At 42.6% G+C, this 288358-nt stretch overlaps 1 protein-coding gene across 3 annotated transcripts; it reads left to right on the forward strand.

Moving 5' to 3' along the window:
• The first annotated feature begins 36400 nt into the window (after nucleotides 1-36400).
• On the forward strand, nucleotides 36401-232070 carry SPSB4 (splA/ryanodine receptor domain and SOCS box containing 4). 3 transcript variants are annotated; one of them, XM_082221941.1, is made up of 3 exons: nucleotides 36401-36699; nucleotides 187208-188068; nucleotides 230568-232070. In XM_082221941.1, the coding sequence occupies exons 2-3, from the start codon at nucleotides 187375-187377 to the stop codon at nucleotides 230693-230695; spliced, it is 822 nt and encodes a 273-aa protein (XP_082078067.1). In that variant the 5' UTR covers nucleotides 36401-36699; nucleotides 187208-187374; the 3' UTR covers nucleotides 230696-232070. The 3 variants fall into 3 exon arrangements, with proteins under 3 accessions (XP_082078067.1, XP_082078066.1, XP_082078068.1); XM_082221940.1 differs by lacking the exon at nucleotides 36401-36699 and adding an exon at nucleotides 168948-169791; XM_082221942.1 differs by lacking the exon at nucleotides 36401-36699 and adding an exon at nucleotides 182886-182943.
• The last annotated feature ends 56288 nt before the right edge of the window (nucleotides 232071-288358 follow it).

The following is a 288358-nucleotide window of genomic DNA, read 5'->3' on the forward strand; positions in this document are numbered from 1 at the left end:
ACTCTTGGATGCAGTTCATCTGGCCCTGGAGACTTGAATACATCTAAACTAGCCAAGTATTCTTGTACTATCTCCTTAGTTATTCTGGGCTGTGTTTCCTTTGCTGAATCATTTGCTCCAAATTCTTCAGGTCGGGCATTGTTTTCTTTATCGGAGAAGACTGAGGCAAAGAAGGCATTCAGGAGTTCAGCCCTTTCTGTGTCCCCTGTTTGCATTTCACCATCTTCTCCTCTGAGTGACCCCACTGTTTCTTTGTTCTTCCTTTTGCTACGAACATACCCATAAAAGCCTTTTTTGTTGCTTTTAACCTCTCTAGCCAGCCTGAGTTCATTCTGTGCTTTAGCTTTTCTGACTTTGTGTCTACACGTGCTGGCTATTTGTTTGAATTCCTCTGTGGTGGTTTCCCCCCTTTTCCATTTTTTGTACACATCCTTTTTTAATCTTAACTCAGTTAAAAGTTCTTTAGATAGCCACCCTGGCTTCTTTAGGCACCTTCCATGTTTCCGTCTCATTGGTATTGCCTGACGTTGTGCTTTTACTATCTCCCTCTTAACAAACTCCCAGCCATCATGAACTCCCTTTCCTTTTAGTATTACTGTCCATGGGATCTCACCCAGCACTTCCCTAAGTTTTATGAAGTCGGCTTTCTTAAAGTCAAGAAATTGAGTCCTAGTATGCTTGGCTGTTTGATACCAGATTCTATTGGATCTGTGATTCTAGCTGTGGACTTCATTATCATCCTGGAAGTGCATGCTGGAGAAAGATTCATGTGAATGGACCCAAATTTAAGCAGTTCCCTGTGTGACATCAAAATTTGGCACTCCCCACCTCTCAGCTTTCCATTCTACCTCATAGTTGTGGCACCTCCAGCTTCTGAGGCTCTATGCCTAGTGCAACTGAACCAGCTGAACTCCCCTAAATCCACCTCTGCTTCAATAGAATATCAGCCCAATTCAGGTCTTATTAGAACTAGAATTAAATAACTCACACACGGGCTATTTGCCACCCATAACATATCATTATCAGCTCCAGTTTTGACCACTATGCATTCAGTGTGAAGCTCTGAGGGGCACCAACTCTGTTGAGCTGAATAGGCCTATTGGGAATGCTGACCAATCACCAGAGAGGCTTCTAAGGACACTCAAATGGACACTGTTGGAAGCCCCCTTGGGACCTTCATGCTGAACATATGAAGGTCAGAAGTGGAGCCAGCTGGGGAACGATCACTGGGAATGGTCCTATCTGAACAGGGCTGGTGTTATCTTGAAAAATATTAGCACCTTTTTCTGTGAACATTGTTAACAGGTGTATTACCAAAGGGGGAATGGTTCTTTTTGAATTTGGAACACAGTGAACAAGCAAGCGGTAATTAAATAGTCCAAAGAAAGCTACAAAGCATTGCCATCATCTTACAGCCCTGGCACTGTCAGAGAACCCCTCAAATGACAATGGGTATGACTTCCACATCTGGAGCTTGCCGGTATGCAGAGCTTTTGGGATAGCCTGACTCAGAGGTTCCAGCTCACAGTGGTGTTCTTGGGGCTTACATACCCTTGGGGTCTGTTCCCACCAAAGTGATGGTGAGTTTACATAAGTCACAGCTGGTGTCTGAGTTTCCCAACAGAGTGAAAGACTGGTAGGACATCAACATAGATAACTTCCAAAGCTATCCTATACTCGTTATTCCAGGTGCCGGCTGAAGCTTTATCTTAAATAGATGCATTCTCACACAGCGCCATCTCAACATAACTAAGCTTGAGAAACTAATTCACATAAATTCACTTAGGAGGCTTGTTGAAAGAGAATTGTCTTCAACAATGGAGGACAATAGAGATGCTGCCTGGCTGCTATATAATAAGAGGGAGTTCCAAGTCCCAATTCTGACATCAAGACTTCTCCTGGATAAAGCAGTAACCAGTTGGGTGTGTTGGAGATGAGATGATCTTGTGATATCCTTGCTCCAAGATGCATAGGTCTTTGTACGCCAAGAACAACCTCTTGAACACAAACCAGTAGCTAACTGGCAGCAATTATTTCAGTAGTGGGGCAATGTGATGGCAATATTCCACCCCAATGAAGTTACCAGCACATTGGCAACAGTGGTCAAGATATCCCAGTCCAGAAATGGCCATAGCTGTCTTACCAAACAGAGCTGGTAAAAGACACTCGTAGTCACTGAGAATAACATTGAAAAAAACTCAGTGGTGAAATTTAATTTCTGTGCAATGTGAATATATTAAAGAGACAGGAAACCCTACACACTCCACCCCACCTCACCCAAAAAAGGACAAAAGACAAAGGTGGAACTCTTTAACACAATTTCCACTGAAAAACAAGGTGGGTTTCAGATAACAACTGGGGATGCTACATGCACACCCATCCTGTATTCCAGAGAGCGTGCACTTTGTTCTCCTTATTGTGAAACTGACAGGTGATCCCCTACAACATGATAAGCATACTTGTCTCCTTATCTGAGAAGCTGCAGATTGCGGTCATGCTGTTACTCTTCCATCAACAGCGCTGAGCGTATCAGCATTTGTATGTGATAAGCACTTCCAGATAGTGACAGGTGACAGCATTGAATCAGCCACAAGATCAGGCAAATTATGATGTATCATCCAGAGTGAGGTTTTGCTTCCTGCAGAGCTCTCTAGCATTATTTTAATGTAGCCTAAAAGCTGTTAAAATTCAGTCTGTCTCAAACCACTTAGTCCTGGTCTAGTTCGGGGCAGAATACGTCAAGGTAGGGATGGGGAAAAATTTAATTCAGTCACATTTAAATCTTTAAAATGCTCATTTTCCAAAACAATATGAGAACCATAACACAGCTATCTGTCAAAATGCACACTTGTCCAAATTTTGTCATGCAGTTCGCTAAGCATTGTTTTCAAAAATGCATATATTAGGTAAAAGTGTGCCTAAAAATGATAATATTACAAAAAAAAAAACGCTTGGAAAGATGAGTGTATTAGTCAAAACAGCATAACAATGTGTTTATTATAAGAAATTTGCAGTAAAATGCTGATAAATTTTCAAGAGGATCTTTCTTTAAAAATTGAAAACTGCTACAGAAATGTGGATAACTGAATTTAAGATTGGAAAAATGAGAAACTAGGAGACCCAAAATGGACAGAATCTTCCATCTCTACTCTAGAGTAAGCACTTTATGATGCCTTTGCTTTTCCATTTGCATCAGAGGAGTTCAGACACATTGCCCATGATCAAAATTCAGTATTTATGTTTCAGTTATAAGGAATTTGAAAGTGTAAGTTGGATGTGCTAGGGATAGACACAAATAGAAAACTTAGGTGGTAATATTGTACATAGGTAAGCATGAGGGGTTTTACATCTGCCAAAACATTAAATCAAGGTGTGTGTTTTTCTGGTTTTCTTTGTACCCCGAGCTCTTTAAAAAGTAACCATAGCAAAGTATTGGTTGGTACCCTCAACTAATGGAACACATCCACCAGTGAAAAATCAGACCACAGGGCCACCCAGTCATACCAACAATAGCAACAATGCCCCAGCAGGAAACATCACTCTTTCCTAGTCAGATTCATCATCCATTTGTGGGAAATTGCCACTTTGCATACTCCCCTGTTAGCTGTTCCATACAATGAAAAGGTTCATGTGAATTGAAATCAGCATCTCACCATGAATATGCAAACAACCAGTGTGATGCTGCCAATGTGTCTATCATGGTTATTGTTCTGTCTCAGAACAGATTCTTCTGTGCACACTTTGCATCCAGAACATACTCATTGACATTTCAGCAATATGATTAGAATAAATATGTGGATTTTATATGATCACAAGTGGAGTCTGTTATCTGGCTCCGTATCTCCAGGTTGCAATTTCAGGACAACTGCATCCTAAATATATTGTTTTGTATTCAAGATCCTTCTTTGTTAGGCACTCAGTAGCAGGTAAGCATTTCAGCATATGGTTTTACAGATATACAAATACTGCTGCGTCTGTAAAATGAAAGGCTGTCATTTAAAGAGTCAAGTTGCTAAGTTCTCAGGGAGTATCAGCAGATATTTATGATGTGTGCCCCAGAATAAGACCCATTTTCTCTGGCCATAACGTGAAAGCATTCTCATTCCCATGATCTAAGCTTTGGTCAGCTTAACCACCCACTAATCCAAAATTCTCTGTGTGTTCCAGTGTCACTTTATGACCCTGGTTTAATTGCATTTCAGCATATTCAGAAATTTTGGCTATGCTAAGACAGCTGGAAGTTATGCTGTAGACTAGAGAGACTATCTACAGAGATATCGCAGAAACTTCAGATCACCAAGATAATGAATCCTTCTTCTTGTGTCTGCTATATGAGAAAATATATTCTGCATCTCACTGAACTTGCACTATGCCAGGTGGCTCCATACATAATTCAAAAGGCCTGGACAGCAGCTGTCTATACATTCAACATCGACAAATGTTCTGTAGTTAGAGAAGTATAAACAGGGTGTTTTCTCTTAAAGTGAGCTGAGCTAGATACATTTTAACAATTCTAAATTAGAAAGCACATAGCCCGATCCTCACGGATCCCTATGATTAAGCAAGGCATGTATATGTATATGTATATGTATATGTATATGTATATGTATATGTATATGTATATGTATATGTATATGTATATGTATATGTATATGTATATCCTATCCATGATGGCTGGATGTAGGCCATATTGAACCCACTGAAGCTAAGTATGCAGTCTTAGGATTGCACCCCAAAAGTGTTGATGTGTATTTAAGACTTCAAAATGCAGTAGCATAGTGATGTGTCTTGGGCTGATGGAAATGGAGATTGACAGAAAGCAAAACCCTGTGATAGTTTCAAAGCCAATTTCTGCTTGAGTCTCCACAATTGCATGCCATGTCTGCAATCTGTCCCAGGAGTGCCAGCAACATGTGGTACTGATGTGCAGATAAGCTACATGCAAATTGATTGGGGAAATCAGATTTTAAGCATGTTTACTATACCAAGTGCAGCTCGCGGGGAAACGGTTTTCTGCTCTCTCCATACAGTCTTCATGCTTAACAGTTCTAGACACGCCGACACAGTAGAGATGCTGAGCTCACAGAGCTACAATTCCCAGCACCCTTAACAAACTTCAGTTGCCAGGATTCTCCTTGACTGTTAAAGTGATGTAATCATGCTTTAAATGTATGGTGTAGATGTCACTGTAATGAGGGCTCATTGCAATTTGGTGATATAGTGGTATCTTGGTTCTTGAACGAAATCTGTTCTGGAAGCCTGTTCGACTTCCGGAACCGAGGTGCGGCTTCCCATTGGTTGCAAGAGCTCCTTGCACTCAGCGGAAGCCACACTGCATGTTCGGGTTCCGAAAAAACGTTCAAAAACGGAAGCATTTACTTCCAGGTTTTCGGCGTTCGAGAACCGAAACGTACAACAATGGAGGCATTTGGGAACCAAGCTTCCACCGTACTGCACATGAATCTGAGCTTATTAGAATTCAGATGCTGACAGAGAAATATCCTCCTTAGGGGTACCTCAGAGCAGAGCTTTTAGTGTGGCTGCCCCTGTTCTGTGGAGTAGCATTTCTGCCAAGATACACCAGGTGCTCACTATTGCACTTTCCAGAAACAACTGAAAACATATTTGTTCTGACAGGCCTTCACATCTGGATAAATGGGTCTTTACCACGAGTGTCTACTTTAATCTTTTAAATGTAGCTGCAGTTTTTGGTTTTTAGCTTTTGAGTTTTTAGCTGCTTTTGGTTATCTTCTTGTGTATTTTGCCTTGAGACAGGGGTTTAGGAGGGCAACTAATAAGTCAGTGGTGATGAGGCAAAGAAGGCGAGGATGTTATGCCCACTTTAATGATTGGGTGTATGTATGCATGTTTTCGGACAAAAACTCTGAAGAGAAACAGATGTTTCTGAGGATGCTGGGAAGCTCTACTTATATGTTCATCTGTGATTGCTCTTAAAAGGGATGGGGATAGCTCTTGGCACATTATGCTGCCACAAGTACGTGTGTGATTGCTCTGAGAGAAGCTTCATTTCCCAGGTGATTGCATGTTCCCCTATGATTATTTCCCTATCACTCAGAGTTCTTCTTGCCCACTAGCCTGTTGACAGTTTCTCTGCCACAGGGTAATCAAAACGGAATTATAATAAAGTTCCCTGCATAGCAATTTGATGCAGTGTAACTTTTTCCAAAGTCACCTTGAAGAATTGCTCCTTTCATTCATGCCTTTTAAAAAAATTAGCAATCTGTTTCAGATTAGCTGAATTGAGATTTACAACTTTCACTTTTACAAAACACTGGTTTTATAAAGAAGTCTTTTGGAGCAGGTCACATTTCAGCTGCATTTCAGGGCCAAATTAGGCGAGACATTAAATGTCTTTGAATTAAAAGGAAAAAGTAAGAAAAATAACAACTGAGGGACTGATAAATATCAGATCATTGTAGGCAATTGTGGGGGAGGGGGACTCATTCTTTCCTTGGTCCTGATGAAAACTACATTTCTGAAATGACTAGGCTGCAAGCACAACATACATTTAAAGCACCCCCCCCAAAGAATATTGGGAATTGTAGTTTGCCAGCATTCTTGGAGGGTGCTTTAAATGTATAGTACATGGGTAGGCAAACTAAGGCCCGGGGGCTGGATCCAGCCCAATCGCCTTCTCAATCTGGCCTGCGGACGGTCCGGGAATCAGCGTGTTTTTACATGAATAGAATGTGTCCTTTTATTTAAAATGCATCTCTGGGTTACTTGTGGGGCATAGGAATTTGTTCATTTCTTTTTCTTTCCAAAATATAGTCCGGCCCACCACAAGGTCTGAGGGACAGTAGACCGGCCCCCTGCTGAACAAGTTTGCTGACCCCTGGTATAGTATGTACACATCATTGGGGGGGGGGTGTTCCCATTGGTTCTTTGCCTATAATTCCACCTTTGACCCTCAGTCTCCTAGGAAGTAGCTGTGTGGCCTTCATCAAACAAGAACATGAGCCATTAAGAGTTAGTGGGCCAGAGGTGCTCCATTTACTGTAAGAGAGCAGATACAACCATAAAAGCATAAGAAGAGCGTGCTGAATCAGCCTAATGGCTCACCTAGCACAACATCACTGTGCATGTGGTTTCTAGTAACTGGTATTCAGAAGCATTACTGCTTCCAGCTGTGGTAGTACCCATCGATAGTCCTCTCCACCATGAATTTGTCTAATTCTCTTTTTAAAGCCACCAAGGTTGATAGCCAACACCAGGGATCAGCAAACCTTTTCAGCAGGGGGCCGGTCCACTGTCCCTCAGACCTTGGGGGGGGGCGGACTATATTTTTTTTTGGGGGGTGAACGAATTCCTATGCCCCACAAATAACCCAGAGATGCATTTTAAATAAAAGCACACATTCTACTCATGTAAAAACACACTGATTCCCGGACCGTTTGTGGGCCAGATTTAGAAGGCTATTGGGCTGGATCCGGTTCCCAGGCCTTAGTTTGCCTACCCATGGCCAACACTGCCTTCTGTGCACTATGTGAAGAAATACTTTATTTTATCTGTCCTGAATCTTCAAGAATTCAGCTTCAATGGATGTCTATGAGTTCTAGTGGGATGATGAATGGTTTTATACATTTCTGTTGTTAAGTTATGGATGAACATTTCAGATGACACAGCGATTCTTCAACAGCTCTTGTTTATTCAGAGGCCAGAACAGAACTGAACTGAAGGGTTCAGTCAGCCTGCTTATATAGAGCTCCAGTACAATGTAACTGTAACAATTTTCTAAAACTATCCAATCATTGAATGTCACTATCGATCCCTTATTTGCATAACTATCTACAGTATCCCCCTGCTGGCCCAGGGTGAGAACTTCAGTACATAACATCTGTGATGTAACATCATACTCACCATTTTCTCTAAACGAGAAAGCCCCAAATGCTACAACGTTTCCTCATAGCATAGGGGAGTCCTCCACCCGCTTGATAGTAACGGTTGAACTTTTCCCAACTCTTACAATATCCTTGTTGAGGTGACACAACCAGAACTGTACACTGTATTGCAAATGCTGTTGCGCCGTAGAATTGTATAGTGGCATTATGAGAGTGGGAGTTTTGCTTTCAATTCCTTTCCTAATGATCCCTTACATGGAACTGCCATTTTTTAAAGAATCAATGCTCTTTTGGACTGTAGCCATTCTCAGAAAACAGAAAGCATGTGACTTCTTTTAAGAATGGGGATTTGTCATATCAGATTGCATGTAGAAATTTCTCATTGCTATTCTCTCAGCCTGTCCGTTGATGGATGCCTCTGTTTACCCTTGCAGCTAAGCTGCATTTCAGTGGCGTTCAATGAATAGAGTTTTGAATCACTGTCTCGTGAATGCAATCTTTATGATAGAAGGTGCCTGTATAATCATAAAAATGTTGTGATAGAAGGCAGCTCAGTTATTCTTCCACATTAGCAAAAAGGCAAACTCTATGTATAGGATTTTGCAGTTAATCCTCTATCTACCTCTTAAATCTACCAGAAATGTTGTTTCTGGTCTGGTCTGGTCTGTCTAAAATGCCACAGTATGATTTCTTCACCGAGGTTTCCCCGATAATGCTACATAGAGAATTAAGTTAATGAAGGCTGCAGGGAAGAGCTTCTACTACATTTAAAGGTAAGGGAGATAAACTTTGCGTGAAGTTGATCACCAGCCTGCTGAGAGCTGAACATGCAAAGAAAGCAAAACAAAATATTTTGGGTGCTGGTCTACTAAAGTTTACTCGGGGTAGAACCATTGAAATTAATGCACACAGCTAATTTAGAACCATTAATTTCAGTGGGTCTTCTCTCAGTAAAACTTAGTTGAATGCAACCCATTTAGTCTAGCTTAGTGTGTAAAATGGCAATAAGAAATGAGTTACAATCCCAAGAACTGCTTTAGACGCACCTCCTGATCTCCCCTGCTTCTTCTTTGGAAGCAGCAGCTTTCCAAAATGCTTTGAAATTCCTTATTTCAAAAGTGATTTTCCAAACAGTGGCAGAGGTTGGGAAGCAGAACTTGTTCTGTGGTTCAGCGGACTTTGTATCCCCCCTCCTTTTTTTCTTGTTATTTTGTTTTAGCAAGCTTCTTGAAATGTGATGCAGATGGACTGAAATGTTAGAACACTTGACTTACCAACGGATAATGGCATTAGGCTAAAAGTGCAGGGAGAAAGCAATGACTTCCACTACTGCCATTGAAGTGATGTTGGGAAAGGAGGGCAGATGGTGGTTGTCTTATTGCTGCTGTATCAGGGAGTTCAAAGCAATATTATCTATCTATATCTATATCTATCTATCTATCATCTATCTATCTATCATCTATCATCTATCAATCATCTATCTATCATCTATCTATCTATCTATCTATCTATCTATCTATCTATCTAATCTATCTATTTATCTAAGCACAGAGCCAGAGACAATAATTCCCTTTACATTTTTACAATGCTTATACCAAAGTGTTTAACATTTAATTACTTAATATGTTTGATTGGATTTACTGACATCTCAGCAAGCATATTTCTTAACACTTTCCAAAGTGCAATCCACTTTTCAAATGAACTCTGGTAGTTAATTTATAAAGGTTGTATAAATCAGTAATTAGCCGTGTCATATAGCTAACAGTTACATTTAGCTCATACTTCTACAAAACATTTCTGTCACTCAATTGCACATTTATACCAAATAATATATACCCTTTTCACAGGAGGAAATACATTTTTTTTGTATTTAAGAAATATTGCAACAAGCTCATTAATAGCACACATTAGCTGTTAATGTATAGGATCTTATGGAAAATGCAGCGAAGGCAGTGAGAAATGTTTGTGGGCTTTAAACCAGGCCTCCCATGAATTAATGATTGTATTAACAGCTATATTTTGGCCAACAATAACCTCTTTTCATCATATAGCTCATATAGTGGCTTGCTAGCAAGTATTAATCCTTTAACGGCCGGCTGCCCAGTCGTGGAGTTCATGGGGGAGTTCAATAAAGGGGGAAGAGATGTAGCTCCACGGTGGATCAGCTGCTTTGCATGTAGAAGTTCCCAGGTCCAATCATGGTATCTCCAGGTAGGGCTGTGGAAAACTCCCCATCTGAAACTTTGGAGAGCCACTGACAGTCAGTGTAGGCGATACTGACCAAGATGGACCATTGTCAATCCTCTTTTCAAACCGTCTAGGTAAGTGGCCATCACTGCCTCCTGTTGTAGTGAGTTCCATGGATTGGGAGACGTGGGTGGCGCTGTGGGTTATACCACTGAGCCTAGGGCTTGCCGATCAGAAGGTTGGCAGTTCAAATCCCCGCGATGGAGTGAGCTCCCGTTGTTCAGTCCTAGCTCCTGCCAACCTAGCAGTTCAAAAGCATGTCAAAGTGCAAGTAGATAAATAAGTACCACTCTGGCAGGAAGGTAAATGGCATTTTCATGCGCTGCTCTGACTTCTCCAGAAGCGGCTTAGTCATGCTGGCCACATGTCCTGGAAGCTGTACGCTGGCTCCCTTGGCCAATAAAGTGAGATGAGCGCCACAACCCCAGAGTCGGCCACGACTGGACCTAATGGTCAGGGGTCCCTTTACCTTTACCTAGGTAAGTGGCCATCACTGCCTCCTGTTGTAGTGAGTTCCATGGATTAACTATGAAGAAGTGCTTTCTTTTATCTTATCCTGAATCTTCCAAAATTCAGCTTCATTGGATGTCCATGAGTTCTAGTGTTCTGGGAAAAGCTTTTCTGCATCTATCATAAAGCTGCATCACTCAGCTTGCCATAATTAAATGTGGGCTGTTGTTGGGGCTTCTCTTCCAGCAAGCCCACTTGGCATCTGTGGGCGGGGGGGGGGGGAGTTTGACGTGTATCTGCGCATGCACACACATGAAAGAGATAGGCAGAATGTGTGTTGCTACTGTGAGCTGAAGTAGTTTTGCTTTGTTGACATTACTTGAGCCAATTTGCTTTTAAAGTTCAAGCAAACTCCTCACACACACTGTTATGTTCATGTAAGAATTTATTGGGTTTAGGTCATTTCCTTCAATAGCTTATTGCTGGTGCACACCATAAAGTTAACGCTGGCTATTTACATTGGGAGAAAGGACTAAAATAAATACATTTGATCTGGCAGCTTTGCACTACGTCATTTAATGCCACAAGTCTCAGACTGTGAGTAAGAAACCACGGAAAGTACATTTCCCCGCTCTATGGGGTCTGTAGAATGATGGCTGTGATGGTCACTAACATTTAGAGGTTTCTTTAAATTATGAGACATTGTCCTGGAGGGGCTGCAGAAGGAATAGATAATAATCCTGCACTGCCCTCTGTGGATTTTTATCTACCATGAACTCCAGCAACCAAATAACCTCTGGACCTCACAGATCTCACCATAAGAGGGAATCACAAGTCCTCATATCTTGTGTTTGAGTTTCTCCAGTTTATGGGTAATGTCTGATCTGGCCATGAACAATCTGTGCTTTTAACAATTGTCTGATACGCACCAACACAATAGGCCTAATTTTACCTTCCCCCTTTCTTCATCTTCACCACAGAAAAATGTACCAGTTGAATTTTTGCCTGTGTGGTGGCACCAGCTGTAGCCTGCCCTGTGAGAGGAGACTATTCTGGAGAGAATGGATTCCAGTGACAAAAAAGGTGACTCCAAAGAAAAACCAGGAAGAACTTTCTGACAGTAAAAGCTGATCAACAGTGGAACGTACTCCTTCAGAATGTCAGGTGTGTGTGTGTGCAAGAGCCAGGCCCTGTGACCAATAGGACTTTGCAGGACTGAGACCTTCCTAAGTTTGTTCTGAAGAGGCAAGGCGTGGCCTCACAGGTGAGGCTGATTGGTAACTCACAGCATCTGGGGACAAGAGCTGGGAAGGGATATAAGGTCAGCATTCCCTCCGGCTCTTTGCCACAGCAACATGCTTCCTGCCTTTCTGTGTTTGGCTTCTTGCTTCCTAATCCTTGAATCTTGGCTCCTTGGCTCCTTGCTTCTTGAGCCTCGGACCCCTGACTTCGTGACTCCTTGCTTCCTGACCCTCGGACTCTTGGCTTCCTGACTCCTGGCTTCTGGACCCCCGTTCCTGCTCCCACCCCACCATCTTGCCCCCAGTCCCGACGTTCTCTGCTGGGACTTCAATTGCCCATGAACCAGACTGTGACACAGAAGGTGGTGTACTCTCCTACACTGGAGGTTTTTGAGCAGAGGTTGGATGATCATATGCTGTGTATGATTTATTTGCAATTCTTGTATTGCAGACACCTGGTCTAGGGTGATCCTTGGGATTCCTTCCAACTCTACAATTCTATGATTCTAGGAAGGAGAGGCATAAAGTCAGATATCTGATTGTGTGAGGCTTTCTGGTTTTGTTTGAACATAGGTAGAAGCCCCTTGCAGACCTTCCTCACTCAAACTGGAGATAGTTGGGTTCTGAGGGATGTGTGTGGCCCTCCTCCAATCCACAGTTTGCAGGTTCAGGCAACTGTGTGTACAGCTCTGCAGCCTTTCTCTTGTTGGGAGGGAAGCTTTGCTTTTTAGCCCCTTACTTACTGCTGCTTGCTCCATCCCTACTTGTTTTCAAATGTTCAAGCCAAATGGTATGTTGGGGCAGGCAAGCTGAGTAGAAGTCAAGCTAAGAGCTGATAGACCAATGATAGACTGACTGGGAGCCAGGTCTGAAGGCACAGGAGGAGATCGGTATGCTTACCAGTGGCTTTTGACCAAGTCTGTGCATCTTTGTATCCTCTGTAGACCAGACTGAGCCATTGGCTGCTACATCAAGCTGCTGTCTATTGTCTCCTCCAACCAGCAGCCGTGGTGTCTCAGGGGGAGTCAATGGCTGGTCTGCAAGATTCCTGCATTGAACCTGGTGGCATCTGACAAATGTCATTCCCTGTCCAGCTTGGCTTTACAGGAATGACTTTGCAGGAATGTTGCTGTCACAGGAGTGCCAAATATGGTTGAATGTATTATCAGACTAGGCTCCTTCCCATAGAGATGATTCACGGGAGACACACAGGTTGTCTCCTCACATTCCTATTAGAACAAATGCAAATGCTAACAGAAGAGGAAAGAAAAGCAATCAGCCCTTAATAGAAAAGCTGCATTTACTGACAATCACCGAGTTGATGACGTTCTTATTCTGCGGAGAAACTCATTCTGCATAATCCGTAGCATTAGGTTTGGCGCCTTCCGTGAGCCTTGCTTTCAGTTCCGTTTAATTTAGCAATTAGAAAAAATTAAAACCTTTCAAATAAAATAGCCATTAAGACAAATTATGTCTTTTCTCTTGTCCGGGCGAAAAAAAATGCACTCAGAATCTAGCATTTGTTCACTTTCATATTGAAACTGATGGGGACACATGAATAATGACAGTATAATTTTTCATTCATAATAATTATAGGTTGCCCTTTTGTCGCTTTCTATCTGTGCTGTTTGAAAATCTTCATAAACATAAATTGAAGGAGATGGAAAACATAAGGCTATGGGAGCAGCAGTAATTCATTTCGGGAAATGAAAACTGCTGGGATTCAAGCGCGACTCAAACCAGTCTTTCTACCCAAAAGGCTTGTTTCGTGAGGCTTCTTCACACATGACACTGAGTGTGTGTTCCTTTGTGAGGGCATGGTCCTAAAATGCAGCTTATACATACTTTGAATCAATGAAGAAAAATAATAAGAAAAGTTACTTGGAAAAGTTATAATCTACTCTTCCATTACAGTCACAGACTATGGATCTCAAGTCTATATTGCTGTGTAGCTTTATTGACCTACATGAGAGCCTCTCACTGAAGGAGCGGTGGCTAGGTAGACTTCAGGAACCGTAAAGAGATATTCATCCAACCACAGATCACCTTGATTTTTCATAGTTTCATCCTGTTAGTTCCTTTCTATGTTCCTAATGCACCTCTCACAGTGAATATGTTCTGAGCTAGACACACAGCCTCATTTTTCTCAATTATCTTTATTGCCATATAAAACCAGGATGGCCATCTTCAGCTTTCTCACAAGTGTGCTTAGGAGATTCAATTAGAATGCTGAAAAGAAATAGGTGTTTAGAGGGGCAAATAAAGGAACTGTTGTCTTAGGTATCTAAAATGCATTATTGGCACTCTAGCACCAAGTACAAAATGAGTTTCTTTAAAATCAGAGGGCAAAGAAATGTGGGGAACAGGAAGAAACTTTAAATGCATAACAATAAACTGTTATGGTGCAAGGAGTTAAATTAGCATCTGGACACCACCTTTTTATTTATTTATTTATGTAATTTTTATCCTATCTTCTTCAAAATTACTAGCAAGGGAGATCTAAAATTACATGATCTCACAGAGCAAGGTAGCATGAAAGCAACTGTGCTCCCTTCTAATTAACCAATCTCTCTCCAAGGAGTCATTGTTAAACTGCACTCCTTAGCCTGTCAGGATAATGTGTGTGTCCTAATTTAGCATTTTAGAAATCAAAGCAGAGAGTTTCCTACACAATTTTATCATTTATTTTAAGGAACAGAAAAGGAAAGGGGGGGGGGAAATACTCGGAATCTGATTTTGAAATTAATAGCAGGTTTGGGCAGTGAATCTTCTCAGACCAAAGCTCCATTGTCTAGTATTATCATCTGTTACAGTCAGATGCCCAAGATCTCTCAAGTATAGTTCCTATATTCACATGCAACACCTCATTGGGAACAGGTGTGCATTTAAAGGGCAAGGTGCTCTTTGTGACCATCTCTCATGTCAGAGCATCCCCACTCTCACAGGCTTACCTGGCAGTAGCAACGGATGCCCATGAGCTGCCATTTTATATCCCGCACAATGGCTCTAAGATCATAACATAATACATTCCCACAATGCTCTGGGGGCATTGTGGGAAACTTTAAGGGCAATTCGTAACACCCACCAACACCCACTGTGGAAGTCGAAGGTCAATGATGGTGGGTTCTGCTAGGTACTAGAGCCCCAGCAGGTTTCCTGACACACAGGACCATGCAATTAATTAATTATTGGTACGCACAATTAGTATTTGATAGTCTTGATTATCAGCAATGGAGCTATCACTATATTTTTGCCTGACTCAAGAATGGCTAGCTGGGACTGAACAACACAGTATGTATTTCCTTGATGGCTAGAAATGTCTCTACTTACCTTAAGAATGTGATAAGTATCCAAGTTTGAAGAAAGGACAAAAAGACAACTAGAACCTGGCATTTTTTTCATGAGCACACAACAACTTGGAGTTTTTAATGGAAGGTAGCTAAAACATCCATGGGTATTACACCAAAAAACTCTTATCCAAAGGAAACTAAACTTTGTACCAGTGTCTCTGGACTTTCCATCATTTGGGAAAGTGGAGACAGCATAACAATTTCAATGCCTCAGAGTTTTATTGTTTTGTTTTTTAAAAAAAGATTAATGGACACTTGGATTTAAAATACATTTTCTTGTCAAAGATTAACACTGGCACTTGAAGCAAATTGTGTGTGTGTGTGTGTGTGTGTGTGTGTGTGTGTGTGTGTGAAGGGGAATTAATCCAAGTTGAGAGATTAATGTGCATAATAATTGTGCACATTCACTAGGCCTTATGGGGAATGTGCACATAATCCTTCCATGAAGGGGATTGTGCACGTTTCCCAGTCAATATGCATAATCCCCAGTAAGCCTTGGGCATGTGCATTCCGCTGCTGACTCTTGTCTATTCTCCAGCCATTAAGTACAGTCTCCTACAGGCCTTGGGGAATATGCATATCTCAACTGCATTTTGCACATTATCTGGTCAATATGCATAGCCTACAAGAAACATGCCATTTTATTCTGTGAACTGCCCTGAGATCTTGTGGTGAATGGCAGTATATAAATTAAATTAATTTATTTAAACATATTCATTTATTTAATTATCTATTTCTTGTTCAGAAGTGTGCAATCCACTCTCCATGTGCTGTTTCTGGCCCACTGCCCTCACACTGGTCAGCCAAGCAAGAGGAAGACGTGGGGCTCTAGATAAAGATGATGAGGAGGATGATGATGATAATGATGATGATGATGATTTGAATTTATCCTGTTCTTCATCAAGAGGAGCCCCTTTTTCTGCAGTCAGCACTCAGCTGTTTCCTAGTCAGCTGAGCAGCACAAGGGCAATTGCAAGATGGGGAAAATGTTGCAGCTTTGCACCATTTCCTTCAGTTTTGATGGGAAAAGCTTCATAGCAGTGTTGGGGCAGTCCTCATTGGAATCGCAGGAGGAGGGAGATTTAACCAGCTGAGGAAGAGTCACTCAGCAGGGAAAAGAAGGCTGGGAGGGAAGAAGAAGAAGAGGAGTTTGGATTTCATATCCCACTTTATCACTACCCTAAGGAGTCTCAATGCGGCTAACAATCTCCTTTCCCTTCCTCCCCCACAACAAACACTCTGTGAGGTGAGTGAGGCTGAGACTTGAAAGAAGTATGACTAGCCCAAGGTCACCCAGCAGCTGCATGTGGAGGAGCGGGGAAGCGAACCCAGTTCACCAGATTACGAGTCTACTGCTCTTAACCACTACACCACACTGGCTCTCAAAAAAACCCAGCTCCAAAATTCCATTTAATATATAGACCTCAAATAGAGGACATATCAGATATTAAATTGATAAGAACAGATACTACACTTGATCTTAGCCAAAAGGCCAAGAAAGAGTATCAAGCCCCCCCCCCCCAGTATTTCAAAAAGTCCATGGAAAATTGCACAGTATGACATAGCATCTAATTACTGGCAATCTATTATTAATGTTTGTGCTTACCACAGCTTTATTAAGGCCCCCTTTATGAGAAAAAATAATTTAAAAATGCAAAAGCACATGCGGTGGAATTCTAAGATCTTTGAATCCTTCTAATATAATTTCCAATGTGTCAGGAACCGTGCTGAGGAGGGCTGAACTGTGGAGGAATGGTGGGAGCCTTCCTCTCCCCCTGCTCCTGATCAGGTTCCTGAATCTTCCCAGGAGCAGGAGGACAGTATAGATTTGGAACAGTGGTTTGTAGAGGGACATAGTTCAAAAGGCAGAAGCTGGGAAATGCTGAATGGGGAACAGCTAGGAGAAGCTGCACTGGGAGAGAGAGAGTTAACAGATTCACTCTCTGGAAAGCATCCATCCACTCAGCCCAAGGTCAAGAAGAGCTGATAAGGCATCAGCACAGAAAGCACGGTGGTTACAAGATCAGGTTACAAGACACGGTAGTGACATGGGTGACTAGGGAAGAAGTAGGTGGAACCCCCTAATTCTAGGAAGGGATTCTTTGTTCTCTTGCTGTGATCATTAAAGTTTCTAACTGTTAAGAAGACTCCTTTTCCTTTGCTCTGCTTATCTACTTGCCAAAGAGGGGAGGAAGCAGATTCCCTGAAGCCTGACACAATGTGAATCTAGTTTCTATTGTGATATTCCAGGTTGGAATTCATTGCAAAGCTTGAATTGTCATTTTAGGACATCACAAAGATTGACTGTTGATAGAACTGTTACATGCAGAAGGAGGTGGCCTAGGTGGTGAATTGTGCCTCTTATTGGGCACATATCACACCAGTGCTGAGACCAACCAGCATTGCCTACCTATTAGCCACTGAGCCAGTGTTAAAGCCTTAAACAACTCTGGACTAGGTTACCTGAATGACTGACTGCCCATTCAATGCCTAGTAAAGGTGTTAGGAGAAATCAGCAAAGGGAGCCTGGTTAGCCTTGTCATGGCCAGTTTATTTTGGCATAAAGTGGTGTAGGAATGAATGAATGAATGAATGAATTGCAACAGCTTCCCTATTAATAGTCTTGGGTTGCTTTACAGTGCTTTATTTAAGATACATTATTTCTCCTACCTGTTTCATTCCTCACTGCTACTCTTTAAAACAGTGTTTCCCAACCTTTTTTGGGCAAAGGCACACTTGTTTCATGAAAAAAATCTCGAGGCACACCACCATTACAGCCCCGTGACGTCAGCGCGCAGCGTCACGCCAGGAGGGACATGAATTGCTAGCAAATTACATAATCACCTCCTTGAGGGCTGGCTCATCTTCTCCGAAGGCAGAACCCCATTAATTAACAGCACAGACTCACACCATAGCCAAGACGAGGGGGGAAAACCTCAGTCATGCACAGTCATGCACATGTGGGGGCTAAATGAGGACGAAGACCGGGCAGAGAGCAGGGTTCAAATCACCCCACCTGCCCAGGACAATCCCTGGGTGCCCCCTTGGGCCACTCGCCTCACCCACCTCGCAGGGCTGTTGTTGCGAGGATAACACAGGGAGAACCACGCGCGCCCCCGGGAGCTCCTTGGAGGAGAAAGCGGGCGATGAATGCAATGCACGAAATATATGAGAGGCGACCAGGTTTTGCAGGTGAGGGGCCCCTGCCAGCCTCCGCTTCCAACACCCGGCGCAACGACGCCAAAGTTTCCCCCCGGGCTCGGCTCGGGGAGCAGCGCTGCTCCCCCCCGGCTCCCCTTCGCCCTCCCGGCTCTCTCTGCCGCCCACTGGGGACCCCCCTCACCAGCCAAGTCCAGAGCGCCGGTGGAAGTTGCATGCATGCATGCAGGGCGCCGCGTTGCCATTGCATTGCACTGCACTCCATGCAACGCCTGCACGCATGCATTGCCTTGCACGCCTGCCAAGGGGTCTCCCCGTGGTCCGATGCGTCCCCTCTGGCGCGGATGCAGCATTGCAAAAATAAACACACACACCCCGACGCAGCCCTACCTGGGGGGCAGCCTCCGCCTCCGCCGCTCCGCCTCCGCGGGGATCCCCGGGCTCCATCCTGCCGCCCGATCTCCGCAGGGGCGCAGGCAGGCTGCGCGGGGTCTGCGCGGAAGAGCCCCTGCCCGCCCGGCCGCCGCCGCTGCGCTCATTCCATGGCCGGGAGAAGAGCGCTTCAAACAAAACGCCTGGCCCGCCAGGCCACGCTGGGAAACGTAGTTTGCGCACCCCGCGCGGGCGCGGAGCCCAAGGGCGAGGGGACTACGGATCCCGGCAGCCCCCGCGCCGGGGACGGAGGGGGAGAGGCCGGGTGCAGGGATGGAGGGACGGGTGGGCGAGCGAGTGAGTGAGTGGCAGCCGCCAAGCCTTGGCCGAGAGCCAGGAAGGGCCTCCCCGGAGGAGGAGGAGGAGGGAGGCGCAGAGAGGGAGGGAGGGAGGGAGGGAGGGAGGGAACCCCAGGGGTCATCTAGTGACAGCGCCCCAATCGAAAATTTGACTTTTAAAAAAAAACTTTCGAATTTTTTAATTTTTCCCGCGGCACACCAGGCAACATCTCGCGGTACACTAGTGTGCCGCGGAACAGTGATTGGGAAACACTGCTTTAAAACACACACATGTGTGCCCCAAAACCTCCCAAATAAAATGTTCTAATTCCCTTCTGAGAAAACAGACCTGAGATGCTCCCATCAGAATAAAGTTTATTGTGTTAAATTGCAGACTGCATCATTTTCATCTGCAAAGGCGGTGTTCTCCAGAGCAACAATCGCAGCATCTTAGGAATATGACAGAGCAGACAGAATCCCATCTGTTCTTCCTTTCAGATTTCTATTATATTCCCAAGAAATTGCTTCACTAAAGGTGAGAACGGAGGCAATCGTCTGAGTTCGGTGAAAGTGGTGTAGACATTTGATGCATTCTGAACTGCTTATTTTTAGGGCACATTCAAATGAAACGTGCCTGTGCAGACTTATATTCTAAACCAGGGGTGAGGCACCAAAAGTGAAGAACACTGCAAAGTGTTATTGAACTGTGAGAATCAATGTTGCTTGTTTGCCTGGATGGAGACTGGAGAGGTGGGAGGGTGGGTGGGTGGGTGTAGAGAAGTCTCTGGCTTTTGGTGTGGCTGGAATGTAGCCTATTGCACAGAAGTAAAGCCACATTCACACCACACCATACCTCGCAACTGTCCCGGAAAACCCGAGGCATCCAATTTTTTCTCATGAGAGAACACCGGCCAGCTTGGGCACCAAGATATCATACAATTTTGCACCACCATCCCCCCCAAAGAACACTTGGGAGGGGGCTGCAATCTTGCATGGCATCCCAAAACACATTATTTTGGAGGCCATGCCCCCCAAAGTGCTTTTATTCTTGAGAAATCACGCAAGATCATGGCACCCAAAATGGTCGCCATTCTCTCGTGAGAAAAAATGGGAAGATCCCAGTTTTTGCCTTCAGGGTGTTGGAGGGTATGGCATACATTTAAAGCACCATGTTGCCCTTTTAAACAGCCATGACTTCTCCCAAAGTATTCTGGGAGCTATAGTTTGTTAAGGGTTCTGAAAGCTGTTAGGAGCTCCCTCAGAGAGCTATAATTCAAGAATTCCTGGTAAAGGTAAATGGGTGGTTAAACAATTCCAGAAACTGTAGCCCTGGGAGTGATTTGATCCACAAATTCGGCAAGCATCATACAACGGTGTAGAAGCGAATCATGTAAGTCCCCGTAGCTATGCCTGCTTTTAATGTATAGTGCAGTGGTGTCCAAACTTTTTTCAAAGAGGGCCAGATTTAATGAAGTGAAGGGCCGTGTGAGCCTACCAAAGGGCCATAGTTGTTGACCTTTTTTTAAGATTGAAATTCTTGAGCTTTTTTTAGGGTTGAAGTTCTTGAGGCTTTTTTAGGATTTTACCCCAGGAAATAAACTGCCACAGGGGCCGAATTAGGCCCCCGAAACAGACTTTGGACATGCCTGGTATAGTACATATGGGCCCTAAAATGATTGCTTCATCTGCTTATAGTTCTGCCTCCAGATTTTATTTTGGTTTTTAAATTGGCTTCATCTTGGGAATGAGTTACTAAAAACTCTGCAGGAATGTTCTCCTACAGAGATTTCTCTTCGATATTAAGAAAGATGTTAAGAAGTTGGGGATGATCTAGATGACAGCTATAGTTATTATAAGGTGTCTAGAAAGTAAATCCTAGTAGGGAAAGCATTAGCAGATGGGTATTTTTAAACAGGAGAATGTCCTTGTGTGGTGTAGTGGTTCAGAATAGGACCTGGGAGATTCCTCACTTGGCCATGGAGCTCACTGGGTGATCTTGGGCCAGTCCCTACCTCTCAGCCAAAACTACCTCACAGGGCTGTTGTGAGGATTAAATGAGCTGTGAGAGAACTATGCTACCTTGAGCTCTATGAAGAAAAAGGTGGGATTTAAATGCAACAAATAATAAATAAATATTTAAAGGTCCGCAGGAAAGATGGGTGCACAGTCCACTGATAATAGAAGACAGAATGGTGTTTAAACCACAAAATGGGAGATTAAAATAAAAAGCTCTGCAATAGAACAAGCAGTTTAGGAATATGAGGAATCTTTGCTAGATATAATGTGCACCTTTTTTGGCCAAATTATGTTGCTAAAATTAGGGTGTGCATTAGATTTGATGGCACATTAGATTGGACTGCAAACTTGAAAAACACATTCACCAGCAAATACTTTTTTGGTGTCAAGGTTTTCAAAATTGAGGTGCGCATTAGATTCGATGGTGCATTAGATTACCATACATACAGTATTTTTGAAGGGTAGATTGCAGGGATAGTGAACATGTGGCCTTCGAGATATTGTTGGATTCTTAGCTCCCCTCAGCCCCAGCCAGCGTGATCAGCGATGGAATAGGTAGTCCAACAACTTATTGATGGCTATGGGTTCTTCATCCTTGATGAACTGGCTTTTAAGAATAGATGCCTACTCTGTACCAGGGCAAGGTTTATACATGATGACCTCTTGTTCCTGAGGAAATGGTGTTAATGGCTCAAGCAGTGTATACTGGCCTCACGTCCTGCACCCAGAACTAAAAGTTTATAAAAACCAACAACAAACCATGGCTTATGAGTTTGTTTGTGGTTACTCAACCTTGGTTAATAAGCTGGGCTTTGTCCAAATGATCAAATTAAACCTTGGTTATAAACCATGGCTTAGAATTTTGTGGAAACCAGGACATGGTCAGCATGGACAACTTCCTGGTTTGCATGACATGATTAGCCAAACTATGACTTGTGGGACTGTGTGAATGTGCAAAACTTACAACCACTTGGCTCCTCCCCGGTCCTGTTCACTCCTTTGCCACCCTGAGCTAAGCCAAGGTTTGGCTTAGCATGTCATCTGCACCTGAACTTGTAGTTAAGCATCCTTCTCACTAACCACAAGCTGCAGCCTTGTAGCTCATTCATAGTTTGACTTACTGTGTTGTGTGAATAAAAAAATTCCTTCCTGTAGCACCTTAAAGACCAACTAAGTTAGTTCTTGGTATAAGCTTTCGTGTGCATGCACACTTCTTCAGATACACTGAAGAAGTGTGCATGCACACGAAAGCTTATACCAAGAACTAACTTAGTTGGTCTTTAAGGTGCTACAGGAAGGAATTTTTTTATTTTGACTATGGCAGACCAACACGGCTACCCATCTGTAACTGTGTTGTGTGAGTACAGGCCAGTGTGGAACTGGAATCCGGCAAGAGATCAAGAGAATTCCTTTTCTTTCTATATGGTTTTATAGATGACTGACTTCACCTCCTTTGTTCAATAATTTATTCTTTTGCATTACACTGTGAATATAGAAACATGATTTAATCTTCATGACTGATATTTGCATATTCATTAAACAATTCATTAAAGACATCAGGAAATAATTTAATGATCTCTCCCTGACAATTCAAGTTGAAACTATCATGTTGCAATCTAAATTGACAGGGCAGTGAACAGTGGAAGACTTCAAAAAGCATAATCCCTCATATCTAGTATATAAGACATATAACTGAGCAACTGCAAAAACCAAGCTCTTGATTCATGTTTTAATACTTCGAATTTTCTTGCAGGCCTTTCAAAATGGTTTAAATGTTTGCATCTTAACAAGCGCAAAACTGACCCCATGTAGAGCAGGCAGTAAGAAATGTACAAGTCCTGACATTTGCTATTAATGGGTCTAATATTAGGATTACGTTTATATTTATATTCAAAAGCTGTTGGATAAGGAAGGATGTATTCTAGCCCTCTGCTGAAGCCATTGCATTTGAAAGACTTGTCTTCTTAGCACAGGATTATAATAAGCAATCTTGGAATTGGTTGGTTCTTTTAGTCAGCTATGACAGCTAAAGCACTAATCTGCCGACATAAAAAATTCACAATTTTCATCTAATGTGGAGCAAAAGCATAGTAGATTTACCAAATTTAGAGGCAGGTGGGTTTTTTTTTAGTTGTTGTTAAAAGGTTATAATAGAGAATTGCTATGCAGCCAAACAAATGGTGCTTATACCCAAATTCCCTCTTTTATAGAGAAATTCTACAAATGTCTACCAAAAAGTAAGTCCTATTGAACTCAATGAAATTTTCTTCTAGGTGTGTATAATGTTGAAGCCTTAATTTTATATTTTTCCTTGTTATTAATTGCAAATTTTTATGAATATAATTCATTTAATTTTTGAATCACTTCCTAACCACCTATTACAATCCATCTCAAGGTGGTGTAGAAGTTAAAAACAATAAGACAATAAGATGATAAAAGAGTAAAAGCACAATGATATAAATAAAATGCAAAGGGCACAATTAATTAATTCCTGGCATTAAATCCCAGAAATGGCTTGAATTCACAGCTATGGTTTTAACAAGCACCCAAAAAATTTTTTTCTTAAAACTTTGTAAGGGGTGGAGTTTTTCTTAAATCTTTTCTTAAATCTTCTTTTGGAGTATGGTTTTTCTCTGCATGTTATAGAAAAACTTGAAGACTTGAAGTTTACTGCATGTTATACCCTGAAAGAGAATTTCATGAAAATGGTTTGCCGTTGGTATCTAACACCATCAAAATTGGCAAAAATGTATATAACTGGGTCAATCATTTGTTGGAGATGTAGAGAGGTGGAAGGTACAATGATTCACATGTGGTGGAATTATAGAAAAATAGGGGGATTTGGGGATATAATATACAATGAGTGCAAAAAGATGATTGAAATCTCTTTTGCAAAAAACCCTCCAAAGACTTTGTACTGGGTATAATAGGTATAGGCATTCCAAAAAATGTGAGGAAGATTTTCTTATACATAACAATGGCAGCAAGAATCTTAATAGCCAGAAAATTGAAAGGAGATTCCATCCTGACCAAAGTGGATTGGCAGATGAAATTAGTAGAATACACAGATTTAGCAAGGTTGACAGAAAGAATTAGAGATAATACAGAACAAACATTTATTAGAGAGTGGGAAATTTACAGAAAATATCTTAAAGAGCATTGTAAAAATGTGAATTCTCTGGCAGGCTTAGAATGACCCCTGTATGAACATAGAAAACCTTATTAAAATAAAAATTTGGGAGAAGTTTGGAGTGATAATGAAAAGTGCACTACTCAAAAGAAACCTGGAACTCTCGATGGGGTGACTGGAAGTAATAATAGAAGTTGTGTTGTCAGAAATGGTTTTTTTTTTGTAATTTGTATTATCCTTTGTTTTTTTCCTTTGTTGTCTGTTTTTTCTTTTTTCTTTACAATCAATAAAGCAATAATAAGAAAAAAGAAAAACTTAGGATAATCATTAACTCAATGTACCGTCACTAAATGCACAGCCTATCCCTCATGACTTAAAGCTGGGGATTCCTATCCTTCCTAAATCTGCTGAGTCCCACTGACACATCACTTTGTTGCATGCCACCAGTCTCTGAGTGGTGTGAGATTCCAGGGCTTCCAGGCTTGTGCTTCCTTTGGATTGACGGTCATCGGAGACTGTGGTGCCTTTAGGATATATGGTTTATTTACAACCTGAGCATATGATGGAGGGGTTCACTGCATTAACACCCCTCGGGGGGAATGAAGCTGAACTGGGAAAATATGGAATCAGAATTTTTTCCATGATATCACGCAGATGCCCCATAAAAGGTTGGGAGGACAAAGCATGGCTATTCCCTAGTAAATGCCCACTGCGGAAGCATTGAGTTTGCTGTAATAAAAGCATTCTTCAACATTAATTGCATAGCCAATCTGCAAAGTTTTAAAGAAGATCATTTCAGAAGTGTAAAGTGAAATCATCCTTAAATGTTTCAAACCTTGCCAGAAAAATACATCTGAAGCATATGAAATAGCAAATTTAATGGTCCATGATACATGAAAAACTGAAGCTTTCTTAATGAATCTTTAGCATTAGCTAGAGGTGTTGGATATCAAGTGTGAATCATGATATCTGCAGAGTAGACTTCAGTGAACTCACTGCTGGCTTAGATAACTGGCATTATTCTCAGTTTTAACTCTGAGGTGTATTTAAAAGGTGCAGATATGCTGCCTACTACTCTGTACTGAGGGAGTGGGTGGCGCTGTGGTCTAAACCACTGAGCCCCTTGGGCTTCCAATCGGAAGGTCAGCAGTTCAAATCCTCGCGACGGAGTGAGCTCCTGTTGCTCTGTCCCAGCTTCTGCCAACCTAGCAGTTCAAAAGCATAACAGAGCAAGTAGATAAATAGGCAGGAAGGTAAACGGTGTTTCCGTGCACTCTGGCTTCTGTCATGGTGTTCTGTTGTGCCAGAAACGGTTTAATCATGCTGGCCACAGGACTAAGAAAGCTGTCTGTGGACAAACACCGACTCCCTTGGCCTGAAGTGAGATGAGTGCCACACCCCATAGTCGCCTTTGACTGCACTAAACCATCCAAGGGTCCTTTACCTTTACCTTAACCTGTACTGAAGAAAGTACCAAGCATCTATCATGCTACTGCAGTGGCCTATATAATCTAGCATAGTTTATATAGTAGACCATCTGTGTCACATGTGTGTGTTTGTGTACACACATATATTTCTGGACTATTTCATGGTCTGATTCCTGATCTACAACAAAAATATAATGGGCAGTACCATATGAGACTGTGTTTTACTATAGGAAATGTAATTTCCTGGTTTCAGATCTATTACTAGACAGTGCATGAGTGTGTCATATTAGATTTATTGCCCATAATAACTTAGGCTCATGAAGAAAATGAGTGCCTGTTTTTAGACCAGGTTTATTAACATTTTAAAACTAGGTCATATCAGGGATAAATCAGAACTTCAAGTCACAAAAATATTCTACCCAGAAAACGTATTTAAGAATTGGCTTTTTAAAAATCCCATTTAGCTCAGTAGGATTTTAACATATAGTCATGCTCATGTTTAGTTCTTTAATGAACCAGGACCATATTTTCAGTCTTCAGATGCGGCGTACTTCTTAAAGTGAACCTACAGCTTTGATTAGACATTTACTGTGCATTATTCTGTTCCATTTTCTAGGACTTTGAGCAATTCTTCTGTGGCTTAACATTAGCACAGGAAATGCATTTTCATTAACATTGTGGGAGAATCAAATGAGAAACAGATTCATTTAAAAAACAGCTCTAAACATTGTTTGTACCATAGCATATTCCTTGCTATTTCCTGAGACTTTAGGGTAGGTAGTTCAAGGTCTTATTCCTAAATTATATGTGATGTCCTGCAAGCTGTGGGGTAACAGAAGACTAAATGGATTAAATCCTTTGACTAGGACACAACAATCATTCCTTCCCCTTCAACCTAGAAAAGAAACAGGGCAGGCTCTGCTACTCAGCTGAGTGGAGTGGTTGTCTTGGGTCACAGGTAGGGTGGAGATGGAGATATTAGGGAACAGCTGAGTTTACCCTGTAGCATCCGCTGTGCTTGTCTGCTGCCTTCAGGTGTGGTGAAAGACACTGTTCCATTGCCAGTGCTCAGATAAAATCCAACCACCAGTCTGGTCACCTTCATCTTGCTTCAGGCAACTAAATCCCTCGGCCAAGCCCTAAAAGGAAACATGACAGCAATGGGATTTACAGGGCTTTTTTGAGCAACTAAGCAGAGTTTTCATTGATTAACAATCAACCCGGTTAAGAAATTGGAGAGTATTCCAACTGAGCCACTTTAAATTACAGTTGAGCTGAGGTCAATATAGACAGCATTGCAATACTAAGCATGTGTGTTCTTCAACATTTCCTGCTTAGTACGGATGTACTCTTCATCTTCTGGCAAGACGTTGCCTTTAGTTTGAGAAGATTCTGAGGCCGCCTTTTTAAAATGTTGTTGATGGGCATACACGTGCACTGAAATGTAAGAAATGAAGAATAGTCTTTTTGGATCAGGCCAAAGGTCCATCTATTCCAGCATTCTGTTCTCTCAGTGGCTTACCAGGAGCCAGTGGGAAGTCCATAAGCAAGACATGAGTGCAACAGCTCGTGATTCCAAACAAATGGTTTCCAGAAGCATCCTGCCTCCATCAGTGGTACAATCGTAGCTAGTAGAGATTTTCGATTCTCACATGTTCAGCTCAAGTTCACACCAACATTCTCCAAAAACCCAGAGGTGAAGTAACTGTCCTACCTTTCTTCTCCTCTCCATCTAATATGATTTAAACTGTATTGTTGTTTTGTGTTTTTAACTGATCTTAATTATGTTATGTGTACATTGCCTTGAGACAGAAGTATAGAAGGCAAGTAATAAATTAAGTGTAATGATGACGATGATCATAAGTCGGAAGTGGGCAGGTCCTTCCAATTCCAGCAAGTCCTTCCAATTCCAGCAAGTGCTCCATAATGCAGAGCTAGAAGAAGCATTATACTTGTCTATCTGTTTGCATTGGGTTGGTGACCCCCAGCTTTGAAGTTATGCTCCATAACTTTTTTTTCTAGAAAGCTTAGAGATTTACTTGTTTTAAAAAATGAAAGCTCAGCATCTGGGGGCCCTGCTGGCATGGGCTCTGGTGCAGTTCCTCCAATTGCACCATTATAAAACCAGTCCTGTTAGAACTCCTAGGATTCCTGTTTCTTGGTGTCCACACAACTTATTTATCAATCACAGCTCTGACATCATTCATTGGTTAAAATCACTGATGAGTGGGAGCAGCCAGGATGGCTCATTTAACAGAAATGGCTTAGAAAGGTACTTACACATTATGCTTCATAACTTCCTTTCTAGAAGGGCTAGAGACTTATTTTTTCCTTTTTAATGAAAGCTCAGAGCCTGGCTTCCCTGTTTAGGGACACCAATGAAGGACTTCACGGGAACCCAGCTGGCAACCCTTTCCTTAATATACCAACCTCCACTGACTTTAATCCATATGTAGGAGAAATGAGGAGTGGAAACAATGCAACAGACTAAAACACTAGACTTCAAGAATGATGATTTGTTATTTACACTCACATTTCAAATGTATCTTCTCAGTTAACGATGCATACTAATAACATGGGGGCCCATCAGTCACAGGAGCCCCTGATTCTGCAAAATATGACAAATACCTGTAAATCTGCCACTGTGGACATTGGTGTAACACAGTTTCATTGCAGTAGGGTCTATCCTGATCTATTCTGTTTGGAATGTCTCCAAAGAGTCCCGACATGTATGTGTGAAGGTTGGGACCATCTTTACAGACATTTTAATGAATGCACAAAGGTCTGGGATAAATGAAGATAAATGGTTTTCCTCGCCAACATACACAGGATTCATTCTGTGTGAATTCATCTCTCTGAAAGGGCTTCAATCCCTGAAAGTGTGTGTGTGTGTGCGCGCGTGCGCACGTGTGCATGCGCCTGTGCATCTCAGTCATGTTGCTAAATGTGTGCCTAAGCTGAAGCTATTCTATAAGAGCAGTTAGATCCATGGAGACATTGTTTGTTGGTTGGTTGGTTGGTTGGTTTAAGATAGTTATACAGCACCTTCCTGGAAAATTGCCTTACAAGGACAGGAAAAAATAAAAAATACAGCGAAAAACAACCACAATAAATGCAACAAAATGACAAAAACTCAAATGGTAGGAAAACAAGCAGTGTAAAAACCAAACGCTGGAAATAAGACTCAAGACTGCCTGGCAGAATAAAAAGGTCTATTCCTGGTGCTGCAATGACATCAAAGTAGTTGCCATGTAAGCTGCCCTGATGGAAGTATTCCCTAATTGGAGTGCCAACCGTTAGGACCAAACAAGAGGAGCCCTGCATCTGTAGTAACTGGCATACCATGTTGCACATGCACTCGGGCAGAGCTATTGACAAGGCTTTGCACAGTGGTGGATCTATAGCCAAATCCTCAGTCTGGCCATTTGTGGTGGTAGCGGCAGAAAGTGGAGGGCAGGCAGATGCTGGCTGGTACCCGATGCTGGTTGTAAGAGCAGCACAGGATCCCATAGATCCTGAGTCGGCTCAGCCCCAGCCCCACCTTTGGAACATCCTATTTTGGGGCTTTCTGCTGAGCTGTGCTGGTGGGCATCAGAGGTGGCTTTAGGGCAGTGCGACTGGTTCCACCGCACTGGGTGCTGAGTCTAGGGAGCACAGCAGGGCATCACAGCTAGGAAGTAGAAAAAAGAGCAGAATGGAAGGCAAGAGGCAGGAGGCACCAAAGAGGCAGGGGGCAGCCTGAGGAAGTATTATCCACCGTGGTGGTGGTGTTTAGTCGTTTAGTCGTGTCCGACTCTTTGTGCCCCCATGGACCAGAGCACGCCAGGCCCTCCTGTCTTCCACTGCCTCCCACAGTTTGGTCAGACTCATGTTTGTAGCTTCGAGAACACCGTCCAACCATCTTGTCCTCTGTCATCCCCTTCTCCTTGTGCCCTCCATCTTTCCCAACATCAGGGTCTTTTCCAGGGAGTCTTCTCTTCTCATGAGGTGGCCAGAGTATTGGAGCCTCAGCTTCAGGATCTGTCCTTCCAGTGAACACTCAAGGCTGATCTCCTTAAGAATGGAGAGGTTTGATCTTCTTGCAGTCCATGGGACTCTCAAGAGTCTCCTCCAGCACCATAATTCAAAAGCATCAATTCTTCGGCGATCACCTTGGGCCATGTCCATAAAAAGCAAGTCTAGAGTGGGAGACCAGAGGGATGTCCGTTGTTTCCAGAAACTCTTTGTGTTGTGAGACTTTTGTGGGTGAGCTGGGAGTTTGTTCGGACCCTGGGCAAGAACCCGGAGCCTGAGAGGGAAGGTATGGCAGAAGGAAAATAAACTGATATGGATTTCTATATAGTTGTAACTTCGTATTAATGTAACATTTCAAATATGCGTAACTGTGTATTTTGAAATATTTTATTTAAGTTGCCTGTTGTTGCTTCGGTTTTCTGTACACCAATTAGAGATATTTTTATATATATCAAGTAGTATAGAAATTAAATAATAAATCAATCACTAGAAACCCACCCTTTCTGATTATCCATGCATACACATGATTTGGTATCAGAGGGGTGTGCCCACTGCTATAACTCTTGTCCTTGCATTTTCCAGGCATTCAGTGGACAGTGGTTTTCTCTTATGATAAAGTGCGCTCCTATTTGACATAGCAGTAATCACATCCTGCCATCTCAGACATGTCCCCTAGAATACCATATGACACATCATATGCTGTAGAAACTTTCCAACCAGAGCCATTACATTGTAATTGCAAAGAAATAAAATTGCCTTCCCTTTTTCCATCTGTGATTTTCCTCCTGAAGGGGTGAGGTTCAGGACAGGAAACACTATGGCTTTGATCAGTGACACATGTAAAGTCTGTTCCATCATGATTCACCAGGACTAGAAATAGCAGGTTTGCACCATCAGGAAAGCATGATCCTCCTACTTTCCAAATGTGAAAAGCCTTTTATTTCTAATGGTGTCATTGCGGATTGAAGGATGTTAGACATTAAAAGGTCATATTGTTGCACGCCACCCCAATCTCCGATTGCAGGGGATCCAGGCACACTTACCCAGGATCCTTGTGCCCTTCTGGGAATGGGGCTGTCATGTCTTTATTATATATAGTTTATTTACACATACTGTACAGTGGTACCTCGGGTTAAGAACTTATTTTGTTCTGGAGGTCCATTCTTAACCTGAAACTGTTCTTAACCTGAGATACCACTTTAGCTAATGGGTTCTCCTGCTGCCACCACACGATTTCTGTTCTCATCCTGAAGCAAAGTTCTTAACCCGAGGTACTATTTCTGGGTTAGCGGAGTCTGTAACCTGAAGTGTCTGTAACTGAGGTACCACTGTATTGGCCTAAATATAAGCCGCACCTGAATATAAGCCATACCTTTAAAATTGGAAGGGGGGGGGGAGAAAAAAATACCTGAATATAAGCTGCTCCATTCCTCACTGTTCCTGGCTGCATACTGGGGGGGGGGGCATGCTGCATTGCCGGCGGCCATTCCCCAAACTCGCTCTTTCCCTTCCTGGCCTTGGGGGAGAGGATGGGGGACTATACATGGGGCAGGCATTGCTTTGCTGCACTTCTGGCACTGTTTGCCCCACACTCCTGGCTGCATACCATGAGGTCACAAATATAAGCCACACTTTACCTTTTCACGGTCAGAATTTGGGGAAAAAGTGAGGTTTATATTCAGGCCAGTATGGTATATACAACCTGAACCTACAATGGTGGGGCTCACAGCATAATCACCCCAAAAGGGTTTGCTTCTCCCATAGACGCAGCTCTGGATTCAAAACTGTCATGCTCTGACCCTCTTTCCAGCTTGTTGGCTTTAACTGCCTGCCACCTTTTTCTCCAGGTCACAGGACACAAATTCAACTCTAAAAACTCTACTTCAAACTCTGACTTTGTCTACTAACTCTGAGTTGAGGGAGGGGCCTCTCCCATTTGCCATTTGGCAAATGCCACCCCCCCCCCAGTTGTCTTTCCTAATGGCTCATTACCTTCCCCTTGTTCTCTAAATGGCTCATCTCCTGATCAGGAAACTGGCCTGGCTTATATTTTAACATTTACCTTGATTAAATTCTATTTTTTTTAAAATAATTTTTATTACATTTTTTCCAATTACAGATAGAACAGAAAAAAGAAAGAACATAGAAAATAGAAAGAAAAGAAAAAGCAGAAAATCAAACCATTTCAGCAACTTTTTTCAGATTTCTATCGGACTTCCCCGCATCTCCCGCATAGTGCGTTCTTAACAATAAAATTATCAGCAAATTATACCCTTGTTTCGTGTGTTTCTTTGTACTTTCAATTACAATTTAAGTTTAAATCCCTTATTTTCCAATTACTCTAAACATATAGCATATTATCGTTTTTACCCATTTAAACTTTGATTCTTTCAAAGATATTATCCAATTTCATATATAATCCACTCTCGTTGCTGGGGCTAACCTTCCAGGTCATACGGCATCTTAAAGTTCATATAACTTATAATACTTTTGCAAATAGTCCTTAAATTTTTTCCAGTCCTCCTCCATTGCTTCTTCTCCCATGTCTCGGATCCTAGCAGTCATCTCGGCTAGTTCCATGTAGTTCATCAATTGCGTCTGCCAGTCCTCCAGTGTGGGCAAATCTTGAGTCTTCCAATGCTTAGCGATGAGGATTCTTGCTGCTGTGGTTGCATACATAAAAAAAGTTCTATCCTTCTTTAACACCTTCTGGCCGACAATGCCCAGAAGGAAGGCCTCCGGTTTCTTAGGGAAGGTGTACTTAAACACCCTTTTTAACTCGTTATAAATCATTTCCCAGAAGGCCTTCACTCTTGGACAAGTCCACCAAAGGTGAAAGAATGTCCCCTCAGCCTCTTTACATTTCCAACATTTATTATTGGACAAATGGTATATCTTAGCCAGCTTGACCGGGGTCATGTACCACCTGTATACCATTTTCATAATATTTTCTTTCAAAGCATTACATGCAGTAAACTTAATACCGGTGGTCCATAACCTCTCCCAGTCTCCAGACATGATATTATAACCAATGTCCTGAGCCCATTTTATCATGGCTGATTTAACTGTCTCATCCTGAGTGTTCCATTTAAGCAGCAAGTTATACATTCTCGATAATAACTTGGTCTTTGGTTCTAACAACTCTGTCTCAAGTTTCGATTTTTCCACCTGGAATCCTGTTTTTTTGTCTAGCTTAAAAACCTCATTAATTTGGGCATAATGAAGCCAGTCTTGCACCTTACCCTTTAGTTTTTCAAAGCTCTGCAACCTCCAATTATCTCCAATGTTTTCTATTATTTCCCAATATTTCGGCCAGCCGGCCTCCATATTAGGTTTTTTCCGAGCCTTGGCCTCTATTGGTGATACCCACCTCGGAGTTTTGCTTTCCAATAAGTCTTTGTATTTTTTCCAGACCATAAATATTGCTTTTCTGACAATATGGTTTTTAAACATTCCGTATGTTTTTGCCTTGTCATACCACAGATACGCATGCCAACCTAGCGAATTATTAAAGCCTTCCAGATCTAGGACATCAGTGTTTTCTAACAGAATCCAATCTTTCATCCAGCAGAAGGCCGCAGCTTCATAGTATAGCCTTAAGTCTGGCAGGGCAAACCCCCCTCTCTCCTTTGCATCAGTTAGTATTTTAAACTTTATTCGGGGCTTTTTGCCCTGCCAGACAAATTTAGAAATATCCTTCTGCCACTTTCCAAAACATTCCACTCTGTCCACAATCTGCAAGGCTTGAAACAAAAACAACATTTTTGGCAAAACGTTCATCTTTATAGCTGCAATTCGGCCTAACAAGGATAGTTTCAGTCTTGACCAAATTTCTAGATCTTTTTTAACTTCTGACCAACATTTCTCATAATTGTCTTTAAATAAATTCAAGTTCTTAGAAGACAGATTGACTCCCAGGTATTTCTACCTTGATTAAATTCTAAGCCCTACTGGACCTCGGAATTTAGGGGTGCCTGGTACCCACTATCTATTAAACAATGATACTTTAACTAGCACTCAGTTGCAAAACTATTCCTACCAATTTCAGGTCGCTAGTTACCCCTCTTGTGAATGGTCACTACATTGATTCTGCATAAATTTTAACTTTAACTTTGTGCTGCTACATCAAATGTAACCATTTCTTGTTTATACTGGCTTGTGACTAATAGTTTCGTGAAGTTTTTACACTGATGGTTTTAACTGCTGTCTTGCTATATCTTCTAGTGCTGTTTTAAATTGCTTTTATGTAATTTTATTAAGGTGCATTGCCCTGGGCTCCCTTTGGGGAGGAAGGGTGGTTATAAATGTGAAATAATAAAAATAAAAACCATACAAAATTCTGATAGGCTTTTGTGGACTGGAGTTCAGCTAGAAGGCAACAGCTTTTTGGAGCTTTTATTTTCAGTTGGGTTTAAATAAGATATTTGATCATTAAAGTTTACGTGTAATGAAATATCCCCCTCGATGCCAAAGCCAGCACACACATATGACAACTCAGGTAGCCACCCTATGTATCTACAATCTGCCCTCTACAAAAATTAAGGTTAAGGTCCACATGGCTTGTGCTTACATGCATTTGCGCTATGTCTGTAGGCCTCTCTAGCCCTTTCAACATGTGTCCCAGAAACATTTGTGTTCACACACAAGTATGGGCATACTGGTGACAATAGGCTCTGCCCCTCGTCTTTGAATAGGGCTTCTGTGGATAGAGTTCAGGCACGTGTGAAGGTTGGACTCAGTGAGTGGGGCAGAACAGCTGCAGCTGGTTCCTGACTTCCTTTGCACCTGCACTGTCCATTTTACATGTCTGCACAGATCATTTATCCAGCACATATTTTATCAAGTTTTCAGATGTCAGGTTGCTCAGGGTGGTGAAAAGATGAAAGGATACAACTGGCTCAAAGCCACCAGTGTGGCATAGCAGTTAGAGTGACAGACTAGGACGTAGGAGACCCGGGTTCAAATACCCACTCAGCCACCTTAAGCTCCATGGAGGAAAAGTGAGACATAAATGTGATAAACAAACAAACAGCAACAAACCTAGAAAGCTTCCTGTTCAGATAGGTTCTGTTTTATTGTGGCAAAGCCTCAGCTTCTGATAGGGCGTTGCCTTCAAATAAATACAATGTAAATACAAATAAATACAATGGATGTGGGTGGCGCTGTGGTGTAAACCACTGAGCCTTGGGCTTGCCAGTTGGAAAGTCAGCAGTTTGAATCCCCACGACAGGGTGACCTCCCGTTGCTTGGCCCCAGCTCCTGTCAACCTAGCAGTTTGAAAGCACATCAAAGTGCAAGTAGATAAATAGGTACTGCTCTGGCAGGAAGGTAAATGGTGTTTCTCGTTTTGCCAGAAGCGGCTTAGTCATGCTGGCCACATGACCCAGAAAAACTGTCTGCAGCCAAACGTCGGCTCCCTCAGCCAGTAAAGCGAAATGAGCGCCATAACCCCAGAGTCATTCGCGACTGGACTAAACTGTCGGGGTCCTTTACCTTTTTTAACCTTGGTTCTAGAACTTAATCCATTCCAGAAGTCCGTTCGACTCCCAAAACCATTCGAAAACCGAGTGGCTGCAGGAGCTTCCTGCACTCAATTGCAGAAGCCACATTGGACATTCAGCTTCCGAAAAACGTTCGCAAACCAGAACTCTCACTTCTGGGTTTGCAGCGTTCAGGAGCCAATTAGTTCGGGAGCCAAGCCATTTGACAATCAAGGTACCACTGTAGACAGCAGGTATGAAACCACAAAAGTGCTCACTAACGGTTCCTTCAACATCCTTATAAATGACTTGGATGAAGGTATCAAGAGAATACTCATCAAATTTGTGGATGACACCAAACAGGGACAGGTAGTCAATGCTGCCGAAGAAAAAATTGGGATGCAAGATTACCTTAACAGATTGGAGAACTGGGAACAAACTAAGAAAATGAATTTCAATAAGGACTAATGTAAGGTTCTGCACTTAGGCAGGAAGAACTAGCTGCACTAATGTAAGATGGGGGACACTGTATTGCCAGCATTACATATGATCTAGGGGTCTTAACATAACTAAACAGTGTGATGCAGCAGCAAATAAAGGTTAATCTTAGTTTAGGCTGCATCAACAGAAATATAGTGTGCCTATCAAGGGAAGTCATAGTCCTGCTTTATTCTGCCTTGGTCAGACCACACCTGTGTCCAGTTCTGTGCATGGATGTGGGGGGGGGAGGGGGGCTCAACAACTTTGGCTGCCCCCTCCCCACAAAAATCCTGGCTACGCCCATGGTTCTGTGTACCACAAGTAAAGAAGGATATTGACAAGCTGGAATGTGTGCAGAGGAGGATGATAAAGGGTCTGGAAACCAAGCTTTATGAGGGAGTTGGGTATGTTTAGCCTAGAAAACAGGTGACTGAGATGAGATATCATAGCAATCTTCAATTATCTAAAGGGCTCTCACATGGAGGGTGCAGCAAACTCGTTTTCTCCTGCTCTGGAGGCTAGGACTTCAAGTTACAAGAAAGGACATTACCGGCAAACATCAGGAACAATGATGTTTGTATGATTTGTTGAAATTGCTGCACTGCTGTCATGTATGATTTGTTGAAATTGTTGCACTGCCCGGGGGTTGGACTAGATGACTCTCGGACTCACTCTCCAGTTCTATGATTCTCTGATAATGTATGTGCGTGCGACCTTTCCCCTCCACCCCCCACCCACGCACCCATTCGGAGATGCGCCATCCTAGCGCTAGGACCCTGTGGGCGCCCCTGTGCAGCCGCGCAGCGCCTCCTGCTTCCACCCTGGCTGATGGGTGACGGTCCCAGCTCAGCTGCCGAGCAGGGTGGAGCAGAGCAGCAGCAGCGGCATCGCCCTGGTCCTGCGTGCGTCCTCCTTCTCCGCGGCGGAGGCTGCTGCTGCTGTTTATGACTGGTGGAGCCTACGAGCCAGCGCGGAGAGCGGCGCGCCAAAGGGGAACCGGCGGCGCCGGCAGCGAAAGACTCCCCGGCTCCGGGGAAGGGCAGCTGATGAAGTTCCCCGCCGAGCTCCAGAGGGCTCTCTCGGCTGCTCCAAAGGGCGCTGCTCCCGCCGGGTTCAGGGCAAGCGGGCGCGCGGTGAGTGATTCCCGTTCCCAGGCACGGCGTCTCTTCGCTCCTCGCCTAGCTTTGCCAGCCTCTCTCTCTCTCTTTCTGTGCTAAGATCTTCTTTCCCCCCGGGAACTGGGCAGGGAGGTTCGGGATGTGCAGGCAACCACTTCCTTCTTCCTCCTCGACCCCCGGCGTGGCATGGGGGGCGCAGCGAAATCAAGGGGCGCCTGGATGGAAGGGTTCGACCCCCTGGGAAGTGGAGACGGAGGGGAGGCCGGATCCCCACTGCCCGGTAAAAGTTTGGAGGGAGGAGGCAAGGACCAGGAGGCAGTTTCCCTCTGCTTTAATGCAAGGCGCAACGCCGCGCTGCTTGGAGGTCTCGCTTTCCCGTTGCGCACCTGCCTATCGAGGGGATGGGGCGGCTGTCTGCTCCTCGAGCGCGTCTTGGGTTGAAAATGACATTTTGCCTGCGTTTCATCTCTCCCCGCTTTACGAAACACGCACAACCTACCTATATAGCTGTGGATTTCGGAAGTTCTTTTTTTGGGGTGTGGGTGTGTGTGTCCTAAATGGTCTTGTGGCTGTCAAAAGAAAGCCAAATGTCAGTCGAAAAGCACCTTGTGACTGAAATGCAGCTTTGTTTCCAGTGGGGGTCCCCCCCCCCTCATGCCACAGTATGAACCTGTTGATCTCCAAGGGTTTTTTTTTGGGGGGGGGTACCGCGAACTGCTGCTCTTTGAATTTTCTTTCCTTACATCCCTTACTTTGGATTTCCTTGTTTACTTTGGCTCCTGGCTTAGACGCAGGGGGAGGCCATTGTGCTGGGCACATTTAAGACACAGAAAGGAAAAGTTTTGCTGTAGCTCTCACAGGTCCCACAACGTGAAAGCCAATAGATTTATAGTCAAGCGATCAATTTATGATGACATCAGGTGCCCAAGACCATTCACTGCTTTTGCTGCTGCAGACTAACCCAGATTGTTGGCTAACCCTCTAGAAATGGGTAGAATATGAAAGGAATAACTGCTGGCCATCTCAGGCTTTTATACCATAGATGAATGATTGGGTCTTGCTTATTAGTAAGGGTCTGAGTGAATGGAAAGCATGAATGATTTTCCTTTTGAGCCTGAAAATGGAAACATTGGCACATATTCTTTCATTAGGTTTCAGCTGTTAGTTGAGCTGCTTTGTTGTAAATCAGGGGTGCAGAACCTGTTTTTGGCACTGCAGGCAGATCTTTATTGAAGCATAGCCTCATGGGTGAGGTTGCCCACCTGTCCATCACCTGATGTCACAATAATGTCAGGTGACAGGGTGCTTTGAAGTTCTGAAGTTGGGACTTCAAAGCACCATGCAGGGCTTGCAAATGAGAGCTATTAATTGAAATGCAGCATTAATACCTTTTTTAATTTTTAAATACTTGTGACTAGGTGGGAAAGAGTAGCTCTGCATTGACTGCATGTGAGGAATTTAGAGTTATTACTGTAAGATACCATGATTTTATTGTTGGTTGCAGGAAGGAAATCTACTTGCTGAATGTCATAGGTCAAACCTGTGCCATTCAGGTTGAGTAGGCTAGCCACTCAATAGATGGAGCATTTTCTGATAATCTGTTCATCCTAATTTTACTAGATACTTCCATGGGCCATTAAGTTCTCCACCATTTGACCACAAATATCCAAAGTATCTCATACCAGTTGCTTAAATCCACACAATGTATTTTCTATAGTATCTGTTGTAATCTCCGTTTATCGTTCCTTTCTCCATATTTCTTCCCCCATCTAACTGGGGGCAAGATCTTGAAAGTCAGAAACATTCTGGAGTAAGGTAGCTTGCAGGAATTTGACCAAAGGTGTACCCAGTTGAGGTGCAAGAACTGTGATCATGATGAATGCACCAGGCAGTTCAGAATTATACCATGAAATTATTCAGTAATACATTCTCTTTCACAATAATAAAAGCTCAGCTTGAATGTATGCTGCAGATCAGGAAGGATAGTTAATTTAATGTGTCAAAGAAGCTATTAGAGGCAAGAAGACTTCTTTCAGAAAATGGAAATATTGTCCAAATGGGGAGAACAAAAAAAGAGAACACAAGAAATGCAGTGCAAGGAGATAGTAAGGCAGGAATCAGCATCCTCTTTTGGCCTGTGGGCATATCTGCTAAGGACAGAAACTATAATGGCCACCACACCCACGGCAACCAAGCACACATTGCAGCCTATTCAATTGGTTATAATTGAATACTCCTTTGAAGAGCAATTTTGATGGAGGGAGGGGACTCTGTGAGCATCAAGGAAGACCTCATGTGTGCTCACAGGTGCAAAAACAAACAAAAAGATTCAAGGAGCACATTACTGAAAGCATAAAGACCATTAGCAAAAAAATAATAATCTTTAAATATATTAGAAATAGGAGAATAATCAAGGAGGAGGATGGATGTTTGGATGACAAGAAAGTGAAAGATGCTAAAGGAGATTGCAGAGAAGCTGAGTTAATTCTTTGCAACTGTCTTCAGATTCGAAGATGAAGGGCAGATTCCAGTGTTTGAAATAACTTTCTCTGGAAGGTAGTCTGAGGAGCTGAGGCAGATTGTGGTGAGAAGATGAAGTTCTAGGTCTTATTGACAAATCACCGATCCCAGATGGCATCAACTTGAGGGCTCTCAAATAACTCAAAGGTGAAATTGCTGCTTTTCTATGAAAAATATGTATCCTGTCCCTAAGATCAGCCACTAAGACTGGCTATTGGTTCGGAAAAGGACAACCCAGATGATCAGGGGGCTATGTCAACTTTGAGGGAAGGTTACAACAATTAGGGCTTTTTCATTTTTTAAAATGGGTAGAGGTGTCAAGATTGTACGTAGTTTGACAAAAGTGTGGAAACTATCCATCCCCACATAGCATCAGAATTTAGGTCATCCAATGAAGCCAAACATTAGATGATTCAGAACAGATAAAAGGAAACACTTTTTCACTCATTGCATAGTTAAACTATGGAGTTTAACTCTCTCAAATTGAAGAGATGGACACCAACTTGGATAGCTTTAAAAGAGGATTAGACAAGATTACCTAAGGGTGGTAATAATAATAATAATAATAATAATAATAATAATAATAATAATGGCAATAACTACTCACCACAATGACTGTGTTCCACCACCTCTGAATACCAATTGCTGAGATTTGTGTGCTGTTGCACTTAACTACACTTTTAATTAATTTCCATTTATAGTTCATTTGGTTTTTTGTGTTTTTTTAAAGATATGATTTATAGTTATTAGAATGAGAAGTCCTTTCCTATCAAAACAAGTGAGCTACACTGAAGAGATAGGGCTTTCTGCATGTGAAGGACACAGCTTATCTTTTTTACTCCTAGGACATTCAGAGACGGAGACTGCTTTTGAGAAACTATAAAAAGTTGTTCATTTGAAAGGTAATTTCTGCAAGGATAATTTATCCTTTTCTGAAATGAAATGTTGGAGTTCTGGAAAATGTGATAAATGCCAGCTTAATCAGTGAGATAATATGTGTGATTCGCAAGAACAAGGAGAACAAATAGGTAAATGTCTTTTTATATGCCTTTTATAGAGATTGCTATATAAAAGAACTAGAGAAATTCATGTAGTAATGAAAGTTATGGTTGATGTACCAAAATACATCTTTGTATTCTGTTTTCTTACCCTGCTCTGTGGAATGCTTTCCTGGTTGAAATTCACCAAATGTTGACACTTAATATGTTTTAGGTGTTTGGCCATACAGGTAATATGATACTCTAGGAAGACCTTTAGCCGAAGACCTTTTGAGTAGACCCATTGAAATTAATGGACTTAATTTAACAACAAATTTATTATTTATATCCCGCCCATCTGGGTGGGTTTCCTCAGTTACTCTGGGCAGCTTCTAGTACATATTAAAACATAATAAAATAGCAGACATTAAAAACTACTCAATACAGTGCTGTCTTTACATTTAGTTGTGTTCTAATGTCAATAGGTCTACTCTGAAAAAAATTTCATTGACTACCACCCATTATGAATATGTTTAGGCCAATTTTCCTTTTACCGTATGCTCACTTGGTTTTTGGAGTTGCTGCTTTTATTGATTTTGGATTTTTTTCCTGCATTTATTATGTTGGTTGTTTCTTTTGATGGTGGTTTAATGCGTTTTGAGGATTTGGTTTCATTTTAATGTATATTTTATTGTTGTAAGCAACTTTGGGATATAAGTTTTTAAAAAACAAAAAAAACCCCACTCTGGTTTGGCTGCAATCTTTAACGACTTACAAGGGGGAAAGCCCCATTGAGCTTAGAGGGGCTTACTTCTGAGTAAAGAATTACACTGCACAGTGTAATTCCTAGAAGACCAGGACAGAAGATGAATAGAAATCTGGGTACAGTTTTGCACAGTTTCTGTGTGACGTTTACGAATGCCCATCATCAAAGACAAGATAATTGGGTTGACCTGCTGAGGCTGCAATCATTTTCGCGCCTATTACTGAATTCTATTGAAGTTGTTCACCTCCATGAGTAAATTGCAATTAAGTTGTAAGGCTCTTCTTACATGGGATGGGTTCAGATGGTGAACTGCTATCTTTCCATCCATCATAATAGTAGTAATCTATGAAAGCAGACCTATATCTCATAGGAGCCAAGTACCTGTTGTAAAGGTTTACCCTCATGAAAGCTGACCTTGCTACAAGATCTTCTGGGATAAGCGGAATTAGGATCTGGATCCAGTGGAGCTGCAGCTGGGTCAGCAGGATCCTGTTAACTCCCTATATTTGGCTCAGTTAGAGATACCTGGGTGTATTTTTCCCATCCCAGCTGTCTGAGGTCAGCCTTGTGGACCTTAAAGGTAAAGGTAAAGGTACCCCTGCCCGTACGGGCCAGTCTTGACAGACTCTAGGGTTGTGCGCCCATCTCACTCAAGAGGCCGGGGGCCAGCGCTGTCCGCAGACACTTCCGGGTCACGTGGCCAGCGTGACATCGCTGCTCTGGCGAGCCAGAGCCGCACACGGAAACGCCGTTTACCTTCCCGCTTGTAAGCGGTCCCTATTTATCTACTTGCACCCGAGGGTGCTTTCGAACTGCTAGGTTGGCAGGCGCTGGGACCGAACAACGGGAGCGCACCGTTGTTTTTCAGGTTTACACTGGACCTTAAGCCAGTGTAAACCTGAAAAAGGGGTGTGGCAGGGGCGTGGCCAGAGGGGGGATCCAAAACTGATTCAGCTCAGTCATGTGACCTGGCAAACAGGCAGAAACTAAGCCAGCGAAACAGGTGGTGCAACTCAAACAACTCAAACACTCTTTCAAAGGCTTGTTTAGGTTTAGGCTGCCTCAGCCATCCACAACCCTGCTCCTGAATAGAGTTTGGATCCGGTGTACTTTATGCTGGCTTAATTTGCTCTGGTATTGCTTATAACATTGCTCCCTTTTAATGTGTTTAGGATTGAAGCTTTAGTTCCGTTTAAGAATTTATTTGCATAGTGACGATTTGGGGCATATGGGGTAGTAAAGTAATGCTCCAACACACATTGATCTGTTTCAGATGAATGGAAAAGCATAGACTCATAATACTAAACCATAGTTTAGTATTATGAGGACAATTTAGTGCATTCTTATAACTTTCACTCGTTATCTCTGCCTTTGCAGCAGAGGAAAGGAAGTTAAGTTTCTGGTATGAACACACTGCAATATCTCATAACCTTTGAATGTTGGAAACTTGGCTTGTTCTGTCCTGTGTTAGTTCAAACCCACCAGTATCAAACTGTAGTTTCACATCCTAGTTTGCTAGTTAACTGTGGGTGGAGCTTACCATGGTACATTCCCTTCATAGAAAGCTATGTTTTGAATTGAGCCATTGAGTTTGTGGCTCACCTTGTTCTTAATCAGCCTGCTTTTGGGAGGCTTTCTAAGTTTCAACCTGTTATATGAACTGACTTCCATTTACCGTATTTTTCGCCCTATAGGACGCACTTTTTCCCCTCCAAAAATGAAGGGGAAATCTGGGTGCGTCCTATGGGGCGAATGCAGGCTTTCGCTGAAGCTTGGAGACCGAGAGGGGTCGGTGCGCACCGACCGCTCTCGCTCTCCAGGCTTCAGGAAGACATCCGCAGCCTAGGCAGCCCTGCGGGAGGTCCTGCAGGGATGTCTAGGCTGTGGATAGCAGCCTGCTTCCCAGAGCGCCGGGCGCCCTGAAAGCAGAGTGCCCGGCGCTTCGGGAACACATCCGCAGCCTAGGCAGCCCTGCAGGAGGTCCCCGCAGGGCTCCCCACGCTGCGGATAGCAGCCTGCCGCCCGGTGGGCGGGGCACCCTGAAGCAGAGCGCCCCTCGCGCCGGGCAGACATCCGCAGCATGGGGAGCCCTGCAGGAGTTCCCCGCAGGGCTCCCCACGCTGCTGATAGCAGCCTGCTGCCCGGCGGGCGGAGCGCCCTGGAGCAGAGCGCCCCTCGCGCCGGGCAGACCGGCCAGCCCCACAAGCTTGGGGGACAGCAGGGAGGTGCAGCGCCGCCATCCCGCTGTTCCTCGACCTGGTTCGGTTTCCCCAACCTGCTTTTGGGGGGTAAATAAAGGAAAAAAAATTCCTTTATTTCCCCCCAAAAAAACTAGGTGCGTCCTATGGGACGGAGCGTCCTATGGGACGAAAAATACGGTAATTATTATCATCTTGCACAGTTACTAAAGAATATTGTTCCGTTACTAAGAATTACTGTGCATTCTATTTCAAGACCACCTTCCTTCAGGGAGGTCAAAGCAGCATACAGTATATGCCTCCATTTTATCCATTATCTGGGAGAGGTACAAATAAACTGCAAGGGATCTGACTTGTGAGATAGGTTAGTCTGAAAGAGAGTAATTGACTCACAGTCATCATTCAGTAAGTGATGGATATATAGCTCAGCTCTAAGTCCTTTTCTGCCCACTGTATTACACTGGCTCCATTTGCTTTACTTTTTGTGTCCTCAGAAAAGAAAACATAATGTATCTTATGTTAATATGAGCTTGTAAGGCACTGTTGAACTGACTATATATTCAGCTGCAGAATCTAAGCCCCTTGAAACCATCACAAGCAAATAGCACCAATATTGTACAAGTACTAGCAATTTCTGAGCAAGAAAAATATCTCATTAACACAATGTACTCCAATTAATTACTCTGGAGTAAGTCCATTGAGTCTGATGGGATTCTGCTGAAGCAAGAAGAAATACTTTAATGCAAGGTTATTTTTAAGAACATGCCTTGATATGTTGTGATTTTTTAATCTAGTTTAATATTGCCATAATCCATATCCATATTTTTGTTTTTTAATTTTGTATTTATTGTGTACTTATTTTCATTTTTGGCTCTGTATAGTGCATTCACTAATTATTTCCTGCCTTTTCTTGTTCTCTTTATATAGTTTTGAATGAATCATTTTTAGCATTTAAAAATGCTTTATGGCTTCTGTAAAATTAGAGTATGGAGTTCATAGTTTTTGAGAACATTCCCTTTCAACATTCTCACTCCCAACTGTTGGTTCCTCCTGGCATTTATTTTTATTTCTAACATTAATTACACTACATGTTGTATAACGATTTGTTCCTTATGAAATGAATGTTACTAATGTTGTGTCACTAATGTTATGCTGTGATGCTAATCGAGTCTGAAAATAGTTGGACCAAAGTGCTATGTAAACTGCCTGCAGTAGGTTCATAATTGCCTAAGGGAATACTTGCTGGTGGAAGTTATTTAGATGATGTTAATGCCAATGCTGTGTTCTGTTCTTCCATGCCATCATAGGTGAGCTGGCTGTGTATTTTGGACGTGATTCAAAGTCTTCCAAACCATGATTTGCAACCTTCTTCCAGAGCTGGTTTCCAGTGATGGTTTGCAGGCAATTCTTAGCTTGCAGTACTAAATCACAGATAGCCTGATCCAGATACAAAAAAACACAAAACATGCAGAAGCAGAAGGTAATTATGCATAACAGGGAAGATGACAGAGAAGGAGGGATTGTAAAAATATCCAGGGTGTTCCTGATTTCCAAATCAAGGGGGAGATTTTGATATCTTTTGCTATCTGAATTGAACTTTTGCTTCAGAGATAATCTTCAGTGTATGTGTATTAGGAGCTCACAGAAGAATCAATATTGGTCTACATATTGGTACAGAACCTTGGTTTCACCCAATGATTTAATTGCTCCATTTTGGACATTCAGTCCTACCACATGATTAGAAGTGGACAAGGGAGAGCAGGCTTACCATGGTACATTCCCTGTATTCAGTGGTCTGTGTCTGCCTGAGCTTGAGTCTGGACTAAGGATTCTGAGCCCCTGTGTTCTGATTCGATACATGATATCCAATCACAGAACATTACAGGATTTGGGCCTCTGCCATTGGCCTTCAACTCTTGAGGCATGATTCGCAGCTTGGAAGTTTAGACAGCCAATCACGTTGGGAGTGGGAGTGGCCCAGGCTTTCAGAAATGTATATAAATGTATATAAGCAGTTGCTTTAACCCCTGTTGTCCAGTTCTGTTAGTTCAGTAAAGGTTCTTGCTGTTATCACTGTGTCTTGCCTCGTGGGAACCTACCTACACTTCACTAACTATGGACTTCACTGCTGACCAAACTTCTTTGTGACAGTTTACAACCATTTTTATAACAACAACAACAACAACAACAACACCCCTCTTCACTCTAGGCGGCTTCCAGTACATATAAAAACATGATACAGAAATTAAAAACTACCCAATACAGGACTGCCTTCAGATGTCTTCTAAAATTTGTGTAGTTTTTTATCTCCTTGACATCTGATGGGAGGGAGTTCCACACAGGGTTCGGAATTAGCAGGGAGCCAGGTGCATTTTGTGCCTAAAGATCTCCATTTGCGAACACTTCAAAAAGTCTGGATGCCACTTTTTTGCGCCTGGCTGACACTCAAGGATTACTGAAATGTATATGCTTTGAAGCTTCAAAGTACCGCATTTTTCGCTCTATAAGACACACTTTTCCTCTCCTAAAAAGTAAGGGGAAATGTTGTGCGTCTTATGGAGCAAATGCAGGCAGGAGGCTCTGCTCAGCGCTCCCTTTAAAGAGCCGCATGGAGCTGCCCTTCTCCCTTCTCGGGGAAAAGCCCCCAAGAGCCGCACACATGTTCCATGCGGCTCTTTAAAGGGAGCGCTGAGCAGCCTCTTCTGGGCAGGGGGAGCCTTCATCCCGCTGCCCGGGAGAGGCTGCGCGTGGCTATCCCATAAGCCAGGACAGAAAGAGGGATCGCCGCGCAGTGATCCCTCTTGCTGTCCTGGCTTCTGCCTTAGCCGCGTGCAGCCTCTTCTGGGCAGGGGGAGCCTTCATCCTGCTGCCCGAGAGAGGCTGTGTGTGGCTATCCCATAAACCAAGATAAGAGGCTATCCCAGAAGCCAGATCCCTCTTGCTGTTCTGGCTTCTGGGATTCAGAATATTTTTTTTCCTTGTTTTTCTCCTCCAAAAACTAGGTGCGTCTTATGGTATATATTAAGGATAGACAATATGTGTAGGAGTTTAACAATAAAGAGTATAGTGTTTTGGAAATTCTGTGCTTCTTACTTGGTCCCAGTCATGTTAGTGAAGCTGTTTGAAAGGAACTTAATTTGCTCCATTGTTTTTGTATTAAATCACCTGATGAAAAATCAATACATTAAAGGACCACATAGACATAAACAAAGATGCTTTACAAGAACATTCTGGCATAAGAAAGTGTGTTTTGTCATTTACTCTAAGAACACAAAAAGTCAATGGGGCCAAAGCTTACAAAGTTAATGAGACTAAGTTAGATTAAAACTAAATGCTGCTTTGCCTGAATTGTAGATTTATCCTTGACATGATTGATCCTCAAGAAGTAGATATGGAGTAGGTATTGATTTGGTCCATTTGATTTAAACAAATGCATTTCTCTCTTCCCCCTTTTTTCTGCCATAATATTTATGCACATTGGCTCTAAACCAGTTTCTGATTGCAGCCCTAAGATGTTTGTTTCTCTTTCTCAATTGTTAAATAGAGTTGTTCTGTAGTTCAAGTTATTGTGCAAGAAACACATTTGAATAGAAGCTTATTTTCAAATTCTTCACCGCACGTGTAAAGCATGACAAATGTGAGTGGGCTTTCTTTAGCAGAACATCACAATGGAAAATAATGAAGATTAGTGATTAATGTTAAGACTCAATAGGGCAGGTCCAAAAATTGTCTGGTCCCCCCCCCCCTTGTTCTTTTGCCTCAGGGAAACTTCCCCTGGAAAAAAATACATATAATAATTTATAATAATAATTTATTATTTATACCCTGCCCATCAGACTTGTTTCCCCAGTCACCCTGGACACACACATAGGGCAAACAAATAATATATGGCAGTTCTGGATAGCAGAAGAGTCTGAATCAACCAACCTTATTGTACCCAAATGCAGTGGTACATCGGTTTATGAACTTAATCTGTTCCAGAAGTCTGTTCTTAAACCAAAACCGTTCTTAAACCGAGGCACGTTTTCCCTAATGAGGCCTCCCACTGCCGGTGCCCTTCCACCATGTGTATAAGAACACACAGCCATACCTGTGAAGAAAAAATAATGTGAACTGAGTAGTACATGGGGTGAGCTGTAAAGAAAAAGTTACATGATATGATGGATAAAGCTCAGTGGTGTGAATCAGCCATAGGGTAACCCCATAAACAATGTTTCCTTGTGTAAGCATATTCCATATTCTGTATCTCCCACAGTGCAGGTGCCTCTGAATATCACTTGGTGGGAAATGCAGGTGAGCAGAGTGCCGGGAACAGGATGCTGTCAGTGTTCAAAATTAGCCAGACGCATTTTGTACCTGGCTATCAGCCACTTGTGACCAAGTGAAGATGCCTGGGTGCCAGGATGGCACCTGACATCACCTTCTGGATGTGCATGCCTGGGGAATCATTGGATCTGGACTGTTTTCACACACTAATATCACATCCTGTAGTATTCTATCAGTTTTATTTTATCTGCACAATCAGAATGAATTTCAGGAGCCAAAATGCGTTTTTTGTGCAGCCTGAGCAGGAGTAGTCACCATTAAGAAAAAGAGGTGGGGAATAGGCCAATATATATATATATGTGGACTGTCCCTGGATCAAATAACTTTTCTTCTTTAAGTTCTTAAAGTTCTTATCCTAGCTCAAGGTTTTCATTTGAACTAGCCAGATGTTTGTGAAAATCAATCACAGTCAGTCCATCATTTGAAAAATAAGACTTTCCAGCTGTCTTACCCCAAAATGGCAACCAGACATTCTATTTTGGCATCTGTAATCTTGGTTTAAAGAGCCTAGTTTATATATCTGGTGCCTAGTTTATATATCTGAGTTTCTAACAATGGATGCTATACTAGATGGTCTGATCTAGCATACCCATCTTATGTTCTTACATTCTTCTCTAATGAATGGTAGCCATAAAAGAGCATTGTGCCCCCACCTTTCTACTCATACTGGATGCAACTTTAGTAGCCAATATCTCATTAACTGCATGAGAGAGAAATTAATATTGCAAACCAGTAGAAATTGCAGGCTATCTGCTTTCAGTTGTTATGCTAATGCTTTTGTGCTTTAGAACTTCGTGAGTTATCCAACCTTAAAATGTCACCGATCCATCTGTCTCTCAGCCCTTTGGCATAAAGAGTTCAGAACCTTGGACGTTGGCATTGTTTAAATTCCTGTGAGAAAGTTTCAGGCGTGATTTTTTGGTGCCTGTCCCAGCTATTGAAGCAGAAGAGACACTTTCATTGCTCCTATCCTCATGTAATCCAGATGTCAAATATACTCTTCAACACAGAACACTTTCATGCTTGTGTATCATCCAGCCACAAAGGAGAATTTAACTCCAGTAGCTGAATTTTTATAGTCAGTGTTACAGATATACCTTCTGCCGGCTTATTTTGCCTGTAACAGGTATTGGGAGCTGTGAACACTCTTATATTCCACCCCTCCCCCCAGCAACATGGTGTTAGCTTTTTAGCTTTCTGAGATGAAAAAAAATCTATATTTAATTACTTCATTTTGACTCATTTTTTTTTGCCTCAGGTAAACAAGGGACTACTGAAAGGAGTTCACATTTGAAGATACTGCTGCAGTGGGGATTTTCTGAGAAATCAAATGCACCAACCAATCCCTTTCAATATACTTGTTAATTTTGCATTTACCCAAGCTGCCTGTGTACCATGAATGGACCCAGTGGGGAAATGATATACTGCTCATTCCCCCAAAGACATAGGCTACCACAGCACCAAATTCTGCATTATTCTTGCTTGTTTCTTTGGAAATGTTGAGGGTGAGATTTATTTTGAGCGCTTATACACCAAAGCAGATGCAAAAAACAAAAACAATAGAAACCCATTTGATGTATGCATGTATTCTGTGTTGATAGGTCATTCCCTGTGGAGAAGGGGGCTCAGGAAAGCCTCTGACACCCCTTCCTTGTTTTCCTATTATTCAGTAGTTGCTACCACCACCACTCCTTGGTAACTGGGAAAAGGGAAGAAACTGGGCACTGTCAACCAACCTACTTATGACTTTAGACAAGGCACCTTGCCCTTCTCAGCCATCATCTTGCCATTTTCTGGGGAAGAAAGGGCGAGCTTCTAGCTGTTTATCCGAAGGCTTGCTCGGGGAGAAGGGCTTTTCTCCCCACCGCCAGCCTTCGGAGCAGCCTTCCGAAGGCTGGCGCGGGGAGAAGGGCTTTTCTCCCCACCGCCACCCTTCGGAGGAGCCTTCCGAAGGCTGGCTCGGGGAGAAGGGCTTTTCTCCCCACCGCCAGCCTTCGGAGGAGCCTTCCGAAGGCTGGCACGGGGAGAAGGGCTTTCCGCCCTACCGCCAGCCTTCGGAGCAGCCTTCCGAAGGCTGGCGCGGGGAGAAGGGCTTTTCTCCCCACCGCCAGCCTTCGGAGGAGCCTTCCGAAGGCTGGCGCGGGGAGAAGTGCTTTCCGCCCCACCGCCAGCCTTCGGAGGAGGTCCGAGGACAGTTTCGAAGACGCGCTGTGCTTCCCCGCTGTCCCGGAGATTTCCCTATGGGCTTTCGTCTTGCGAAGGAAGCCCATAGGGAAATTCGTTTTGCGAAGCGCCTCCAAAACAGAAAACCCTTTCGTCTAGCGGGTTTTCCGTCTTGCGAGGCGTTCGTCTTGCGGGGCACCACTGTATAAGCAGGTTGACTGAACCCTTCAGTTCAGTTCTGTTCCGGCCTGTGAATAAACAAGAGCTGTCTGAAGAATCGCTGTGTCGTCTGATATGTTCACCCACAACTTAACACTGTCACTTGAAGCTGGAATTATCTTTGGAATTCTCCTTGAGATAGGGTGGGCTGCTCTCTCCCACTTGCTTCTATCATATCAGCTCTCTGTACTTTTGCCACGTTTCCCCAGTTGTTTGATGAGTCTAGAAGGAATAAAATATTGGGAATGGAGAAAGGTGACTCAAAAGGTGACTGTTTGCTCTAGAGTGGTGCCATCATGCTGTCCAAGTGGGAAGAAAGCCCCTACAGTTCTGTCTTTCCCTAGCACTGAAAGGAAAACACAATACAGGAAAGAGAAGTGTCAAGGGTAGAGAAGAGGGTGGAGGCAGGTGGTGGAAGTCTCTTTTTACTTCTCTGAAAAAGAACTGTTTCTACTAAGAAGTAATCTCTATGATTTCAGGTTGATATGAAGTGAATTCCAGCAAATGGAGTTTGGGCTAATACCATGATTGCAAGAAAAGGCTATGGAACTAAAATGTGACAGCACGCCCAACTTGTGGGGTGCATTTACCGTATTTATAGAAATCTATTACTAGTTCATAGCTGGGTTGGTGGGTTGGGGGAATCAGTTCTAGAACTATGTCTCTGGTTTTAATCTAGTCGATGTAGCTTCTCAGTAAGTTAGTTCCATAATCCCCAGTACTTACTTGAGTCTTCTGAGTTTTATTCATGTCTCTTTAGATTTGGTTTGTGCCAGTGGTTGACAGTGCTTCTTAAAGCTTCAACAAAAGGAAGTTTAAATACGGTACAAATTGCAGTTGTAAGGCAACCTCCCTGCTGATTAGAGTATGGTACTGAAATTGAATTAATGAGGATTTTTTTTCATCAGTGCTTTGACCTGACTATTTAACATCTTTCTTTCTTGTCATCCCTGATCTAGCAGTGTTGTCCAAATTCTAGCTCTAACATGACAATGGGGCAATTCCTTTGCACCCCAAATCAAATAAAGCTCTCTTTGGTCTCTTACATATACTTAGAGTTGTAGAAAGACATGGACTAAAGCCCCACTTGAGGGGACTCTTGACTTACTTCAAAAATGTATGCAAGAAACCCATTGATAAGTAAAAATGTGTATATGTCAAAAGTGAGGTCTGAGCAAAAAATGTGGGTCTGGTTGAGGAGGAACTGCTTCCCCTGCTGACATTCCTCACCAACCCTATTCCCCACACCCCTTTTCAATCTTTGTATTTCACCAAGCCCCACATAATCCCTACAGCCAGCCTTCCTTACAATAAGAAGCCAGCTTTCTTCCCATACCTGAAGGAGCGTCTCCATCCCCATCGCTCAGCTCTGAGAACCTTCTGGCAGTTCCCTCACTGCAAGAAGTGAAGCTATAGGAAATAGGCAGGGGGCCTTCTCGGTAGTGGCGTCCGCCCTGTGGAACGCCTTCCCATCAGATGTCAAGGAAATAAACAACTATCTGACTTTTAGAAGACATCTGAAGGCAGCCTTGTTTAGGGAAGTTTTTAATGTTTGATGTTTTATTGCTTTTTATTACTATTAATATTCTGTTGGGAGCCATCCAGAGCAGTTGTGGGAAACCCAGCCAGATGGGTGGGGTATTTATGCATAAATTATTATTATTATTATTATTATTATTATTACTATTATTATTACTATTATTATTACTATTATTATTATTTATCTTTGATATGACCAAACCAGCAGCACCTGCTAGCCTTGCCAGGTCTAGACCATGAAAGACCAGCTGGAGATTGCAGAGGATACCATTACATGAAAACATCCAGGGCACATTTAGGCTGTGGTACCCAAGAGTACATGCTCCCTGCCCAGCTGCTTCCCCCAACCCACTGCCCAGGGAAATGGGGGGCATCTTGATGGGGGGCAGCCAAATAATGTTAACCACTGATGTATAGTGAAAAGGGGAGAAATGTTGATTTTAGGGGGAGAAATTGCACCAATAAAGTGACCATCTATTGAGTTTCCATTTGAAAGGTTTTGATGCATTTACAGTCTTCGGCTCACAGAGATGCTAGGGCCATGTATTGTGTGCTTGTGCATTACACAGTCACATCTGCTCACACTGGGGTAAACCCATGACATCACCCATATATAAATGCAGCATCCATGCCACCAGACTGCAGCAAAGGAACATCGAAAGCTGCCTTCTATTATTGAGTCAAACCATTGGTCCATCTAGCTCAGTATTGTCTACAGGGATTGGCTGCAGCTCTCCAAGATTTCAGACAGGGCTCTCTCCCAACCCTCCCTGGAATGTTGGGGCTTGAACTTGCCACATTCTACATGTGAGGCATATGTTCTACTACCGACCTAAGGCCTTTCCCCATAGTTTGCAGGGGTTTATTGTTATTTATATAGCATCATCCAATGTGCATGTTGCTGCACAATCTACAAGAGACAGGACCTTGCCCTGAAAGGCTTACAAATTACAAATTCAGCCCAGAGCAGATACAATACTGGTTAGACTTCTGTAAAAGGTGACATAGGGTGGGTGGTGAGTGATTATCCACATTGCCATTCTGAGTGGCAGCCTTTCAGTTATGCTCTATGGATCACGAAGCACACTTTATCATATGCCAGAGATAAGTGGAATGTTTTATTCAGATTTGCCCCTGGTTTGTATATGAGGAGAGTTAAAGAAACAAGGATTGGAGAATCATTTATCTATGTTTATAGAAGATTTTTGGTTCCAGAAAATGATATGCAACGTTGAGGACAATTTTTAAAAAATCATATTTTTTGCTGCTGGTAGTTTAGCTAACACATGGCCTAGAGAAGCCTCAACATTTGAAGAAGTGAAACTCATTATTAGCATGTATGTTACTGCTCAGTCTTTGGCTATTTTTCTTTTTGGCTCAGCCAAATCAGCTTTGCCTTCTATGTAATTGGACACTGCAATTTTTTCTTCCATGAGCTGAGATACCCTCTTGGTAGTTGTGTTGCCTTCAGAAGCTTGAGCGGAACCTCAAGAGAAGGTGTTCCCTGTGACAGCCCCTAAGTTGTGGAACTACTCCTCACAGAGGTGTGAGGAGCCAAACCAACTGACCCTACTCAGGCACGCTCAGCAGGATTCCCCATTGTAGACCTCAACCCCTAATATGGGGTGGATGGTTAAGATGCTGTAAGCATGACAACAAAGATTACCATAATAAAGGACAAAAGTGGTAAAGATCTAACTGAAGCAGAAGACATCAAGAAGAGGTGGCAAGAATACACAGAGGAATTATACCAGAAAGATATGGATGTCTCGTACACCCCAGGTAGTGTGGTTGCTGACCTTGAGCCAGACATCCTGGAGAGTGAAGTCAAATGGGCCTTAGAAAGCACTGCAAATAACAAGGCCAGTGGAAGTGATGGTATTCCAGCTGAACTGTTTAAAATTTTAAAAGATGATGCTGTTAAGGTGCTACACTCAATATGCCAGCAAGTTTGGAAAACTCAGCAGTGGCCAGAGGATTGGAGAAGATCAGTCTACATTCCAATCCCAAAGAAAGGCAGTGCCAAAGAATGCTCCAACTACCGCACAATTTCACTCATTTCACATGCTAGCAAGGTTATGCTTAAAATTCTACAAGGAAGGCTCAAGCAGTATGTGGACCGAGAACTCCCAGAAGTGCAAGCTGGATTTAGAAGAGGCAGAGGAACCAGAGACCAAATTGCAAACATGCGCTGGATTACGGAGAAAGCTAGAGAGTTCCAGAAAGACATCTACTTCTGCTTCATTGACTATGCAAAAGCCTTTGACTGTGTTGACCACAGCAAACTATGGCAAGTTCTTAAAGAAATGGGAGTGCCTGATCACCTCATCTGTCTCCTGCGAAATCTCTATGTGGGACAAGAAGCTACAGTTAGAACTGGATATGGAACAACTGATTGGTTCCAAATTGGGAAAGGAGTACGGCAAGGCTGTATATTGTCTCCCTGCTTATTTAACTTATATGCAGAATTCATCATGCGAAAGGCTGGGCTGGATGAATCCCAAGCCGGAATTAAGATTGCCGGAAGAAATATCAACAACCTCAGATATGCAGATGACACAACCTTGATGGCAGAAAGTGAAGAGGAATTAAAGAACCTTTTAATGAGGGTGAAAGAGGAGAGCGCAAAATATGGTCTGAAGCTCAACATCAAAAAAACGAAGATCATGGCCACTGGGCCCATCACCTCCTGGCACATAGATGGGGAAGAAATGGAGGCAGTGAGAGATTTTACTTTCTTGGGCTCCATGATCAGTGCAGATGGTGACAGCAGTCACGAAATTAAAAGACGCCTGCTCCTTGGGAGAAAGGCGATGGCAAACCTAGACAACATCTTAAAAAGCAGAGACATCACCTTGCCAACAAAGGTCCGTATAGTAAAAGCCATGGTTTTCCCAGTAGTGATGTATGGAAGTGAGAGCTGGACCATAAAGAAGGCTGATCGCCGAAGAATTGATGCTTTTGAATTATGGTGCTGGAGGAGACTCTTGAGAGTCCCATGGACTGCAAGAAGATCAAATCTCTCCATTCTGAAGGAAATCAGCCCTGAGTGCTCACTGGAAGGACAGATCGTGAAGCTGAGGCTCCAATACTTTGGCCACCTCATGAGAAGAGAGGACTCCCTGGAAAAGACCCTGATGTTGGGAAAGATGGAGGGCACAAGGAGAAGGGGACGACAGAGAATGAGATGGTTGGATGGTGTTCTTGAAGCTACTAGCATGAGTTTGGTCAAACTGCGGGAGGCAGTGGAGGACAGAAGTGCCTGGCGTGCTCTGGTCCATGGGGTCACGAAGAGTCGGACACGACTAAACGACTAAACAACAACAAAGCATGACAACAGTGGTGAATAGCACCCTCACCTGGCTAAGTTCTGATACCCACCTGTGGCTTTTCATCTTTATTGGGTTGGAAGAGTGGAGAGCCTTGAAGAGGAAGTCCTGTGGGCTTAAGCTTTCTGTGCATTGCCTATACAATGGTACCTCGGGTTACAGACACTTCAGGTTACAAACACTTCAGGTTACAGACTCCACTAACCCAGAATAGTACCTCAGGTTAAGAACTTTGCTTCAGGATGAGAACAGAAATCGCACGACGGTGGCACAGTAGCAGCAGGATGCCCTATTAGCTAAAGTGGTACCTCAGGTTAAGAACAGTTTCAGGTTAAGAACGGACCTCCAGAATGAATTAAGTTCTTAACCCGAGGTACCACTGTACTGGTGAGCAGGCACTGGGAAGTATGAATCCCCTGGTGTAAAATGGACTAGTTTCTCAGAGAAATCTTGCTCAGAGGATACTGTCTCTGGGGAGTCTAGTTTGTGCCTCAAGGAGGTATTGAATGACAGTCTCTAGTGCCTATACCTCCATGGTTTGTACCACTGTTGTTCCTTGTGCAACTGGTAGCTTGTCCTCTGTGCCAGACACTTGGCTGTTACTGTTGCTCACAGTTGAGACCATAGCATGAGGTTTGCCCATCAGCGTTGCACCTTGGTGTGTGTGTGTGTGCGTGTGTGTTTATAGTCAAAGGATTTTTTTATATAGCTCTTTTTCCCATATTCAGGATTTTCCGTGCTGGCTCCAGGCTTTGGAGGGCCTTGGACAAAACATCTTCTGTTCCTTGCTTCCTTGGTGAATCTAGCTCTTGAGTGGCATTAGTACCAGCTGCTGCTCATCGTTCCTTCTACTTACTTGCCTGCCAGGCAGAGAGCCGATGAGTAAGTTGGCCTCGACTGATGCGCCTTTGTGTACTGCTCCTTCACTGTCTGTACCAGTGCACAAGGCAGGTGAATAAACAGGTTGCTACCATGAAGAGGTGGGGCAGGTCCAATGGGCTTTTACCGGAAAGCTCTCTCTGCTGAAAGGTGAACTTGACGCTACTGCCTCCTTATGCCAACCTTGAGAATAATGGTTTAGCTGCTGCAGTGATTTAGGCAAGGCATGGTGGTGGAAGCCACAATGAGCACACTGATCATGTGACTATCCCACAGGATGAAAGTAGATATTATGAATGCCGTGGGGATACTGCTATAAACCATAGCCCAGGAGTCATCTCCTCATCTGTACGGGAAGAGCGAAACTCCCTGGCTGCCAATAAATAGATTGTGATTTACATTTGGCCCTGGAGAGGAAGGGTTAATGGAGTAATATTTTTGGGGCAGGGCATGTTGTGCAATATTACTCCAGATAGATGTAAGGAGTGGGCACCTTGATGTCAGGCCTTGGTTTGTGGGTGGGTTTGTTTTACAACGTGCATTGATGGGGTGATTGTTGATGGTGTTTTTTTGTGCGTAATTAGATTTTAGTACAGTGGTACCTCTGGTTACGAACTTTATTTGTTCCGAAGATCCGTTCTTAACCTAAAACTGTTCTTAATCTGAGGTACCACTTTAGCTAATGGGGTTTCCCACTGCCACCACGCCACTGGCACACAATTTCTGTTCTCATACTGAGGTAAAGTTCTTAACCCGAGGTACTACTTCTGGGTTAGCAGAGTCTGTAACCTGAAGTGTTTGTAAGCCGAGGTACCACTGTATATATCTATGCAGAGATTCTGGTTTGGTTTTAAACACACACACACACACACACACACACACACACACACACACACACAATGCTTTTATTCAATTGTATTAAGACTCTATTGAAATGTATATATTATGTATTGTTACTGAAATGTACCCAAACCAATCAATATTTATTGCTGTTTTGTTTGCTGGCCCGCCTTGAACACAAGTTCCTTTGTGGAAGTATGACATACATTAATGTCTACTCTACTCTTTCCTCTGAAATGCCTAGTCATCGAAAGCTCAGAAGATGATTTTGCCACATTCTGAGTTTCCCTCCTCACCCATACTGTATTTCATTGGATGCTGCTAGTGGAGGCATAGAATTTGGAACACAGTGATGCCATATCTTTTTGATTACTTGACATTATCAGGGGAGAGACTGAGTTTTCAAGGCAGCTGATTTTGGCAGCATCTTTGTAATTTGTAGCATCTAGTATTTGATTTACACATTTAAAGGGAAAGTCCCATCATGTGAAAGGACACATCCAGGAAGACTGCTTCCTGCAGAATTTTATATATGCAATAAATATATTTATACTAGTATTAGTCAAGCTTCTGATTACTTCAGATAAAATTCACAGCCCTTTTAAAGAGACAGGTGTCAAATCAAGAGCTTAATGAAAATAAGCTCTTCAGATTTTGAAGCTATGCTACATGAAATATTCATTAGGTTTCCATTGCAGATGATAATATTTGACTGCACTGCGTGGCATAAAAGTAGTTTTATTGCTGACTTTGCAGCCTTGTTGCTGCTGTTGATTAATATTCAGTTCTTTTACGATCTGACATGATTGGACAGAGTTCCACTTGAAGGAAAGATGTAGGGGCTCCTTCTTCCTGTAAGGACCTGTGATAAAAAAATATAAAAAATTAAATTATGGGGAGAGTCACTGCGGCTTGTTTTGCAAACACACTCATTGTTGGCACCAAAATGCACGAGCCGTCTACAAGCATGGAGTTCAGGATAAAATAATACCTTGATGGACAGAGCAATCCTACAGCTATCCAAAGGCCAAGTTCAGGGCTGTTGGAAGTGGCATAAGTGCTCCTTTGCCATCATAGAGGGCGTCACACTGGCAGAATGGCTCTCATGCTGCTGTACACCGTGTGGTATCTCGTGGAAAGCTGAATGGTGGTCCAGATAATGTATGATTTGGGGGACATGTTGTTGATCCTAGTGTAAGGAACTGAAGGCTTCTTGTTCTTCAGGTACATCTCACCCATGAGGAGCCTTCACCAATCACTGGAATTAGTATAGTTTAAAGCTACTGAAGAGAAAATGGGGAAATCTTCCCCCACCTCCTACCCTGGCTGCCGTGAGCTCACAGAGCTTTGGATAGGACATTTGTTCCATCTTGGAAACTTCCCTTTCTACCAGGGGATGAGTGGCTTTATTCTGGATCATGAAAAGAGCTCAGATGATAATCCAAAGAAAGTTGGGTGGTTTTTCAGTGTCTTGTACATGTGTTCAGTCTCCTTTAAATTACACCTATTAATTTTGATTTGTCATAAACCGGCTTCTTGTTTGTGAAATTACCCGTGTGTTTTTCCTACTGCCAATGAAATAACTATCACTGAGGGCAATGAAACATGAAGGGTTGAGGAAATCTGAAGCAAACACAAATGATGGTATTTTTAATGGCTTCTCTTGTTTTCTTAATAATAATAATAATAATAATAATAATAATAATAATAAACCCATCTGGCTGGGTTTCCCCAGCTACTCTGTGTGGCTCCCAACAAAATAATAATAATAATAATAATAATAATAATAATAATAATAATAATGCTGCAATCAAACATTTAAAGCTTCCCTAAACAGGGAATAATGGATAATAATCTAATTGCTCATTTTCATTTGGAACATAGCCTATTATAATAATTACATTGGTTCTTCCAAACTCCACCAAAGCAGGCTCAAGCTTCTAAAGTTTAAAGCAGAGACATTTTATTCAGGTGGGCCTCCAACTTGTATTCCCTGTTCCCAAACACATCTGAAGTGTCAGATCAGGTGACGGTGGGTGGGAGAGAGTCCTGTGCCAGTTTTATCTGGAGAAGGTTAAGTGCACTAGAGTTCCATTGAAGTCAGCTTTGTGCTTAAAGCTGATTCTAGTGGGACTCCAGGGTACTTACCGGTAAATTTGTCAAGACTGTACCTATAATTTTCATTTTGCTGAGGCGCTGCTACTTGCTATTGTATTTTTTTTTAAATGGCAGTAAAATCAGGCTAAATCAATGGTTTTCAGGAAAAAAAAGATGTCCTGTAGGCTTGCAAATATCATAGGACTAGAAGCCAGAATGGAACATTTCAGCCACAGGTTTACATCCCCAGCTACTGGCCTTGCTGGCTGGGGCTGATAAGAGTTGTAGTCCAACAACACTTGGTTCCCCATCTCTGGTCTACACTTTGTGAATACATGTTGTCTGTACTGTTTGAGCCATTGGGAACCTGGATAATAGGCAATTGTTTGTAGCATGTACAATAGGGACTGAGAGGTAGAGTCTGTATCCACCTGAAGGTCCAGAATAAGAAAGCAGGAACAGTCGGACACTGGCCTCATGAATGAGTTTCAGGTGGTAACTGAGTCCTTCTATAGTCTCTCAATAGAATTGTTCAGATTTCTCAGTGGAGGAAGTTAGCCTGCTAGAATCTTGGCTTCATACCAGTTCTCCAAATCTGTCATTTTAATCAGTGTTAGTATAAAAGCTGAATTACTCCTTTCCTGTTGAGTTGTGATATAATTGTTTTTAAATGTAGTAAAATAAGGAAGAATTGTGTTTTTGATAACAAGCGCCTTCCTTTCTTATTACAAAGTAACTGCTTATTTTTTTAGCTACTATAAAAATTAAAATTTTATTACTTTTCTTGATTTTTACATTAACCTATTTATTATTCTTTATTCACCTGGCATATGTGTTTCATCTCTATGAAATTCCTGGTCACTCCTGGCTAGTTGCAGCTTTCTTCATTTCAGCAATATAATTTTATGTGTGGGAGCACACTGTTGGGGGTCAGAAGTCCAGGTTAATCTACTTCAGATCACCCAAATATCTAGCAGTAGGTAGTAAACACCTTTTGCCCTGCTCTAGAGTATTTCTAGATGGCGGGATCTGTGGTAATTATTAACTACATCGGTGTCCATTGCCATTCATACTGTATTTCCTGTGGTGCTGTATATGTATATGCATGAAGTTAGTCCTCCAGGCTAAAGAATGAATGAATCTTTATTTGCGTCACAGCAATAAAACAAAAAATACGATATACAAAGAGTAGAAATAAAAAGTCAATTATATAAAATACATTTTAGGTTTTTGAACCAATAGTCAAATAGTGGATCTTATTCTGATTGCCCTAGCTAAAAACCTTGCAACCTGCTCATCTTGATCTGCCAAGAGAGAGGACACTGTGGCAATGGTTGGGCATCCCAGAATGGACAATAAAAGAGGGGTTATAATCACATTCCTCAAATATTTGTAAAGAGTGCAAGCCAGAAGGGCATGCACCACTGATTCGGTACTGCCATATCCACAGGGACACAGTTTTTCCACACAGTTTTTCGTGTGGAATCTGTTGGAATCGTCTCTCAAGTACAGCCGAGGGCAATACATTCAGTCTTGCAAGGGTAAAAGTGCGTCTATATTTTGGAATTGCTAGGTTATACAGATAGGGTGCCAGAGAGTTGGAATGGGAAGGTGGAAAATAGTCATACCATGGGCAAAATTTCCTTATTGTGGCCAAGTTGTTCTGATGCTCGATATCATTTAGGCGCTGAGAAATTAGACTGTTGCCAGGCTAAAGAGCTACAGGGGTAGAGTGCCTTGCTGATACTCCTTGCTGCTGCTGGATTGCCACTTGTTGGTATTCATTACAGCTGTAAACTGGCTAATGTCCATATTCTTGCTTAACTTAAATGTGTACAAAGACTGCAAAGAGCAGTAGTGAAAGTAAGAAAGCTTCCCCCCCCTTCCCTCTGTTGTCACTCTGAACTCCATCTGCTATGACAGTGACATTGACAATAAATTGTTGTCTTCACCCTCTAGATTGAAGAGGCTTCCACTGCAGAGAGGTGAGAGGAAAGTCCTCAGACTTAGCACTGGTTTTTGTTGGCTTTGTGATAATGCACAACATCTTGCTTAAGTTCCAAGAGTTGTGTATAAAAGACTGCAAGAGCAATTATTAAGGCTTTCCCTTCACCTCTTTGAGTCAGTCTGAAGCCACTTCACTGAAGAAGTGAAATTGATAAGAGATGGGGCTCTCCAGATTGAGTTGCGGAGATAATTTCAGTTTCATCGTCTCGCTCGCAGTCTTTGTGCCCAGTTCTCAAAAGATTTAGCAAGATGATGTTGTGCATACAAGTATTGCTTTTGTCTCTCTAAGCCTCGCACACCAATTTTCACATCCATCCACTAATTTCCTTTTTGGAGAATGGGGACGTGCTGTCAGTCCCTGGTGAAATAGCTCAAATGAAGGTTTTTAAATGGGGGGGGGGAATGAATACTAATTTGTGTGTTGCATAGCATTAACTTTCAAGTAAGGTTTCTGTGAAAACTCAACACATAGCACTGCCACAATTCTACCTGCAAAAACATTATAGACACAGGCTAGCAGAAAGAAAATAGGAGCTGGCAGGAGTGACGATTAACAAGAAAATAGGTGGGGGAAATGACACACAATCCACAGGGAAATCTGATCAGTGAAACTGTATAAATGTTCAACTATGTCAAATGGATACATGCAGAATTTATGTGTGTATGTGAACCTGTAACTGCGGAGAAGGTGAACACATGTTCGACCTCACAGAAAAATGAGGTCTCAGACATGTTGAGCAGTTGTTATGAAATCAGTGGGTTCATGTTTTTTTGAATTCCTAAACTAAACCAAATTCCCCCGAAGGGAACTAACTTACTGCTCATTTGCAAGTGTTAAGATTATTCCCGTGGTTCTGTCATTTATTATTGCACATTTTACAAACATATGCACAAAAATCAAATTATCTCAAACATTAAGATCTCTGAAGATATTCGGAATGTTGTACGTTTTCAAAATAGCAGGCACAAAGACACCCACACAGAGAAACATGTTTCTCAGAATCCATGATTAGAGGGAGATTTGTACTGTGTCTATTTTGAAGATGGTAAATGACAACCTGACGAAGCTGAGAGGTATTTCAAATCTAGCATAAAGTCCTCTGTGGTGTATGAACAGTGGCAAGCACCAAATTATGTTCTGTATCAAAAATGGTGTTGCTACATAAGCAGTGGCAAGCACCTCAGTTTTATGTCAACACCTGTGTTTTCTTTTCTGCCCTGCGAAAATTGCTGAAATGTTCCCCTCTTCTCCTGGTATTCAGGTTTAAGTTCTGAGGAAAACAATAAATGTACTATGAATCGTGCATCAATAAACTATTTCACACGCTAAACAATACTTAAAATGTGTTTTAAGTTGTGGATGGGTGCATGTGTGTGAGAAGGTGTGGGATTGGAGAGATGAAAAGTGTTGTGCTTTCTGATTAATTTCTGATTAATTCCTTCATTTTTTGTGAACCCCTTTACTCAATATTTTAAAACTTTCATAACAAAGGGAAGGTGACAAGATGTTGGAAAAGCTGAGAAAATCGCTGATTTAGGAGGCTTATATTCTTCAGACTAAGAATCTTCCCCTCCTCAAACTGGACCTGAGCAGAACTTGGATAGATTGTCATGTGTATACCTGACACCTAGCTGCAGTCATGTCATCTATATCCCTGGACAGCACATGGTAAAGACTGCAATTCTATGCAGATTTACCCTAGTAGTGAGCCCCCTTCAATATAGTGAAAATTTCTTCTGAGTAATAGGCACAGCATGATGAGTGCCCACAGAATGTTGGGGGGGGGAGGTGTTTTGGTGGGGTCAGGCAATAAAACATTGCAAGCAGGAGCAGACTAGTTTATCACAAAAAATGAGAATAGTGTCTTCACATTTTTCTTCACATCTTAGGTTCTGCAAATGCTAGAAACTCACTCTTTGTTTTAAAATGAAATCTGGAAAACTTGGGTTTGTGGTTTATCTGGGGAGGGGGCAACTGCTGCCCTTGCAGTCCCCTCCTCTGGATGCCTGTGTATAGCATTGTGATGCATACCTTCAATTCTCTATCTTAATTCAGTAAGTCAAGATTCTGTGTACTGTGAACGATAATGGCTGCAATCCCCAACATTTTGGAACTATAAGTTTTTTTAAAAAAAAACTACACCTATCGCTGTGATCAGGGAAAGATGTTATCATGGACACCCTATAAAAGTATCAGCTCTTCACCATGGCAGTAGCTGATCTACAAAATCTTGGAAGGCTTCCCCCCACCCCCTGAACATATGGTTAGCATCTTTGAGGCCTTACTGTATCCTATCAGGCAGACTTGCGTTTCACACAAACAGTTTCAATTCTCATCCATCTTCAGTTGCATTTTTACATTTCCCAGCTTGGCATGTTTATTTTCTCCTTCTGAGACTTGGCTCCAATGCCCCCCCCAATTCCTCCAAATATTATTAATATATTAGTAAGCACACCATTGCAAAAGTTGTACAGCAATTAAACAAAATGGATTTTATTGATGAGTCTCGTTGTAAGAGAAAGAAAGAAAGAAAGAAAGGAAGGAAGGAAGGAAGGAAGGAAGGTTTACTTTCTACATGTGCAGGCATTTTTCATAAGATTCCCCTTTTAGTAAGACATTCCACAAGCAGCTACTTAGAAGAAGGGAGATCCATTGGGGGAAAATATGATCTGAGAATACCATCTTAAAACAAAGCTAGGTTGTTCTTGATGCTCACAGAAAAGATAAGCAATTCTTGCACATGCTGAGGCCTATTGCCTAGCTGTCTTTATAGCACACATTGAAGCAATCTGGAAAATGAACATGAGAGCATCCATTCCCACCTCTCCACTCTGTGAAGTGAAAATTGCTAGTTTTCACACATGTACTGAGTTCCTCTGTTGGCGTCCCATCAGGCAGTTGTTTCTCATTTCTGTTACATATTTTAGAAATCACTTACTCAATACAATGCAAGTTCTCAACCATTGCTTATTATACAGAAAGTGTCCAGTACAAAAGAAAGTGAGTGACCTGCCCGGGCGGTAATATAGTTCCCTTTCGGCTTTCCCCCCCTCGCGAAAATAACGTTGTTACAAAGGGAGAAGGGGAAGAAAAGAATTCCAGAGGGGAAAGGAAAGAAACCGGAAGGGTCTAGGCGAGAGGGAGAGTGGAGGTCTTTGATTTTTGGCGAGCAGGAGGCTGCAAAGAAGAGAGGCTTTCTTTTTTTTTTTATACAAGTGAGACTGGTGTGAGAGAGAAAGCCGGAAGAGAAGCCTCGCCGCCATTTGAAACCGGAGCGCAGCGTCTGTGTGGAGGAAAAGGGAAACAAAGATATTACGTGTTGGCGTTCTATAGAAAACTTTATATTTTACCGGGAACTGCATATGGGAACAGGAGTTTGAAACGTGAACTGTGAGGACAATCTAAAGATTTGGTAAGAGTTGATGCAGACTTTGGACAGAAGTGGGGGTTAATTTGGAGAGCTTCTGAGGACAAAATGGAGAATATGAGTTGTGTCTAAACCTCCCTCCTCCCTCCCTCCGGCGCTCCCCCCCTCCCCCTCTATTAGAGACCCGCCGTGTTCGCATCTTTCCCTACCTAACCCCCCTCCTTTCTTTTTTTGTTAAACCTCCTGAAGTTTACGCGACCTCTGGACTAAGCAGCAGGAGAACTAGAGAAGTTGCATCGGTCTCCGGAAACTGCAGCCTGCTGCTGGGAACACCATACACCCAAAGGATCTATTTTTGGTATTATAAACAGAGACTGACTGATAAATAAGACCACGACCGGAACTGTGAGAATTTGCTAGGACTTAACTTCACTGTTTTGGAGTGGTATATAAAAGTTTATAGTTTACTGTTTATAACCTATTGCTTACAGACCTAAAGGTTACCGATCTGGTCTTAGAAAAAGCAAACACGGGGTGAGAGATAAACTATAATAAGGAAAGGAAGTAAGGAAATCGTGGGAGGGATCAAGAAGGAAGTGTGGGTGGAAAAGGACGGCGGGGAAAGGGACTACATAAAGTACAAGAAGGAAAGAAGGGAATGAATGGGGGTACACCAGGAGAGAGGAGAGGCTCTAAACAGGAGACAGACTTTAAGACAGATATTCTGAAGATGTTTGCAGAGATCAAACAAAGTCAAGCAAATGTCGAATATAAGTTAGAATCGGTGGATAACAGAATTGGGAAATTAGATAAAAAAATGGAGGAAACTGTGAATGAAATTAAGGGCCAAATAAAAGAAATATCTAGGAGAGCGCAGCTCACAGAAGAAGGTTTGAAAAGGACAAAGGTAGAGATAAGAGAGGTCAGAAGAGATAAAGAAAAGATCAAATCAGATGTGATGGAAATATATAAGACACAGGAAGAGATAAAAGACATTATAGCAATGAACGAACTGAGGCAGAGGGAGGTAAACCTGAGGCTGAGGGCAGTCCCAGAGATACAGAACGAGAATATCAAAGAAAAGTTGACGAAGGAGTTAGCAGAATGGATGGATCTGCCTGCGGAAGAAATGGCCAATAGTATACTAAACGCATTCAGAATGCGTGTTAATGCAACAAAAGCAAAAAAATTTCCGGGCGACTGTCTGATTACATTTGAAAACAAAATAATGAGGGACAGGATCCTCCAAAGGAATAGAGAAAAAAGACTGAATATAGATGGAAACTATATAATTATTTTTAAAGACGTCCCAATAAGACTGCTTAAAAAGAGAGATGCTTATAAACCTTTGGTGCAAACATTGAGGAAAAATAGGGTTGAGTTTAGGTGGGAATTCCTGGAAGGGTTATCATTTACATATAGAGGTAAAAAACATAAGCTGACAAATTCTGAAGAAACCGGGAAATTCCTTAGGAAATACAAGGAACTTAAAGCGGAAGCCCAAGAGATAGGAAGAGAGGAGAGAGCCTCACCAGGAGAACTAAGAATGTTGGAGGAGGGGGAGGGGGGGAGGGTGGGTCGGAGGAAGAAGAGAAAGAGGAAGAGGAAACAGAGGATTTAGAAAATATACAATAGATAAGAAAATTTCAAAAATAACAAAAGGATAATACACGGGCTATGGGGCTAAAAATCTGGAACTGGAATGTTAACGGGATGAATGACAAAAGAAAGAGAAATAAAATTGAACAATGTTTGAAAAGGAGAAACCTGGATGTTATCTGTCTCCAGGAGACACATGTGGCCAGAAAGCATAGAAAAGTGATAATTAACAAACGGTTGGGAAATGAGTATGAAGCCCTGGACAGGGTTAAAAAAAGAGGTGTGGTATTGTATATCAGCAATAAGATAGAAGCTAAAATAATGTTTAAAGATGAGGAGGGGAGGATGATAGCGGTTAACATCAATTGGCAGGGGGAAAAAATACTGGTAGTGGGGATATACGCGCCGAATGGTAGCAAAACTGAATTCTTTAAGAAACTAGAAGAAAAATTAATGGAATATGCCGATCAAAAAATAATATTAATGGGGGATATGAACGCAGTGGTCTCACTTGAGATGGACAGACTTAGAGATAGGGCAAATAAAGAAGGGAAGTTGCCAAAATCTTTCTTTTCCATGGTGGAAAACTGCGGCTTAGTAGATATTTGGCGCTTGAGACACCCGCTAGAAAAGCAATTTACCTTTCATTCAGAACCCAACCAATCCTTTTCTCGACTGGATCAGATCTGGATCTCTAAAGAACTATGTCCAAGAATTAAATATATAGAGATAAAGCCAAAAGTAATCTCAGATCATAACCCACTAGAGATGGAAGTGGACAGCTATGAGAAAAGATCTTACAGATGGCGATTAAAAGATTACTTGTTGGATGATCAAAAGGTGGTGGAAATGGCAAAGAAAAAATTGACGGAATATTTTAAGGATAATTGTGGCAAAGGAACGAAATAAAATATAGTTTGGGATGCCAGTAAGGCGGTCATAAGAGGACTTTTCATCCAACAAAATGCAATAAAAAATAGAAATAGAGAAAAAAACAAAGAGGAAATTTTAAGACAAATAATGATAAATGAACGAAAATTAGTTCAGAAACCCAATTGTTCAGAAACAAAGGAAAGAATAAAAATTCTTCAAACCCAGTTTGCCACAATAATAAATAGGGAGGTGGAATGGAATATAAAAAGACTTAAACAAAGAAACTTTGAACATGCTAACAAACCAGGCAAATGGCTTGCCTGGCAAATTAAAAAAAGGAAAGAACAAGGGATAGTTAATAAAATAACAGTAGAGGGGGAAGAAAGAACTGATCCTAAAGGAATAAGGAGCGAGTTTATAAGTTTTTATAGCAACTTATATAACGATCAAGAAAAGATAGGACAAAGGAAGATAGAGAGATTTTTGAAAGACAAAGGAGGACAAAAAATTCCACTGGAAGGAAAACAAAGACTGAACATACCCATTGAAAATAAGGAAATAGAGGAGATAATTAAAAATTTAAAGAGGGGAAAAGCCCCAGGTCCCGACGGGCTCACGGCTGGCTATTATAAGGAAATGAAATCAGTCTTGGTGGAACCTCTGAAAAAGACAATGAATATAATATTAAAGAAAGGGGAAATCCCGGAAACCTGGAAAGAGGCGTTTATCACATTCCTACCCAAACAAGATTCGGACCTAACTCAAGTCAGAAATTATAGACCAATTTCATTGTTGAATGTAGACTATAAGATATACGCAGGAATCCTGGCAAGAAGGTTAAAAGACGTACTGGCAGATGTTATTCATAAGGACCAGGCGGGATTTCTGCCAGGTCGGCAGATGAGAGATAATATAAGACACATTGTGGACATGTTAGAATTTTTATCTATTAGGTTTAATAAACAAGTTACAATGATGTTCATCGACGCCGAAAAGGCGTTCGATAATGTGATATGGAACTTTATGTTAAGAAACCTAGAGCACATGGGTGTAGGCAGTGATTTCTATAACGGGGTGAAAGCAATATATACGGATCAGAAGGCCAAGCTGATTGTAAATGGCATAGTAACGGAAGAGATTAAGATAAGGAAGGGTACAAGGCAAGGATGCCCACTCTCCCCGTTACTATTTATAACAGTGCTAGAAACCCTCCTAAACTCTATAAGGAAAAATGGAAATATAAAAGGCGTGACTTTAGGTCAGAACGTATACAAAACCAAGGCTTTTGCCGATGATTTAGTGGTGATGACGGAAGACCCATTAACATCAACAGGAGAGATAATGAGAGAAATAGAATCATTCGGAAAGGTGGCTGGATTTAAATTAAACAAGACAAAAACAAAAATGATATATAAGAATGTGGACCCAAAGACAATAGAATTAATCCAACAGCAATGGCAGATAGGGACGGTAAAGAAAGTCAAATATCTTGGCATCTGGATAACATCTAAAAATATGGATCTTTATAAAAATAATTATGAGCCAGTATGGAGGGAAATAAGGAAAGACTTAGAGAAATGGGGATGATTAAAACTATCACTATGGGGAAGAATAAACATGATAAAGATGAACGTTTTACCAAGATTGATGTTTTTGTTTCAGTCTATACCTATAATAAAAGGGAGTAAGACTTTAAAAGAATGGCAGAGGGTAGTTTCGAGGTACATATGGCAGGGCAAAAAACCCAGAATCCAATTTAAATTACTCACAGATGTAAAAGAAAGGGGGGGGGTTGCGCTTATGTTATACTATGAGGCGACATGCTTAAGTTGGCTAAAAGACTGGGTCAAATTAGAAAATACGGAGTTACTTGATCTGGAGGGTTTCGATAACCACTTCGGCTGGCATGCCTACCTGTGGAAGAATAAAACGAAAGTACACAGGGGATTTAGCAATCACATTTTTAGAGGACCGATAATAGAAGTGTGGGAAAGATACAAAAATATATTGGAACCGAAAACACCTCACTGGTTAGCACCACTCGAAATAATAAACAGGAAAACTATCAACATGGGAGGCAATTGGGCAACATACAACCAACTAGTAAATAAAGTGGATGGGAAATGGAGAATTAAACCCTACGAGATGATTAGAGAATATGTGTACGATTGGTTTAGTCACCAACAGATTAACCAGATGCTTAGTAGAGACATTAAAGAAAGAGGGTATGCAGACAAAGACTCAAAATTCCAGACGGAAATAATAAATAGCAAGGAGAAAAACATATCTAAAGCATATAGGATGCTGTTAGACTGGAATCTGGGAGACGAGGAGGTGAAATCAGTGATGATTCGTTGGGCAAAAGACGTAGGCCACAGTATACAATATGAGGATTGGGAAAGATTATGGAAAGATGGATTGAATTTCACAGCGTGTACGGCGTTAAAAGAAAATGTTATGAAGATGTTTTATAGGTGGCATCTGACACCTGTAAAACTTTCAAAAATGTACAAGGCGAACAACAAGTGTTGGAGATGTAAAGACGCAGAGGGCACCTTCTACCATATGTGGTGGGAGTGTGGAAAAGTAAAACAGTTCTGGGAAAAGGTATATACAGAACTGAAAAAGATTTTGAAGTACACGTTTACAAAAAAATCAGAAACTTTCCTATTAGGAATACTACAACGAGAGATAAGAAAGGAGGATTGCAAAATGGTATACTATGCGGCTACGGCAGCAAGGATTTTAATAGCTCAAAGATGGAAACAGGAAGAAACTCCAACAGTAGAGGAGTGGAGATGTAAACTAACTGAATATGCAGAGTTAGACAAATTAACGGGAAAGATTAGATATATAAAAGATCAAGTGTTTATCAGGGACTGGGGAAAATATGCAAACTATCTGGAAAACATCAGTGATGGACAAATAACGTTAAGGGGGTTTAGAGATGTACTGTGATAGACTAAGGTTATTGTATAAGGAAAATAGAGAACAAAATTGGACATAATGACAATATAAAGGATGAAACGTGTGACTTTACTTATTTACTCCGTATGATTTGCGGTCAGGCTGAAGGAAGTCCCAAAAGAAAGAAATATGTTATGAAAAAACTATGGAAATAAGAACTTTGTGCGCTTTTTTGTTGTGATTGAGACTTTCTGTCTTTTTCTTTATATGTTTGTATTTTGTTGATCTTTTGTGTGTGTCTGGTTTGTATGGAATAAAAATAAAAAGAATTTGAAAAAAAAAGAAAGTGTCCAGTGATGCCTGGGAATTATAAGAAACCAAAACAATTGTGATTTTTAAATGCAGTTTGTGAGTTTTAGGGCTCATCATGCCAAATTGGCTTCCAAAGCCATGTTTTTGTCCACCATCTTGATTTAAATAGCACCTGATGGCCAAACATAGAGGAGGACCGCGACCTTAGCCTTGGAAATCCTCATGCTGAGTTGAGCACCACCATTTCAAAAGGTATTCAAATTGAACCAGGTGACAGTATCTTCAGATCCATCCAAATTGGTGTGGATTTGATCCATTACATCATAAATAGGGTGAAGTCATGTTTTGGCCTGGCACCTTGATTCAAAATGGTACCCAACACTCACAGAGACCATCACCTTTCCCTCAGGAACCCTCATGCTGAGTTTGGTGACAATATTTCAAGAGGCATCCAAACCCATAAACATACAGAAAGACATAGTAGATGGCTTGATTTGGACAACATGATAAGTCATTTTGCTGCTCCCCAGTCTTTTTTAATGCTATAATGTGCTCAGGTAAGTTAGAGTGGTGTACCAGAAAACAAGGCGTGGGTGTGGTGAGAGAGAGGGAGAGGCAAAAAGAGGAAGACACACACAGATGAATTAACTGAACTGGGCTGAAAATTGTGTGCTTTAATAAAGTATGATAACTGCTTACAAAACTGTTCAAAAGCTCTTGATACAAATACATGCTTTGTTCATTGTTTTAGTTTACCTCATGGGTAGGCAAACTAAGGCCCAGGGGCCGGATCCGGCCCAATTGCCTTCTCAATCCAGCCTGCGGACGGTCTGGGAATCAGCATGTTTTTACATGAGTAGAATGTGTGCTTTTATTTAAAATGCATCTCTGGGTTATTTGTGGGGCACAGGAATTTGTTCATCCCCTCCCCCCAAAAAAATATAGTCCAGCCCCCCACAAGGTCTGAGGGACAGTGGACTGCTGAAAAAGTTTGCTGACCCCTGATTTACCTGCTTTGAAGTTAGGCGCTACAACTGTGGAATAATATTGAAAGTTGTATTTTGTGCACAATTCCACAAGTAGCTACATTTCTTTAATTAAACTGCTTTTAGTAACATCTGCTACTGTAGAAACTCAGTGAATCACAAAATATTTCCAAACCAACTGTAGTCTCAGGGTACATATTGAGGGAAGACTTTCACTCTCTTCCTTTCCCCTGTCTGGAACTGAAACACCCCATAAAAATGATCTCCTATATATATTGTTTATGTTGCCATCTGTGGACAGCCAGAATTGTTATGGGCAACCAAGAAACAGGGAGAACTGGAGAGCACTTGAGCATGAAATTTCTTTCCAAGGAAGGAAGTGGGTGAAGTGTGCTGTGAGCGCTGAAAAGAATTGGAACTGGTTTTGTTCAGTTTTTGCAAATAATAACACTCACATGTACATTGGTGAATTTTTAGAGGAAAGCAATAAAACCAGTGCAGGGAATCCAATAAAAGCAGCTGAGTATATTGACCAACAATAAGACGGTGAGCAAATGGCCACATAACTTGTGTTAAGTTCTTTTTAATTATGCTGGTTGGTTAACAGTTGACAGTAACTAGTTAAGTAGATTATTCAGCAATAGAGTGGATGATATCAAAATAACAGAGAAGGTGAAGAATTGTTTATTTAGGACAGGGCTAGAACCTCAGGGCTGGGGACCAAATGTGGCCCTCCAGGCATCTCTATCTGGCCCACAGAACTTTACCCAAGACACACCACTCACTAGATGCAACATCAAGCTAATGCACATTTTTGTAATATAAATAGTAATGGGTCGAAGGATCAGGACCTCAGAGGGTGTGGAGGGGAAGTTTAACCCTCTGTCCCCAGTGCTGCCCTGATAAAAAGGATGTTTGCATTAAGAGGAAAGGATCCATTGGAACTAAACAGCAGCTTCAATGGAGCAACAGCATTTTTCAACATGACTACAGTGGAGGGTTAACCTCCCTCTGCATTATTCAGGAGGTGGTCAAGGCACTTGCTGGCCTAGGTCTATCTTGATGCCATTACCTTTCCCACCTGCCACCCTGTGGCTGCTATATTTACATTACAATTCTGCATTATATCTTCACTCCAACCTGTGGAGGGCAGTGGTTCAGGAGCAGACATGAGACACAGGGGTGGGAAGCTTGCTCTCCCCTCTCTTCATTATGTCTTTATTGGACAAGGGGAGAAATAGGGGGCAGTTTCACTCCCACAAGAGGCAGTGAAGGACATCAACTTGGATGCCTTTAAAAAAGGATTAGAGAAATTTGAGGAGGATAAACTATCAGTGGCTACTAATCCTGATGGCTATGCTCTCTCTCCACTGTGGTCTGAACCACTGAGCCTCTTGGGCTTGCTGATCCGAAGGTCAGTGGTTCAAATCCCCATGACAGGGTGAGCTCCCGTTGCTCTGTACCAGCTCATGCCAACCTAGCAGTTTGAAAACACACCAGTGCGAGTTGATAAATAGGTACTGCTCTGGTGGGAAGGTAAACTGTGTTTCCATGCGCTCTGGTTTCTGTCATGGTGTTCCATTGCTCCAGAAGCAGTTTAGTCATGCTGGCCGCATGACCTGGAAAGCTGTCTGAAGTGAGATGAGCGCCGCAACCCCATAGTCGCCTTAACCATCCAGGGGTCCTTTACATTTACCTTTAACCTCTCCACTGTAGAAGGTGATATGGCTCTGAATATCAGTTACTGGAAACCTCAGGAGGAGAGAGTGCTGTTGTGATCAGGTCTGACTTACGGACTTCCCATAGGCATCTGGTCAGCCACTGTGACAATAGAAAGCGGGAATAGATGGGCCACTGGTTTGATCCAATGGGTTGTTCTTATGTATAAAGTACAGTAAATTTGTGAAACTACAATGCACATTGAATACATATCTGCAGAACTGAAATATATACATTGGTCTCTAGAGGAGTCTCTTTCCCGCACCGCCCCATGCATGTCCTAACTTATTTGCATATAGCTGGGAGCTGAATAGAAAGTTAACTTCATGCTAGTGCGGATGGAGCCATGGATTCTTAAGGATACACTTTATGTTGGATGTGTTGTGCCTGTGCTGTTCAGTTTATTGAAATATTATGTCAAAGCATCTGACTGGGTAAAAAACCGCAGGGAACTCTTATCATTTCCTGCCCTGATTTAAAGGTCCTTTCGCCCTCTAAGACCTCTGGCCTCAAAAGTCAAGATGTTTTCTTAACAATATTGATTTGCTGCCTCTAGCATTTGCTGGAGGTTCTTAAAAAATGTGGCCATTAAGGCAAAGAGGTGACAGTTGCAAACTGAATTTTGGAGAGTGTAAAACTAGTTCTCGTGTCGATAAATCCATTCTGCTTGCAGAGTTCCATGGAGATAAAGGGCCAGTTCTCACTGTTTGTGTGTGTGTGTGTGCATTCTTAACATCCTACTGTTTTTATATATGCAATTGTTTTTATTAATGTTATATATGTAACAGTTTATATGTGCTTTTATTGCAATGTAAGTCACTATGGAAAGTGATTAGTAAATGAAATAAATAACTATTAACTGCGCAGAAAGTTGAAAATGACGATCATCCCAGGCTTCCTTTAGCATCTTGAATATATGTATGTTTGTGTGTCTATTTGTAAACCAAGGACTGCTTTACAAATTAAGCAACAAGTTCCCTCCATGACACTTGGAAGTATGATAAGGTGCTGAAGGACCACCAGCTCTTCAGTTCTTGCCTTTAGTCCTTCAGCTGCCCTTCCAGAACTTTCTTGCCAGGTGTTTCCTAGTATTAACTACTTCATCCAGGACACATTACCTTAGTGTATATCTGTCTCCTTTGTTCCCTGCAGTTTCTGATTACTCTTGCTTGATATCATTGGTGATTCCTCCACCCCACACAGGTCAGAGCAGGCAATTTTTCTGATGTGCATCATAAAATAATATTTTATACCAGGCAATAGAAAACATGCTCATTCTAGGTCAACAGTTTCAGAATCATTGTAAGGGTGAATTGCTTTTATCATTGTGACCTAGATAAAGAGTAATGTGTTCATTAATTTTTTAAATTGTACATTGGTTGATTGAGCAGGAAACGCTGGTGTTATAACAGGATTGATTCAGGCTCTGAAGGAAGGTATGCAGAAGAAGACTTTTGAGAAAACTGAATTTTTAGTTTATCTTAACCCTGTTACAAATAGAGATGGTATTTGAATTGGGTGCTTTGTCAATACTTAAAAATAAACACCCACAAACGAAAGTTATAGATTTATTCTTTTTTTTCACCTTGAAGCATTATTGAACTTCCTTTCAGTGCTCCTAAGTTAGCTTTCCTCAGCCCTGTGTGTGGTCTAGCTCCCCAGGAATCATCATTCATACTCTATGGATCTTACCGGATTGGATGCTGAGGTGCCTGTCCTGAATGGAATGATCACTTTAATTCACACAAGCAACTACAATACAGTGGAGGCTTCCACCCTAGCAAGGTTGAGAGGCAGCAGGTTTGCAGAGAGGTACAGGCTGAAGGAGCAATCTGCAGCAATTGCCTGCTTACCCTTCCTTCAGTGATAGTGTCCCCCAAAAAGTTCTGCCTCTGTGTTTTGCCTCTCATCTTGATAACTCTGCCTCCGCTGCAATATATGTTAATTTGTTTCTATGCTAGTGCTTTAATTAAATACAGTGGTACCTCGGGTTAAGAACTTAATTCATTCTGGAGGTCTGTTCTTAACCAGAAACTGTTCTTAACCTAAGGTACCACTTTAGCTAATGGGGCCTCCTGCCGCCGCCGCCGTGCAATATCTGTTCTCATCCTGAAGCAAAGTTCTTAACCTGAGGTACTATTTCTGGGTTAGCGGAGTCTGTAACCTGAAGCATCTGTAACCCGAGGTACCACTGTAAGCTGTTGGCCTGAAACCCAAACAGACATTTCAGAAGTTGCGGAACAGGGTCATTCAGCCAACATTTGCCATTAATTTGGTTTTCCTAGAAATGTTTGATCTGAAAATTGCAATTGGTAATAGCTGCATGTAATCAAATGTATTCTATGCTTTTTGCAACACTGACCAGTTGTTAAAACAAGCCTTTGTAGAGGAACGGGTGTTTGGGATTTTAAATGTTGCACTCACAATAGTTCTGGGACTTCAGGAAGATTTAGCAGAAGATTTGTCAATGCAGACTGCTGTGTAGAGGTTGTCGACCGGGTCCTGGGATGTCCACCAAAAATGTGCCAAAGAAAAAGCTGCTCAAAGCATCAAGATGCTGTCCCGCTTCTTCTATACGAAGGGGGGCAGATACATCCCAGCAGCCCTTGAAGTTTATCAAGCAAAACCTCTGGCGCAGTTATTGTACGGGGCGCAAATCTGGACGGGGACCCATTGCTCCAGTCTTGAAACTGTCCAGTCCAAATTTCTAAGGCAAATACTCGGTGTCCCCCCCTGTGTTCCAAACGCAGCATTGCGACTCGAGGCCTGCCTTCCATCTGTGGAAACTCGGACCTGGCAGAGAACATTTAATTATTGGCTTCGTCTTAATCTGAATCCTCCTGGTCTACTGCCGTTAGTAATGCAAGATCCTCACGAAAGCAAGTGGTTTAAAACTGTGCATAAAAAACTCCTTACATGCGGTCTGCACTCACAGTCCCTACTATCAATGGGCCTCATCAAAGCAAAGAGTCTAATAGGCCAGCGCCTGAAAGACATCGAACGACAAAACAACCTGACTATCTTAAAGAAACTGTGCCCATGGTATACCTACTTTCCCCCTTCTCATTTTGACTCTCCAGCCTCATATTTGTCTAAACTAACCATCCCAAAATACAGACGTGCCTTTACATTGGCTAGATGGGATGTTCTTCCCTCTGCTGTACTCGAAGGTCGTTACCAAAAGACCCCATTTGAAAAACGACTCTGCCCATGTGGAGATGGTAACACGGAAACAGTGTCCCACGTCCTTTTTTCTTGCCCTCTTTACAAAGACCTAAGGAATGAGATTATTACTCCACTCATTCTCTCCAACCCCGGCCGTTCAACAGACATTACACTGCATTTTCTATTATCTGATACGAACAGTCAGATAACAGAGAAGGTCGCGAGGTACATCGAGAGAGCTGTGAAATTGAGGGCCACCATCTGAGTGACAGACCTGTTCACCCGACGGACCTCCTTTTGTCTGTTCTTTTCTTCCTTTTATCCCTATTCTCATTTTTAACTTTTGTACAGCTGTGGCCTGTTGGCTTTGCTAATAAAGTTTTGATTTGATTTGTAGAGGTTGTCTTTGGTTATATCTTCACTAGACTTGGTTTTATAAATAGCTATAAAACTGTCCTTGATGGTAAATACGAGAAGGTTGTTTGCAGAATCTTATTTGTGCATATGTTCTGTCACAGATGGATTCTACATTAAAACTGTGCTGTGACTTATCTGCAATCAAGTTTGTCATAACTTTGAATTAGAAAGAGTTCCTGAGGAAACAGCTGCTTTCCTTGTTGAAATAATCTCATCTAATACACTGCTGTAAAATTGCTGCAGTTTAAACGGTTGACAGGTTGGAGTGAACTGTAGATTATATTAGAACAAGCTCTTGAAGCTGGTGCATTAAGATTGCTCAGTGCACATAACTGCCTTCAGCCAAGTATATCATCAGTGGGGTTTGTTTGCTTTTTTAGATGTATTTTGAGACGACACAGAACTTAGAATCTGATTTAAATAAATGCATGTCACTTTGCATAATGGGGATACATGGTTGTTAGGGTGGGGCGTATAGGCTATGCTGAAAAGGCCTTGCAGAAGTTCTGACATTAAAGTTAGCAAGGTCATTTGATTGGATGAAATAAATCCTGGGCCTTCCATTCATACCTGGTCAAGAAAGAAGTACCTGTAGCCATATATATTTGGAGATGATAGATACGCACACAAACACCCCCATCCTGTGCTCTTGATTGCAGTCTGTTTTAACCACTTTGAATTTTGTATTTTCAAATGGTTGTGACCTGCCCTGGGACCCCATAGTGAAGGCTGGGAAAGACATCTTACAGCTGTCCCCTCCCCACCCCATTTCAGGGTAAATGTTGGCTGCACTGGTGATGATACCACCAGAAGTAGCTCCATCTGCCTGGAGTTTTCAGCAGGTAGAGTGAGGAGCTGCCCAGTAGCCCAGCCCCTCACAGCCTCTGGACCCAGCATATGAGGTCCCCTTGACAAGCCCCACAACACCTGAATGAGGAAGTTGCCCCTGTAAACATGATTGGCATGTGCTGAGAATAGCAGGTGGTTTTAGCTCTGCTCATGCATCCACCCTCCAGGCCTTGTGTGATCAGAGACATATATCTTCACTGATTACTGTGGTCACTGTGTGAACACATGAAAACCTCACCATCTGTGGAAAGTGTGAGCAGGCATTGCTAGCAGATGCAGGGACACAAATTCTGATCACTGATCACTTTATCCAGCTGAAAAGCCTAAAAAGAAAAATCCAATTTGGAATTGGTTCAAGGAAAGCCTTACAACCAACAATTACATTTTATTATGATGGGTACCACAGGATGGCTTCCTGATGCAGAACTAATCCAATAACTAATGAGCTGAGCAGATGTTTCAGCCTTTCAGGACAGGTGTAATCTTATGAACCATTTTGCCTTCCTCTTTCCCCAGGAGAACAGGATGGCTGGGCTGATGGCCAGAAATCTATATTGCTTCCTCCAGATGCGTGTCCTCCTGCCACTTTACATTGGGGATTCTCCCTTTATTGTTAGCAGTGGAGTGGGAGCTCATTTTCAGAAGGAAGCAATCCCCATTCCAAATTCCAGTTTATTTAGGATCGCTCATAGGGAACAGAGATTAATATGCACAGTTCAGCCTCTCTATAATGGGTTCTTTCACAGCCACAATTTTCAGCTGAACAGACATTTTGTAAACAGACAGGATTTATGGAACGTCAATGTGGTAGGGAGAGATTAGCCCTTGATCATATTTAGGTATGTAGAAAGGGCATACTCCATTAACTTACTCATTTGACAAACATCTAACCCCACCAAGAGCATTGACTTGACCTTATAAACATAAGGCTTTTGTCTTTAAAAAGTTGGATGTGATAATGGATGCTCACTCATATAGCTTTAGGAAGGGATTAGGGAAGAATAATGGAGAACAGGTCTGTCACTGGCTATTAGTCACAATGAACTGTTTATTTTTACAGAAGTGGTTTGTCACTGAATACTGGGCAGCAATAGCAGGAAACGGATAGTGCCCTCCATCCTTACTTGTGGGCTTCCTTGGGACATTTGTTCAGTCAGTAAAATCTACCCTAAGGTGGCTGTTGCTTTAAATCAGATCCATGTGGTAGGTAGATTGGCAGCAGTAGTGCAGTACACAGTTGTACCTCAGGTTACAGACGCTTCAGGTTACAGACTCCACTAACCCAGAAATAGTACATTGGATTAAGAACTTTGCTTCAGGATGAGAACAGAAATTGCATGGTGGCAGTGGAAGGCCCCATTAGCTAAAGTGGTACCTCAGGTTAAGAACAGTTTCAGGTTAAGAACGGACCTCCAGAATGAATTAAGTTCTTAACCCAAGGTACCACTGTACAGTCAAACCTTGGTTCCCGAATGCCTCTGTTTTGGAACATGTCAGCTCCCAGATGCCGAAAATTGGGAAGTGAATGTTTCAGTTTTCAAATGTTTTTTGGAAGCTGAACATCTGACGCTGCTTCCGCTTGAGTGCAGGAGGCTCTTGCAACCAATTGGCAGCCACACCTTGGTTGTCAAACATTTTGGAAGCTGAACGGGCTTCTGGAATGGTCCACGTTCGACAACCGAGGTTTGACTGTACATGGCAGGGGAGGGGAGATTTAAGCCTTCGCTCCCCAGCGACCATCTTGGTAAAGATCAACTCCATGTGCAATTAGCATTAGGAGGAAAAGCAGCCCTCCCCTTTCACTTTCCTACATGCTAATGACAATAAGACTCGAACACCCCACATGCCTGATATTAAAATTTTTAAAAACCCATTATTGAATAGACAGACCTTCAATCTGCTCCAGTAGGGCTCTTCTGATAATGATATTAATGTCACGGCTAAAATGGCCGCTGTTTCTTTAATGAGAATAAAGCTGGGTCAGCATGACTCAGCGGCTTGCAGCAGGTTGTATATATATAGTGAGAAATGTTAGTTTGGGCTGTGGCTGGTGTTTGGGTTGGTTGGTGCTGGTGTGTATAGTTATTCAGTCGTGTTTTGCACAAGGACTTTTAAGAATAAAACTCTGCAAGGCTATTCTCGTGGACTCTTTTTGTGCCGACAAGGGTCCGAGGACCAGGCTGAGGAGACAAAGGGAGGTCAGAACCCTTTCCTTCTTTTTTTTGCTTTTTACAAACACTGACAGGTTATGGGCCCAGTGTTTCTGAGCATGTGCAGAGTGCAAAACGACTAACAGCATTTCAGCAAGGAGCTGGTGAGTCCTGGTGGTGTACGGAGACAGTGGCTGTGCGTTGGAGCAGTTGGTGGCAAGCTGTAACTGTCTGCAGCGATGCTGGAGCGGCTAGGATCTGAGGATCAAGAAAGCACTCGGCGTCGGCTACTGGAACAGTTTGAACTGCTAGAGGACCACAGTAGGCGACTCACAGAGCGGCTACACCAGTTGCAGAGCCAGGCGGGACCTGAGGGTCAACAGAGGCAGCAGCTAGAAGCCGGTGAGTGCCAGCCAGGACCATCTAGTTGGACTCTAAAGAGAGAGTCAGGAGAGATTGCTGGAGACCCCACAGAAGGGGCTCAGCAAGCACCAGCAGAGATGGCAGATTTCCAGTCTTCCCAAGTTGTAAATATTGGGGGAGGCATCCCTTTTGAACTTCTCTCAGAGAGCAACTGGCTGAGTTGGTCAATTAAAATGCAGCAGTTGCTAAGGAGAGATGGACTATGGGACTGTGTTGAAACTGAGGTTTTGAGAACTGACTCTGCTGAGAAAAAACGGCTAGATGAAAGGGCCCGTGCCCAAATTATGCTGTGTTTGAGCAACTCTCAGTTATTGCATGTAGCAAATGCCAGCACAGCGTTTGAGTGCTGGAATTTATTAAGGGCAATGCATGTCAGAGAAACTGCTGGAACTATCATTTCTCTGACCAGAAGGCTGTTCAGGACTGTTATGAAAGAAGGTGAGAGTTTGGCAACTCATCTTCAAACGCTGAAATCTCTGTTTCTTCAACTACAACAGAGAGGTAAGCATTATGATGAGACTGACCAAACCTACATTATCCTTTCAAGTTTGCCTGAAAGCTGGTTGCCCGTAATTAACAGCATGGAGAGTATGCGTCCCCGAGATCTGACCCTTGAGTATGTGGTTGGAAGATTGACCGAAGAAGCAGAAAGAAGGTCAGATAGACAGGCTAAACTCCAAGAGCAGAGGAGTTACAGCAAAGGGGGCCAGCAGCAGAATCTGCCAATGGAGCAATGCCAAGGTTTGGACTTGGCCATGGCGGTGAGGAGGTGCTATAGATGCAACCAACCCGGGCATCTCCAACGTCAATGCAGGGCAAGACTTCCAGGAGACGACATGGAGCAGAGACAGCAATCGACACAGAAACGTAAGCAGAAGGGGTTCTCTTCAGGGAAGAAGAACACGCGTTCTGCTCAGTTTGTGTCTGCGTTTTCTCGAGAGGAGAGAAAGATACCTCGGGGAACATGGTTGCTGGACTCTGGCAGCAGCAGGATTATCTGCAATAGTCGGGAGGACTTTAAGACCCTGGAGAAGCCAGCTGATGGAAAAGACTCAATTTATCTTGCTGATGGTCGTAGAAGCAAGATTGATGGCCAGGGAACATGTTTCCTGCAGTGCTTGAACACTACTCTACCAGAGACTCTGTTTGTCAGCAGTTTGGACTATTGTTTACTGTCTGTAAGCTGTTTGATTAAAGCAGGGTATAGTGTTAAGTTCACGCAGGGTGGCTGTCTGATAAAGAATGGAACTCAGGTATGTGGCCATGCAAAGTTGGAAAATGGGTTGTATGTAATGCAGGACAAGCCTGTTAAAGCAGCCCAGGTGGTTCAGGATAATTTGCCAGTTCATAAGGGGTGTGTACATCAACTGCACAGAAAACTGGGTCACGCCAACTTCCGTGTGCTTTCAGAAATGCAAAAGGTGTGCAAGAACCTAAAAGTAAATAGCTGTAACTGTTTCCTAGATTGCAATGTATGTAAAATGGCCAAATCTAAGAGGAAGCCTGTGGCTTCTAAAAGCGACAGAGTATCTAAAGAGGTTTTAGAACTTGTCCATTGTGCCGTGATAGGCCCTTTTCCACAGAAGACTGAAGGGGGCGCCAGATATGCTTTTCTGGTAATAGATGACAAATCACGTTTTAGTTGGCTGTTTTTGTTAAAGCAGAAATCTGAGTGTTTCCCCACATTCAGAGAATGGGTTGCCCAAGCTGAAAAGCTCTTTGCTCGGCCTGTTGTGCAGCTGCAAACAGATAGGGGCGGAGAATTTCTGAACAAACAATTTGGGGCATGGTTGCGGCGTAAGGGGATCACTCACCGTTTGACTAACCCTTATAGCCCTGCTGAAAATGGTCTGTGTGAAAGACGTGGGGCTGTGATACAGTATGGGAGTTGGAACTTAAGAGGTTAAGTTGTTCCCATGATGCCTCAGCATTCTGACGTCAGTTTCCGAAGCTTGGGAGGAGCTTGGGAGGAGTTTGTCAGTCTCACTCAATGCTGTGAGGGAGAGGTTGCAGTTTGTCATGGCTGCGGTGAGTCCAGGAGAATCCTGGGGAATATCGGAATAAAGGACTGAAAGAGACAAACCTGGACTCTGTGTGTGTTTGTCTGGAAACTAAGCCAAGCTACGTGACAGTTTTACACCGCTGTGCGAAGCTCTGCTGAGCCGTGACGGAGAGCCGGAGCGGAAGTGTGCCGGGCGGCCATAAATCGCTAATTGAGGTTCGCAAATCAATTAGCGGGAGTCACGGCTGTCAACAAACAGCCAGAGGTTATGGTTAACCTAAATCACCTATCGTAAACCTGTCACGGGAGGCTGCCGGGAGCTGTGAAATCTGCGGTGTCGAGCAGAGGAGCACGGCAGGAGGCGGAGGCCAGAGTTTTGAGGCAAGCAGCTAGCTGAAAGACGCAAAGGTTTGCCTGTGCTCTGTTGCTGCGGAGTTCGAGAGCAGCAGGAAATCGTCTCTCCGGACGGGGTGCTGGATAAGTTGTGAGTACAGCTTGGGGCGTCTTGGGAGAACGGAAGACAATGGCAGGCAGCCAGGTCTTGGAGGACATTCCGTCTGGAAAGCTCACTCTAAGAAGTTGGGCAAGGACGGGTCAACAGAGGCAGCAGCTAGAAGCCGGTGAGTGCCAGCCAGGACCATCTAGTTGGACTCTAAAGAGAGAGTCAGGAGAGATTGCTGGAGACCCCACAGAAGGGGCTCAGCAAGCACCAGCAGAGATGGCAGATTTCCAGTCTTCCCAAGTTGTAAATATTGGGGGAGGCATCCCTTTTGAACTTCTCTCAGAGAGCAACTGGCTGAGTTGGTCAATTAAAATGCAGCAGTTGCTAAGGAGAGATGGACTATGGGACTGTGTTGAAACTGAGGTTTTGAGAACTGACTCTGCTGAGAAAAAACGGCTAGATGAAAGGGCCCGTGCCCAAATTATGCTGTGTTTGAGCAACTCTCAGTTATTGCATGTAGCAAATGCCAGCACAGCGTTTGAGTGCTGGAATTTATTAAGGGCAATGCATGTCAGAGAAACTGCTGGAACTATCATTTCTCTGACCAGAAGGCTGTTCAGGACTGTTATGAAAGAAGGTGAGAGTTTGGCAACTCATCTTCAAACGCTGAAATCTCTGTTTCTTCAACTACAACAGAGAGGTAAGCATTATGATGAGACTGACCAAACCTACATTATCCTTTCAAGTTTGCCTGAAAGCTGGTTGCCCGTAATTAACAGCATGGAGAGTATGCGTCCCCGAGATCTGACCCTTGAGTATGTGGTTGGAAGATTGACCGAAGAAGCAGAAAGAAGGTCAGATAGACAGGCTAAACTCCAAGAGCAGAGGAGTTACAGCAAAGGGGGCCAGCAGCAGAATCTGCCAATGGAGCAATGCCAAGGTTTGGACTTGGCCATGGCGGTGAGGAGGTGCTATAGATGCAACCAACCCGGGCATCTCCAACGTCAATGCAGGGCAAGACTTCCAGGAGACGACATGGAGCAGAGACAGCAATCGACACAGAAACGTAAGCAGAAGGGGTTCTCTTCAGGGAAGAAGAACACGCGTTCTGCTCAGTTTGTGTCTGCGTTTTCTCGAGAGGAGAGAAAGATACCTCGGGGAACATGGTTGCTGGACTCTGGCAGCAGCAGGATTATCTGCAATAGTCGGGAGGACTTTAAGACCCTGGAGAAGCCAGCTGATGGAAAAGACTCAATTTATCTTGCTGATGGTCGTAGAAGCAAGATTGATGGCCAGGGAACATGTTTCCTGCAGTGCTTGAACACTACTCTACCAGAGACTCTGTTTGTCAGCAGTTTGGACTATTGTTTACTGTCTGTAAGCTGTTTGATTAAAGCAGGGTATAGTGTTAAGTTCACGCAGGATGGCTGTCTGATAAAGAATGGAACTCAGGTATGTGGCCATGCAAAGTTGGAAAATGGGTTGTATGTAATGCAGGACAAGCCTGTTAAAGCAGCCCAGGTGGTTCAGGATAATTTGCCAGTTCATAAGGGGTGTGTACATCAACTGCACAGAAAACTGGGTCACGCCAACTTCCGTGTGCTTTCAGAAATGCAAAAGGTGTGCAAGAACCTAAAAGTAAATAGCTGTAACTGTTTCCTAGATTGCAATGTATGTAAAATGGCCAAATCTAAGAGGAAGCCTGTGGCTTCTAAAAGCGACAGAGTATCTAAAGAGGTTTTAGAACTTGTCCATTGTGCCGTGATAGGCCCTTTTCCACAGAAGACTGAAGGGGGCGCCAGATATGCTTTTCTGGTAATAGATGACAAATCACGTTTTAGTTGGCTGTTTTTGTTAAAGCAGAAATCTGAGTGTTTCCCCACATTCAGAGAATGGGTTGCCCAAGCTGAAAAGCTCTTTGCTCGGCCTGTTGTGCAGCTGCAAACAGATAGGGGCGGAGAATTTCTGAACAAACAATTTGGGGCATGGTTGCGGCGTAAGGGGATCACTCACCGTTTGACTAACCCTTATAGCCCTGCTGAAAATGGTCTGTGTGAAAGACGTGGGGCTGTGATACAGTATGGGAGTTGGAACTTAAGAGGTTAAGTTGTTCCCATGATGCCTCAGCATTCTGACGTCAGTTTCCGAAGCTTGGGAGGAGCTTGGGAGGAGTTTGTCAGTCTCACTCAATGCTGTGAGGGAGAGGTTGCAGTTTGTCATGGCTGCGGTGAGTCCAGGAGAATCCTGGGGAATATCGGAATAAAGGACTGAAAGAGACAAACCTGGACTCTGTGTGTGTTTGTCTGGAAACTAAGCCAAGCTACGTGACAGTTTTACACCGCTGTGCGAAGCTCTGCTGAGCCGTGACGGAGAGCCGGAGCGGAAGTGTGCCGGGCGGCCATAAATCGCTAATTGAGGTTCGCAAATCAATTAGCGGGAGTCACGGCTGTCAACAAACAGCCAGAGGTTATGGTTAACCTAAATCACCTATCGTAAACCTGTCACGGGAGGCTGCCGGGAGCTGTGAAATCTGCGGTGTCGAGCAGAGGAGCACGGCAGGAGGCGGAGGCCAGAGTTTTGAGGCAAGCAGCTAGCTGAAAGACGCAAAGGTTTGCCTGTGCTCTGTTGCTGCGGAGTTCGAGAGCAGCAGGAAATCGTCTCTCCGGACGGGGTGCTGGATAAGTTGTGAGTACAGCTTGGGGCGTCTTGGGAGAACGGAAGACAATGGCAGGCAGCCAGGTCTTGGAGGACATTCCGTCTGGAAAGCTCACTCTAAGAAGTTGGGCAAGGACGTGAAGTCAGCAAGGGCTGTCTGGGGATGTACTGCTGTGTTTGCTGTGAAGCTTCAGCAGGAGGCCAGAGCCCTGGAGAAGCAATGAGAAGCCTAGAGATGGCTGGAGCCCCTGTTCCTGATGTTTTAGCCTCAAGGAGCGCTGGTGAGCAGGTCGGGGGGCGAAGGATTCCAAAGGCAAGTTTAAGAAGCCTGCTGGAATGAGATGGCGGTTCAGAGGGGGCAAAGCTGGCAAGGAGTGCTTTTCCAGAAGAAGGAGAAGGAGGCCAGCTGGGAGGAGCCCCAGGCAGTGTTTTTCCACTGGAGTTCAACATCTGCGACGAGATTGCCCCCACCGGAGCAGAGAGGCAAGACAGGATGTTGCCAAGTTTGCCAAGGTCAACCAGCTGAGTTCCCAGGGGAATCAGTCTGGAAGAGGAGGCCAGCGTGGGAACGCAAGGGAAGGATGTGGCTCAGACACTGGGGAGGGTTGTTTTCTTATCACTGCTTCTATGGCAACTGTGAAGAACAACTCCAGCCAGGACATGGTGATGCGCTGGGTTTTGGACACTACTGTCAGTCGTCACCGTCACCTGATAAGCGAACCTGCTGGCGAAATGCGGAACTGCAGGGCTATTTCAACTGGAATGACTGTGATGTTAGCAGACGGAACACGAAAATCAGTCTGTGGTGTGGCTAACGTGTTTTTCTCTCCTTTACAGGAGGAGCTAGAGGTCTACGTTGTGCCAGGACTGAATTGTTGTCTTTTATCTGTGTCAGCTCTAATGAAGCAGGGATACAATGTTTGTTTTGAAAATGACACCTGTTCCATTTTCAGAGGAGGGAGACAACTGGTCAACGTGCAGAGGGAGAACAATCTCTTTGTTCTGGAATCACCTCTGGAGGGTGGTGGGAATGCTGGAAAAGCACAGGTGCAGTGTGCTAAGGTTCCCAGTCATGTGCAAAAGTTGCACAGGTGCACAAAAGGGTGTAAAATCACACAATGTGGGAGGAGGTCCCAAGGGTGCAGTGCATGCAAAGGTGCAAAGGTACTTGGTTTTCCCGGGTTTGGGAGGGTAACCGAGGAGCCCTTTGAGCTTGTTCACACAGATCTGTCAGGACCCAGGAGGTGTGAGAGTCTGGGTGGGGCCAGGTATGTGCTGTCGCTGACAGATGACCACAGCCAGGTTGGCTGGTGTTTCTCTCTCAAATCACAGGGGGAGGTGGCGCAACTGATCCAGGATTGGGTTGCAGAGGTGGAACGAAGGTTCTCCACCAGGGTGCAAGGGTTCAAGAGCGACCGAGGGTCACAGTTTACTGGGTCTGCTCTGGAGGAGTTTTTCAAGGAAAAGGGAATACGTCACCAGGTGACGGGTGCAAAGTCTCCTCAAGGGGAGGAGAGGGAGGCAGAGGCTGATCCCGGTGATGGGGACCAGGTCCAGGATCAGGGTTCAGAACCCGGTGATGGGGACCAGGTCCAGGGTCAGGGGTCAGGGCAGGTTTGGGCATCTCCAAGGGTTGTGAAAGGAATGTCCAGGTGTGAGGCTTCATCTCCGGTAAGCGTAATGGAGAAAGCTCACGGACGGGTTGTCAAGTCAGAGGGGGACAAGTCTGACGGAGAAGACACAACTGCTGGCCCAAGTGGGTCAGAGGGGTTTCAGGTCACGGGTGCGTGGGAAAGTGTCGCACAGTGTGATTCTGGGAGTGTTGAAGGGGTTCAACAGGTGCCTGGGAAAGATGCCGGGAAGGGGCACAAGGCAAAGGGGAAGGTGTTGAACTCAAAAAGGTTTTGTCAGAATGTGTGGCAGAGGGGGTATGGGAGTTGGAACTTAAGAGGTTAAGTTGTTCCCATGATGCCTCAGCATTCTGACGTCAGTTTCCGAAGCTTGGGAGGAGCTTGGGAGGAGTTTGTCAGTCTCACTCAATGCTGTGAGGGAGAGGTTGCAGTTTGTCATGGCTGCGGTGAGTCCAGGAGAATCCTGGGGAATATCGGAATAAAGGACTGAAAGAGACAAACCTGGACTCTGTGTGTGTTTGTCTGGAAACTAAGCCAAGCTACGTGACAGTTTTACACCGCTGTGCGAAGCTCTGCTGAGCCGTGACGGAGAGCCGGAGCGGAAGTGTGCCGGGCGGCCATAAATCGCTAATTGAGGTTCGCAAATCAATTAGCGGGAGTCACGGCTGTCAACAAACAGCCAGATACAGTCAGTAAAGGACTGCCTGCTAATGGATGCAGGATTGGGTCACAACCATAGGCTGTGGGGTGAGGCTTTTCTGACCGCAAACTTTTTGATTAATAGAACCTGGTCTAGCTCTATAAAAGATATTCCATATCGTGTGTTGTTTGGGAAAGAACCAGAGTGGACAATGCTCCATAATTGGGGTTCTTGGGCACATGTAAACATTCCCAAAGCTCAGTGCCAGAAAGGGGGCACTAGAGCGCAGAAACTGCGGTTTGTGGGATATCAGTCCTATGGCAAAGGGTGGCGTTTCAATTTACGCCCAGGACGCGTGATTCTGTCACGAAGTGCAGACTTCGCTGACCAGGACAGATGGACTGCGATCCATGCCAACCCTGATTGCCTACTGCCCCTGCAAGTAAGAGAAGAGGCTCCTTCTCAGCCATTGGCAACACAGGAGCAGAATGAGGAGGAGGCACAGATTTCCCCAAAGGATGTGGCAATAGATAATACTTCTCTAGAGGAAGAGGAAGAAGAGCCAGAGATAAGGGGGGAAGAAGAAGTAGTTGTGCCTAGGCGCTCCCAGCGTTCAAACAAGGGTGTACCTCCTCAGCGTTTGACCCTAGGAGGAGTGAGAGTATGCAATGTGAGTTGTGTGGAACCACAAAGTTATAATGAAGTCTTAGACTTACCCCCTGGGGAACGTGCTTTGTGGGAACAAGCTATGAAAGAAGAAATGGACTCTTTTAAACGTAACAAAGTGTTTGAGGTCATAATGCCGCCACCTGGTGGCAGACTGGTGTCATGCAAGTGGGTTTACAAAAGGAAAACCCTTGCATCTGGGGAACCACGTTTTCGAGCCAGATTAGTAGCCAGAGGGTTCACTCAGATTAAAGGGGAGAGTTATGATGAAGTGTTTTCTCCCACGGTAAAGAGTGAAACTTTTCGTTTAATGCTTTCCATTGCTGCTGTAAGACAACTAGCAGTGCACCATTTTGATGTCGATGCTGCATATCTGCATGCAAATTTAGACCATGAAGTGTTAATGAGACAATCCCCTGGGTTTGAAGAGGAGAATGGTGCAGTCTGGCGTTTGAGAAAGGCTGTTTACGGTCTCAAACAAAGTGGAAGGTGTTGGAACCAGTGTTTAAATGAAGCCCTTGTAAAACTTGGTTTTAATAGGAGTGTGGCTGATCCATGCTTGTACACCAAGGGGACAGGCAACAAATATCTAATGCTCTTAGTCTTTGTTGATGATTTGCTTGTGGCAGGGAGTTCCACAGATGAGATCCAGAAGCTCACAAGTCAACTAGAAAAGAGGTTTAAGCTTAAAGCCTTAGGGCCTGTAAGCAATTACTTGGGAGTAGAAGTAAGGCAGGAAGCTGATGGAAGCTTCCTATTGAGCCAGAAAGAGAAAATTCTTCATTTAATAGAGCAGTTTGGCATGGAAAACTGCAAGCCAGTTCAAACTCCCATGACACCAGATTTCCCAAAGACAGTGTGTGATGATGAATTTGATCAGCCTGAGTTGTATCACTCAAAAATAGGATCACTGTTGTATTTAAGCCAGTGGTCAAGGCCAGACATTGCATGTGCTACAAATGTTCTGAGCCAACGTGTATCTAAATCCAGTACTGCCGATTGGTGTGCTTTGAAAAGGCTTATCAGATATCTAAAGGGGACATTAAATGTATGTTTAAAGATATCTAGTACACAAGATGAAAAACTAGAAGTATTTGTTGATGTGGACTGGGGAAGCTGTGTAGCTACTAGAAAATCTACAAGTGGAATGGTTATGATGTTTGCCAATTCCATAATTGGATGGAGGTCAAAGAAACAAGGATTTGTTGCGACCTCATCCTGTGAGGCAGAATATGGGAGCCTATCGCTAGCATGCAATGAAATCATGTGGTTTATACAGATACTAAAAGATCAAGATTGTAAAGTAGATTTGCCTATCCAAGTGTATGAAGATAGCCAATCGTGCATTGCATTAGCGGGCTCGGAAATAATGAAATCCGCATCAAAACATATTGCTATCCGTCATGCAAATGTGAGAGACTGTGTACAGAATGGGGTAATCAAACTGGAGTATTGTCAATCGCAAGATAATATTGCTGATTTGTTTACCAAGCCTTTGCCAGCAACATGCCATAATGAATTGATGAGAAAACTGGGTTTATGTATATAATGTATGTATGTATTGTTTCTGTTGGGGTTTTTCACATTTAAGAAACAGAAGGGGTGTCACGGCTAAAATGGCCGCTGTTTCTTTAATGCGAATAAAGCTGGGTCAGCATGACTCAGCGGCTTGCAGCAGGTTGTATATATATAGTGAGAAATGTTAGTTTGGGCTGTGGCTGGTGTTTGGGTTGGTTGGTGCTGGTGTGTATAGTTATTCAGTCGTGTTTTGCACAAGGACTTTTAAGAATAAAACTCTGCAAGGCTATTCTCGTGGACTCTTTTTGTGCCGACAAGGGTCCGAGGACCAGGCTGAGGAGACAAAGGGAGGTCAGAACCCTTTCCTTCTTTTTTTTGCTTTTTACAAACACTGACAATTAAAAGTATGCATAATGTAGAGAATGTGACTAGAAAGAGTCTCCGCTTTACTGTAATGTGCTCTGTGTGGGACTTCACTTACGACTGTTCTGGAGACTGAGATGGGTTCAGAATGTTGTGGCTCGGATTGTGAATGGTACCTCATACCAGACACATGTTGTCCCAGTGCTGAGGAACCTGCACCGACTGCCTATTAGCCATTGAACCAAATTTAAGGTCTTGTTCATGACATATAAAGCTGTAAACAGCTCTGGACCAGCTTGCCTGAAAGACGTACTTCACTTTCCTGGTAAGGGCATTAAGATCAGCAAATGGAGCCTGGTTAGCCTTGTCACTATCTGATGATTATAAGCTTATGGTAATACAGAGATGGTTTGCTTCAGTGGTAGCACTGTTGTTATGGAATATACTCCCTGCTGAAATAAAAGCTGCCTCTTCTGTATTGGCATTCAACTGGCTTCAACAGGAATTCCTAAGATTTCTTCATAGAATCATAGAATCATAGAATCATAGAGTTGGAAGAGACCACAAGGGCCATCGAGTCCAACCCCCTGCCAAGCAGGAAACACCATCAGAGCACTCCTGACATATGGTTGTCAAGCCTCTGCTTAAAGACCTCCAAAGTAGGAGACTCCACCACACTCCTTGGCAGCAAATTCCACTGTCAAACAGCTCTTACTGTCAGGAAGTTCTTCCTAATGTTTAGGTGGAATCTTCTTTCTTGTAGTTTGGATCCATTGCTCCGTGTCCGCTTCTCTGGAGCAGCAGAAAACAACCTTTCTCCCTCCTCTATGTGACATCCTTTTATATATTTGAACATGGCTATCATATCACCCCTTAACCTCCTCTTCTCCAGGCTAAACATGCCCAGCTCCCTTAGCCGTTCCTCATAAGGCATCGTTTCCAGGCCTTTGACCATTTTGGTTGTCCTCCTCTGGACACGTTCCAGTTTGTCAGTGTCCTTCTTGAATTGTGGTGCCCAGAACTGGACACAGTACTCCAGGTGTGGTCTGACCAGAGCAGAATACAGTGGCACTATTACTTCCCTTGATCTAGATGCTATACTCCTATACTTCACTTGTCCCCTGTTTTTAATTGCTGTAATTCCTGCGACGGGGTGAGCTCCCGTTCCTCGGTCCTAGCTCCTGCCAACCTAGCAGTTCAAAAGCACGTCAAAGTGCAAGTAGAGAAATAGATACTGCTCCGGCGGGAAGGTAAACGGCGTTTCTGTGCACTGCTCTTGTTCGCCAGAAGTGGCTTAGTCATGTTGGCCACATGACCCCGGAAGCTGTATGCCGGCTCCCTCGGCCAATAAAGCGAGATGAGCGCTGCAACCCCAGAGTCAGTCACGACTGGACCTAATGGCCAGGGGTCCTTTTACCTTTACCTATACTTTAATGGTTTGTGTAACTTGGTTGAACAAAGGAACAGTTCACCTGGTACCAAGTTATAATGACAACCACCTAGAAACCTATTTTGGCATTAAGTGGCATATACATTTAATAATAATCATAATCCTAATGGTCTTGTTATGCTGGTTGTCTTAAGGCTGACACACATAAAAAAAACCTTCTACGTGGGACAGAAATGGAAATAAATATTTTAAAAGATCCCCCCTCTTGTAAATGAGATTAAAACATTCAATCCCCCTCCCATGACAATTTCTGATTTCTTTTTATCCATCTGTGACTAAGAGTGGTTATGTGCAAAATGCAGAGTGGAAAGCCGATCTAAATGATACAGATAATAATTTTCCCACTTTGGGATTTGTACTTTTATAATGTCACATATGATTAAATAAAAGCTTCTGATATTAGTACATATTTTTTCAGCTTTTATTGCTGTGCAGTAAGCTTTTTATAGACTGCATAATACTAGTTTCAAAGTAGCTCTCGTTATTTTTACAAGGTACGGTAGGTGAAAATGCCATTTGGGAAACAGATTGCTTAAAACTCTTGAAGTCCCCAGCAGAGTCTCCCTCAGGGTAAGTCAGGACAGAGTTTATCATCCCTAGTTTAGAATAAATACGTTTTTATCTATTCAAAGCAGTTTGTTTGTTTTTAAGGATTCCCACCTTTAAGATATTTTTCTCCAGTCCTCCCTGGGTATTTACACTTATCTGGTAAAGTTTGTTTTCATTTTTACCATCACGATCAGCGAAACGGGTGCAGACACACTACGGACTATACTCCATAACAAATGCTAAAAGTGTGAATTTCCAGTTCAGCTGTGCAAACAGTGGTGTGAGTGGCTAGGCTTTGATGAGAGCAAGTAGAGTACGTGCCTTGCAGGCAAGAGGTTCAGTTACTAGCATGTGCAGATAGATCAGGGCAGGAGCCCCTATCTGAAACCCTTGACAGGTCAATGAGTTAATGGCATAAGTTAATGGGTTGGTGTGCCCTCCTTTGCTTGGAAAATGCTACTGAACCACGTTGCCACCTTACCAGGTTCCTTTTCTCCCTTTCAAGCAAGGTGTATAGGGTTGTAGCTAGCTATTGAGCTCTATGAAACCCAGCAGAACCATGTACCAGACCCAGCATGTAGTCTTTGTTATGACCCATCCGTCTGTCTGTCCTCTGATGTTGACTAGCTGTCCTGTCAAATCTCTCAGAGTGGCATTCCTACTTCCTTCCCATCTCCATACACCCACCCACTTTCTTTTTCTTCTTTGGCAATCACTCGTAGCAAAGTAGGATTGTCTTCCATAAACAAGATTTTAACAATGAGTCCGTAAGTAACTGTGGAGGCCAGTTCTGGATCGACACGTCCTTCCACAGTGGGGACATTGGTTTCCTGGCAGGAGTTGATCACGGTGTGGATTTGCCAAGCATGCCTTCCTTTTAGCACGTTTCTCCCTTGCGTCCTGGGTTTGAGTGTCTTCAAAGCCCATCACACCTTTGGTAAAGGCTGTTCTCCAATTGGAGCGCTCACAGGCAAGTGTTTCCCAATTGTTGGTGTTTATACTACATTTTTAAAAAATTGCCTTAAGACAGTCTTTAAACTTCTTTTGTTGACCACCAGCATTATGCTTTCCATTTTTAAGTTTGGAATAGAGTAGTTGCTTTGGAAGACGATAACCAGGCATCCTCACAACATGACCAGTCCAACAAAGTTGATGTTGAAGAATCATTCAACACTTCAACACTGGTGATCTTTGCTTCTTCCAGTACACTAGTATTAGTTTGCCTGTCTTCCCAAGTGATGTGTAATTTTTTTGGGAGACACCATTGATGGAATCTTTCGAGGAGTTGGAGATGGCGTTTATAAGTGGTCCATGTTTCACAAGCATACAGTAAGGTTGGTAGTGCAATAGCTTTGTAAACAAGCATTTTGGTTTCCCTGCGAATGTCCTGGTTCTCAAACACCCTGCACTTCAATCGGGAGAAAGCTGCACTCGCAGAGCTCAGGTGATGCTGGATTTCGGCATCAGTGTTGGCCCTTGTAGAAATACTCACAACAACCATACAGCAGCGGTTTTGTTCAAGGTGGCTTTCCCTGAAACATATAACTGTAGAAGGGGTTTTATGCCCTTCGGTGAACTGAGTTCACAATCTTTTGGTATTTTATATTGTCTCTTTTTGTTTTGTTTTATGTACACTACTTTGATAGCTTTTGCTGTTTTTGTGAAGCACTTTCAACAATCGCTAATAGATAAGCAAAGCGAAGTGAGGCTGAGGGACAGCAACTACCTCAAAGTTGCCTTGGTCAGCTTCTTTTTTTTTTAAGTGCAGTGCATCGCTTTGGCAACTAGGGCTTGAATACCGCTTGAGGGGTTGGATCTTGGATGCTTTCCAGATGCTGTGCAAGTGGTTTCAAAGCATAAGTAAGCATGAAGGGAGACTGGTGCCCATCACCTGGGTGTGGGCTAACAGTGCCAGGGAGTTAGCCTGTGATATCATGTCTAGCCAGGACTTTGGAACTGTGCACGAACACCATGCTGAACAGCATCATCCAACGGTTTACATCTATTCATACTCATTGGCAAGCCTCCAGGTTTACATCAGCTCAGTGAGATCACACGTGTCAATTAGACGGCATTTGTGTCTAAGGTATGCCAGATTCTCAGTCCAATACCAGTTAAGGAATAATGTCAGTCAGAACTCTCTTTTTTAGAAAGAAAGAAAGATCACATCATCACAATTTGAGCAATGCATTTTACTGCACAATGGATGGACTGTGGGGCAGAGGCGAGGTGAATGTACTAGCTTGGTTGGTAGAGAAACCACTACTCCATTTGCTGACCTTCCCTCCCTACCACACTGCAGTGAATCATCTGTTGGAAGGTCAGTTGAGCACCACTGCCTCACCATGCGATCATCTGCTACTCTCTTTATATACCTGTCCATTGGCCCAGGTCAGGAAGGTTGGAACTTGGAGCTGGGATGAAAGCTGTTGTTTCAGCTAGTACCTCCTCAATCCCCTAGTCATTATCCATCAATTAATGAGAAAAGAACTTGCATTTGAAAATGATCATAGGAAGGAGAAAAATTCAGTGAAATTCTCATGGGAATCACTTCCCTTAAAAACAAAATCAATGAGTGTTTCGATCTGAAGCATTTGGTAGCCATCCTCCTTGGCTTCCCAGGACTCCAAGGCTGTGGGCACTGGTGCCATGGGGGGGCACAGCAATGGTGTCAAATGAATCATGAGAGGCTGGGGGGGGCACAACATTTCAGCATTGCACAGGTCTCTGATAAAATGTGAGCCCCAAGTCAGCCACTGGTGACAGCACCACTATAAAGGACTCACCTATTGATCACAGGGTCTGTTATGGTTGATATGGGTCCAAGAAACAAGACTATATTGTTGACTCAGATAATAGAGGCATATTTATTTTCCTTTTGGATTTTTGCTGAGAGCTAAGTGCTCACATGTATGTATAGACGGACTTATAAGTACCACGTTACCTCAACCCTCATGAACTTTATGCTTTGGAAAACAAAAAAATTCTGGTCAATGGCAAAGAAAATAGGCTCCATTATGAAATTAAAGTTGTGATCCTTAAAGCTGTAAAACTCTGTGGTGTTAACATTATTTTAACTGGAGGAAACTATACATTCAATTCTGAGTAATCTCACTGGTGAGTTCCATGACAGAATGTTGCCCACTTTTGAGGCTTTACGGCTGTTCCTTTCTTTATGGTTGAACATAAAAATTCTGACAGGAGTTAAAAAGTGAGCAACTTTATCCGAAAGCAAAATAATAAGGTTAAAATGGGGCTATCCTATTACTATTCTGAAGGAACAGTATTACTGTTTAGAAACACAGACAGAAAAGACTGAAAATGATTTTAAAGAAGAAACACCTGTGATTTAGCCTGGATTTAGCCTGGACAAACTGGCCTTTGTTGCTGCCAGAAGAGAGTGTCAAAAAATGAAGGAAAGCCAACACAGTTAGATTATAATATTAAGAAATGTCCCAGTGTGGGACATATAACCTTTTTTGACACCTGGGAATTTCCATCTGAATTATTCCCAAGGATTTCAGTTTGGTTGGGCCAGCTCAATGGCTACCATGAGATCCATGGAGCTGTCTCAATGCAGCACTGGCTTATCACTTGTTGCAGGTAATACTCTCTGGTGTTTGACATAGCTCGGACTGGGAGTAAACCAGTGATGAAGGGGCTGAATGTTGGTCTGCAGCAGCTGGGGTTGGACATTGGGGCCACTGCACAAGCCCTTCCAAATGACTATCCAGGGAACATCAGTTGATTGTAGGAGTGGCAAACAGGCCTGTATCAGCAGCTGGGCTGGCACGGACATGTTGGGGCTCACTGGGGCCTCTCATCCTTCTCAAATTTATAGTCTGGCTGCCTGGGCAGATACAGGATTACAGGTACTCATTGTATTATTATTTTTACTTTGAAACAGTAAAAATGTGGGGAACCTGTAGCCCTGGAGATGTTGCTAGACAATAACTCACATCACTCCTGATGATTGGCCATGTAAGCTGGGGCTGATGGGATTTGGAGTCCATTTTCTGCAACAAAATGGGGCTTATCCTTCACCACTCCATGCCCCCACATGTTCATGATTGAAATGTGCTTGGTGAAGCTCTGGGTGGTCTCAGAGTATTTCTCTTTGTTTGCTTTTTGCTTTAACACATCAGAAATGTAGGAGCAGTTGTAAAGCACGGAATGGTGGGAAGGCTGGGAAGCAGGGAGAGGAGAGAAGAGAAATATTAATTGTGCACTTCATAGCTGAAGCAATATGGATGGCCATCTGAAAGCCTTGCATGCTCCCCATAAGACTATTAAGTTTAGGGTCTGAAATTGCCTAGCTACACCACTGAATCTATTTGCCCCAGGGAGCTGTCTGATGTTTCTGTGTGCTGTCGCAGCCCTAAAATTAACATTTGTGTGCCTGAAGAATACTTTTCAGATAATCTGCTACTATTGGCACTTAAGTTTCAGGAAGGACGCTGGGGGTGTTTGAAGGAAAGTGGGCAGGATGTGTCAATTTTGGTTTCTGTGTTTCTCATTTTTCCTTCAGCATGGCACAGTAGCAAATGGGCAACCAGTGCAGGTCTCTGAGCAGAGATGTTATGTGTTGACAGGATCCTACTCCTGTACATGATCACCCCACAACATTCTGCAATAATGGCAGCTTCCGGATCAAACAGCGCAAGGGAAGCCCCACATACAGCTGTATCTATGAAGCAGCATGGACTGTATTCTTGGGCTGTTTAATGTTAATGTTTAGAACTACAGTTCTTGCAACACTTATGCTATCACTGGCTATCCACTTGGCAGTCATTCTATGAAGCTCAGCTAATCTCCATTAGTAGGGCACTACCCATATATTGTCCAGTCTCTCCTCCTCTCCTGCGTAATATTATTGGTTTGTTTGTTTTTTTACAATCAAGCAGGGTATAAAGTTTATTAAATTTAATAGATAAATAGCTGTGATAGCTTTGAACAGAAGCTGCTACATAGAAACCTGACATTCAAGATGTAATCTTATACTTTCCTACCTGGAAGTGAATCCCATTGAACTCGATGAGACTTATTTCCGAGTAGACATCCATAGGATTGCATTGAAAAAGAGTTTTTACATCTGTCACTTGTAAAAGGTTCGGAATAGGGAGGCGGGAGAAGGGGACTTACCTATTTTCCTGACCTAAATCAAGAATATAAATAAAATATCTCATCTATTTTTCATTCTCATCTCAGAGGAACTGTAAGAGTGTGTATGGATGCTTTTAATGTTATGTATGTGTATTTGTAATGCACATGTGCATTGTTGCATTTTATATTTATGTATAAAATGTATGTATATATTTGCTACTAATTATAAAGTTAATAATGATGTAATTCTCCAACATTCCTTTCTTCCTTAAAGATTTCTATAATCAGAGCACTGTGAGAATGAGCATCTCACCAGCTCCCATTTTCAATATGCTTTTAGCAGCTGCTGCCTTAGTGGGGGAGACTAGAAATTAGTGAGGTGGTTATAAGCTCCCTGAATGCCTGCAATGCTGTTTCAAGAGACATAATTCATTCATCTCATAAACTGAGCAATCTAGGACATGGAGTCTTCAAAATCAGAGTTGTAGTGGACATCTGTTGGATTAGATTTTTTTTTTTTTTTAGAAAGACGAATGTGGTGGTCTTAACATCCAGACAACTTATCACAGCTGGCAGTAGATTGATGACCCAGTGCAAATGTTTTCAGGCCTGGTAATTGCCTCTTAAGCACTGGTGATTAGCCAATCACTTCCTCTGTTGCCCTCAACTACTCTTATGTCTGTTCAGGCTCAGCACAGGTAGAAATTGCTCCTTCTGCAACCAATTTTAGCCAAACATCAAGTGTTGAATATCTTTCAGGGGGCAGAATTTGATAAAAAAAAATAAAAAAACCACAACATAATGTCAAAGGAATCAAATGAACGAATATGCACTGGAATAGTGAAGGGAAATCCCAGCAGTTTTTCAAACAGATACATGGAACTATTCCTTTTAAACATTGCTCAGAGAAAAATATTTGGAAAACACTTTTCCCCATAGACTTCTAACAACAAAAAATGTTGTGCAGAGGAAATGTCATATTCTGCCAGTGGTGGGTGGTGTTTTGCAACAGAGGGTTTGTTGCAAGTTCATTCACCTGCCAAATTAACTCCCCAGCACAGTTTGGAAGGTCAGGGGTCAGGAGGTGGAGCTGCCAGAAAGCGCTCTATTTTTCTGAGGCTATTTCCTGCTTTCTGATTGTCACACAGTTGTGTTCTGGTTTGTGTTGACCTGTAGGTGTCTGATATCATGTCTAGATGCTATTACTTTGTGGCAAGAGATTTGTACAGCTCTTGTACCTGCTTATATATCTCCTGACATCAAGCAATGTCTTCAGCTGATATCAAAACCCTACAGATCAACACAGTTCAGACCACAGCTGTGGGATAATCAAAAGTAACCTATTTTTGCAGAGTAGACACCTCACAAAGCTAAGGCAAGTGAGCAGAAAAGGGCAAGTAAAATAATGTGGTTGTGCAGAGCATGAGATGGGTGGTTTGGAAAAGTGGACAAAGAGGTTTTCTCCCATACTCATAATGGGGGTTTCCCAGTATGTTGAACAGTGAGAGATTCAGGAGGGACAAAAGGCAGAACATCACAAAATGCATAGTTAAACTATGGTATTTCCTTCCAGAATATGCAGTGATGGTCACCACCTCAGAGGGAAGACCTTTTCCACATTCTCATCAACTTTAGATGGTGAACCTAAGGCAATGTTTACATGGAGGTCTACCAAGATGCATCCCTTTTTAGGCAGTAGTACAATATATGAGTTTGCTTGCATACATGCACAGTAGCTGATAGTCATGTTGCTGCTTGCTGGGAGAATGACTAGGAAGAGCAAGGTGGAAAGAAGGTTATGCTGTGCACTTGCACCACCTGAACACCATATTGGCTCCACTGGTGCATTTGCACAGCTCTGACCTCCACTTTGCCTTTCCTCCCCTACTTACTTTCCCAATAGTCAGCAGCTACTCAGCTGCCAGGATGTCAGGCTGTTGCCCCACCCTGCTGTCCACTGCTGGACATGGAAAATGTTCTCCCTGCTGATCCCAGTGGATGGGCAGGATCATAGAGGAGGGTGTGTGAGAGAGCTTTTAAGCATACTAGTCCTAACTGTTGAAAGCTTTAGAGGTAGTAAGCGGCTCTTTGAATTGCATATAGAAATGAAGTGGAAACTAGCATGAAAGAGGAATAATGTACTCCATAAAACTGGCTCCAGTTAAGAGTTATGACGCTGCTTTTTGAACTCTCTGAAGATTCCAGATGCTTTTCAAAGGCAGGGTCACAGAACGTGTTACAGTAATCCAGTCTCAATGCAAGTAAGGGATGAAGAGCTGTGACCAGGTCTTTCTTTCTCCAGAAAGGGTGCAGCTGGTGTGCCTGTTCACCACTTCCACTTGGGACTATAGAAGCAGCTCCAGATTCATTCTGCAAAAGTATTATGAGGTCACTACCAGGTCAACGTGAGCAGCAAATGGGACAGGACTCTGAAAATGTCATCTGAATAACTCTTTAATGTTGTTTGCTTTCCCCCTGGATCTTGAGATCCTTCTTATGGGATAATGTTTTTCTCCCCCACCCCCGAAAGCAATTCGTGTGTTTTTTTTATTCTAAACTGCACAAGAAATTGTCTGTGGCCTCCATGCAACATTTATTAAGTTTTTTCAGGTTCATGGCTGAAATCAGTGTTTGGGTTTATTAAGTAAATCATTTTGAAACTTCAGCCTTTCATCTCTTCTCAGGCTGATATGGTTCAGTGCTTTTATTTCAGCTTCTTGTCTTTTCAGCCTGCATTTGTCAGTTTTGCAGAGCTGACAGCTTCTACAATTGAAATGCGGAGTTGTCTTGGCGAGAGTGTACTCTGCATGTAAAGAGGCTGCAAGCAGCAGAGGTATGTTGTGGGCATAATTCAGCCACTCATTGTGCAAGAGGGAGCAAAAGGGTTTTTCAGAAAGGGGTATCTGCAAAAGAAAATAGCAACAGTTGACACCTGTCAACATTATTCATCATCCTCAGATATATAGACAGCTGTAGATCTTCATATTTTTGGCTAGTGTAAGTCTACTGGTTAAGACTATGAGCTTAGATGCCCTTGGTTCATATCTTACCTCAGTTATCAAACCACTCAGTGGTTGAGCTGTGTCGCAGTGGTGGTAAACCTCTAATGCATCAGTTGGATATGGTCTGTAAGACATCCTTGTATAACTCACCTGTGTCTCCTTAAACCTGACCCCTTCTTCTCCAAGCCTACTTTCCTCACTTACAATGATGTCCCCTTCTACTGCTCAGCTGGTTGTCATTTCTTACCTGCCTGAGGTCCCAAGAGTCATGAGAATCCCAGGTGACCATTTGTCTTTAGAGAACTACGTGGTGGGAACCTTACTTCAAGACTTTTTTAATCACAGACACTTCTATTATGCTATTATTTGGAAATCTGGACAACCCCATGTTTTACTTCCCTTTCTCCCTACACGGTGTCTGCTTCTGTCAGTCCTTTCTCCCTTTCCCACTGACTTGTTACTTGTTACTAAGACCACTTAGTTCTTTTCCCTTTTCCTCCTTCCAATAAACCCTTTCTGGCAGCCCTGCTTAATGGTATGGCCTGCCCTGTTAGATCTCTGCCTCCGCTTTTGTCTTCCCTAGTGTTCCTCTCTTTTTTGCTTTTGCTTTTTCCTTCTTTTATCTGTGTTCCTTCTCCTTTGGTTCTGTCCCTCTCCTCCTGCTGCTTCCAGCTGGGACCAAGAGAGGACGCTCTCAGACACAGCCCTTTTATCTTTCACAGCATCCTTATCTACTGCCCCTTCCAGCTCCTACATCTCAGCTCTGGGTCAGCTCATCAGCAGACTAAGGCTGGGTATCCCTCCAATACTTTTCACACTGATGAATCAACTTTCATTGTATCGTGGATTCAGATTCTTTTAGAACTACTTTGAGTAACCTGCTTAATGAAATTTAGCTAGTGTACGTGCAGAGGATTGTGCAACATTTAATTCCTCATAGAACATAAAACAAATACCAAAAAACCAAGTAGTGAATTACTGCTTAATAAATTTATAATGAATAGTTAGATGAAATCTGAACAAGATGTTTGGAGCTGTAATGAGGGATTCTTCCATTTTTTGAGGGCGCAACTGACTAGAATTCAGTGTGGTCATATTTATCTATCTTGCAAAGATCATCTCTATGGTTGGATATCTTATCCTGGGGTTGATGAAATATCAAGCACTCAGGAAGGCTGCAGAGTACAGATTTGCAAAGTTGAGACGATTTGCAAAGTTAAACAAAGGTCACCCACATGTGCCCATCAACATGCAATCTGCATCCCCCATGCCACACACGAGAATTTCATGGAATTTTTTTCTTGATGATTTTTGAATGCCATTTCTTTTCTCATTACCGTAATTGTTGGAGAATGGTGGTGGTTGTGAAACACAGTAGAAATTTTCAGCACAGCAACAGCCCCCAGCCATTTGAGGCTATATTCTAGACTGGCACAGTTCATATATAAGAAGGAGGTATATTTTAGTGGGTGGCATTCAGCTAACACATCCTGGCAGCATAAGGATTTCTGCTTGCATAATGGGACTTTCCCCTCATCCCCATACACACACCCTGTGTCTTCCCCAAAACTGCTCTGAGGATTGGACAGATTTAGGAGGACTGGGAGGAAAGAGAGTGCTTTCCGTTGCACAAGCAGAACATCTGGAGCTGCTAGTCTCACTCGCCAACCCATAATCCTCACATGCCAATCATAAGTTGCTAGTCTTTGCTACTGGGTGAGTGAATAAACTAAATTGTGTGACCAAGAGTTCTTGGGAACAATGGCCAATTTGAATGTTCCTAAATTCATTGAGACTCTTGTTCAAAGAAATATGGTGACAGGACTGTTTAGCTCTAACTTCTTCTACCTTGTGAGATGATTCTTCAGTCTCTAATGCAGTGTTTCCCAACCGGTGTTCCGCGGCACACCGGGCGGTAGAGCTCGGTGAAGTCGCCGCACTGGAAGGCCAGCAGCGCGCGCGCCTTGGCCAGGCTCTCGCCCGCCTGCGCCTCCAGGCACGGCGCCTCAGCGTCGGGCGGCAGCGAGCCCAGGAAGCGGCCCAGCCGGCCGGGGTCGCCCGCCTGCAGCAGCGCCTCGCACACGCACGAGACCTGCTCCGCCGAGAACCGCGGCGAGCGCGGAGGATCGGGCGTGGCGGAGAGGATGCAGCAGCCGTCGCCAAACCCGATCCTCCTCCTCCTGCTCCGCCGCCGTCCTCTGGCTCTCGGCCGGGAGGAGCCTGCGGCAACGGGGCGGGCGCCGAAGTTGGCAGAAGTTGGCGCGCCTCCTCGGCAGCGCCTTCGTCCTCCTCCTCCTGCCTCTGCTCTCCTCCGGCGGCGGGGGCGCGCCGCCCTCCCCGGCCGGGGGGCTCGGCGGGGCCCGCGGGGAAGGAGGCCATGTTCGCGGCGTGCGGGATCGCGGCCCCGCTTGCCCGCCTCCGGCCCGCTCCCCTCCCCCTGCGCGCTGCCCTAGCCGTGCGGGTCTCCTCCCCCTGCGCCGCCGTCCCCTTTCCACATCCTAGGAGCCGCGGTCTGCCTTCCACCCCCGGGCCGCGGCGCGGCTCCCAGCCCGGGCTGGCCTCCGCCTCCTGGGACGCGCGCCCACCCCCGCGGCCCCCCAAACTTCGGAGCAACTCTCCAGACGCTTCTCCCCCGCCTCGGTCTCCCTCCTTTTCACTTCTCTTCCCCCCTTCCTTCCCTCTTTCTTTCTCTTTCTCTCCCACCCGCCTTTCCTTCTATTAACTTTCCTTTCCCCTTCCCATGTAGAACAGTCCCTGCAAATAAAAACCTAGCATATTTGGAAGAGGAATGCTAGCCTAACCATTACCTTCTATGCTGTTACTATTTTTTAATTTTTTTTTTACATAAGTAAAAAGTGACCTTTCCCCATCTGGCATGGTGGTGTGCCTCGAGATTTTTTTCATGAAACAAGTGTGCCTTTGCCCAAAAAAGGTTGGGAAACACTGCTCTAATGCATGATGATATGGAATCAATGGGTTGCAAATGAGATATGACAAGGATCCAACTCTTGAGGAACCTTTCAGATTCACCTCCGAGGCAAGATCAGTCTCCTCGCCATTAGTACAGGATTCCTTTAGTTAGTTATGCCCAAATTTGACATTCCTCTCCTTGTTTTGGATGATAATGAATATTTCATTGCCCACAGCATATGGTGGTGCCCTCAGTCATACTTAAATGGGAAGTTTTTTAAAAATTAAAGGGGTAGAAAAGAATTCATACTTGCAGAAGGAGATAGATGCACTGCAATTAGTCATGCCAACTAGTCAAATACTACGGGAGGATTTGAAAAATGCATGATGCACTGGAAGCCTGGCATTAATTCTTGTGGTTTTGTACAAAATGTGGATTACAGACTATGCTAAGAAACGTGCAGAGAATAGGAAAGTTTGCTGAGTAATTAGGGGTTTTTCAAAGCAGTATATTACATATTAATATGATCAGAAGTCAGTTTGAGTCTGTGAGGATAGGCAAGGTAAAAACTGAAATTAGGGCACCTCATGCCAATTCGCCCTTATCAAAATGTATTTATTAAAGGTTTTGTCTTTGCCTCAGTGAGATTCCAATTGCCCAAAATGTTTGCATGCCTATGTTATTGTGCCATTTATCTAGAACAGGGTGGTCCAACATATGACCTAATTTGACCTCCCTCAGCAACATATGATGCCTCAGCCCACTTGCTGCCTTCCCAAAGCCAGGAAAGTGAGGCTCTGGGCTTTGGGAAGGAAGAGTTTTACAGGGTCCTAGAGTCCTCTCACCTCCTTCCCAAATCTTAGTTATTGTTTTCCCAGCTTTGGGAAAGAGGTGGGAGGGCTATAGAACCCTTCCAGAGCCTTCTGCTTCAATCCCAAAGCCCAGGTTCCCACTTAGCTGGCTTTGGGAAGACAATGTGAAGGTGCGGGGCCGAGCATCAAATTTTGCCCCCCCCCCCGCTGTGATAAGGCAGTGTGCAGCCCATGGCTTCTGTGCCCAAGTACTGTTACTTGGTATGAAAAGTTGGACCACCCTGATCTAGAAGGATTGTGCAATATATGGCTGACCATCACAAAGATTGCTAGAACTGACAATTATAGATCTCTACCCAGAAACTAGAGGTATAAGGGCAATTGAAGACACTTAGTGACATATGAAGTTGTGTTATACAGAGTCAGACCATTAGTCAATCTAGCCCAGTGAGTGATGATGGTTGGTGAACCCAACACCTAGAGGCTCTGATGGACAACTTGAAGTCTTGAGTGGAGATTTATGGGCATGCTGGAATCCTGTAGATCATTGGATTGATTCAATTCTCTTTCATCCACATCTAAGAAAATACTCACCTAAGGTGCCTACAAAAAATTCCCCGTGTTTGATTACTGAAATCTGGGCCACTGAACACTGCCAGCTTCTCCCAGGATACTACCTCTTAAAAGACATCTGAAGTTCATTGAACATAATACAGTTTAAACATATATGTTTTAAAAATATAACAAAAAGTGTTCCTTATTTACATTTTCTACAGTCTTTTTAAAATAAATATCAGTCTCATATACAGTAGTAACCTTTCTCAGTGTGTGTGTGTGTGTGTGTGTATATATATATATGAGAGAAAAAGGTACCGGTACTGCATACACTCGAGTACTCCCAGGAAAAAAGCAATGATTTCCCATCCAGTTATAAAACCTGAATTATGTATAGAGTTGTATAAATGATAGCATGACATTGCTCAGAGCATAAGAAAGGAGAAATCAATACTGGTATCAATTTCCTTGGGAATCATTATATACAGTTTTGACTGTAGAAATGTAAGAAATACATAGATAGATAGATAGATAGATAGATAGATAGATAGATAGATAGATAGATAGATAGATGATAGATAGGTGGGTAGGTAGATATCCCCCTCCCCTAGTGCACTTCTTACACAAATATTTTGTGGAGTCCACTGTCAATTGAAACTGGTAATTTATTACTTTACTTTAGCGGACAGCTTAATGTGAGCAAGAAGCTGAACCCAAAAGACTTCTTTTCAGAAAAATTAATGTGAAGTGCTGGCAACTGATTTGATTTCACAAGATATAACGTACATGAAATTACATGTCTTTTTATACTGAGCTGTCAAATCTCAGTATGATATCTCTGGGGACTCAGATTGGTAAAGAAAAAGCGATTTATATGCATTGTATATGTGATATAACATGGTGCCACCAGAAGGCGCTGTGGATTCCCATTTTACTCTAACTGTTTCCCTTGTTTAAATTTACAGTGCATTTAACTGAAATACTTCTTTGATGTGTCTAGATCCAGCCTTGGTAAGGAAGAAATTAGGTATTGAAATAGAGTCTCAGATATTAAACGGAAAGAAGAGGCACAGATGCCTGGCTAGAATGTCATTTTCTGATTTACTGCCTTGATAGGAGCTAAACACTTTCTCTATTTCCTACAAGCTCACTTTTTGAAATATCTGCTTGATTGTGAATGCTGATCAGCGGAAGATAAGGCAAAGCATGGATTTGACTGCAGCTCAGCTTCCGCACCATACATTTTAATTCATCCTTCTCTTTCCTATTTGGAGTGTGGTGTACAGACCATACAAAACTGCTGAACCCAACTATTTTCTTTCTTTATTTTCTTTATTAGATTTATAGACTGCCCTTCATCAAAGGATCTCAGGGCAGTTCACAAGATTTTTTAAAAAATGAGATAAAAGTACAAATAAACAGTTAAAACAGAAACAATCAAATACCGTATTTTTTGCACCATAACACTCACTTTTTTCCTCCTAGAAAGTAAGGGGAAATGTCTGTGCGTATTATGGAGCGAATGCCTGCGGGTGGCGGGGGGGATCTGCTGCAGTCGTGAGCAGAGGATCCATGGTTCCCCTTCCTTCCCTCCTCTGTGGTTACAAAGCATGGATCCACATGGATCCTCAGGATTTTTGCATTGGGCTACTCCAAACTCACTGTCAGATCACATGTCTGTGGCCACAGCATGAACCACAAAAATCATATATCCGCTGTTTCGTTTAGAAATTTTTTGTTTGTTTTCCTCCTCTAAAAACTAGGTGTGTGTAATGGTCTGGTGCGTGTTATAGAGCGAAAAATACGGTAATAACCACTTGTCACACAAACACATTTAAAAGGCTGGAGAATATTATTGGCCAAAGGCCTGGTTGAAGAGGAATGTTTTTGCTGGGCCTAAAGATATATAATGAAGGTGCCAGCCAAACCTCCCTGGGAAGAGCATTCCACAAATGGGGAGCCACCACAGAAAAGGCCCATTCTTGTGGAAGAGGCACATGAAGAAGGACCTCAGATGATGAACACAGAGCCTGGGTCAGTTTATATGTGGTCCTTGAGTTACTGCAGACCTGAGCCGCTTATTATTAGGCTTGTTGTATCAAACCAGTGGTCAATATAAGAACTTAAGAACCGGGCTGGAACAGGTCACTGTCCCATCTAGTCCAGCATCCTGTTCTCACAGTGGCCAACCAGATACCCATGGGAAGTAGAACTTGAGCCCAAGAGCAATCTCCCCACTTGCTGTTTCCAACAACTGGTATTCAGAGACATACTGTCTCTGACAGCAGAGGTATGGTGTAGCCATTGTGTACCAAAGTACATGTATGCCATGTCTATACAGGGGCTTCTCTTCCTGTTTTGTGCAGATCCACTGAAGAAACTGACAGAATTGGGGGTGAGGCCTGGGAATGATCGTGTATACTGGACTACGTCAAGCAATAGAATTTACCATTTCAAAGTGTGGGAGCTATTTCTGGCATTGAGAAATTCCTGTCCCGTTCCTGTACTTTGCTCTTATTAAGATCTGGCTCCAATCTATTATTTTTATCCAGCAAAGTGCTTTCAAATTACTCTTGTAGAGAACAGCTTATGAAAAATGCTGCGTTACCAGGAGAAATCCACATGGCATTACTGAAAAGATCCGTGGGTAGTAACTGTAGGGCAGGAATGGGCAACCTGTGAGCTTCAAGGGTATTTTTGGACAGCCCCAGCTAGCATGGCCAATAATCAAAGGTGATGGGGAGTTCATCGCCAGCAACATCTGGAAGTCCACAGGTTCTCCACCCCGTTGTAAAGAAATCCAGTATTCTTTCCCACATAGTCCATGGCAGTGATAGCTAATGTGATGCCAGCCAGATGTTGGACTACAATTCCTACCAGCCCCAACTGACGTGGTCAATGATCAGGGCTGATAGGAGTTGTAGTCCAGCAACATCTGCATGGCACCTTGTTGGCTACATCTGGTCTGTGTAACATTTTCCACATTTTTTGTCCAAATTATATTTTGTACAGTTCAAACCTGAGTTGAAAGGAGCTCCCTCCTAAGAAATTATACACAGGACTGCAGTCTAAACTGTTTTCATGAAGTAGCTTAAAAGGAATTTTGCAGGACTTCTTCTAGCACTTTGTCTAATTTATCTCGCGTTTTGAAAGCACAAGACCCCTTTGTCTCACAATCTGATCATTTCATTGGCCTGAGCTGTGTGGTATTATCATTTTATGTATCATTTGATAACCAGAAACGTATATAAGAAGTGCAGTATGCATATGTGATAGGACTAACGAACCACATTTTTGACAATGTGTGCATTACTCATACTGTGACCATGTAATAATAGACTGAGTTGTCAATTTCCATTTGCAAGACTAGGCATTGTGAAAGTCAGCAAGTTAAGAGTCCCCCCTCCGCCCCTATAAACAAAGTAATTACAACATTGTTTATGGTGGACATTTTAGTTTGTGCCATCATTACTATTATTAATTCCTAGCTTTGAGGATTCTAATCCAGGAAACTACAAGGGATACTAATCTGTTCTCAATGAAAATGCTGTTGGGTTATTCAATTGAACCAGCATTGAACAACATATTTGCTTTAGTGCAGAATGGGAGATGTGTGGTGGAACACAGCTAAAGCAAAATAAAAGGACCATCTGTGAAGATTGAGTGAAATGCTATGCATGATTACTTTCACTTTCCTAGTCTCACAGAAATTGTAATATTTCATTATAAGGTTCCATGCTGTCAAAATAATTTCTCTAGGACAGTGGACTCATTCAAGCCTACTCACAAGTAAGCCTCACTGAGATCAACGGGACTTAGTACCCATCAAGGTAGGCATAGGATTGCACTCAAAGTAAGTTGGCTAACACGATTCAACGTTATATGGCCTATGTGATTTGAAAATTGCTGATTAGCAAAATAAATATTCAACATGAAGAGTATTTAACATAGGGCTGTCATATGTTTACCACAATCTCGGTGGTTTCCTTAAAAAAAAAAAGCTCAAGAACTTGATTCATCCTGGTATTTACTTTTTGAAAATATGTGTAAATATTACATGTGAGGTATCTAAGTGGTGAAAGTATGTGCCAGGTTATGTCAGGGAAAGGTACAAGAAAGGAGATGGGAAGGTGGGAAGCTGTCTTATGCCATAGTCAACCCATTGGGTCCACCTTGCTTAGTAATATCTTTCATAGTGACTTACAACAGCTCTCCAGGGTTTCAGGCAGTGCTTGTTTTCTCAAAAAAAAATGTTTAGGGTATTCTCATTTTCCTACCCATATTGAAATACTGGCCCTCAATGAGGCCAAACTTAGATTCACAAAGTATACGTACCCCCAGAAGAAAAAGCACTGGTTTCAGGCAATGATATTTCTTAGCCCTAATAGGAGATAATGGAGCAGCCAGAAGGTAGGACAGAGTTGCATGACTGTTCTCCCAACATCAGTGTCACTTCTACTTACACAAACAGGGCAGGGACAGGGCAGGGCAAGGTAGCAGCTTGGTTGGGGCTATGCACTGGCAGAGCAATCTAATGCTCCTGCCAGTGTACCAGAGCAGCCCTGACTTTGCAGTCATCCCTGCCCTATTCTGGTAAAGTGGCAGAGATGCTGCTGTCAGGAGTACAGCTGAATGACACCACCCCACTGGAACGGCCACTCCTGGGGAGTTGAAGCTGAGACCTTCTGCATACAAATCAACCGCTCTACTGTTGGGTTGCAACCTCACCTTTGGAAAGAGGCAAAACAGCCAGAGTTAACCCAAACCCATTGCCCATTGCATTTTCATGCAGTATGGCTTCCTAAATAAAGCTCAACTCAACGACTTTGACTTCCTAAAAAATGCTTAACTTTGGTAGATCTCAGTTTCTTGAAAGTTGGACATGCCTGCAGTATGGTAACCATTTATTTCAGGAAGATCACATGACAAGGCCACCTCTCAAACTCACGGAAACTTTCGAAGAGACCTACTGGGTTACTTTTCTATCTGCTTTTCACACTTCTAAACAGATGTCAGGTTGTCTATTGTAATTTTCTCAATAGAATGAACAGTTTGCCACTTTTGCACAGGCTTATGGCTCATGTTTATTGGCTGATACAACAGTTTGTTACATGCTATGATAAATAAATACAAATTTTAAAAGGAGAAAGAAAAGAGGCAAAGCTGACTAAAGTATCTTTTTGACATTGCTTCTCGTTGACTCCTCTAACCAACTCCTGAGTCAAAAAGTGTGCATATACTTTCCTCAGCTGACAAGGTGTGTATGGTAAAGTAAGGTTTCTTCAGGGCAAAGAATAGATTTAGTACAAATAAACAGGCATCAGCATAAACTAGCCTTTGGCCACTAATCAGGCTCCCAGCCACAGAAGCATGAAGAACAAAGAGTGCCTGAGGGGACTCCCTGCATGAAGAAAACACAGAGAATAACAAGCTCCTCAATTCCTGCTCCTCTCTAGGATATGAATATTGAATAAGGATGACACTTGCAGTACTTTCTCAATCTTCAGAGCTTATCTTGTGTAGTTTTATAGTTATGCCAAAGCAAAGCTTTTCCTTGGAAGCAAGGGTGCCCTAAGACAGCTGCTTTAGAATGTGTGTGAAGACCTTTGCCCAGAATAAAGAACCCTATATGAATTGTAAAATATAGAGATTATTTCTCTGGATGTGAAATCATAGAAACTGGATGATCAGACTGTATGGGATTCTTCTTAAGGTGTCAAAGCCAGTTTTGTAGTTGCAAGATCTTATGCGATTGTCATATGGTTCAGATGTGTTAACTTCTAATGCAGGAACAATGAAAGTTGCTTTGTGGAACTACAGCCAGAGATAATGATTTGAAGTAGGGACCAGAACTTCTGCTGGGGTAGTTGGCCAGTGAATGTTTTTGAATTCCACCCCATCCACTTTAGTATTTCTTTAATCTGAACTGCAGGTGACATCATAGTATCAAATGCACACCATCTTCTTTTAAGTGTGTTTAGCTGAGTGGCTTTTCAGCTATTAACTTTAGCAATTTACATAAGCTAGACATATAATAATGATGTTCATATAAACCCCTTCACATATCCATGGAGGAGTAGAAGAGGCAACTGCATATCCAGTGTTGGTGCCCTGCAGATCCTCTATCCAGTTGAGAAGGCTTGGCCATTCAAGGTTTCCATGTCAGTGAAGGGATGCTACATGCTTACAGCTGTACAGTGGTACCTCAGGTTACATACGCTTCAGGTTACAGACTCCACTAACCCAGAAATAATACCTCGGGTTAAGAACTTTGCTTCAGGATGAGAACAGAAATTGTGAGGCGGTGGCGCGGCATTAGCGGGAGGCCCCATTGGCTAAAGTGGTGCTTCAGGTTAAGAACAGTTTCAAGTTAAGAACGGACCTCCGGAATGAATTAAATACGTAACCAGAGGTACCACTGTATACACTTAGGGCCCTTTTCTCACTTCACATTGTGACTGAATACATGGGGTGGTATTCAACTAAGTTTTACTCAGAATACATCCTTTGAATTTAATGAAAACAACCTACGTTAGGCCTGTAAATTTCAATGTGGGTCCTACTCTGATTAAAACTTAGTTGAATACCACCCATGATTGCCAGAAATATTGCCAGCCAGTGTGTTAACCATTCCAACCCCTCACACATTCAGTGAACACACAAAAGAGGTCATAGGAATGCACCTTATCGCTTACAAGATCGGCCACATTTGACTTGCTGATGAAAATGCCCAGGATGTCCCACTTCTCAGTTGTACTATAGTTGACCCCTGTGACCCTCCAGATGTTGTTGAACTTCAGTTCCCTTCAGCCTCAATCAACATGGCTGATGAACAGGGATGACGGGAGTTGTAGTTCAGCTTCTGGGGAAGAAGGTCACAGGTTCCCTGTTCCTAGTTTAGAACATCAGTGGCCTTCTAATCATGCCATTTATAGCCATCCTGAGCTAAAGATGCTTTGCTGGATTCAGACTCTCAGTAGTACCTGAATATAACATATAACAAGAGAGTGATTTAACTATATTTTTGGTTATCTTATCCTTTCCTCTCCTTGAATAAAGCCCTGCAAGCAAGCATATAAAGAGTGGTTTCAATAAATCTGGAGCACCAGCCTTTCCTTCAAGAATATGTTTCAGAAACTGGAAATCAGCATCTGTCAACACATTTAATGTCTTCTTGCTCAGAGCAAAAGCTGCATCCAGTGCTTGAATGCTTGCAGCCTTCTGTTAAGCGATTGCTTCTTTCACAACTGAGCTTCATCTCATAGGAGATATCTGTACTGAGACTCCTGCAGAATGGCGCATCTATAAACACATTTTCACCAACAATTCCTTCGATAATGTAGGGGTGCTCAAGGAATTCAGGCTTCACAGAAATAGACTTATCTATTTCACTAGATAACCACTATCCAGATAAGCACTTATCTATTTCACTAGAAATTTGTTGTTGTTTAGTCGTTTAGTCGTGTCCAAGTCTTCATGACCCCATGGACCAGAGCATGCCAGGCACTCCTGTCTTCCACTGCCTCCTGCAGTTTGGTCAAACTCATGTTAGTAGCTTTGAGAACACTGTCCAACCATCTCTTCCTCTGTCGTCCTCCTTCTGCCCTCAATCTTTCCCAACATCAGAGTCTTTTCCAGAGAGTCTTTTCTTCTCATGAGGTGGCCAAAGTATTGGATCCTCAGCTTCAGGATCTGTCCTTCCAGTGAGCACTCAGGGCTGATTTCCTTCAAAATGGATAGATTTGATCTTCTTGCAGTCCATGGGACTCTCAAGAGTCTCCTCCAGCACCATAATTCAAAAACATCAATTCTTTGGTGATCAGCCTTCTTTATGGTCCAACTCTCACTTCCATGCATCACTACTGGGAAAACCATAGCTTTAACTATACGGACCTTTGTCGGCAAGGTGATGTCTCTGCTTTTTAAAATGCTGTCTAGGTTTGTCATCGCTTTTCTCCCAAGAAGCAGGCGTCTTTTAATTTCATGACTGCTGTCACCATCTGCAGTGATCATGGAGGTCAAGAAAGTAAAATCTCTCACTGCCTCCATTTCTTCCCCTTCTTTTTGCCAGGAGGTGATGGGACCAGTGGCCATGTTCTAAAATTTTTGATGTTGAACTTCAGACCATATTTTGTGCTCTCCTCTTTCACCCTCATTAAGAGGTTCTTTAATTCCTCCTCACTTTCTGCCATCAAAGTTGTGTCATCTGCATATCTGAGGTTGTTGATATTTCTTCCGGCAATCTTAATTTGGGATTCATCCAGTCCAGCCTTTCACATGATGAATTCTGCATGTAAGTTAAATAAGAAGGAAGACAATATACAGCCTTGGTTCACATGACTTGGAAAGCCAAACTACAGTTTACTGAGACTGCAGACCACAGAGGAGCCAGCACCCACTTAGTCCCTGCCCAGTCCTTTCAGGTCAGTATTGTTGGCATCTGTCTGTCTCAGGAGACAATGGAGAAGTGCTTCTTTGGGGGTTAGGTCAAGCTGTTGGAAGGTTGCAGTACTTGTTGTGGTTGTGGAGACTAAAGCAGGAGATGCATGTTTCGTTGCAGCTGGGGCAGATGAAGGCGTTCAGTGTTGCTGCTGCAGATGCACCATGGTGTTTCTTGTTTCTGTGCTCCTCCCAGCAGTCATTTCTCCTCTGGTCACTGCTATGGAAACCCAACCTAGCTTGGCAATTAAGCCAAAGTTTGGCTCATGTGGCTCATCTGACCCCAGGCTTGTGGTTAAGCTCTTTTCTCCTTAACTACAAGCTTTAGTCAAGAATAAATCTTGGATTAACTTAGTGTTATGTGTGAATTTGGCCTATGTCAATATGCCTTCTTTATCTGCATTTCCAGGCTTTCCATTTTCTATTACAGAAAACATGTACTGGATATGAATATAAATATTTTTTAGCAGATAAATTCTTCCTTCTTGGCAGTTTTTCTCATCAGTAAAAATAGAAACATTCTGTGGAATGTACCACCTTACTGTCATGCAAAGAGACAGTATTTTTTGCCTTTCATGCTGTTTGTTCTTGGGCTGAGGTTTTTTGGCTCCCTTCTGGTATGCAAGACAAGATGAGTGATGGTGAACCTGCTTTGCAATATATTCAGTGCCATTAGTTCTAGTGACGATGGCTTCACCCTTCAGAAACTGTGCATAAACCTTCATGTTATCGCCAGCATTCTTTGTTTCACATGGGAGCCAGTGTGGTGCAGTGGTTAGAGTTTTAGGGCAGGACCCGGGCAAGCAGATTCGTAGTCCAGCAATACCCAGGGGTAGGCACAGATTCCCCACCCCTGATCTAAAGAGGGCTAGAATACAGTTAAGGAATTGTAACACAAGTGATAATAATGTTAACCAGGCTTTCTGTTTTAGATAGCGTAGTTGTTAATATTGTGGATATTGAGCCAGTAGTTTGTTCTGGTGTGCTTTGTGTACAGTATTTCCTCCTAATAAATATGACTTAGAGATTTATGTATTTTACTTTATTTTATGAAGAAAATTTCCATGTCTGTCTGGTTCCCAATTTAGCGGGGTTAATTAGTGTTGTACACAATTTGTGTTCCTCCAGATTAGTTAATCAAACTGTTTATATGCAAATTGACTTTTGAGTGATCCTTGTGCAACTTCTTCTTCTTCTTTTTTAAATGTTGATTATAAAACTTATCTTGAAGAAGAAAAACGCTCAATAACTCTGTAGCCTTTTTTCATTTCATTGCTCACTGAATGGAAATAATTGAACCATTATGATATTGACATTGTAATCAAAATAATATTTTTCTTAAGGCTAGCTATATACTGGCAGAATGACCCTTTGAAGTGGAACTAGTTTCACAAGCAACAGATTTTATGGTTTGATGTTCTTCCACCCAAGATTGATAGACTGCAAGAACAGCCAATCAGCTTGTGACTTACTGACACTAACAATAAGATGCTTTTAATCCCTTTGCTTCTTGTAACTCTTCGTTTCTTACTACAGAATTATGAGTGGTGCTTGATAGAAGGATTTTAGGGTGAAAGTTGTGGACTGTTGACAATTTTTACTAGACAAGAGAGTGAACAGACTGCCTGACAGCCACCATACTTGCTGGGTATAAAATTGCTCTATAGCAGAAAACTACACACTCATCTGGTATGCATGGAAACTGCTTTCAAAGGTTGCAGTTGGGGGAAAATTGGGAATGTTTATTGGCTTGCACTAACCAAGTGATCTTGGTTTTTTTATCTGTGTGTGGGCAGGGACAGAGCCAGCCCACTCATGAGCCAGTGTGAGGTAGATGCCTCAGGAGGTACCCCACAATGGGCAACACACCCATTCCATTGTCCAGTGTTTCCACCAGCCTTGTGACTTTCAAAATATCATGAGTGACATGGAGTTTTCTATAAAACAGAGCTAGAGAAAACAAGGTAAACATCTGTTCTCTTGGGTCACAATGACCATCCCAGCAGGTAGAAAAGTTTGAAACAAGAACCCCAAATTACTTTGCCCTGTGCTCCAGATTCTCAGCAGCCTTTGACAAATTGCACAAGCTAATTTGTATGCCTTTGCATTGTTCTTTAAAAGATGAATGCAGAGTTGCCGTAAATAGCTTGTCTGAATTAGTTGTTGAACATTTCCTTTGTAATGAGCTGTGCATCTGCCATTTTATCTACTGGGGGAGCACTTCTAGGATTATGCTGGGACTTGATTTTCATGCCTGATTTTGTTTGACATTAGCATAGAAAGCTGTGTGTTCACACCGTGTGCATTGGTGAAGCTAAAAATAGTTCATTTTTCATAAATGAAGCTTTTGAGAAAATGCATAGTCTTTGGAGACAGACCACTAGTCAAGCTTCTTGTACAAAACCCATTAAGAAGCATCCCTTATACCAAGTCATGCCATGGGTACATCTAACTTAGCAGTGCCTATATCACACATGGGGGGCTTGTGGCTCTCCAAGTGTTGCTGTACTTCAGCTCTAGCCAGCATGACCAGTGGTTAGGAATGATGGGAGCTGTAGTTCAGCATCATTTGGAGGGCCACAGGTTTTCTATGCTACATAATAGTGGCTCTCTAAGGGTTCAGACAGATGTTCTCATAGTCCGACCTGGAGATGCTGGGGTTTGAACCTACAACTTTCTGCATACAAACCATATGCGTTACCACTGAGCTATGCTCAATGCAAGGGAGCTGTGGAATAGCATGGTAGCTTTGCTTTCAATACTGCAGCTTGTATATCCTGGTGCCCTTCAGATGTTTTGGACTACAATTCTCATCAGCCCCTCTCAGTATGACCAATGGCCTCACAAAATAGAGAAATATTTTGTATCAGATTGCAAAATAAAATATTGCATTGCTTAAGGAATACTAAAAGCAGCAGTCTGATCTTAGAAAACACTAAATGTTTGTTTGTTTTTTAAAAAAGAATGTTTCTTGTGAAGTAGCAGACCATTGTATTGGAATGATTAACCTAATAAAGGCTAATTAAGAGAAGCTTCCTTTAAATCTCTGATGGCCAAGAATAAGAAAAATAGCTATTGGTCACAAATATTTATTGGTCACACTGATGCACAAGCGGCCTGTACTGTGTTCAAATGGAACATTAAAGCCATAGTTTATTTCAACCATGGTTTACGGAAGAAATTCAGAATCCTTCATGGCTGGTACTGCCTAATGTCATTTTGTCTGACCCCTTTTATGTGAATTCCCAGGTGATATACTGAAGCCATGTGTACCAATTCTCTTGCCTTTGACAAGTTGCATAAATGAGTTGGGACACACAAACATTTTCCACCTTGGAAATGTTCCTTGTTGTTTTTAAAACAGAGTCCCAAAGCATCTCTTCGTTAACTCTTTCTTTTAAAACCTCCTGAACCCAAGTCCTTCCAGCTGTGACTGCTCTTTTATTAAAGGCAGATGGATGTGGTTTTTTTCAGGGCCAAAATTTTACTAGATATTAAGCAGAAGAACAGGTGTTAGCGATAACCTGGGTCTTGTGGGGTAGAAAGGGCAAGTTGTTGCAGAAACAATTTAGTGATCAAACTCTGTAATTGCACTGGTTGAACTGTTCATGTAGCTTTCTAAGAGTGAAAGTGTGCATTTAACATAGTCATTGTTATAGGTAAAAGCACCCATGATCCCTTAAATTGTTTGCTTTTGTTGCAAGGCTACTCCTGCAGAGCTAAGTAGCTGGGCTGGAGGCCAGTGTAGAAAAGATGCTGTTGCCAGGCAGCACAAGGTGGGATAGAGAAGACTATGGAAGTACCAGTGAGAACTTCTTAGGTGGCTGGATCATTTCATTTTCCAGCCTCTCTTCCCTTGTGTCTCTGTGGCTTGGTAAGTGGTAAGGACAGAGTGACACGTCAACCAAGAGTGAGCCAGGATACTGAGCCAGGATACTTATACAAACCAAGCAGAGTTTTTTAAGCCAACTTCAGTCCATGGTTTCAGATTGTGGTTTGTTGGTGGGGAAAAAAAACAATCAGCAGGTTTTCGTGTGTGGTAGTATTGGATATAAAACCAAACTTGAGTTAAGCTAAACCAACTATAGTTTAGTTATGTCTGAACCCAGCCGTTGTCTCAAGCAGCTCTGACAAAAGCACTTAGTAAATTTACATATTTACACCCACTTTCATCTTGTTTTCACCAAATGTTGCTGTACATAGAACTCTGATAATGACTTCCAGTTGACCAGCAACTGTTGCTATATTTAGAATTCTCAGAATGACCTGAAAAACACTTTGGCCTCCTGTTGAAACTCTTTATACTAATTTGGAAGAAAGTCTTAAAATTCTAACACTTTTTAAAAGGCAATATATTCTTTGGCTCGAGTTCCATTTTGTCCACTGTTGTCAAAGAATATATTGCCTATGAAAAAATGCTAGAGGGGAGGACAAAAATATTGGCTTTCTGGCCTATTTAGACCCATTGAGGGAAATACTTTAAACATTAAGACCAGATAAAGGAGCATAGACTAATTTAATTTTAGTGTGTTCTATTTTTATCTTGGATCAAGTGATGGAAAAATGAAGACCTTGTTTTTTTGTCTTATGCTGCCTGTATCTCTTGTTAAATCTTGCATGTTACAATAGCTCTGCTTTTTAGTCAGTCCAAACAGAAATGAAGTGTGTGATATTTTTAGATAAAGTATGAGAGATTCCATAAATTTTTAGCTATTCATAGATACTACTGCAATATTCTTTTTAAGTTCAAGACTTCAGCAAGAGGCTAAGATCTTACGTTTGCCTTTAAAACGATTATTGAAAGGATGACCTCTGTTTGGAAACAGGTTTTTTTAAAGACAATATAATGAGTCCATAAGACTACTGTTGGAATATGTGTAGCTATAAATAGTAGATCAGACATTTAAGCCTTAATAAAAGTTCAGAACCAGTTGTAATGTATATTGTTTTAATCTTCCAGCTGCTACTAATGAAATGCCTCAAGGAAAGGGCTATTTTTAGAAGACTCCATTAGATTTTAATAGGTGATCCAGAATGTGTTTGACTCTTTCCAGCAGATGAATGGATAGATGTGTGAACCAAGGGAGGGGTTCTTTTGTGTGTGTTTTCTAGAAGACACAAATATGGAGTAAACCCTTTCTGTATAAAAATAGATGCAAATTATTTCCAGCTGCAATGATATTATACCTTAAAGTAACATGGAACAAATTTGCACTGCCCATCTCACTGCAGTTGTAATGAACATCAGGAGAGCCTTCTGGATCAGGCCAGTGTCCAGTTCTCACACTGGTTGACCAAATGGACCAAATGTCCATGGGAAACGAGGCATCCTCAAAGCCTTGCAGACCCCAAAGGTGTGTATCTTCCAGTATAGCTGCCACCCTCAAGATCTCCCTCACTTTTGCTGTGTTTATATTGCTGATGATTGACCGGTTTAGCCTTAATATTTGATGGACCAAACTGGTGCCTCTATCTAACTGGGGTGAGAAATCTATTTGGCTGGTAGTTGACACTTTGTCTATGCTGTCACAGTTGCAGAAAGCTGCTAGACTCCTGCTGAGGCTGAGAAATGGTAAAGGTCGCTATTAGGAGAGCAGTAGATGCCAGCATCTTGCTGTAGAAAGGAGAGAGGTCTAAAAGGGTGCTGGAGGAAGGAAACTCAGAAAAGGAAGCTAAAATGGGTACATTTGTGGGAAATATAGGTCTTTTGGGAAACATGAAGGAGCTGTAAGTGGAACCTGGGAAAATGGAACAACTTCAACTGTAGCTTTTCAGACAAGCTCAGTGTCTCATACTGAAAGTGCAGTTTGTTCAAGTGGTACTTAACCATACACTCAGGATTAATAACTTTTCAGCTGAAATAGTCCTAAAACCTAAATCAAAAACATTTTTCCAGAAATTAAATATATGTTTGCATTGCATAAAAATGTGAACAGATTGGTTTTCTCTAAATGAATATTACTCTTGGACAGAGGTTGAGGCATGGAAAACTTTTAGATGTAAAAGATTTTAAGAATAGCATGTGCACGTAAGATATTGGACATAATGTGGTGGCATCAAGTGAGGAATGGGCAACACTCACCAGTCTTTTCCAAGGAAAGCTTTACTCTCACCCAGAAGAGTCAGTGGCTAAGATTCAGGGAAATGGCCTTTTCAGGATGGACATTCCTATCAGGCCATAGATTGTGTATCTGCGCTCTCTTAGTCTTTATCAGCACACATGAGTAGAACCCATAAATGATAGCCAGTTAGACTTGTAATACATGTAGACTTATGTGCTGCCTTCACAGCTGATGTGACTTGCATGCATTGTTTAGTTCTGCATAGTATACAAGTATCAAAGCTTATTGTATGAAACAGCCTTATAATAAGATGTCTAAATAATTATTTTGTCTGGCACCATGGCACAAGGACTCAAGTGCACACATGGACTTCTGCAAAAGAGTGGCTCCCCTGTTAGTGCTGAAGAATGCTCTCTGCACACAACATATTCATTGGCAATGCAGAAAATAAGTTCATGAATTTATGAATGACTGGATGTATAGTTTCATATAGCACCACACTGGTGCTATCCATGACTTTGAGGGCACACTTACATCAATTCTGTCCTCCATTGTTCTTATTCATGACATATATCACTTAACTGATCTCAAGTAATTTTCTTAAGACATTAGTTTAAGGCCAATTTTGCCACATGTCACATTGAAAAATGTGTTTTTGCATTGCTAGTTTATTCAGGTTGTCAACAGCTTGAAGATTGTCTACTTGTTTAGTCTTCTGGTATACAGAAGGGGCTATGGCCCCACCACTGCCTCTAGTCTATGCTCCTCTAGGGCTTGTGTTACTAAGATCATGTTTGACAAAAAGTGGTATGCAAGAATAGAAAATAAATAAATAAAATTTGCTCTGCTAAATCAGGTCAGCTGCCCCAAAGCTCTGAAGTGTTCCTTTCTTTTCTAGAATGCTTTTGATTACTGATCTTAGATACTGTTGATTTTCCATTGTTTTCCATTGTTCTGTGGTTGGTCTTGATGGTTGGTCTGTTGATGGTTGGTCTGTTGATGTAGCTATTTTTATCGAAGTATTTGTTTTAATTTCATGTAAGCCATCTGAAACTGGGTAAAGACAAGGTAATGCTTTAAAAGTAGTTTTGGGAGAGTGGGACTTTCCTTTCTCCAGTGCTGTTCAAACTATATATGAACATAGGCGCCGACTCCATGGGGCCTGAGGGGGCCCGAGCCCCCTCAAAAATTTGTTTGGGGGGCTCCGCCCCCCCATAATCTCGGGCGCCCCTCCAGCAGAGCGCCACCGCCGCCCCTCCCCCAGCCCAAAATGCACAGGGTCGGGCTGCATGCCTCCTGCCCTCCCTCCCAAGCAAAAGCTCCACCCAATTTCCTTCGGAGCTGATTAATAGGCGCAGCACACTCTCCCCTATTCGCTCACGAGGAGGCGGTGCCACTTTATCTGCATATTCATGAGCTTATTTATTATTCATGAGCTTTCCCGCCCCCCCCCCAATATTTTTTATAAGTCCGCGCCCCTGTATATGAAAGCAGTTGGGAGAGGGCGTTAATAGTTCTGAAGTGTCACCAATACACTGATGATGCCAACTCTCGTTCTCCATTACATCTGAGTCAGGAGTAGCTGTGCAAGCCCTGGAAAAGGTACCTGAATGAGGACCAAGAAACTGAGCTTGAATCCTGGTAAGACAGTGTGGATGATTCCCATTCTTGGGAGATATATTAATTGCATGGGAGATAGATTAAGTGGAAAGAGCAGCACTCCCTCTGAAAGAGTTGTTGTTTAGTCGTTTAGTCGTGTCCGACTCTTCGTGACCCCATGGACCAGAGCATGCCAGGCACTTCTGTCCTCCACTGCCTCCCACAGTTTGGTCAAACTCATGCTGGTAGCTTCGAGAACACCATCCAACCATCTCGTCCTCTGTCGTCCCCTTCTCCTGAAAGAGTAGGTCTGCCCAAGTGACCTCTGTAGCTAGGACTGCTTTTTACCAGATGTGCCTGGTGCAGCAGCTTTTATCATTCCTGGACCACAGTAGCCTGACCATAGTGGTCCATGCACTGGTCAACTGAAACCGTGATTACTGTAAAACAGCTTAAGAGCAGCTGCCCTGTATCTGGGTCCAGAAGGTGCAGCTAGCACAGAAAGCAGCAACTACTCACAGCAGCTGACCACTTGCGACATGTTACACCTCTGCTGAGGGGCCTGCATGGATAGATCCATCTGTCGGTACAGCATGACACTCTTAATTTTGTGGTTGTGGGTTCAAGCCCCATGTTGGACGAAAAGATTCCTTCATTGCAGTGGGTTGGAGTACATGACCCTTGTGTTCCTGTCCAGCTCTACAATTCTGTGGTTTTATGATTGCCAATTTGCTGCTGCTGTGCAGGGTTCAAGGTTTTTCTGTAAACCACAAGACCCTAAATAACAGGGGATTAGCTGTGGGAGGAGCTTATCAGAGTTTGCAGGGCAGCAGTTGAAGAAGAAGCAAAAAGGGTTTTCTTGTGTGTGTGTGTTTCTTTGTGGCTGATTAGCTGTTTTCCCTGTGTAAAGGTCAGAGGGGGCAGGGTTTCTGTTGAGGCAGGGGATTAGCTGTGGGAGGAGCTTATCAGAGTTTGTAGGGCAGCAGTTATATCCATCTTTTAGATTTAGGGGAGCTAGTCTCAAACGTTTGTTGGGGGAGACCTAGGTTTTTTTTTGTGGGGGAAGTTATTTGTCCTGTCTTCAAGCTTTTTATGATGGAGGACCTCTGTAGCCACCCCCAACGACTCGATCTCAAAATGGAAGGGGAGGGAACAGCTGCAGTTGCCTGCGATTCCTGCGCAATGTTTGCCATCTTGCCAAAGGTTGCAGGCAGCTTTACCTGCAGCAATTGCATGTTGATTGCCCTTTTAAAAGACAAAGTCCAGCAATTGGAGGAACGTGTAGCTACGCTCCAAAGAATTAGAGAGCTGGAGCTCTTCTTGGAAGGAACAGAGCACACCGTCCCCACCAAGGAGGAGACAGGGGACTCCCCTGAGAAGGAGGCTAGTTCACCAACACAGGAGCCAGATATATGGAGAAACGTGACTCAAAGAAGTAGGAGGCCCAGGGTTCACTCTGATTGTTTAGAAATACACAATCGCTTTGAGGTCCTCTCCCCTAGCATGGAAGACGAAGAGCAAACTCCATTTGAGGATCTCTCCCTCATTTCAGTCGATCAGGTATATGAAGACGAGCAGCAAAGTCAGTCCTCAGGGAATGTGCAGGCGACCTTGGAACGGACAGCTCACGGAAGAACCCCGACCAAACCCAAGAGGAGGCGTGTAGTGGTGATAGGGGATTCCCTACTGAGGGGAACAGAAGCAGTGATCTGTGGGCCTGACAAGATGTCTCGGGAAGTGTGCTGTCTCCCCGGGGCTAAGATCCAAGATGTAACTGAACGACTGCAAGGAATCATAAAACCCACTGACAAATACCCCTTCCTCTTGGTTCATGTGGGAACCAATGACACTGCAAGCAATAGCCTCCAGAAGATCAAAAGAGACTACGAGGCTCTCGGCAGGAAATTGAAGCAACTAAATGCACAAATTGTCATCTCGTCTGTCCTCCCAGTTGAACGACGTGGCCCAGGGAGAGAGGGGAAAATAGTGGAAGTGAATAGCTGGCTTCGCAAATGGTGTAAACAGGAACGGTTTGGATTCTTAGATCACGGACTGCAGTTTCTTGAAGATGGACTTCTGGCAAGTGATGGGCTGCACCTCACAACGGTTGGGAGAAATGTTTTTGCCAAAAATCTCAGAAACCTCATCAGGAGGGCTTTAAACTGACTAATGTGGGGGAGGGAGACAGTGCTCCTGAAGGTAGGAGTCTATCAATTAATGAAGATGATCATCCAAATGTCATAGACCAAATGGAGCAAACAGCACGCGGACCTAGTGGTGGGAGGAAAAAATCCTTAAATAAGAGACACGGGGGAATGATTAATGGACTTCAATGTCTGTACACTAATGCGCAAAGCATGGGAAATAAACAAGATGAGCTTGAGCTCTTGGTACAGCAAACTAAATATGACATAATAGGCATCACTGAAACCTGGTGGGATAAGTCCCACGATTGGAATGTAATAATGGGGGGATACAATCTATTTCAGAGAAACAGACCAGACAAGAAAGGAGGAGGAGTGGCGTTATATGTCAGGGATGTGTATACCTGTGAAGAGATCCAAGATTTAGAACCTCAAAGCCAAAGTGAGAGCATTTGGGTCAAAATTAAGGGAGAGAAGAATAACAGAGACCTCATTGTGGGAGTTTACTATAGATCCCCAAGCCAAACGGAGGACATAGATGATGCCTTCCTGGAACAGATGGCCAAGCATGCAAAAGGAAGGGAGATAGTAGTAATGGGGGACTTCAATTACCCGGATATTTGTTGGACGTCAAACTCAGCCAAGAGCATAAGGTCAAACAGATTCCTCACTGGCCTTGCAGACAACTTCATTGTCCAGAAAGTGGGAGAAGCAACAAGAGGAACAGCCATTTTAGATCTGGTCCTAACCAATGTCGATGACCTGGTTAGTGGGGTAGATGTGGAAGGATCATTAGGCGCGAGTGATCATGCTCTTCTGAAGTTTACTATACAGCGGAAAGGAGCAGTCAAGCATACTAGGACTCAATTTCTTGACTTTAAGAAAGCCGACTTCATAAAACTTAGGGAAGTGCTGGGTGAGATCCCATGGACAGCAATACTAAAAGGAAAGGGAGTTCATGATGGCTGGGAGTTTGTTAAGAGGGAGATAGTAAAAGCACAACGTCAGGCAATACCAATGAGACGGAAACATGGAAGGTGCCTAAAGAAGCCAGGGTGGCTATCTAAAGAACTTTTAACTGAATTAAGATTAAAAAAGGATGTGTACAAAAAATGGAAAAGGGGGGAAACCACCAAAGAGGAATTCAAACAAATAGCCAGCATGTGTAGACACAAAGTCAGAAAAGCTAAAGCACAGAATGAACTCAGGCTTGCTAGAGAGGTTAAAAGCAACAAAAAAGGCTTCTATGGGTATGTTCGTAGCAAAAGGAAGAACAAAGAAACAGTGGGGTCACTCAGAGGAGAAGATGGTGAAATGCAAACAGAGGACACAGAAAGGGCTGAACTCCTCAATGCCTTCTTTGCCTCAGTCTTCTCCAATAAAGAAAACAATGCCCGACCTGAAGAATTTGGAGCAAATGATTCAGCAAAGGAAACACAGCCCAGAATAACTAAGGAGATAGTACAAGAATATTTGGCTAGTTTAGATGTATTCAAGTCTCCAGGGCCAGATGAACTGCATCCAAGAGTATTAAAAGAACTGGCAGATGTGATCTCAGAACCACTGGCAGTCATCTTTGAGAATTCCTGGAGAACAGGCGAAGTCCCGGCAGACTGGAGGAGGGCAAATGTTGTCCCTATTTTCAAAAAGGGGAAAAGAGAGGACCCAAATAATTACCGCCCAGTCAGTCTGACATCAATAGCAGGGAAGATTCTGGAGCAGATCATTGAGCAAACAGTCTGTGAGCACCTAGAAAGGAATGCTGTGATCACCAATAGTCAGCATGGCTTTCTGAAAAATAAGTCATGTCAGACTAACCTGATCTCGTTTTTTGACAGAATTACAAGCCTGGTAGATGAAGGGAACACAGTGGATGTAGCCTACCTTGATTTCAGCAAGGCATTTGACAAGGTGCCCCATGATATTCTTGTAAAGAAGCTGGTAAAATGCGGTCTTGACTATGCTACCACTCAGTGGATTTGTAACTGGCTGACTGACCGAACCCAAAGGGTGCTCATCAATGGTTCCTCTTCATCCTGGAGAAGAGTGACTAGTGGGGTGCCACAGGGTTCTGTCTTGGGCCCGGTCTTATTCAACATCTTTATCAACGACTTGGATGATGGACACCAAACTGGGAGGGGTGGCTAACACCCCAGAGGACAGGATCACACTTCAAAACGACCTTGAAAGATTAGAGAACTGGGCCAAAACAAACAAGATGAATTTTAACAGGGAGAAATGTAAAGTATTGCACTTGGGCAAAAAAAATGAGAGGCACAAATACAAGATGGGTGACACCTGGCTTGAGAGCAGTACATGTGAAAAGGATCTAGGAGTCTTGGTTGACCACAAACTTGACATGAGTCAACAGTGTGACGCGGCAGCTAAAAAAGCCAATGCAATTCTGGGCTGCATCAATAGGAGTATAGCATCTAGATCAAGGGAAGTAATAGTGCCACTGTATTCTGCTCTGGTCAGACCTCACCTGGAGTACTGTGTCCAGTTCTGGGCACCACAATTCAAGAAGGACACTGACAAACTGGAACGTGTCCAGAAGAGGGCAACCAAAATGGTCAAAGGCCTGGAAACGATGCCTTATGAGGAACGGCTAAGGGAGCTGGGCATGTTTAGCCTGGAGAAGAGGAGGTTAAGGGGTGATATGATAGCCATGTTCAAATATATAAAAGGATGTCACATAGAGGAGGGAGGAAGGTTGTTTTCTGCTGCTCCAGAGAAGCGGACACGGAGCAATGGATCCAAACTACAAGAAAGAAGATTCCACCTAAACATTAGGAAGAACTTCCTGACAGTAAGAGCTGTTCGACGGTGGAATTTGCTGCCAAGGAGTGTGGTGGAGTCTCCTTCTCTGGAGGTCTTTAAGCAGAGGCTTGACAACCATATGTCCGGAGTGCTCTGATGGTGTTTCCTGCTTGGCAGGGGGTTGGACTCGATGGCCCCTGTGGTCTCTTCCAACTCTATGATTCTATGATTCTATGATTCTATTCTAACTTGGGGCCCAAAGTACCTCAAAGACCACCTGGCACCTTATGCGCCGCCTCAGTCACTGAGATCCTTAGACAGGCCATTTCTTGTGTTTCCACACACCCCTGAGGTTTGATCAGCCTCTACTAAGGACCAAACTTTTAGTGCGGCAAACCCTGCCCTGTGGAAATCTCAGCCAGTAGGGATTCGGCAGGAATCATCCCTGTCTTCTTTTAGACATCACCTAAAAACGTCGTTTGGACAGGCTTTTGAAATGTGCAGATTTTTATTTTTTAACCAACCAGTATTTATGATGTTTTAAACTGATGTTTTATTGATGTTTTTTATCATTGCTGTAACTTTTGTATGGTGTACATGGCCCTGTTGTATTTTTACAAAAATGTGGTTTATAAATATTAAAATAATAAATGGATAAATACAATTACCGTATTTTTCGCCCCATAAGACGCACCGGCCCATAAGACGCACCTAGTTTTTTGGGGGGGAAATAAAGGAAAAAAATTTATTTTCACCCCAGGTGCGCTGCGCTACACCAGGAGCTTGGGGCGTGCGGAGCTCAGCGCGCCCCAAGCTTCTGTGTGCACGCAAGCAGCCCGCTAGCCTTGGGAGAGCCGCGGGGCTCTCCCGGGGATAGCGGACCCCTGCGCTAATCCAGAAGCTTGGGGCAAGCTGAGGTCAGCGCGCCCCAAGCTTCTGCGTGCCGGCAAGCAGTCCGCTAGCCCTGGGAGAGCCGCGGGGCTCTCCCAGGGCTAGCGGACCCCTGCGCTACACCAGAAGCTTGGGGCGTGCTGAGCTCAGCGCGCCCCAAGCTTCTGCGTGCGCGCAAGCAGTCCGCTAGCCTTGGGAGAGCCGCGGGGCTCTCCCGGGGCTAGCGGACCCCTGCGCTAATCCAGAAGCTTGGGGCGAGCTGAGGTCAGCGCGCCCCAAGCTTCTGCGTGCCGGCAAGCAGTCCGCTAGCCCTGGGAGAGCCGCGGGGCTCTCCCAGGGCTAGCGGACCCCTGCGCTACACCAGAAGCTTGGGGCGTGCTGAGCTCAGCGCGCCCCAAGCTTCTGCGTGCCGGCAAGCAGTCCGCTAGCCCTGGGAGAGCCGCGGGGCTCTCCCAGGGCTAGCGGATCGCTGCACTACACCAGGAGCTTGGGGCGTGCTGAGCTCAGCGCGCCCCAAGCTTCTGCGTGCGCGCAAGCAGTCCGCTGCCGCCCCAAGCCTCGCGCACCCGGTGGGACCTCCTGCCGGGTGCGGGAGGCTTGCAGACACTCACCCGAAGCAGGGGGAGCCCTCCCGAGGTCTCCCCTCGCACGCCCGGCAGGCTGCCGCCCCAAGCCTTGCGCACCCGGCGGGACCTCTTGCCGGGCGTGCGAGGCTTGCAGGCATTCGCCCGAAGCAGGGGGAGCCCTCCCGAGGGCTCCCCGTGCTTCGGGCGACAGGCTGCTGCCCCAAGCCTCGCGCACCCGGTGGGACCTCCTGCTGGGCGTGCGAGGCTTGCAGGCATTCGCACGAAGCAGGGGGAGCCCTCCCGAGGTCTCCCCGTGCTTCGGGCGACAGGCTGCCGCCCCAAGCCTCGCGCACCCAGTGGAACCTCCTGCCGGGAGCGCGAGGCTTGCTGACACTCGCCCGAAGCAGGGGGAGCCCTCCGGAGGGCTCCCCGTGCTTCAGGCAACAGGCTGCTGCCCCAAGCCTCGCGCACCCAGTGGGACCTCCTGCCGGGCGTGCGAGGCTTGCAGGCATTCGCACGAAGCAGGGGGAGCCCTCCCGAGGTCTCCCCGTGTTTCGGGCGACAGGCTGCCGCCCCAAGCCTTGCGCACCCGGTGGGACCTCCTGCCGGGCGCGCGAGGCTTGCAGGCATTCGCCCCATAAGACGCACCCCGATTTCCCCTTCATTTTTGGAGGGGAAAAAGTGCGTCTTATGGGGCGAAAAATACGGTAATGCTGTTTAAATGTGACTACATCAAATCTTCCACATCAGGCACATTTTTGAGGCTAATGAAGGAATGGTTTCATTTATGTTAAATATAAAATTTCTTACCCTTTAATAAACAAAACCTTCCGCATCTTTGTGGAAGGAAAGGCAGCCTCAAATAGTTTTTCCAGTACTCTGGGAATGTAAACTGAACAATGCTCATATTATTTCTGGCCTATAATATTCAAAGGGCATCAAAAATTTAAAAAGTTCAAATCCCACCACTACTGTGTAAGATCCAGATTAAGACACATTGACACTGATTTTTAGTGAGTGCTTTCATCTTTCATTTGTCTGCAGTTCATATTGCTAGAAGGAAAGCCTGTCAGCAGTTTCTCTATGAAATGCAAGGAGAAAACCCTGTCAATTTTGTATACATGCAGTAAGGGGGGACCTACATCACTTCTTAAGCAAATCTGGTAAAGAAAAGGGGAAGGTTGTGTATGTGTGTTGGCTGAATAGGGATGTCCCCTTAACATCAATGTCCCCTAGCTGGGTTTATGTTCGTGTGTATGAATTTTAAGAGGTGATTAACACTGTACTGGATAAATCAATGATTGTGGACAGCTGTATAATGCACTGTAATGGGCTACTACCGCATAAAGTGTTGCTACTGGTCTACGTTTTCCCCTCATCAATGCTTCTTGTAGATCCTATGGCTGAAAAATTCAGTAACACTCAGAACATCCCAAGGAGATGAGAGAAAAAGGAACACTGCAGATTGATTGGGGATTTGGAGTCATTATTATTCCCTCCCCCTCCTGGACAGGAATAGTGAAGGGGTGTCTTCTCTAACATAGTCTCCTCTGCATTCCATTATTTTCTGCAAAGGAGTGCAGGGTTGCCTTTGTACTCATGTAATAAGGGCAGAAATGGTACTACAGAGAATAAGAGCAAGGACAATGAGCAGACAAGAAAGGATGGCTATCAAATAGTCTGACTGACTAGGAGAGGCAGTGTGTTGTAGTGACTGGAGTGTCAGAGTAGGACCTGGGAGACCAGGATTCGAATCCCCAGTTGACCCTGAAGCTCACTGGGTCACCTTGGGCCAGTAACTGCCTCTCAGCCAAACCTACCTCACAGGGTTATGGTGGGGATTAACTGAGGAGAGGGAGAACCATGCCCACCCCCCTGAGCTCCTTGGAGAAGAAGGTGGGATACAAATACAATTAAATAGAATTAATAAAAATAGTACAATAGTTACTACGGATTTGAATGTAATTGCTCCAGGAAACTGGGTGGCGCTGTGGGTAAAAGCCTCAGTACCTAGGACTTGCCGATCGAAAGGTCGGCGGTTCAAATTCCCGCGGCGGGGTGCGCTCCCGTTGCTCGGTCCCAGCGCCTGCCAACCTAGCAGTTCGAAAGCACCCCCGGGTGCAAGTAGATAAATAGGGACCGCTTACTGGTGGGAAGGTAAACGGCGTTCCCGTGTGCTGTGCTGGCTCGCCAGATGCAGCTTTGTCACACTGGCCACGTGACCCGGAAGTGTCTCCAGACAGCGCTGGCCCCCGGCCTCTTAAGTGAGATGGGCGCACAACCCTAGAGTCGGACACGACTGGCCCGTACGGGCAGGGGTACCTTTACTCCAGGAAACTAGTACGAGGGAAAGTATCCAATGGCTTGTTTAATGAAATTCAGTGCAGCATCTCTTACCATCTCTTACCAGCAGGTAATGTTTTGAAACTGTAAGTGTCTCATGAGTCATAATAAACAGTTTGTACAAAAAGTATGGTAGACTGGCTTGTCTTCTGCATAGAGTGTACAGGGTAGAGCAGGCATCCCCAAACTTGGCCTTTCAGATGTTTTAGGACTACAAGTCCCATCATCCCTAGCTAACAGGACCAGGGATGGTGGGAATTGTAGTCCCAAAGAGCTGGAGGGCTGAGTTTCGGGATGTGTGGGGTAGAGGAAAGGAAATGGACCCAGCCCTCTGGATCTTCCCAAGCCCCACTGGTTGCCCACCTGTCCAAGCTCTCAACATCACAATGATATCAGATGAGCCATGTTTTGCCCATGGGATTTGAAATCAAACCTTGAGAGCAAAGACACCGTGCTTTTGCCAGTTTTGACAAACAGCTGAACCTCAGGGCTTGCAAAGTGCAATGCATGGCTCTGTGCAAACCCTCAGCAATCATCTGATTGTGAGCCTGATGGAATCGGACCCTGCTTGGAGGATAAAGCCTATGTTTGCAGTTCTTTCCCATAGTAAGAGAAGCTGTAACACCAAACTGGTTGACTACATTCGTGGCAGTTGTTTGCAGCACAGATTCGCCACAAGGTGTTTTGCATTAAAAGGTGTTTTGTCTGAGCACCTACTTTCTGTAAAGGAGGGAATGACTGATGAAAGCGGACACGAATAATGGATGCAGCTTTGATTTTAAATGTTGTATTTTCCACCATATATAATTTTGGGGGTGGGGAAGGGAGGGAGGGGAAGGGACATACGTTAATTTTTCCAAGTTTGTTTCAGTTTTGGTTCCTGGGACCTGATGAGGCTGACCAAAGGTTTTACAAAAGCTAACAACCTCTGACATGAGGTTGAGGTCAGTGTGAAATGGGCTGTGCAAAAGGCAAATGATCCTTCTAGCCCAGCAGCCCTGCTTCCAGGGCTATTGGAGAGATTTCATTCTGGGGTTTTCATTAATAACACTTCATTTGTCTGTTTGAAATTTGCAGCATGTCTAGTGAGGTATAAATAGAATGTCAGAATAGGAGTGGGGGTGATGGCTACAGTTTTACATGCCAAAATACAGTGGTACCGATGCTTCAGGTTACAGACCCAGAAATAGTATCATGGGTTAAGAACTTTGCTTCAGGATGAGAACAGAAATTGCACGGTGGCAGCAGCGGGAGGCCTCATTAGCTAAAGTGGTACCTCAGGTTAAGAACAGTTTCAGGTTAAGAATGGACCTCCAGAACGAATTAAGTTCTTAACCCGAGGTACCACTGTATCTAAAAGAAACAGGTAGAGTCCATCTGCTCACAAAATCAGCTGCAGCTTGATTTATTTTTATCTTACCAAGTTCCTTATCTTCTTCAAAAGTGAAAAAAGAAGGACAGGAAAGGGGAGAAAAGCTTGGTCAATTTATTCCAAAGGCCATCCTTACTTCTTTGCAACATTAGACATCTTAAGAATTAATAGAAAGGATAAAGGTTTTTAATGATTTTTTTATAAAAACCCCGAGTACTCTTTGATTGCTGGCCTCCCTGTAATACATAACAATCATGCATGCATTTGTAGCTACAGGAGAGTAACTCTGTGGTTTTCAATCAATAACTGGAATTTGTGGGCATGTCATTACCTTCTGTTTTAGCTAAGAAGAGAGGTCAAGAGAACAGAGAGGAGCTGCTTTTGCAGGCGAAAGAAAGAGTATTTAGCTGTTAATCCACTTTTTCTCTATTTGAATTAGACTGGGGGCATGCACCCCACACATATTTGAATTTGTATATAAGGACAAACTACAGTCTTTTCCATTCATAGCAGTAGGCGTTCCCTTTTGTGTTTGTCTCCGCCTTATAATTTGTTTATTCTATCATGCTGATTAAGTACTGACAGGGCATGCATGCAGATAGCTGCTTGCACATCTTTAAAAAAATGCTCCCAGGAAGTATGTAAAAGCACACTGTTGGGCAATTGCAAATTTGCTTGTGCAGTTTTTGTGCAAATTTGAGGGAAAGAAAGAAAGAAAGAAAGAGAGAAAGTATTGAGCAGGGCTTGAAAAGAAACGAAAGCATTTGTAACCTCTCAGCACACACTTTACAGAGATCGCTGTATAATATCTGGTATAGGCATTTTAGAAGTTCTTTGCTTGTGCAGATTTCCGCTTCTGCACAAATCTAATGAATCAAAAGAATAAAATTAGACTACATTCCTCTATTCAAGAATGTGCTGGACATAGTTAGGAGCACAGCCAGAAATGAAATGAAAGCAAATGTAAATTCTCAGCGCACACTTTTCAGATCGCTGCAGAATATATCTGCTTTGTGTCTCTGTGTGGTTTGATTGCGCAGTTTTCTGGTTTGGGCCAATTTGAGGAATCAAAAGCAAAAAATAAAAATCCTCTGTTCAGGAGCATACTGGAAAAGAAATGAAAGCTTTGAGGAAGTAGTGGCCATGGAAATTAGGGTAACAGAAAGTGACAATTGAGCCACCCATTCAAAAACACTGAAACATGTTATCTGCAACCCTGAGTGGAGCAGTTTGGAGCACATCCCCCCGCAATTTATCAGATTATCCCTGTACAGAGGTAGAGGAAGGGGGGCGGTGGGGGTGGGTCTTCCCGGGTGTCACCACTGAGGGGGGGGGGTGACAAAATGCTGGGTGGCACTCACCACGGGCCTGCAGCACACCCGAGCCACGTGTCTCTCCTGGGAGCGACGCAGTGGCTTGGGTGCCCACAGACTCTGTGCTGCCCCAAACTGTCCACCCGCTGCCTCCCCCTTAGCTGTAGTACAGCTGAGTGGAAGGAGGCAGGCAGACTCCCTGGAGGCCCTGTGGAGCGTCCTGCCCCAGTTTCCCCCGCCTCTGGGCGCAGGGCACGCACGCCGCCCCAGGCTCACGATCGGCTTGCTCCACCGCTGCCCCAAATACAGGGGGAAAGAATCAAGTCTGGTGTTGTTTGAGGGTGACATCATGTGGACTATGCCTATTAAATGGGAGTGCAGTTGTTTACCTGTAGACACACAATAAACTCTGGTGTGGACAAGCCCTACGTTGTACACAATGGACTTAAAGGTAGTATCTTTACAGTGGACTTCCAGGCATTTCTACTCAGAAGTAAGTCGCACTGACTTCAATGAGAGTAATTCCTAGGTAAGTGTCAGGTACCATCATCTTAATGGCCTAATTTTATTTAAAAGGAATGTCTCCTTTTCAGCTTTGAAAAGCCCCTACAGCTGAATTAGCAGTCATCCTTCATCAGTATGCAAGGTGTGAGTTTCCATAGGTATAGGCAGCTTTCCTTTTGGAGACAAATAGATGGCAATCAGCAGTAAATAAGAATTCCTGATAATCAAATATTGAATGGATTTCTAACCTCCACGGTCAATTACCATTATTGATGTGTTCGGTTCAGTCAAAGGTCAATGGAAAGACTCTGATTAATTTCAGAAACTATCAGGGTGCAATGAAACATCATTTTACCTCTGCTCCGTATGAAGAGCCACATAATGCCAAGCTAATGCTAAGAGAATTTTATCTGAGTCAGAGGTTGCAAAATGTAAAGCATGAAGTTGTTCTCTTAAAAAGAGATTTTTGTTGCCCTCCGAATCTTATAAGCCAAAAAAACCCAAATTTCAACAGTGATTAAGACCTGCTGAGTCAGAACTTCAGGTATCGGGTCAGGTAAAAGCCATGCTGAAGGAAATTGAAGAAATTTTCATAAAGTGTTTGAAGAAAATGTCATGTAGAAGATAGCAAGCACCCCAAATGTGGTAATAGGGTTGAAATTTGATCCAGAATATTGAGTTCCTACACATAAGCAAGTGTTTCCTGTTCCTTTAACAATAAAAGCATCCACTGGAGTTAGTGTGCAAGAATAATTCATTTTAGACATTTGCATTCAGCAAGGTCTCACAGTTCCATTCTGGATATCATTTACATACAATATAATGGACTCAAATTAAACATCTCTATCATTAAAAATAAAAATTCCAGGACAATCCTATACATAAAGATTCAAACACTGGGAGTTTTTAAGCAGAGGTTGGATGGCCATCTGTCATGGATGCTTCAGTTGAGATTCCTGCATTGCAGGGGGTTGGACTAAATGACCCTTGGGGTCCCTTCCAACTACAATTTTATGAATCTGTGATAAGTTTTACTGTGCTCAGTGGGACTTAATCCCAGGTAATTGCATATAGAGTTGGCACCTTTAGTGTGTCACTGGAAGATGTCAGCATATCAGCACCTGAAAGGATCAACAGTTGCTTGATTTAAGATCTGGGAGGTGTTGAAAGTCAATTTCCTTCAACCATATCTTAAGAACTGCAAAATGGATGAAATAAAAAGTATATGCTGGAAAAATACAGAGATTTTAGAGATGATTGTGCTTTTGAGAAGAACCCATTGGCTTTCAAAGGGAGTTTGATTACAAAGGATGGTGAGGATTTCAATTATCTGTGCAATTGCTACCAGAAAGGCACTTTTGTATGATGCTGACATTATTACAAAATAGCACCATACAAAAGAATTGAGAAGGGAATCAAAATGACCATGTAATGGAGAACCATTACAGAACACAACCTTTGGTAACGCTCTGTAGTGCCAGTGTCTTCTCCAAATGCCTGGTCTGCTTCCAGTACTTCCACTTTCTTCAGGTGGAGAGAACTGTCTGATACGATGTTTACTTGTGTCCTTGCAGCAAGCTTTCTTGGGAAAGGTTCTCAGCTGATCTTTGATTGACAACCCCGCCACAGAGCCACAATGAAAAATTCATAAGTGCCATCCCCAAGTGACTTGGAGAGAGCTTTCATGAGATTAGAGGGTTCCAGTTTAATTTCCTGTGCCTCCACTGGCTTCTGAAGAAAAAAAAGAGAGAGATATGAATGCATAAATCCCCTGACATTCATGACTGACTAGTCTATCTATATAGCATGTAACAAAGTGTGGAGTGCTGCAGAAATATTTCCACAACCATTGTTTGATCAGTACAAACAGGATTTGTGTTAAAGACACAAGCTTTCCTTCCCATTCATCCCAATGAGGATTAAGTTGTTCTTGCATTGCATCCACGACAACATCTGTTGCTTGTCGACAAGCATATTCAGTTTGCGTACATCAGGGGGAACTTGGACTAAGAATGTGAATAACAAAGTCTCACTCTTTACGAAAGTGTGAGCAATCTTCTGCAATGGGAACATAATAACGTGTGTTTATTGGTAAAAACAACAACCCAGGAACTTTGGGTTGTATCCATTCTTGATCCTACTTAGAAGGAGGCCCGTTGGAAATAATGACTGTAACTAACATGACTAATCATTTAGATGGTTTTATGATTAAGTGGGATACATACTGTAATTCATTAAATAAACTGAGGTCAATTAACTTCAGTGGATCTACTCTCAAATGTGCCTTCACTTGCCGACAACGCCTTAGCCTTTGCTCTTCTTTTAGTTATTGAGAAGATAACAGCCATCTTCAGACATTTGCTTTAATAGGCATTTAAAGTGTGTTGATGGTTGATGTGTACATGCAAGAACAACGCCCATACAGTGGTGACTCGCAAGACGAAATTAATTCGTTCCGCAAGTCTCTTCGTCTTGCGGTTTTTTCGTCTTGCGATGCACGGTTTCCCATAGGAATGCATTGAAAATCAATTAATGCGTTCCTAGGGAAACCGCCTTCAGACCGCCTCTTCTGAAGGCTGGGGGGGAGGGCTTTTCTTCCCACCCCCAGCATTTTTAAAAACCCCAGGACAGCGGAGGACTTCTCCGCTGTCCGGGCAATCTTAAAATGCTGGCGGGCGGCATTTTAAAATCGCCCCGGACAGCGGAGGACTTCTCCGCTGTCTGGGGCGATTTAAAAGCCCCTGGGAAGGCAGGCAGGGGGGGACAAAGACTTTTGCCCCCCGCCCGCCTTCAGAAGGTGTTCCCGCCCCCCCACCCCGCTTCGGAGCAGCGTTCCGAAGCGGGGCAGCTGGGGCAGGTGTTCCCCCCCCGCCCTGCTTCGCAGCACCGGGAGATCGCTTCTCCCCACCGCCTCTTGCTTCAAAAGAGGTCCGGGGGCAGCTGCCCCCGGACCTCTTTTGAAGCAAGGGGCGGTGGGGAGAAGCGATCTCCCTGCAGCCGCTTGCTTCAAGAGAGGTCCGGGACCTCTTTTGAAGCAAGGGGCGGTGGGGAGAAGCGATCTCCCTGCAGCCGCTTGCTTCAAAAGAGGTCCGGGACCTCTTTTGAAGCAAGGGGCGGTGGGGAGAAGCGATCTCCCCGCAACCGCTTGCTTCAAAAGAGGTCCGGGACCTCTTTTGAAGCAAGGGGCGGTGGGGAGAACCAATCTCCCTGCAACCGCTTGCTTCAAAAGAGGTCCGGGACCTCTTTTGAAGCAAGGGGCGGTGGTAAGAAGCGATCTCCCCGCAAACGCTTGCTTCAAAAGAGGTCTGGGACCTCTTTTGAAGCAAGCGGCTACGGAGAGAACCGATCTCCCCGCAACCGCTTGCTTCAAAAGAGGTCCGGGGGCAGCGGGAAGCACTTCCCGCTGCCCCCGGACCTCTTTTGAAGCAAGGGGCGGTGGGGAGAAGCGATCTCCCTGCCGCCCCTTGCTTCAAAAGAGAAGACCCGCTGTCCCCGGGGCAAGCTTCGTTTTGCGAAGCAAGCCCATAGGGAAATTCGTCTTGCGAGGCAACTCGAAAACGAAAAAACCTTTCGTTTTGCGAGTTTTTCGTCCCGCGAGGCGTTCGTCTTGCGGGGTACCACTGTAGCTCTTTTCAGGCCTCTCTGTGTTGACTTACTTCTTTTTTAACCAACACAGAATTTCTTCCACTGCCATGCCAAAGTGTAATGTTGGCGTCCATCTGTCTCGGGAGACAATGGAGGAGTGTGCCTTTGGGGTTGATGTCAAACCACTGGAGAGTTACAGTGCCTGCTGTGGCTGTAGAGACCGAGACAGGAGAGGCATGTTTTGTTGCAGCTCAGACAGATGAAGGCATCCGGTTGTGCTGCATTTCTTAGTGCAGAAAGTATTGATCTCATGTGTAGAGATTTTTCCTATTCTGATTAGTTCAAGAGGGTTCTAGAAGTTTTCTTCTCTTTTGTGAAAGGCGGTTTTCTTCCTGTGTGAAAGAAACAGGAAGGTTTTTTTGTTTGGGTTATATTTCTGCTGGGAAGCTGAGTACAGCTGGTTTAAACTGGTTTTGCTGTTCTTTCTGTCAAGGTCATGCTGACTATAATAGTAAGATCCTGGGTCTCCCTCACTTTCTCTTCTATCTCTCTTTGCTCTAGTGTTCTGTTTCTGTATGCTTAGTGTTAAGGTTAAATCTTATTATAAGTTTGTAAGTTTTATTGTAAGTTCTGCAACTGGATTTCTATGGATTGTGCCAATCCTGATTGTACTGGATTTGTGATCATTTATGCTCATTTGCCTTCAGTACCAGTAAAGCTCTGCTGGATGTAGTACAATTGCCTCTGGTCTATTTTTTGGAGACTCTGCTAGGTGTTTAAGTTTTTTCCTCCTCTGGCGCTGGTGCAACAAGATGCACCATGGTGTTTCTTCTCCCTGCACTCCTCCCAGCATTCATTGCTCCTCTCGTCATATCCATGCTATGGATATATGACCTGACTGCTTGTTTCCAAGGCCCTGTGGTCATCTGCACGGGATTCCCACATAGCAGGGTTAATGTTGCCAGCGTTCGTGTCATGTTTGCAGACATCTTTGTAACTCTGAGTTGGTCTGCCAACAGGCCTAGTGGCTGAAGCCAGCTCCGGGTAGAGAATGTCCCTGGAGATCTTCCATTCTGTGTACATGACCAAGCCAACACAGATGTTGGTGAGACAGGAGTGCGAACAGGCTGGGAATGTGGGCTTGGGAGAGCACATATTTGTCTGAAAGTCTGTCCTGCCATGTGATAACCAAAGTCCTCCTGAAATTCTCGATACGGGGCTACCTACAGAATATATGCACACAGTGTCTTCAGTTGAGCTGAAGGCATATGAGAGCAAGAGGGAGAAGAATATGCCAAAGAGAGTTAGGGCAAGAACACAGCCCTGTTTCACACAGCTCTTTATAGGGAAGGTATCTGACGATGAGCTGTCATATTGGATGGTGCTGCGTATGTTCTTGTGGAAGGACAACATCATCTTGTGAAGCTTAGGTAGGAATCCTATCTCACTGAGCAGTGTGAAGAGCTCTTTCAGACTGACAAGGTCAAAGGCTTTCATCAGATCTATGAAGGTGACGTACAATGGGCGACCAATGGTGGATGACCTACCCAGAAGGAGCATGAAGTGTTCCCCACCAGAGATAGTGCCCCTCTCCAAACACCCCATGCCAAAGCCTAATGGGCTGTGGCACACAGAGAACATAGGTCACGAAAGGGTTTGATGTCGTAATATATTGCATAGAAGCCAAGCACATTTTGTGCCAATGATGAATAGTTAGCAAAATGCTAATCTCATTTTTAAAAAATGTGCATTGGCTGAATATATATCCACCTCTTCTAATCAGAACTTGAAGCAATTGCAAAGTACACTGATAGATGTGATAAAAACCCACCTTCTTTGTGGAAACCTTTCACAGTATAGGAAAGATGCAGTGCTGAGATTCTTATCAGCAAGTTACATCATAAGCACCCAGAATGAGTGCATTATGGAGATAGCCTCATGTTAAGTCAATGTTTTTAAAGCAAAGAATAAATTACCTCACCTTAATTTGGATTTTTAATTATACCAATAGACAGTTTGCTTGTGATTACCTTGGACAGAAATGTGTTTTGAGGAACTGAAAGCAATTTCAAACCTTTGAGCCGTTTCTTGCAAACAGCAGATGAAGAGATGGGCAGAGCAATCTGAACTCGGAAGTGAGTGTGATTTGCACCAGGGTAAGTTATGCAGGTGTAGCTTACCCCTGTTCCAAATGCCTTTCAGGAGTGGGGCTGCTGCCAGCTGCTGGCTCAGGAATGGGCTCAAAGCCTAAAGCCATCAGCTCCTTTGGGAGGAAGGGCAGGATATAAATTTAACAAACACAGAGATAAAATAAAAAGTGGCACCAGCTGTACTCAGCTCAGTATTATCTGGCTGTGAGTTTAGTTGTGAAAGATTCTTATGAAAACTCCTATAACAGGGATCTAACACATCTCTGTAGAACTGTTGCAACGGCCCCAAGTTCTTACGGTCAAGAAATATAAAATAACTCACTTTGTTAGTCTCTTAAAATACACTAGATTCTTTAAAAGGAGCGGCTGCATGCTCAGGGGTGGATCAGGGGTGGGGAAGCTTGTTCAGACTGAGAGGTGCCCTTCAATATTGGCAGCCTTTCCAGGGGTCACTTGCCAGTGATGGGCTGGACCAGAGGCAAAAGTGGTCAGATTAAAAGAATGTCATGTCAGTTTTCCTTCCAGATAAGCAGCAGCCAATACTGGAGTTCCAGCAAGGCAAAAACACTTGAGGTTGTGTGTGAAACATGGCTGGTAAAGGCCATCACCTTCAAAGGTCCAGAAAACAAAGGGTGGTGGGCTGCATTTTGCCCCTACCCCACTTGGGGACTGAGGCTCCCCACCCACTATTATAGAGATTTGTTTGCAACAATGATTTCCTGTTTACTTGAAGAGTTTCGTCAATGGTTTAATTTGCAAACCCTTTCAGCCTACGGTGAGTTTGCATGGTTTTGTTTTTGCAGTCATAGTAACAGTTAGGGCTATTGAGACAAAATGTAGAGAGGAAATGTTTGAAGGTAAAACAACATTTTACATAAATGTTGGCATATACTCTTTTTTCTGTGTGACTGGAACGCTCCAAATTTATCTGCAATTGTGCAATTTGCATGAGAACATCAAACGAGTCTTGCTGGTAAATTGCTTGAAATGTTTTGAGACGACTAGTGCATGAGTAATGGAAGACATCCTGGCATGAGATTAGTGAATAAACACTCAGATGTCTGTTGGGAAATGTGGTGTGTAGATGTATGTGTAGGATGAGGTCATAGGAACAGAAAGGGAAAGCTGGTGTCAAGGAAAGTTTGAGTTCTCTAGCCATACACTGGTGAAAACTGGGCAGGTGCAGTAGACGAAAGGTTCAGCTGTACTAGTTGCTGGTGTGATACATATAATGGACTCTTTGTCCATCAAGCCTAACATTATCTACTGGGATAAGGGGTGATATGCTGGCAGTGGGTTGGGGCCAAAAGCCAGGTGGGTAGTCCAGCGCTGGCAATCAGCATGGTCAACCGCACCATCACTCATTCTCTCATGCGCACCACATGCAACTTCTGCAGATCAGGAAGAGATCCCAAAGGCCATCTACTGCAGCCTCCTGCAATGCAGAGGGAAGGGGGGGGGCTGCAGAGCCCCTGATCAGTAAGAAGAGGGTGGCTGTCTCTCACACAAATACACACTTGCACAGCCATATGCACCTGCCCAGGCACATTTTGCCCCTGGTTATCAGCCACTTGTGACCAAGGGAAGATGCCCAGGGAGGTGCATGCCTGGGGGATCCTTGGATATTCACTGTTTTCACACACTAGCAACACATCCTGTAGAACTCTATCTGCACAGTCAGAATGAATTTCAGGAGCCAAAACGTCATATTGAAAAACATGTCTTTCAAGCCACCTGGCCCCCAAACTGGCAACTAGGCATTCCATTTTGGTGACTGTAACCCTGGTTTAAGGAATCATTTGGTGCCTAGTTGTGTTGCTGCCAATCCTGGTGATTTTCCTCTCACTGCTCAGCTAATTGGGAAACAACTGAGCTTCAGAGAAGAGGGGAATGCATAGTCCCATGTGTGGGGTTAGCAGTTCAGTATGTCTAGGTGCTGACCAGGTTTGTGAAGCAGTGGCAGAGGATTATGGTGGCGCTGTGGGTTAAACCACAGAGCCTAGGATTTGCCTATCAGAAGGTCGGCGGTTTGAATCTCCGCAACGGGGTGAGCTCCCGTTGCTTGGTCCCTGCTCCTGCCAATCTAGCAGTTCAAAAGCACGCCAAAAGTGCAAGTAGATAAATAGGTACCGCTCTGGCAGGAAGGTAAACGGCGTTTCCGTGTGCTGCTCTGGTTCACCAGAAGCGGCTTAGTCATGCTGGCCACATGACCCAGAAGCTGTACACCGGCTCCCTCGGCCAATAAAGCGAGATGAGCGCTGCAACCCCAGAGTCGGTCACGACTGGACCTATGGTCAGGGGTCCCTTTACCTTTTTATGTCTAGGAGCTGACCAGGCTTGTGAAGCAGTGGCAGAGGATTATTAGGAGGCACAGCAGAGCACTCTGTGCTACCTTAGCCCCATCAGTTTCCATACTGGCTGCAGAGGAAGTGTCTTGTCTTCAGCAGTGGCTGGCACAAAGCCAGTTGGGCTGGTGAAGCACTGTCAGAGAACTCTTATCCCCCAGGTTGTTTGGCTGTGAGTGGAGAAGGAACAGCGAGGAGCATGTCCTGGGAAAGTAGGTCTGTTTAGATTCAGAAGCCCCATCAACTAGATACGGTTATTTGGGAAAATAGCCATAGCTATGTAAACTGCTCCTGCAATTCTCTTTGGAACAATTAGTTAACTTCATTTGTAGTCCAGGCTGAGGCTGCTTTTTCATTGAACTTAGGTCTTTTTGAGTTCTGTTTGAATTTCATTTTTCCACATTTGCCCTGCATGTTGATGGAGCTTTGTGACTCATTCTATTTTCATGAAACTATTTCTGATACTTATGGGAATTGTGGCACACATAAGCCAGCTGATTCCCCCCTCCTCCAGCAGAAGAGATGACCAACAACACTGGTCATCTCAGAGTATTTTACCAATCCACCCCTCTTCCCAGGGAACTCTGGGAATTGTAGCTCTCTGAGGAGAATAGGGGTCTCCAAACAATTCTCAGCACCCTTTAACAAACTGTAGTGCCCAGGATTCCTTGGCGGAAGCCATAACTGTTTAAAGTAATACAATATCACTTTAAATGTACAGTGGTACCTCGGATTAAGAACTTAATTCGTTTTGGAGGTCCGTTCTTAACATGAAACTGTTCTTAACTTGAGGTACCACTTTAGCTAATGGGGCCACCTGCTGCCGCCACACCGCCAGCGCTCCATTTCTGTTCTCATCCTGAAGTAAAGTTCTTAACCCGAGGTACTATTTCTGGGTTAGCGGAGTCTGTAACCTGAAGCATCTGTAACCTGAAGCGTCTGTAACCCGAGGTACCACTGTATTGTTACACACCACCCCAATCCTCCAGCTGTGCAAGATTCCAGGGGATCCGGGAGCTTACCCAGAACTTTGTATCTTTGGAATGAAGCTCTGCAGAAACTGGCATCCTTAGGATATATGGTTTATTTACATATACACCTTCAGCCTAAAATGGAGGGGCTCACAGCATTAACACCCAAACAGATCTTGCTTCTCCAAGCTATGGATCCAACCAAATCAAGTGTGAGTCTGTCTCAGCTTTTCAGCCTGTAGTCTGCCTTTGGCTCATGACACAGACAAACTGCTGTTCTCCCCCTAACTACCAGCTAGGTGAGATGAGGAGGAACACCCACCTAGCACAGATCAACTTCTTTGGTAATACTAATGAAAGTACTTAAGTGGCAAGCTAAGGCCATTATCTTACAATTGCTTAGTTAGCATTAGAATCCATCAGCTTTTAACCCTTACTAGGTACAAGACCCCCAAATTGGAAGGGACATCATGCAGACTTGACCCCCACCCCATCCCTACCACGTCAAACCTGCAACACTATAGTGCAGGCATAGGCAAACTTGGCCCTCCAGATGTTTTGGGACTACAACTCCCATCACCCCTAGCTAACAGGACCAGTGGTCAGGGATGATGGGAGTTGTAGTCCCAAAATATCTGGAGGGCCGAGTTTGCCTATGCCTGCTTATAGTGCAGATGAGGCCTTCCCTACGACATTGATGCAGTTTTCACATCCACAGCAAAGAACGCAAGACATTTGCAGTATCCCTCGTTTTTGTGGAGTATTTGCAGCACACAACAAGAACCTAGAGCCTTTCCTTTGAAAAGCACGACTAATTCTGAATGGTTTAAAAGATGTAAGCCAATAATGCAATCTCTGTGATGATGAGCTAAATTAGTTTCTTGGGGTTCATTTAAAAGCTTTTGCGATTAGCATGACAGCAAGCAGCAATTAAATATGTAAAAAAATAATAATCCTCAACACTCCTTTTGTTTCTGAATTATTTTATTTTCTTCTGCAGAAAGCTTAATTTGCCCAACTCTTTTATCCTTTTTATTCACAGGACAGGCCAATCCTTGACTGACCCCACTGCAACAAGCCTTGTAGGACCTTTACAAAAGAAAAGGGCTAGCTCTTGTAGCTGTGACAGGCTTGTGATTTCAAGTAATATGTTAGAATGGGGACTGACCAAATGAGATATTCCGATGAATATCAAATGTATTATTATGTTGCTTGTTTGAATTAGGAAAATGTTCCATATGCAAGGTAGCTACTTGTACACGTTCCCTGATTTCAGCAGGGAAGGAGGTGGCCATCTGCATGTGTGAAGCTCCATTGTAGATCTGAATCTCTCAGGGTTTTGAACTCTTCTTAAGTCCTCTAGTATTGCTGCCAGCTGGATGTAACCCTATGATTCCTGTGCGCCTCAGTTTACCTGTAGCATGCATGGATCCCAGATAGGGTAGGTATTCAATCCAGAGCAAGCCCCAGGTCGCTCTGTGAATCCAGCTTAAGTAGTTTATAAAGAAAATGTGAGAAAAGCAATCAAAGAAATGTGAGAAGCAGCCACTAACTAGATGAAGATGGGTGATTGAGCTGCTTGTAAATTATGCTTTACTGCTGCTATGTGTTTTTGTAGATCAAACATCTGCTCTCTAATAACTGGTTGGCTGGGGTTACTTATGTCCCTTGCCATCTAGCCTTCATGGCCACAAATCTTCTAGTAATGTTCTATCACATAGTATACTCATGATTTCCCAAAGCAGAGGAAACAGGTGTGACATCTTCCATACAATTTCCATTTCTTCACCTACTCTAGTGCTTTAACTTCTATGGACCTTCTATTGCCACAGCAAGCAGGGGAGGTTATTAGGAGAAACGATAAATGGAAGAACTGGTTGGGTAGCCCAGCAACTTCATCTGCTTTCTCATTGACGGAGCAGACTGGAGCTCCATGTCAATAGTGGTTAGTGTACTAGACTGGGACTGGGGACATCTGGGTTCAAATTTCCACTCAATCCTGAAGCTCATTGGATGACCACTCTCTCACCCTGAAGTATAAAATGGGCATGGAGCATGTACACCAACTTGAACCTCTTGGGAAAAAATCCAGATATAAACGTATTGATTTCCCCTTGGAAGAAAATCCAGATGTAAACAAACAAGCACTTTTCATTCCTTAGACTTGGTCTTAGTTATTTCCTAGTGATTTCCTTGGCTAGCATTTTAGAGTAATTAAAAGATAACCCCGTTGTTTAAATTGTTCTGTCATTAAGATGGCTGTGTTCCTCCCGCCCATCCGCCCATGGAAATATCTAATTGAATGCATAAAACGTTACTAGTCAGAAGTTATCAGGCAGAAGAATTGGCTCCGTTCATGGAGAGGGTATAAAAAGGAGAGCACAGTTATTTTTCTCTTCGCCTCCCCTAACAGCAGAAAATTTTCATCCTCAAAAATAACAAATTATCAGGGGAATAAGCTGGAAGAACCAGCAGATTTTAAAACCGCAAAGCCTGTTTGACAGGTCTTAGGCAGGTGTGGAGAAATAAACAGAATCTGCCTCAAAAGTTACAGCTGTGTTTAATTGGTAGGATTAAACACATCAACTTCATGTTGAGCATCCTAGTTGTAGGTGGCTACATGTGGTATATATGACTCACTTCTACGAAAAAACTGCTTCTAATTTTTGTTGCTCTTGTTGCAAGACTCAAGCTTCCTTCTGCAACATATGTTTTCATAGCAAATGGAGTTGTGAGAACTCTCCTCAGCTCATTATTTTTTGGTTCCATTTAGATATTTTCAGAAAATAGGGGAAATGTCAGGTTAAAGCCATTACATGTAAAACATTGAAGCTGATTGATATACTTATCAGAGCTTTCGGAAACAAAGTATGAGCCTCTTTGAAGTCACTTGGCTTAGATTCAGAGAATCCTAAGTGGAATTACTATTTGTAGAAATAATGAACACAGCTACCTATCATTGGGTGGGTGACCTGAGGTGCTTAGTTATTTAAACTAACTGGCATTCCACTTGGAAGTTTGTTTGTAACACCTGCTGAATGCTGAAATATTGGAATAGGATTTCATGCATACAATTCTTCACCTCCAGATAACTGAAGCTTGACACCCATTTTCATGGAAGGAGGGAGGGAAATGGAACACACACACACACACACACACACACACACACACACACAGTTGCTCTGTGCCAGAGACTAAATGGGTGGGCTCCCTCCCTCACCTGGCTGGTAGGTAAAAGACAAAAGCGAGGGCCGGTGTTATGTGTGGGAGCTGAGAGCAGAAACTGCAGGCAGAAGCTAGGAGTCAGAGTCATGCATGCCTTCTGCTGGGATCCAAGGTTGTAACTGTGGGAGAAGCAAGACCCTTTGGAGTATGAATGTAGGATAAATTCAGCCTCATATAACCAACATGGTTAACTCTAATTAATGAATGAAGGGGTTAAGACCATAGAGTAAGCTGTCCTGCAAGGCTTAGCTAGGTCAAACCCATTCACCTTGGGAGGAAGGGTTATCCAACTCTTTATTCTCTCCTTTATTTCCCAGAATGTAACCCTACCATGAAGGATATCTGGCTGGCTGCTCCAAGTCCAGGCTGCATGGCTTTAGCAAGCCATCTTTGTGTTTCTATACAAATACTTTTTTACCACTTTTTGAAACTAAGCACATGAATCTGACCTGTAAAGAGCTAGTAAGTAAACCATTTTTAACTTATCACATGCGTGATCTCTATGCTAAGGGAAGTGGGGAACTTTGGAAGCAACTTAGAAGGGTATATTTTAAAGGTCTAATATTTCCGCACTTTATTTTGCTGAATGTTTTGTGATTTTAAATCTCTGCTGGGGCTCTCTCACCAAAGAGTACTTGCCTCAAATCTGGATCTAGGCAGCCAAGGAATTCCCCTTTTATTCTTTAACAGTTCAAGCTGTGAGCCCCTCCTTTTTAGGCTCATCATGTATATATGTGTAAGTAACCCATATATCATAAAGACACCACAGTCTCCGCTGTCCCTCATTCCAGGGAAACCAAATCCTGTGTAAGCACCTGGAACCTCTGGAATTTTACACCACTCAGATATTAGGGTGTGTAACAATACAATATTTTTAAGACTATGCAAATAGTAATATTTAGGCAAGCATAATTATGTGGGTGTGACTTTTAGCTGATACATGAAATGTGAAAGCAATTTGTATGTCTTGTCAAAGCAGGCTAAGGCAATCTAGTAACAACATTCTGGTTTTCTCGTTCTTCTGATTAGGAGAGACCTTTTCTTGATTTTTGTTGTACTTTAAATAATGATCAGAGCAATGCATTTCAGTCAAAACTTGGAGGTTTTTTCCCAGAGCAGCTGGGGTTGATATTCCCATCTCCCTGGCAAGTACTAAAGTAATGCACTTTAGGAACAGGATTAACCCTGCATTATTGTTAGTGCATTTCCACTGGCCTTCAACTTTGAGGAAATGAAGTGGGGTTTTTTGTGTTTTTTTACTAAATTGGAGTTTTGCTGAAATAATGGAAGTTGACTATGGTTCACAATTATACAGGCAGAAACTTAAGTAGTTGTGGTTTTTAGAATTGCATGATGAATAATGCTTTAAAAACTATTTGATGATGTTCTCCCAATCAATAAAACCCAATGTCTCTTCTGAAGTGAGTGAAATATAAAGATCTTCTTACTCAACCTTGTGAAATGAAAAGAATTGCCTTAAGTTGGGTATTTCAGTGGTAGCATTGCACCCTGTTGATAGACGTCCTGTACACGACTTACAACTGTATCCCCCTGAGTTGGCCCATTGAATCATTCAGACACCATTTCCATTAGGCTTCTAGCAGCCCTGATTTTCCTGCACAAGAGATGACTCAACCCATATTAAAATAGCATAAGCAATCCTGGGGTGGGGGTGTCTTTCCAATGGCCAGATTTCCAACAACATGTGGAGAGCAATTGGTTGCCCATACCTGCTCTAGAACACAAATGCAACCTGAACATGGAGGCAAGTTAACAGTGCCTTGAAAATCCCCTCGTTCAAAGGTATGGCAGACAAAAACCTTTGTGCCAATCTAAATGACTATTATTATGAACTATTTTCACACACAGATCACCAACCCTCAAACATGTAGCTATTCATAGATGTGAGTAGTTTGTATCAGTTTAATAAACCACACTGCTGTCAGTGCAGTGCAAATCAGTCTTTCCTTCTTATTACCCATTTCTACAATATAGCAACCATGTAGGTTTGCTTCATGAAACGTGCCTTGTGGTAGCCAAGTGACTATTACGATAGCATCTTTGCTAGAAATGTTAACAGAGCAATCCAAACCCAAGGGATGAGATAATTTGATTTGGCAGATCTTTGACTTTCCTGCCTATGCCAGTGTTAAGTTCTTCACCCTGGCTCAGTCGACAGAATTTAACGTCTGCCTCCTATGGTTAGGATTGCTCTGCTAGAAACAATTTGGTACCATTAACTTGCCCTTTATTTCCCTCTGAATGTGTTCCCAATTATAAAGATGACTGTGAATTATTTGCATCTTAACTCCTGTCATGTGTATTCTGCTAATAACAAAATGTGTGAGCTATTTAAGCCACCTTGCATGAAGCTTTTTGACCCGTGCCGCAAATCTTCATACAGTATTAATTTAGCTGGACAGACCCGTGTTCTGCCAATGTCAAAATATAGTTGTGAGGAGGAAATACAGTCTTGGAATGAGATAATGACTAGGTCAAGGAGGCCCAATTGACGAGTACGGTTTAAGCAACGTGGAATAACCAGTCAACGGCTGGTTGCCATGGAGACAATATGCAGTGCATGCACCAATTAGTAGGAAAATGGGAGAAACTAATAGGAAGGTCAATCAAGGTTAGATATATACAGAGCATATGCCCAAAATGTATATAGGGCAGGCACAGGGAACCTCTGACCCACAGGTAGTTGGTCAATGAAGCTGAAGCTGAAGCAGGCTGAGAAAGCTCATCTTCCAAATGTCTGAGCAAAATCTTCTGTTTAGGATAGTCACAAATGGTTGTCCTATCTGTAGGACCACTAAGAATTCAAGCCCACGTTCTATTTTAACCTTCTAATATGCTTGGCTGCCAGGTTGATCTTGACGTATTCTATGTCCGGGGTGCTTGCCATATTCATAAGAACTCATGTGTGATTATGTTTTTCTGAGGAGAGGGTTAGATGAAGATTAGTAAGAACATCAAAGCTGGAGTCAAACTGAAGAGAGATGAGCTTGTGCCAAGTCATTAGAAAGGTCTTTGAAGTGATTACAGATTAAGCACTGTCTCTTTTAAGTGGGATACTTATCTGCCTTTCAATATTTCAAGTAATAAAATGTGACAGGCTATACTTTTCTGGGGGAATTATCATGTGCCTCCTGTATGTACGAAGCAAGTGGACTGAAGGCTGTGTGTCTTTGAACCACTGAATTCTGAAGCAAGCACTCAACTACAAATCCAGCAGTTTGTATTTATTACGATTGGATATTTTATAGAAGGAGAAAACTGCAGCCACACGTATTTGACCTTGTCTGAATAACGTGCCCCAAAGATAGCCTTTTAGAAAATATAATTTAGTAAGAAATTGCAATAACCTCCAACAGATAGGTTTCCTGAATTTAGAACACTAAAGTCGGTGTAACAATAATTCATTTCATGCTGGCCAATCTCACATTCTGCTCCTTTTTCTAGACCTGATAACACGATTGGTTATCTTAAAACAGCAAGCCATGAATTGACACAAACTCCTCATTTGTTTACACATTGAAAGAGTGAATTGAAGATTTAAGTGATCTGCAAAATCGAACAAAACCTGGTGGGATGAAGACCTACTGACTACAGTAAAAACTTTCAGTACCTGTACGGTTGTTGCATCTTCCCAAAAGGCACAGCTGGTTTGTGTGGAAGGCCAGAGGTTGTCACTGGGTGTTTATAGCCTGGGCACAAAACAGCAAATTGCGCTGCTCCTTTAAGGAAGTGGTGATATTTAACTAGTTTGTATTTGTGGTGATGAAATTCCCATCTGAGACATAGGGTTCATCCACACTTACGTTTTGCCCTTTGCTTCTTAGACACGGGTCCACGCTTTAAAGCTCTGTGTCTGACCGCCCCCCCCGCTTTACCCAGGAAAACCCTCTCTTTAACACTGAGCAGAACAAAAGGCAATTGGAGTTTTCTGCAGATTGCTGTTTGTTCCAATTGAGCAGTAAAGAGTGGGTTTTCACAAAGAAAGCGTCTGGGAAAAAGGGAAAAAGCAATTGGACACTGAGATATCTGTGCCTAGAAATACAGCCCTGAAGAGTTGGATGAGCAAATAGCCACACTAGATGAACTTTAACAGGGAGAAATGTAAAGTATTGCACTTGGGCAAAAAAAATGAGAGGCACAAATACAAGATGGGTGACACCTGGCTTGAGAGCAGTACATGTGAAAAGGATCTAGGAGTCTTGGTTGACCACAAACTTGACATGAGCCAACAGTGTGACGCGGCAGCTAAAAAAGCCAATGCAATTCTGGGCTGCATCAATAGGAGTATAGCATCTAGATCAAGGGAAGTAATAGTGCCACTGTATTCTGCTCTGGTCAGACCTCACCTGGAGTACTGTGTCCAGTTCTGGGCACCACAGTTCAAGAAGGACACTGACAAACTGGAACGTGTCCAGAGGAGGGCAACCAAAATGGTCAAAGGCCTGGAAACGATGCCTTATGAGGAACAGCTAAGGGAGCTGGGCATGTTTAGCCTGGAGAAGAGGAGGTTAAGGGGTGATATGATAGCCATGTTCAAATATATAAAAGGATGTCACATAGAGGAGGGAGAAAGGTTGTTTTCTGCTGCTCCAGAGAATTGGACGCGGAGCAATGGATCCAAACTACAAGAAAGAAGATTCCACCTAAACATTAGGAAGAACTTCCTGACAGTAAGAGCTGTTCGACAGTGGAATTTGCTGCCAAGGAGTGTGGTGGAGTCTCCTACTTTGGAGGTCTTTAAGCAGAGGCTTGACAACCATATGTCAGGAGTGCTCTGATGGTGTTTCCTGCTTGGCAGGGGGTTGGACTCGATGGCCCTTGTGGTCTCTTCCAACTCTATGATTCTAGATCAATCTAGACTAATTAAAATGCTTGAATCAGTTTCAAGTGCTTTAAAAATTCACTTACTGGTCCAAGTGTTTTAATAGTAAAATGACCTCATTCTGTGAATAAGAGTGAAGGGTTGCTGATGAACCTGTGAAAGCAATAGCATAAATTAATTGGTATTCTATTATTATCATCTCTTTATTTATTCTGTTATTAGCTGTTATCTTATGGTCTAAAGCAGGGGTGGGAACCTATGGCCCTCCAGATGTTGGTGGACTAAAACTGCCATTATTTCTGTACATGGGCCGTGCAAGCTAGGCTAGTGGGATTTGGAGTCCAACAACCTCTGGAGGGCCACAGAGTTCCCCAGCTCTTGTCTGACATTTGCTAAGTTTGGTCCTTGTTAAAATGCCTCCCTCTAGGTTCCATTCCCTGTCACCTTCCACTTTCTGGACAACAGGACTGGGGTTGGGGCAAGCATCATTGTCAAGTATATGGTCAAGGTGAGGTTCCTGAGCATGCAGAATAGGATCCAAAGGCAAGTGGTCTCTTCTTGTCTGAATTAATTCCAGGCAAAACTTCCTAAATGATGGAGGAGTTAATACAGATGGGAAAAAAGACAAACTACTCATATTCTCAAGAGTGACAGACCAGAGTACCTGAATAAATTCAATGATAGAAATTTTTCTGCTGTCTTTTTCACATTTTGGCAGACATTGGAGGAAATTGTATTATTTACAGTACAGCAGAATTGTTTGCCTTTTGCCATTTCAAATTTAACAAGAGATAACTGTGACAGTAAATAATTCCAAAACTACTGCTCTTGACAGTGTACCTTTTCCCTTGCTCGTGACACATTAAATTGTTCAGGATAATCTATTTGAGGAAGTAGAAAATACTGTGTGAATAGGTCTCATAGACTAGAGTACTTGCCTAGAAGACTTTTCACCTGGGTAGACTTTGGGGACCTACCAGCTGCCTGATGTTCAGTCATGATAAAGGATATGAAAAAACTATTACAAACCATTGCAAACAAGCCTCCCAACATTCCATGTTGACCAAATTGAAAACCTGGTCAACATCAATCTCCCTTAAGATGCCCTCTGCTTGTGGCAGTAAAATGGTTATATGGTAAAATATACACAGGAAGAAGCAGAATATAGGACACCTGCCTGCTGTACATCATTGTGTTTTCCAGAATCTGCATGTCATTGTCATTTTGGATAGAGAAGATTCAGGCACTAGACAAAAATACGGTAGATTAAAACAACAACAGAATTTTATGTTGTTGCAGAAAATAAAGTTGGAAACAAAGTAGCAGATATGTTTTCTTTAAACCTTAAAGGTAAAGGTAAAGGGACCCCTGACCATTAGGTCCAGTCGTGACCGACTCTGGGGTTGCAGCGCTCATCTCGCTTTATTGGCTGAGGGAGCCGGCATACAGCTTCCGAGTCATGTGGCCAGCATGACTAAGCCACTTCTGGCAAACTAGAGCAGCACACAGAAACTCCGTTTACCTTCCCGCCAGAGCGGTACCTATTTATCTACTTGCACTTTGACGTGCTTTCGAACTGCTAGGTTGGCAGGAGCAGGGACCGAGGAATGGGAGCCTGTCGCAGGGATTCAAACCGCCGACCTTCTGATTGGCAAGTCCTAGGCTCTGTGGTTTAACCCACAGGGCCACCCGCGTCCCTTCTTTAAACCTTCTGATTTCCATTTTGTTCTGTGAAGATGGTTTCCCCACCATTTGGAAGAAAAAGGGTTCATAAGATTACATTGGGGTCTGGATGTAGCTCAGTCATAGATCACATGTTCTGTACGCCAAAGGTTCCAGGTTCAGTCTCCAGGTAGGGCTGGGAAAAGACTCCTTTCTGAACAGAAAAAATAAAATAAAATACAGAGTTGGGGGCAAAGAATAATTTTACAGAACCCAAATTTGTTGCCTTGATTTGTAAGGCACATTTACTTAGGTGTAAGTCTACAGTTGTAAACAGACTTATTAAGGGTTAATTATGGTGCTGGAGGAGACTCTTGAGAGTCCCATGGACTGCAAGAAGATCAAACCTATCCATTCTTAAGGAGATCAGCCCTGAGTGCTCACTGGAAGGACAGATTGTGAAGCTGAGGCTCCAAAACTTTGGCCACCTCATGAGAAGACTCCCTGGAAAAGACCCTGATGTTGGGAAAGATTGAGGGCACAAGGAGAAGGGGACGACAGAGGACGAGATGGTTGGATAGTGTTCTCGAAGCTACCAGCATGAGTTTGACCAAACTGCGAGAGGCAGTGGAAGACAGGAGGGCCTGGCGTGCTCTGGTCCATGGGGTCACGAAGAGTCGGACACGACTAAACAACAACATGGTGTTTTTTTTTTGTATTTTTGATTACCGTATTTTTCGCTCTATAACACGCACCAGACCATAACACGCACATAGTTTTTAGAGGAGGAAAACAAGAAAAAAATATTCTACATGAAATAGTGGATATATGATTTTTGTGGTTCATGCTGTGGCCACAGACATGTGATCTGACAGTGAGTTTGGAGTAGCCCAATGCAAAAATCCTGAGGATCCATGTGGATCCGTGCTTTGTAACCACGGAGGAGGAAAGGAAGGGGAACCATGGATCCTCTGCTCACGACTGCAGCAGATCCCCCCCCCCGCCACCCGCAGGCATTCGCTCCATAACACGCACAGACATTTCCCCTTACTTTCTAGGAGGAAAAAAGTGAGTGTTATGGTGCAAAAAATACGGTATTTATTTATACTTTTCAAGTTTATACATTTCACTAATTTTACAATCATTTTGATATTTCAAAACTTCCTTCCCTCACTTTCTGCGGTTCCTTAAATTTGTTTTTAATATCTTCTGCATATCCAAATTAATTTAATTTACTCATTTATTCGTCTTCTTTAAATATATACTCTTATAAAACTGCAGGTTATTACAATAATCTGCCAATGTTTTTATCTCTTTATAATTCATCTGTAAATATTTGATAAACCTTTAGAATTAACCCTTAATACAAAATAACCTTTGTATTAAGGGTTAATTTTAAGTAAATTTTAAGGTTGAAGATTGTGTTGTAAATCTCACTGGACACAATGGGGTTGATCCAGACTTAGTCATGTCAAGAGCAGGCCCAGTGTAATCAATGGAACTTTACTTCCATTGATCTCAATAGGTATACTTTAAGTTCCATTGATTTCAATAGGTCTACTTTAAGCATGACTAACTTTGGATCCAGCTCAGTGGACCTTTTCCCCCCAAGCAAACATTTTAAAAGTCTGGGTTATGGGTAATTCGTATTTGCCTGTTCCTGCCTTTGAAATATAGATGAACATACAAATAGTTACTGTAGTTTCCCGCTATCTCACATGGCAAATTTGTTCTAGCGGCATGACTTAAACCTATAAATTGATACAGTAGGTGATTTCTCTTAAAAGCTGTTGATGTGTGGTTATGGTTTAATGCATGGAATATGATTCCTCAGGTAGACCAGGCTGGATTGTTTTTTCCACTCTCTTCATCACCACAACAACCATCCTGTAAGGTGGGGTAGCCTAAGAGATTTTGACTGGCTGAGATCCCAGTCATCTTCGTGGCTGATTGGAATTTGAACCTGAATCTCCCTGGTCCTAGTCCAACACTAACTGCCACACCACACAAATCTCCCATGTCATATTTATACAGTTCTAATAAACTTTGAATAGCTGCCACATTTCTGTAGATGCCTGATTGCTATTTTATATATCCAGTCTCAGATGTGATATTTCAGTAATTTTATACGTAAACATGACATTCCAAACTCTTAAAGAATTCTTCCCAAGAGAGTTTATTTCTATTTTCCCCACCCCAGTGTTTAGTAATAAGAATTTTTGCTGCCCATAGCATATTTTTTCCACTATGCTCCTATTTTTCTTTCTGACACAGCCTGCAGTGTCATTTAAAAGAACCACTTGAATAAAACTGCAAACCTATCATCCTCTGTTTCTTGTATGGTTCTCTTAACTTCTGCCCAAAAGTTATTTATAATTTTACATTTTCACAATATGCACAAGATTTGCTTCACCTTCTTAGTATCCCCAGCACTTTTAGTATAATAACTGCATCAAGGTTTTCCTTAACTGCAAGTCCTACGCACACTTTCCTTCAAGGAAGACACAACGGCACTGACTTCTGAGGAAAACATACATAGGATTGTGTGATTATTGTGCCATGTATAACTCCAGACCTTCTTTGATATGTTAGTTTGGGAATAAGTTTGCCCATTTTGTTTTTTATTTCTATTTTTGGATACTATTTCCATCAGAAGACCCTAATTCTTAGATTGAAATACTTTACATATTTTTAGATTAAGCAACAAATGGGAAAATTCTGTTAATTTATAGAATCGTAGAATTGTAGAATTGGAAGGAATCCTGAGGGTCATCTAGTCCAACCCTCTGAAATGCAGGAATCTCAACTAAAACATCCATGAGAGATGGCCTTCCAACCTGTTTAAAAACCTCCAATGTAGGAGAGAGTTCACCACCTCCAGAGGGAGTCTGTTTCACTGTCAAACAGAATCTCCTTTCTTGTAACTTGAATCAAATTGTCTCTTGAGGGGAGGAGGGGTTTCCTGGAGATTTCAGACTTAAACCTCCTTTCCCTGTGCACACCCACTCCCCACTGTGCCTATTATTCATTTAACACACACACACACACACACAGAGAGAGAGAGAGAGAGAGAGAGAGACTGATTGCTAATCACATCATGAATGCAGCCAATCACATCATTAATGTCCTTACACCCTGAGAGACACATTGGAAGGAAGTTTAAAAAGGTAAAGGACCCCTGACAGTTAAGTCCAGTCGCGAACGACTATGGGGTTGCGGCGCTCATCTTGCTTTTCTGGCCAAGGGAGCCGATGTTTGTCCGCAGACAGTTTTTCCAGGTCATGTGGCCAGCATGACTAAGCCGCTTTCTGGCAAAACCAGAGCAGCGCACAGAAACGCCATTTACCTTCCCGCCGGAGTGGTACTTATTTATCTACTTGCACTTTGACGTGCTTTCGAACTGCTAGGTGGGCAGGTGCTGGAACCGAGCAATGGGAGCTCACCGTGTTGCGGGGATTTGAACTGCCAACCTTCCGATCGGCAAGCCCTAGGCTCAGTGATTTAGACCACAGCGTCACCCGCATCCCAGGAAGGAACTCAGCGCCTTGTTAATGAATGACTGGTTAACCTGGGACAAAACCTTGAGATCCTGGGAAGATATAGGTGGTATATAAATGTAATAAATAAAATAAATAAAACACAGTTCAGAATATGATATGATGTAGGCAGGGCAAGGTTCAACCCGTACCAGCTGTTCTCCTATGAGCTTGAATAAACCCAGGAAAAACAGCTGGTGCAGACACATATTTAGGATATGGTTGTAATATATTCCTTGCAAAGATACAAATGTCTTAGCAGCTACTCCCATGTGTCTACTGGCTAGGGAATTACTGCAAAAGAGCAGATTCATCAGGGACACAGCCCTTTCTGTTCTCTATCCATTTGACTTCTTCTAGAGAAGGGGGCTGGAGGAAATACGGCAGGTTAATTAAACTAGAGAGAGCATAATTTCCAGTGAAACCAGCATGTACAGAGAACAAAGCAAGGTCAGGGTTCTTGCACGTGCCTATAAGAGGCAGCTGCCTGTCTGAACCTAAGAACAGTTTTTGCAAGAGTTCAGAAAAGTGATCCCATTATATTCTAAGCTATCTGTGAAATTTCAGCTTCTCCAGCTTCCCAGAAGTTGCTTGCTTACTGTATCACCCCCTTTTCGCATGGCATTTGAGTCTTCCATCGTTTAACCCAGCATGCAACCCCCTTCCACAAAATAGGGCTTTTAGCACAATTATAAAATGAGCCAGAACCAAACTAAATACCAAAGTATTGCAAAATACCTTTGTCAGCTTTTCCACAGGCTTCCCTAACTAATAGCTGAGCCTGGAATAAGACAGTTCTTTTAAAAGAAAGTGTTGCAATTCAAGCCAGTTGCATTCAAAAAGTGTGAGCCTATTTTCCTTAAAGTCAAACGCAAAACTTCCCATTCTTTTTACACTTCACATTTATTTTTTATTCATTTGTAACTTTTTATACTGCTCCTGATACAATGAAAACAATGGTTAAGTTTACATAAAAGCAAAAAAAAATGTCAAGCGTTCTTGAAAATGAGAGGAAAACAAAATGTAGCTGTACGTGCAAAAAGAAAACAAAACAGTGTACAAAGCGAACCGAAATGAAAAATAAAAATCAGGGTCCAGGAAAGTTTGGGTAAACAGGTAAGGTTTTAGAGGTCTTTATTGTATCCAGCTCACAGATTACATGAAGCACCCATAAGCATTTTAGCAGCTGCATTTTGCACTCGCTGCAACTTCTAAATAATGTACAAATGTAGTCCTACATACAGCACAGACCTGCTTTTCAAAACAAAGCCACAATATCCATTAAGTAACATGGCACAGGGTACGATTCAACACAGCAGACATGGGTGTCCATGAGAAATGGGGCTTCTCCTTCCTCTTCTTCTCTTGCGTGCCCCAAAATCTGATCCAGAGATGAGATTTGCCCAGCACCCAGTCTGTATGCCCCCTGCCCCCGCATCATCACCTTCTTGTTTGTCACATCTATGCCACCATCCCAATATGCACATTCTTCAGCATCATTGTACTGCTCATGTGCGGATGCCTGATTATCGACTTCCAAAGCAACTACTCTATTCTGAACTTAAAAATAGAAAGTGTAATGCCGGTGGGCAGCAAAAGAGGTTTAAAGACTCTCTCAAGGCAAATCTAAAAAAATGCACCGACAACTGGGAAACACTGGCCTGCGAACGCTCTAACTGGAGAACAGCCTTTACCAAAGGTGTCATGGACTTTGAAGACGCTCGAACTCAGGATGAAAGGGAGAAACATGCTAAGAGGAAGGCATGCTTGGCAAACCCTCACCATGATCAACTCCCATCCCAAAACCTATGTCCCCACTGTGGAAGGATGTGTGGATCCAGAACTGGCCTCCACAGTCACTTACAGACCCACTGCTAAAACCGTGTTTATGGAAGACAATCTTACTTGGCTATGAGTGATCACCAAAGAAGAAGATGCACATACTGGTAGTTCTTTCTGCTTCTCAATGTGCTGACCACAGGAGGAGGGAGGTTTAGATTTACACCACTGCTCGTCAATGAAATCCTCTAGGTGGCTTACAAAACAAAAGTATCATACACAGCAGCAGCAACAACAACAGCCACAACAACAACAACAAAAGAATCTTGTTTAAAAAAAATATTCCCTAGTGGAGATAATATAGACAGGCTATATGATCCTCATCTGGTGCTCACTGTTGGGGGGGGGCGAGTCTTGCCCTCTTCAGTCTCCTTTGCCCTGTAAGCAGCTGCTATGGCTGTGCTACCTCTTTTCTCATTTCAGAAGGCAGATGGGCTAATCCATAAAGAGCCAATGTATATTCATACACCAGCTTCCTTCTACAGTGGATGGAATCAGACAATAGACTCCATTACCCACCCCCAAATGTCTCTGAATCTGAGCATATGTATGTCCAAAGGCACACATCACTTTTGTGGCTCTGAGCCCATCGTTGTCATTGCGTAACTTTTGGCTTGGGGCTGGGATAGGGGGCATTTAAAGGACAACTGGAGAGGGCAGGGCTCAAAAGGTTTGAAGGTTTACCAAAGGTAGCAATGGTAGTGCAGCAGTCTATTTATATATAACTATTTTTTAATCACAGCTTTCTGCCTCAGAATGCCCAAACTTGAGGTAGCACGAGAGGTAGGAGGGGGAGGGGATCCCTCATGTGTTATGTTTTGAGCTTTTGAAATTAGTGATGATGATAGGTGAATCTCAATTCAGAATTGGGCTGAGGAAACAGCTATTTCCATGCCCTGCCAGGATGGAAACACCACTACAACAGCTATTACAGCACTGAGAAAGGAAATTAGTGTGGAGAGAACTTTTTACATAGCTCAGCTTACAATCCATGCTCAAGAGCAATAACCAGAGTATGGCAACTGGTTTGGAACACAGATGTATGCTATTTCTGTGCCAACCCCTATTCCAAACTGAGTAATTACAGGTTTGGGCAACACCACGAATTTGTCTTTTCAACTCATGAGCAGAAGTTAGATGTACATTGGCAAAAAGGAAAAGGAACACAGTAACCTTCAAACAGGGCCATCTTCTGAAAAATACCGCTGTAATGATACACTGGCTTTCCAGTTTTTAAGGGGATTTTGACATGGGAGTGACATTAAACTTTGACCCCACAGGCATGCTGAGATTGCACAGTCCCATAAGGACTTACCATGCACTCTTTCCAAATGTTTGAATAAAATCTGAGTGTATTTATTTGTCTGTCTGCACACATAGTCAATGTAATTAAACTGAAAGAAAACTGTAAGTTAGCTATAGACTTACTGGATAACTTTGAGCTATATGCTTTCAAGCTCTGGTGCTTAACTGGCTTAGAAGCAGATTCCATTAAATGTCAGTATGACTGAATTTCCAGTAAATGTGTTCAAATCTGGGGTACGTGCAAATAAGTCCCATATGTCAAGGGAGATATTACAGGGTTGTTGTGATCATGAATGATTTAGGGATTAAAAAAAACTTTCAAAATATAGATTATTTATTGTTTTAGTGCTCTGAATGATAAATCAGTCCACTGTCCATATTTCCTCTGCCAAATTCCATTTCCAGAATCATGTTGTTATCAGATAAGCAGATAAATTTCAGCGAGAAGACAGCAAAACTCTCTGTTCCCACTGAACACCCCCACCAGACAAAACACAACTCAGAAGAGGGTCAAAACAGTCCCGTCACAAATTTCTATGAAAGGTCCTTTATGGGTTTGTTGTTGGTTTTTTTACTTGAATTGCCTCATCCTTCAAAATAAATTCAAATGTTTGATAGTAGAAAATTCCAGTTGATCACTAAGAAACTTTGATGAAAGGAAAGCCAAACAATGGGAGCAGATAACATGTTCTAGCATTCAGAAATACAGGAGAAAGGAAATTCCGGGGCACAGAGAACGTTCCTTGAGTAGTTCAGAGCTTTAGCTTTTGGGGGCCAATAAAACGTCCTGATCATTTGCCTCAAGTTTCTGGATGGATAAATCACTTCAAAGATTTACAAACAGTAGGATTGGCATATTCGAAAAGCAAAAAATAGTTGTTGTTGTTGGGTTGTTGTTGTTGTTTTTACAAAAAACGTGATTTTTGGATCGACTTGCCTAAGATCCAGGACAAAGCGTCACCTTTTGGAAATCCCCCCAGACACTTTGGTTTGTTATAGTTCTGTTCTGTAAAGAAGATACTAGGATGCCTCTAGAGCAGCCTTTCCCAGGCTGATGCCCTCCAGATATTTTGGACCACAACTCCCATCAGCCCCAGCTGTCTAATTTAATAGTGCACAGCCTCCATTTACAGGAGGGTCCCACCCACTTCAACATACCCTCCAACATTTCTCTGATGAAAATAGGAACGTTCCATTCCATAATGATAATTTTACTATTTATACCCCACACATCTTGCTAGGTTTCCCCAACCACTCTGGGCAGGCTCCAACATATATAAAAACATATTGAACATTAAAAAAACCACCTTCCCTATACAGGATTGCCTTCAGACAGCTTGGGGGGGTGGATAACTCCACACCCTCCAACATTTCTCCAATGAAAATAGTGACATCGTAAGGAAAAGTGGGACATTCTGGGATCAAATGAGAAATAGGGACACTTGGAGGGTCTGCGTCAAAACTTTTGGAATGCCTGCTTTAATGAAGAAGAAGAAGAAGAGTTTGGATTTGATATCCCGCCTTTCACTCCCTTTAAGGAGTCTCAAAGCGGCTAAACTTTTGGAATGCCTGCTTTAATGTCAGAGGAGCAGCTATATGAAAGTGATTGCAGTCCTGTAAAGTACTGGCAACTTGGCTTGCCAATTCTGTCTCTGCAAAAGCTACATTTTACTTGTCAAATCTTCAGAAACAATGCTTAAATCAAGGGTAGAAAGGCTTGCTTAGTTGGCCCGTGTGTATTGTGTGTGTTTCACCTTTGTTCACCATCTGTCCCAGCTAAAACTGATGGCTGCCATCTGAGGAGGACTTCCTGATGTTCAGCTCTCTGTTAGATGATCCTGTGTTCTCCCCCACCCTCTTTTGCTAGGGGGGGGGGTGGAATACCACACACGACAAAAGACAGCGGGCAGCCTTTGTGTGGTGCACACGTCCATATCCCCAAGGTTCCTTTGTATTTGCACCCTTACTAGCCGCCTTTTGTGTTCTTAGTCCCCAGATGGTTTTCAGCAGCCACATAGCCCTTGTATATTCAAATTGAGTAATAGCTGATACAGTGTTTTCCAGGCTTTAAAACTAAATGGGCACTTTCAAGTTTTAAAAAGCAAGTGGGCACATTGGCCAAAACATCCATATTTGTGCAAAACTCAGTAAAGCAACTAATTTAAACTAAAGACTCAAGGAGATTATTAAGCATAATTGAAAGCCTTTTGTTGGAAGTAAGCACTCTCTCTCCCTCTCACATACACACACACAAAAAACTTGTAATAATGTAATAATCTGTGGTTCAGGAAATACAATTCAGTAGGATAGGTTGAAATAAAATAACTCTGTAGGTCTTATTTGCTATTCCAGATATATTGTATTTTGATTGTTTGTTTTACTGGAAGTACATTTGCAGGAATCAATCTTCAAGACTATTTATGTAAATGTATTCCCTGATATTTTAAATCAGCTATCATGGTCGCTCACAGTCTTTGTGTATCATTTGGTTTAGGCGAGCAAAAACAGTGCCAGAGAAGATTGATTTGCTAATCATAAAACTTTGTTCTCTTAATTTTTGACTCTATCCCAGTATACATCATGATAATTATGGGGGGAAAAAAATCAAACCATATTAATCAAACTCAGATATAGCAGCACTTTTGTTTGCATGATATTTTGGCAGGAAGATAATTAAATAAATAAACCAAGGTCAGTGGACGGACTTGTGGGAAGCTGAGTAATCTTGGATCTGGGCCACACTGAACAAAGCCCTCAGGGGGATTATTTGCAGAGTCTTGCAATGTGTGTGTGCGCACGTACAGGCACACACAATATATATATGGCAAAATACTAACTGAATGTTTTAAGATGAAGCAGCTGAAATATGTAACCTGACTCCAGTAATATGCCTCTGCTACAATGAAAACGTCCATGGAATTAAAGCTGGTTCTTACTCTTGAATCCCTAAATGGCTTAGCTACAGAATACTTAGGGACTGTCTCTTTCCATATCATCCTGCCCCCTTCCAAAGAAGCTTGTTTGAGTGGGACAAGAAGGAGGCCCTGTCATGGCTACACCTTGATTATGGAACATCTTGCCCCATGAAGTACAATTGGACCACTCTATCATTTTCAGTTTGTTATATAAGACTGTTCAGGTTTGTGGGGTATTAGGGGAGGGTTACTACCTCTGGTAGGGACACGGGTGGTGCTGTAGTCTAAACCACTGAGCCTCTTGAGCTTGCCGATCAGAAGGTCGACGGTTCAAATCCCCAGGACGGGGTGAGCTCCCGTTGCTCTGCCCCAGGTCCTGCCAACCAAGCAGTTTGAAAGCACATCAGTGCAAGTAGATAAATAGGTACCACTCTGGTGGGAAAGTAAACAGCATTTCCGTGCGCTCTGGCTTCTGTCATGGTGTCCCATTGCACCAGAAGCGGTTTAGTCAGGCAGACCACATGAACTGGAAAGCTGTCTGTGGACAAACGCCAGCTCCCTCGGCCTGAAAGTGAGATGAGCGCTGCAACCCCATAGTCGCCTTTGACTGGTCCTTTACCTTTACCTTACTACCTCTAGTGAGGGACACATCATGTCCATCTGGGGTAGTTTGCCCACCTTTGGTCCCTGCCCAATACTCAACTCTCACTGGTGGTTCCTAGAAGCTCTCAGCCTGTGACAGGAGACTCTTTTTTGCTCAGGTATTTCAATGTGTTGGATCTTCCTTCGCAGGGTTCCATTCTTGGTTTCTGGCTTTTTCTGATTTTACTGAGTTCACAGGCTTTATGGAGGCTGCTTCTAAGATTTCACATTGCTTTCTTTTTTTACTGTGCTTTCTTGTATTTGTTATTTTAAATTGTACACTGTCTTGGGAGTTTTGTACTAAACAGCAACCGATAATCTTCTCAAGCAAATAAATAAATAAAACAAAGTGATGCATAAGCTGTTCTGAGCTCCTTGCAGGAAGCAAAAGAAATATGAGTAAGCAAGGGAGAATGCAGTCGTTTTTTTTTAACTTGCTCATAGGTGCTATACAGAGCTGTGAGTGGCTAGGGGGATATAATGATGAATTGTTGCAGGCATGTGTTTCTGTTTATGTAGCACAGGAGACGGTGCTTAATGAAGGAAATAAAATTTTAGTGAAGTGATGTGAACTGTGGCTTATTCAATATGCTAATTAAAGAGTTCACTTTTACATGACCCAGCATAGTGGAAAAATGTCTACTGAATCTGGAAGCTTGGGTGGAAGTGTTTTAATATGAGTTCTGCTATCCAAATGCACATGGCTGATTAGCTCCCCATTTTTCTGGATCAGATATCATGAGTGAAATTGACACCCAGCCAATTTTCTTGGGAGGGACACTGATTCAGATCTTAGGAAACGGGTCTTGCAAATCCTAACTTAAACCAGAGCACCTTAGTCTGCTTTTACCACTATATGGTTGCAGAGTGGTACTAAGTCTCCTGGTCAGTGACATTCCCCATGTAGGACTGAGAAAATTAAAAAAAAAAATCCTTCCAGTAGCACCTTAAAGACCAACTAAGTTAGTTCTTGGTATGAGCTTTCATGTGCATGCACACTTCTTCAGATACACTGAAACAGAAGTTGCCAGATCCTTCTATATAGTGAGAAGGTGGGGAGGGGTATTACTCAGAAGGGTGGTGGGAATGGGAGATTGGCAGATAGCTGAGATGAGCCTGTTGACGACTCTTAACAACTGTGATAGGTCTTACAGGAAAAGGCAAGGGGTGAGAAGGTGAGAAATGGCTTAGTCATGTATAATGAGATAAGAATCCAATGTCTCTGTTCAGACCAGGTCTCTGAAAGACCTATTACAGTCGTTAAGAGTCGTCAACAGGCTCATCTCAGCTATCTGCCAATCTCCCATTCCCACCACCCTTCTGAGTAATACCCCTCCCCACCTTCTCACTATATAGAAGGATCTGGCAACTTCTGTTTCAGTGTATCTGAAGAAGTGTGCATGCACACGAAAGCTCATACCAAGAACTAACTTAGTTGGTCTTTAAGGTGCTACTGGAAGGAATTTTTTTATTTTGACTATGGCAGACCAACACGGCTACCTATCGGTGACTGAGAAAATGTTAGCTGTGGGATTTGAGGGAACTATTTTATCTTGGTACTTCTGAATAAATAACTCAGTTCCTTCTGCAATACAATTCTTAAAGATTCAAGTATCTTTCGGGCAAGGGTTTTCATGATCCTACTGGCCATGGAAGAAAACAACAGATATTTATAAGGACACAACCACTGCCATTTCTCCACAGATTCTGTCAGTGTGAGGGAATCATAGAACCATAGAGTTGGAAGGGACCCTGAGGGTCATCTAGTCCAACCCCTTGCAATGTAGGAATCTCAACTAAAGCCTCTATGACAGATGGCCACCCAAACTCTGCTTAAAACCAGCCAGGCTGTCCCTCTTCACTGCAATCCTGTTGTTTGTGTGTGTGCATGTCCTTGGTTAGGAATGGCAAACTATTGGTCATGGTGGCTGAAGGTGATGAAATTTGGGAATCCAACAACATATGGAGGGCCACACACTTTCCATCTCTGCTACAGGTGCCTTCACAGGCCTCTCAGTTTACTATGGCGTTGTGCATAGGCTCATTCTGAGAGCCAGTGTAGTGTAGTGGTTAAGAGAGGAAGTCTTGTAATCTGGTGAACCGGGTTCGCGTCTCCGCTCCTCCACATGCAGCTGCAGGGTGACCATGGGCTAGTCACACTTCTCTGAAGTTTCTCAGCCCCACTCACCTCACAGAGTGTTTGTTATGGGGGAGGAAGGAAAGGAGAATGTTAGCCACTTTGAGACTCCTTCGGGTAGTGATAAAGCGGGATATCAAATCCAAACTCTTCTTCTACACATCAAGGTTTTGCAGAGTACATTCCCTCACTTTTTGGACTCTTGAGCCACTCTTTTGAATAGTTTTTTTTTTTTTAAGAAAAAAAAATACAGAATGTATGGATCCATTCAATACTAATTCAATCTACTTTTCTGGGAGCTCTACATTTGCCTGAACTCAGTGATATTATGCTTCCAGTGTGTTGGAGGAAAGGGAGCCCATCTTTTCTGCTAAGCTGTGTACAGAATGGATGAAACAGGAGTTGCAAAAATGCTTTCCCCACTTTACATGGAGAAATGGTTTTATATTAGCATCCTTGATCCACGGAGAAATCAATTTACGTTAGCTGAACCTGACATAACCTTAAGGACTGCAACTTTGATGAGAGTGAGGCATGAGCAGAACGTAAAAGGAATTGTGAAGGCATTTTTATTTTACTTTGGAATGTTTCCTGTAAACAGTCAGGAAAACAAATATTTGGTTTGTGCTTGCTTCATTGCTGGGGCTCAAAAGAGTTTATTTTGTGCCAAGGCTTGCAGGCCTGTTGATATCATAGTCTGATTTTTCACACAATGACAAGCACTGTTTATAAGGCAACTGGATTTTTTAAAAATAATAATCACAAATCATTTCTCGAAAGATTACACATTATGAACTTGGCTACAGACCTGAAAGCAAGACAGCTCTTCCTAGAAAATGAGAATGAATCTGGCCGACATTAATTAAGTTATCATGGCCTGTACTGCTTTTATGATACCTATATTTGCAATGTATTCAGAGAAGCAATGAACCATAAAAGCAAGAGATTACGGTACCTACCATTCTTTTCTCAGTTTCTTCAAAAGACTAAGACAAAAATCTGAAGCTGCCTTCACTTAGGCCATATTCATGCCCTATGATTAAAGCACATGACTCCCCCCAAAGGATCCTGGGAACTGTAGTTTAAGGGTGCTAGGAATTGGAGCTCTGTGTAGGGTAAATCACGTTTCCCAGGATCACTGTGATATATGGGAGAAATATAGTTTCAGGAACACAAATGGAGAACTGGCTTTTCCTGAAGGGTATGCACACACTCATGCTCATGTACACACAATGTTTTTAGGTACATCCATGTGCGTTAAGTGCATGTGGGAAGTTTGTGTACTCATGTTTCTGTGGCCTGTTCCATGCACTACACAGCAATAAAACCAAGTTTGCTACCACATATCCACTTGGCAGGAGCGGGTCAGCCAATCCTGGCTCTCCTGTGAATGTATCTTGCATGAATGTCCATATTGGTATGCATTTCCTATCAGAATTCTGTGAGCAGAGCTATCAGTGTCAGTTTCCCTGAGGCAATACCTCTTGAGGCTTGACAAAGTAGTGTTGATAACCCATATTGTTCTGGATATCCATCTCAATGGGAGCTAAGATGACCCAAACTCTGATAGGTTTCATGCTTATTCTGATGGTGAGGACAAGCCAGAAGTCTGTGCAAAAAATAAATTAAAGGAAGCAGCAGCAGTAGACTACATCAAAATAAGAAAAGGATAAAGTTGTGCTTTTTGGAGCTCTAAAGGAGCTGGCTGTTCCCCTAGAGAAGACCTGATGTGGGTGCGATGAACTTTTGTGGACTACATTTCCCTTCATCAGGTGTATGAAGTGTTATCCTGACTATGTAACTATATATATACAGTGGATGGAGGGAGTTATGAACAACGAGATCAGAGGGAAATGCAATGCAGTAAGGTAATTTACATTATTAACAGCAGCCATTCCTGAAACAGTTGTTGACAATAACAGATACCTTGGCATTTGTAAATTAATTTATACATGTATTGTGATCAAAACCAAGCCACAAGTGATAGCACTGGGCATTTGGATGAACTGTAATTCTGTGATTTCATGGTGCAATCTCCCTTGAGGTTTTTAGAATCAATAAAAAGCTTGCTGGAATGAAAAAGCCTTTAGGGACCATTTAAAAGCCACCAGGGGGGCAAGTTAAATTCTTGGGCAGGAACTCCACAAGTATAGAGCCAACACTGAAAAGTCCCTATTTCTACTATCTACCTACTTGACGAACGTTAGTGGTCTGCCCAAGAACAGAGCCTCTGAGGACAATCTTGGGCAGTGGCAGTGCGGTGTCGATTATGCTTCTTTTGCCTACTTGTCCTACCAGTGATTTTTTTCCTTTTGAACATATACTCTCACAAAAATCCCTTAGCAACACACAGAAAGAAAGACACGCACACACTTCTTTCTTCCCTTTACACACATATACCACATCTCTTTCAAAATCAGTTGCTTTGGCAGTGTTTCTGTGTGAGGAAGGTCAGGTTCTGAAAATGGATAATGCTACTGAGAGTATCGCTGATCCTCTTTTAAGGAGAGTTATGTAAGTTGTCAGAGGAAGTGTTTGGATTTTATATACCGGTATGCTGTCATAGCAGCTTTCCACTTTAAGTGAAGCATATACCATCTTCAGTAATGAAATAATGGTTGTAGCACAGACAGTTGCTATTTTTAACATGCTGGGGATAAACCTCGACAAAAGTATGTGCTCTTTTCGGCAGATGATAATATGCTGGTTGGAGGTCTGCATGAAAGCTTTCTATTTACCACATTATGTTACAACATATAAGTTAAACAGTGTTTCATTAGGGCTCATTTTTTAAAGAAAAACAACAACATTGTAACTTTTACTAGCAGTTCACTTATTTTTGAGAGTCCCATGGACTGCAAGAAGATCAAACATATCCATTCTGAAGGAAATCAGCCCTGAGTACTCTCTGGAAGGACAGATCCTGAAGCTGAGGCTCCAATACTTTGGCCACCTCATGAGAAGAGAAGACTCCCTGGAAAAGACCCTGATGTTGGGAAAGATGGAGGGCACAAGGAGAAGGGGACGACAGAGGACGAGATGGTTGGACAGTGTTCTCGAAGCTACCAGCATGAGTTGGACCAAACTGCGGGAGGCAGTGGAAGACAGGAGTGCCTGGTGTGCTCTGGTCCATGGGGTCACGAAGAGTCAGACATGATTAAACAACTAAACAACAACACTTATTTTTCATTGGCACATCAATACAGCATAAGAAGAGCCCTGTTGGGTCTGGCCAATGACCCATCTTGTCTAGCATCCTGTTCTCACATGGCCAACAAAGCAGATTCCTATGGGAAGCTAACAATCAGGACTTGAACCCAATAGCGCTCTCCCCACTTGCGAGTAGTCCCAGCACCTGTTATTCAGAAACAAAATGCAATCGTATCTTGGATCCTGGACGCCTTGGTACTTGGATGTTTTGGCTCCTGAATGCTGCAAAGTGATTGTTCTGGTTTGCGAACATTATTTGGAACCCAAATGTCCAGCGGGGCTTCTGTGGCTTCCGGTTGGCTGCAGGAGCTTCCTGCAGCCAATCGGAAGCCACACTTTGGTTTCCGAACATTCTGGAAGTCAAACGGACTTCCAGAACGGATTCCGTTCGACTTCCAAGGTACAACTGTATAGGTTTCTGATGTACTAGTCTGTAACACTGAAGGGAATGTATACTTTTCTCTCTGTTTATCAATAAATAAGAACAATACTGACTTTGAAAAGTAGGTTTTCATAAAAAGTTTTTCCATAAGTAACAAAAGCACATTCAGTGCCTCTTGTTTTCAAATCGTAGAATCCTTCGCACAGGTCAGTTGCAGTCAGGTTGAGACATTTTTGTTATAGGCAATGTGGGGTTGAGGAGGAAAGAGAAATGGGGAATGGGGGGAGTCGAGGGAGACACTAAACTTTCATTCTTTACATAGTACATGAGTGGAGCTTTTTTTTCAACATCACATGGATAGGCATCTTATTTTTGTTGGTGCAAGAGAGCAGAGGGTCCAAGGCGTAGTTGGTTGCAGCGTGCTTTGATTGTGTATGAGCAGGGGGTGGGGTGTTGCTGGGTTAAGTTAGCCATACTGATTCATAGAATCACAGAATCGTAGAATTGGAAGGGACCCCAAGGGTCATCTAGTCCAGTGTTTCTCAACTTTGGGTCACCAGCTGTTTTTGGACTACAACTCCCATCATCCCCAGCTAGCAAGACCAGTGGCTAGGAATGATGGGTGCTGTAGTCCAAAAACAGCTGGAGACTCCAGATTGGGAAACACGGATAGTCCAACTCATTGCAATGCAGGAAATCTTACAGTACTTATTTCAATATATAACATGCTATACACAAGAAAAGCTGCTCTAGCCAAATTCCAGTGGCCGCAATGAAATCATCCAGACACTATATATTATATTGGCCATGTAGTCAATTGTGTCAGGGTTATAATCCAAAGGCACGTGATGCAGTTTAGGCTAATTAGGTTCTGGTCTGTGCCTGGATGGGAGAATGCCCGGGAAATGTATGAACATTGCACTGAGTTCAGTAAAAGAAAGGTGGGATAAAGGTAGAATGAATAAATACCGGTAACTCATTGTCTTGGTAGCATGGGGGTAGGGTTAGACTTCCATTTCTGTAACAAGACTTCTTCCACCTCTGCTGTCCTCCTGTGCACCCCCAGCATTTGGAAGCCCTCTGGAGCATATTTGCATGGGAAGAGGAGAGGAAGTGGAAATCCTATTGTGCAAGGAGGACACCTCTTGCACAGCACTGGAAACAACACATGGTATTTTAGGTTTAACAGTATGCTGAACTATATGTTGATCTGAAATGGAGATGACTGAAGTAAATGAAAACTGAACTTTAGCAGAGTACCTATTGATTTATGGAAGCCTATGAGAGCATTGAGCATGACAATATTGCAAGGGTATGAGTCCTCTTTTCGATTAGCTGCTCCACACAATTGCTATAGTAGAAACACCCTTGCCTAGAAAATGTATATTATGACATAGCTAATACATACAAATAGTAAATAAATTAAGAAATATCACTGCTATTTCAAACAAAACTGCCTTAAAGATAGACTGGATTTAAGAGACTCTTCAGAGTAAAGAACAGCACAACTTTTAGAAGATACTTGAAGGCAGCCTTGTATTGGCTAGTTTTTAATGCTTGATGTTTTATTGTTTTTATATTTTCCTGGAAGAAGCCCAGAGTGGTTGGGGAAACCCAGTCAGATGGGCAGCGTATAAATAATAAAAATATTACTATTAATAATAATCCAAATGGCTTCAAAGCAGGAGGAATAATCCACCCTATAATTAAAAATCAAAATCCTTTTCAAAATATTTTATTTCATGCATGTTTAAATCACACTTGAACTCCTCCCAACTGAGCACTGGATCTGTTAAATCTGCCCTTTTGTGTCAACAAAACAGGTCCGCCCTGGAAAAAGGTGGTGGTGAAAGACAAATGAAAATAAAATCACATTTTTTAGGGGGAGGGAATACTATATCACTGCTGATAAATTGTAATATCTATTTGCAAGGGAAGCAATCTCATGAAAAGAGGTGTTTTGAACCCCTGGAACTTAAAAACTGAAAGGACGGACCCAATTTAAATGAATGCAAATTAAGAAAGAACAGCTCTTCCACTTGTTGAGCTCCCATTATGTCCGGCAAGAGTGAAAAATAGCATCTATGCTTTTTCATAAAGCACAGAGAAAAAAGGAGTACTCTCGGTCAGCTCAAGCCAGCCCAAGACAGAGCGGCAAATGTCAAAAGGGTGCGTAGTACCCAGCTTGGTTCTTTTGGCACAGGAGGCAGAAAATCCCACAAGCAGCTCTTCCCCGCCCTGGCAGTAAAAATGCAACAGTAATACATGCCTCTGCTACTTCTTCACCACACCTCAGTGTCCCCTAAAGCCAGAGAATAAATAACTCTGCTAAACACCCCATTCAGAAGACAAAACAAAACTGGATGTTCTAAAACAAAAAAACCCTTGAATGGCTAGTGACATAATAGACAAGCCACACCCTTGTAATAAGAACTCTCCCATGCGCCTAAAATTGCATAAACCACCCCACCCCCCACCTTTCCAGAGGTTGACTCGCACCGATTATGCACAAGGGGTTAAATAATGCAGCTTCCCCGCCTGGTGTAAAACGCCGGCCAGGGAACTCTGGTGTGGCGCGCAGGCAGGAAACGCAGCCTGTGCCACCGTTGGCGAGGAGATCCGCTGCCCTTTTGCAGCCTGTTGGTGTGGACTCGAGTGTCTGGGGGGCGCGCGCGCGTGTGTGTACGCGCTTGCTTGCTTCTCTGCCTGTAGGCTAAATGGTCGTGTTTTTTGCGGTGGGGTGGGGGGAGGTTAGAAAAAAAGAGAGAGGAGAGAGAGAGAAGGGGCGTCACCATCTGTTCTTAATTCCCTGGCCATTGGATTAGTAGCCTTCGGTGATGAGATCAGCAGGATCAGCTTTCAGGATGGGGCACCGGCCTGGCTTCAGCGGCAGGCTCTTCCCATCTGGGCTGTCTGTGTCATGAAGGAGGGAGGAGGAGAGGGAGGAGGAGGGCAGAGGAGAAAGCGGAGGCACAAAAGCGACGGCAGCCTTTGAAGCAGCAGCCCGGAGAAGCACCAGGACCGGCTCGCTCCCAGGCCACTCTTCCTTCTGGGGAAGAGTTTCCAGCGGGGAGTTTCCTGTCTGCGCCTCTGTCGTCTCCGGCGGGCGCGTGGAGCGCGGGAAGCGGGGCCTTGGCGCGAGTCGTCTCCAACTTCTCTCCAAAGTCTCCGCAGCCTTCTCCCCCCCCCTTTTTTAGGGGGTGGTGCGCGGAATATTAACCTGCCTGGATCCGTCTGGTGCCTCCGCCACTTTTCAGGGAAATGCTCTCGGGAAGTCCCAAGTGCTGTTGTTGTCTGTTGCCTTCCTAGAGGCTCGCGCGCTCTCCTCTCCTCTCCACCAGCTTTCCTGGATTTTGTCTCGAACATCCGAAAAGACGAGAGAGAGAGAGAAAAGTAATAACCCGAGATCCAGCCAGAGATGCTTTTCTGGTCCCTTGGAGGTAAGTTTTCGGAAGAGGGGCCGCTCCCCGAGGCTGCTTTACGCACAGCCAGACTCCAAAATAGCCACGGCTCTGTTCAGCTCCAGTTAGTTACAAGGGGTGATGCTGGAGCAAAAAAAAGGCTCGTTTTTGCGACCCAGGAGCGAAGGGCTAATGGAGCAGTTCAGAACTTTTCCAGTCCTTGCTTTGGCGTATGTGATAATAGGCAACGCTGGCCATGCTCGAGAGTAAACTCATTGAAATCAATGGATTTAAACGTGCCCATTGATTTCAGTGGGTCTGCTTTGCGAATGACTAGCGTAGGCTATTTTTTCCCATTAAATTTTTTTTTTTGGTCTGTCCAGTCTTGTAGCAGCGAGCTAAGCAAACGGTTTTTCGGATAAATAAGCGCCTTATTGTCCCTGGCCAAGTGGTTTGTGACAGGCAGTCGCTGAAGGTTTTGTTAACAACTTCTCAAACGTGCGATTGTGAAAGAGTCCTGAGCGAGATTTGTGCAGTTGTCCTTAGCAAAAGTGAGGCAGGAGTTTTTCTCTCACGAATCAAAGCTAAGCTTGCTCTTTTTGTCTGGCGGGAGCGGGGTGGGGAGGGGAGAGGAAGGGTGACTTTTTAGATTTGTAGGAACTGGAGGGTTCTGAATCGCATCAGTTCTGCTCATGCCTTTCCCAGAGATGTTCTGCAGAATTGCTGAAATTCCATTCAGAACGCCCCATATCTCATGCTATATTGTGTGGGGTTTCACATAAGACCCCTATTGAATTTCTCAGACACCAAATCTCATTCATTCTAGGAAAAGGAAGCGGGTGGTGGTGGTGGGGAAACAGAACAATATTCTGATTTTAGTACCTGTACCTTTAGGATAGCAAATAATTTTTTTGTGGGGGGCTGTGTGTGTGAGAGAGAAATATCCCACCTGAAAAGTTCTTTGTCCACAGATGAGCAACTGTTTTAATCTCCCATTTGATTACAAGCTGCAATCCTTAGCGCCAATCAGCCTAAGCTCCCTCCTCCCTCCCTTTAAACAGTGCTTGCCTGCCCTCGGTGACAGAATCCATTCATAACGAGATAACACTGCATTGTGAAATGACTTATCCGGAGAGAAGAGACTGGCTGCTCCCAAAGGACTATTTTTCAGCCTTGCAACTGTTTTCATCTTTGTGTGTGTATGTGTGTGGAGGGGTAATAGATCTTCGTAGCTCAGACAGCCTGTAGCTTGTGATGCAATTTCGTTTATTTACTTTTTGCTAATGGCAGCAGGAAGTTGTGTGAGTATACACTGAGGGGGAGAAGATTGCTGCTGGTCAACGTAATTGTCATGGCTTTCATAAGAAATAGGCTTGTGGGGTTTAAAATGCAAGAATGGAAGCCATTCTTCCATTTGTGCCTGCCAGTGTCTCGTTGTTTGACCTAGGGCAACCTCTCTTTGCTCAGTTTCACCACTTGCACTTAGGGGAAAAATAATACTCCTCCCCTCCTCTCGCAAGAGCACTGAGGCTTAATTTATTAATGCATGTGAGGCACTCTGACTTTCTCAGACACCGCTGAGGAGGGAGCCCAGTGGATGGACTAGGAGCTGTGAAACGAAAAACCACAGCCCTGCATTAACTGTTTATGGGAAACAATGGACTCGGGAGTGGTTGCCTGTGCACTCCCTGGACAATTGCTCCCAATGAATCTCATTATTTAATAGTTTCTTGCTACTTGGGATAATAATAGGTCTCCTACACGAATCCTGGTGAGATTGTTTGCATAGCAATGTAAAGTTGAAGATAATTACAGAACATCTCCGTTGCTTGGGGCGCATGCATAATTTCCAGATAAGCAGCAGCCTTAATATCTTACAAGTAAGTGGATACCAAATTACATGCAAAAGGGCACAGGTTCTGGATAATTGCAGTGTAGATAATGGGTATTTGGGTGGATGAGGAGGTGAGTAGCTTAGACTTCAGAGGAAAGTGTTAAAATGCAGGTTTTGGTTTACCTTAAAAGAAATATGTATCATCTTGTAGCATAATGCTTGCTGAGTGAAAACTGTATCCTGCTGGTCTGTGGCATTCCTTATTAACTCTGCAGACTTCTTGTGGCACAGGGGCAGTATGAGCTTGGTGTAATGGATTTTCCATGTTCCAAGAGCAGGCGACTATTTCTGTCTCCTTTTCTTCCCTAGATACTGTTTTGTCCCACTTTGTGTAGGTCAGCGTCTAACTCCCTTTGAAAGGAAAAGTCTTTGTGTCCTGTTTTTGCTGGTGTTCCATCTGCTGGATTTGTCATTCTTTGGAGGAGCAAGAGTTAATTCTCCTGTTCATGGCCTGTCTGCATATTAAAGCACTTTTACCCCACTTACATCCCTGACCTGTAGCCTTGCAATTGACAGCCACAATAGGTTCACCACCTGTCTAAGCTGATATGGGATTTATCTTTGATGTTCATGGGCAGTGATGTGGGTTTTCCAGAAACTTCTGAATTGGGATTCTTTGCCAACAGGAATGTTTGGAAAATGTTCCCATGCACATTAGGGTCATTTGCACTGGGAATCTTTCAGATTGCACTGGAAAATTTTCTGATATCATAGAGGTTGGGGGAGAGGAATCTATGACCCTAGATGTTGTTGTACTTCAACTCCCATCATCCCTAGCTAGGAGGGCTAATGCTCAGGAATGTTGGGAGTTGTAGTCCAGCAACATCTGGAGGGCTATGCTCTAAAGCAGGCATGGCCGAACTTCGCCCTCCAGCTGTTTTGGGACTACAGCTCCCATCATCCCTAGTTAACAGGACTAGTGGTCATGGATGATGGGAACTGTAGTCCCAAAACAGCTGGAGGACCGAGTTTGGCCATGCCTGCCCTAAAGAGTGATCTAATTTAGCAACTTTATTTTACTTGTCTTTTTTTTTTACAAACCTAAAAACTTACAAACTGTTGAGCTTGCCTAATAAGCTGTTTGCAGTTGGTAACTATTACTGGTAATTGTTACTGTCCTTTCTCTTTTCGCTTTGAAAAAGTAGGCGTGCTTGCATGTTACATTCAACAAGTGTACAGCCTGTGTACCTATTTACACAGATAGTTGAACTGAATGTATATTACATGCACATATTCACATGTAATATTCAATGAATGTACCTGTATTGTTCACACAAATGCTTGTGTTTAGAGACAACATGTATCTGGGCTCAGTGTCAACATGTGAACACCACAGAGTTGCCACTAGCTAATTTTGCTGTTCTTCTGACATTCCTTATTTGCAATCTTCATCCATGACAGGCACATCACTTTAGTGCAACTCCTAAGCTGTACTGTACATTTCATTATGAATTATGATGGTAAGATCCCCCAGCTTCCACTCAACTTCTGAGGATAAAATGCTTTTCATGTGTTTAAAGTGAGGAGGGAGTATAGCTGGTGTTGCATCGGCTTAAGTTGGAATTCTCTGATACTGTGGAACTTGCAAATCCAGGCCTTAGGCCAGCAGAGCATAGAATTAGCAGTGGCTGCTGTTCCACGGGGATCTATGGCCTCATTTTGTAATCAAGAAGCAAACCTTATTTCATTATGATTATTGGACAGGAACAAGGCCGCAGTGTAAAATGAAATGCAAAAATGAAGGATGTCAGTATATAGCAAGCAATTAGATTATCTGAATCAGCCTTCCTCAACCTAGTACTCTGCAGATGCTAGCTGAAGTTGATGGGTGTTGTTGTCAAAAACACCTAGAAGACTCCAGGTTGGAAGTTGAAGATGACATGGCTTATTGGCATTTAAAGCAGCTGAGATGTTGAGTTTGCACATTCTTCATGCCAGCTTTGGCTCCTGTGAATTTAACTTTAAAGGTGCCCTCTTGGATACATCTTGGCAGCAGGATTTGCCAGCTAGGTCTCTCCCCCACTGCTCCCTCTGCCCTGCAGTCCTGGCTTAACCAGTCCAGACAACCGCTTGTCATCTCTTGTTTCTTGGGCACACATGCTTTTCTCATTGTTTGCTGGCATGGGATTATTCCAGCACAAACCATCTGCTCCAAGGATGTGTGGCCAATACTTTGCTTGTTGTCTGCCACCCTCTTTGTGTCTATGACTTGCATTTTCAATTACTCTTATGTGCCTGCAGAAGTCAATCACCATCTGCTTGTCCTTTCATGAGTCTCTATTTTCCTCAAATCTTGATGTGTGTCCTAACTTCTCTGTTTCATTTTCCTCTTTGATGCAACAACTGTGCATTTTTAGCTTTTGCTATACTATTAGTGTAGAGCGGGGGCAGAGTTTAGAGTTCAGCATGTTCCACTTGTTTTTGCTCCCATTTTAGTGTTCTCATTCAACTTTTCCCCCCTTCATTGAATTTACATTCAATATATTCTGCCCCTTGCCCTCTGATCTTCTATGTTTTATTGTTCTTATCACCATGCCATGCTAGGTTACCTTTTAAAGAAGTTTCCCCTTTTTCTGCATTACCCGGGAGAAATTCTAACTGAATGCAGTGGGATTTACTTCTGAGTAGACATGCATAAGATTACACTGAGTAGGATCACACTGTCCTTTCCCCCTGAGACATGGTGCCTGTTTGCTTGAAGAAAGGCATTCTACTAATACTTGTTTAAAATGTTTGTTGGTGGGCTGTTGATGGTAGGGAAGATGGTCTGAAAGGTCACCTTCAGTTACTAGAAGGGTAGTTTACCATAAAGACATTTGATGTTTTTTCAAGAATGTAAGTGTAAGTTAAAAGTTTAGGACAATATCTCATGGTGGGTACAAGCTAGCTAAGAATTATCCTGCTGGGCCCAAGGAATTGTTAATGCCTTGTGGGAGAAGATTATGTCAAAGGCTTTGATGCCATGACCCCTTCTGAAGAGGCCCTCCATGGACCTTGAGATATTGGACAGCCTCCACCTTGTAGATTATTTTTCTGGACAAAGTAATCCAGAGTGTGGTGGCCAGGTAACTGCAGGCACATCTGGATAAAGTGAATTATCTCGAGCCATTTCAATCTGACCTCTGGCCCAGTTTCAGCTTTGGTTGCCCTCTCTGATGACCTTTATTGGACAGAAAAAAATACTAGCCCTTTGATTCTCCTTGACCTCTTGGCAGCTTTTGATACCATGGGGCATGACACCCTCCTGAAGTAATTTGAAGGATTTGTGGCACAGTGTTATGGTGCTTCAACATAGAGAATTCCTAGCAGAGAGTAGCATTGAAGGACTCGCCCCATAGCTTTTGTGCTGAGGGTCCCATAGGATTCCATTTATGAGGATTTGAAGTGTGAAAGCTAATGATACTCAGCTAGCCATTCCTTCTGACTCAGGAGAATCTGTAGATGTGCTGGATCTAGCCTGGGGTTGTTGACAGGCTAGATGAGGGTCTGTAAACTATGACTTAATCCTGATAAGACAGAGACACACTGTATAAGCAGTTCTCATTTCTGGAGATTGGGGAGACAGCCTCCTCTGGGAAAGAGCAGAGTGGGATAGAGACTTTTACCCAAAGGGGTTTGTGTTTTTTGTTTGTTTGTTTGTTTGTTTGTTTGTTTGTTTGTTTGTTATCAGTGTTTTGTGCCAACATTATTTTAGCAACTTCAGAGAAACAGGTTCCTGACTTAGGTACTGGGTTGCTGATAGTAGTAAGTAGTGAAGCCTGCCAGGCAGAGTTTTCCTTTGCTTATCTTAAATAGATAGCAGAATGATATACAACACATAATTCCTTTTTTTTTAAGTGGAGCAATAAGAGTGGAGAGCAATATGAAGGTTGTTTTCCCCAGTATTGTAAAAGCTGACTTCAGATGACACATTGTGCAAAGAGGATTGTCTGCCAGCTGAACAGACTCTGGAACACTGCTTGGCAGGAAACCAAAGAATGACACTGCATTTACAGCAATCCTCTTTTATAACCAGTTCAAATAGGGGCTTCATTCAGAATGAGGCACTGGATTGAATTCTGGGTACATCGGGCAATCAGGAGGCAAGGGCAATTTAGTGTGTGGCAGGTCACACACTTACTACAATTTCAATTCGGAATACAGAACTCTTGGCTCTTTCTTTGCTGTATTTTCCCATTCTATCCCTATCACAGTTGAACAGGCATCTCTTAGTAGATGAGAGGCATAATATAGCCTTCAACTTTGCAGTTCAGTCTGACAGCAATCTCTTTGTTGTGGATTTTTACAAAGTCTAAATTGCAGTATGCTTAGACGGGACACCGAGAGTTATTTAGTTTTCAATTTGATGCTGTTGTGAATTCATTCAAAGCATTATTTATCACTAAAAACCTGGCAATATCCACTGTCAGGGAGTGGCTAACCTGCCTAGGATAGCAGCTGAGTGTCTTGGGTGTAAGGTGACAGTGTTTTATGCCACTGCAAGGTATCTGGTTGATGCAGCTGAATTGTGCAAAAGACTGAAATAAATTAAAAAATTGTCCAGTAGCACCTTAGAGACCAACTAGGTTTGTTCTAGGTATAAGCTTTCATGTTCATGCACACTTCTTCAGATAGGTAGACCAACACAGCTACCTACCTGAATTTGCAAAAGATTGGTAAGATCCCTAGCTCTGTGAATGGAGAAGTAGAAAGGACAGTGCTGACCAGCACTGTATGCACAAAGCCAGCATTGCAACTCCATCTGCAAAAGCAGGCATAGGCAAACTCGGCCCTCTAGATGTTTTGGGACTACAACTCCCATCATTCATAGCTAATGGGACCAGTGGTCAGGGATGATGGGAATTGTAGTGTCAAAACATCTGGAGGGCCGAGTTTGCCTATGCCTGTGCAAAAGAGTGCACTGCAAAACCATGATTTTTAACTGAAACCACGTCCACACAATAGACACCTTCTCTTTGTCTCTTTCACTCTTCAGGAATACCCTCCTCCCCTTAGAAAACTCCAACAAACAGACTATCATTACCCTGAGTGTACACATCTCTCCTTTGTCAAAGCATGGAATAAAGTTCTCAAAACACAAGGGATGAGAATACAAATGGGAAGCACAGAGAGGATTGGAAAACAAACTGAACCAAGTCCAGTACCAGTGGAAAAGGATGGTTCAGAGACTCAGGAGTACTGTGGTGCTTATCTTAAGCCAATCGTAGGAGTGGGCTGCTGGCTAGATCTCTTTACAATCCACTTCAAAGTTGTACTCAGGCTGCTGACTTGGAACTTCCAGACTAGGACCAGTTCAGAGGGTACTCCCACAAGGCTGCTGTTATCTCAGAGCTGATGTGTTGGAAGCTTATGTAGGGGGTGACTGGAGATAATGATTGTAATTAGGTTTATTGGATCATCTATCTGAATCATATGGAATGTGAATGCATACCAGGTCCTGCCAGGTGGTGTGTCTGTGAGATAGACTCCCTATTGTTGGTCTGGTTTATATGATAAGCTCATTATAAATGTTACTCCTTTTGCACAGATTGCTGCTCTGTGGAAACATTTTCCTCCCCTTTTAGTAGTCTGCATCAGGGCTGAGTTATGTTTTAAATTGGACTTAAGAGCCTTTGGCTGAAAACACCTTCACAGAAGTCTGTATTTGTGCCTGTAGTTTCTGCCACCATCAGTGCAATTCTATGTGTGTATACTCAGGTGTAAGTCCTATTGAGTTTAATGGGATTTACTTTCAGGTAAGTGTGTCTAGGATTTCAGCCTAAGATTGTAGTCTTGTACACTCAATCCTATGCATGTCTCAATTTAGTTCACCACAAGAAGACCACCAGGGACCAGTTCCAGGGAACTAACCCTGCAGTGAGATTCCTTAGGCAAAATGTGATACCATTCTCCCCACATCTGTTCACTGAGCTAGATTCTGGGGACCACCAATGTATTTTACATGTCTTTTACTCTCTACCTAGAAAGTTGTGGTTGGTTCCCTCTCTTTTAAGCTTCATGTGTGCTTTTAGGCTTTTCACCAACATTCTAGTGTAGTGTTTAGTATTGGTATATTATTATTATTATGCTGATTGTTGTGTTGGTCATTTTCTCAAGTTGCTTTGAATTTATAAAGAAACATTGTGGTAGAAATTTTGCAACAAATCTTTTCAGCAGTTACCTGCCCTGGATGCTAGTACAAAGTGAAGGACATTTCCCCTGCAGTTAGAGGAGTTGGAGGGACTGGGTCTTTCATGCCAACAAGAGAGACAGACTTTGTGTCTCTCTCTTAGCTTTTCTGGAATCCATAGAGAACTTGTGAGACACAGTCACTTTCTCACATCATTGGACTTTAGACCATTAGAAGGAATAGCAACTAACTTCACTGCTTCTGGGTTTTTTCAAAGCCTAACATGAAGTGAAAGACCATCTCAAAACTCCCACAGCATCCTCCCATCAGGGATGCAGGATTTGTGGCCTTCCAGATGTTGCTCGACTGAAACTCCCATTATCACTGAACATTTGCTGGGGATGATGTCCAGTGACATCGGAAGAGACACAGACTCCCCATCTCTTTTCAGTGTACCAGGAGACTGGGATAAATTTGCATGTGTGTGTGAAATTTGGGTGACCACAAATTATAGATAGCTGCTAAGGCTGTCAAAATTTGGGCCCTGTCTACATTTACTAGTGCTTTCCAAGTATTTGTCAATACATAATTATTGTGGGTGTTAAATTTACTATAGTGTTTACTCAGTAAACTATATGCAAATACAAATCCAGTCCTGCTTCACTGACATGTATTTTGAAAACTTCTGCAGTTGTATATGCCCTTCAGAGTTCTCATAATATGCCTGAATTTTGCACTCCAAGTCCAACATAATGGGAAGGGCCTTGACGGTCAAATCTTTCTTCTCCTAGCAAAAGCGGTGAAGGAGGAAGTCCTATTAGAGAAGTAAAATGTGATAGCTGCAGTGACCTATCACCAAACAGTTGTGGATGTTCCAGGTCCCTTCTGGTGTACCAAAAATCTCATTTTGTGTAGGCTTCAGGAAAATCTCATGTCCTCCTATAATGTTCCATGTACTCAGATGTCCTCCAGTTGTACTGTTCTTTCCAAGAAACATAACATAACTAGAGACAAAATACTCTTGATTATGATAGAAGGGCTAAGTGCTTTATCACAAGTACACTTTTTTTATTTCCTGGAAGTTCTAGTAAGAGCGGAGTTTGTAAATATGGGCATGGTTTATTTGCTGATAAATTGAACAACTTACATCTGTTTAATTTGTTGTGCTTTCTGTTTGCTTAAATATTTTGTTGTGGCCTGTGGCTAAATCAATTAACTTTCTAATGCTAATAGATATCCCCTGTGCTTAAACTTTCCACACAGACACTTGCACCTTTTTAATGAAATAAAGCTGCTCTGTATGAAATAGAAAGTTTTATGTGCATCACTTCCAAATGTTCTGTTTTAAATTACAGAGGTTTTAAATATGTGGTGGCACTTCATATTACAAGACACGCTTGGCTTCTCCAGCAGCTATTTAAAAATGTTCATGTCTTATTCAATGTATTATTAGTGTACTCTGTTATCTATCAAACCTTGTCTAGGAACTTTGTAGGAGTTCTATAGAAGCAAGTAAAATTTTGGCCACATAAATTGCGTATGAACTTTTGCGGAGAAATAGAATCTTAATATTTGTATTGCATGCTTTCCCCAAATAATGCAAGGCAGATTGTCTGGTCTCTGCCTTCCTCTTCACAATAACCCTTCAAACGGTCATTAATAACAGACTGAAATGGTGGACTGGTCCAATCATGGGACAAGTTGTTCCATAACCAGTGTTCAAGATTACCCAGGTGCCAGGCACATTTTACACCAGGCTATTGGCCAAGTGCAACCAAGTGAAGATGCCTGGGGACCTAAATGGTGCCTCACATATCCATCATCTGGAGGTGCATGCCTGTGAATCACTGGATCTTGACTGTTTCACGCATATCCTGTGGAATTCTATCCACTCCACTCACAGTTGTGAGGAACATTCTCACACAACGAATGGCCTGGGTCACCATTAAAAAAAGAGAGAGGTAGAAATAGGCCAGTATATATTTGTATCAACCTGGTGGTATTATTAGCACAGCTTTTGAACCAGCCTAAGGATGCAAATGGTGCTGTGGTCTAAACCACAGAGCCTAGGGCTTGTCGATCAGGAGGTCGGCGGTTTGAATCCCCGCGACGGGGTGAGCTCCCATTGCTCAGTCCCTGCTCCTGCCCACCTAGCAGTTCGAAAGCATGTCAAAGTGCAAGTAGATAAATAGGTACTGCTCCAGTGGGAAGGTAAATGGTATTTCTGGCAGAAGCGGCTTAGTCATGCTGGCCACATGACCTGGAAAAACTGTCTGCGGACAAACACCAGCTCCCTCAGCCAGTAAAGCGAGATGAGTGCCGCAACTGCAGAGTCGTCCACAACTGGACCTAACGGTCAGGGGGGTACCATTTCCTTTAAGGACTAACCAGCCTGTTACCGGTCTCCCAGGGGCCTTTCTAAATAGGCAGCTGCTGAATAAATTGTTAACAACTTTCAAGGGTTCATATTAATTTACTCATATAAATTTGTAGTCAAATCCAAATATTTGACGTCTGCCCTTATTCTTGGCTACTCAGAAGTAAGTCCCACTGAATTCATTGCAGATAACTCTATACTGTGGGATTATTGTGGTCGTAAATGATTTTGTCTCACCCTTCAGTTTAGTGAGAGGCCAGCTGGGAGATGATAGATAGATGGATGGATAGATAGATGATAGATAGATAATGCCTTATCTTGTGACCTTCAGAAGCCTTAATTTGTCTTCAGTGGTACAGTTTGTTCTTCTGAAAAAATAGTTTGCCAAAGAAAATTCTGTTAGATTATGTTAAGGCGCTACTGTGGCTTTTAGTTGTGCTCTTTGGTGTTTGTGGTTTTTGAGTCTTTTTGCAGGACTGCAGTAGAAGCAAATCAAGAGCATGAATCTTCAGAGAAACATGATACTAAGCTGTAAATCCTCAGCAGCAACTAATGTGTAGAATCCATTCAGACTCCATTCACGTTCTTATAATTGAAATTCTCTTAAGAGTGTTGCCCCATAGCATAAAGAGATCTCTACTCCCCCAGCCCCCTTTACCACCAAAGTCTTTTTTAGCCATTGTGGTGCTGAAAGCTATTGTCACATAATCAACAGATGATGGTAGAACTTGGAAAGTTAAGAATGCCAGGTCTCAGTGGGGTGTATTCTTGCCTTTTGTCATTGGCAAACTAATCAACCTCATTTTTAGTGCTTGGCTGAATTATAACACTTCCTCCAAATTATACTAGCAAACCTCTTCCTCAGGGAACAATGTGCAATCTCTTAATCTCTCTCATACAATTGGCAGCTCTCTTCAATGTTAAGAGTATCACTCTTTAATGAAAGCATATTATTCACCAGTTTCTGCTTTCCATTTTTGCTGAGGGTATTGCCTTTACTAAAGGGTAAAAGCTACCAGAATCTGCATGCCCTTGTGTGTGAGACTTGGAAGTTGAGGTGCAAAAGTGTTTTAAAAAGCCAAAGACATAATAGTAATTAAAACAACAGCAAACCCATAACTGTATCCTCTGCCACTTTACATGGCAAAATATTATTGAGGATAACTGAGTCAGACTTTTAGCTTTCCTTTTCAGGAGATAGGGGCTAGTTGCTCTTCTCCAAAATACGTAGGTAACATTATAGGAAAACAGAACTATGATTCTAGACCTTGCAAGTACACAAACTTCCATTTTTAATATCATACCATAACAAGACAGTATAGAAGAGTATACTCATATTTTTCAAAACTGGGAAATAAATAAAGTGGACGGATTCAGCCCCTTTATTATAAATGATCAAGCATTGTCTGGACACAGAATAGAGTTAATAATTGGAGGAGAGACCTCAGTGTTTTCAATATCTGTCAATACAATACTTGAAGAGTATTTTACCAAAAGCACTCGGTTCAACATAAATGGTTGGGAAACTTACAACTGAAGAAAACAAAACTGGAAGAGGTACTAACAAATGGGGAAACTAATTAGTTAGTTAGTTAGTTAGTTAAGTTTTTTGCTTTAATATGAAACTTTTACAATAAGATGAACAAATTTAAAGGTCATTGTGACAGGGATCTGGGAGCTTCCATTTGTGTAGAAAACCACGGTAATGCTAGTATACTGTTGGGCAACAGGAATTTAAAAAAAGGTAGCCTGTAGCAACAAGAGTTTTAATCCAGCTGTAGCCAAACCATGATTATACAATTAAACAGGCTTCTTCTGCATCCTATCCTGTTGCCAAACGGGTCCCTAGTCTGCTGCCAAATGTGGATATGGAGCATTGAGGAATCATTAGTTTGTTGAGAGGTCATACGGTTGAGGTGATAATTTTGCAATGCTAATAATTATACTTTTCATGTATCATTATTCTATATTTATACATACGATCCCTTCAGGCCATCTCCATATGTCTGACGGTTCAATCGAGTGTTTGGATGCTACGGCATTTGCTTTCTAAGAAAAAACTTATTTGTCTTTACAAGGCAAGGTTGTGACCTTTTTTCTGGGCCTGTTCTCGGAGCAGATTAGTTACACCTGACTTAAATTAACATTCCAGATGTCTCAGTAATAATGTCAGTTCCTGAAATATTTCGGGTAGTTTATATTACTGGTGTGCTGTGTCTTGTGTATCCCCCAGCCCTTTGTGGTTCCTTTCCCCACTGTTTTGAGTTGTACAGATTTTTTGTTTCGCTTTAGCATTGCACATAATTTTGAAATGGTGCGAGGTGCAATAGTATTAGTTCTGTTTTGGGGGTTGGTGGGGGTATCTGCTTATGAGGAGATAGTGACAAGAAAGGTTTCACACACACACCCTTATAACATTTGGACTCAAGGTCATCCGCATGAAGCTGACTGGCAGCGATTCAGGACAAACAAAAGGAAGCAGTTCTTCATACAGCACATAGTTAACTTATGGAATTTGCTGGCACAAGTGGATGATCATCATCTTGGATGGCTTGAAAGAGAGCTTTAGACAAATTTATGGAAGGTAAAGCTATCAGTGGCTACTAATTGCCTTTGAATGCCGGTCATTGGGGAAGCAACAACGAGAGAGAACTGTGGTCCTCATGTTCTCCTTGTGACTTCCCAAAGGGATTTGAAAGAGGCATGCCTTCCCAGAAGCATACCTGAAGAAATTCCTCCCTCATAGCAGCCTGTTGCTGCTTCAAAGTCATCATCAGAGGCTGTCGCAGGTGTAGTTTGACCAGACCGAAGGTTCGTTGTTTTCTTTAAAGAGAAGGGCCCCTTGCATTTTCACTCTTAACATTCAGAAGTGACTCATCCCAGACTAAAAGCCATCGCTTCTAAAAGCAGCCACAGTCCTGCAACGTGACAGTTTTGTGTCGGAGAGGAATAAAGTGTGTTGGCAGAGATGAATTGTGCTCTGGTGGCTTCGGTAGTACTGCCCTGCTGAATTCTCTGCATGGCACATCCATTCTTGTTTGAACTCTTCCCCGCCTCCCACCCTTTTGACTGCCTTTAATTCATCGCCTCTCTTCTTCTCTATCTGAATGTGCAGAATGGGAAGGATACCATGTCCGCTACTGCCTTTAAGAAGACCTGAAAGATAGAAATTGTGTGAAAATTGGTTTGCACAAATAATGTCACTTGTATGAACAATGAGAGCTGCCCCTGAACTGGCATATGTATGTAGCCTACAGAAGGTGTGCCCGGGTGGGGGGGGGGATTTTCTACAGAAGTATCAAGTTGATAGGCTTTGGGAGGGGTGGTGGTCAGAGGATGCAGGGTTGAGTAAGGAATGATAAAAGGGGTCCTTCTTGGGTCAAGGAAGAGTTTCCCTTTGCCATGTTAGATAGCTGGGATAGCTCAGTTAGTAGAGCATAAGGCTCTTTAATCTCAGGGTCATGGCTCTGAGTGCCCCGTTGGGCAAAAAGGACACGGGTGGCGCTGTGGTCTAAACCACTGAGCCTCTTGGGCTTGCCAATCAGAAGGTTGGCAGTTCGAATCCCCGCGACAGGGTGAGCTCCTGTTGCTCTGTCACAGCTCCTGCCAACCTAGCAGTTCAAAAGTACGCCAGTGCAAGTAGATAAATAGGTACCACTGTGGTGGGAAGGTAAACAGCGTTTCCATGCGCTCTGGTTTCTGTCATGGTGTCCCATTGTGTCAGAAGCGGTTTAGTCCTGCTGGCCACATGACCCAGAAAGCTGTCTGTAGACAAATGCCAGCTCCCTCGGCCTGAAAGTGAGATGAGCGTCACAATGCCATAGTCACCTTTGACAGGACTTAACCATCCAGGGGTTCTTTACCTCCTTTACCTGCCCCATTGGGCAAAAGGTTCCTGCATTTCAGGGCATTGAACTTGATGGCCTTGTGGTCCCTTCCAACTCCTACAGTTCTGTGATTCTGTGTGTGCTGAGGTCCACCCTGAGCAGGAGATTCCACTGTGAGGTTCTCTTTTTGTAGGAAGGCTTTTATGCAAGGAGTCCTTCAGAAGTTTTGGACTTACAGCTCCCATCATTTGTGACCGTTAGGTGCTCTGGTTGTGGGATTATACTCCAAAACATCTAGAGAGCACGAGTGGGACCAGGCTGGGTAAGACTTGTGGGCATATTGGGCAAGTGGGTCGAAACACCAGCTCTTCTCTAAAACAGTTATTTACAATACTGTAGTAGTGAGGGATTCGTGTGTATAAACAGGGAGGGTGTTGTTTGTTTCATTGAAAAAGGAAAACCAGAAGCCTGGGCAAGTAAAAATAGTAAGAAAAACATAACATGTCCAAACCCCTGATATCTCTATATGGAATAATTCTGCTATCCATTCAATATCTCTGTATGGTTTTATTTGCTGCAAATCAAAGAGTGCATCTAATTCGATGTTTAGAAATGATCATAACTAGATCTGCAAATGTTTTCCGGATGTTTTCAGTAGCGTTGTGTGTTGCAGGAAGTCTGACATGCTTATCTTGTCCCAGTATCAGGCTGCATTTTTTTTTTAACGGTGAAATAGCATCTCCCCATTTTAATTTTTCGGGTAAGATTTCAATTTAACTGTTAGTGCTGAGAATAACATTCTTTAATGTCTTGGCAGCTCCACTGAGAGTGCTGGAAAGTGAAACTGACACTCTTTTTCCGGCTTGGCTTTGGCTTGCTCACTGCTGGGTGCATGCCGGGCTTTTAATCTGACCATTTCCCAGCTATGTGGGGGATGCTTGTGAAACCATTACAGAAATATTTCTGCCTCTTACAGGAGTTAATGGGGTTTTTCTCTCAAAAGAGTAAGGCTGCAGTCCTATACGTGATTACCCAGCAGTTCATCTTGTTGATCACAGAGAGGCTGACTTCTGAGTAAACATGCACAGGCTTCTGCAATGAATCAGTTTCTTTCAGCAGAGCTAACCAGAGTGTTAGTGCCCTGTTCATTTGCCACTGTGTTCAGTTTATGTGAGGTGGCCAGTAGTACACGGCTTCTGTAAATGCCAAAAGTTAACCAGAAACATAAAATGTTTTGGCAGAGGAATGGGAATTTGGATGTGTCTTGAGCAAAATTACCATGGCTTAAAAACAACAACCAGTAAAGGCATGAACTTGGCATGTAATATAGGATAACTTTTAAAGTGTGCTTTTGCAATCTGCAAGTGAATCAGGAGGAGATTGTTTAACATGCACCATGTGTAAATATTCCTTACTGTGTACATCGAAAAAAAAAATTGCATTCTGTATTGCAAAAGGTCAGGAAGGGGAGCTGATCACAATGCTGTTAGTCAGGCAGGTTTGCCCTTTGGCTTACCTTTGGTACTATGAATTGCATCCCACAATGGAAGAAAACTGAATATTGATTTCTGGGCATACTCTCTTCCATTCCCGCGTCAGTTTATTGGGAAGAATTTGTATTTGCTTGAGGTCATGCCATTGAAACGAACTTGGAGGAATCACATAGCCTCTTTGCCTCTCACCCATAATAGGAGGAGAATCATAAATGTGCAAGGCTTTGTGTGTGTGGCCGGGTTAACTGTTTGTATCCTTGCATCAGCATCACATATTGGCAATCTTGTTAAGAAGCTATAAGCTGCTATGCCAGTTGTTCTCCTCCAGGGACTATAGGCAGTATGACGATTTGCAAGGAATTCTGTATCTACTAACCTCTTTGTGTGTTCATGTGTGAAGGCATTTCTAGGTGCGAGGATTTTCTAGCCTTACCTTCACTTTCATTGTCTAGAGTCCTGGAGCAGATTGTTTTTGTAGTGTGAGCACTAGAGAATAGGTTAGGAAACGTGCTGAGAACACTGCCACTTTCTGTGGCCCAAAGATGTGTTTTCTCCACCATGAAAAGCTTTGAAAGAAAGAACTGCTTTAAAAAAGATCATTCACACTTAGACACATAGTGGCTTATAGGAGAAAGAGACACAAGAGCAGTTTAAAGGTATGTACCATCAATATCAGGGGACTCAGGTGGCGCTGTGGGCATTCAGAATTGTGTGAATATGCATCACTTGAAGTCTGGAAACTTAAGACATGTAGCTTTCTTTTGAGCTGTGTGGACGTTGCAACCTTTTGAGAGGGTGTCCTTAAACACACACACAGAGCTGTCTTAGCACACAACTTGTGGCTCATTGTGGCTCCCTAGCACAAATACAAGTGAATATTCAGTGTCTCTTTTTCAACAAGATGGTTAATGTAATGCACCATCGAAAAGCATGTTGGATGGGAAATACCTCATGTCAAAGACCCGTGGATTTTTGGCATGGTATGTAGCCTAAATAAATACATTTGCAGGCAGTATCCTGCTCAGGCTTTTCAACATAGTAGCAGCACCACTTAACACCTCCATTTGTATTTTCAAACCAAACAATCCACAGGATGGGCTGGTCAAAAGACGTTTCAGAACCATAAGCATTTGTTAAATCTCTCCAGCTTCCTTTTCAGAAGCCCATCACAAATCGTAAAACAAGTTTTGCCGTATATATTTATTTAAGGGGCATGACTTTTTTTTTAAAAGGTGAAGTATCAAGTTTCACAGCTGTTTGCTATCATCCAGGGATACCTTCCAGCTATGCTAGTCTGGGTTCCTTTACAAGGTATTCGGAATAGAAAGGCAGATTTAGAAAAGAGAAATGCTAGAGGTAAAAAGCTTGCCGAAAGAATTTATTTTTGAAGCAATATAAAGAAGCACAAGTGAAAATGGATGGTCTCATGCATACCTGATAATGAAGAGAAAAGCTCTTGTACAATGTGACAGCGCTGACTAGACTATATGGGTGGAAGGGCAAAAGGTGTGGAATGTCTGTGTCTATTATGAAAAGACGGAAATTGCTGTCTGTATTTGGAACACTGCAGGCTCAATATATCCTGCTGACAGTCTGGCTAGTGGCCGCTGTTGTACAAAGCCCATGAAGCCGAGAATTGTCAGTTCTTCATTTTAAAATAACTTGGCTCCAATCATAGAAATTTTTAAAGAATACATATGCGGGTTATAAGTTGACTGCTTTTTAACTAGAGACTCTACTTTTTCTCCCCCCTAGGAGTGTATTCTCAGAAAACATTGGCTCTAGACGGGTCCAGAAGTCAAGAGTAAATCCAGTCTACATGCACAGAGTCCACTGGCTCACCTTGAAAGTGTTTTCATGAGTTAACACTGGGACCAGATCCACCCTTCGTTCCCTGCAGCCAAGCAATCTGCAGCCAAGCAATGGGCCAAAAAATCTCAGGGAGCATAAAGTCTGTCGATGTCCGGGAACCCCCTTACAGACCTGTCAAAAGAGAACTGAGGGGTCCAGATTTCTGCAAGCCTGCGAGATTGGATATGTTGCTGGATATGCCCCCGGCCCATTTGGAGGTCCAATACAAGCACGCTTGGAACAATGAAGACCGATCCTTAAATATATTTGTGAAGGAAGATGACAAACTGACGTTTCACAGACACCCGGTAGCCCAAAGCACAGACTGCATCCGAGGCAAAGTTGGGTATACGAGGGGCCTACATGTTTGGCAGATCCACTGGCCCGCCAGGCAGCGAGGAACACACGCTGTGGTTGGAGTGTCAACGGCAGAAGCGCCTTTGCATTCTGTAGGATATACGTCGTTGGTTGGTAGCAATAATGAGTCATGGGGCTGGGACCTTGGGCGCAACAAACTTTATCACAACTGCAAAAATCAGCCTGGGGTGACATATCCCGTATTTTTGGAACCGGACGAGTCTTTTGTACTCCCAGACTCCTTACTGGTGGTTTTGGATATGGATGAAGGGACGCTTAGCTTCATTGTGGATGGACAGTACCTCGGAGTGGCCTTCAGGGGACTAAAAGGGAAAAAACTCTATCCTATAGTCAGTGCGGTATGGGGGCACTGTGAAATCACAATGAGATACATCAACGGACTTGATCGTAAGTGTTCCACCACACTTCTGATTTCTTTTTCCCAAACACCTAAACATGTTTCTAGCTTTGCCAGCTTAACAGTTTTCTTCCATACTAAATGTGCAGTCGGGGAGAAATTGCACCTGCCTGTCCTGTAACCTTCTGGTGAAATAAGGTCATCTGGGTGATGGTGCTGCTGATATCTGTAATTTGCAGCTGTAGTAAGATGAGTGTGCTGGGCTCACAAACATCTAAAATGACTGTAGCACCTACCTCATGTTGCCGCAGTTCTGTCCTCCTTCCCCAACATTTTTTTCCAGGCTAGAAACTCTGTGGAATTAATGTGTGAGTATTATTTTATGCTTTTGTGGTTTTAAGCTTCTTTTTTAGAAGTATGCAAAAATGTAGATTAGCAGTGGAAGCTTTAATTATAGAGTATCAGGTTTTTTAATGTTTGCAGACTGGGTTCTTGTTGAATTGATGATGGAATGCCTTGCAAAACTATATTCTTCAAAGTCAGGCTTGAAAACTGGGTTCTGATCTGTCCAGTTTTTGAGATCTCTGTAAAAACACTTTGTGTTATATAGAAGCAGCTTTCCCATTCACTAGGCAGGAGCAAAGATTTTGCATTTATAGCTCTAGAGTACAGTTGAAGATAGATGGGTTGTGACCCTCCTCTTGGACAGGATTGCACCTGTGTTTGTACAGTGTTACACTTACAGCTGGTGCTTCATACATTAAATCAGGGATGGCCAATGTGGTACCCTCCAGGTGCTGCTTCACTACAACTCCTATCATCCCTGTCCACTGGCCACCACTGACCATTGGGGATGATGGGAGTTGCAGTTGGGAGAGACAATTTCAGTACTGCTGCATTCTCATAAGGTTCATCTTACATTTGCTAAAAACAGCACCTTTAGTGTAACAAGACCTTGGCATGCACTCTCAATAAATATCCACAGTCCTGGTGATTCAGAGCCTGCTTAATGCTCATTTGTTCACTCAAATTATCCCTGAGGGGTGGTCTGCTTAAGTTCATGATTAATTTGAATTGCAAGTTATACTGTTCTTTTCCTTGGTGATTTTATGTTGGTGATCACATTGAGTTTTTTTACTTTTTTATGTTTGGTGGTATAGAAACAAATATTTTTTTTTGCCTGAGGCAGCTATCACTGTGATGCCAAAATAGCGGAGGAGAACTCAGGCTGATCTAGATTTCTCAATCTGCTGCTTCCCAGTCTGGATTTGAAGCATCAATGGCCTTCAACTTTATTCTGTTCTGTCAAAGTGAGGTCTAACTCCTGCTCTAAGGATCAGTAGGCAGAGGCTTGCAAAAATGGATTGCCACATGGAGTTTTGCCAGTGTTGTATGTTGAGGCCTTTTCCATGTGCATATTTCTATATATGAAGAGGCTTCGAGTTCTACACCATGAAGGTTGACTAAACCCACACCTTTTAAAAAAAATCAAAAACACCTTGCAAGGCTAAGCTTTTAAGTTCGTTTTAAATTTATCCTATGAGTTTGCAGATAGGGCGATCTGGCTCACTAAATAAAACCAGTGAGCAAAAAGGAGCATTGTCTGAAAAGGTACAAATACTGTTGGCTGCATCTTTCTTAGCTCCACTTTCTTTCCTTTTAGCCTCAAAAAGGATGTCTAAATTATTCTCCTTATGAACTTTCTCTGTTTTTGTGTGCTAGCTCTTAAAAAAATCACAAAGGCTTGGACCTTTTAACTTTCACCTTTATAACTATATTTTTAAAATAGCCCCTTCCCATTAGGAGTTTTTATCAACTGAACTCTTGCCAGGACACTGTAGCTGTATTTTCAGTGAAACTTCTAACATCTTAAAAGGAAGATAAAAGGACCTCAAAGTTTTACAGCAATTGAGGTTAACCTGGGAAATATTATCTATACAGAAAATGCTTTGTAATTCTTTTGGAAGTTGACAGAAGTTGGCTGAATAGAAAATGAACCGTAAGCAAATAGAAATGGCCCTGAGCAAGGCTGTGTTCAGATAGCTAAAAATAGGAACAACTTCACAGACAAAACAGGATTTTACCCCTCTCCCTGCAAAGGGCTTATCTACCAAAACTTCCATGAGTATATTATGTAACAGCATGATTGTAGTCTTGTTTCTCTATACAGTGTTACCTCGTAACTCAAACAGCTCCATTCTCAAACGTCAAAAACCTGGAAGTCAGTGCTCCGGTTTTCAAATGTTCCTCGAAACACGAATGTCTAATGTGGCTTCCACTGTGCAAAAACCAAGCTGACGGCCAATCAGAAGCCGTGCCTCGGAACTCAGACATTTTGGAAGTCGAACGGTCTTCCGGAATGGATTACGTTTGAGTTCCGAGGCACCACTGTAATAATTTACTTAACTAAGAAACTTTGAACTTGATTCACTGTGTATATATATGAATGAAACCATTGGCTGAAATCTAGACTAGGGATGGGAACGTTGTGCCCCTTCAGATGCTGTAGTTGTAGTTGTAGTTGTTGTTTAGTCGTTTGGATCCCTTCCAGTCAGGAATCAGGCCTCAACATGGGACTGAAACTGGTCGCACTGGTCGATGATCTCCAGCAGGCTAGGGACAAAGGTGAGAGCTGTTTCCTACTTCTGCTGGATCTCTCAGCGGCTTTTGATACCATCGACCATAACATCATTCTGGACCGTCTAGAGGGACTGGGAGCTGGGGGCACTGTTATACACTGTTCCTGGGCTGTGTTCAGAAAGTGGTGGGGGGGGATGAGTGTTCAGACCCCTGGGCTCTCACTTGTGGGGTGCCTCAGGGTTCCGTCCTCTCCCCCATGCTTTTCAACATCTACATGCAGCCGCTGGGAGAGATCATCAGGGGGTTTGGGCTGGGTGTTCATCAATATGTGGATGATACCCAGCTCTACCTCTCTTTCAAATCAGAACCAGTGAAGGCAGTGAAGGCAGGACCTTTCCTGGGTGAGTGTCTGGAGGTGGTTGGAGGATGGATGGTGGCTAACAGATTATGGGGTAACTTTGCCCCTGAAGGACCAGGTGCACAGCCTGGGAGTCATTTTGGACTCGCAGCTGTCCATGGAGGTGCAGGTCAATTCTGTGTCCAGGGCAGCCATTTACCAGCTCCATCTGGTACGCAGGCTGAGACCCTATCTGCCTGCAGGCTGTCTCACCAGAGTGGTGCATGCTCTGGTTATCTCTCGCCTGGACTACTGCAATGTGCTCTATGTGGGGCTACCTTTGAAGGTGACCTGGAAACTACAACTAATCCAGAATGTGGCAGCTAGACTGGTGACTGGGAGCTGCTGCTGAGACCACATAATACCAGTCTTGAAAGACCTACATTGGCTCCCAGTACATTTCCTAGCACAATTCAAAGTGTTGGTGCTAACCTTTAAAGCCCTAAGAGAGGTTTCTGTTAGTGTGCCCGCACAATCCCAACCTCATCACCTTCCTGCCCCACCTCTCCCCACCTCTCCCTGTTGCACCCCAGCTTTCCAGTTTGCGGGAAAATGTAAATGGCCATTGTGCTCACCGCTTTGGTCTATATTTGTTAGGCTTTACAGTGGTACCTCGGGTTAAGTACTTAATTCGTTCCGGAGGTCCATTCTTAACCTGAAACTGTTCTTAACCTGAAGCACCACTTTAGCTAATGGGGCCTCCTGCTGCCGCTGCACCACCAGAGCATGATTTCTGTTCTTATCCTGAAACAAAGTTCTTAACCCGAGGTACTATTTCTGGGTTAGCAGAGTCTGTAACCTGAAGTGTATGTAACCTGAAGTGTATGTAACCCGAAGTACCGCTGTATATGAAATAAGTGAATGGATGGGGATGCTTCAGTGGGAAGCAAACAATTAGATAATACTTTCACATATTTGCAGGGGCTTATTGGGGCAGCCTTTGCAAAGACTTTATTGAAGGTCAGCTCCTCTGTTATGCTGCTGCTTGCAACCTATTTTTTCACCATGCCGGATTACAAAAGTTATCTTAGTTTTCACTGCTTTGCATAATTCTCAAAACGTGCTTCTTTTTCTTGGCCGCTTCGGTTTTATTCTAAAGGGGGAAAGTGCGTTATAAGGGATTTTTGTGACCCGAGGTATGTTCTTGAATGTTCTTGTTCTTTATTATTTATTTGTAATAATTACAGCAATGATGTAGAGAACTTTCCTACATCCATCTTTCTCCTCCCTCAAACTTTTTAATGGACAAGAGTTTCATTTTGAGGGGAGAGTGCAATTGAAAATTATTTCCTTGTTTGTGTCAAAGAGAATTTGTCTGTCATTTGAACAAGCTTGTGTTTGTGTGCCCTCTAAAATATGCCATACAGTTTTATGCTGTTTCTTGGCTCCAAGTACTCTTGTATGTTTGTGAAAGTTGAAGGGTCCTGCCGTCTGCTGCTAGCATATTTCTAAAGTAACTATAAATGTCTAATAACACCATCTCTACACATTTTGCTGGTTCAGTTCATTCTAAATTCTTCACATTCTTGGCTAAGCATCTTGGAAAAGGAAAATAAATTGGCCTCTTCCTCTGTGTAGATTCAGCAGACTTGCAAATTGATGTAGACTATGTACTGCTCAATATCTTTCCTAACTTTTATGGTCTTCTGTTTTTGTTTTTGTTTGAGTGGCCTCGATTGGTATCTCTCTGTAAAAGAGCCTGTAGTCAACTTGGGGAAATGCACTCTTGGGGCCATCAAATTCAAAAACTACACAATGCAAAATTAATACCAGTGGAGTCCTAGTAAACTCCACAAATATTTGTAATTATGGATTGTATTAGCTTGTGTATTGGAATATCATCAAGAATTTTCCTTAAGCACCTAGGCTTTTTATAAGGGAATGGCTAATGAATATTGTAGTCTCCTTTGTCAAGTGGCAAACCACTCTTTAAACTGGGTAGGTTGATGGAGAGTTTTTCAAAAGCATTTTTCATATGGCATGTGGGTTTGAAAGGCAAAATATATCATGTGCCAAACCCTTGGGCTTGCCTAAAGTGGATATTTGGATTCCATTCATTGTGAGTTTAGAAAATATTTTCTTGGCTGGTTTTCAGAAGAACCTATGTGTGCGTTTTGCACACCGTTTGCATTGCCTAGAGCTTCACTTCTGTTTTCACTTCAGCAGCTCCCACTGTTGAAATGGCAAGCTGTTATGCAGTTTAAAAAAGCATATTGGCTCTTCAGTAGGAACTGTTGATGTGGAATTTGGATGTAATGCTCTTCGCTGCATGCAAAAATTTATCTTAGAATCCTGGCCTTTTTTAACCTTGTTTTGACTAACACACAACGCTTTAGCCAGGCGGCAACATTTATTGCCCAATGACAGACCTCTCTCTATCTTTACTAAAAGGTAAAAGAAGGGAAGGGAATGGGTGGCGCTGTGGTCTAAACCACTGAGTCTCTTGGGCTTGTTGATCAGAAGGTCGGTGGTTTGAATCCCCGCGACTGGGTGAGCTCCCATTGCTCTGTCCCAGCTTCTGCCAACCTAGCAGTTCGAAAGTATGCTAGTGCAAGTAGATAAATAGGTACCACTGCAGCAGGAAGGTAAACAGCTTTTCCATGCACTCTGGCACTCATCACTCGTCACGGTGTTCCGTGCACTAGAAACGGTTTAGTCATGCTTGCCACGTGACCCAGAAAGCTGTCTGTCAACAAACGCTGGCTCCCTCGGCCTGAAAGCAAGATGAGCACCGCACCCCATAGACACCTTTGACTGTACTTAATGGTCCTTTACCTTTACCTTACTAATTTAAGATAGATCTGAATACGGGGTCGGAGGAAGGGGTATGTGGTGGGTGCGGGCCACTCTGGGTGTCACCACTGGGTGTGTGTGACAAAATGCGGGTGGTACTCACCACTGGGCGTGCAGCGCTTCCTCCGCCACTGACTGAATAGAGATGTCAGTCTTTCTCACAGTTTCAAATGCATTAAATTACTCTCTTATTTACCCTGACTGTACTGAGTTGGCTGTATCTGAGGGATAAGTAGTCATGTAGAGAATTTGTCTTTCACTTAATTGAGCTTTAGGAATGCATGTCCGTATTTTATTTACATAGCCTTGGTGTTTTTATTTCCCTAAATCTGAACTCAATCTTGTTATATTTTAGTGAATTGGTTTAAGAACATGTTAATTTATATAGGACATGGGAGTTTTGGGATGTTTTTTTTTTTTTAAGTACTGGATTTCTGTTCCCCAAAGCCACTGTAAAGTGAAATTGCTTATTCAGATGTCTTATTGTGGTATAATCCATATGGCTGCTGGTAGTGCTCCAGTTTCAGTGATACGTTTCAGTGCTTCAGAGAGAAATAAGGTTGACCCACTGAATTTTAGAGGAGCACAGAGAACTGATCCAGATATAACACTGCTTTTTCCTAAGGATTATATAGCAGAATGAGCAGAGGGTTCCTGTTTATGAAATCTCTCTCTCTCTCCCCCCCCCCATTTTGTGTAAATTACAACCCCAGAGTTCACTAGCTGTGGAGCAAGGTTAAAAACAGTACCGTGGGACAAGGGGATATGCAAATAATGTAGAATCATGGGAATAACCTGTTGCACTTCTTGAGAGTTTGTACATAGCAACATAGGAATCTGCCTTATATTATATCAGACCATTGGACTATCAAGCCCAGTCTTGTCAGCAGTGACTGGCAGCGGTTGTGCATCATTTCAGGAAGGAAATTCTCCCATCCCTACCTGGAGAGGCGGGAGGATTGAACCTCAGCTGTTCTGCATGTGAAGAAGATGCTCTACAGCTGAGCAATGGCCCTTCCCTAATGGCTACAGACAAGGAGTTCTAATGCATGACTCAGGAAAGGCATCCAGTTGATGGCTTATATTTTGTAGATGAGAAATACTTAGAGACAGGAATAATTATCCCAAGATTTAAGAACAGGGCAGATACCATAACAGCCATGGGTGTGGTGCTTTCACATTTTCTAATTGTGGGTGTGGGTAATGTTACAGCTGAACTGTTGTAGTATACTGCTTCAAATTATGGTGTTTTTCACAAGTGTCACTTGGATCTGTGTACTGTGTTGCATTTCTCATTACTGAAATGTAAATGTGCACTCAAAACCAACCACAATGGGCAACTGATTTTTAAAGTTGGCACTCTTCCACTTTTCTGTCCCATGTCAACAATAATAACAAAGTCCCCGTTCTGGACAAAATCCCTTTCCTCCTTGTATCTCTTGTGAAAAGACCTCATAATTGATAGCTGTATGTAAGAACAAGCAAGTTAATGCTCTCTCCAACCATTTTGTTCCCTCATAAACATCATACTTGTGATAGCAGATGTTTCCAGGACAAAACGCCAGTTCCAATCACTTACCTTTATCATCTTTGACGTGCCCCATCATTGCCGTACTTACGTCTGAAAGGGATTGATACTTTAAATGGGGAGGTTTGCATATGTCAGTGCCAAATGCAGATGGATAGAAAGGGAGGATATTCAGTAAGAAGCAAACTATTGTTTTAGTATAATGTGACAGTTCAGATTGGCTCTTTAATACTAAGAATGTGCGTGTGCTTTGTTGTGTGGTTATGTGTGTTGCTCCTGACAGTTTCTCTGATTTTGCAAATGTGCCCACAGGCGCCCTCCCCCCCAAGGTTGGCGATGCTACCAAGACAATAGATTTTTATAAAGGTAGCTATCTGCCCCCCCTTTACTAGTCCCATTTTTTCCCCTGTCTGAAAGGCAGGTGGTAAATCTTCTTTACAAATGCTAACTTGAACATAATATCTCATTTCTCGGGGAAGTAGGAGAGCATAAGTACTTCTCTGGACTGTCACAGTTTGTCATTAAAAGTAATTGCATACAGGAACATTCTGTATAGAATATTGAAAAATGTTTTTGGGCAGTGGCAGGCTAATGTTCTAGCTGGGGAGAAGAGTGGGGTACAGAACACACTTTGCATCTGCTCTTAGATGTTGTCTTGCAAGGCTGAGTGTACCATGAGGAATGGGGGGAAATGCTGTGTTGTCCTTGTTCAAGGGCCCATAAAACATCTCTATTATTTGTGTTTTGTTTTCAAAGTGTGTAAACAGTATCCCTTTGGGGGAAAAAAAACGGAGTCTCTGCTTTGACTTACTCTTACAGGAGCTTATTTTGCAATAAATTGGAGCCGGTACTGTATAAGCAAGCCACATGATACACAAACGGTGTATCTTTGCAACCTCTGCTAGAAAGTTTAGAAGGGTAACCTTGCTGGTTTGCAGCAGCAAGTATACAAAACAATGTTCTTGGTTTCTTGCAGCATGAACATTTAACAAGGAACACCTACACTGGATGTGGAAACTGAATATTCTGATGCTGCCTTTCAATACATGTGATCATTGGTCCATTTTGTAATGACTGGCAATGGATCTCCAAAGTCTTTTGTCCAAACAACTTTCCCAGGGTTATTATCAACAAATGAAAATAATTACTACAGGCACTAAAAAGAGTACTAATCCAACTCTGGGGTCATTAGCATGGCACCTTATGGGTGAAGTGGTACGCTGTTGCCTGAGAAACCCTCTCCCAACCCACTTCCTCCATCATGAGGTATGGGTGGTTACCCTTTAAATATACATAGAGCTGAAAGAGCAGTTTAGTACTATGTATGTGCTTGCACATTCTCTTCTTTGGTAAAAGACAGCTGTAGAAGCTTATCTTCTATCTTAGCATTCTGGTGCATAGAGCTAAGATCAGAGAGAATACAGTGGTACCTCAGGTTACAGACGCGTCTACAGATGCTTCAGGTTACAGACTCCGCTAACCCAGAAATAGTACCTTGGGTTAAGAACTTTGCTTCAGCATAAGAACAGAAATCGTGCTGCGGTGGCAGCGGGAGGCCCCATTAGGTAAAGTGGTACCTCAGGTTAAGAACAGTTTCATGTTAAGAACGGACCCCCGGAACGAATAAAGTTCTTAGCCCGAGTTACCACTGTAGATCTTTTATCCCCAATGTTAGTTTTTAATTCTGAGATAACAGATCCCTGTGCCAGAAGTCATACAAGGTGGGGCAGTTAACCCCAAATGGCCTTGCCAGCCAAATTTTCAGAGACCCACTGGGCTTAATTAGGTCCCACACCCTTAGTGTAGTTTGTTAGATCTTATTCTGTAACTTGTGCCTGGAGCCTGTGTAACTTTGAACATGCAGGCTAGACTTCCTTTGCAAGCAAACCTACTTACTGGATGGACGGACAGACAGACACACACACACACACACACACACACACACACTCCTGTTTTCTGTAGCTGTATATTGGGGTTTACCTTGAGTTTGTGTGCGACACATTCCAAAAATGCTTTCAGAAGAAAAGAAAAAAATTGTGATCCTGATTTATTTCCTGTCCTGCGTTTTTAGTTTCTGGCTAACGACTTTAACCACCAATCCATTATTATAGTGCATTAGCACTGACCACATAGACTGCAAAACCAAAGGAAGTTTTGCTATCGGTAATGCTCATCTTTGCTGATGGGAATCCAAAAGACTGGCAAAAAGTTCATTGTTTATTCTTTTCTAAGTTGTGCAGAGTCTGTTTGTGTGGGATTTGCTCATTAGGAAACAGAATCCATGTCCATTGAAACCTTACCTAGTAGCAAAGAGCTTGTGGAAATGGAAATTTTATTCTAAGGCGTACATGCTCAGCAGCTGGCATGTGAGTTTTTAGCTCCCTGGATTACTCAATTGTATATATTCCAATCCCCATTGGTTTGATTTCTCCCCCACCCTTTTCTTATGTGCGTGTTTATGTGAAAAACCTTTTTGTGGGAATGTTTTTCAGACTTGTTTATTCTAGTTTGGCAGAGCTGCTCATAAAATTAAGTAGCCCAGTATTCTTTAAAAAAACAACAACTGTGGGGGGTTGAAGGGGCAGGGAAATTGTATAGCTCCCCCCTTGCTTAAAGCCCAAAAGTTTAGGTTGGGTTACAGCCAAGCTAAACAAAATTGACTTTGGTTTTATAGCATGCATGCCTCCTGTTTTCAGTTGTTGAAAAATGAAATACTTTCCATTTCTTTCCTTTTTTAAAAGAAGGTCTCAGATGAAATCCATGTTGTGAACATTTTAGCACCCACCTCTATATAGAAGGTTGTTATATGGAATCATAGAAACATAGAAATTTTGATAACTTGCCTCTCATCAAAGATTCTCTCAAAGCAGCTTTGAACAATGAAAATGCATCTGAAAGATTCAGTGCCTGAGGAATTCTTGGGTCATCTTCTGGCCACTGGCTTTGCCCTGTTGGGAAATGATCTCTCTTTAACAACAACAACAACAGCCCACCCAACTGGATGGGTTTCCCCAGCCACTCTAGGGGGCTCACGGTGCATATCAAAACATGATAAAATGTCAGACATTAAAAACTACCTAATATAGGGCTGCCTTCAGATGTCTAAGCTGTATAGTTCTTTATCTCCTTGACATCTGATGGGAGGGCGTTCCACAGGGAAGGTGCCACTGCCGAGAAGGCCCTCTTCCTGGTTCATTGTACCTTCACTTCTTGCAGTGAGGAAGCTGCCAGAAGACCTTCAGAGGAGGACCTCAGCGTCTGGGCTGAACGATGGGGTGGAGACGCTCCTTCAGGTATACTGTACACACCTGCACTTTATTGATGGAGGTAGGAGTTTTGTGCTGCCCAGGGGCACACGAAAATTTGTGACTGGGGCATCATCCAGGCATCTCCAGAGTTCTGGAAGTCATTGTTAGCAACATGCTAATGATAACTTAACAGGCAGACATGGCAATCCTAAGAATGCACATGCGGTTGAGATATTTATTTTGCACAGGACACTAAATATTCTGAAATGTGAATGAAAATCCTAGGTCAGCTAGTGTGCCTGTTGGGACTCCTTTCCTTCATTAGCAACATTCATACACAGAATATTGAAGCCGGGCGGGGGTGGGGGGGGGGTCACAGGTGTCAGATCAGTGGAAGCTGGGCAAGCACAGATTGGCACTTGCCCAGAATGGGGAGGCAGCTAAAAATGAATAGCTGAGTGTCAAATGGGACACTTCTCACAGACAAGTGCCCCCAAATGGTAGCGGGGCTAAGATGATTTAAACTTGTACAACAACCGTGCATCCTTAAACTGGAATAAAGGCATTTATATTCTTTTTATTTCTTGTAACTCACGTTGCGTAGTAACCTGAATGCCTTGCATGGTTGACTAGATAATGCTCACAACAAGAGACAAGAGAGGTTTGGGCCCACAAAGCCCATGGAGTTCCTGAATAATACATGAGCACCTGACTGACAGCTGTTTTTATAGGCCATGTGCCAGAATAAGCCTTGAGCTGTCCAACTAGGCATGAGTTTAGGGAAGGGCTTCACAGCCTCTTCCCACCCCCCCTTAAATATCACATACTTGCTAACATTTCTTTTAGAGGTCAGCTAATGGGATTATGGATATTGTTTGCCATATCCACATCAATAATGCAGTGTGAGGCTCTTGAAGAATTGATTTCTGCTGCTCAAGGAGAGCAGCAAAAAGCAAGAGTTTAAGGCTCGGGTCGCAAGAGATTTGCAATAATTCAGGTTTAACATCGGTCCTAATTAAAGCCCTCTGATGATGACTCTGTTTTATAAGCATTTGGAGTTAGTTCCTTGGAAATATTTTTGGAATTGAGAAGTACATGTAAATAATAATAATAATAATATCTCATAAACATATATTAAGCATTCAGGCTGACATGCTTTGTTACATCAAAATGTGACTAGGTTCACACAAGTAGGATTTTCCTGGTGATAAGCTCTTCCTTGGGGTCATTGGAAGATGCTTGAGACAGAGTCCGACACTCTAGCTCAGTACTGGCTGAAAGTGGGTTTCATGCAGATATTTCTCAGTCCTTCCTGCAAATGTCAGGGACTGAACCTGGGACAATGCAAGGCCTTCCCTTGATCTGTGTTGTGCGAATTCCTCCTGACTAGTAATTGGAATATAAATAATGGTTCAATTTTTATCCCTTAAATATGTATGCTCTGGATTGCTGCTAGTGTTCACAGTCGGAGCACATCTAGCACTGCCTCCACTCCGCAGCAAGCTATTAACACATTAAAATAGTCATACAGAATCTAATTAATTGTAGGCTGTTAATGGCAATAAAATGGTACTGTCTCTGATTGTATCCCAAATCGGTAGGAGAAATAGTTGTTTGTTTAAAGAAGACACATGTCTGTTCTCCACATGAAGTTGGCTCTTCTTACAGGATTGTCATTTGAAATCTTAAGAAACGTATCTACCAAAAGAAGCTGCAGTGAAATACTTTGCCATTTGTGTTCTGATCTTTACCATCAACAAAACATATTTTTTTTTAAAATCAAAGCAAATTATATTTTGAATCCTTAGTCCCATGTAAAGTGGCAGATCGCACAGAATTACATCTAGTTATGCTGTCACTGTGGCTCCAGATTACTTCTGATGACTTCAACTAAGAAAAATAGCATGAATCATCCGCCAGTTTATTGTAAGGCACTATAGACACTGTTGTAAATATATGCTGTCTGGAAAGATCCGATTCCAGTAATTGGTCTGAAATAACTGCTGACATCACAAATGATAACTCAAAGTACTATTCTGAAAGAAAACAACAAACCTGGGGAGTATTCCAGCTGTATCAAGGTGTACAAATATTTTGCATCAAACTCATAAAGAAGAGGTTGAGTGGCCATCTGTCATGGATGCTTTAGCTGAGTTTTCTACGTTGCAGGGGGGTTGCATTAGAAAGATGACCCTGTCAGGAGATCAGCCTACACTCGAGTTGGACCCTGGCAGAGACACATGCCCAACTGGCATGTTTCATCCCTCCTGGTCGATCGTTCGGGAGCTTTATAAGCTTTCTTCAGCCCAAACATCACAGCAACTGATGTCAACAGACACTGGCACACTTAGGGATCTGCAGAGTTAGCACATTATGTGTAACAGAGCTCAGCAACTCAGCATTTTGGCTAATCTACTTTATTTGCATATAAACAGACATGGAGCACTGCAACATGGCTCCCTCTCTCTCTAGCATCAGACAGCAAAGAGAGAAAAAACAAAACAACAATAATCCCACTTCATGGAACACAGTAACACAAACATCCTGTCTCCATCACTTCCTGCTCTGTGGAGTCAAAACATATATCGTCATGTGAAAGACAAAAATCCCATGACTGCAATCATGGAGCAGGAATTCTAACATCCCCTTGGGGTACCTTCCAGCTCCATGCTTCTTATGTTTTTCAGCTTCAACAATATTTCATTATGTATCATTTCATGTAATTGTATCTTGTATAATTTATAAAAATTATCGATGAAACATGTTCCATTTACAAACAAAACATTTAAATAGCTACCTTTCTACTGTGCATAGCCAGGATATTTGTTAGGGTGGGACAGAACCTCATTTTTGTATTGATTTCTGCTGATTTTTACTTATTGTGGGGCAGCTGCCTCCTGGCCCCCCCCATTGGCTACACCCATGGGGAGGCACAGGAAGGGGATCACGGTCGGAAAAAGGTTGGAAAACACTGGTCTAAAGTAGCATTTTGTTTTTTCCGGGAACAAGCTGGAAGTTAGTGAAGTTGCCTCAAAGGCGATACTGGCTTTGACTGGCTGCCCCTGTGAATGTTTGTTTATTCAAACTGTTTTTATCCCTCTATTCATTACACAATGCAGGTTGCAGTGGATCAGCATTAAAATACACTGCCAACAATAAAGCACCAAGTAAGACATCAGCAGCCTGTAAAAATATAAAATAACACCACAGTAAAATAAACTTAAGAGCAGCAGACAGTAGAGGCAAATGAATCACCCCAGGGCTTGGATAAATAAATAACTCTTTAATTGGTGCTGAAAGTGGAAAAGAATTGACCACCAATCTGATTTGGGAGGAGAGGGCATTCCAGAGCCAGGAGACCTCACCCTTTTTTGTGCCACAGCATGTTTAATTTCAGGATGGTGCAGGACCGTAAAATGGGCACCCCCCAGATATTCACATTACAGACCAGTTTTAGTTCAGGAATTCATTGTCCAGCCCAGTGTGAACATTTTGCTTTATTCTAGAAGAGTGTGGTGAACTCCAAAAAGTGAACACGTCATTTTAAATTATGTGACTAACCCAAGCTCTGGCTTCCGTGTTTTTGCCTTCACAACCAACATGGCAAGTGGTAGTTTTCCTCCCCGTGTCCCTGTCAATCTTTTCTGCAGAGGAATGAAGTCAGGGGCTTTGTGAAGCAGAGGTGCCCAGAGCTCTGTGATTGTATCAGGCCAAACCAGGTTCCGGAGGCTGCAGTTTCAACTTTGCCATACATAGTGCGGCTTCTGCACTAGGTTAAAGTGGTAACTCGGGTTGAGAACTTAATTCGTTCCGGAGGTCTGTTCTTAACCTGAAACTGTTCTTAACCTGAGGTATCACTTTAGCTAATGGGGCCTCCCGTTGCTGCCGCACCACCGCGTGATTTCTGTTCTCATCCTGAAGCAAAGTTCTTAAACCGAGGTACTACAGTGGTACCTCGCAAGACGAATGCCTCGCAAGACAAAAAACTCGCTAGACGAAAGGGTTTTTTGTTTTTGTTCGCAAGACGATTTTCCCTATGGGCTTGCTTCGCAAGACAGAAACGTCTTGCAAGTTTGTTTCCTTTTTCTTAACACCGTTAATACAGTTGCAACTTGACTTTGAGGAGCAACTCATAGAACGCGGTGTGGTAGCCTTTTTTTGAGGTTTTTAAAGACTTTGGTGATTTTTGAAGCTTTTCCAAAACTTTCCCGACACCGTGCTTCGCGAGACGAAAAAAATCGCAAGACGACAAAACTCACGGAACGAATTAATTTCGTCTTGCGAGGCACCACTGTATTTCTGGGTTAGCGGAGTCTTAAGGCGGCCCTATTCAGGGAAGCTTTTAATGTATGATATTTTAGTGTTTTTTGGTTTCTGTGGAAGCCGCCCAGAGTGGCTGGGGAGACCCAGCCAGATGGGCGGGGTATAAATAATAAATTATTATTATTATTATTATTATTAACCTGAAGTGTCTGTAACCCGAGGAACCACTGTATTTTCTCTTGTCTTTTGACCTAACTTCAATTCACTGAGTTACTAGAATAAAATGGAATCATTTTTGTGTTTGTCTCTTTGAGATACGGGAAAGGGCAGGATTTAAATGCCATAAATAATGTTACTTCAGCAAGTAACAATTTATATAACAGTGTAGAATTGCAATGCTTTTACACTCCCTGAAGTCAGATAATGAAACCTTTTATCTTCAATCTCCTTCCCCCTTTACTCTCTTCTCTTCATTTTTTTCTTGGCATTTTAGTAGAACATGTCTTTGCTTAGCAAGTAACCAATGCTATATGACTGTTTCCTCACTTTCAGTGTTTTGTCTCTCTCTGTGTGTGTTTTGGGATTTTTTTTAAAAAAACTTGTGTGGGAATTCCATGCAGCAAATTCATACTTTTTAATCTTTTTTGGCCTGGCAGTTCTTTTGATTATGTTCTGTGTCCTTGTGGCTCTAACAAAACTATTTGAGAATATCTGGCTACTGTTGGGCTTTAACACTATAAAACTATTGGCAAATCTTCTATCAGTAAGTGGAAAGCTGTGCACAATTCTAGGGTTTCTTTTTTGGTCTGCATTCCTTCTCTTTCCTGCTCCCTACACCACACATTCCTCACATAGGTGTTCTAGAGATTTAGTAGTGCTCCTCAGCAAAGTGTTTACTGATGAAGTCATTGGTTAGAGAACTCGGAAAGTTAAGGAGGAAAATAGTCTGCTAGAGCCTGCTATTTTGAGATCATTATTAAATCTTGAATTTATCAGAAAGACAAATTTTATTTTTGCATTGGGTTTTGCCCGGTATAATTGTTTCTGTGATATATGTGAGGTTTTTTGTGGGGGCGGATAACTATTTCCTATGCCCCCTGGCTGTTCATTTTGTACAGCCTACAGTGCTCAGATAGATGAAATCCCAAAGTCAGGAAACTTCAAGCTAGCAAACACAGTGGCGCCACCCTTTCCCCAACACATAAACAGTCACGTTTTGCCATGAGGTAACCCATCAACAGCATTTTGCATCAGCAGTAAAGATAACACCTACACCTCACAGTAAAATATAACATGCATGTGTGCACAGGGAATGTCTGACTTCATAGACACAATGCCAAAGTTCCAGTTATTGTTTATTGCAGCCCCATATGAATGAATGAATGAATGAATCTTTATTTGTGTCAGCCATCGGCCATAGCAATAAAACAACAATAAGATATACAAAGAATAAAAATAAAAAGGTCAATTATATAAAATACATTTTAGGGTTTTGAATCAATAGTCAAATAGTAGATCTTATTCTAATTTCCCAAGATAAAAACCTTGCAACCTTTGCTGTCACCTGCTCATCTTGATCTGCCAAGAGAAAGGACACTGTGGCAGTGGTTGGGCGACCTGGAATGGACACTAAAAGAGGGGTGATAACCTCATTCTTCAAGTCTTTATAAAGAGTGCAGGCCAGAAGGGTTCGGTACTGCCATCTCCACAGGGACATAAGCGTTTTTCGTGTGGAATCTGTTAGAATTGTCCCTCAAGTACAGCCGAGGGCAATACATTCAATCTTGTGAGAGTAAAAGCGTGTCTATATTTCAGAATTGCTAGGTTATACAGATAGCGTGCCAGAGAGTAGAAATGGGTAGGTGGAAAATAGTCACAACATGGGCAAAATTTCCTTATTGTGGCCAAGTTGTTCTGACGCTCGATATCATTTAGCCCCATATGTTAAAATGCCGATATGAACCCTTAAGGGTGGGTTCTTACTTTTAGGCCATGTTGCACCATGCATTACCATGTTTCACAGGCATACCTTCTCCTGAAGAATCTTAGGAGCTGTAGTTTGTTGAGTGTCCTTAGAGTTGTTAGGAGACCCCCTCAAAGGGCTTCAGTTCCCAGAGTGGCTTAACAATAAATCACTCTTCCCAAGGAACTCTGGGAATCTCCTGACACCTCTCAGCACTCTTAAGAAGCCATATTTCCCTGGATTATTTGGGGAAGCCATGAGTGATAAAATGACATAAAAGTGCTTTACATGTCTTGCCTGGGTAATTTTAGCCTTGTTTTCACACAGCTCCTCTGTGTTCATGTGCAAAAGCTGTACACTGCCACATGTGAATGTATAATTTGCAAGGATTAGGTACAATAATTTATCAAAGAATGCACTACGGATGTGGCCTATTGGTCTCCAGTTCTTGGCATAAACTAAAGTAACCTTTTGGTTTCCAGTACCCTCTGAAAAGCAGCACTATCTGTTGCTCCCTACCAGTCCACTAAAGGGCTAATCTGAGTGCTGACAGAAGCCTTGTTCTGTATCTTAATTGTTTGAATAACTGTCCTCTCTGTCTGAGAAGTAAACACACAGCTGTTGAAGCAGCTGGATCAAGAGATAATTGAATAATGGGCAATTCCTGGATAGAAAAGATCACACCCCGGTAGTAAATACATAACAAAATTCTTCCTAAGAGGATGAGTAGGTGGACTGTTAAGATAATAAACTTTACTGATATTTGTGGGGACAGAACATAAGATGATTTTGTTGTACCAGGTGAATGGCTCCTCTCACCAGCATCCCAGACTTTGGAACTCACTCCCTAGAAAAGTTTGACTGGCTTCTTCCTTGTCCTTTCGCTGGCAGGTGAAGACCTCCTTATTCCAACAGGCTTTGGGGCACCAACTACTTTTAATGAAAGGGCTGGTGCCATGTTGTTTTTATTGCAATTATCTGTATGCTTTTCATAGGTGCTTGTGTGTTTTAATTCTATTAATGTCTAATTGTTTTTAAAGATTTTTTTCTATGTTTTTATTTTATTGGTAAGCTGCATTGAGTTCCTGTCAGGGAAAAAAGCAGAGGTATCAATATATAATAATAATCTTGTTCTTACAGTGGCTGAGCTGGACTTGGGTGTAGTAGCACTCTGCCCAACTGCTACTCCCTGGACTTCAGAGGCATAATGCCTCTGACTATGAATGTAGAACATTGCTTTGTCCTCCATGAATTTGTCTATAAACACTTTTAAAGCTTCCCTAGTCGGTGCTTCCTGTGGGAGCATGTTCCACCTATACGCTGTGTGAATCTTTCAGCGCTTAACTTCATTGGATGTCCATGAGCTCAAGCATTTTGAGATCTGGCTTACTGTATTTGCTCCAGTTTGTATTTTAATCAAATGTAGTAGGGTGTGACTTTTAATTATCTATGCAACATCAAATGCATGTGGTAGTGTTGAAAACTGCAGACACCACTTTTGGTGTTTACAGGTGATTAAAAGTTCACAGAAGATGCAAGGGGAGATGTTGGGAACTTATTCGCAAAACTGACATTGATCATGTCAGAGTGTTGTTTGAAGCTGTGGTGGGGATCCGTTTTCCCTACACGAATGCAACATTTCCTTCAGGAACAGTCTTTCGGGGCCAAATGCCAGTTGTGGGTCAGACCAGAGGCAAACATCAGGCAGAACAATAGACATGGTTCTTATAGTAGGCTGCATTCCCTCCATGCAAAATCCAGGTGTTTCTATGCATATATCTCTACATACAGGAAAGCAGTAGACACTATCCTGGTTCAAGGGCACATCCAGCCAGGTAAAGGTGTTTGAAAGGAATGAGGCTGAGAGACTTCAGAGAAGTGTGACTAACCCAGCAGTTGCATGTGGAGGAGCGGGGAATCGAACCCGGTTCACCATATTATGAGTCCACTGCTCTTAACCACTACACCACACAGCATAAACAATATTGAGCTAGATGGACTCTGCATAAGGCAGTGTCATGTGTTCCTATGATTGGTGACATTCCTGTCCCCCTTCTCGTTCTCTCAAGTCAGAGCTAGAGGCTGGCCAGAGGTAAAGCTCTGGCGATGAGGCGAGAAAAGGTGCCGATTTCTTTCTATGTGCTGCTTTGGCTTCTAATGTGCTGCTTGGGTAGGGATAATATAGTCTTTTAGCCCAGACCTGGCCGGCTGCCACAGACTTCATCCATTGAACTCTTCAGGCCAAGGTGTCTGTTGCCTAATCTTTTTTATATATAAATCCTTCTTTTAACTACAGATAAGCAGTAAAAGTAATAAAGCCCTCCTTTCCAATTTTGTGAAAGAACCATCCATGAAATGTGTCTAATGCACTGACATGTGTGGAATGATTAAAATCCCTAGCAGACAGGAAAAGTAGATTGTAAACCTGCATCACTTGTGGTTATGCAATTGAACTGACAGTTGTTGTGTTTGAAGTGCTGTCCCTGTAATGGAGTGTCCTTGAGCTGTCGGAGCAATGAGTGGGTGCTGTCTTGTCAGAAGCAAACATCCAGCTTTCTGCAGAAGTTGCCTGTTTTGCTTGATGCTCTCAAGACTCTGGTTACAGACCCAGTGCCAATTAGCTACTTAAGCTCAGACTGAGAGCAAAATTTAATACGGTTGGTCCAGGTGAAAAGATACTGAATATTGATGGAGATGGTACCCTTCTTATATATTCCTACATGAATGGCACTCAAGACTCCAGCAGCTTTCCTTTTCCTTTCAAGCCAAAGCAAACAAATTGCCAGGCCATGCAAGCATCCTGGGGGCCGTTTCTTGTTCTTTTTGCTTACGTTACTCTGCCAGTCTGTAAACTAGTGGTAGCCAACATGGTCCAAACCCCTGACAATACGACAGCTGCACCTGCTAAGTGAGATGGCCCAATGGTCTGACCTAATATAAAGTAATGTGTTTGGAAGCTTTTTCTGAAGGTAGCACTTTTATGCTGAGAGCAAAGGAGGTGGAGTGCTTAGGGTAGGCTTCCTCAACCTCGGCCCTCCAGATGTTTTTGGCCTACAACTCCCATGATTCCTAGCTAGCAAAACGAGTGGTCAGGGATGAAGGGAATTGTAGTCTCAAAACATCTGGAGGGCCAAGGTTGAGGAAGCCTGGCTTGACTAGGATTGGATTCAAATTTCACTTGGCGGGGTGACCTTTGGCCAGTCACCCAATTTAAACTTAAAGGTGGGATGGGTGGGAGGAGGACCACGTACAGCATCCGTGAGCTCCTTTGAGGAAAGATAGCTAATTTTATTACATGTATATTCCATCTGATGCATTGTTACTATATACATTTTCCCCCTAGTATGAGTGGTAGACAAGACTGTATTACTAGCTTTGGGGTTGGATCCCAAAAGACTCATAACTTAAGAGTTATCTATACCTTTGAGCTGCAACAGAAACCTCTCTAAAAAGTGCTGAAACTCTTCAGTAGTCTTTGGGGGGCAGTGTGGGGAACTGTAGTAGGAAGGAGTCAGTGCCCATTGCACCCCCAAATTGGGGTGCAATCTGGATTTGTGCAAAGAAAAATATAAAGGACACCAACAGTGCCCATGAGTCTTTTGTATGCTTGGAGGCCTTTAGCACATGTCATGGGGAGGAGGTGTGGCTCAGTGGTGAAGCCCATGCTTGGCAAGCAGAAGGTTGCAGATTCAGTCCTTGGCATCATCTCCAGATAAGGCTTGGAGACCTGGCTAGCCACTGACTTTGAATAAAGCAGCTTCCTCTTGTGGAATTTTGGCCTTTTTCAGTCATACGTTTAATCCTCTTTGGCTCAGCATTCTCCAAGATTTATTGCAGCACCATTCACAGTCTCCCTTTGATGAAACATCAAATAGACTAGGCACCTTCAGTGCACTAGGGTATTGGATGATCCATCTGGGAAAGCAGAAGTGTGTGTGTGTGTGTGTGTGTGTGTGTGTGTGTGTGTACTGCTCACAATCATCTCAGGAATATTTTACCATCTCCAAAAATGGAAACTAATTACAGCCATTCGAATGATCCCAAAATCCAATTGCATTTACTTGAACAGATGCAGGGGACAATTGTTTTTTTACTACAGAGGTAACAGATGCAACAAAACATGTCTCTCCTGTATTGGTTTCCGTAGCCACAGTAGGTACTGTAACCCTCCAACAGTTTGACTTCATCCCCAAAGGCACAATTCTCCACTACTGTGTGAAACTGTGTACTCGTCATCAGTATTTGCAATTTTGTTGAGTGCCTTAAAATGTCCACCCATTTTTTAATAGCCTAGCACAAAGAAGGTTTATGTTCTGTATGCAGAGGGACACACACTTGTAAAATTTCACCTCACCACTAGCACTAGATTTTAGCTTTGTAGGGCTGGATATGATGTCAAAAGGGGCTTGTATGTGTGTTTATGTATTTAATGATCATCTCAGACTTTTAGTATTCAGGAATAGAGGGGTATTTGAAAGTTACTGAAATTTATAATATATACTGAAAAATAATAATAAACATGGTTTAAGAAGCCTGGAAAGATCCACTTACCAGAAAACATTAGAAAAACTAGTATGTTAATTTAGAAAAATTACCAAAGAAACCATGGATGGAAAGTATAAAACCTTGATTTCTTTTTGATGACTATCTCGTCACCCGATAACATAATTTCTTTGGGTGGCTCACAAAACAAATGTTATTGAAATAAAATACAAAATGATAAGTAAAGCACAGCTATTTAAAACTAAATGTAAGTCCATAAGTTATTTAAAAGTTCTGGGTGGGCAAAAAGGTAGTCAACTTGTGCTATAAAGACCCAAAAGATGGCTCCAGGTAAATCACTCTAAGAAGGCTGTTCTATAACTGGGGTGCCATTACAAAAAGGCCCTCTTCCTTCCTACCTCACTCCATTTAGCATGTATACTTAGAGCAGGACATCTGAAGAGAATCTTGAAAATAGCCCCAAACAAGTGTCTTAATGTCGGGCATTAAGAGAAACAGAAGAGTGTTCAAACTCTGTGAAAGGCAAATAGAGTGGGAAATTCAAAGGTGAATTGTAGTGCTTGACAAATGGAACATTGGCTGAAAAATATACCAAATAGGGTGATTTTTGTTCCTTGGCCATTAGTAATCACCATCGGCATAAATCAATTAAATAAGAAAAAAAATACTATATCTTAGTCAAATAAAATATAAATACTATGTGGCACCTTCTAGGTGCAAGAAGACACCCGGAAAATTAAAGCACTGCAGATGTGGTCTGTTAAGAGAAAATGCAATCATCTTCAGTTTTAAAAACAGGATTTCTGGTGAGTAATGTTGATGTGGCATAATAGACAGCTTAAATCCTATCCTAACCAGAGATTGACCTAGCTAGCCTCTGTTACATTTTGCAGCATCAATATCCAGAACAAACTTTAGATTGTAAAACAGTAGAAATGTTGTATAGATAACTGTCGGAGAGCATCAGGTAAATGAGAAACTACTTGGTTTTATCTTAACCTCATTACATCTCCTAGGAGATAGCAAAATAGATCAGTGCTAATTGAACCACAGCTGTACTTCTTGATAGAAGTTGCAGGGGACAATTGTGTTTTTACTGCAGAAGACTGACACAGTTACTCTGTGTGGCTTGTTTCAGAGACTGAAACCCCATTGTCTTAATGGCCCTGTTCTGAAAGCTAATGCTACTACTTTATACAACAACCTGTTTAACTAACGTGATTAATTTGACACAGTAGCCCTATACAAGTGTTCTATTTAATGAGCATGTTGAGGGGGCAGGGGGCCATGCTGAGTAGCACCACCACCAGCCATGCGGTGCATGCTTGGTAGTGCTTCTCGCTGGCATGTACACACAGCACAAATGTCTACTGGAAGGGGGGGGGGGCGTTACAAGTACAGCTATTCTCAAAGGCCAGCAACTATTTCTGCTGTGTGCACAGATGCAAAGGCAAGAGCTACACAGCCCAGCCCTGTTTCCCCACCCCCACCCCTAATGTATTGGTTTAACTTGTAAGCAGAACTTCGAGGTAGGCCTTTTCTAGTCCTGGATTTTAGGTATTCAGACACCCATGTGCACAGAGGGAGTTGATATGGTAGCCTGGCCAGCTAGCTTGCTGCATTCTAATTGCTGTTGATTGACAAAATATGCCTCCAATTTTTGTGGTCCATTTCATTTCTGTGCATTAAAATTGTTGATGTTGCAATGTTTCTCTTTTTATATATATGCAAAATTCAACTTATTTCCATGGGTGACAATCAATTCCGTTCAGATCTGTCTTCCCTCGTGCCCCACCCCACTGCCTCTCTTCAAGGATGTTGGAAGGATAAAGAACAGTTCAAATGCTTAACGATGGCTAAGAGAAATGATTGATTGTCTTATTCTACTACCCTTCTAAATGGAATTATTTAATAATGGAAAAGTATGGACTTGACAAGTTCCTCATAGGAAGTTTATGACCCCCCTCCCTCCCTCCCTCCCTCCCTCCCTTTCTGTCTTCACTTGTTCTACCATGACTGTTCTTCATCATTTTTTTTGAAATTTATTTAGATTTATAACCTGGTACATAATACCAAAGGGAACCTGTCTTTAAGCCCTAAAGGCCCACTCCCATTCCTAAGTGGGAGTGTAAGAACATGCACATCCTATCCGCTGAAATATCAGTGCAACAACCATCTCCTACTCCTTATCTCTGCAGATTAAGGGGGCTTCCCAGTTGAACGAAATATAAATATTTGGGGAAGTCAACCTCTACATTTTCTCAAGGCTTGCCGTGGTGCATTCAAGTACCGCAAAGTAATCACAGTTCTGTGGTGGGCAGTATGTAACCCAGCTGAAAAGAAGGGCTAATGTAATGTACTAGGGGGTCTCCTCGCCCCTGTCCCTGCGTGAACCCTGCATTGTTCCCAAATCTGCTCTGGAAAGTTTGGTGAACCCCCAGAAGAGATGTTGGGGGGCATGTGGCAGGACGAGAGGTGAGGATTGTTCCATTGTGCAAGGAGATCTCCTGCTGGTGACAAAATGAGCTGCATAGCACTGTGTTGAATGTAACCCTAAATGTTTGACGATGCGCAAAGTATAGAAGAGATGTATTATTTCTTATTTCAAATCATTTTCTTAACATTCCAAGGAGGTTGACTGTCTAAATACACCAAGTTAAAAAAGCATTAATAAACGACAAGAATATGACTGGAAGCAGTACAAAGTAGCCCTTAAAAAAAGACCATTCAATAGGCAGGTTTGGGAGGAGCTAAGCCTCCCTGGAATCAGCTGGACCCCGAGCCAGTCCCACTACTGCTGTGTCCCCCTCCACCTTGAACCCCCAGCTGCCATGCATGGCAGAGGTGCAGATGCAGTGGTAGCTCTGCTGCTCCTTAAAGTCCTGCCACTCAGTGGCCAGAGTCTGGATCATTCACTAAACTCTCTGTCATGCCAGTTGATGCAAGGCATCAATTCCTGCCATAGTAAATAGTGCAATGGTAGCACCCCATGGATCGGAAGAAATCTGAGCATGGACGTCAACGTGTCCCAGGAAAAATTAAATTTCTCATCACTGTAGTTTTTCAAGCTGCAGGGAAGGAGGCTTGTGTACTCTGAGCTGGGACAGATTTCTAGTTTTAAAAGTGCAAAGTACCGTAACTCAATTGCAGTATACTACGTAGAGTTATTAAAGGGACGCGGGTGGCACTGTGGGTTAAACCACAGAGCCTAGGACTTGCCGATCGGAAGGCCAGCGGTTCGAATCCCTGCAATGGGATGAGCTCCCGTTGCTCGGTCCCTGCTCCTGCCAACCTAGCAGTTCAAAAGCACGTCAAAGTGCAAGTAGATAAATAGGTACTGCTTTGGCGGGAAGGTAAACGGCGTTTCCGTGCGCTGCTCTGGTTCGCCAGAAGCGGCTTAGTCATGCTGGCCACATGACCCGGAAGCTGTACGCCGGCTCCCTCGGCCAGTAAAGTGAGATGAGTGCTGCAACCCCAGAGTCGGCCACGACTGGACCTAATGGTCAGGGGTCCCTTTACCTTTATGTAGAGTTATGTGATAAGCCTTACAACAAGAACAGGGGTCGGCAAGGTTTACCTCACCTGAGCCGGTTCACTCCTGCAGAGATTGCTCCGTGGGCCGTGCTCTGCGCGGACGCAATTCCCAGTGTCTGCATCTGTGCAGATGCGATTTCCGGTGCCATGGAAGCGAGTCCTCCTCCACTCTGCGCCGGTTTAGCACAGCGTGTGGGAACTCACCGAGTGGGTGGCTCGGTTCTGGGGTGGCTCGTGGGCCGTTTAAACAACCCCTGTGCTAGAAACTCCTTTTGAAAGCCTACATGAAGATTTAGATCAAGTTAGATGGCAAAGTACTCTGCTTAATAGCCTTTTGTGAAGCCCTTCAGTATTCTTTTTAACTTCCTTCAACCTATTTTATGACAAAATATACCATATTTTTCTGTGTATAAGACGACCCCCTTTTTTTTGAACCCAAAATTAAGAAATTAAGTTGCTTAGCTTTTTTTTTGGGGGGGGGAGGTCACTTCTGCCAGTCGATCACCCACCTGCCCAACACTGTCGATCGCTTGCCACTGCCAATTGCACACCTCGCCTCAGCCGCCAATTGTCTGCCCACCCACCGCCACCAACAGCCCATCCACCCACTTGCCACAGCCACCAAACACCACAGCCAATCGCCAGCAGGCCTTGCTGCAGCCGCCAATCACTTGCCCAATCGCCATTGCCAATCTCCTGCTTGCTGCTGCCATTAATCGCACGTCCCCCCTCTGCATTCATTATCTGTGTATAAGACAACACCCAATTTTTGCCTATTTTTTAAAGCAAAAAGCATCGTCTTATACAGTGAAAAATACGGTATCTGCTTTCACTTATTTCCCTTCCAGTTCTAAAATCATGTGTGGGTGGAAAGAGAAGAGTTGTGTTGTGAAGTGAAGAGACTGGGGCTTGTTTATTTGTATAGTGCAGATCTTTTCTTAGCTCTTTGCGTGTTGTCGAAATGAAGTGCTTGGATTTCCTGTGGATTTCTGCTACTGACACATTGCTTTAAATGAACAAATTTACTTTCAATCAAAACTCTGAACGTTCATCCGGTAGCAACTTAAAGGTTTCCCTCGTCTTGTGAAAACAGCTTTAATGGAATCCACTCTAGCATAAAGGTCACCTTCTTTTTAATGACTTGCTTTTTACTTTCATACCCTTGGCAATTGATAGAGATTGCGCAGTATGAGATGCTGAATGTCTTCAGGTATTGGATTTTTAAACATATGTGCTTTTGAAAGGAAATGTATATTTTTCCCTGGGTGAGGCGGACAGTGGCCATAAATTACTGCCTGTTTGACCACTCAGGGATGATGGTCTGTAAGTGCATTGCCGTGTGTGTCATCATGGATAAGTTTTTTGTTTGTTGCAGTATAACTGTGATGAAATGATGGCATTCAACAGCACAAAAATTATACAGCCTGCTGTGATGTTCAGTCTTATATCCTGATCTTTCCTGGTTGGTCCATAAGCAGCAGAGAACCCAGGGAGTGCAGTGAGAGTCTTGACGGGATTGTGACAGAAGTTGGTTGCGCACAGCCTTCAGGAGGGTTAATTCAGATACAGAAGCAGGAAGAGTTTATAGATAAAGGCATCTGTCACTCAGCCCAACATGGGTGAGAGAGTCCTTAAAAATGGACTGTGATATACAACCTTTGTCCTTCCCATCAGGGATTCATCAGGTCCCTTACTGACCACCAGGCTGGCAACTTTACTCTTGAGGAAACCAGAATGTCTTGCTGTAAGTAGTAAGTTAAGGTTCAGAGAGGTTTTGGCCACAAAGCTCCATTTATTTTCAACCTCTTTTTTCCCGTTTGACTTCTTCCTTTCCTTCTATCCTTAATAAAACCATTCATTCATTCTCTTTACTGAGTTTACATTTATCTTTACATTTATCAAAAGAGAAAGAAACACACAAGTTGCTCTCAATATATTTCCAAACCAGTTTTCTCTCCCCACTCCCTCCAACCTTAAGAGTCAGCAGGACTCATCCAACTTTCTGTGATACTTTACTTCATTAAGGAACAACTCATAATTTGTAATGGTAATACTGCTGATCAATGGCAGAGAAAGACAAACATAGGAGACTGCAGCCTTGAGAGGCAGAAGGAGCAGGTAAATTGCTTGGAGCAGATGACTTATGTCCTCTCCAAGAAACAAAAATGATGAAGATAAGATACTAGACCACATTGCAGCAATAACTTAATTATAAAAACAATTGTAGCTATAAAGCAAAAAATATGCAAAACATTCCATGTCTAAAAACAGTTAAATTTGGTTCCAGTGCAGTATTTCCACAGCCTTCACTAGAAGCCAAATGATAAGCGAATCTCAGCAAAAATGGGTGTAGTAAAGATCCCAACTATCATTACTGGTAATTGTATTAAGATCTTCAGGTATGCAGTATTTTGGTATTTTTTAAGAAGCCATTCAAATGTGGAGCAATTTGTTTTCAAAGGTTGCTTCAAATGGAAGCATCAGAAATCTCAAAAGAACCTACAGTTTGTGATAGAAAAACTTTTAAACAAACTAGGAGACACAGCTTCCTTGAGGAACCTGAAATTCAGTTCACGTTGGCTCCACATTCCATCATACCTAGACTGTGAGAAGGCCAGTGTGAATGGACTTGTGGGTAGGGTGTCTGAGGTAGGTCTGGAGTGAAAGTCCTACCAGTTACAAAGGGACAAGGAAGGGAATGTACCTCTGCCTAAAGTTTCGCTCAGTTGGATCGGGGACTTTGCTGATATGAACCTAGATGAGCTTGGGAAATGCATAGCTTCCTTGCCCCTGAGAGTCAGCTGTTTCCCTGGACTGTGATTTGTGCGCTTGTAAAAATCAGCCTTCGGAGGCTTTTTATATAAGCCATAATTAGGATTCAGAACTTGTATGTGCAGCAGGGAACACTTTTCGGGAGGGAGGGAATTATTATCTGTAGGTTCTTCATTGTACATGCAGATATTGGCTTGAAACTCAACAGTTTTGGCTCTGCTCTAGTTAATATGTTGTAAACAGACCCTCATAGGTTAAAGGATCTGCCATAAACCGTGACCATCAAATGTGGCACTGTATTTTGCTTAGAAACGGCACCATTTTGTCTTGAGTGGTATTCTTCCTTGTGTCTTCTGTAATCTTTTAGCTGTTTCTTTTTAAGCTTACTCCAAATCTCTGCCTTCTTTCATGGCAGAACAAGCATTCCTCTCTCTGTTTCACCTTTATTGTTTATATTAGTTTTAGAAGTTTTGGCACAAAGAATAAGATGCAATCAAGATATTAAAGGAATAAGGGTGGGACAGAGACAATACAAATTAATAGCATTTGAAGATGACTTGGTGATCTCTGTAGAAGAACCAATAGAGTCAGTTCCAGTGGCGTAGCGTGGGGGGTGTAGGGGGGGCTGGCCGCACCGGGCGCAACATCTGGGGGCGCGCGCTCACACTCGCAGCTCTCTGCCCCCTGCTAAAATCCACGGGTAAGGGGGTGCAAATTACTTGCCTTGCCCCGGGTGCTGACAACCCACGCTACGCCACTGGTCAGTTCTGAAATTTGTTTGGAGAAATAGCAGGTCTTAAAATTAATAAAGATAAAACCAAGCTCCTGGTAAAAAACATGAATGATGAGAGTAAAAATAAGTTACAAAATGTATCAGGTCTAAAGATTGAAAAGAAGGTTAAGTATTTAGGTGTATGGTTAATAGCAAAGAATATAAATTTATATAAAGATAATTTGAAAACCTGGGATTATTAAAAGAAATTTGCAAATGTGGCATAGAATGAAACTTTCGTTGCTGGGCAGAGTGTCAACCATAAAGATGAATGTATTACCAAGAATGTTATTTTTGTTTCAAGCAATACCAGTGATCTGCAAGACAGATTGCTTCAACAAATGGCAAAAAGTTATTTCTAAATATATCTGGCAAGGGGGAAAACTGAGAACAAAATAGAAAATACTGACAGACATGAAAGAGAGAGGAGGTGCCAAATATGAGGTTATATTATGAAGCATCTTGTCTGCGCTGGCTGAAGGAATGGTTAATAAGCATAGGGCTTATTAATTGGCATGCTAAGGTGTCAGAGTGCTGATCCTAAGCAACCTATGATGAAGCATTAACACCAGCTGACTGTCTTTCTTGCTTGGAAGTGGGAACTGCATATCTCCTGTTCAGGCCAAATATGTTATATACTGTAGTGCTGAGAAATCAAGAAGAATGAACACAAGCTACAGGGAAGTGGGTGGGGGGGAGGACCCTAGGTAATAAAGAAGGAAGAGAGAATCGAATTAAATAAATTACCCATAGCTTGTGTTTATTCCTCTTGAGTTCTAATAAAGGAAGCAGAAAGAAGTTATCTGCAGATTAATGCTCTTGTGTCTCTGCTGTGCCCTTTCATTATGAATAAAGAGCCTTGGTACAAGTGAAGCAGTTAACATTCTGTGAAGTGTGTGCGAAGACACTCCAGAAAAATTTCAAGGGACCACTCCTACATTTCTCTAAACTTTAATAGCAGGTACATGCAAACTGATTAGTGGGGGAAAGGGTAACACACTGGTTATTTTACATCTTTGGCACTGATGTGTGATTGATTTTATCATGTTTTCATTCCTTGACACTGGGGGCCAGAGTCAATCCTAAACCAATTAGTGCTTGTAGATTTACTAGTTCAGGTCTATAAGCAACCATCTGTTGGTGTGCATTGATCGCAAGACATTTCTGCCCATCTATGGAATTGGGTGGCAAATTTTAACATTGCTTTTCCCTTTGTGTATCTGACGGTGTGTTTTGAAAACAACTTTGTTGCGTGTCGAAAGGACCACCTGATTATTTATGCTGCACATAGATCACAGATGGTGGTTTCCCCGAGCCCTAAGATTGGGTTGGCTTTCACTAGGCACTAAGGGACTCGCTACCAAATAGTGGTTCAGTGGGAACTATGTCTCCCTTCTTTCAGATGTCTTTTGTAAACTATAATGTTTAGACAAGCCTCTCCAATACTAATTTTCTCTTCTTAAACCATCAGCATATATCAGTGCTTTATTGATGTTTCTAACGATGCTTTTATGGGTGCTTTTTAGTGATCTTATTTTTGTACGCTGTATACTGCTTTAATGTATGTTTTATGGAAATGTGGATTATAAATCTGCAAATAAATAAATAAATCTGTTAGGAATGAAAACAGGATTGGTTGTGTGAGTATGCCTTGAGCATTGGGAGTTGTAGCTCAATGACACCTGGAGACCCAAGGTTGGGAGAAGCTGGTCTAGATGATAAAGATGTCTACAACTTGTCCTTTAAGTGGTTGTGTCAATTTATTGCCATGGATCAGCTTTGTGATTAATAATGCATGGTCCTGCTTTTGTATGTAGAAAGTACATCAATAAAGTAAATTGTATGAAAAAGTGTGACCTTTTTCAGGATCAAGGGGAGAGCCCGATGAATAATTCAAAGTGCATCTCAACCTGGAAGGTGTAAACCTGATAGTTCTGATAATGCAGTAGTGAATTAGCTGTATAAGTTTGCACTTAACCGCTGTTGTCAGGCTGTTCTCGAAACCAAGAGATAATTGGAACATTATGGAAAATCAAGTTGACGTTAAATAAGTCTGAAAATAAACTATGTTGGCTTTTTATAAATGTATTTAGCCAACCGGCCCATCATTTTTTTTAAGCCTGGAATCTCATTACCTTTTATAATTTAGGGGTGATCAATGTGTACATTAAAGCGTCCGGTGCATTTTGTACTGGCATAGTTAGTAAAAAAATCTATACTGCAGATGTAATGGGGGAAAGTCACTATGTAAGTCACAGAGGTGAATGGAAAGGGTGACAGGGCAAGTGGCAGAAGTTCACCTCTAACTTTCTTGCACATCTTGTAGGAGCTGACCCAGGTCAAAAATCTGGCGCCCTCCAAATGTTTTAGAATATAACTCCAGTCAACCCCAGCCACCATTACCAATAGTCAGGGATGATGGGAGTTGCAGCCAAAAGCATCTAGAGGGCACCAGATTCTGTAAGTTGGTTTAGCACTGCCTGTATAAGTTAGAGTACAGTGGTTCCTCGGGTTAAGAACTTAATTCGTCCTGGAGGCCGTTCTTAACCTGAAACTGTTCTTAACCTGAGGTACCACTTTAGCTAATAGGGCCTCACGCTGTCGCCGTGCCACTGCCATGAGATTTCTGTTCTCATCCTGAAGCAAAGTTCTTTACCCGAAGTACTATTTCTGGGTTAGCGGAGTCTTTAACCTGAAGCATCTGTAACCTGAGGTACCACTATATCTTGAGACGTGGGCTTGCAAACACCCCTCTCCCTCTTCCTTCTGCAGTAGTACGAGAGGAGGACTTAGGCACACAATCCAGAGTTGTTCCATGCAAACCAAAGAACAGGGTTTAGCACAAGCTATCTTTATCATCTTTGTCTTGAAGATTTGAAATTAACCAGAGTTGGTTATAAGCCACAAAATCTGGTTTGTAGGAAACAAGCCATGATTTGGTGAAAGCAACACTAAAAACTGCTAGGAGGGAAAGGGAAGAGGGCACAGACTCAAGTTTTTCTGTAGCTTTTCCCAGCTCATGCACACAACACTATGGTTTAGTGCTCTGTGTCAACTGGGCCCCTTCGGTGGGTTTTTTTTTAGGTTGCAGGACTCTCCTGAAAAATCAGCGGTTGTAATAGAGAATCTTTCTCTCTTCTCTGCTGCACTGAGCAGGCACTCAGCCAACCAGCCAGTCAGTCTGCAGACCTGCTTCCCACAGAGAGAAAAAATGTCTCATCAAGAAAAAAAAAGCGTGCTTAATCTGGTAAGGTCAGGAAGAGAATGGAAGAGACAGGATGAGAAAGAGGGAGGAGGAAAGTTTCAAAAAATGTTTGGTGAATGTAGAGAGGACATCTGTCATGGATGCTTTAGTTGAGATCCATGCACCACACGGGGTTGCAATAGATGACCCGCTACAATTCTATGATTATGTGAAAGTAGAAATTTATTTGGAAGTTCACAGAATGCATTCATGCTGGCTGTTGTTAACACCACATGAAGTGATTGTAGCATTTAACCTGAACATGTTTGTGACCATGTGTTGATATTAACGGCTGACAGACTGACAGCTGTGTCAAACAGCCCTTTCACAAAGGAGCAATAAAACCCTTAAACAAAAATGTAAGTCATTATGCAACACCTAAGCAGCCTTCATTGTTACTTTTTGCCACTGTAACTTGACTAACTTGATTATTTAAAATCCTTGTGTTGCTTTGTAAGCATTCAACAATATGTGAAACTTTTAAAGTGTTTTTGGAACACAAGGGCTATTGCTGGTTTCATCACTCCAGCCACCCATATGTGAACATGTGTGCAGTGATCGTCTTTAACTGAAAGGGTTAAGGAAAGGTTATGCAGTGCAATGCTCAACAATCAAATACTTTTAAAAACAGCAGCATGTTTCTTTAATTTGTTAATCCTATCTGAGAATTTAATGAACCCCGCTCTCCATGGTTATGACATGGATATATGTGCACATACCAGGAGGCAGGGATTCTCTTAAACTGGCTTTCTCAACCTCGGCCCTCCAGATGTTTTTGGCCTACAACTCCCATGATCCTTAGCTCCAAAACATCTGGAGGGCTGAGGTTGAGGAAGCTTGCTCTTAAGTCAAATGTCACATGTGATGTTCAATGCATCATGAGGATCTGCTTTGGTGGGGGTGCAGGAGGGATCACATGTAAACCTTTGTAGCACTCAAAGCAGATCTTTCTATTATCCTACCCAGTAGGGCAGGGACGCAGGTGGCGCTGTGGGTTAAACCACAGAGCCTAGGACTTGACGATCAGAAGGCCGGCGGTTTGAATCCCCGTGACGGGGTGAGCTCCCGTTGCTCGGTCCCTGCTCTTGCCCCCCTAGCAGTTCGAAAACACGTCAAAGTGCAAGTAGATAAATAGGTACTGCTCCGGCGGGAAGGTAAACGGCGTTTCCGTGTGCTGCTCTGGTTCGCCAGAAGTGACTTAGTCATGCTGGCCACATGACCCGGAAGCTGTACCCGGAAGCTCCCTCGGCCAATAAAGCGGGATGAGCGCCGCAACCCCAGAGTTGGTCACGACTGGACCTAATGGTCAGGGGTCCCTTTACCTTTACCTTTACCTTTACCCAGTAGGGCAGTTTTTCTACAGTGTAATGGAAAGTTTTATTGGATGCTTAAACCGCAATCCTGTGCATATCTACCCTTGGGAACAAAATACGTGAACACCATGGGACTGACTCTTCAGTAAGCAAGCATAGAACTTGTAAGTTTTAAAAGCAGCTATAACCTTGCACATTTCATCGCCGTGACAAGGAATGATTTGGTCACAATAATAAAACTTTAATTTTGGTTTTGAAGAGAGTTTGTGCTACAGTGATATGAGAGGCAGTTTTAAGATTCTGAACTTGGGACATGCCTGCATTGGATCTTTGTTCGGAATTGCTACTAGGATGCTATTTTTAAGAGCAGCCTTCACCATTCTGGCACTTCCATCATTCTTGTAGTCCTACAACATCTAGAGGTTCCAGATGAAGCCTTAGTGAAGGCTGTCTAAGAGGATATGCTTCAGACAAGAGATGATTTTCTCAAGTCCATCTTATCAATTCTGCTTAAGGGGTTTTTGACACACGCGTTAGTGTGAACAGCCCTTTTGAATGTGAAAAATGTGGACGACTCTTTGTGGGTCTGCCCTTGGTTCTAGTGCATTATGCGTAAGTTTATAAATCTCTGTTGTGTCAGCTCTTGCCATGTTACTAAACATGGAAAAGTCCCAAATGTGACCTTTTCTCCATGGTAGGGTTGTTCAATCCTTTTTCCAGGTGGACAATTTCCAGAACTATATATTGTTTCAAGTGTAGTTCCACCGTAGATTATACAAAACAGTGCACCGTGTTATTGGCAAATTTATTTCTGATCCCTTCCCCAATGATCCAAAGCATGGATCCTGGTTTGTCACCACCAGCTCAGACCCTTCAATGTATAGTGAAGGGATTTAACTAGCAGATATGCCAAGGAATCAAATTTTCTGTAAATATCCGTTTTGCTCCAAAGTCAAGGATTTTGTTTATTTGTTCGAACCCCAGGGTGTGTCATCGAACACTTGATCACTTTATAGATTTCATGGAATCATAGACTTGGAAGAGACCACAAGGGTCATCTAGTCCAAACCCCTGCAATGCAGGAATCTTTTGCCCAATTGTGGGGCTCAAACTCTCAACCCTGAGATTAATAGTCTTATGTTCTACCACCATTTTATTAAGGGGGTGCTTATTTTCAGTAAACAGCCCCCATGCATGAAATGGAGAGGAAATTTCTTGTTATTTTCTGCATGGCTGTGCATATTTTGAAGAAATCTTTGGGGTGGGAGGGAGTTGGCTTGTTTTTCTTTACAGCCAAGGAGTTCAAAGGTAGGACTTTTACCCAGTTTTTTTTTTAAAATGCAACCACAATCAGTTGCCAGTGAACCTCTCCACATCTTTCTGTACTCAGCTCCTTCTGGACTCATTCCTCCTTCTGTGCCAGGTCACCCTGGAAACAACACTAGCGCTGATCTGGCACAGGAAGGGCAATGCGACTGGAAGAAAGTCAGAGGGCTGCAGTGATGGAGAGACTTGCCAGCCACTGATCACAACTATTGAGACTTTATTCTAAGGGGGGGGGGGAGAATTACCCTTAGGGTTCTCATCTGTAAACCCAGCTCTATCCCAAAATTCTCTGATTTCTCGCATGCCTCCTAACCCTTTGGAGATACTGTCTTTTTGTCACCGCTCAAAATACTATAATTCAGTGAGACGGAAAATACCTGCCTGGCGCTACACTTGATTGTCCTTTAACACAGTTTGGAGGGGTTCTTTGGGAGCACTTCATAATGTCCATTTTGTTTGGGGTGTCACCCACAGACTTGACCACCTTATTGCTCCGCTTTTGTTGTCCAATGGTCTGTTCATCTCCCTAGCTGGTTTTCTGCTTCTGGTTTATAATTTTATTGCTGTTGTGTCTGTTTCTAATGATGTTCCCCATACTGTGTGTGTGTGTGTGTGTGTGTGTGTGTGTGTGTGCTCGCGCACACCGAGAGAGAGAAAGAGGGGGAGGGAGGGTTTACATTTGAGCAAAACTTCATTCTGCTGATTGAAACTTTCTTGCCTCCAATAGCTTCTTTGTGCTTTATAACCACACTGGCATTGGCTTTGGCTAGGTGCTACCTTTTCTGATCTGTGGTATATATTTTAGCTGAGTTTCTATTGTGGTTTTAAATAACCCTCAGTCTTTCCATAGAGATTTGCCTCTCCTGACTTTCCCTTTAAACTTGTTTTTTTGTACTATTCCCATCCATCTTTTTTAGAAACTCTGTTTGGAAATCAAATGTGCTACTTTGGGCTACTTTCAGCATTGCACTGAAGAATAAATAGAACAATTAATTTTGCTTCTCCGGCTGGACTCATTATCTGTAAGCCTCCTTCAAGTGGACTCTGCTCTGCTCAGATACCAGAAAGGAGCAACACTCTTCTGTGAAATGGAGAATCAATCTGACACTGCAGGAAGAACTTGCTCTGCTCTGTAACACACTTAGAATAATTGTTATTCCAGTGCTGCTTTTTATCATTGCACTTCTGAAAAAAAGAAAATCTCCAGAAATACATGCATTTGTTCTGTGCATAGAATTTGATTTGACTGGAAGGCTAATCAATAAAGTTCTATAATTCATTCTTTGTTCCATGCATTCAAAGTTACACTTACACAGACTTCCAAAGCTATGGATGGAGATGGGAAGTTGGCAGAGAAAAAAGCCACTTCTAGACTGCCCATATCTTGGAGGTGGGATTCAGTCACATACAGTAGTACCTCGGTTTAAGAACAATCCTGTTTATGAATGATTCGGTTTACGAACTCCATAAAACCGGAAGTAGTGTTCCAGTTTGCGAACTTCACCTCAGTCTACAAAAGGAAACCGAACAGTGGAAGGGCACCAGTGGCGGGAGGCCTCATTAGGGAACACACGCCTCGGTTTAAGAATGAATTTGGTTTAAGAACAGACTTCAGGAACGGATTAAGTTCGTAAACCGAGTTACCACTGTATTGGCAAATTCAGGCTGCATACTTAAAACTGATTTGGAGATCTCGCGCAAACTCACTTCACCAAATGACCGGACTTCATGCGATAATAAGGAAATTGACAGGAAAATGCAGTGGGAAGTATGAGATAACACTTGCTTTGGTTCAAATTCATCTATCCCTGCTGCCCGCCCACCCCCAAATCAGCATGAATGCTCAGTACGCAAGTTGTCTGGAAGCTCCCCATAAGGGAAACTTGTAATTTAACTGGGAGGGGGAAATGTGAAACCAGCTTGAAAACAGTTCTGTCGCTGATTCCCGTTACGTTACTGGATGGTTCCAAACCCTTCTTGAGTTCCATCCTTTACTGTATGCCTGTTTTAAATATCCTGTTGACACATGCCCATACTGTACAATATCAGTCTCACTTCATCCAAGTATTAATCTCCTGGACTGATCTCTTGAATTAATTCTCACATTGATGTATCATCTTTCTTTACAGTTGGGTAAAGACCATATTATACAGAATTAAGATGGTATTTTTGGCAGGAACGTTAATGAAACTAATTAGATGGGCCGTGGGCCAATTCTGCTTCTAAAATAAATGAGGTATTCTAATGCACTGGACTTGCAGAATCTATATCATCTTTTCTTTTCTAGCCACTCATATGCATTGCACATGAAAGGGAATGAACCCTTTCCTGTGGTGGCAAGAATTTTCTGACTGACTATACTATTATCAGAGTTTAGGGTATATTCCAGCAAGTTAGAGTGCAAAGCAGAGTCAGTGAGGGGTGTGATATGGTCAGGATATTGACTGCAGGAAAAGTCCCAAGGGCAACATGTCAAGCAAAAATCTTAAAGGAAGATCTCCATGCAATGGTTCTTGTACTTATTTCCATGACAATTTATGGCAAAACATGCAGTAAATATTAAACTGAAATAAATCATCATGTGGATTTGGGGGCCCCAAATCTGCCTAGCCTCCTTGACCCAGGGGCTCCTTCATGAGAGCCCATGTTTATTTAGATATATTTGCCAGACATCCAGATATGTCCTAAAAGTAAATGGCAATGTGCGACCTCTACTGAATGGTTTCACTTGCAGGCTTATTTTAAAGGTAAAGGTAAAGGTACCCCTGCCCGAACGGGCCAGTCTTGACAGACTCTGGGGTTTGTGCGCCCATCTCACATCTATAGGCCGGGGGCCAGCGCTGTCCGGAGACACTTCCGGGTCACGTGGCCAGCGTGACAAAGCTGCATCTGGCGAGCCAGCGCAGCACAAGGAACGCCGTTTACCTTCCCGCTGGTAAGCGGTACCTATTTATCTACTTGCACCCGGGGGTGCTTTCGAACTGCTAGGTTGGCAGGCTTATTTTACCATAGGATAAATTTGTTCCCTGGATGACACTACTGATCCAGATGATATTTGTGTGTGAAATTGTGCTTCCTGACCTAGACAGACTCCTATTAGCTTGTGCAGGAGTTCTCTGATGAATGTAATCATGGGACATCTTCTTGGTCAAAGTATGTCACTTGGGCACTCTCTCTTTTGTCCTATTTGAGAGCACAGGGTGTGAATCAGGGGTGAATCTGGATGTCAAGATTTGGCTGAAGGAATACCATGGTATCATCCTATACTTTCTGGCTTTCTTGCGACATGAAGTTTCATAGGCAGAATCCTATTTCTTCAGATGCATTGTTGAAATGCCAGCCATTTTTCTTTACTTTAATTAAATTGAATAAGGGAAGGTGAGAAAAAGTAAAAATTCATTTCTCCTAAAAAACAACAACTTCTGAAGTCATTAAAATGTTTTTTTTTTATCGTTCTTAGCTGATAACAGATAATTGTGCCATCTGTTGCCCATAGGTTTGGGGATTTTGTTTGTTTTTTAAAAAAGACGACAACATAATGGCTTCCTGCTGCTCATATGTGGATAAATTGGAGGGGAAAGTATGTACCTGGTGAAGAGAGGTGTGTGTGTGTGCGAGAGAGAGAGAGAGAGAGAGAGAGAGAGAGAGAGAGCGCAGAAGCTCATATTTCACTGTTTGATGGGTTACATCTAGGCTCTTGTTATTCAAAAAGCAGAATGCAAGGACTCATGATTCTGTATGAAAACACTCAACTTTAAAAAAACTTTAAAACAACTTAAAATATTTTCAATCCTGCATTTTCCTTTTTTAAATTGTGCAATGTGTGTAATTAGTACAATTGCACAAATTATGTTTTCAGTCTTCTTTAAAAAGCAACAACACATACTTTGAAACCAAGAATGGCATGAGTTTGCATTTATGGTATATTGTGCATATTCTTTATTTTTCACCACACACAAAATCTGCCCCATCATTTTAGGTATTATCTGGTTGTGTTTTCCTAACAGTAAACAGAGAATATCTTTGGAGTATCCTTACCTTATTAAATGGCAAACACGCTGACAATGCTTTTTATCATTTCCATAAGACCAATTGGTATAGAATTTATGTTATAATTTTTGGTACACCAGAGACTTGGATCAAGTCATGAGTCTCCTCCTCCTCTAGTTTTTGGGGTTGTAATAACAGCCTTGACCAACTTGGTACCCTCTAGATGTTTTGGACTAAAATGGGTGTGTGTGTGATGGGAGTTGTAGTGTATAACACCTGGAAGGCACCGGCTGCTGTTGAAATAACAGTGGTATGCAATTGTACAGCAAGCATTTTTTGAAGATTCCTGTTTGACTCATGCTAAGACAAGTGATAGAAATGGAAGACCAACTTTGAGCTTTGATAAAAAAAAAAAATTCTTCCAGTAGCACCTTAAAGACCAACTAAGTTAGTTCTTGGTGTGAGCTTTCGTGTGCATGCACACTTCTTCAGATACACTGAAACAGAAGTTGCCAGATCCTTCTATATAGTGAGAAGGTGGGGAGGGGTGTTACTCAGAAGGGTGGTGGGAATGGGAGATAGGCAGATAGCTGGGAGAGCCTGTTGACGACTCTTAACGACTGTAATAGGTCTTACAGGAGAAGGCAAGGGGTGAGGAGGTGAGAAATGGTTTAGTCATGTATAGTGAGATAAGAATCCAATGTCTTTGTTCAGCCCAGGTTTTTCCATTGTTTTAAGTTTGGTAATGAGTTGTAATTCAGCAGCTTCTCTTTCCAGTCTGTTTCTGAAATTCCTTCGTAGTAAAACAGCTACTTTGAGATCTTGTATAGAATGTCCTGGGAGATTGAAGTGTTCTCCTACTGGTTTCTCTGTTTTGTGATTCTTGATGTCAGATTTATGTCCATTTATTCTTTGGCGTAAGGTTTGGCCTGTTTGTCCAATATAGAGAGCTGAAGGACACTGTTGGCATTTGATGGCATACACAATGTTAGACGATGAGCAATTAAATAGTCCCGAGATGGTATGTGTGATGTTGTTGGGGCCAGTAATGGTGTTGTCCGGGTGTATGTGGCAGCAAAGTTGGCATCTGGGTTTATTGCAGGCTCTGGTGCCAGTGTCTGTGTTAAGTCTGGTTGTAGTATTATTGTGGGTTAGGAGTTGTTTAAGATTGGGTGGCTGTCTGTAGGCAATGAAAGGTCTTCCTCCCAGGAAGGAAGACAACACCATTACTGGCCCCAACAACATCACACATACCATCTCGGGACTATTTAATTGCTCATCGTCTAACATTGTGTATGCCATCAAATGCCAACAGTGTCCTTCAGCTCTCTATATTGGACAAACAGGCCAAACCTTACGCCAAAGAATAAACGGACATAAATCTGACATCAAGAATCACAAAACAGAGAAACCAGTAGGAGAACACTTCAATCTCCCAGGACATTCTATACAAGATCTCAAAGTAGCTGTTTTACTACGAAGGAATTTCAGAAGCAGACTGGAAAGAGAAGCTGCTGAATTACAACTCATTACCAAACTTAAAACAATGGAAAAACCTGGGCTGAACAAAGACATTGGATTCTTATCTCACTATACATGACTAAACCATTTCTCACCTCCTCACCCCTTGCCTTCTCCTGTAAGACCTATTACAGTCGTTAAGAGTCGTCAACAGGCTCTCCCAGCTATCTGCCTATCTCCCATTCCCACCACCCTTCTGAGTAACACCCCTCCCCACCCTCTCACTATATAGAAGGATCTGGCAACTTCTGTTTCAGTGTATCTGAAGAAGTGTGCATGCACACGAAAGCTCATACCAAGAACTAACTTAGTTGGTCTTTAAGGTGCTACTGGAAGAATTTTTTTTTTTTTGACTATGGCAGACCAACACGGCTACCTATCTACTATTTGAGCTTTGAGATTACCAGATATTCAGCTCTTTTAGTAACTAAAGTCTAACTAAGGAAGAGACCAGTGCCGGGTGGTGGTGGTTAAAAAAAGGGGGGATTAAAATGGGAGAGCAATCTAGATGGAGGATGATCATTCATGAGTTCGGGTCATGACCAGGAATTAATTTGATATGGCTGAAAACTGAAAGCTGATGGAGGGATTACAAAAGAATGTGGCTAGCGAGCTAGTAGCATTTCAGGTTGATTCAGAAGGGGGGTGGATAGGGAAAGTAAACATAGCAAATGCATGAACAAAAGGTCTTTCCCTTTTTTTAAATGGAGAAAAAGCTAGTGTAGATTTACCTGTACTTAAAGAATAGAAAAAGTTCAGAATTTTAAAAAAGTTTTATTTCCTGTTTAGGGGGTTAGTATTGACAAGTAGTCTTAAAAGACATAACTCTGCCACAGGTTTTAGTGAAATATTTGAAAATCCTGTGCCCTAGCGGAGCTGTCTGATCCCAGATGCACAGGTTGCATTCAGTGGAATTTAGGCTGTCTTCTTTTCAGTTTTATTATTAGCTTTTGCCTTTATTTATTGCTTCTCACAGCCAAAAGGAGACCCAAAGCGATTTGCAAGTAAAGTAAAATTCAAAATTACGGAATAAAATATTCATGAAACAATATGTTGAAAAGCAGCTATCCACTATATTCAGTCGTCCTCCCCCCCCCAAAAAAAAAAACAACAACATGAAAGAGGTTATCTCTGTGAGAAATGTACAATTCTCTGTACATATGCTCAAAACAATTAAATAACTCACAGCCATTACATGGCTATAGAAGTGCTTTCATCTTGTCCATTCCCCCAACCCCCCAGCCCCCCCCCATGTGTTTAACTGCCAACAATATCAATCATCTCATTAAGACTGTGAACCTAATTAGTGCCAATACGGTAACTTTTGTTTGTGTGTGTGTGTTTTTCTTAAGAATGAAGCGGAGATGGGGTAAAGAAGAAAACATTTTAAAATATCTACTTAGAAAACAGTGCTTGAAGGTTGAAAGCTAGCAGCTGCTGCAAGAATTCACTGATTCCCTCACCCTCCCATTTTTAGCATTTGCTTATATTTTTGTTTCTGGAAGGCCTTTGTTGAACATCAAATTGCTTTTGCTTACATGCATTTGCTAGTCTTTGAGAAATGGTGGTTTCCTAGCATTCTGAGACCACCAGGAATTTTGACCACTCTGTGTCTTTAATCATGGTTTCAGCGTTGCCATTGAGTCCAAGATTTCTGGGGCAGCAATCAGCAAAGGGTTGTTACAGATGTAAGTTCTGATTTAGTAGCTCCAGTGAAAGGGAAAGACCTTTGTGTGGACATTTTAAGTGTATAGTTGTCCCAGTGTGCTTGGACTTGTAGTGTCTGACAGAGCTATGGTCATAGTTGCCTCCTCTTGCCCAAGATAGTGAAATTATACTAAAGCTTTCCTACATATTATCTCCCCTTTTAAGTGTAGTTGAATCTGTTTTCTTTAATGTCCCATTGCATGCCCATTAAATGACCATGGGTGGGTGTGAATATTATATTGTATGTATTTGCATAAAGCTGTTTAATGCAAACTGGCTTTCTAGTGAAATTAACAAAGCTTGTTTATTACCATGGAAGAAGAAAGGGAACCCCTAGTTCTGTTTACTCCCAACTGCTAGAAAGAAAATACATGTTCTCAAAGGTTTCCCTTTGAATAGTGTTTCTCTAGCTTGGGTCTCCAGCAGTTGTTGGACTACAACTCCCATCATCCCTAGCAAGCAGAACAAGTGGTCAAGGCTGATGGGAGTTGTAGTCCAACAACAGTTGGAGACCCAAGTTTTGGTGCACTGCCTTAGAACAAGGATAGTCAACATTATTTTCTCTTCCTTAACAATTAAATGAAATAATGGTGTGTCATTAACCCAGCTGTAAAGAGTATCATGTTCTAAATCTACTTAAAAGATCTTGAGTTTCTATGAAAACCCTTCTGATAGTGGACCTGTTGAGTCATTATTTTAGAATCTGAACTTCCAAATATGTGCAGTTATATGTATGGTGAAACAAATAGCAAATGTACCACCAGTGCTGCTTTGTATCATGTTGACTGAGGTATATATTGCTGTTCTACTGCTAAGGCAGCTTTTATTGTGCTGACTGAGACTGATGGGAGTTGTAGACCCCAACAAATGAAGGGTACCAAGTTCATGAAGGCTGTGCTAAAGTATAGCTTTGCGTTCAATTCAAGTGTTCCATGTATGTTTTGAAGGTCTGCACTGAATATTCCACTCAAATGTTAGTTGATTAACTTCTTCATTTTGAGTCGGGAAAGCTATTATAAAAAGATGAGTGCAATTAATGACGAAAGGAGAAGGAGGAAAATACATTGATACTGTATCTTCTGTTTCATTTTTCAGCGGAACCCCTGCCTCTCATGGACCTGTGCCGAAGATCAATCCGCTTTGCTCTGGGCAGAGAACGCCTGCATGATATAGAAACTCTACCTTTGCCTCAGTCTTTGAAAAATTATTTACAATATCAGTAATACAAATTCTAGACCTCTAAATGGTAGAAATTGTTTACATCAGAATATAAATCTTCGTGGTGGATATTTTGAGTGTTATTTAATTATTATTTTTAAACGTTTCTTTTTTTTTTAATCAACCGTGGCAGAACATTTTGGAGACTACTAAGGAATGTGAAAACTCTTTGAGTTGGTTTAGATCTTTCAGTGAAATTATTGTTGCCTACACTGTTAGCAGCCTTGTTACGCAGAATCCAAAGCTTGCTTGTCTTCACAGGTCACATCCAAAGAGATGCTCTGTATGTTGACTTAGGTCTGGCGCTGGCTATGCAGCAGATGAAGATCTAATCCCCAAAAGCAGCCCTAGAGCAAAGGGGGCTAGAAACTCCCTTTGTACAGATTAAACGTGTGCTACCAAAAAACAACAATAACCTGTTTGGAGGTTTCTGAAAACCAGAATAACAACGTCACAGAGATTTAACCCGTAAGATATGCCAAGGAATTTTCTGTAGACATCTGTTTTGATCCAAAGTAAGTTCCTTACACATAGAGGTTGCCTCTTCTCATTTGTGAAGGAAAGTGCTCTGGACTGCACACTAGATTCCCACAAACTCTGTAGAAGGGAGTTAGGAATCTTTGTGCGCACGGAGCATATGAGCTGCATTGGAACTGCTAGATTGTGGCCTTTACTTTTAGGTGCTCTGCCTTTTCAGAAAAACATGCTCTTGGTACCCAACCCACCATATTTTAAATTATGTCATAAAACAGCTGTGTCTTTGTTTTAAAGGTAGTTGATCTTTTCTGAAGAAAATCTGCTCAATCTGAAAATCAGTTAAGCTAGCACATTTCAGCTGGTTTTCGTTCTGTTGCTTCAGCAGGGTGGAATTTCCTCAAATCGGTGTTTTCTAGCTTAACTTGGTTGCCGATTGGGCTGACAATTCAGTGTTTTCAACAGCAACCCCCTCCCTCGGCTTTCAAAATATGTCACTTTTTAAGTTGGATTTTTAAAAATCATTTGTACTTCATGAAATCCAAATACTGGGTTTTCTTTTAATATGTACTTGACACAGTATTTTGCATATCTGTTCAACGCTCTGTACAGAGTATCAAATTTTAAGTTGTCTCCCCAGGGGATGGCTTTTTTGTCATCTTCTCCACTGCTTGCAATATGTATTCATTTGTCGGGATCAACTTATTTTTTTAAAGACACTGCTTTCTTTTTTGCATTTCCTACTTTGTTCAAAGTTCTCTGCCTGATCAGTTATCTAGTTTATGACTGGAAGTTGTTGTAAAGGCAGGTTGGCGAATGTTCAGACTGAGCTGCCTTCAGCATATTTTAATGTGAATTTACCGAAGAATGAAGAAAAAAAGTTTCTAATAAAGTCTACTGTCCAAATTGCTGCTAGTGCGTGTCTCTTTTCCTTCCTCACTCTCAAGTAACTTGTACAAAGTAGAAGCAATACAACTGAGTTGTACTCACAAACCACCAAGGCAGTATTTTACCTTCCCTACAGTTTGTTATTTCTGCAACAGTATTTTTCAAACCAATGGAAAAGTCGAAAACAGAATGGTCTGTATTATGGAATACCTTGTTTTATAGAAACTGAACCACATCAAATTTGTCCTAGTATGCTGGGGCTGTACTGTTTCTACCATACCTACAGCCATGCCTCTCATCACTTCAATACCTTAGTATTTTATTTCACCCTTTAGCTTGTTTCTCCATGTCAGCCATTCACATCCAGGACACTCTTCACAATGCAGCTCCCACTCCATACGGTAGGATGGCAGGTGACATTCTGAGCCTGGCCTTGGCTGGGGAGGGTGGGGTATAAATAAAAATTAATAATAATAATAATAATAATAATAATAATAACAACAACAACAACAACAACAACAACAACAACAACAACAACAACAAAGGATGCTGGTTGTCTCCCAGATGTCCAGGTAGCATTGTTTCCAATTCATATAGCACCACCATCAGGCCAGGAGACAGGATCAGTCTCCTCAACATGCCAAACTGGTCTTGTCACTGAGACAGGAACCACCTTTTCTGTAGCATTTCCTCAGAACGCTATATTAAGCTAATCACTTTCTCCATAGTGAGACCTTCTGCCAGCCTTTTCCCACAGGAAGGCCTTGCTTTGATTCCTGTTCCAGTTTGAAGACCTCATCTTGGTAAGTTCAGAAATGTTATCTGCTCTTCAAATTGCTCTTTGGGCAATTTGCTTGCTAAACTTCACACATAATTATACCAGTAGACAGTGCAGTAATATTTACTTCCTGAGAGTATGTCATTAGAAAAACATTTCTGAGTGGGTTTTTTATTTTATTTAAGAATGCTCCTGTTTTTATATAGTTACAGTGGTTAATTATGGATGGCTGTTATGTGGTTTTTCCCCAACTTGATTGTAAGATGCCTAGACACTGCCCTGCATAAGGCAATTAGCAAAATGAATATATAATGAATCATCAAACACTTACCTGTGTATGTTAGCCACCTTAGAGTATCAAAGGTACTGTATAGTCATTGCTTTAACTTGTGTTAGTATTTACTTGCCGTGAATGATTTGGAGAGCATAAAAATGAAGACGCCAGTCAACTTCTTTTAAAAAAGAAGGTAAGTGATTTGTTTGTGGGGCAAGCAGCGATAAAATGTTCTTTCCTGCTTTGAAGGAAAACTACCTAATACTATTTTTGGACTTAAGATTTATGCTTTGTCATTATTTTCTTTTGTTTGCTGTGTTTCCTATCTATCCATTTTTGTTTAGGTATTCTGTTTTGTACTTTTTCTTCCACAGATGTACTGCTTTATGCTTAATGGGCAAGTTAATGGCATTTTTGTGGTATAAATTAATGTACATTATCATTGGCAGAAACAAGCCAAATCAATAGCAAGCTCTCCTTAAATACTGTCCATTAATTTAATAAGTGCACTGCTGAGATTTGACATTTCCATGGGGTTTGGCTGCCATCTTGCCGTTTGCAAGGAAAGGCAGAGCCAAAGTAAGAAGTATGAGCAAACGCAGCCAAGATTTGTTTCAGTTTGAGATGAAGTTGAAGAAGTGAAGCCAGTAGTGAAGAACCTGAGGGCCACTCAACCTTCCAGGGGCCAAATGCCAGTAGTGAGGAAGGTACAAAGCAGGGCTGGTGAGGGGTGTGGCTCAGAAGGATGTGTGGCCTTAGGGGAGCCCCAAGAGCATAGAGAGGCCTGGAGGACCACATTTGCCCCAAGATTCCCCATCTCTGGGTCAAGCTACATCATTACAACATAAAAGGTAGGTTTGATGTAGGGATTTGATGAAAGAGAGAAGTAGTACCATGTGCATATTCTGGAAGGCAGTTTCCAAAGACACCAGATAGCTAAGGGTAGAGCTGGAGAAACAAGAGATTGTGGCAAAGCCCAGAACAGCTTTACACGTTTGTTCTGAGTATGGAAAGGGAGAAGTCCATGCAAGGTCTTATCTTAGAATTGTATAGTTGGAAAGGACCGTGAGAGTCATTTAGTCCAGTCCCTGCAATGCAGGAATCTCAAATAAAGCATCCATGACAGATAGCCACCCAACCTTTGCCTAAAAACCTCCAAGGAAGGAGAGTCCCCCACCTTCCAAGAGAGTCTGCTCAGTGTAGTTAGTTCAGCTAATTCATATAATCCAAGCAGCAGATTTTAGATAAAACAACAATACCATATGTTGTCGTTCATGAGAAGAAACTGCAGCAGTAGTGTGCCTCACATAAGCTGCACCCTGTTTCTGTTTAAATGTAATATGCAGGTTATTGGTAGCCAATAGGGAGTCCATCAGATGTTGGGGTTGTTTGACTATAATTCCCATCAGCCACAGCCAGGAACAATGGCTCTTGTACAGTGGTGCCTCGCAAGACAAAAAGAATTCGTTCCACGAGTCTTTTCATCTTGCGATGTTTTTCGTCTTGCGAAGCATGGTCCGTCGCAACTGCGCCTCTTCAAGCGGCTTTAAGAAAAAAGTGCAAGACGTTTTCGTCTTGCGAAGCAAGCCCATAGGGAAATTCGTCTAGCGAAGCAACGCAAAAACCGAAAAACCCTTTCGTCTAGCGAGTTTTTCGTCTTGCGAGGCATTCGTCTTGCGGGGCACCACTGTAGTTCCACAGTACCGTGGTACCTCAGGTTACAGACACTTCAGGTTACAGACTCTGCTAACTCAGAAATATTACCTTGGGTTAAGAACTTTGCTTCAGGATGAGAACAGAAATCGCGCGGCAGCGGGAACCCCATTAGCTAAAGTGGTGCTTCAGGATAAGAACAGTTTCATGTTAAGAATGGACCTCCGGAACAAATTAAGTTCTTAACCTGAGGTACCACTGTATCTGGAGGGCACCACATTGGCCATCCCTGCTATAGATGGATGCAGCTTCAAAATGGAGCCCCAAAGCTGTAAGGTTAATATATTAAGTGGTACTTTTAGAAAAGTGTGCAGATGACCTTTATATTTTGAAATTGCTTTTTACTAAGCCTAAATTTCCTAACCAACTCTATCACTGACAATATTGTTTAGACACTTTTTTTTCCTGATTGTACATTCTTGTAAACATTAGCATTGACATTTTGCTGGTTATGATGCAGAAGCAAACCACAGATATGTCCTTTCAGCTCATTTGCCTGGATTTCTCAACACACAAAAACTATTGCTGATGTAAAACCAACAACAGACATAGTAGAAGTTTCTAATTATAATGTGATGTGAACAGTTCCAGTGAATTTTAGATATGGAATTAGATGGTCATAAGCTTTTATGCATACAATGCTATAAATGCAGTTGAGTAAAATATTAATGGCTGTGCAGATATACCAAGTTGTAGGGAAATTTTAATGTCAGATTAATAAATTTACTTGGGACTCCAGATTGACTGCACTGCAAAATTGTATAATATTAATAAAAACACTTTAAAAACTGAGCCTTTAAAAGGAATTGGCAGCTAGAATTGATGTTCAGCCTTCTATTTGTGGTCCTTTGCTTCCCCCCATTCCCAACACCATTTACTTTATTTTTGTACCGATTCATGCAAGGGCACAGCAATCCCCTGCGGAAGATCAACCATCTACTCCCTTCACTTTAACATATAAAATATATGTATTTTGATCTCTCTTTCCTCTCTCACTCCTCACTCTCAAAACAGTTATCAACCATGCCAGCTTGATATTTTTTACATTTTGGCTCCTCTTACCTGATTTGGTTCCCCTCATGTTTGGTGTTAGTTTTCCCCTCCTAAGCTTCTCAATATTACTCACACTCTGCTTCATCTTACTCAGTTATCTCATCTTCTATGTCAAGGGCGGAAGACTGTAGTCATCCAGATGTTGATGGACGACAGCTCCCATCAGTCCTGACAATTGGCCATGCTGGCTGAGGCTGATGGGAATTGGAGTCCAACAACATGTGGAGGGCTACAAGTTCTCCACCATTGCCCTATGCCCTCTATAGATTTAACCAAATAATTGCTGATCCAGTCTGGGTCAGGGACTACCAGCCCCACTCCCATTTTCACTACCTGCTTTTAGGATTCTCCCCTCCCCATAAAGACTATTTTGGGGTGCTGATGGTCCATCAACATGGGCAATTAAGCAGACACAGAACCTCAGCTCTGCTGCCCTTTTATTATGCATGCTGATTGCAGCATCTGGGCTTGACGAGGCAAGTGACCTTCACCTGCCCCAAGCCTACTCAAGTTGAGGAATCACACCCCTTCTCCCAGAGCTAACGAGCCTCACTTGGCCAGCTAGTGATCTGGGCTATGGGCTCTTGCCTGCCTCAGCCTCCCTACGTCTCAGAGCCCACTGTGTTTGTGGAGACAGGGGCTTCTCTGGCTCTGGTTATGGGTCCTGCTGCTCTGGTTCCTGTGCCCTGATCCCATCCTGTTGCTATCCTCTATCACCCTGTGAGTATTTCCTTCATTGAACTCTCATTCTCTATTCCCTGCTTGCACTGGTGTGTTCCAGTCCCGGCTACACCCCTAGCCAGGATCCTCTTCTCCCTGTTGTCCTACTAGTTCATGACACTGTGCAACATCTGTATGTGACCACATCATTGTTCCCAAGCAGAAGGAACTGGTTTCAAGTGGCCCTGGCTTTCTGCTTCCCTAAGAGTTGTTGGGGCCCAATGACAGAAAATATTGTTTTGGAGTGTAAACCCTCTATATTCCTTTCTTTTTATCCCTAATCCTAAGGAATAGGCTTTTGAGTCCCTGCCATGCATATGGTCCTTAGGGAGCAGCCCCCACAAACTATAGTCTCACATTAAAAATTCCCCAGTGTTTTGAGCTACCCTGGGAGTGGCCCTCACATTATCCCAACCAGTAGGAATATGGGACATGAATGGTGCACAGTCCTCTACCTATAGAGGCAGGCCCTATCATGGTGCTAAGAGAACCATTTTGATCACATGTCAAGGATGGACCTTCTTTGCCTACCAGTATAACCGATCATATATGACTGTCTGCCTTCCTCAGCCAATAGGAATACATTTCAAAGCCCCATCAATCCAAGGCCTACATTTTTATCTTATTTGTAGGAAATGTACATGTATGGGGCAACATTATTCATGTTTGTTGATGCCTACACCTGTGTCACAGTTAAGAACTCAGCATCTGGAACATTAACATATAGGCCTCTGAATGACAGAGCTTTGAAATGTGCTAGATTTGTAATGGTTTCTCAGAAGTAATTGTTGTTGTTTTATATGCCATCCATCAGACTTGGTTGCCCCAGCCACTCTGGGTGACTCCCAACAAAATATAAAAACATCAACCATTAAAAACAACGTTTTATGCCATGGGTTAAAGATTCCAACACATGTTGTTTGGGTGTAATATACAGTACATATGTAGAGGGGGGACACATGTATGAAGAAGAATAAAGGCCCCTTTAAAGAAGAACTAGGAAGACATATGACAGGAAACTGACCCTTTTTTATACTTTATCTGGGTATAGGCAGTGAAGCAACTGTATTAATTGCTGTTTCAGCTGTGGAGACTGATACATGCTGAAGTAAATCTCATAACATTATATACCTACTCTTCATGCATTTAGAGATTAAGGGTTTTCCTATGTAGGCTCAATTTGATCAGCAGTATCTGTTGGGTTGTTCCTTTTTTACTGACGTTAAAAGGTTATCACATTTAGAAGAAGTATCTGCCTGAAGCGGAAAATTTTCTCTAGACAAAAAAGACTGACAAGCCTATTGTGTTACTATGTCTACGCTGCTAAAAAGAAAAGGGAAGAGTGATCTAATGTGTTTGATGTTTTTATTAAGTACAATGAATTCTACTGTCTGTTTCAAATAGCTGTTGTGAGCCTTTGTCATAGAAGCCGTCACTGGGGTTAACATCTGTTCCATGATCTGCCTGGATCAAATGCTTTCTTCATCAAAAGGGTGGCATGGGGGCTTGAGGGGAATGAAATGGCAATACATAAAGGTAGAAATATTACTCCCATGTCAGGTTTCATCTGAAATTCACATTCTTCCAGAGTAAATGAAATCTGCTCTATGACACACACACTTGGAAAACACACGCATTGCCGTTCAAACACCTGGCAGAAATGAATGTGTGTTTTAATAGGAAAGGGCTTTAATCTTCCCCGGGAAATCCAGCTGGCAAGTGAAAACACTACTGAGGTAAATTATGAATTGCTTAAAGGCACATGGCCTGGCTTTCATTATAAATCCCACAGAGAGATGTCAAAGAGACAAGGATGTTGCGGCAGGGTGTAAGGGGCGCTTGTTGAGTGCATTTTATGATTGTGTCACACAAGTGTAAAAGGTAGGATAAGGTGAAGAATTCAGAATCTTAGCTTTCCTCTGTATTGGCCTTTTCTTCAGAATTGCCATCTATGCTATATCTGAGGGAGAGGGACAAACTACTCAAGTTCTCTCTGTGGCCACATATACACAATACATTTAAAGCACTCACCTGCCCCTTGAACCTTGGGAAGTGTAGTTTACCCTTCACAAACAACTTCCTAGCACTCTTAACAAACTACTGTTCCCAGGATTATTGGTGAGCTAGTGTGGTGTAGTGGTTAAGAGCGACAGACTCATAATCTGGGGAACTGGGTTCGCGTCTCCACTCCTCCACATGCAGCTGCTGGGTGGCCTTGGGCTAGTCACACTTCTTTGAAGTCTCTCAGCCTCACTCACCTCACAGAGTGTTTGTTGTGGGGGAGGAAGGGAAAGGAGAATGTTAGCCGCTTTGAGACTCCTTTGGGTAGTGATAAAGCGGGATATCAAATCCGAACTCCTCTTCTTCTTCTTAAATGTAGGGCATGTAGTGGGGATTGTGTTGTTGTTTAGTTGTTTAGTCATGTCCGACTCTTCATGACCCCATGAACCAGAGCATGCCAGGCACTCCTGTCTTCCACTGCCTCCCACAGTTTGGTCAAACTCATGTTGGTAGCTTCAAGAACACTGTCCAACCATCTTGTCCTCTGTCATCCCCTTCTCCTTGTGCCCTCCATCTTTCCCAACATCAGGGTATTTTCCAGGGAGTCTTCTCTTCTCATGAGGTGGCCAAAGTATTAGAGCCCCAGCTTCAGGATCTGTCCTTCCAGTGAGCACTCAGGGCTGATTTCCTTAAGAATGGAGAGGTTTGATCTTCTTGCAGTCCATGGGACTCTCAAGAGTCTCCTCCAGTACCATAATTCAAAAGCATCAATTCTTCGGTGATCAGCCTTCTTTATGGTCCAGCTCTCACTTCCATACATCACTACTGGGAAAACCATAGCTTTAACTATATGGACCTTTGAGTGGGGATTGTAGACACCCTGAAAAGTGCCCTAATGATAAATGAGTGCATTTCTCTCACACCAAGGCCTGTAACCAAAATAATAAACACTTGAAAAACAGATGCCACAGAGCCACTGAGGTAAGGCCCACAGCTAATTTCCCTCCATCATTTCCTGTTGGCCTGCACCTGGCATTACAACAAGCCTTGAATTGGTACTGATGGATTCTGTTGCCAAGCACTGTGACAAGAGGGCAAGGAGGTTACTCTCTGATTTAACTTTCAATTGGCTCAGCAGCAGAAGTAAGGAATCCAGTGTTGCCACACCCAGCCTCTGTCTTTCCCTCCTAAAGCTGCACACAATCGCCCCTCCGCACACCTGTCCACCCAGGAAGAGGGAATGAAAGGGGATTATCTCTCCTTATCTGGGTTCAGTCAGTTTTTATTTTATTTTCTACTGTGTGCCTTACAATGCGGTCCAGTTAATATCTCAATGCTTCAGATTCATGTTAAGTTCAAATGCAAATAAAACATTAGGTTTTCAAATGCAACCATTAACATGATGTAACTGTCATTTCCAAGGGAAGTTCAGTAATGAAAAGTGCTTGTTGAATCAGAGGAATTATGTCTCTGTCTTCCTGCTCCTCCTTGCCCTTGTGAACTTTTCAGCTCCTTTGCCATCATGCCAAGACATGCTTTTGCTTCAGCGAGTTCTACTGTAAAGGTCACCAGCCCAGCACCCACAGGTGTACATGCACACCCAGAGGTCTTCCATGGCACCCATAGGGCCCCATCCCTCAGCTGAAATTAGGTTTAAAGAATCATCCTGTTGTAACCGGTAAAATAGGTTGTGGTATGTGCTTTGTCACAGTACGTGTGGAGCCCATGACAGTTTCTCCAGTGTGCAAATGTGCCCATAGGCCCCCGACATGTGGGTGACCTCTGTTTTGCTACAATAAAATATAAGTCTATAATCATGGTTTCTGATTGGCTGCTGATTAGAATCAGAAACCGTGGATTGAAGCTAATTTACAAACCAGAGTTTGAGCATGCTGTGGCTTGGCATTGCATCGCAACTGACAAACTGTGAGTCTTAAGAGCCACATAAAACTTAATTTGTGAAACAACAGATGCTGGGGCTGAAGCCTGCGTGCAAGATGGGCCTTTCCCCCCTGAAGAGCCTTTCTCCTAGTTCCAGATGTGAAGGAGCAGTTGTGGTCCCTCAGTGGTCACAGAAAAGCATTCTGTACAATTAGCATGGCACTGAAACCAGAGTAGAGGGCTTAGTTCTGATGAACCCTGCCTCAAATTGAACCCTGATGTCAAAACACTTTTTGTCATCTTGCCACTTTCTACTAAATATGCTCTTGACTGACTGATTCCAGCCCTTTGCTCTCATTCTGACAAAACAAGCAAAGAAATCTCCTCACTGTGCTCACTTCTCAGTGCCTGAAATATGAGCTTGCATGACCTCTTTGTCTCTAAATATCCCAGGGAAAGCAAAAGAGTGCTGTATGTCACTTGGCAATTCAGACTCCCCAGTTTTCACCCACAAGTTGGGGGAAACCATTTTGTTTTGTTCTCAGCTAGCTATTGATTGATACCAGAGAGAAGAATCTTTCCAAATATATGTCTTGGAAGTCTTGATGATGATTTTAGAACAGCACGTAGGAAGCTGCCATATACCAGATCAGATCAATTGTCCATCTAGCACAATATTGTCCACACTGACTGGCAGCCACTCTTCAGGGGATATTCCTAGTCCTACCTGGAAATGGCTCTTTCAGAAATGCAAGCCCAGGATCCTTTTGGGGTACATGCATAAGTCACTATTCAACTATGATTACGGCCACAGTATTCCACTCATAGGTGGAGAGACAATGGGAAGAGATACATAAACAGCAAAATTAGCAGCCAGGAATAGAAGCTACCCTTTCTAGCCACAAAGGCAGTCAAGAGGTATAGGAACCACTTTATCACTCAGCAAAAGAAGGTGCAGCGTTATGTATTGACTCAATGAGATGATTAATGTGTAAGCACAGTGGCTCTCTCAAAATATTCAATAATGGAGCGTCTCTGGCACTTAGCAGCCTCAAAGCACTGTGCTACACGCGCCTCAATCAGATTTTGTAAACTTACCTTTGAACTCCACAAAGCATTATACATTTTTCTGTTTTCACTATCTGTTGGATCAGCCCTTGCTAACAATGTTTATTTGTATCGATTCATTCTGGCCATGGGTGTATTCTTTTGCAACTTAAGGGAGCCTCATCCACCTCTTGCTTTATGCAGCTGCATTGGGGGGACTTTATGGGCAATTTTTCTTTGGTATATCGGAAACCACTTAAAAAACAAGCATTTAAAAAACAAGTGGCTGTGACAGAGATTTGCTTCATTCTTAACATCAGAACGATAGGAAGGGAATGGTAGGTTTCTTAGCTCTTTGTGCACTATTGATATTTTTGTTGTTGCAATGGCTTTCTGATTATGCTGAAAGGTAGGAGAAAGGAAGCTCTCAGAGATTCTTAAACCTAAGAATGAGACAGAAAGAGGTTTGGGCTTCTATTCCTAGACTCCTCACAGCGCTTTAGCAAGTCCACCAGAAGTATTATAAAGTGCTGGTTTTTGTGGGTAGTTCAAGTTAAGGTTTCTTCCAATGACTATCACTAAAAGGGAAAGGACACAGTCAAAGGTGACTATGGCGTGCAGCGCTCATCTCGCTTTCAGGCCAAGGGAGCTGGCATTTGTCCACAGACAGCTTTCCGCGTCATGTGGCCAGCATGACTGAACCACTTCTGGTGCAACAGGAACCGTAATGGGTGCCAGAGCACACGAAAACACCATTTACCTTCCCGCCATGGTGGTACCCATTTATCTACTTGCACTGGTGTGCTTTAGAACTGCTTGGTTGGCAGATGCTAGCACAGAGCAACGGGAGCTCACCCTGTTGTGCGGATTTGAACAGCCAACCTCCTGATTGGCAAGCCCAAGAGGCTCAGTGGTTTAGACCACAGCGCCACCTGCATCCCTTTACTAGCACTACTGATTGTGAGAAGTGACATGCTAGAGGTGTATAAAGTTATGGACAGTGTGGAGATTGTGGATACGGAAGTTTTTGTTCCTCATGATGCTAGAACTTGGGGAGATCCAATGAAGCAAAAGATTCAAAGCAGTGCATTGGGTGAAGTGTGAAATTTACTCCCACAAAATGTAACAATGACCACCAACATGGTTGGCTTTAAACGAGGATTAGGCAAAGGCAGAGACTATCTATGGCTACCAGCTACTGTCAGAGACAGTATGCCTCTTTTTTCTCCAGTTGTTGCAAATAGGTGGGGTGAATGCTGTTGAACATAAGCCTGCTTGTGGGTTTCCCTGCTTGTGGACCTCTGCCTGGCCACTGTGAGAACATAGTGTTGGACTAGATGGTCCCTTGGCCTGAACCAGCAGGAGTGTTATTGTATTCTTACCCTTTGATGTAAATATTTGCCCCTTCCCAGGAGACCTACATTGACCTCTGGTCAATGCAATACCAGACAGAGTGACTCAGGATGTATCAAGCTTTAGAGCCTGATGAAGCTAGATAGAACAAATGCTGAAGCTCTCTGAGAATCAATGCCATAATAATAACAATTATGGTCTCAAATTTATTGGAAGTAGAATGCTCATCCTAGTATACCAAATAAACTCACTTCCAAGTTCTGGAGCTGTTTCTGGGAAAACTAAGAGCTTTTCTCTTCTATTAGGATTTCCCCCTCTGTGTGGTACAGGAACAGGTTGTTCTGTTATTTGCACACAGACATGAAAATAATAGATTGTGACTCACATCCTTCCACATTTTCAACATACATTTTAAAGTCTGAGAAAAGTCTTGTTTACAGACACCAGTAAAGTAACTGGCATTCAGATGATTTCATAATAAGATACTTCTCAGTGTTGTACAGTCCTTGGAAACTAGAAGCAAATGACCTAGCAACTTTAATTTCCTTGTAGAAACTGTAAGCTATCATAACCCCAAGCTATTATTTACCAGACAAGGAAACTACAGGAGGAAAAGAAAACCCGACTCTACCATCAAGTTGCTTCTCATACTTTGTAGGAACTCTGTGGGGCAGATTCTAAGTTAGGAGTTGATTGTTTAGCTTGGGATGTTTGTGACTATTGATGGTGGAGCTTTTAGTCTTAGTCTGTAGGGAGTGATATAATGGCTTAAATCCCAACTGTATTCTGCAGAAAAGGACTTCCACTGAGACATGGAAAGCCCTAGATTTCCACAGATTCCTTTACCCACCCACAACCCCTGTCCTCAACATCTCCAAATAAGGTGGGAATATCCCATGTCTGAAACCCTGGAGAGTTGCTGTAAGGCAGTTTAGTCAGTACTCCACTAGATGGATCATTGTTCTTGACTTCGTATAAGGAAGCTTCCTATGCTCCATCCCTTCTGTATCAAACATTATTGCCAATGGTTCTCCACTTCCCAGGGCTAGGTTTTCAAGGTGCACAGGAAACCATAGAGAAGGAAATCCTGTTCTGTAAACTGAAGTCTGCTAATGGTTCATTATATCTGAGGCAATGTGGGAATCAGATAAGAATGCAGGAAAATGTGTGCAGAACAGGCTGGCACCTGTGGGTTTAAATTTTCTATTCAGTTGGATATGTGCTACATAGCCTTTCAATTTTGTAGCATTAACTGTTATCCTCAATTTATTCTGTAATGTATCCTGAGCTTTGGGGACATCAAAGAACAATGTTGCTGCTGCTGCTGTCATGTTTGATCCATAATCCATAGTTCTGCTTTGATCACTAACAGAAGGAGGGTGGGATTTTTTTAAATATATATATATATTGCCTTTTAACCTTTGTGTTCAGACTCCCATGTTGCTTGAAAATCTGCTCTGGAGGGCTGTGGAGCCCTTCAGGAGAGCATGACGTTGACATAGGAGCTGCAGAAGGGGAGGCGAGTTGATGAGGGAACCTCCTTTGGACTGAGGAACTTTGTCAGAATCCAACTTATTTTATGTAATAGTAGTAGTTGCTATTATTCAAGAGCATACTGTGGGGAGAACACAATTTATTGGGAGTGGGGTTAATTGGTTTGTGGGCGAGTTCTTTTTATTATGTATTTTGTGTATTCTGTATGTTGTGAAAAGCCCTGAGATCTACAGATGAAGGGCAGTATATAAATTTAATAAAATAAATAAATATGTCAGAGCATACTGCATCCAGCAATTTTTTAGTCAGGCAGTTTCTGAGGTTTTGTGGTCTGCTCCTCCTGAGTTCACTGAACACATTATTTTGAGGTTCTGAATGTTCTTCAATGTGATTTTTTGTATGTGTGCAGGAAGAACTGACAACAGTGCATCCCACATCACCATTTTTTGTCCCTTCAACACCTCCTTCAGAACAGTGTTGCTTCTAGATAGGCAAAAGCCAGCCTGGAGCAATGCCCAGATGTTTGTTTTGACTGAGTGGATTTGTGTCTCTTGACCCAATGTGCTTACCCTGCTTCCATTAGAGCAACAGGAGTAGGGCAGACAGCAGGGCAGACAGCCAGTTCCGCTGATTTGAAGAGGTCACTGAGTATTATTTTGGGTTGCTGGTGATCAGGTGATGGTAGGTATGAAAAACCTCCGTATCCTGCCAAAACAGAGAAATGCCACAGACATTCAGACTCCCTAAATGTGAATCCCAAAAGAAACTCCATTGTAACTAAATACTTTTGTCTGGCTGGTATTGCCACTATCTGAATCCAGTCTGGAGAATATAAAAATATTTATGCGCAATCAGAGAAAGTCTGTAGCTTTCAAAAATGCAGCCTGTTCTATCACGAAATATGTATGGAATGTAATCCCAAAAATATTTTTGCACCCCAATTACCAGCAGCTCTTGATGAAACATTAGAAACCCAAACTGTGAGATGAGTTGCAGTTTAATGTACATCATGCACGGGCAGTAATTTAAATTAATAATAATTAGCAATTAAAAATACAGAACACATTCAGTATGAACAGTTATTCAATAAACTTATTCCTGAAATATTGATAGTCCCATCAGGTGGCCTGGCTGGTAGAAATGAGAAACTCGGCATCCATTTGTGTTTGTGACTTTTTTCCTGGTAGAGACTTTTATTCTGGTAGCGATATCTGTGTGAAAACCTATGGAACTAAGTCAGTTTTCTTTAAAAAAGAAGAAGAAAAAAGAATATACATAATTGGGAGCACTGAGGGGAAAAATCATAGAATCATAGAATCATAGAATCATAGAGTTGGAAGAGACCACAAGGGCCATCGAGTCCAACCCCCTGCCAAGCAGGAAACACCATCAGAGCACTCCTGACATATGGTTGTCAAGCCTCTGCTTAAAGACCTCCAAAGTAGGAGACTCCACCACACTCCTTGGCAGCAAATTCCACTGTCGAACAGCTCTCACTGTCAGGAAGTTCTTCCTAATGTTTAGGTGGAATCTTCTTTCTTGTAGTTTGGATCCATTGCTCCGTGTCCGCTTCTCCGGAGCAGCAGAAAACAACCTTTCTCCCTCCTCCATGTGACATCCTTTTATATATTTGAACATGGCTATCATATCACCCCTTAACCTCCTCTTCTGCAGGCTAAACATGCCCAGCTCCCTTAGCCGTTCCTCATAAGGCATCGTTTCCAAGCCTTTGACCATTTTGGTTGCCCTCCTCTGGACACGTTCCAGTTTGTCAGTGTCCTTCTTGAATTGTGGTGCCCAGAACTGGACACAGTACTCCAGGTGTGGTCTGACCAGAGCAGAATACAGTGGCACTATTACTTCCCTTGATCTAGATGCTATACTCCTATTGATGCAGCCCAGAATTGCATTGGCTTTTTTAGCTGCCGCGTCACACTGTTGGCTCATGTCAAGTTTGTGGTCAACCAAGACTCCTAGATCCTTTTCACATGTACTGCTCTCAAGCCAGGTGTCACCCATCTTGTATTTGTGCCTCTCATTTTTTTTTGCCCAAGTGCAATACTTTACATTTCTCCCTGTTAAAATTCATCTTGTTTATTTTTGCCCAGTTCTCTAATCTGTCAAGGTCGTTTTGAAGTGTGATCCTGTCCTCTGGGGTGTTAGCCACCCCTCCCAGTTTGGTGTCATCTGCAAATTTGATCAGGATGCCCTTGAGTCCATCATCCAAGTCGTTGATAAAGATGTTGAATAAGACCGGGCCCAAGACAGAACCCTGTGGCACCCCACTAGTCACTCTTCTCCAGGATGAAGAGGAACCATTGATGAGCACCCTTTGGGTTCGGTCAGTCAGCCAGTTACAAATCCACTGAGTGGTAGCAGAGTCAAGACCGCATTTTACCAGCTTCTTTACAAGAATATCATGGGGCACCTTGTCAAATGCCTTGCTGAAATCAAGGTAGGCTACATCCACTGCGTTCCCTTCATCTACCAGGCTTGTAATTCTGTCAAAAAACGAGATCAGGTTAGTCTGACATGACTTATTTTTCAGAAATCCATGCTGACTATTGGTGATCACAGCATTCCTTTCTAGGTGCTCACAGACTGTTTGCTTAATGATCTGTTCCAGAATCTTCCCTGGTATTGATGTCAGACTGACTGGGCGGTAATTATTTGGGTCCTCTCTTTTCCCCTTTTTGAAAATAGGGACAACATTTGCCCTCCTCCAGTCTGCCGGGACTTCGCCTGTTCTCCAGGAATTCTCAAAGATGACTGCCAGTGGTTCTGAGATCACATCTGCCAGTTCTTTTAATACTCTTGGATGCAGTTCATCTGGCCCTGGAGACTTGAATACATCTAAACTAGCCAAATATTCTTGTACTATCTCCTTAGTTATTCTGGGCTGTGTTTCCTTTGCTGAATCATTTGCTCCAAATTCTTCAGGTCGGGCATTGTTTTCTTTATCGGAGAAGACTGAGGCAAAGAAGGCATTGAGTAGTTCAGCCCTTTCTGTGTCCCCTGTTCGCATTTCACCATCTTCTCCTCTGAGTGACCCCATTGTTTCTTTGTTCTTCCTTTTGCTACGAACATACCCATAAAAGCCTTTTTTGTTGCTTTTAACCTCTCTAGCAAGCCTGAGTTCATTCTGTGCTTTAGCTTTTCTGACTTTGTGTCTACACATGCTGGCTATTTGTTTGAATTCCTCTTTGGTGGTTTCCCCCCTTTTCCATTTTTTGTACACATCCTTTTTTAATCTTAATTCAGTTAAAAGTTCTTTAGATAGCCACCCTGGCTTCTTTAGGCACCTTCCATGTTTCCGTCTCATTGGTATTGCCTGACGTTGTGCTTTTAGTATCTCCCTCTTAACAAACTCCCAGCCATCATGAACTCCCTTTCCTTTTAGTATTGTTGTCCATGGGATCTCACCCAGCACTTCCCTAAGTTTTATGAAGTCGGCTTTCTTAAAGTCAAGAAATTGAGTCCTAGTATGCTTGGCTGCTCCTTTCCGCTGTATAGTAAACTTCAGAAGAGCATGATCACTCGCGCCTAATGATCCTTCCACTTCTACCCCACTAACCAGGTCATCAACATTGGTTAGGACCAGATCTAAAATGGCTGTTCCTCTTGTTGCTTCTCCCACTTTCTGGACAATGAAGTTGTCTGCAAGGCCAGTGAGGAATCTGTTTGACCTTATGCTCTTGGCTGAGTTTGACGTCCAACAAATGTCCGGGTAATTGAAGTCCCCCATTACTACTATCTCCCTTCCTTTTGCATGCTTGGCCATCTGTTCCAGGAAGGCATCATCTATGTCCTCCGTTTGGCTTGGGGATCTATAGTAAACTCCCACAATGAGGTCTCTGTTATTCTTCTCTCCCTTAATTTTGACCCAAATGCTCTCACTTTGGCTTTGAGGATCTAAATCTTGGATCTCTTCACAGGTATACACATCCCTGACATATAACGCCACTCCTCCTCCTTTCTTGTCTGGTCTGTTTCTCTGAAATAGATTGTATCCCCCCATTATTACATTCCAATCGTGGGACTTATCCCACCAGGTTTCAGTGATGCCTATTATGTCATATTTAGTTTGCTGTACCAAGAGCTCAAGCTCATCTTGTTTATTTCCCATGCTTTGCGCATTAGTGTACAGACATTGAAGTCCATTAATCATTCCCCCGTGTCTCTTATTTAAGGATTTTTTCCTCCCACCACTAGGTCCGCGTGCTGTTTGCTCCATTTGGTCTATGACATTTGGATGATCATCTTCATTAATTGATAGACTCCTACCTTCAGGAGCAATTAACACCTTTGCAAGTAATATTGAGTTTAGAGAATATGCTTGAATCCCCTCCCCCCCCCATGATAAATGTCAACTGTAATATGTTAGAAGCAGGTGCATAAAAAATGCATAGGGTGCAGACTCTTCTAAAGTAAAAGTATTGATCTTCTAAAGCCTTGACATCCTATCCCAGATACTACCTCTAATATAGTCATCCTTCATAATTCTGACTGCATTGCATAGTGGCTTCCTCAGCTGCACTTCATACGTAAGATGAGTTAGTCTTAAATAATTTGAGGTGCATCTGAATTGATCCCACTTAGCTTATTGTGATTACAGCCTGGGACATTCTGGCAACAACGCCATTCCATAGGCGAATGGATGAAATCTGAAAGACTCGTCACCTGCTTCTGTCATTTGTGTCTGTAACATAGCCCACCTCATCCCCATAAAGGTTTGTTGTAAGTGTGAACTGTTTTATTTGGCCCTGCTATCAACATCCTACCTTTGGCCTTTTGTTCAACAACACTCTGAATTAATTAAGAAAGGGTATTAATTCATGCCTGTCATGATTATATAGATATTCAACTATGTACTGTATATATCAGCAATTTGTATGGTATGCTACTGAAGAGATAAGACAGTTTTCTCCAACCAACTGCTCTCTGGCTGTTTTGGACTACAATTCCCATCAGTCCCAGTCAGTAGGGTAGTGCTGGCTGATTGGTGAAAGCTGAGATAAGGTAAACCAAAGAACAGAGGGCATTGTATTCTATACCTCAAGATAGGCTGATAAGGAATTTCTAAAGTCTTTAATTTGCAACAATATAAAAAAAACCATTGTCGTTGGATGGACCAAAGTTGTTGGGGGGAAGTGGATTGCTGAGGGGCCAGAGATCAACCAGGATCTACCAGGAACACACCACGATCTACCAGTAGATCACAATCTACCTGTTGGACATGCCTGCATATAAAACATATGAACGTGAAATGAGCATGCTGGATCAGGCCAATGGCCCTTCTAGTCTAGCATCCTGCTCTCAAATTGGCCTGTCAGATCATGCTTATGGGAAGCTTGCATGCTGGACATTAGCTGGACAACAGCACAATAAAGCAAACTGAAGAAAGAGACAAAGGCTACAGTTTTGCCTGTGATTTGGCTGCTGAAATCTCCTTGGGATTTAAACACCCTAACTGCATGCAGCAGGATTGCAGCCAATAACTACAAGGGCAGGATAATAAAGGTGATAAATGTGCTAAAGGCAGCAGCCACCACACGCACTAAAAATATGGTGGAGGCTATTATAGAAAAATCATTGAAACCATTAGGACTTATACCTGGCAGTATTGGGAGAAAATGACACCATAAGCTAGAATAGAAGAGTACCACATGAAAGGTACAATACTTTAGTGTTTGAAGTGCTCCCTTGCTGTATACTGGTTACTCATTCCAGCATTTAATGGTGGCTGAGTGGGAGTACAATGTGCAATAATGTGAAAGCTCAAGATCATTTAGAGAAGCAGAAGGACTGATCGTAGATTGATCCAACAAGTGATCAACTTTGGGATGACCCCATTTTTCTGAATAATTTCAGAAAGCAGAAACTATTTTGATTTTGGTAGGATTGGGGACAAAGACGTTGTTAAAAATTGGAACTCTTTTCCACGGCTTTCCATGGTTGTGCTATGCTACCATTTTAAAGTTTGAGAACTCAAAGGGGTACCGTGAAATGAAGCAGATGAAAGCTGCTGGGGCCCTTTTGTGCTATAATGTCAGAACCTGCAAGATTAGATGCTTCTTTTGCTTTGCTTTCCTTCAAACATCTCAGCATGAAATGGGTGCATGTTGAGAGCTCTCACATGCCTGGACCAAACCTCAGTGTTCTTCTATCCACATTATGCCCTCACCCCAAAAGCATGACCCTGATGACTTTTAAGATTGTGGACTTTGAGCTAATGTTTCAGCAACCTGACAATGTTTGTAGCGAAATATGTATTTATTTAGTGGAAACAATAAAATAAAATACCGGTAAGTAATAAACAACCCACACCCCAGAAAGTATACCTAAAGGAGCATCTCCACCCCCATCTTTCAGCCCGGACACTGAGGTCCAACTCTGAGGACCTTCTGGTGGTTCCCTGACTGCTAGACGGAAAGTTATAGGGAACCAGACAGAGGGCCTTCTTGGCCCTCCCTGTGGAATGCCCTCCCATCAGATGTCAAGGAGATAAAAAACAAACTCTGCAAGCTCAGGAAGTTTTTAATGTTTGATGTTGCATTATGTTTTTATATATGTTGGAAGCCGCCCAGAGTGGCTGGGACACACACATACCAGAAATGTAAGGTTGTACAATTAAGGTGGATTAAAATGCTCTGTTGTTCTAGTGCAACAAATTAATTTTTTAAAAACACAAATAGAAACTTTTTGCAGTTAGAAAATAGTGGGGAAATGCACTGTGAAGTGTGGGATGAACGTACAAACATCATGCAAGCACCATGAATGCTTATTGTCATATAACTTCACCGCAAACAAATCAGAATGAACACTCAATGGTGTGGCTGTAGTCTAACCTCCATGCAACTTTTGTGCAAGCAAATAAGGATAAATGCCTATAAAACATCTGGTGGAGCACTTTGTGGTTGCCACTGTTAAACAAGTGGGTTTCAGGAATCCTTGCTGATTTCTTTCACATAATTCAGAGATGTGTGGGCCCCAGCCTATGTTTTGTCCACCCCATTCTATGATACATATCGTAATGCGAATTTTAAAATGTATTCTTCCAGTCTGGAATGAATCATTTTTCCAATCAACCAATGTATTAAATGGTGTTCTTCACATCTTGGTTTCTCTTGAAGAATGCTTTTGCTAACATTCCCAAAGGCTGAAACCTGGTGTAATGGAATGATCACATGTGGCGTCTCTTGAGAGAGAAAAGAAGCTTCTTATTTGTGATAATACATATTAACTTTTTAACTTGTAATATCACAGATTGTTCTCTTTATTTTTACAAGGTGGATGGCAGCCACTTTCAGAAAAAAAATGTATGGGATTTGTACAGATCATTGAGATAATATATAAGCTATGTCTGAAACACAGATACCTTTGACAGAGGAATAACTAATGGAAAAGAACAAATAAGAGTTGTGTTGGTCATGGCCTTAAGAAATATGGGTAAAACGAAAACCTGATCTGAAATAAATGTCCAGCCTAGTTTTTGGCTTTTCATCAATCACTCGGAGAACTTTGTGGAATTTAAGCCTTTGATAGTACTGGAACAGGAACTCAGTTAGGGAAACCATCTCTCTGTCCTCATTCTAACAAATCTTCCAGGCTTAATGAACAACTGAAACAAATTTGAAAATGATCCAGGAAAACAGGTGCAAAGGATTAGCCTGTCTTAAGGCAGAAATTGTGATTTCCAGCTCTTTTCACATATACCATCCCTTTCAAATTATGACCTTATTTCCAATAAACTATTGAACTAAAAAAATGTGAAAGAAGTGGACAGCTGTTTTATCAAATTTTAACAATGCAATGATTGGAACACATGTACTTCTCAATCACTAGCAGTATGTCTGCAGCAGGGACTCTTCCTGTTCTTGGTTCAGTGTGTTAATATCAGACCAGAAGCAAGAAGTTCCATGAAGATACATTTACAAAACAATGGAACAAGGAAAAGTGCCACACAGTGGCACTGAGGGCCTTTCCGCACTTAGAATTTATAGCGGAAGAGTCGCTGTTTGATTTGATGTTTGTAAGAATGAATTTGCAGTTGATTGCATGTTTCCTCAAATGGCACTATTATTAGAGAGTGAGTGTGGGGTTTGCCTTTTCACACTAATTGCAGGTTGTGCTTGAACTGATTATTTCTGGTGGTTTATAAATATGTATTTATTTGGATTCGTGCTGGTGAGTGGCCTTCTCACAAAACTTTTGTCTCCTGCTCCTTCCTACAGTTCTGAGAAGTTGCTGTAAAGTGCTTCCCAGAAATGTAGCAATGTTTTCTAGTAGGGAACATCTTGGCCCCAACGATCTTAATGCCTTATCAGAGCTGTTCCACAGTGTGACCAACAGCAGTTTCTTGCACTTTCCCCTTTCTGCTTCTTCTGTGAATACCAGAACTGCTGTGTTTTAGTTTTGTAGTGATGCAGGGTTGGGGTGTACTGACTGTTATCAGAGTGGTAGTACCTCTGGAGAGGAACATATCATGATCCTTCTGCAGTAGTTTGTCCACCTTTGGTCCCCACCCTGCAGTCAGTTCTCACCTGTGGCTCCTAGAAGCTGTCAGCATGTGACAGTCGCACCCTGGGAACAGTTTCAACTGGCCAGCTAACCAGGTGAGGGTAGCCAATGGTCTCAAACCCTCAACGAGTTGGGGACTTCCCCTGCATGCAAAGCTAGGCTCTGGCAGATTGAGCAGATGAGACCAATAGTGGGGCCAACTGTCAAGAAGGCTGTTTCTGCACATGCTGTAGAGCAGTGGTTGTCAACCTGTGGGTCCCCAGATGTTGTTGGACTACAACTCCCATCATCCCTGAGCTCTGGCCTTGCTAGCTAGGGGTGATGGGAGTTATAGTTCAACAACATCTGGGGACCCACAAGTTGAGAAAGGCTGCTGTAGAGAGAAGTGAGGGGTAGATGGGACTTGTCAATCTGGGAAAGGAAAACTCTCATTGTAAAGATGTCTTGCGGGACCTCTTTGGAAGAAGAAAAGGCTATAAAGTCTACACAAATCTGGAGTGGAGTCTCTAAGACAGTTGGATGATGCCTTGTCTGCCTCCTTCCAGCAGGTCCTGCAGCTAAGTTGGTGCCAGCTGTATTGCTCTTCTTTCCTTTGGGCCACATCAGCAAGGCCTAGAGGGGGGGTCTGGTTGTCTGGGCAGCTGAGGACCTTCAGACACACTGCCTAGGCTTATGCCCCGGGGAGGTCACTTCAGTGCTGCTAATGCAACAGTTTGAAGGACACTGACAAACTGGAACGTGTCCAGAGGAGGGCAACCAAAATGGTCAAAGGCCTGGAAACGATGCCTTATGAGGAACGGCTAAGGGAGCTGGGCATGTTTAGCCTGGAGAAGAGGAGGTTAAGGGGTGATATGATGGCCATGTTCAAATATATAAAAGGATGTCACATAGAGGAGGGAGAAAGGTTGTTTTCTGCTGCTCCAGAGAAGCGGACATGGAGCAATGGATCCAAACTACAAGAAAGAAGATTCCACCTAAACATTAGGAAGAACTTCCTGACAGTAAGAGCTGTTCGACAGTGGAATTTGCTGCCAAGGAGTGTGGTGGAGTCTCCTACTTTGGAGGTCTTTAAGCAGAGGCTTGACAACCATATGTCAGGAGTGCTCTGATGGTGTTTCCTGCTTGGCAGGGGGTTGGACTCGATGGCCCTTGTGGTCTCTTCCAACTCTATGATTCTATGATTCTATGACTTCCCCCTAGAGGTGCACTCCATGGCCTCTCGAGACAGATGAATGGCAACAACAACAAAGATACAAGGTTAACTGGGGAAATGGTGGTACTTCTTAGTTCATATTAGAATAATGCCAGACAGCATTAAAGAAATGATCTATATACACTGTTTAGAATTCCTGCCATTCTCTTTGTCAATGTCAAATTCTGGAAGGATTGGGAGGGATTGAAATGCTCAGGGCATCCTACTTCTGTGAATACTAAGTAAAGAAAGGATATTTCTCCCCCTCCCCCCCCCGCTTGGTAAGTCCATGATTCATTCAACTGAAGGAGACTGTGAGTTGCACATCTAAGGTTTATCGCATTCACTGAATGAACTTTGTGTGCTAGAAGAAATTTAAAACTTATCTCATTGAAGCATCTCGCTTTGGAAATATGTCAAGGTTTCTAAATTAAGGCGATATGCATTTGCAGTATGCTGTTTCTGCTAACTGAAATGGCATGGTATTGATTAGTATAACCTTCAAGCACTGAAGTTAGTTACACAAATTTTCTTGTAAAGATTTTAAGATGGACATGCACATTCACAAACAGGAATGGTGCTCAAGCAGGAGTTGGGAAGTATAAAGAAGTATACACCAAACAGAAGTACAATGTTCAGATCAAGGGAAGTAATAGTACCACTCTGTTCTATATTGGCCAGAACATAACTGGAATACTGTGTCCAGTTTGGGGCACCACAATTTAAGAAGGATATTGACAAGCTGAAATGTATACAGAGGAGAGGGCCCAATATGTTCAAGGATCTGGAAACCAAGCCTTATGAGGAACGGTTGAGGGAGTTGGGTATGTTTGGCCTGGTAAAGGAGGCTGAGAGAAGCTTAATTGGCCATTTTCAGCTATCTAAATGGCTGTCATATGGAAGACAGAGCAAGCTTATTTTCTTTGCTCTGGAGGGTACGACTTGAACCAATGGATTCAAGTTACAAGAAAGGCGATTCTGACTAAACATCAAGAAGAACTTTCTGACAGTAAGAGATGTTCAACAGTGGAATGGACTCCCTCAGAAGGTGTGGACTCTCCTTCCTTGAAGGTTTTAAAACAGAGGTTGAATGGCCATCTGTCATGGATAATAATAATAATTATTATTTATTTATACCCCGCCCATCTGGCTGGGTTTCCCCAGCCACTCTGGGCTGCTTTCAACAGAATATTAAAATACAATAGTCTATTAAACATTAAAAGCTTCCCTAAACAGGGCTGCCTTCAGATTCATTAGTTCAGTTTCCTGCATTGCAGGGAGTTGAACTAGATGACCCTCAGCATCCCTTTCCATTCTACAATTCTACAGTTCTGTGGTTCTATGATTCCCACCTTACCATATCTAAAGTTCTCGCTGGTAAACTCAGTTCTGCTACTTCTGATATTTCTTTTCCTTGCCTTAGATCCATCAGGCTTCTTTTCTGTAGTGATTATACAATATCTGCCTCTTTCTCTCTCTCCACATTCACACTTGTCTTATTCCTCCTCACTCCCCATTTCCCAAATATCCTGCCCCACAGACTGATCAGGATACAAGTCAACTCCTAGTTCATAATTCAATTCATGTTTAAGTCAGCTACCACAAAGTTGTCAACCCTATACTGTAAATACAGGCTTAATTAAAAATGGGCATATGGTGAAGGTGACATCTGACTGCTTCACTAAGTAGAGAAGTCTGCCTACATTCACCCATCCCACACTCTTGAGTTTAGATGGCTTATTGCTCTCACTGTGGGAAGTGTTCTCCTTACTTACATAAACCCTATACTAAAACAATTGTTTCTTCTTCTACAGTCTCCACTTTATCAGATACTTAGACAGGAAAGATGCAAAACACTAGAGCTGTTGGGTGCAAAAATGACGCAATGCCAAGCCGATACCTGAGGAGTGTAGATTACAATGTAGTTTTGTTCTTACTCAGAAGTTTGTTCTTACTCAGAATGTCCTCTTAAGGCACAGTATAGACAGAACCTCAGTTCTGTAGTCAAACTTCAGAAACAAGTTTGACTACAGAACTGAGGTTCTGTCTATACTATGCCTTAAGAGGACATTCAAAGCACATTCTTTCCCTAAAATAATTCTGGGCACTGTGGTTTGTTGCTGGGGATTGTAATAAACTACAGTGGTACCTCGGGTTACATACGCTTCAGGTTACAGACTCCACTAACCCAGAAATAGTGCTTCAGGTTAAGAACTTTGCTTCAGGATAAGAACAGAAATCGTGTTCTGGCAGCGTGGTGGCAACAGGAGGCCCCATTAGCTAAAGTGGTGCTTCAGGTTAAGAACAGTTTCAGGTTAAGAACGGACCTGCAGAACGAATTAAGTACTTAACCTGAGGTACCACTGTACAGTGCCCAGAATTCTTTGTGGGAATGAATGTGCTTTGAATATGTTTTAAAGGTAGAATGTGTGTGCTTCCTAATAGTCAAATCACACTATTCTCAGATGAAAATATTATTAAAGGGTGCTACCTCAAGGCTTCAATAATGATTTCATATTAAAAAAACACAAGGTTGGTATTACCTTCTTCTACACCAGATGCTTTTCTTTTTTTTTTCACACTGTGGGGTATCCCTCTTCCTTTCTGCAGATATGGCATAGGATCTATGTTGAGATTTACACATTTGCCTTTATAGCCCAATAGACAATGGTATATTTGAGTGCCGTTGTGAAAATTCCCATTGCATATTTGGTTTGAAGCCTTTGTTACTAAAAGCAACATCATGTTACCTTCTAGGCCATAATGAAGACACATTGAACAGTCCGTGTTCTAGTAAGAAAGTCATGTGTTGAAATATTTGCAGCAAGTATGGAAATCTTTTCCAGACTGAACTCCAAGATCAGTCAAAACACTGTCAAGCCCGATGGGGTGAGAATATATGAAGTATTACATTTCCCACACTATAGCCTATCCACTGTAACCACAACATAACACACTCCATACAGACGCTGTACTTGAATAATGTTTCTCCAGCTGTCAGAGAGAAAAGTAAGAGAATGTAAAGATGAGCTTGCTTTACAGATGGGCTAAATTCTCTCCTTTCAGAGACTTTGGCAGATGCAGTAGGACAATTGAAAAGAAACTTAGCCTGAACCAGATGTACACAAGATACAAATGCATTGAGTCAGTTATGCTGTTTGCCTTAAAATATGTTGTGCTAACATGTATCTTCAAAGGGAACATGCTCAATGGCACACATGCTTGGTATTCACACCTAATGCAAGTTGTGCACACTTTGTTCTCCAGAATTTGCACCCAAGTTAAACATGCCTCAAAAGAAGACACTTTCCACTTTTTATTTGTCTTCGTTATCCCTTTGTGCTGTTAAGGGTGTAGAAAGTACTTTGATCCTTAGAAGTTTTGAGGGCAGAATTTGTACCGAAATTGATTTTGCCTTGAGGGAAGACTCTTGCCCTGCTCCTGGTCACTGCACATCATCCCTTGCAATGACACATTTCCTTGCTCACATTTTGAAAAATATGTGGATGAAAGGAGAAATAGGAAATACAGGCACATCTCTGTAACCTAGGAAAGTTAAGACATAATTATGAGACGTGTGCTTAGTAATATTCCATTATTCATGCATCCCCAAAGGCTTGTCTATATATAGGTTTGGGCAGAATCCAGTTGTGCCCTTGTGTGTGCTGAAGGACTTCTGATCCTGCAGATGCCTCTACAAATGGAAGAGGGCAGGTGACTTCTGCCAATTTCCTCTCTCCTTTGCAGTCTCCAACATCCAGAGAGTTGGAGAGCTGAATAGGCTCCAGAGGTTGGAAGACCATCCAAAACAGAATGAGAGGTGGCATGGATGGGGGACGGCTCTGCAGGATGGAAGGTTGAGTTGGCAAAAATGGTCTCCACCTATTCCATTAATGGAGGTGTGCACTGCATCAAAAGCCCTTCCCTGGTGCAAAGTTATGAGTTGGATTAAACTACAAGTCATGAAGTACAGTGGTACCTTAGTTCCCAAACTTAATCCGTTCCAGAAATCCGTTCCAAAACCAAGGCGTGCTTTCCCATAGAAAGTAATGCAAAATGGATTAATCCGTGCCAGACTTTAAAAAACAACCCCAGAACAGCAATTTAACATGAATTTTACTATCTAATGAGACCATTGATCCATAAAATGAAAGCAATAAGGCAATGTACTGCAGTCACACAATCAATCAATCAATCAATCAATCAGTAGCTGAACTGGGTTCCACACAGTCACAAAAACAAAACAAAAAAGAGCCACAAAAACAAAAACGCAAAATAAATAGCAAAAACAGACAGACCTCAGTGTAACACTCAAAACGGAAGTGTGGCACTCAAATTGGAAGTGTAACGTTCAAAACGGAGCACATCCAGCTTCAGAAAAATATTCACAAATCAGAACACTTACATCCGGGTTTGCAATGTTTGGGTTCCAAGTTGTTTGAGTACCAAGGCGTTTGAGAACCAAGGTACACTGCATAGCAAAACTCAATAGAGTATAGTTTGTCACACTGTCATAGGCCAGTGCTAGTTCAGTGACTGTCTTTGAGAACCGGCCACACAAATTATTGCAGACTGTTCTAGCTGTCCCTCCGCAACTTGACTACACTGAACCCATCTGTGGCCAAACAAACTGCAGCATGACAATACTCCTATGTTTTTATTATACTCGGGCTGTACCCTTGCTCCACTCACCAAACCTTCTCCCCACATTCTTCCTCTTGCAGGGTTCCCAAATGCCCACTGCGCTCGGGGAAGCCTGAGAAAGAAGTCTGGAATTTAAAATGTAAGTTTCTTTCTTGTGTCTCTAGTAGCAGTGGAGACAGGGAGGCATGGGTAAGGAAAGAAATAAGTTTCTTTCTCCCCACCCATCACTGCTTGCATTTTCAAATGATGACTCTCTTACATTTTTATTATATAGTAAGACTGGTGGCTGTGTCTGATACAGTCGCATGCAGCAAAACACGACTGCATGTGGCTGCATCTGTGATTATATTCATCCAGAATGAAAGAAACTAAAGCTAAATAAATACAGTTAACAGACCCAGCAAGAGTGTTTCCAGAGCTAATACCTTCAAGTTCATGACTACTGTCAGTTTTATCCAAGGAACTACCAGGCACAGAATTACAAATGCCAAAATTTATTTAAACATCAGTAGAGTTGGGCTGTAGAAATGCAAGCTTCCAATTAATCTTTTATATGCTAATATATATTTCTGAACCATTTTAATAAGTTAACAGACTCTCTGCGATACCCCTTTAAATAATTTAGTGCATTGTTCATTGGCAGCTGCATACTGGAAAAACAAACAAAAACAAAATATAGGCCAGGTAGAACATACTTTTATACAAGTATTTAACTAGATATTAAGCTATATAAATGCTAATAATATGTGAGTTATAGTTTCCATAGTACGTGCACTGGATATACAGTATAATAAATAAGAACGTACCAGTGCATGGAAAGAAATAGTGCTATGATTTAGACTAGCATATTAACATGCTTAACTTTTTACAAATGAATTAGTGGAACAATGCCTCCTTTATTCATCAGTAAAGACTTGTGTTCGCTGAGATACTGCATTACTGATAGAAATGTGTTTACAATTTACTGTTAGGGATCAGTAGGGCTCTGTAGCACACTGTGTCTGCAAAAAGCTTCATGTGTTAATTTGGCATGGGGGTTAGCACACTATTCTGACAAAGGTTGCAATCCTCAGGACCCTTGCTAGAGAGTGAGAACTTCAGAACATAAGAAGCAGCCTGCTGGGTCAGGCCAATAGCCCATCTAGTCCAGCATCCTGTTCTCACAGTGGCTAACCAGATGCCTATGAGAAGCCCACAACTATGACATGAGCATAGTAGTGTTGTATGGAAGTATAGTAGTGTTGTATGGAAGTGAGAGCTGAACCATGAAGAAGGCTGATCGCCGAAGAATTGATACTATTGAATTATGGTGCTGGAGGAGACTCTTGAGAGTCCCATGGACTGCAAGAAGATCAAACCTCTCCATTCTGAAGGAAATCAGCCCTGAGTGCTCACTGGAAGGACAGATCCTGAAGCTGAGGCTCCAATATTTTGGCCACCTCATGAGAAGAGACCCTGGAAAAGACCCCGATGTTGGGAAAGATTGAGGGCACAAGGAGAAGAGGACGACAGAGGACGAGATGGTTGGACAGTGTTCTCGAAGCTACCAGCATGAGTTTGACCAAACTGCGGGGGGCAGTGGAAGATAGGAGTGCCTGGCGTGCTCTGGTTCATGGGGTCACGAAGATTCGGACACGACTAAATGACTAAACAACAACATGACATGAGAACAACAGCACTCTCCCCACTTGGGCTCCTTGACATTCAGTTTCACAACCAACTGTTCTAGGGCACAGTCACTTTGGTATCTAGAAATCTTAACTCTTTGTCATGTCTGGAACACTAATTTAGCCAGTCTATGTAATTACATAAATCTCATTGGACTTGGTACTCTTGAGTATACATGCTGTACAAACCTTATATATTTTTAGCCTCCATGAATTCATTTATCACTAGACTTCTGTGGGTCATGGTTGCTGGTCCCCATCTCCAGCATCTCTACATTCAGCCAGAGAACCTAACAGCCTACATAACTAAAAGTTATACGCATGTATCCGTGTGAGCAGCGACCCAGCAAAAGGTAGGGAGCCCAGTCACATGTGCAGTTGTTCATGAGTAGGCTCTGTTCAGACCTGTGGATGGACATGTGGAAGGGTAAACTAACAGGCATGACCACACTTCTCCCTGTCCATACGTTCTTATATATGAATATGTCTCATGAACAGGGCTTTCATTGGAGACTTCCGGGTTGGTGCCTCCAACAATGGCGGAATTCCTCTGATTGGGAGGAATTTGCCCTGTGGGAATTTGGGTCTGTACCGCCACGGCGAAGGCGGAGACCCGTAAAAATCACAGGCGGGAGAAGCCTGTGAATATGGGATCCGGCGGGCACCTTTTGCGCCTCCCCTACTCGCGGGGAAACCCGGTTTCGGGGATCCGGAGCGATGTGGGGTGGGTGGCACGGTGCTTCGAATCGTCTGCTTCTTCCACGGAGCGAAGCCGCATAGCTGTTGTCGGAGAGCACTGACTTTTTCCTGTGGACAATTTGACTCTAAAGTAATTACCCGTGAGTAGAGCTGAATTGAGAAGAATTGGATTTTTAAACGTTTAATCTGGCATCGAAACGGGGAGGTTCAATACAGGAAGTCCGCCTCCCCCTTTTGTAGATAAACTGAAGCAAGGAGGCTGCAAGCTAAAGTCTTGGAAAGCCTTTTGTAAAAGACTAAATTTCCATCGGTAAAGAACTAACCCCCCCCCCTTTGGAGACAGGAGAAGAGGGGGGAGTGGTGGACTGAATATGCCTGTAGGAGAGAGTTAAGAGAGTTAAAATACCGCCGCTCTGACCCTGGGAACGGGCTGCTAAAATACCGCCGCTCTGACCCTGGGAACGGATTGATGTTTTTTGGAACGTCCATTGACAGCGTTTAGAACGTTCATTGACAGGTAGCTAAACAAGAGAATACATTGTTTCTACTGTCTCCGGTTGTTTTCAAAAAAAGGAGGAAAGTAACTGAAAATTGAAACTAACTTTTGATTATTGAAACTGTGTTTAAAAGAGGACATACTGACCAATACAAATATACTGTTTTCCCCTAGTGGAAGCTTTTGAAATTGGTTACTTTACAGGAGCTGGGCTAGGGGAATTTCCAGCTGCAAGATAAAAAAGTGTGAGACTTTGGAATTGACCTTGAATCTCTTAAGTGTTATGGCAAACGGAAAGGAAAAAACAGACGGGATATCGACAGAAGAGGCCTTAGTGGCTGCATTATTGAAAATAAACGATTTGCTGGAACAACTTCACAAGAAAACAGACATGATAAATGTGAAAATGGATGCTGCAAATATTGAAATTGACTTAATCGTAGAAAGTTTAAATAACTTGGGACAAAAGGTGAATACCAATTCAGAAACCACCCAGAAACTGACACAGGAATCTACTCTGATACGGCAAACTGCAGATGAAGTCAGGGAAAAAACCCTTGCTGCGGAATCTAAAGCAATACAACTGGAGAGGAGAGTCCCATCCATACAAAGACAACCTGATGAACATAAGCTGACATTCGTTATGACTGAACGTAAAGAAGAACAGATGAATTTGAGGACCAGAGCCCTATCTGAACTGGAAAAGGAAAGCTTGACAGAGTTTCAGGAGGTGACAGGACTAACATCGGTTGAGAAAGAGAGGTATTTGGGGGTTAGTATGACCGCCAAAAATGTGAATCTGTTTAAGGATAACTGTGAAGGATGTTGGATTGAAGAGAAGGGGGATTTGGAAATATGGACAAATCAGAAGTTGTTACTGTTGGGCCGAGTTACTGTGGTGGGGATGAGGGCTGCTGTGTCGCTGGGGATGTTGCTTTTGTTTCAAACATTGCAAGCTTTGGATGGGATGGATTGTTTCAGGAGGCGGCAGAGGGATGTTTTTGGAGTTGTTTGGCAGGGCAGGAAGCCTTGAGTAAAACTTAAGATATTGATGGATGCCAAAGAAGGAGGTGGACCTGCCCTGCCAGACCTTTAAATTTCATTGTGAACCATCTGCTTTTTGCTGGTTGAGAGAATGGCTGCTTCTTGAAAACACTGAAGTGTTGGACAATGGCAGACGAAGTTGATGGACTATATGGAATTGGCGGAAATGACTGGCAAGATCCGAGACCAGGGAGAAGAGTCGGTGGAAGAAGATTGGAAAAAGTTTAAAGACTATTTATAGAAATATTGTAAAATTAAGGAATGTTAGAAAAATGTTGGAATGAAGTTATATGGCTTTAGTAGAAATGTCATAAGGAATTAAGTATAAATAGATTAATAGAAAATTAAAGGAAAAATAGGGCAAGAATGTGTTAAGATAATTATAGGATAGAAAACAGAGTAAGATGGAAAGGAATTGCTGAAACAATTAATAGAAGTGGAATACAAAAAGGGAGGTGTGAGGAGGTCGCTGGAAATAAGTGAATGAAATATAAGATATTGAAAATGTTTGAGGTGTTTTTAAATTGTTTTTGTTGGTTTTTGCTTTGTTTTGTTAGTCCATGTAGCATTTTTGTATTGTATTTGTATTGTTTTTTCTCTTTTCTTTTTTGTTTGTAGTGTTGTGTTGAAAATGTTGAAAAAGTAATAAATATATTTTTTTTTTAAAAAAAGGGGCTTTCATTATGCTGTTAGCCACCATATCATTTTCTGGTAGCAGGGGTGTAAACTTGAATAAAATATTGGGGGCAGGTAAGCCCCACCCCACATTATTGATCACATGATGTGGTGCACGCACACCATTTGAATGGCAATGCTTATCAACTTTTGGGGGCCCCGGCCCCTTCAAATATTTTATTGGGGGGCAAAGGCCCCTCAGCCCCTAGGAGTTGACTCCTGTCTGGTGTATTCATGTGTGTGTGTTTAAATCATATCAGTGTCTTCTGTCTGTTGATTTCTCTAGTTCTCATCTTTCCCTAGAATAAGAAATTGCTTCCTGTTTAAAATTACAATACTGCAGGAGTAGACAATAGGGTCCATTCATGATGTTGTTGAACTGCAACTGCCATCAGCCCCATCCATTCTGACCAATTGTCAGGGATGATGGGCCTTATAGTCAAATCTAGATGGCATCATGGTAGCTACAGCTGCAATACTGCTTGAAGAGATCATAAGGATTTGCAAAACAAAACTCTTGAGCTCTTTTGTTAATATTAGTAATTAGCCAGTTAAAAATTATTCTCCTAAAGGCAAATCCTTGCTCAGAAGATAGGAAAATACCAATGGGGAAGGGGCTTGAGATGAAACTAGCTAGGATGGTACACGTCCTACAAAGTTGTAGAACTTTGTTAAAGAGAAAGATATGGAGTTGTCCAAATGTTGAAGGAAGACAATTCTAAAGAAAGGAACCAGATCAAATGAGAGAAGCTGGAGAAGCTGGAGGTGGGATTCAGTACAAGGGAAACATGTGCTTTGTAAAAAGAAAAGAGAGAGAAAGGATCCCCTGGAGCAACAGAATGTAAACATTTACTGAGAAAATGGAAGAGTGGAGAGGAAGGAAAAAGAAAGGAAGAGTGATATAATTACACAAGAAGCAGAATGAACATGCTGAGCAGCAGAGTGAGGCAGACAGCAGAGGGAGGAGATGAAATGAAAACTTGCAAAAGCAGAAAGAGGGTTTTTACAGTAGTCATTATAGGAATTTTCATAGCAGGAGATGGATGGAAAGAAGGGAGCTTAGACAGATCAAGATGTTCAAAGCAACAAGAGCTGGCAGCTTCCTTGATAAAAGAATGAAAAGACAAAGTGAATTAATAATGACTAGGGATAAGTGGAAGCACTCAGTTCTGCGTCAAAAAGGTGTTTTGTGTGTGTCAAGAATGGAATAGATATGTAATGCTTTGCCAGGATTCCATCATGGAAGCTGGGAGATCTTCCTGCTAGCAGCTCTGCCAGATTCTGGTAATGTGTAACTGAATAAATATGGACATATCCAGCTGAAAATAAGATCATAGACGAGTAGTAAAATAAGGAGGCAAACCTGTAAGCCCCACTGAAAGTAGCTGAACTTTTGGGCATAAATGTATAGCGTTGCCTTGTAAACCTAATACAACCTTAAGAATGTACACAAACCTTTATCACCAATCATTTCTACATGTCCAAAATCTGTGTTTTTCATTAGCAGTATTGCCTACCTGTCAATGGATGAAGCAAAGCCCAATAAAGCAAATGCATAATTGGCTATGAGCTATGATGGCCATGCTCTACCTCCATTGTATATCAGCTGCTGGGGATCAAAAGTGAGGATAGTTCTGTTGTGCTCATGTCCTGATCATAGACTTCCCACAGGCATCTGGCTGTTCACTGTGAGATGTACTTCTGAGGTGGCTTACCTAAGCTGTCAAGCACTGGAAAGGTTTTGTGTATCTGAATGAGACGTGACAGACCTATTTTTGAACTGTTTTCTTGCGTAATCTCTGAATGAATTTAACACGATGGCCCCTCCAATGCCTGCAGGGAGGCTTTCCCCTTGTGTCAAGAAATGTTTCAAATCATGCTAAGTGCAAACAGTCAAGAGCTCTTCAGAGTTCTTTATAGTGTATGTAGGTAACAGTAACAATGGACTACAGAGGGACAAGTGGGAGAATTCCTTACCCCAAGGAATACAGTGTTTACTTTGCAATGTTTGTGTAAGTTTAAAAGATAGAAAAAACTTGCTTTACCTGCTATAGGGGGAAAAAATAAATCTGCTAAAGGGGAAAAAATTAAGAGGTCATAGTTCTTTATTCCTCAAATTATTGAAGGACTAGTCTAACTTTAACTTGGGTTTGTCTAACAGCACATAGCTAAAGTGTAAGGTGAGGATAATTTAAAAGCCAAAAGAAAAGAAATGTAAATTCGAGCAATTCTCTTGTCTATAATTAGGCAGCATGCAGCCTTAACTTCATGCAACAAGGGGTAATAAAATCAGGCTTAGGCTCTTATAAAATATAAAGGAATCCTCCCCAAGAACTGTGAAAAAGAAAGAAATGTAAAAAAAATAATGCATGCATATTTAGCTCTATTAAATCCATGCAGTTAATGTAAAGTTACAAGGAACATGTTTTTTGGTTAGGCAGTCACTTGAATAGTTGTGAAACCCATATATTCTGGCACCAAAACTTAGGCTGGAACAGAGGCTTTATGTTCTGTTGATACATGGTGATTTTCCAACATGGAGAGAAAAAGAGAGTTCTTTTGCATTAAGAGAAACAGAAAGCCCCAATATGCATGTATGGAAGCTTTGAAATCACAGCTATTCACAAAGATATCTGAAAGAATAAAGGAAGTACAAAGAGAAACCCTACCTCCTCAAATCAAGTTATAGCACACTCACTAGCTGCTGGGCTTAGGAGGCCTTGCCAAATGGGAGGTCTGATCCATAATTGCATCTTCTTTTGAAGTGCCTAGTACAAATCAATGGCTAAGATTAGGTAGATGCTGATATGATCTGACGCAACAGTAATTCTTATGTCCCTATATATCCCCCGGTGAAGGCAGGTTTCTGGCTCCTTTGCACTCATAATATATTGATGCATAAAAGCTACTTTATTCCTTATGCCAATTTTCTTTCTTTCTTCAAAGTCATTAATCTGCCCCATCATGCTTAAAAATCAAAGCATTAGCTTGGATATATAGAGATGTTTACACCTTGTCAGGAAAAACAAAATCAATGTAATAGCAAGCAGCTTCATAGGGAGGCATAGCTCTATAAGTCATTGGCTTCCTCAGTATGAGGGATGCGTTACATATTTGGATAGTGTGATGCATGATGCCGTGAAGTGTTACTGGAGTGTAGATGGGTTTCCACAAAGCAAGACACAGTGATAACAGCAAGAACCGTTATTGAACTAAGGGAACTGGACAACAGGGGCAAAGCAACTGCTTATATACATTTCTGAGCCCCTCCCACTCTCAACATGATTGGCTGTCTAAACTCCCAAGCTGTGTATCATAACTCAGAGTTTAAGGGCCAGTGGCAGTGGCCCAAATCTTGAAATGTTCTGTGATTGAATATCATGTATCCAATCAGAACACAGGGGCTCAGAATCCTTAGTCCAGACTCAAGCTCAGGCAAACACAGACCACTGAATACATAACAATTATCTGTTGGGTGACCAAGAGATTACCGAGTGGGGGAGTCAGAGGTGGCAGAGAATCCAGTAGGTATGATTCTTGAAGAGCTATAAAAGGTGTTCTGTTCTTAACCTGAAGCACCACTTTAGCTAATGGGGCCTCCCGCTGCCGCTGCGCCGCTGGAGCACCATTTCTGTTCTCATCCTGAAGCAAAGTTCTTAACCTGAGGCAATATTTCTGGGTTAGCAGAGTCTGTAACCTGAAGCGTATGTAACCTGAATCGTATGTAACCCAAGGTACCACTGTACTAAAATGATTTTGGCTTCAGCTCGATAAAATTTAGGGAAATGATGATTAAGATTCAGAGTATAGCAGGTGCATAGATTCGGAACAATGAAAAATAATAATAAATGGAACCAATATAGCTAAGCCTAAACTGTGATTTGGATTAGCTGATTCTTCTAGGCATTCATACAACATAAAAATGTTTCAGAGGAATGTAACCTGGCAGTTCCTGTATCACTTGCTCAGTTGGGTTAGCGATGACCTAGCATGAACTTGTTCTACACGCCTGGTGCGTCTTACCAACCCATAGGAGGCCTCATGGCTAGCCACTACAGTGCTGTTTCAGGGCCTGAACTTTCTAGTTTTATTTTGTGGGATGGATTAAATAGTAAGGAGTCAAATGTTACTTCAACATTAGTGGGCTGCTGGTGGAACTAGTAGACTTCACCATACCTGTTTGTTACACAGTGCTGCTCCTGGGTTGTGCTGATTGATGGCTGCTACACAGGGCAGAGCAAGGTCAGATCAACAGGTGGCCTTGGGAAGGGGGAGAATTTTGGTTCAATTCGCATTGGCAATCCTTCAAGATTTGTACTTCTCCAAATTTTTCATGCAGATCTCTAGCCAAGAATTGTGTGCACATGTGTGAATATTAGGGTGTGCACAGACATGCATATATTAGTGAAAATACCCTACAGAATATATGTTAAATAAAATAAAATAATAAATAAATGTTAGAGGAAATTGCTTGCAAAAATGTGTATATTGAGCAAAATGTGTTCAAAAATGTGTGCAATAGGAGAAATTCACACTAAAATCCTGATGAATTTGCATGAGGGCATATAATTGCAATTTTCACAGCAATCATAAATATGTAATTTTAGAAGGAAAATGTACATTTCTCACTATTCTTGGACGAACCCTTGATCACTTCCTATAAAGCGTATGTGCCTATCTTGCTCCTTCAAATTTTGGAAGCTAGGTATCTTTTTCAGCTAGGCAATGAATTCTAAATCCTATAGATGTAATTCAGACTTTGTAATAGAAGCAGGATGGTTCACAGAAAGACTTTGCTTGACATGGGACAGTGATAAAATTGCTCACTTGTTATGGGAAGGGTTCATGCACAGTGTACAGAAAGAAATCGTGTGTGGTCAACAAGTTCCTTTATATACCCCAAGTTTCACTCCAAAGCCCTGAAGCCAGCAGGAGCTTCAAAACTGAATGGTCTCTTTAAAAAAATGAAAGCATGGCTTAAAGCACCATCTAGTGTTCATTTCAGAAACAGAATTATATTGGGAAATCGATAACAAGGGTTGCATACTCAGTAAAGAAACAACAATTATTATGCACACAGTGAAACTAAGCACTTAAAAAATAATACTGTTATTGATTTGGTGCTCAGCTGACAAGCGCCAGAGCACCAGAACAGAAGCTGTGCCCTTCCTGATGTCCCAATTCTGGAGATGAAAATGATGGAGGGTATGCAATGTTTGATTTTCTTTTTGAATGCACGGCTGCTGTGGCTATGGGAAAAAAACAATGTCCTCCTGGGATGTAGGCTCAACAACTTTTTGAAATATGGCAACCCTAGTTAAGGCAGTGAACCTTTCCATTGTGTTTGCTTCTGATGCAGCTTTAAAAGGAAATTGGCTCCTGTGACGTAACACACACAGTATCGGCCACCCCAATCTCCTTCACAAGCTGGTGCCTCTGACAATTAGGCATTCCATGACATCACAGTAAGTCATCCAGTCACAGCTAGAGGGCGTTCAGTGGTGGTCTTTGTCTTAGCAGAAAATGCTACTTGCTCACGTATGTTGGGGAGCCCAGTTTTCGAATTAATTGCCCACACAAAATAATAATCTCTAGAGATGGTGATGTGATTTCTGTTTTCCCACCTCAAAACGTTAAAGTTTGCCCTTGCAGGAGAGAACTGCTGCACCTATCTTCCTGAATGTGACCAGTTTCACTCTCTCAGAAGGGGAAATTGTTCCTGCAATTTGAATCCAATTCTGGCAGAAAAAAAAGTTTAAATGTTCTCTGGAAAACCCTTCCCACTCCCATGCTGCCTGCTGGATCTGCCTGAAATTTGACAGGCTTCATCAACCATTGAGGAGCAACTTTATTTCTAAATTTCATTCACTTGTGTGAAAAGGAATGTGTGTGTGTGTGTGTGTGTCACACACACAGAGTGTTGCTTTTCTAGAAAAAGAGGTGCTGGAACTCACAATGGACGCCTCCCTTGTTCTCTCATAATGGCAATGGCACCCATCTGAGAAGTGCTGGAACTGAGTTCCACTGAGTTTTATCTGAAAAAAGCCATCCACACATATATATATATATATGTGCAAAGGTTTTAGATTCTACATTGGGGGCAAACCAGCTTCTGATTTAACGGTTCTGATTCAGACATGGATGGCAAACTGAATTGGAATGACACAGAATGGATCCAAAATTATTATTATTGTTTATTAAATTTATATACGGTGCCGTTATATATTGTGGAAAAGTGTGCCGTTTGGGTTTGAAGACAAAGGGGACCCCTTAGCTATAATGTTCCAGATGTAGTGAGTTTGGATTGTGCCAAGATGAGCCTCTGGTTAAGGGGTGCTCAGGCCAAGTGCTGGAAATTGAAGAACACTCCGTGAGGAATGAAAGAGTGAGCTTGTCCTCAAAGGAACAGATTTCATCTTGGCCCTTTGGAGGAGCCACAATGGGACGAGAGATTTCTTGGGCTGCTTCCAAACACTACAGCTACTAATGCAGGACAAATCTTGTGGCTGCAGTACACCACAAACTTTGTTAGCCCCATTGCAGGAGCTCTTTGGCTAGGCCTTTGCAGCTGTTTCACACTTCTCATGATATTCTGAAGAACCCGTGACTTTTCCTTCTGCTCCAATGGAGATTCCTTTCTGTTTTGCCATTGCATTTAAATTTCGGTCTCTTGGCTGCATTTAAACTTCAGCCTGTGATTGCACCTGCCTGCTTTGCAAGACTTGCTCACCAGATGGCAATGTAAGAACGACAGATGCTGCTCCTAGCTGCTTGTTAGACAAACAAATATAATAAAGCATAAGGGAAGCTTGACCTTTCCTTGCCATTTCAACATATTGCCAAGGAGGAATAGATTTTTTTTGTGTGCCAAATGAAGCATGCAGCCGTGCTGATGGGGACCCACTGCTTCATTTACAGCAGGGAGGCAAGAATAGTTAGGGACTGAATCAGAATCTTGCTCACTCATATCTGCTACAATCTGCAGGCAAGGCAAGTTGAAATGACAGCCGTATCTAACCATTGCTATCTATATTTGTATCGCTGATGGAATCAGTCAGCGGAAGAGACTCCAGTGTGCCAAGTCACTGTGAATGCCTCTGCAGCTTTTGTATTGAATTAATTCAAACAATTAGATAATATCAGCTCAGCAATTTAGCAGGCATTCCGGCCCTGGAGCACCGATTTTTGAAATCTGTATCTTCAGAGAGGCCTTTCCCTATTGCCTTGTTTAACAAGCAACTCCTGCATATCCGCTAAGGAGCACTGTAGTCAGAATAGGCCTCTCCCCAATTGTCTCTAAGTTTTGACAGTGAACTCTTCTGGAGAACGTCTTCCAACATCAGTCTTAGAAAACAATCCTGAAATCAGTTCACACTGAAATGGAGAATGCATGTACGCTGCTAAGAATTTAACACTGGAAAATTCCATTAGAGTATACTAAGCCAGAAACAGCTCTCTCTGAGCTCTAGCTCAATTGATAATTAACTGTTGTACTCTGGTAGTCCTCACATGAATGTTTAACCTTAGATCATGTGATCATTCTCCACCTTAGAAGAATGGTGGCTGTTTTCTTTGTTTCTAGGCTCTGCTGGAGAAGGATGTGCAAATTACTCCCACTCCAGGAGCTCAACTGCCTTGGGCTGGAATGCAGGTTAATGGAGCCTGTGCGAGAGAGAGCTACCGTATTTTTCGCTCCATTGGACGCACCGGACCATAGGACGCACCGGACCATAGGAGGGGGAGAACAGGGAAATTTTCCCCCCTTGTTTTCCCCCTCTAAAACAAGGTGCGTTCAAGGTACATTCACCAGAGCTTGTAGGGCTGGCGGTGGAGCGAAGCGCTTCTTTCCCCACTGCCAGCCTCAAAGATCCCTGAAGCCTTTGGAGCGCAGCGCCCCGCTGCCCTGCAGAGGTTTGCGCACAGCCATCCCCAAGCTAGAGCAGCGAGACGGAGCCCTCCGTCTCGCTGTTCTGGCTTGGGAACAGCCTTGCTAGCTTCTGCAGGACAGCGGGGTGAAGGCACCCCGCTGCCCTGCAGAGGTTTGCGCGCAGCAATCCCCAAGCTAGAGCAGCGAGACGGAGCCCTCCGTCTCGCTGCTCTAGCTTTGGGCTTAGCGGCGCAGCCTGCATTCGCTCTATAGGACGAACACACATTTCCCCTTAATTTTTGGAGGGGGAAATGTGCGTCCTATAGAACGAAAAATACGGTATGTTTGTGAGCTCTGATTGTAAGTTATCTTATTTCTAAGAAGATGTTTGGACAGGCATATGTCTTATGGAATTATTTGGATGAATGTTTTGCACCTGTTTTTTTGTTTTTTTAAAAAGAAGTTCTGGTTAGTAAAGTTTGAAACAATACTTACGGGTCTGGACAATGTTTTATTCCAAAACTAGCAAGTTTTCATGCATCCAGCTGCTTCATGCTGCACAATATTAATATCTGCAATAACAAGTACATTCCCTTGAGTTCCAAGTGACTTACTTTCAGCTGCAATCCTATTCATATTTACCTAGGAGTTAGTTCTATGGAACTCAATAGGACTTCATATTGAGCAGACATGTATAGAATTGCACTATTAATGCACAGTATTAACAGTGGGAGAATGCAGTCCTTAAAGTAACCAGGACCAAAGCTTTAAAGAAATCACCAACACAGAATTGTGCTTTGATTGACTGAATTGTTATTTATGATGCTTCCATATTATACATTTGTCCTAACTTAGCATTAAAAGCAGATACCAACGATGATTTTACTTGAGTGTACCTTTTTATGAGGGACGCGGGTGGCGCTGTGGGTTAAACCACTGTGCCGCTTGGGCTTGCTGATCAGAAGGTTGGTGGTTCAGATCCCCACAAAGGGCTGAGCTCCTGTTGCTTGGTTCCAGCTCCTGCCAACCTAGCAGTTCGAAAGCACACAGTGCAAATAGATAAATAGGAAACCGCTCCGGTGGGAAAGTAAACAGCATTTCCGTGCATTGCTCTGGTTTTACCAGAAGTGGCTTAGTCATGCTGGTCACATGACCCGGAAAACCTGCCTGTGGAAGTGGACAAACGCCAGCTCCCTCAGCCTGTAAAGCGAGATGAGTGCCGCAACCCCAGAGGCGTTTGCGACTAGACTTAATTGTGAGGGGTCCCTTTACCTTTTACCTTTTTATGGGCAAGCACTGAGCTCACATTGGCAAGTGCATATGCACATGTGTATAATAATAATTTGTAAAATGCTAAACTATTAAAAGTGCAACATGTAAAAAAGAAAGAAGAATAAATTTGTTCCCAAGCAATTTCAGTGACAGATGAAAATGGGTTCACGGAAAGCTTCTATATGCTGCTTTCCAGCATTATTGTTAGCATTATTGCTGATTTTTTTATGTGCAAAAGGTGCTACAACATTATGCCTGTATTTATTATTTTTATATATTATCAGTTTTAAAAAATGACAGCAGAGTACTTGGAAACAGACTGGCAGCCGGCCAAGATGTTTCAGAACTGGAATGTTGTGTTCTTTGTGCATCTTTGTTTCTGTATTGTGCCAGAAGCACAGACACTGCAATGCAGAGAAGACCCTTGGATTGGGAACCATACAGTCAGAAATGTGTGAAGGAATGTGTTGAATGCAGAAGATGGTGCTCAGGGTAGAGAACTCAAGCAAGTGGAGTAGGGGTTTAGTGAGTACTTCCGGGCCTTTTATTTTGAAAGTTGACTTATGCATGTGAATATCTGAACATCTTACCGGTATTTATGCAGCAAGATAAAGTGTGATTTCTTAAAGCATAAAAAGCAATGGTAGCCATGGTGGTCCATAAGACTTTATGGACAATAACTTCATTCGGAGCAACCAAAATGTCAAAAAAGTGCCACACTTTTGAATTCTCCAGAACTCTTTGTCAGGCAAGATGTTGCATATCTTGTGTAATAGCTTGTCTGATGGAAAGTTTCAGAGAACTTGAAAGCTTGCTACAATTTTGTGACCTTGTGATTGGTACTAACAAAAAAACACTACTCAACCATGGATTTTGGAGCTCCTGGCCACTGATTAAAATATGAGATTGAGATTCAGCAGATAACCCTCCTGTTGTGTTTTGAATTGGTAGCCTTAATGATGAATGACGGAGCAGGAAATGTTAATGCAATGAATGAATGAATGAATGAATGAATGAATGACCATGGTGGTACCACAACTGGAGTGGTCCCAGCCCACTGCTCCACATACACATTTTTGACAAAAAAATTATCTTTGTTCTGTAATAAATCTCTTTCTAATTGTGAGCTTTGGTCTGAAAGCCCATTTTTCTTGTCTGGTTTTAACATATCATGTAATTGGTGATACGGTAACCAGTCCATAACTTGGCTCCTTAAGTCTTCCAATGGTTTCAATCTGGGTTCACTTTCTGAAAACAAAACTACTCTGAATGCATACCAGCCAGGCAAAAGTACTGAAGGATGTGAAGCAGGAGTGGCAAGAGGAGTGGCCTGGGAAGTAGGTGTGGCCTCGGATATCCCAGTGGCCAGACAGTAAGGCCTGGAAGGGTGTGTTGGCTGCCCAGGCCTCAGTTACCCCTCCACTGTGGTCTGCACAAAGGTGTTCCTAACTGCTGTTCATTGTTGGTTTTATTTTTAAGTGAAATATTTTTACTTTTAAATGAATCAGTGAAAAACTAGTGGAAACACTAGTTTCCACACTTCAGTTTAAACAAAGGCAATTGTTCCCATAGGGATGTTTGCGATCAGGAAGCCCAGGCAGCTGGGGAGGCTGCAAAGTGCTGGAAAAAATGAAAGGAAGGAAGGAAGGAAGGAAGGAAGGAAGGAAGGAAGGAAGGAAGGAAGGAAGGAAGGAAGGAAGGGGCTGACTCCTGTAGCCACTGAAATTATAAAGAAATAGAGCTGGAAAAACAGAACCACCTTTCACAGGGAAAGAAATATTTTGTGAAACTGGAGCACAGAGTTCAGCATAGTGCTAATTTCCATCATGCATGCCTTCACTGGCTATTACCCCGTCCACTCAATTTTATATTTCTGTGAGGCGTCCACTGGGGTGACAGATAAAGTAGCTGCTTCAACTTCGTGAACCGACTCTCACTTCTGCTTGACATGGTTAAGTTACTGTTTTGCATTTTTAACAGAGCAGGCTTGTATCTTTCATCAGCTTCCTAAAGCAATTAGGAGAATTCTCTTCAGTCAGCAGACTGTTTTCATACTGTGAGGAAAGTGGGGGGCAAAGAAATGTGTAATAGCACTTGGCTGCAGTCCTCAGAGAAGCGATTCACTGGCATTTCGGGCTTTTTTCCTGTTCAGCAAGGATTGTACCACAGGAACATTTGGATCATCAGTTTGCCTGTAAATGATTTTAACCATGCATCTGAAAAATAGTTTCTCATTCAGGGCTAGTTTTCCACCCCTCTCACTTTCCCCCCACACCCTTCAAGAGATGCTTCCTTTAGGATTTTATTTAAAGAAACTCCAAAGTGCTGACAGCCTCATTTAATTTATCTCTGCACTGGCTTTTTTGTCACAGAGATAGCACAGTGAAATTGAAGAAGTTTGGGAGTTTGCTGTATATCAAGGTATATTGGTCGTAAAAGCTTAAATCATAGGAAAGGGGAAAAGATTAACCCATTCTAGTATATCACACTGCCAAAAAGAGCAATAACATTCCACTAAGGATGCGAAGAACTGAGATCGGAAAACCAAAATAAGGGTTATAAACACTGGAATATATCCTTATCACTGTCACACACTTGGATTTATATGTGTAATATTCCAAGTGCAGAGATGAGAAAATAACCTCAAACCAAGTTTGGTACAAAAATAATAATAAAACAAACAAAGAGTTTGTTTTTTGTTTTAAAAAATGTTATTCCCTTTAAAATTTGTAGTACAATCAAGCAACAATTATGAACCCATTCTACACTATCCCTCATAGAAATGATCTATGTCTCTGTAATCCTAACTCTATGCCTCAGCAGCAATAAAAGCGGGGAAGGAGGTGGCTAGGTTCAGAAAGGAGTGTGGGTAGCCAAGTTCACGTGTGGCAAAGCATCACAATCTCTCTGCCCCAAAATCAGTCAGGACACATTGCATTGGATCAAGTGAGGGCCACAATTAGGCCCCTTGATGATATTGGGTCTACTCTGAGTAAAGGTTAGTTGAATTCCACAGCTTGCTCTGTGTGGTTATTTTTTGCAGGCTTCGATAGAAAATAACTATTGCACAAAAAAAGAGAGAAAGGAATGCAAATAATAAAAAAATGACCCTGGAAACTGCAGGTGTCTTAATAATGAAAAGCCCCATCAAAGATTTGAAGTATCTCACTATCTTTGCAAATAATCACAAACCAGTATAGCCCTGTGCTAGAATGTGTATGCATCTATCAACTTGCAATGCCCTTATAATGGGATTATTGTGCAGAATAATTTATTTTCTATCAAAAGTTTCCAAACTACATAGTTAGTGAGAAACAGGAATGTCGCCAAGCAGAATGGAGGAAACATTTATATATGGGCCATTTAAAATCCGAACAGGGAAACTGTTTTGCCAGACAGTAGAGATTCTACTGGGAGGTGGGGGTTAGCCGAGGTGGTGAGATTGAAGGCGCAAGCAGGTGCAAACCTTGTAGTCTATTTGCCATTTCCATTTTTATTTAAAAGCCCTGTTCATTTTATTTGTTAGTATCGAAGATGGCAATGCTGGGACTATAGATTTATTATTGTCAAAAGGCTTATTATTTTCTGACCCTGCTTCATATTGAAAGCATCCATTATCCCTGTGGCATCCTGCAGAATATGTGTTATAAAATTGTTTGTAATCTTTACTAAATGTGATAAACTGCCAGCCATTTAAAGAAAAGATTGGCACCCTATTATTATAAAATCATTCCAGGGCCGACTTCAATCCTTCAATGTTTCCAAAGTTGTGCTGATGTGCAGGAACTTTGACTTAACCTTTAAATGATTCTTTTTTAAAAAAGAAAAACCCCATAAAAGGCCTTTCACAATTCCCTGTCCTATCCTGATCCATAATTTGTAGTAGAAACATTGGACTAGATCCAGACTAAGTTAGTCATACTTTAGACCAGGGTGGTCTAACATGCATATCGCCCTCAAGGCCATTTCTGGTGGCTTTCGGGAACAATTGATGCTGCCCCCCAGCCCTTGGGCTGCCTTTCCAGCGGGGCTTTGGGCTTTGGGAAGGAGGCATGAAGGCTCTGATAGGACCCTAGATGTTACGTACTGAAGTTCTCGCCCTGGGCCAGCAGGGGGATACTGTAGATAGTTTTCACTCAGGTCCACATATGCAAATAAGGGATTGAAAGTGACGTTCAGTGATTGGGTAGTTACAGAAAATGGTTACTGTTGCATTCTAGTGGAGCTCTATATAAGCAGGCTGGCTGAACCCTTCAGTTCAGTTCTGCTCTGGCCTGTGAATAAACAAGAGCTGTTTGAAGAATCGCTGTGTCGTCTGATATGTTCACCCACAACTTAACACTAGAGTCCTCCCACCTCTTTCCAAAAGCCCAGTTAGAGCTTTTCCAGCTTTGGGAAGGAAGTGGAATGGCTCTAAGACCCTGCTGCCTTGTTCAGCTGGCTTTGGGAAGGCAGCATGAGGGCTGGGAGGGGGGCATCAAATTTTGGCCTTGTTCCTCCAGCCCAACATGAGAAGGCAGGGTGGGAAGTACTCTTGCGGCCTACCAGGTATGGAAAGTTGGGCCACCCTGCTTTAGTCCAAATGGCCAAGTTGCTCACGGGTAATTAAAATCCCACAGATTTCAACGGGACTGTCTTAGTCTGGATCCAATCCAAGTGGCCAAATCCAGCATCCTGTGCTAGCCCTTGCACTAGCAGATGGGAGTTTAAAGGGTACATTTCCAGCTCTCCAGTGGAATATTGGGTTCTTGTTGTGCAATCTATTGCAACCTTTGTTAATGTGCTTGCATTTTCCCTTGCAAAACAGCCGAGTCTTCATGAGAAATCTTGTGTAACGATGTACATGTGTTTTCCCTCAGGCAGCAACATCCCACCAGCTCAAATATACCACTTTAACTTGGCGTTGCTTTGGATACAACCAATTGTTCCTATGTTCAGGGCCAGCATCTCAACGGGCACATTGTTACACAATTGCTGAGGCCCACCCACCCAGTGAGGGTCCCATTGTCAGCCCTGGAGGCCCTGGGATAATAAATAATAATCGTTACGGAAAAATCTAGGTGTGAAGCTGCTCAGTCACCCAGCTCGTCGGGCAGAGCCCATGGGTCCCTGCGGAATAAAGGAAGGAGTCCAGCTACCAACCGGAGCAAATAGCTGTAGACCAAAGTTTATTGCGCAACAGGTTCAAAGAGGAATTTTGAACCCCGAGGATGGGGTGACAATGACTTTTAAAACTTCCCCACCATATCCCAGAATACAGTTCATACAGCATCATTGTTACATCATTTCTACATCACTGACATGTCACAAAAGGGGAGGTGTAGACAGGGGTTACACTAGTTTAACCTTGGCAAACATGTCCAGACAAGTCCTTGGTACAAGATTAGCATAAGCAGACATGTCAGGGCAAGACCCAGGTATAAGATTATCATAGGCAAACACCTCTGAGGCCCCACCACCCAAAGTACAATAGAACTTCCTTTGCATGTCTAGAACCCTTGGCAAGTCTGGTGATGGGATTAGGCATTCCTTGGCCAACAATCAGCAAGTCTGGTGTTGGCAAGTCTGGTGATGGGATTAGGCATTCCTTGGCCAACAATCAGCTCAGCAATTATCACCTCTAGGCACTTCCTGGAGTCCCCTTTTGAAGGGCAAAATAGCCTTGGAATGGAGGAAACTGGCAAAGAAGCTGATTTTATATGATTGTTAAAGCTAGGTTACTTCCCTGAGCTGTCAAGTTGAAAGGATACATTTATGCATAATATTTGTAACATTTAACAACTTTAAAGATGTGCCCCCCCTGTAATTTCTGTAACAATAATAATAATTTTTTTTAAATTGCTTATTAATTTAAATTTAATTAATTTAAATTGCTTATTAATTTTTTTAAAATTGTATCCCGCCCTCCCCGGCTGAAGCCGGGCTCAGTGTGGCTAACATCATAAAAACAACACAATAAGCATAAAACAGGCATCAATTAATTAAAATACACCTGGGACGCAGGTGGCGCTGTGGGTAAAAGCCTCAGCGCCTAGGGCTTGCCGATCGAAAGGTCGGCGGTTCGAATCCCTGCGGCGGGGTGCGCTCCCGTCGTTCGGTCCCAGCGCCTGCCAACCTAGCAGTTCGAAAGCACCTCCGGGTGCAAGTAGATAAATAGGGACCGCTTACCAGCGGGAAGGTAAACGGCGTTTCCGTGTGCGGCTCTGGCTCGCCAGAGCAGCAATGTCACGCTGGCCACGTGACCCGGAAGTGTCTTCGGACAGCGCTGGCCCACGGCCTCTTGAGTGAGATGGGCGCACAACCCTAGAGTCTGGCAAGACTGGCCCGTACGGGCAGGGGTACCTTTACCTTTACCTTTAATACTTGCCAGGACCAACTGTTTCCAGTGATCATACAAGGACCTGTGAGCGGGTTGGGGGCCTCCTTGAGACTTGTTTTATACAAAGGAAAGTAAGTCAAACTGCATCCTGCCCAAAGGCCTGGCAGAACAGCTCCGTCTTGCAGGCCCTGCAGAAAGAAGTCAAATCCTGCAGGGCCCTGGTCTCTTGTGGGAGAACGTTCCACCAGGCCGGGGCCACACCTGAAAAGGCCCTGGCTCTAGTTGAGGCCAGTCTAATTTCCCCGGGGTCTGGGATCTTCAAGGTGTTGTTGTTGTTAGCAGACCGTAAGGTCCTCTGTGGCGTATACCAGAAGAGGCAGTCCTATAGGATGTGGCTCCTTTTCCTTGCCATCATGATGTGTTCATCTGCCATCTCTGAGTGAGCAAACAGTTACAAGAGCAAGGAAATGAATTTTCATTTACCTTTGCCTTTCCCTCTGGATCTGGAGTGGGGAACCTCATTCATCCTTCAGAACTCTTGCCTAGGACTCACCACTCTCCCCAGACCCTATACCTCACTCACCTTACTCTGAGCTTTTGCCAGGTCCTTTTGCATGGCTGGAACGTGTTATTGAATTGCACTGACACTTGGCTGATGAAGACTAGAGCAGTGTGTGGGTGTGTTGTATCTGACATACGGTCACCAGCCTTTTTAAACCAGTTTCTGTCTTCATTATGCCACTGTCAATAGATTAAATAATAATTGAGTTCATACAGAGCACTACTCATTTGCAAGCAGCAGACATCTGCTATGTCCAATGAATGGCTGCTGTGAAGATCATAACGTATTATCTGGGCACATTTGGACAACCTGGGGTCAATTCACACATTTCCCATGAAACAGTTTCTGTAATATTCTAGGCAATGTTAATCTCATGCGTTTGGCCATCAAATTTGTTTTATGTTCTAGGAAATAAGTAACATTTTGAAATCATTTTTGAAATAAGCAATGTTTTGATTGTCTGGTGTCTGGTCCAGTGTGGTGTAGCGGTTAAGCGTGGTTAAGAGCGGCAGACTCGTAATCTGGTGAACCAGGTTCGCCTCTCTGCTCCTCCACATGCAGCTGCTGGGTGACCTTGGGCTAGTCACACTTCTTTGAAGTCTCTCAGCCCCACTCACCTCACAGAGTGTTTGTTGTGGGGGAGGAAGGGAAAGGAGAATGTTAGCTGCTTTGAGACTCCTTCGGGTAGTGATAAAGCGGGATATCAAATCCAAACTCCTCTTCTTCTTCTGCAGGGGTGGAGAGATGTGTCAGTTTTGTTTTTCTCAATTTCCCATTCTTCCACTTTTCTATTTGGTTCTCCACATTTCAGTATCTCTCTCTCTCTCTCTCTCTCTCTCTCTCTCTCTCTCTCTCTCTCTGTGTGTGTGTATATATATATATGAGAATTTTCATCAGCATTATAGTATGTATTTCTCCTGATGCACACAATTTGTATGCAATTTCACATAATGCACACATTTTTGCATGTAGTTTTCTTAATATACTCAATTTTGGGGTGTTACATTCAATAATATAAGCATGTTTTTGGGGTGTTACATTCAATAATATAAGCATGTTTATGCAAAACTTTTCCATCATGCACGTATCTTTGTACACATCTTAGCTGGAGACCTGGATTGCATAATTTAGAGACATTACACATTATTCCATTGGACAACTGCATTGTAACATTTGGAGAAGTGTTTCAGTTCATCCATTCATTTCAGGAAGTGTGGATTAGATAGGTTCTTTTTAAAAAAATAGTATTTATTACTTTTTCAACAATTTAAACACTACACCAAAAAAGAACAATAAAAAAGAACAATACAATACACAAACGCTACATAACACTAACACATTAAACTGACAAAACAAAACAAAAACAATTTAAAACACATCAAACAATTTCAGTATCTTATCTTTCATTCACTTATTTCGACGACCTCCTCACACCTCCCTTTTTGTATTCCACTTCTGTTAATTGTTTCAGCAATTCCTTTGCATCTTCCTCTGTTTTCTATAATTATCTTAACTCATTCTAACCTTATTTTTTCCTTTAATATTCTATTAATCTATTTATACTTAATTCCTTATAACATTTCTACTAAAGCCATATGACTTCATTCCAACATTCTTCTAACATTCATTAATTTTACAGTATTTCTATAAATAGTCTTTAAACTTTTTCCAGTCTTCTTCCACCGACTCTTTTCCCTGGCCTCGGATTTCTGCCAGTCATTTCCTCCAGTTCCATATAGTCCATCAACTTCATCTGCCATTCTTCCCGGGTGGGTAAATCTTGTGTCTTCCAATACTTCGCGATGAGTATTCTTGCTGCTGTTGTTGCATACGTAAAAAAAGTTCTATCCTTCTTTAACACCAATTGGCCGATCATGCCCAGGAGAATGGCCTCTGGTTTCTTCAAAAGGGTATATTTAAATACCTTTTTCATTTCGTTATAAATCATCTCCCAGAGTGTCTTAATCCTTGGGCATGTCCACCAAAGGTGAACTCTAATCCTCAAATTCGTCTGTTTTTCTTTAAGTTCAATCATAGCAAGCGTCAACTTATGTTCATCAAATTGCCTCTATAGGGCTGGGACTCTCTCTCTCTCCAGTTGTGTTACTTTACATTCAGCAGCAACGGCTTTCTCCCTGGCTTCCTCCGCAGTTTGCCGTATCAAAGTAGATTCCTGTATCAATTTCTGGGTGGTTTCTGTATTGGTATTATTTATACTTTCTGTATTTAAGTCGATTTTAGTAGTTGGAACATCCACTTTCGCATTTATTGCGTCTATTTTCTTGTTAAGCTGTTCCAGTGAATCATTTATCCTATATAATGCAGCCACTAAGGCCTCTTCTGTCGACATTCCTCTTGGTTTTGAGTGTACAAAGGCAGCAGCAGAAGAAGTAGGGGGGCCTGATGTTAAACCTCTCCTGGGTTGTTGCCAAGTCCTCCCAGACCTTAATGTTCTGTCAGCAGTTGACTGGTCTGTTTTTCCCTTTCCATTTGCCATAGCACTTAAAAGATTCAAGGCCAGTCCCAGAGTCTCACAGTTTTTTATCTTGCAGCTGGAAATTCCCCTAGCCCAGCTCTTGTAAAGCAACCAGTTTCAAAGGCTTCCACTAGGGGGAAACAGTTTCTATTTATAATAGTCAATAGTGTCCTCTTTTAAACACAATTCAAACAATCCAAAGTTAGTTTCAATTTTCAGTTACCTTTACTCCTTTTTAAAAGCAGCCAGAGACAGTAGAAACAATGTATTCCTCTTATTTAGCTAGCTATCAATGATCGTTCAAAACGCTGTCACTGAACATTCCAAAAGACGTCAGTCCTGCTAGCAGCCTGTTTCCAGGGTCAGAGTGGCAGTATTTTAGCTCTCTTCGCTCTCTCCCACAGGCATACTCAGTCCGCAACTTCCCCCCCTCTTCTCCTGCCTCCAAGGGGGGGGTTAATGTTCTTTGCCGATGGAAATTTAGTCTTTTACAAAAGGCTTTCCAAGACTCCAGCTTGCAGCCTAATTGCCTCAGTCTATTTACAAAAGGGGAAGGCGGACTTCCTGTATTGAACCTCCCCGTTACGATACCAAATTAATGGATTAGATAGGTTCACATTAAATCCAGAATGAACAAAATTTCTCCCTCATCCTTAATTCTCAGTAGAAGGTACCTTGCATTGCTGGCTCCTTACACAACAAGAAGAACCCTTTACTCTGAGGTCCCAGGGCAGGCTGCAACAATTTAAAGTGCAACATTACAAATAATTTTAAGCAACCTGTAATTATAAAAGTAGGCTGGGTCCTAAAAATATCTCCCTCAAGTTTATCTTCAGCATTCATAAAAAAGCTACGTACATAAAGAAATTGCCAGATGCATCTTTGTGGGGAGTTCAACGACTTAGGGGCTGTCACAGATAATTCCCTCTTCCAGGCTGCCGCAACCCCTGTATCCAAACTTTTGAGGGTGATAGAGGGCTCCATTCAGTGCCAGATTTACGTACAAGCTAAACAAGCTATAACTTAGGGCCCCACTCTTGGGGCCCCCCCAAAAAAAATAAAGGAAAAAACCTGGATGTATATTCCCAAAATATAAGATAAAAAACAAACAAAATAAAACCTACATAGAGGTTAATAAGTATTTCACTATTAATATACTACTTAATTGTATTTCACTATTAATATACTTCTTAATTGTATTTCAGTTCAACAATTACTTTGTTAAAATACTTATTTTGTCATGTGCAAATGGCTTTAGATACCTGTTAGGTCCATAAATTAGTATATATTCAACACAAAAAACAGCAACAATTTGTTGTTGACAGAGGTCAGCTGGACATGTAAAGGGCCCCATCAGACCTAAATCCGGCCCTGGCTCCATCTGCAGATCTTGAGAGGGTTTGAAGGGAAGGAGGCAGTGTTTCAGATATTTGGGGCCTACGTTGTTTAAAAACTAACATGAGCATCTTGAATTGAGCCTGGAAACAAATTGGCAGCTATTGTAGCTGTTTAAAAACAGGAATAAGTGCTAGATGGAACCCTGGCCAGTAATCTGGTTGCTGCATTGTGGGAGCTCTGATACGCACACGACACACTTCAGTTTGCTGCATCACCTACCTTTAGCTCAATGTTGGGGGCACTATTGTGTACTGTTTCCATAACACTGGCTCTCCTATTGCCATGTGATGCTAGTCAAGAGTGCTCTGAGCGATTTGAAGCCGTTTCTACCTACACAAGCACATTCTGAAGTGGGCTTTTGACTGTGAGTGGATTGTGCTGTGAATATATTGGGCTGAGTACATTGTAGATAAATTCTCCTGCAGCTATATTTTCTGAGTCAAACACAACAGTGCATCAATACACGTATAGGACATAAAAGCAATACAGGTGCCAGATACAATTATAATACAATATGCCTTGATTACCATCTGGTTGGTTTTAATTAATTTTCTTAATTGGAGAGCAATGCATTTTCTAATTACACATGAAAACACTACCAGTTAATTCCAGGTCTTTATCTTTTACACAAACTCTCCTTTAAGATTCACAGTCTGGCTCGTTTTAACAACCCATGTCTCAGTGGACAAGGCTGTTTGGCAAACTCTTGACAATTACTCAAACTAATCACATGTGAAGGAACATTCCAATTTTGTAACTTGGGTACCATAAAAAATGAAATGTGGGTAATTTAGGCCATCCAAATAGCAGGATGAAACCTCAGCTAGAAATGTAATTATAAAACAATAGAGATATAGCTTGAGTCAAATTAAAAGTGAAACATCCTTTCTTAACAAATGCTACCAAGATGAGAGCAATGACCACTGAAATGGGAATTAATTTTCTCCACTTTTTTTTTAAAAAGAGAGAAAATAATAATCTGTGATCTCCCATCAACCTTTCAGTGAGCTATATAACAAAACTTTTAAGCTTTACAGCAAAACCCATTAACACCAGAGGCCCCAAGAAAACCCCCAGCTGTAGCCCCATTGAGATTAGTCTGCTGTAGTCAGTAGAAAAACTCTGCTTTATATGCAGAAGGTCCTAGGTTCAATAAGTGGCATCTTTAGGTAGGAGTCATGTCCAGCCACAGATATGAGCATGGGACATGCAGAGAGTATCATTGTATCATTGTTTAATTCTCACTGAAATGGAGTATGCCTGAATGTGTATTACTGAAGGCTTTCACATTTTCCATGGGGTTTTATTAAGCTCTCTGAGCTCCTAGAGGGGTTGATAATTAACTGTTGCTGTAACTACTACACTGTCATGAGGTGTTTAACCTTAGATCACATGGGAGACTATTGAATTGCAAATCACCATCTTGGGGAGTTGGTGTTTGATCTTTTGTTCCATTGGAGAAAGGTGTGATAAGATGCTCTCCAGGAGCTCAACAGCCTTGGTGTTGGAATGCAGGCTAATGGAGCCTGTGAGAGAGAGAGATGTCTGTCAGCTCTGATTAAAAGTTATTTTATATCCAAGAAGATAAGCCTGTGCTGGACATGCACATGATCTTATGGAACTGTTTGGATATATTGTTTACTGCTTTTTGTTCTGTTTTGAATAAAGTTCTGCAAGTAAAGTTTGAATCAAACTTATGGGTCTGGACAATGTTTTGTTCCAAAGAGTCAGTTTTGTGCTTCATGCTGCACAAATTATCTGTATAGAGAGTGTGCACAGAGGTTTGCCATTGCCTGTCTGGTTGAGTGCAGTTGTGAGGCTCTGGGTCAGGAGCCATCAAAGGTTATGGATGCATATCTGAGCAGCCCCACCAAGATAGCAACCCAAACCTTGATAGTTGGTGGGGGCAGGGCCTGGGTGGGACTAAAGCCCCCCCCCCCAGCCTGAATGTGCATGCACACATGGTGGCTTGACTTGAGCAAGCAGAAGTGCTTTATGCTGTGGCAAAGGTATCATTGGATGCAACACTATGTACTGCTTTCCAGAAAACATGATGCATTTGTGTGCTGAATTCTACCCATCCAATCCAGTACTGGGGGGAAAGAGGAGGAGCTAAAAGGCCCCAACTGCATCTCACCATCCTGTTTGATGGGTGCAACCTGGAGCTTACCCCTATTGATGCACTGGATTGTGTATGAACAGGGTCAGCCCTGTATAATTTGGGTTCTAAATTATGTAGGGAGTCTATATAGCAGGTTCCCTGCTGCAGAAGCTTGGTCTGCAAAGGGCTGTGAAGCAAGGCATGGCATCAACAATCTTGAGGGTGGTCTCATCCCTTCTCTCCCTCCTCACCTGATCACCACCAGAAGAGCTAAAAGCAATTGAGGTAGGTAGGTGAGGAATATTTTTCAGTATTAGACCCTGATGTTCATTAATCCATAGACCAGGATTTATGATGTGCTTCACAGTTTGTTTCTGAAGCAATAAATCATCACTTCATATATATTTGCAAAGGTTTTTGTGAACTGATGTAATCTGAAATAATATTGGCTGTACTTAGATAATGAAATGTGCTTCTTTGCTTACAGCAAGTTTATGGTGAGCGACCTTTTTGCATTGAAAATAAAAATACAAGAAAAATATACACTGCAAGAAAGACTCACACACATTTAAAATAGAAATAAGACCGCACTGATGTTTCTATCCTATTTCCTGTTTGAAAGCTTGCATTTCTCCATGGATATCTTAATTTTCCATACTTTTGAGAAGCTGAATAGATTTTGCTTTGAGAAGTTTAATCAAAAGAAAGTGACACTTCACTTGACTCCCAACTTTTTTTGCATTACTTTTAGATTGTAAAACATTTCATTACTCAAAGCCTTAGCTGTGTTTGCATTCACCATAAACCCTAATCCCAGTAACTGCTTGTTGCCTCCCACAAGAACTAAAATGGCACATTCTAAAGGTGTTAAAGTGTCAAAAAGAACCCTAGAGTGAGGAATGAAAACTATTTAAAAACACATCATTTAGGTCATGGGAAATAACTGATTTCTCTCCACACAAACCAGCCAATGAGATGAAAATGTTTTCTATTTTGAGTTTATGCAGCTCTTCTCAAGCGTATTCCAGACTTGTCGGGCTCCTGGAAGTGTTTAAACAAACGTCAGGGTGGGTCAGTATGAATAAATTCCAGATGTAACTATATTTTTTACCCAGCCTGGAGTCCCTGCTTTCCTTCCAGAAGTTGGTGCCCACTAGGGTGACAAAAAAAGAGGATTCTCATCACCAGAAAAAAGTACAAAAGAGAACACAATGTTGCATTAAATTTGCATATTGTGATGTACATGTATAGAAGGATTATAATTTAAGTAGAAATATGCATCTCACCACAGTGGGGACAACTAACCAGAGGACTGGTCTGCTCAGTGTGCTGATCATGTGCTGCCAGATGTTGATGGGCAGCTTCAAGGCTCCTGCTACTAGTAGAAGCTGTCCTTTATTTCAGACAGAGTTTTCTCCCAGCTCTACTGGGACCTTCGGCATGCAAAGCAGCTCCTTAACCAGGGATTTTAGCTTCTTTAAATTTTAAATTATTGTTCATCTCAGAAGAAAAAGCTATCAAATCTCTGGCGCTTTTCATGGAAAAAGAATGGAAGATGCGTAAAGGGAAGGGGTGTTTTCCCCCCAAAATCAAGATGGAAAACCATGGCAAATACATCTGGAAATGGGAATGGAAGACACAGAACTGGATGCAAATTAATGAATGCATAACAAGAAAAGAACTACGGGATATTATCTCAGTATACTATTACAGTGGAGAAACCCTTCTGTGGACAAAGAGGGAAAGACTTATGGTTTAATATGGAGGTTGCTGAAGTTACTGGAGGCAAAGTTGATCGTCACAGAGTCCCATTGTGCCAGAAGTGGTTTAGTCATGCTGGTCACATGACCCGGAAAGCTATCTGTGGACAAACACCGGCTCCCTCAGCTTGAAGCGAGATAAGTGCCACACCCCATAGTCACCTTTGACTGGACTTAACAGTCTAGGGATTCTTTACCTTTACCTAGAATCATAGAATCATAGAATCATAGAGTTGGAAGAGACCACAAGGGCCATCGAGTCCAACCCCCTGCCAAGCAGGAAACACCATCAGAGCACTCCTGACATATGGTTGTCAAGCCTCTGCTTAAAGACCTCCAAAGTAGGAGACTCCACCACACTCCTTGGCAGCAAATTCCACTGTCGAACAGCTCTTACTGTCAGGAAGTTCTTCCGAATGTTTAGGTGGAATCTTCTTTCTTGTAGTTTGGATCCATTGCTCCGTGTCCGCTTCTCTGGAGCAGCAGAAAACAACCTTTCTCCCTCCTCTATGTGACATCCTTTTATATATTTGAACATGGCTATCATATCACCCCTTAACCTCCGCTTCTCCAAGCTAAACATGCCCAGCTCCCTTAGCCGTTCCTCATAAGGCATCGTTTCCAGGCCTTTGACCATTTTGGTTGCCCTCCTCTGGACACGTTCCAGTTTGTCAGTGTCCTTCTTGAATTGTGGTGCCCAGAACTGGACACAGTACTCCAGGTGTGGTCTGACCAGAGCAGAATACAGTGGCACTATTACTTCCCTTGATCTAGATGCTATACTCCTATTGATGCAGCCCAGAATTGCATTGGCTTTTTTAGCTGCCGCGTCACACTGTTGGCTCATGTCAAGTTTGTAGTCAACCAAGACTCCTAGATCCTTTTCACATGTACTGCTCTCAAGCCAGGTGTCCCCCATCTTGTATTTGTGCCTCTCATTTTTTTTGCCCAAGTGCAATACTTTACATTTCTCCCTGTTAAAATTCATCTTGTTTGTTTTGGCCCAGTTCTCTAATCTGTCAAGGTCGTTTTGAAGTGTGATCCTGTCCTCTGGGGTGTTAGCCACCCCTCCCAGTTTGGTGTCATCTGCAAATTTGATCAGGATGCCCTTGAGTCCATCATCCAAGTCGTTGATAAAGATGTTGAATAAGACCAGGCCCAAGACAGAACCCTGTGGCACCCCACTAGTCACTCTTCTCCAGGATGAAGAGGAACCATTGATGAGCACCCTTTGGGTTCGGTCAGTCAGCCAGTTACAAATCCACTGAGTGGTAGCATAGTCAAGACCGCATTTTACCAG

Source organism: Podarcis vaucheri, assembly GCF_965113315.1.
Source record: "Podarcis vaucheri genome assembly, chromosome: 5".
Lineage (NCBI taxonomy): Eukaryota > Metazoa > Chordata > Lepidosauria > Squamata > Lacertidae > Podarcis > Podarcis vaucheri.

Coding starts and splice junctions, on each gene's coding strand:
- SPSB4 (XM_082221941.1), top strand. CDS start 187,375: ATGGGCCAAAAAATCTCAGGGAGCATAAAGTCTGTCGATGTCCGGGAA. Junction 188,069..230,567: donor ATACATCAACGGACTTGATC/GTAAGTGTTCCA, acceptor TTCATTTTTCAG/CGGAACCCCTGCCTCTCATG.